Source organism: Sprattus sprattus (assembly GCF_963457725.1).
Source record: "Sprattus sprattus genome assembly, chromosome: 2".
Classification (NCBI taxonomy): domain Eukaryota; kingdom Metazoa; phylum Chordata; class Actinopteri; order Clupeiformes; family Clupeidae; genus Sprattus; species Sprattus sprattus.
This window is the reverse complement of record NC_137921.1, coordinates 45,154,895-45,443,252: the sequence shown is the minus strand read 5'-3', so window position 1 is coordinate 45,443,252 and position 288,358 is coordinate 45,154,895. Positions and strand designations below refer to the sequence as shown.

At 42.6% G+C, this 288,358-nt stretch overlaps 6 protein-coding genes across 7 annotated transcripts in view; 4 read left to right on the top strand and 2 right to left on the bottom strand.

Annotated features, from left to right (window-relative positions):
* Positions 1-20,809: 20,809 nt before the first annotated feature.
* LOC308382713 (complement factor H-like) lies at positions 20,810-79,466 on the top strand (the record flags this gene model as incomplete). The annotated part of the gene is made up of 17 exons (XM_080860242.1): positions 20,810-20,873; positions 20,996-21,178; positions 21,360-21,465; positions 28,163-28,239; positions 28,815-28,997; positions 30,687-30,854; positions 30,973-31,164; positions 31,285-31,458; positions 32,896-33,081; positions 56,184-56,354; positions 56,466-56,648; positions 58,707-58,874; positions 60,020-60,211; positions 60,373-60,537; positions 63,962-64,138; positions 66,782-66,913; positions 79,438-79,466. 17 exons carry the CDS (start codon positions 20,810-20,812, stop codon positions 79,464-79,466), a joined length of 2,550 nt encoding a protein of 849 aa, XP_080716368.1.
* A 25,308-nt stretch (positions 79,467-104,774) lies between these two features.
* aspm (assembly factor for spindle microtubules) lies at positions 104,775-124,528 on the bottom strand (the record flags this gene model as incomplete). The annotated part of the gene is made up of 31 exons (XM_080860449.1): positions 104,775-104,877; positions 104,988-105,160; positions 105,640-105,816; positions 107,616-107,770; positions 107,876-108,068; positions 108,469-108,660; positions 108,860-109,009; positions 109,223-109,432; positions 110,143-110,302; positions 110,417-110,583; positions 110,672-110,821; positions 110,944-113,698; positions 113,900-115,230; positions 115,340-115,534; positions 115,626-115,754; positions 116,249-116,397; positions 116,674-116,878; positions 116,991-117,203; positions 117,357-117,442; positions 117,587-117,732; positions 117,990-118,165; positions 118,261-118,391; positions 118,572-118,713; positions 118,832-118,899; positions 119,034-119,270; positions 121,102-121,248; positions 121,332-121,427; positions 121,520-121,600; positions 122,226-123,624; positions 123,777-123,920; positions 124,226-124,528. The coding sequence occupies 31 exons, from the start codon at positions 124,526-124,528 to the stop codon at positions 104,775-104,777; spliced, it is 9,963 nt and encodes a 3,320-aa protein (XP_080716575.1).
* A 1,122-nt stretch (positions 124,529-125,650) lies between these two features.
* Positions 125,651-148,330, top strand: crb1 (crumbs cell polarity complex component 1; the record flags this gene model as incomplete). The annotated part of the gene is made up of 13 exons (XM_080833055.1): positions 125,651-125,735; positions 129,307-129,918; positions 133,246-133,441; positions 133,611-133,750; positions 134,224-134,406; positions 135,975-136,913; positions 137,913-138,481; positions 139,383-139,548; positions 140,293-141,265; positions 142,341-142,385; positions 142,848-142,970; positions 144,005-144,131; positions 148,112-148,330. 13 exons carry the CDS (start codon positions 125,651-125,653, stop codon positions 148,328-148,330), a joined length of 4,377 nt encoding a protein of 1,458 aa, XP_080689181.1.
* A 5,597-nt stretch (positions 148,331-153,927) lies between these two features.
* On the bottom strand, positions 153,928-252,324 carry dennd1b (DENN/MADD domain containing 1B; the record flags this gene model as incomplete). The annotated part of the gene is made up of 24 exons (XM_080860786.1): positions 153,928-154,977; positions 155,245-155,470; positions 155,791-155,864; positions 165,908-165,994; positions 166,582-166,671; positions 167,855-167,911; positions 168,451-168,486; positions 169,128-169,168; positions 169,558-169,648; positions 176,605-176,706; positions 179,062-179,187; positions 188,404-188,505; positions 189,679-189,724; positions 192,558-192,658; positions 200,409-200,519; positions 200,801-200,854; positions 203,592-203,651; positions 204,713-204,793; positions 207,087-207,156; positions 214,424-214,543; positions 215,610-215,659; positions 232,966-233,009; positions 251,566-251,630; positions 252,308-252,324. The coding sequence occupies 24 exons, from the start codon at positions 252,322-252,324 to the stop codon at positions 154,186-154,188; spliced, it is 2,643 nt and encodes an 880-aa protein (XP_080716912.1). The 3' UTR covers positions 153,928-154,185.
* A 13,878-nt stretch (positions 252,325-266,202) lies between these two features.
* lhx9 (LIM homeobox 9) lies at positions 266,203-274,863 on the top strand (the record flags this gene model as incomplete). 2 transcript variants are annotated; one of them, XM_080831925.1, is made up of 5 exons in its annotated part: positions 266,203-266,376; positions 267,395-267,597; positions 268,066-268,424; positions 271,346-271,545; positions 274,807-274,863. In XM_080831925.1, the coding sequence occupies 5 exons, from the start codon at positions 266,203-266,205 to the stop codon at positions 274,861-274,863; spliced, it is 993 nt and encodes a 330-aa protein (XP_080688051.1). The 2 variants fall into 2 exon arrangements, with proteins under 2 accessions (XP_080688051.1, XP_080688050.1); XM_080831924.1 differs by lacking the exon at positions 274,807-274,863 and adding an exon at positions 272,355-272,609.
* An 11,054-nt stretch (positions 274,864-285,917) lies between these two features.
* Positions 285,918-288,358, top strand: part of nek7 (NIMA-related kinase 7) — a 67,185-nt gene continuing 64,744 nt past the window's right edge. Inside the window, exon 1 of the mRNA XM_080833496.1 lies at positions 285,918-286,130. The gene's annotated coding sequence lies outside the window, so the exon portion shown is untranslated. The remainder of the gene's footprint in view (positions 286,131-288,358) is intronic.

The following is a 288,358-nucleotide window of genomic DNA, read 5'->3' as shown; positions in this document are numbered from 1 at the left end:
ACTTGAAATATGATGTGATTGTTTTTATACAATGATATTGTCAAGAATATGGTTTGTCTTTATGTTACAATGCAGCTGCAAATGCCTTGTTTGTGTCTTTCAATGGTGTGTGTGTGTGTGCGTGTGCGCGCGTGTGTGTGTGCGCGTGCGTATGCTTGCATGTTTATATTACAGGATTTCTCTGTATTGTCTTTGTCAGTTCAATGGTAAACCTTTTCCATTTTCAAGTTCTACTTCAAATGAGGAAATGTGTTTATTTTGTTAAAAACACATTTAGGTTTATAACAACTTATTTCTTGCGTATTGTTATGCCCAGGGTGTGCATAAACCCTGTAACGCTCAAATGAAAGCAATTAGTCTTGAGACCATGTCTGCCGTCTCAATGTGTGAGTGAACTTTCTCAAGCTTAGTGAAGCCTCATTTGTAATGTGCGCTTGATAGATTGGTGTGGGTGACGGCAAGCTGTTTGTTGAGTCAGCAGGAGAGGAACATTTATCTGAAAGGCACTGACTGCACAGCTACTACTTTTGAAGCTGCCAGCCACTACATTATGCCTGTAAGGATGCTTCCAGAAAATCTCAAGAAGCCTCACAGGAACACAACATGTATTTACACAGTGAGATTCTTGGGGATTTAACATCTTCTGGAGCAAGGTGAAAATAATGCTGTGGCATTTTCATACCCCTGGAAAAGGCTGGTGTGAAGAAAAAACATTGCAGATGTATGTGTGCTTCACATTGAACACAAAGGAAAATACTTTTGCCTGACCTCAACACATGATTCATTAGCTGGGTTTCCATCCAACTCATTTATGAAAATGTGGATAAAAAAAATGCGAGTTTGTTCATATTTCTATACACTGGTTGTAAGTTGCAGGCAGTGTATGTCGCACTGTGAAAACAGTTTCTTCCCCCTCGCCGTCGCACTATTGAACAACTCAAAGTAACATACATATTTATCCATGTAGCATATATACTGTATGTATCCCTGCACTTCTTGCACTCTCCACTTTCTTCTTAGCACTATTGTAACAATTCACAGCTCCTGTACATACTTTGTCAAACTTTCATAGACCATTGCACTGTTTGTTTTTGTATTGTATTGTGTTTGTTTTGTATTGTGATGTCATGTTGCCTGGTTCACCTCCTATCTCACTGACCGACATCAATTCATCTCCATAAATAACTGCAAATCCTCCACCTCCCCTGTTACACACGGTGTCCCCCAAGGTTCCGTGCTCGGCCCCCTCCTCTTCATCATTTACATCCTTCCCCTTGGCCAGATCATCCGCCGCCACGGACTTGATTTCCACAGCTATGCTGATGACACCCAGCTCTACCTCTCTTCAAAGGCCATCACCCCAGTCACTCACTCCACTCTCACCATCTGTCTAGCTGAAATAAAATCATGGATGCAAAAAAAATTCCTCAAACTCAACTGCAACAAATCAGAAATACTTATACTGGCCCTAAACACCTCACCCACTCAGCCCAGTCTTTCTCCCTCAACATTGACGGCTCCATAATCACCCCCTCCACACAGGTCCGTAACCTTGGTGTCATCCTTAATCCCACCCTCTCTTTCTTGCCCCACGCCAACCACATCACCAAAACCGCCTTCTTCCACCTCAAGAACATTGCACGCCTCCGACCCTCCCTGTCCTTTGCCACCACCCAAACTCTCATTCACGCCCTCATAACCTCCAGACTGGACTACTGCAATAGCATCTTTTACGGCTCCCCAACCTCTGTCATAAATAAAATTCAATATGTCCAGAACTCTGCTGCTCGTCTACTCACCTCCACCCGCCGTTATGAGCACATCACCCCGGTCCTCCAAAACCTTCACTGGCTCCCGGTCAAACAGGATCATCTACAAAATACTGCTCACCACCTTCAAAGCCCTTAACAACCTGGCCCCTCCCTACCTCTCAGACCTCCTCCCCCGACACGCCCCTACCCGTTGCCTCAGGTCCGCCAGCGCAACCACTCTCAAGACCATCAGGACTAAGCGCCGGACCTGGGGTGACAGGGTTTTCTCTGCTGCTGCTCCCTCCCTCTGGAATGACCTCCCCATCCACATCCGTCAGGCCCCCAACATAACACTTTTCAAACAGTCCCTCAAAACTCACCTTTTCAAACTCGCCTTCACCTTATAATTTCCCCTGCTCCCTTCCCTCCCCTACTCTCATGTCCAGTTTTTCTTTTTTCTAACTTGTAGTTGTCTGTTTGTTTTGGTTTGATCTGTAGTCTTTCATACTTTTCAGCTGTGTTGTGTTGTGTTGTGTTGTGTTGTGTTGTGTTGTGTTGTCTTGTTTGCTTGCCTTGTCTTGTCCTTTTTGGTTGCTTTGTAAAGCGTCTTTGAGTATTTAGAAAAGCGCTATAGAAAATTGAATTATTATTATTATTATGTATATTATGTGTAATATATGTGTAAGCACATTGAGAGTCAGTTCACCAGGTCAAATTCCTTGTTTGTTCTAACTTACTTGGCAAATAAAATCTGATTCTGATTCTGATTCTGTTATGCAGAAAAAGGGCAGAGTTGTGAACAGCTATGGACAGGGCGACTTTAACGGAAGGGAGATTTTAATATAATTTTCAAACATTTCCATTCAGGATTTCCCATTCGAATGGTTAAAATTTGCATCAAAAATGTGGATGGAAACCCAGCAATTGACTACTATGCATACATTTGACAATATCTAATAGGCCAGGGCCCGGCATCATTGACTATCTTGCCGTCTAGGCCATGAGATTGTATCTGTAAAAATCATATGGGATACAGCAGTTTATACTGACTACACAGGAAAACAAATGTATGAGTGCTCTAAAATGAAAATATTTGTCTCTTGAAAGAATGCAAATGTAGGTGCACAGTGACTCAATGTAAGCAGGAACTAGTACTGGCTCCCTTATGACCCCCTTCTGATGAAGGTTCAAAGACTGAAATAAGTTTGGTGTGTAGATAAAACTTATTTGCCCTTGTTTGTTGTTAGAGGAAAGTTGTAGTGTGGAAAATTGGTGTGTTTTAAATATTCAGCTGTGGTGCTGGAGCTCCTTGAGCTGCTCTCCCTCAAACACAATAAAGCCCAGCTGGGACTCCGGACCCAATTAAACACTGAGCTTGTTAGTTGGTATACACAAGTGGATGACTGTTATGTTTTTCAGCTGCACAGAGTGCTCTGAGTGTTTTTTGTGTGTTCTTAAAAATAATTTGTTTATTTAGCGTACTTTGTAAAACCAATTTATCACCCTTTTAGATGATTTCTAACTTTATTTTTATTGTAAATCTGTGTGTGCCTCTGTCTGTGACAAAGAGAGGGCATCATGCAAACATGTCATACATGTCTCTAAAGCAAGATCCAAATAGTTAAGTTCTGGGTGTGTCATCATGAAGTTTTTTGCACTTGTTATCAAGTTTGCTCTCTCCTTAAATGGTGTTCCTTATTGAGCTCATGACTCTTCTAGTTTCATTTGTGTGACTTCCATTTCCTAGCAGTAAATAATAATCTGATCAGTCAGATGTGAAGTTGAGATGTAAACAAAATGCACAATGTAGTAACAAGAACTGATGCCAACCCAAGTCTAGTCTGAGCTGTCACTGCATTACCAGTTCTTGAGAATGGTTAACACACAGGCTAATGCGTAATGGAAAGAGTAAACCTCCTATTTGATAGCTGTTGCTACAGTCTTTTTTTTGTAGTTAAATAGCTTAAGAAATAATTTGTCTTAGCCCTCAAAAACCACAATAGGAGGCAGAGCCTTTAGCTACCGAGGCCCCCTCCTCTGGAACAATCTCCTTGCCTACATCCGGATGCAGACACCGTACCTATAGTCAAATCAAAGCTAAAGACATTCCTCTTTAGTGCATCCTATAGCCAAAAGTAATTGCGTCGAAAAACCCATCACCTGCTGCGCCAGCCACCCATACATATCCGAACACAAATAATGTTCTAATAAAAAAAAAATCTGTGTGGGTGCAGGTTATAAGTTGCAGGCAGTGTATGTCGCACTGTGAAGGAGTGCTATAACAGATCCCGGGTGTGACATGCAGCTGTCCTCACTCACCAGAACTAAAATAAAAACTTACGACTGATATCTATATAAGTACACTACCAAACTAAATGACAAATGCCAGCATTACTAAACATATCTTCCCTCTTTTTTTCTTTCTCTCTCTCTCTCTCTCTCTCTCTCCTTCCATATCATATTGCTTATGCCTATAATTACACTGAAAAAATAGCCATATTGCCTACTGTTAAATCTACTACCCAAATGTATCTCCCTATCTGTTTCTGAAATTGATGTCTACTAACATAAATGTTCTCTCTCCCTTATAGCATGTTCCAATCGCTGATGGAAGTGGAAATATTGCTCCTCACCCCCACCACTCCTCACCTACGCACATGGACAGCTGAACTCTACCCACTCACTTTCTTCCTTTTCTTTCCCTTTTCTTTCCCTACTAATCAAGACTATCTCCGCCATGGGACGCTGCTGTAGTCTCTCCACCTGGTCTACCTGGAGAAACCCTCGGCCAATTGCATCCACCGCCACTGCATTGCCGTACACTTACTCTACCCCATACCCTATGCTAGCATTTATATACAATATACATTATTGCCACCACTGAAATGTTTCTCTGTCCCTACATCCCTTACCCCTGTAATAGTTACCCTATTAGTACAGTAATCTGGTCTTGCCTGTATCATGTATTTCCCACCTGATGTCTGTATACATACTATGTCCAGCGACCAAATGCTGGCTGTGTACAACCCCTGTTGCTTCCTTTCCCCTTCTGCCGCACAACCCTCCCCCTTCCCCCTTCCCCCCTTCCTATCTCTACCCGGCCGACCTCAAGCAGATGGGTCCCCCCTTATGTGCCGTGGTTCTGCTTAAGGTTTCTTCCTGCCAAGTCCCTAACATGGAGTTTTTTCTTGCCCCTGTTGCCATTGTGCATGCACTAAGGGGGTTTAGGCTCTGGGCTCTGTTAAGCGCCTAGAGGCAATTGTATTGTTATGGCGCTATACAAATACAATTTAATTGAATTGAATTGAATTGAATTGAATTGAATTGAATTGAATTGAATTGAATTGAATTAGCCCTCTTCCCCAAGGAATCCCCCTGGATAAGAGTATTTTTCAGTCCAATAGTCCATAGTCTACAAAGATTCATGACTAATAAACACCAAAACACTATTAAATGAATCTGGTCTCATCAATGCAATATTTTCAAATTAATCTTTATATTACATCTTTCAAAAATGCTATCATGGCTATGCAGGATGAATTATTGCAATGTACGTCTGGCCTTTTGTCACACTTCTACAAGCCTATGAGTTCAAAAAGAGGAGGACAAGCTCTAGAAAAATGGAACCACACTTCACCAATACTTAAATACCTCCATTGGCATACATAACTTGTGAGGTGCACTACCTGCCATTTTAATTTTCGGATATTTTTTTCTTTGACATTGACACATGTTCTCTGTGACAATGCAGCACGTTTTTTTACATATCTTAATTAAATCAGTTAGGTTAATGTATGTGCACTTGGTTCAGCTAATTGCAATTTAAGTTATGCGGGCGATTGGTAAGTCTATTTTTTTCAGTCCATTTAATTCCTTCCATTTTGCAGACCTTCAGTCACAGTCCCCCGTGTGTCCTTCATTAGTGATTAACAGCTGTAAGGTCTCTGGAGATGCGCAAATGTATGGCGCTTTTGTCGTTCTCTTGTTTTTGCCTTTTCCACAGTGGCGCTGGAACATGCTGGAGGCACTGGGAGTATTAGTATGCTCTGTAAAAGCAGATAATTAGCTGGACCCCCTTGAACTTCTGGAAGCCCTCCGTGAGATGAATGAATTGTAAGTCCCATAACCCAGAGAATGAGGCTGTGTGTCCATGAAGACTCTGCGTATGCCATTGAAAAGCATAGTTAATTAAATGTTTTCCAAAGAAATGCGCCCGCAGTGGGAACACAGCTTAAAACACAGTTGCATTTTGGCTCCGTTTGGAGAAACAACTTGGTAACCAACTTGAGTAGAATTATCTGCAATCAATGTTAAGCTAGGTTAGCAGCATGTCAATGTAAGATACAGAAATGATGAGTTGAAATTAAACTTAAATTAAGTTCATCACATAAAACATTGCAAAGCTAGTTAGCCTCAGTTAAGCCAACACCTTGGCCTCAGTATACTTCCTAAATAATGACTGGTATTTTATATCTCCCTACACACACCATATATGAAAGCTGTTGTGGAGTGTTCATTTTGGTGTCCCTGATGATCTACACAGGGAGATATTTCAGAATTACAGGTGTCCCTGGAGGAACATGTCTGTGAGATTGCCTTCAGCATTTGAAACATTTTCTAAAGGTTTTGTGCCTGACTTAATTTAGCCTTCCATATCTATCCATTTCCACATAATGGAGATGGGCAAAGGCAACATACATACTAGCAAAAACAACTTGAATAGTGATGGCATTTCATAGACAAGTTGTCATAAAGCCGTGATCTAGTCTATAAATCAAAACCGTTACACTGACAAAATATGTAGTTGATCATCATGACAGAAAACTTGTTTTCTGCTTAGAATTGACATAACCACAATCTCACGGACTGACCATGGCTGTAATGCCTTTATATAAAGGCCTGTTCATCACATTTGGTTTCATTTCTCCTGTGTAGTTTGACAAATGTGATGTACAGCTAAAAGTAGTGGCAATTAAAGTGGCCATTTATGTGTTTCCCCCTGCAGTGCTATTGCTGCACATGTTATGCTCATGGGTGGTTGAATGGACAGGGAGTTGTTCATTCAAAGAAATGAAAGACGGACAAACAGTAAGTCTTAGAATTTCAACTCTGAGATACACAAACATTTATAAACAAAGCTATCCTAAAGCTAATACTGAGGCTAAACTAAATTAACAAGATTATGCTTGAAGTTTTTTTAAGTTAAATTCAGAGTTGAGGGAAATAATTATTTTGGATTGCCTTGAACCCCAATAGAACCACTGGTTAGCTGTAAGGGGAAAAATCAGCTAATTAATGATGCAATGAAATGACTCAGCACTTGTCTAGCTCTTTGTCTGAAAGTGGGCACTGTAGTAAGGGCACCTGTATAGAAATCACTGTACAAGTGTAGGTAGTTCAAATAGTAGTAAGAAGAGTATGTGTAGTTGTTTAATGACATGACTGTGTGTCTCTCACTATTCAGGGGCTTGTATCCTCTCATTTGTTGTATTTCCATCCAACACTTCTCAGTGAAATTTGAGCAAATAGTGAATGGAAACACTTAAAACTTGCATAAAATGTTATAAATCAAATAAGAAGTCTTCACTGTAAGGGGTGAATTTACTCTTGATTCACATACCGTCTAATGTGACTAAGGTTGATGAAAATGGGTTTATTAGTATCCATATCATTTTGTTACATTTTAACATTAACTTTACCCTAGACAACCTCAAGTGTTCAACTCAAAGCTCAAAAACTCTCACTGAGATGAGGAGGATTTCCACATTGTTCAAAAAGGATAAGCACTTCCCTTATAATACTTTTTTTTTTATGGAAACAGATTAACACTTTTTCATGATGAATGCACAACATCTGTGAATGAGCTGGATGGAGACCAAGTAAATGCTGTGTCGTCATGTCCATTTAATGATGTGTAAGTCATTAGCCCCTTATACATGTGTCAATGTGATCCGATCACATCGCGTCTGTTCCGATAGAAACTCGCGATATGGTTACAATTGACCCTTCCGCGACCACTCCCCAAAACGGTAACTGATCAATCATAGCATAGCAACGGTTACTAAGCTCGGGACCTCAGTCAAGCGGGCCATTTTGATGAATGGAAGTCAATGAGAGAGACGTCTGCTCGAGAAGAGAAAATGAAACGTTGCGCTTATGGAGTGTGTAATTCTGACAGCCGATATCCAAAAAGGCTGGAGGGAGGGGTAACATTTTATCCCTTCCCGAAACCCAAGACCCAGAGAGAGAAATGCCTGCTGTGGATCAAACAATGTGGACGACCCCCCCCATCAGCTGAATGTCAGCAACGTAAACAGAAGCACCTACTTTGTTCCAAGAAGCTATGTCGCTAAAATCTGCCCACTGCATCGAAAACGTGAGAAAACCCTTGCTTAAAATACGATTCAGTTTTACCACCTTACATGTTTGCGTAGCGGTGACTGTGTAGATAATAGAACAAATAAACATAGCTGGAATGAACCTGTTAGCCTTAGCATTTGTCTGTCTACAAACACGGCATGTAATGTCGTGGTTGTAGCCTATATAAGCATATTGCAGACCCTTTTGCCTGCTTCGATCTGAGATCTTGCCGTTTTTCCAAAAAATGCTTGTGATTTCTTTGGGTAGAGCTGAAATTGACACGGTTGAAAACATGTTGCCACGCCATTCATACCAATGCTGAGAACCTGGGAAACGTGAATGCTTGACTGATATAGCAACCATTGCTAAGGGGGTGGAGTTTGCGGAAGGGTCCATTGCCTCATGTAGGACTGGTCTAGATGTGATCTGATCGTTTTTCCGCCGATTGTCTGAGCCTTTCGAGAGAGGTGGTTTACCCCGATCGTTCAGCTCAGAAAAGGGCGTGTCAAATCAGGCCGATGTGCCATGGGGGAGGCGGTGACAGGAGGCTAGAAAGTTAGAGGCTAGAAAGTTCTTGCCTGTTCTTGAAAGGAGACTGATCCAGTAGTCTAGGCCTACAATTTTTTATCATTGTAATAAAACGCAATTTGGTACACCATTTTAATATGGTAATATAGCCTACTGTTTTTTGCAAAATGAAAGAAAGCATATTAAGGAAACGCCGACTCGAGCCTATTAATTCCGAAATTTCACCACATTGTAGGCTATATACTGTAACAACCCCAACACTTGCCTGCTTCCCTTGCAAAGTTTTCCGACTATTTTTCTTACCTTCTTTCTTAGCTGTTGATGTTACTGAGCTAGAAGTTTAACTTGTTTTGAACATCTCGCGCTGCCAATGCCCAATGTCACTTCTTAGTCAAATCACTCCATCATCTCTTTGAAATTCCTTATTCCACGAGTGGTAGGCTACAATGACTGGCTGTTTTAAAATATAACTAATAGCCTAACGAAACAAAATAACCCAGGCAGTTTCATCTACGAGACGTTAAAGGCACCCAATGCAACTTTATATAAACATTCAATGAAAAATAAACATTCAATTTCTAGTCTTTTTTACACGTAGTAAGTTTCAATAACTCCATACCATTACATATCGACATTCAAGGAGCAAAGATGAGACGTCGTTGTGTGGTGAGAACTGATAGAAAATCGTAAACAACAACAATCGCCGGTGGGGAGAGAACATTTTTCCATTGACTGTTCTCACCACACAACGACGTCTCATCTTTGCTCCTTGAATGTCGATATGTAATCGTATGGAGTTATTGAAACTTACTACGTTTAAAAAAGACTAGAAATTGAATGTTTATTTTCAAGCCTCGAAAGTTGCACTGGGTGCCTTTAAGGCTTCTTCCAATACTGACAGCTGACTCATAGCTTGCAGGTTTGCGGCGTTGCAAGGAGACGCGACATTTGAGGGATCGTCACTTAATTTAAACCTTTTTTGCTTCCGTTAGTGTGTGTGTGTGTGTATGTGTGTGTGTGTGATAGAGACAGAGAGGACTCAGTAAAACATCGGAAAACACCGTGTCTCATAAGCCTTAAGCTATCAATCAACCCCACAATGAAATATGCCATTACAGTCGCGACAAACTTCTTGGCATTGTGGTGCGCCCAAAACGCAAGCTATAAACGTAGCCATCCTAATTTAACCAAAATATACCTCTGCTGATATGCCTAACCTTCGTTCTATTTAGAATTTGTCTTAGCACTATGCAGGAATAAAATAGCATCTACAGTGTCAGGATTCAGGCGAGAGCGCCTGGCTTCTATAACGCGCCCTGCTGCACTGAAGGAGCGCTCACTTGCAGCACTTGTTGCTGGAACGCATAGAATTCGTTTTGCAAGGTGCTGTAGTCGTGGGAACGACTGGCCTTGTTTCTCCCAAAAGGAAAGTAGATTTTCCTCTGCTGATCCCGCGTCTATATGGAAGTTTGTAGAGAGATTGTGGGGGACTAAAATGCTCCGCTGCCGAAGAAGATTACATGTTTTTAACTTCGGGGTTAATTCCCTTTCCTTTACGTCTGCTGCTGGCTAGTAAATACAGACAGCCGGAAAGGTTAATAAACGGAATGAAATAGCTACACATTTCACACGCTATGTTTTAATAAAACCCACGTTACTCACATACTGGTTAACACTGTTTGTTACAGCACATAAATGTTTGTCGCTACATCCAAACTGCGTCACCGTTGTCCCTCCCTGTTAGTGCTCCAGCCGCACCATTTTACTTGCAATGTGAATCATTTAATTTAAATATGCTTATTGGCATTTGTTGCACCTTAATCATTTTCTACAAACATGATATGCTATGTATGGTGTACTAGACTGAGACTCTATTCACTACTGCACAAAAACTAGACACGTTTGCAAAACTAGACGTTTGCAATGAAGTAGGTAAAACAACTTTCGCCAATATCTCCGTAAGGGAGATGTGTTATGTGCTCAAATTTCCTGGGATCAAAGAAGACGTTAGTATTCATGTGCAAACTAAAAATCACGTCTCAGGATTGCTGCGCATGCAAGTTATTTCGGGTGTATCAACTGTACCCATGTCTCAACTGTAACTAATACCACTGTCATATAATTATGAGTTCAGTAAAAGACGGAGCAAACACAGTTTTCTACCGTTGTTGAAACACATCCACGCGTAGACTCTTTTTCTTTCCATCTGAGAGTGGTTATTCAAAGAAAATACTAAGAACTACTGTATATGCTGATAGAAAGAAGGGAACTTTAAGCCACTACACTTCCTGTGCACGATGCGGATCCACATTGATGTTGTTAGTAAACAAACCAGGTGGGAGCACATCTCCGTGGTCTTTGCGCATGCCCGAGGCAATGTAAACGGATCACATTTTGCACATGTAGACACGTAACGACAAGAGCCGATTCCCTTAAAAATGTTCACACCTACACGCAAATACGATACGATAAACTGATCAAATCACATTGACACATGTATATGGGCCTATTATCTGCATTCACATGCTGCTTACACTGAATTACAGATTGTCAACATTTGTTAAAATTGTTACATTCTTAAAATAACAGTTGAAATGTGAACGATTCCCGAATTGTATTGATTTTAGACCATTATATAAAACTACTGATTAACTGCAGGTGTTGATCCCATGTAAGTCATTTGTTTTAGATTCATCCTCTCTGACACTCAATGTCATGGAACAGCATAAGAGCAGATGACCTCCCGAGCACATCTTTGTGCTTTAGAAAGGGTCCCCACATCAGCACTTATCTCTGTAGCACATGAGAAGCTTTACCGTAGCATTCATGGGATGGAACCCAATTCTCAGTTGCCAGAGGAAACTGATAAAAGAGGCGGATGCACTCACTTTCAAATGGCCTCCCACTTATCTGTGATGACGCTGCAGCTTCAAATACAACTTTGCTTATCAAAATTCATCTCACACTTCTGTAGGCTTCTGGTGGTTCGGAAAAGGGGCTAGCAGGTCAAGATTTGTTTCATGGGCTCTTTTATTTTGCCTGTTATTTCCAGTTGACATTTTTACATTTGATTATCCTTATAACACTTACACTGAAACACTGGTCGAATGTTCACAATAAAAATGCATAGCCAGCGGAAGCATAAAAAATTTGCCAAGTTCAAATGTAACAGCTCAGCACATGACCCTTCAGTAAGGAATATAACATTATACATTTAAACTGTCAAGATGCATTTCATTCTTCTGAAATTGAAGGCACACAGTATGCCATTATCAAATTGCAATTCTTAACATGCACTAAAGATTGCATTGTCAGTTATATATGAAATACAGTGAAAACACAGAAACTCCTCAATGACTAGGGTTAATGATACGTCAGTACAAAGTTATTTCCTGGACAACCTTTGGGTAGAACATTAACATGTTCATTTTTCACCCAAGCTGTGAAACATGTTGAGAACAAACCAGAGAGAATTCATTGACATCAATAGTGTGACACATCAGACAACACTCATTTAATGTCATTAAATGTAATTATTAAATATAGTGGTAAGCAGCGATGATGGGGCCAAGTAGCCCAGAGTTGCCATGGAAACTTAATGTGATTATTAGGGCTGAACGATTAATTGCATTTGCGGTTTAATCGCGGTATGATGAGACGCGATTTTCAAACCGCAACTTAAATAAAAACTGCGATTTCATTTTTATTTATTTTTTAAGATGGGAAATTGTACACACAGTGATTAAAGCAGCATAACGGATCACTTGCTAATCACTAAAGAGATGCTAGTGGCTCAAACTAGCGAAATCTCTTGAAATGTGCTTACTTGACCAACTAGTTAGTCAACAACTGTCCTAACACAGTCAAACATCAAGCAAGTGCAACACAAGACGGCAAATAAGCTACTTACTAGTTCGGCAGACAATAAAAACCAGGCGGCTTCAGGCACACCTACATAACGCAGTCCTTTGCCTACGGACCCTGGTATGGCAAAGGTACAGAGGCGATTCTCCATATTAAAAGTCATTGTAGCGCTCCATTTTTCAAAGCTGTTATTTTAAGGTAGAACTGCTTATCCTAACCCTAACCCTGAAGTACAATTACTGCATAAGGCCAATTTAAAAAGTGCATGCCTTGTGTTTATACTTGACTTCGTTTAAGTAACTTAAATGCAGAGTGGCAAAGCCACCGATTTGTCTCTGTAATGAGCAGTTAAATACAAATGTAAAATGTGGGGAAGAATATTTCACACTAAATGTATCTAATATTGTGCCATATTTAAATCATTCAGTATCCCCCTGGATTAGCTATAGCACCCCCAAGAAAATAATGGTTTAACTATTATTGTTAAATAACAGAGTGAAATGAAAAGATTGTTTTAGACCCAGAGCAATCATTATGTAATAACCTTTGACCCAATTTTCCTGTGGCGTGCGTAAACGTTGACATTCCTGGAAGGTTGAAGGAGAAAGTGAGCTAGTGTGCGGTAGTTTCGGGGTTAACATCAGCAATGCATCGGTTTTTGCTACCTAAATGTCCACGTTTGGAAGAATTATTGAGAAATGAGAGTTATGTACAAGAAAAAAAAATGCCAGGGGTATCTGATGTGGATTTTGAAGAAGAGAAACGTTATGGTAAAGGAGGTCAACTCTCCACCACTACTGAGGGTGCTAACCATGGTGCTTGCACGATTGGTGACAAAAGCATGAACGCCCAGGCTGGTCCGAGAAGACCAATACTCCAGTAATATCCAACTTGCATGTTTGGAGTCCAACAAAGGTTATATGTGATTATTGATGATTGTGAACTTGTGAACTGTGATATATACTTTTTGAATGCATTTCTGACTCTTTTTTAGTTCCTTATATCTTCTATTCTAATTTGCCCTCTTTAGTTTAAAATTAATTCAACTTTGTGTTTAGTTTCATTTTACTCCGTCTGACATGGTAGTGGTGACCTGGTGGTCACCTGGCGCCCAACTTTAACCCCCATTGAAGTAAGTCAAATATTTGGGATTGCGGAATCTATAACATGCTGCAGGAAGTAGCCTAATGAAAATAATAAACTAGAGTTGTAAATCGCTTTTCATGGACCCCAAAGACGCTTTTGAGAGCAAATATGTAAACAGATGACAGACGATATGATGGGGAGGTGTTGTAGTAGAACCCCATGTGACACATAGGCTATCACCCTCATTTTATAGCACCCTCAGTAAAACGCTGAGCTCCCCAATAGCATCTGCAGAAAAAAATATCAGTTTTTTTTAAGTGCACACACAGAATATATTTAGCAATTAGTTTATTTACCAATGAAATGATAGATATGAATTGTATGTACTCTGCATGTACTCTACAGCCATCAGTTTCAAAAGGTGCTAATCAACATGTTCATGCTGTAGATAGGTCAAACATAAAGCATTGTTTTGACATCTCAAGTGTCTCACCCTTAAAATCACCCAACTGAGTCATTTTAATTGCGCTCCCAAAAGACAAGAGAGAGGGAGAGACTTTATTCCTTGCATGTGGTTTTAACTCTTTCAGCGATGTAAAAGTGAAATGTATCTGATGCATGTTTCCTTAGGTCTATGCTGTCTATAACCCTCACAAGACAAAGCAGGATGGACATAACAAAACAACATAAACATATGTGAGTGTGTGTGTAAATATGGTTATTTACTGGTTTTGGCCAGCAGAGCGCACTGTTTTAGCACAGGGAGTTTTAAGCTCTTCACATAGTGCTTTGCTGACATCTAGTTGTCGTCACCATTGTGCAATTTTGCAATGGCATTTACCTGTTGTTCCTAGATATGTTGTAGGCCAGTCAATTAGTCAGTGTTTTTCTTACTGTTACACCTCTTTCATATGATCACTGATACGTTGATAACTGATAAATGAACTAACATCAAAATAAATCCATTACAGATTCATACAGTAAACTTTAAGTCTTTATTATTACCTCCAGCAAGGAGGTTATGCGATCGGGTCCGTTAATTTATTACCTCCAGCAAGGAGGTTATGCGATCGGGTCCGTTAATTTATTTGTCCGTCTGTCTGTGGACAAGATTTCTCAGAAACTACTGGGCGGATCTTTCTGAAATTTTCACAAGAGGTGGATCTTGGTCCTGGGACATCCCCATTAAATTAAATTTCAGGATGATCCTGGAGTTTTTAAGTTTGGGGATCAGTTATTCTGGTGGAACGGCATTTACTATGTGTGCTTTGTTAATTCTTAGGTAGTGATATACAGTGCCTTGCATAAGTATTCACCCCCTTGGATGTTTTACCCTTTTATTGCTTTTATAAATCAGTCATGGTCAATATAGGTTGGCTTTTTGGACAAGAAAATTCACAAAATAGCCCTCTTTAATGTCAAAGTGAAAACAGATTTCTACACAGTTATGTAAATTAAATAAAAATATCTAATGAAAATAAGTGATTGCATAAGTATTCACCCTCTTTAGTTAGACTGACCTAATTCAACAGAGGTCCAGCCAATTGGTGCTAGAAGTCTCACAATTACTGAAATGGGGATCAGTGTGCAGTGAATGTGTCTCAGGTGACTGTAGTATAACGACACCTGTGTCTGGAAGGTCCATTCACTGGTCAGTATTCAGTAATCAGTATTCCTGGCTACTGTTACACCATGAAGACCAAAGATCACTCTAAGAAACTCAGAGAAAAGGTTATTGAAAAGTATAGGTCAGGGGAAGGATAAAAAAAAAATGTCCAAGGCACTTAACATCCCCTGAAATTCTGTTCAATCCATCATCAAGAAATGGAAGGAATATGGCACATGTGAAAATCTGCCTCGATCAGGCCATCTTATGCAAGGCACTGTATAATAAATCACATTCACTCTGATTGAAACAAAAAAATTGTTTTCCATCTACCCTACCAAAAATGTAATATGAGCAATTCTACAGGGTGAATCATTCAGGGGTGGCCCAGGCAATAGCTAATGTTAATTTGTCTTAACTAGGTGTATCTGTTCCACAACATATGAGTTTGATGTACATGAGGTTGTGCAAAATGACATTTCCTCTTTTGGGAAACTTCCAACTTGAAAAAATTAGGGATAATCCGGATGTTAAGACATCCTGCATGAATTTGATGAATCCACCACCAGGTGTCAACAAACTCCAAGACAAAGTGGAAATGGTATGACATTGAACTAGCCTGGATACCAGCCTGAACTCCGCCCACAAACTTTTTGGTCTGGAAGATTCAGTCTGGAATCGAGCTAGTTGGGAGAGATTTAACGTTTCAAAAAGGTTGAGAAAGCAATCTAAACCAATCAAATTGTAAGGGCGGGCTTTATACGTTGATGGACAGATATAGATAGAATATACCGGAATATACATCGAACAAAGATGGCGCCGTCTCGGGAGCTTAGTGGGACATATTTTATATGATTTAAGCTATCTACACGACTTTTTTATGTCTACATTGACTCGGTTAGTTGTGTATACGCAAAATGAGTGTTGCCGAGGATTTTAGGTCCTAACTAAAGCACTCTAGACCATTATTGATCGGTTATGCTAACGCGTTGGCCAAAAAAATCATTGAAACTAATGGTAGCTTCTAGCCTTGAGTGCTAATTAAGTAACGTGAGCAGGCATATCTCAGCAGATATTGACAGCGCATTCATTTTGAAAGAGGAACAGAGAAACGCGATCAAGGCATTTGTCGATTGAAAAGATGTTTTTGCCGTCCTTCCTACGGGATCAGGTAAAAGTTTAATCTGTCAGATGGTAATACTACGTTGCTCTGATTGGTTCTAGGTATCCAATTCAGCGAAGAGGAATTTTCTTTCCTGGTTCGTTGAAACACGCCCCATAATCACAGCCCAAGAGTTCGGTCTCAGACTCATATTCTGACTAGAATTATGAGTATGACATCGTCAGGCTAACATTGAACTGTCTTCATATGAAAATATGGAGGGATATACAGGGGCTCTGCATGTAAGTTGCAACAGTATGGTAGGGTAGCTCTTTCATTGCAACTCTATGACAATTTTGAACAGTCAAGCTCATGTGTATGTTTATCAGCCTTCAGGTACAGATAGGAATCTAAAAGATTACACCTCAGGACGATTTAAAAAGTTTGACCATAACTTTCTACTTATGTGTCTGGAAGAGTTTTAAAGGAGTCCACTGGTGGTTGCTGTTTAGTAGTTTTGAAACCACTGTACCTCTACCTCACCCCCTCTGAAGGATGTGTGTACCCTGCGCAACCTATTGTCATTCTCCCACTTACTGTACATCTGCACCCTGCCTCATGGATAAGCTCCTAGGCAAAGACACAAACTTCACAGACCTAGTGGAGACAGAAAGTTGACATTGAAGAGGTCTGACATCAAAAAGAGACTGTTAGAATTCACATTGTCTTTGGTGGTATGTTTTGATCATGCTCGCTCATTTCAAGAATAATGGATCAACAGAATGACAGTTCTTATGTCCAGATGTAGCAACTACTCAATAAAGAGCCTCCAACTAAAACCGAACACTTACTAGAACTAAAAAAATATGAACATCTCACCTGTAGTTGCCTCTCTCCACTGGCTCCCTGTCAAAAGTAGAATTGATTTCAAAGTACTCCATCTAACATACAGAGCTCTAAAGTCCACAGCTTAGCTCCAAATTACCTCAAGCAATTAGTTTTCCCCTACTGCCCACCAAGACCACATTCCCAGAGTGCAGGTCTCCTTATAATTCCAAGAATATCAAAAAGCACAATAGGAGGCAGAGCGTTCTGCTATAGAGTCCCCCTCCTGTGGAATAATCTTCCTGCCTCCACCCGAGAAGCAGACACACTTTCCATATTTTAATCTAGACTAAGATGTCCTAAAGTCATGAACAATGCATCAAACCTTTTGCAACAGGCTTCAAACTTCTTGTCAACCGTATTGTTGTGTTTAGCGGCAGTGGGCTACAGACAGTGCATGTTGTATATTGTAGGAGGGCCTTACAGATCCCAGGTCCAGTATGTGGTGCGTGTTGCAGCTGTCGCCAACCAGTTTTGCACTGTTGTTGTATCCTGCCACCCTTGCTATTCTTGTATAACAAATAATTCCAATGCACCATGTCAGCTAACATAACTAAACATGATTCAACAAAACCAAACATATCCAAAATTCACAAACACCACAGCGGACATCCTCTCCCTCTTCGTCTCCTTCTAGATTATATTATGCTTAGGCATTAATACTAATGAAGTGGCAGTATAACCTACTTTTACTTGTTCATCTAAATGTATGTCTTTATCGGTTTATCAAATTGATGTTTACTAACTAAATGTTTCCCTCTCTTATAGCGTGACTTTTGCCCGCAAGTGCAGATGGCTGCGAAAACATTGGGCCTCATTCTCAAACGCAGTTCAGAAGAGTTTAAAAAGGAATTTCGCGTTGATTTGGTCGATTCCGTCTGCACACGTCACTACGGTTGCGTGCCCTTACAAGTAACTGTCAGGGTGTGAATGTATGCAAATTCAGGTGCACAAGAACGCACGTTCAATGTAAGGAACCTAATTCGGGGGAGCACAGGTGAGAACACTTGTAAGAACACATTTTCACATTTTTTGTGTAAGAACACATTTTCAGGCTTTCATGAATCTGGCGAAAATCTTTATCTTAATTGGTTTCCCGAAGTCCGTAAGGAACATTTCATAAAAAACTTCAGATAAGGTTTGAGAATGAGGCCCATTGTTCCTCCATTGTTCACCATAGCCATTAAGTACATACCAATTTGACAACCAAGCTCTGCCCACTCACACTCTACATACCCTTTGCTAGCCTATTTACCTGTAATTTAAAAAATTGCCACCATCAAAATAGTTTTCTGCTTCATTGCTCTACTTTCTCTTGTTATAGTAACCTTACAAACAAGCTGTATACCCACTAAGCTGCTCTACAATGCTCTCTCCCCATCTGGTTATCTTATCCACTAACAATTTTGAATGTATCATGTATACAATCCTATATTTACTATCTGTCACAATCTGGGTAGCAAAGGGAGAGAGCAGTCACCCAACCTGGCCTTTGAACCCCCTTCAGGACAGTCAGAACACATACTCGGCACTCTATCACACTACCCTCCCTTGCCGGAAGCACACCCATGCGCTTCACATACACACAGACATCTCGCTTCCCTAACTCCCAGTAGAAACTACGATAGATAAGAACATAAGTTATCTCCTTCCTTCTGATCTTACAAATGAATGATTTAAACAATAGAAAAACGCCATTATAAGGCTTTTACGTACTGCCACAGTTAAGGCAGTTGTGAGACCTTTCCTCTTAAAAGCCTTCTCACTGAAAATGAGGTCAAATATTTCCCTTAAATGCATACCAGTTTATTTGTTATTAAGTGCATAGTTAAAGTACCACCAAATTTGCTGAAACGTACTATGAGTTCCTGTTGTTTAGGCAATGCTTAATAGCAAGGCTTAATGTTATAGAAATGTAACGATATACTGTTACTTGTCAGTGGGTCTTTAAACATATGCAGACAACCTTATTTAAGTGCTACATTAAAACATGATGCAATTACTTTTTTGTAATGTTTATTTTTGTGTTGATTAGGGCAATTTCCTGCACTATTACAAAATAGTTTGGGTCATGTGGTTAACTGGAAGACACATGCATGCTATTGATTGCCAGTCAATGATCAACAGAGATCGTGCAGAAAGTTAAGTAAACAATGACCCTCCAGTGTAAGACTAACTTTTCCGTATCTTGAACTTTTAATATCATAATAATAGGTTTTTATGACCTATTTGTTTGGCTGTAATGATCTACATGCTAACATTACCTCATGGCAGTTGTCATGACTACTACCTTCATTCTTATTTTGACCACTACCAACCGTGTGACCAGGCTGTTGTGTCATCTAACATTGTGAGAACTATCATGACAATTACAGATAATGGTGCATGAAACTGTTATATCAAACATATTAACGGCCATGTCATTAGTTATGGCAGTATATGACATTATTAATTCAGCTATGCTAATCTTATGAAGAGTTCAGTTTTTTTCAGTTTCAGAGGATTTCCATTTTATTCTTTAGTGTTAGGAGCATCTAAAAAATGAAGGAGTTTGTTTTGACAAATATGAATTACTAATCTGGGGTTTATTTCCAGCTTGTGTTGTTGAACAACTACAATTGTTAAATGATAGAGATCATTTTGAACACTGTCTTTCTCTTTTGGGAAAAGCAGTCTCTAACCTTTGGGAAATGCAGTTCAGGACCGTGGCCAGGACTCACTCCATGAACTGATTACTACCCACCTTCTGCCTAAAACACAAATAAAGCCATTACTTGCACTAGTTGCCCCATTTCTTTTGTTCATCTTTGTTTTTTTATGACTTGCTGACTTGCCTTAAAGTGTTTTCCAAAAAGTTGCAAAGTCTATCAACAAGCCAGCAGCTTTTAGGGCAAGAGCCTCTCACACACTCCCCCTAAAAACATACAGCCAAAGGCCCCCCTAACTCTAAAGGTAGTTTTCATATTATAACTGAAGTAGCAGTAAATATTTAAAGTCTAAAACTAGAGAGCTAACTACCTGAAAGGCATGCAAACTAAAAACAGCACAGATGGCACTGATAAAAGCTTGCTAGCATGGTATATGGTGCCTGTTGGCAATATAATTGGCAATGTCGTACTGTAAAAGCTTTTATATTATATCTTTTTAAGGGGTGGTCCACAAAGCAATATAGTGCATAGTCTGGATGGCTTGTGGGGAACTCAGGTGTGTTTATCTGTCCTTAACTTGACCTGCAATCAAAATTTATTTGGCAATAATGCCATATCAAGTTGCTTATGAATGAATTCATTTTAACCCATTATACTACACTACATTTCTCTTAAAAAAACAAAACAAACAAACATCAAAATGTTATTTAAAGGGTGTCAGAAAGGTGTACGAATCAGAAGTTTAAATTCCCATTTCTGGGCTCTTAAAGCATATTCGGTTCACCTTGTAGCATTTAGGCAACTGCTTTTCCAGCTGTTTTGGTTATACATTCTGGTGACTTTTCTAGTCTTCTTCTACTCTGACACATCAGCTCGAGACAAGCAGTGAATTATTAACTCAGAATCAACAGCTAAATCTCGCTGTCACAATAGGAGAGGGAGAGGTCTGCAGGCTCGTTTGGCTGGACTGGAATCTAAAATGCAAGCTGTGCTTCTATCCTTTGTCCTGTTTTTGTGCTTTTTCACCTCAGGAAAAAGTCAACGTAAGTAAATTGCAAAAATGTTTTTTGTTACTTGAGCTTTATGTTTGCTTTTAATACACATCACAATTAAAATCAGCAAGCTCAGCTCAAATTTACAGGTGAAACCTTTGTACTTTGTGTAGGCTGTGAAAAAAGCGAACTTAATAGACCAGATAATGTGGACTTATCACGTCTTGACACCAGCTATGATGATGGCAAGGTAGTAAGGCTGCCTTGTGTGATTGGCTATACTGGATTACACCGGGCCACTTGCCGAGGTGGTCAATGGGTCTTAGGCTCGGGCATGAGAAAAGGACTGTGTCAGAGTGAGTATGTTGAATTTCTGAAACTAAAGGTTTTATGTTGATGAGGATATCATCCTGTGATTTGACATAAGAGCAAGTTGTGGTGAATGAATCACACTGGTTTGGTCAAAAGGAATTAAAGCCTTTTATATAACCAAATCTTTATTGTTCCCTCTTTATTTTAATACATTTTAATTTTCAGAAAAGCCATGTGGTCACCCAGGAGATACACCAAATGGAGATTTTCATTTGTCCACGGGGGACGACTTTGTATTTGGATCTATAGTTCAGTACACATGCAAAACTGGGTAAGGGTTATTTCTACACTAGTTTAGAGTTCATCATATACTTTTACCTCCTCTTTACTTACTTCTTTACACAGCAGTAACACCCTGGATCCTCTTATAATAATTTGTATATATATTATTATTATTATATATATATAATTATGTACCCATCAGTCAAAAGTTTGGAACTGCCAAATATTTACTTTTTGATTGTTAATTGTTGTTAATAACTATTCTTATTTGAATGGGATATCTACATAAGCATAAAACGGCAATTTGTTGTGAAAATAGGGCCCGTAGTGATCGGACTGAGCCATGAACAATTCCGGCCAATCAACATGTTGCTTCAGGAGCTTGTTTGGGAGGGTTGTAATTCCACTGGATGTTGAAAGAAAGAAATACATCTGGTTACATCTGTCGCATCAGCACTTGAGGACTTTATTATTGCTTAAAAATGGTCAGAAGTAATAGCTTTCTTCAGAAACTCGTCAGTCAATGCTTTCAGAAATAAAAGCTATTGCATGTAAGACATTTCCAAGAAACTAAAGGAACTGTATTTTACATGGGCGTGCACTACATCCATTCACCAACCATGGCTTTAACCATGATAGAAAGAGATGTGGCAGGCCCAAGTTTACAGGTTATTAGTGCATATATATTGTAGTTTTGTTTAGCCACACAATTCATGTTATAGTGACATTTGGGCCGATTTCAAATAAGACTGCCATTATTTGGATTGGATCTAAATGATGAAAGACTTGGAGGAGAGTCATATTCCCCAAAGTAGAATCGTTAACTACAAAGACCACAGAATACATACTAGCTACAGAATACATAGAGGCATGGAGCATAACATGTTATTAACATAATATTCGACAGATATGGCTTTTATGAGCTGTGCAGGCTAAACATGAAAGAAGGCACCTGGTCTCTGTGAGTTTTTATTTAGCAGTGGGTCACTGCTGTTAATTCTCTCAACACCACATCTTCTTTACTGCAGACAGGGGTCAGATGATGCTAAACTGATCTTAACTCTATCCTCATTGATCTTCGTCAACCTGATTGTACAAGCTGGGGTTTAAAAGAACACATTTGGTGTCATGGCATGCCTACCCCCACCTGTTTCTTCGTTTTGTTAGTATTCTAGCCACTCCGTTTGCAGTGATTCAAAAACCTGTTTGCTTAATTGCCAGGTTTTAATCAAGACGATACCGCGGCTTGCTTTGACTGTGCGACTCCAGAGCAGGGCCTCGTTTCCCGAACGCGCACTTAGCCTAAAAAGAACTTGAAATCGGTCGTAAGAGGGATCCTATGTTGCAGAGCGGTTTCCCGACGCGGCACTTAGCTTAAGTTTATCTTTCGTTGAGAAGAATTCTACGTATGGTCAGGACCAGTAGTAACTTCACATTCAGCGATGCAATCCAGTAGTAACTTCACACTTAGCGATGCAATCCACCAGGGGCGTCGTTCGGCCTATTATAGAAGAAATCCAAACGATGTTTCTGTGTATAGCACATCATGAGAATGTCATTGTTTCACCTGCCTATTCCCATCAAACTAGAAATAAAGAATATTGAGTATTTGAAAATAAAGATTACAAAATAATATGTTATTGAACTAAGGAGATGGCTTTTCTGACTGTGTAGTTAGGCTGCAATATTAGGAAATTGACATGTCATTGAGCGCGGGGGGCAGCTTGCTTCATCAGTGGTAGCGCCTGTGCCTGAGATGAGTAACTTTGAGTTGTTTCCCTGAAGGCACTGAAGCCGTTCAACTTGTACATAAGAAGCCTATGAGTTTTTTGTTTTTGTTTATTTTGTATTTCTACTCTCCTTGGTAACTGTACTAAGATTGCCTAATTGTACTGTGTCTAAAAAGAGAGAGATGACTTACTTATAACGCGCCCTTTTGTAGTTGTTTTTCAATAATGCCCAATTATGCCCTGAGTGATGTTTTTTATTTGATCTTTTCTAGCCTATATATATTTATTGAGGTATTGTTCTTATGTCGACACTTGTTATATTGGAACTTCATTCATGAGCCTATACATGGGTTTCTTGTATACAAACATTGAAGGCTGCACACGCAAATCCGCGGCAGAAAGCCATCTACCCTAATACAAATGAATACAGAAAACCCAGTTTAAATGTGTTGTTTATTACTTATTTAGCCTACCGTTCCCTATTCTGTTGCCATGAATGCTTGCACACACCCTCAACATATTCCCAACATAACCTTGTACATTGTTGAGCCTTTTTCTATATTTGATTTGATTTGATATTTTATTTTTCCTGGCAAACGGATGCTTCCTCCTGGGTATACTGAACATCTTACCAACTCTGTTAGAGTAGTTCACCACACAACAACTCCCTGTCATGTTGCCTTCCTCCACAGCTTTCTCATCCACTTCAACGTTATCTTGCTTCTTTCTGCCGAGAGATTGCGCACGCAACCAGTGATGACGTAGCCGAGAAACCCATGTATACACAAGTGAGAAAATCGACTCGTCTGACATCGATGAACAGGCGACCTCCACCCTAAGAGATACTTAAGAACTCGTGCACGTGGCGCTCGTGCACCTGACTTTAAGATGATGTTCGGGAAACGCTAAAAAATAGAAAGTGTTACTGAGTCTCCTATGTCGCCAAAATCCACGTAGAACGTTAAGATACGTCGTTATCGGGAAACGAGGCCCAGGATGATTAGCCTATCGGCATGACATTCATCTAAATGATGAGATTTGAGCTGCTCTTAAAATTGTCCTATCGCTAAGCCCCGCCCCCCATTGTTACTGTTGCTGACTCGGACACGTTATCAGAGCTGACTACAGTTTACAACGGCAGCTATCAGTGTCAAAACTATATCCCAAGAGGCTCTAGACAACTTTTGGAGACCTCCAATGTTTATTTTAAAGTTCTAGCCTCTCAAGCGCAAGCCACCCCTAGTGCCATAGCAACCGAACGTCATCGTATCTGAAAAGCTCCGTGGACCCCGTCCCCACTACTACTCGAACGCGGCGTTTTCAGATGTCTCCGGCCAGGGGAGCGTATTCGAAAACCTCCGTTTTCAGTCTCAGAATTCGCCGTATTAGTGTGGACGGTCAATGCAAACGCAGACATATTTATGCGTTTCTATTCTATTTCTATTTACCCGGCCTAGTGTAGAAGTTAGAAGTTGTATAAAAAACGATGAACACAACCAGCACTAAGTAATTCGAGCGCTGATCTGCAACGAAACTCTTCTAGTTCTACTTTGGATATCCTTATGACGGTGATTTTGTGACAACTTATATTCTTGAGACAAAAGGACCTGATTTCGTCAAGAAAGCCTTCAAAAGGGACTTAATTATGCAATGGAGGGATATGTATACAATTTAAAACTCGATATGGTGTACAACAAGCTTAAATTTGAGGTGAGAATTTACAGAGCTCAATGCAAGAGGGAGAAGCCTCAACTCACGGTCATCGCGATTGCAGTTAAATATATCCAATACCAGCATTGTTCATGCACCGCATGGGAAAGATACAATGAATTCACATTCAGTCAATTAATAGAATGGCCGATTTTTAACAAGCTGTCCCATAACTGACAAAGCTACGCTAGCGCAGCTAGTGAATCGTTAACGTTAGCTAGTTTTAACCAGAGATAACTTGCCTAAGCCTAGCATAACATCAGTGGTGAAAGTAAGCAGGTACTGTGAATAATGAGTATGCCTTTTATCATGTAGGATTAGTTGATTGCTTTAGCAAAGAAAAAAATTCCAACCTAACAACAGTATGGCAGAAAGCTAATGAACGTAGCGTTCACTGTATGGTCTGCCACACAGCTTAATTCACCGGAGATATTTGGACCGGTCTTGTTTTCGTTTAGGAAATGAGATACAATATACCCCATTGCCTAGCCTCTCATGATACCTCGTATCAGTGTTGTATCTAACCCATGCACATTGTTTGGCCATTTCTGTTGAACCTACATTACCACAAACCTCATAAAACAAACGAAAAATCACGGTCTCTAATGCTATCCTATGGAGCTATAAACTCACAATGTCCGAGTGCAGCTGTTACTAAACTGCCATTGGCCCGTCTGCGTTCGAAAGGCGGGGCTTAGCGATAGGTCAAATTGTGCAGGAGGATGAAAATATTAGAATTTCTTGTTTGAATAACAACTGCCTCAACTGTCAGCTTTATTAAATAGTACTTGAAGATACTCTGGATTGTGGGCCTTTTAAGCAGAGCTTAAAAAAAAGCGTCTATTCATGAAATTAGCATTTTAAGCACACAATTATTTTAAGCAGAAATCATTATTACTAACCTTGTCATTTTAGGTTTGGTCTGTGTTTGTGTACAAATATCAACAATTTACAGTTACTACTACTTTGTGGAGCAAACCGTGTATTTCGTTTGGTGATTTTCCGGTCGTCTTCGTGATTACCTGCTTGGCTTGCTCCCATCGCAGAGTAAGCTAGCAGGTTTTCTGTTTGCTGCTCGTGCTAAACTTGCTTTCTCTCGTTTGGCAGTGCGTTCCTCCTGGCTTACAAGAAATCTGAGGCAGTCATTGTTGTTATTGTTGCTTTGAAGGTGAGAGCCAGGGCCTGCTCTTCTGAGTGGCTAAGAGTAATTCATAATTATACAACAGCTTCGGGGAGCCATAGTGCAGCGCTAGCGTTGGTATCCTAGACCACATACAGGGCTAGTGCTAATTCTCGTCATTTCCCAAGCCAAGTCCCCATCTCTCCCCCCCACTTACTCGGAGTGTACACCACATGTTCATGTACACCTGCATTACTCAGAAAATGTGTCTGTGTGCGTTTTTGCTAACAGAAGTGATGCCTCATCAAAATGACATAATACAGTAGCTTACTCTACATTGACATTGGGGGGAAGAAATGTTAGGTCTGCCTGCAGCTGCAGAGCTTTTGACCAGCAAATGCCGCAGGTAGCTCTAGCACTGACATACCAGCCACCAAGAAGAAATACTCCTTTTCAATTCTGGAATATGACCTGTTGACTAACATGTTTCTTCCCTGCCCATTGTGGAAAATTAAATCTTTATTATGTGGCCCTATATGGAGGGCGGTCTGCCTTTACCATGGTTGTCCAAAATCTCACCAATGCAGTTCCAGCAACCTTTCCACGTGCTAGTAGGCTATAAAGACTATTGAGCTATAAAGACAGGGCTGGGCCCTGTTCTTTGTTTTACTACGAATTTCAGTGAAAACAAAGAACGGAAGACTTAAATGGCTAGAATATTTACACTTGCATTGTGTGGTGGTCTAACCTAAGAGTAAGGCCAGACTAAGCCGATTTTCATACTTTCCGGAACGTATTCGGGTTTAGTCAATCGCTGCCAGACAAAGCTGTGCTGCGCTGTTCTACGGCCACACACACCCATTGAAACTGGTGAATATGCTGTAGTACATATGCAAGGCCTGTTGGTGGCGCTGTGAAGGGTGCTACCGGAAATGGAGAAGAAGACTCGTAGAAGAAGACGACAAGTTACAAAGTTAAGTTGGTGACAGTTCAGTTTGTCGTCAAGTAGTTGACCATACTGTGCCTTATACATTTCCTATGCTTAAATCATCATTGTTCGACCTGTATGTGATGCATTATGTGCATACCTAATGAAAGTAAGGGTTTTCATGAAGTTGCTACTGTGATAGATCGTGTGTATTAAATACCACATTTTGGGCTACCTTCTAGTGCTATTAGTAGTGATTAGCACGCTAAGCGGAGATTTAGCTATGTTCTGTTCTTATGTTGATACGCTGTAATAAAGATGTGTTCAATCCTGCTAAGATTTCGACTGGATGAGATATGAATGAGATCCATGTTGCCTAGTGTAATGTCCACTATTATATGTATCTGGTAATATTAGTTGTGTAATTCAGTGCAGTGTAAATTAGTCCCCATAAAGAAGACTGCTTTGGTAACTCAGTGAATAAAACGTGCCCTTCTTAGATCGTTGTTTGCCAGCCATAAACAGAACAGAAGACTTACATTTTTTTGTTTTTATTGCGATTGGGAAGATGTACGTGACTACTTGACAGCTTCCAGCGTTCACGTGGGATAATTACGTCATCAGATTCGCGGATTCAAACCCGATTTGCGGCCAGACAGGCCCTGATAGCAGGGTAGATTGCAACCTTCCCACTCTGGAGAGGGGATTCTAACCTTGACGGAAAGTAACGCTCCAAATGGCAGATTTATCTGGCCGGGAGGCCAGTTTGTCAAGTTATTTTCCGCAAAAGTATGAAAATCGGCTTAGTCTGGCCTGCCCTTAAGACTGCCTTTAGTTCTGCTGTAGGCTAAAGTAGGCTGTGACGGACCGTAGTGGCCACTCACTTTTGTGTCTCCCCCCAAAACAAATTCTGCCATTGCACAAAGATTAATTTAATTTGCTATGGCCCATGTCAATTAAGTTACTTGAATACCACAATTGCCACTGAATATACCATCTACAGATACAATGTAGGATACTAAGTGAAACAGTGGAGAGGTGAATCAAATCAATTTTGTTCAGTGTATTCTGTGTATATTATATCCATTGACAGTGTTTCTGACCTCTACAGAAAGTCTGTAATCTCGTCCTCACCTCTTAATTAATTATCCTTATATCTTACTACATTCTGTGTTTGTCAGGTCCAATGCATATACAAAGGACTTACCTACAAAAATGCACATTCCAAACTTATACTTGTCCAATATTTGCTTCATAGCTATCGCATGATGAGCAGGAACAGTGAGCGGAGCTGTGTGGTCAGTGGTTGGGACAATGATATTCCTGTCTGTGAAGGTGTGGTACAGTAATTCTGAACAATAAATGTTCCCTAATCTATTCCCTAAGCAGTCAGAAGGTAGGGTCTGCTCTCTTACATTTGACTACAGATTCGATCTCCTTTATTTGGTATCTCTTCTCAGAAATACTTAATGTATCATAGCAGATTGCAAATCATAAAAGCAGAATGCTCAGCTCATAGGCGGGAAATAATCCACATACATAAATTACTTTTGGTCCCTCAAAAAGAGGGGGCTTCATATAAAATCTGTTATAATTCCTACACCGTTCACCTGATTTGGATGTAAATACCCTCAACTCAAAGCTGATAGTCTGCACATATTAAAGCACATATTGATTGTTTCATTTCAAATCCATTGTGGTGGTGTACAGAGCCAAAATGATGAAAATTGTGTCAATGTCCAAATATTTATGGACCTAACTGTTTATACCAAAGAAGCAGATTAAAGACTGACTTGGACACCAGAAAAGAGAGTGAGAAACTGAATGAGTAACACATATTGATAAAGAGCTGGTCTAAAGCATGCACATATCGTACAAATTACTATGTTTAATCTTGTTTGCCATTTCAGTGGTAAAATGTCCAGTGATACAAGTGGCTACTAATGTCAGGGCATCAGGCAATGTTGAAGACGGGAGCTATGGAGATGTCATCCATTTTGAGTGCCAGTCACAGGACATGCAGTTAGATGGAAAAGACGAAATATACTGTACTTCTGATGGAAAATGGAGTGATCTTATTCCAACATGTAAAGGTAAATGTTCTTTGGACATTGTCATTGAAACTACAATAAACCGTGACGGCATACAAAATTCGTTTTTTGAACCCAATATGGATCCTACTAGGTTGACCTTAGTTTGTCATAGAAAAATGTCAATCATATCAAGGTGCAAATTGCACTAGATAGATGTATTTCTTTAAATTGTTAGAGCGTATATGTTAATGCAAACATGTGTCAATCATGCTTTAAGTTATATGTATAGTTTTTATGGTATTATGATCTTTGAATTATCATTTCAGACAGGGACTAGAACAGGGACGTGCAGTGAGGTTCGGAGCTGGTGAGGCACAGAAACCGGAAGTGATTACGTCATTTTGAGCTCTAGTTTAAACTATATATATAATGTATATATACATGTATATATGTCTATGGTTTTAAAAATGTCATCTGATCAGAACTGAAAAAACGTTGTTTTATTGTCTAATACCATTATTTTCAAACGATTGTTTTTTTATTGTATTATGATGAGTTATTAATAAGATATTAATAGTTGCAAGCTAGTGTATGTAGCCCTCCCACCAATGATATGGCTCATTTCATTTTGTCTGGAGAAAATATAACTACGGTGGTGGGATGCTAATTTAAATGACCATTTAACCAACTCGGACAGCTTCGAAAAAACAATTCCATATTTATTTACACAACATATTAACATGTAAACAGTTAAACACCGCATACATAGCACACAATACCAAAATGTTCTACTGGCCAGCATAATTTAAAGTTGGTGCACTTTCGTTGGAGCTCATAACCGTCAGTTTGAGGTGAAACAAAATTAATCTTCTTGAGTGAATGCAGTCAGTGGCTAGTTTAGCTCAGGATTAGAACCTACCTAGTCTGCTCACAACTTCAAGGCAACTTTCCTGCATCAACAGCCTTTAGCTTCTTTAGGTTCGTGTTGCGCATGAATATGTAGTCCCGTTGGGAAACGTGAAATACTCCAATGCAAATGTGTAATACTACTGTGTTAACTTAAAATACTTAAACGTTCTTAGTTAATTCAACATGCCTCAGGTTAGCAATGCAATCTTCCATTTTCGCTGTCAAACTCAAGTAGAGAAGTGAAGAAGAAAATCCAACGTCAGATTATATACCCAACAAGTGCCCTCTCGCTCGCCACCCTTCTTGAATCCGTGGTAGTGCGTGCCTCCCTTGCAATATTTTTCAATGCGTTTTCAGCTCAACTCAAAAGGTTCTACGCTTGCGCACGCATGCGTAACACCCAGTTTGGAGTGATTTCGCAATCCTAGGGGAGGCACTGCCTACCCTGCCCATAGACTGCAATGCATCTGCCTCCCTTGACCGCACGTCCAATGTTCATTGGCTGATCACTGGGAACCGGAAATGCTCAAATTCAGCGATTTTGATAATAAAAATGCTCGAAATGATCGGAATCATGCAGAAATGACACTCGTAACACAGATAACTAGAGAAATATTAATATTTATAATACATAAATATATATGATTATTATACAAAAAAAAAATATATTTTTTTAATATATATTTTTTTTACTTTTCAAAATGACAGGTGAGGCTCTGCCTCCCCTGCCTCCTATGACTGCACGTCCCTGGACTAGAACAGATGAAGCTTAGCTGTTTGTATTCGAATGATGGCATTCTGTCTACACACTGTTTTACAAAATATTTCATGTATTCTCAGAGATACTATGTCCTACACCTGACATACCCCATGGACAAGTTTCAAACCCCCAATCAGTGTTCAGGAGGGACGATGTCCTAAAATACACCTGTGATGTAGGATACAAAGCCCGTGAAGGACGAACCAAATGCTCCAAATTAGGTTGGAATCCAAAACCAGAATGTGAAGGTGAAGAGGTCTTTGAAAGTCACACACGGACAGACGTGTTTGCAACAGAGTACTGTTTTTCTGTCTGCCAGTAGCATCTACTCACTATTCTGTTGTTACTTGTATGCTTGGTCTGCAGAGAACACATGTATGCTATCATTCCAACCTTCCCCTGGAACAACAAGATTACCTGCAGGCAAAAATATTTTCAAACCTAAAGAAATGGTTGAGATCCATTGTGAGGAAGGATATCGGACCTCTACATTGAAAGAGAGAGATTCCTTCCACTGTGGAGTAGATGGAGAGTGGTCCAATAGGCCTGATTGTGAAGGTATCAAATGTGTAAAGGCCATGGCCCTTACATGTTCAAACTTCACTGACATTCATATTTCATGTTTTAGCATAAAAATCTGCAAGTGACAACTAACTCAAATGTTCCATTTTGCTACAGAAATCTCTTGCTCTAGGCCTCACAACAGTTATGTGAATATTCTGCATTTGGCCAAGAAAGTCTCATATAAAAACAAGGACATTTTACAGTATAGTTGTAATTATTTGGGCTACAAGAGACCTGCAGAAGATGTTACGTGTCAACTTGAAGGCTGGAAGCCCAAAACTCTTTGCAGTAAGTAAATTCTGCTGTCTTTCTTTATTTGTGTTTTGTCCATAGAAAGTCAAATGGCATATTTATCTTTAATAATTACAGTGATGGCAGTGAAGGCTTGTAGAACCTGATAATGTAATAATTTACCGATAATGTAATAACTCCCGATAATGTAATACAAATTCCTTCATAAGTCCCTAAAACATGTAATAAAACCTGATAATGTAATAATACCCCGATAATGTAATAAATTGCAGGTTAGCCTCAATTTTGCAGAACCTGATAATGTAATAATTACCTGATATTGTAATAACTTTGGTTGGTGCTGTAGCATCAGGTCTCCAGTTTCAGAGGTCCAAACAGTCACATTGTTTGGGCACTGTAAATCATGCAATAATGGCAAGCAATCATGAGGGGGCCTATTAGCCTAGAAATCTAGACGCCCCTAGCGGTAGCAAATTTAATTTGCAGCCAGGGACCATCTGGTCAACTGTCGTCGTTTTGCGCGGCTGAATAAAATCCAAACTGTACCAGGCCAATCAAATCGTCTTTTGTCATTCGTCAGTCGCTCGGATTGGTTGTAGCGCCATTCCTATTGCGTGGCATTGCGTGCAGAGGCAACTTAACAGACAACCGTTAATCCCGCCCACACTGAAAATCGTGTTGTGCCAGACCCTTGTACAGCTTCTTGCTGTACAGGTTTGGCTTGCGAGGCTAAAGGCCTATACCATTGGGATCAAAATATGAGCAAAACAATAGTGGGTGGTTGTCTACACAGCATCACTACTTGGTCTGAATAACTGGTGTCCCAACATTTCAGCACTGACCAAAGTTTTTACAATATCAGGAATGTATTACATTATCAGGTTCTGCAAAATTGAGGCTAACCTGATAATGTAATAACTTCCAATTAATGTAACATTTTATTACATTATTGGTATGGCGATTGTTACATTATTGGGAAATGCACTTTATTACATTATTGGGATATTATTACATTATCAGGTTTTATTACATCTTTTAGGGACTTATGAGGGATTTTTTATTACATTATCAGGGTTATTACGTTATCAGGAAATTATTACATTATCAGGTTCTACAAGGCTTTCAATGGTAGTTTTTATGTGGAAGGTCAGATGTAACCATAAGACACATGGCCCAATGGAAACTTGTTTATACAACAAATACATAATTTGAACCTGATCCATTGGCCCAGGCTTACAGATACTGCACCTGTTATTTCAGAGATCACACGTGCTGCACCAGATATCCTCTGTGCTGAAATAATTTGTGACTCCCAGTCAGTGTACACAAATTGTGTCCTAATGTATTATTACTGTAAGATTCCTGATTATGAGCCTGATCACATGCCCTCTCAATATGGTGACTCTGAATGTGTGTGCATCCAGTTGATGCATCTACCTGTAATGTAATAGAAAAATTTGACTTTGCTTTCAGTCAGAAGAGAAGATTGTTACCTACCCGTCTTTAAAAATGGGTTTATAAAACCAAACAAGGAGTACGTGCCTAACAGTGATACCGTGGTGTTTTCATGCAAGAGAGGTTTCAAATTAAATACTGAGGGATGGTGGAAGAAAAGCACCTGTTCTGAAGGTTCATGGTCTTCCACACCTGAGTGTATTGGTGAGTGTATCTGTGTGTGTTTGTTTGGGTTGGGATAGGGTTTGTTGTCTTTTCTTCCGTCTCCAAAATAGTAAAAAAGTACAGAAGATAGATGAGGTAACTACCTGTGTTAAGTAGTACAAATTTCCGAATTATAGAAAACTTTTCTTTTTCTCAATTGTTTACCTAGCCTACCAGTCCATAAACAAACTGCCCCTTGCTAGTCTTCCACAGCTTACCAGACGCAAGGCAACTTTAAAACACTAATTTCGCAGACAGGGCCGTAACCAGGTTTTGAAGATCAGTGCGGTCCAGGGGGGCTTGGCAGGTTTGGGGAAAGGCTTAAGAATTTTCTTTAAACTACATATTAATCCACTGTTGCTGTTTGCATAGTAGGCTATTTTACTGTTTGCATAGTAGGCTATTTTACTTGAGTTAGTTAATTTGGGTGGGTGTTTGCGGCGTGTAAGATACAGTACATGCATCATGCAGTTTCTTCAGTCCTTGGCTTACCTTAGAAAAAGATCATCTCAGTTATGGATATAACCTCGGTTCCCTGAGTTAGGGACCAGATGTGATTGACGGGAAATGACCTGTTCATTGACCAATCGAAGTACTTTCTATTCACGCCGGAAGGCCGAATTGCGGCAAATCACCACCCTGAGCCCGCCCCCTCAGGAGTCTACATATTGTAGGTGAATATGCCGCGCTGCCTCTGAAGACTCTGAGCCTTCGAGCCTCCAGAACAACACACGCACTGTGCACGCAACCATATCACATCTGGTCCCTAACTCAGGGAACCGAGGTTATATCCATAACCGAGATGTTCCCTATCGCACTGGGACTGCGATGTGATTGACGGTGTCTAATCCCGCGTGCAACAGTGTCGGCCAAATATGTATACACACGCCAACTCAGTCGCCTCGCCCTCATAGAGGTTCATGTGGCTGCGGCAGTGTGCTTATAATGGGGAAGGATTCAATATAAGAGAAAATGGGACCACTGAACCCATGCTTATGAATACTTACACCCATCTGTGTCCTCCGCCTTCAATCCATATAGGGAGATGGCCACGCAGATAGTAACACCGCATGTTGCATATGATCACAGATCATTCGCCTGCAACACGCTCTGCAGGAAACCAGGCTCCGCAACATCCAACATGTAGTAATTAATAAAGGTGTGGCGAGAGCTCCAGCTCGCCGCTTTGCAAATGTCATCCACTGACATGCCCTTAAACAGGGCCCAGGATGACGAAACCCCACGAGTAGAATGTGCACGAAGCTTCTCCGGGGGTTCCAACGACAAACTTGTATATGACAAAATGATAGCCTCCACCAGCCACCGGGAGAGGCTCGACTTTGCCAGGGGTTTGCCTTTGGCGCTCGCACCAAAGCATACGAATAACTGATCCGATTGCCTGAATAAACCTGTGCACTCTACATAAATACGCAGAGCGCGCACCGGGCAGAGTTTGTGCAAGCGCTCCTCCTCCGCTGACGCGAAAGGAGGGGGCGAGAATACGGCCAACTCAATGACCTGGTTACGAAACGGTGTCGTCACTACCTTGGGTGTGTATGCTGCGTTAGGGCGCAATACTACCCTGTCCCCGGCAATCGAAAACTGAATGCACGACGGGCTGACCGACAGAGCTTGCATGTCACCAACGTGCTTCGCAGACAGCAGTGCCAGGAGCAGCGCAGTCTTCCAAGAAGCAAACTTCAAGTCCACCGTTTCTAGAGGCTCGAACGGAGGACCCGTGAGCGCTCGTAACACCACTAGCAAATCCCAAGAGGGCAATAGGTGCCTGACAGGCACTCTAAGTCGCCTTATACCAGCCATAAAGCGTGAAGCCAATGGATGACTACCCGGAGATTTGCCGTTAATGCCGATATGGCAGGCGGAAATGGCTGCTAAATACACTTTGATAGTAGAAGCAGCTTTCCCTTCATCAAACAATTGTTGCAAGAATTCTAAGATGATGCCCAAGGCGCAATCGATAGGGTCATGCTGACGCGCAGCGCACCATCGCTCGAACATGCGCCACTTGAGCGTGTACAGAGATCGGGTAGACGACGCCCGAGCGCTCTGTATAGTATTCACCACAGAATCTGACAGGCCTGACGCTAAGAGCCTGTTCCTCTCAGGAGCCAGGCCCTGAGCTGCCACAGCTCTGGCCTGGGGTGCCACACCGTCCCGTGGGCCTGTGAGAGGAGATCCCTGCGCAGAGTGAGCTCCCACGGAGGCTGCACTGACAGTCTGATTAGATCCGCCAACCATGACTGATTGAGCCAATGTGGCGCCACTAATATCAATTCCAAGCTCTCCTCCTCCACTCTGCGGATTACTTGACATAGCAGAGGAATCGGAGGGAATGCGTAAAGACGCATGTTGGGCCATTGCTGGCTCAGCGCGTCTACGCCTAACGGAGGGTTGTCGCCCCCCAGCGAAAACCACAGAGGGCAGCAGGTGTTCTCCCTGTTCGCAAACAGATCCACCTGTGCCCTGTAAAACCGAAGCCAAATCTGGTCGATCATCTGACGGTGAAGGCACCAGTCTGCTGCTTGAGGGTTGCCCCTCGACAGAAGGTCGGCTCCGTAATTGAGACGGCCTGGAATATGCACTGCCCTGAGAGAGCGAATGCGCTTCGCTGCCCACAGGAGCAGTCGGCTCGCCCAATGATAAAGCGCAGGGGAGCGTACCCCTCCTTGACGATTTATGTATGCCATGGTGGACACGTTGTCTGTTCTGATGAGAATGTGACGCCCGCCCACAATGTGAATGAAGTGACGAAGCGCTAGAAACACCGTTCGCAGTTCCAACACATTTATATGTGACGTGGCTTGCGTTGATGACCAGAGCCCGTTCACAGAATATCCTTCGCATATCGCACCCCAGCCTGTAGTAGAGGCGTCTGTGGTGACGATAACGCGGCTCACCACTGCACCGAGCGGAGCCGCTTCCGCATGGAAATGCGGGGATCGCCATACAGCCAAGGCCTGCCAGCATCTGCGATCCACCGTGATCAAGCGAAACTTGTCTCTGGCGGAGTCGAGTTTCAATGACAGATACCATGCCTGAAATGGACGCGCCTGAAGCATCCCGAGGGGGCGTGCCACTGCTGCGGCTGCCATCAAACCCAAGAGCTTCTGGCAGCGAAGGGAGGAGACCTTCCTCCCTAGTCTGAACATCTGCACGCAGTCTCTGATAGCCTCTATTCGTGCTGGCGACAGACACAATGTCATTGCCACAGAGTTTACTGTCATGCCCAGGAAAAGCACCGTCTGCTGAGGACGCAGTGAGCTTTTCTCTTTGTTTAGAACAAATCCGAGGCGGTACAGGTGAGCCACCACGAGATGGCACTCTCGCATCGCCTCCGCTTCTGAGCGAGAAGCGAGAAGCCAATCGTCCAGGTAGTTGAATAAGCGAATGCCTATTTTTCTCAATGGAGCGATGGCAGCCTCTACGCACTTCGTGAAAACTCTCGGAGCTAGGGAGAGACCGAATGGAAGTGCGTGGAACTGGTATGCTACCCCGCCGAATGCGAATCTCAGATACCTGCGGTGTCTGGGATGGATCAGAACATGGAAGTAAGCATCTTTGAGATCTAACGTGATCAGCCAATCGTTCGGCTTTATGAACTGAATCAGCCGGCGTGGAGTTAACATTTTGAACTTCAGCGGCATGAGAGACTTGTTCAGTATACGTAGTATAGGCCGATAATTCCCGTCCTTTTTGGGGACGAGGAAATATTTGCTGTAATGCCCCGAGTTTGCATTCTCTGGTGGCACTACGCTTATAGCCCTTTTCACGAGTAGCGCATCTATCTCCTGTTGAAGGAAATGTGCGCGATCTCGTGGCACCTGTGATTGAATTACACTCGTGAACCTGGGCGGAGGCCTTGCGAACTGAAGCGTGTAACCCTTTGAAATCGTTTTCAATAGGGATGCACCGATACCGATACCAGTATCGTGTATCGGGTCGATACTTCGTTAAAATACTTGTACTCGTACTCGTACTCGTTTTAAATTACCGATACCAAAAACCGATACCCAGTGTTGCGTCTTAACGCGTGTGTTTTCTTCTCTTCTACTGTCTATGCCTGCCAGGTGTGAGAGCGCCGAGTTGCATAGAGGCCGAGAGCGGTATTGCAGACAGATAAGTTGAGGTTGAACTTGCAGCAAGAGACCAAAGCAACCAATCTTTACTGATGTCTTTCAAAAGAAAAAAACGCGCACGCACACAGACAGAGAGAGAGAGAGAGAAGGGGAGGAAGAGAGTTGTTGATCCTTTTGTAACTGAACTGTGCTCATGTTCTTATTCAGGATAGTTCTGTTCACTTTTTGTTAAGCAGACTGTGTTGTTAACTATGCAGCAAATTAAATTGCCATCTGTCTATATTTACATTTTGTCTAATGTGATGATATTGACTCTTTTTTTTTTGTTTAAACCAGAAAGCTCTGGTTTTTTTTGGCTTGGGATAGCCTTCTGTTAATGTAGTACTATAGGCTTGACATAACCTGCAGAGGATAAAATAAAATCTTTCATAGAAGCCAAATCTTGGAAGTATCGGTATCGGTACTCGGTATCGGCAAGTACACAAATAAAAATACTCGTACTCGTATCGGTTTGTAAAAAAAGTGGTATCGGTGCATCCCTAGTTTTCAACACCCAGGGCGAGACTGCGCATGCACGTCAGCTCCAAACGCAGTTTGCCAGCCTGGGGCTTATATTGAATTTGTCGGCTACTAAGCCGCTCATCACCAATCTGTCTAAACCTTGATCTGACCCCACTCCTAGAGAGGAGGGTGAGATCTGGGGTTTCCCCCTCTTGGTATGAATAAAAAATTGGTTTTGCGAATGCAACGGGTGCATCGCGGGAGGGGAAAAGCAAGCTTGTCTTGTGTCTGCGCCTAACGGTGTCGAGAACATGGGAATGTTGTGCTTGTGGGAACAATTTCGTTGTGCTGGACATGGGGTTTACATGAGCGCATCTGGCGATCTTCCCAGGTGGTGGCGGGCACACCACCTCCCCCCCCCTTTCGTTTCAGGGGGCGATGAACATCAGGGAACCTGCGGTCTCCCTCGCCCTCTCGTACCACGTCGTGTGGGTTTGTGCGTGGCCCCGGAGCTTGTCTGTGCCGCTGGCTGCTGCTGCTGTTGCTGCTGCGGCTTAGCAGGCTGAGCCTGTCACGGAACGGGTTCTTGTTCCAGCCGCGGCGTGCGGCCACTTTAGCTGGAGGAGCTGGGGATCGGAACCCACTCCGCTTCACGCCCTGTGCCGGTGTTGTCTGCCCTGAAGAGGGCATCGGCTCCGAGCTGCTGGACCGAGGCATCCAGGACTGAAAAGCCTCGCGGCTCTTCTGCTCAGCCTCGAATTTCTCATTCATGGCCCCCACCGCTTCACCGAACACACCCCTGACGCTGACTGGAGTGTCAAGGAGTGGTGCTTTCTCCCTGTCAAAAAGCTTAGCCAGGGAGAGCCACAGGTATCTCTGTGTCGCCACAGATGCCCCCATGACTCGCCCTAGCCCTTGCGACGAGCACCTGGTGAGGCGGAGAGACAAATCCGTTGCTCTCCGTAACTCCTCCACCGTCTCGTCGTCCCCCAGACGAGCCGCAAGCTCCGTGAGGAGCTTGGCTTGATAGCGTTGGAGCAGCGCCGCCGTGTTCGTAGAACAGGCGGACTGCCCCGCAGCCAAGTAAGCCTTCTCAGCCAGAACCGCCAGATGTCGAGCGCTCTTGGTGGGTAGCATGGGTTTCTGGCCGAGCCTCATCGTGGGGGATGCAGGAGAGGTAGCCCTTCTCTTTCGCTCGGTCAACGCGGAGGTACTCCGCGAACCCCGGGACCGGAGCGCAGAACAATGCAGAACGCACGTTAGACGGAGGGGGGAGGGGGAGACCAAGCCGGCTCGCCGCCCTCACCGCTACTTCGTGTAGCTGGTGACCCAGGTTCCGGGAGAGTGCCGCGGGCTTTGTAGCCCTCGGCGCGTCACCCATCACCATGTCTGTCTCCTCGTCCGAGTCGACCTCCAACGAATCATCGAGCAGACTCTCTCCACCGGCGTCGACGTCCAACTCGTCGAGCTGAACGTCGAGCTCAGATAGCGGCTCGGCAGCCTCCGCAGTCACCGCGACTGGGGCCACTGAGCACTCTGGCGAAGAGCAGGGGGACCCAGCGGCTACCCGAGGGAAACCACCAGGACCCCTGCTGCTTCCAGGGCGAGAGGAGCCTCGCCCGTCCAGGGACACCACCCCGGACAGCGCAGGCTTCACTCCCGGATGCATGCTCTCTCTCTCCCATAGAGAGAGGCGCTTTGTGACTCATGCCGTCGTCATGGCGGCACAGAGCGCACATGCCGGAGGGATTTCCCCGGACAACGCAGCCTCAGCGTGCGCTCTGCCTAGGCACAGCGTACAGCTGCGATGCCGGTCACCCTTGTCCTTGGGATGGCCACAGTCCAAATAGACTCGGGACATCTTGAATCTGTAAAAGAGACACAATTAGCAAGAGCTAATCAACGTAGCACGTTTCAAGCAACAGTGAACTAGCAAGTCCAGGACGAGCGAGGACACCAGCCGGACTGCAATCTTGCTTAAGCGTAAAATATCCTTGCAGCACTCAGAGCTAGTAAGGAATAATTCAACTCACCAACTCGAAAGAGTAAAATAAGCACACAAAGATATAAAGGATACGCAAGCGTGATAGTTGGTCTTTGTTGATAGATCCGTAACCTCGAAGGCGAAGGGTCGAAAAGAGGCAGCGCGGCATATTCACCTACAATATATAGACTCCTGAGGGGGCGGGCTCAGGGTGGTGATTTGCCGCAATTCGGCCTTCCGGCGTGAATAGACAGTACTTCGATTGGTCAATGAACAGATCCGTTGCACCACCGTCGGACTGGACCCCTTTTAAAGAGGGTGGGGCGATTCAGTTTTCTGTGAATAAGTCAAAAACCGTAGGGGTTAGGAGGACCACATTATTTTTGTATGTTGGTCTTAAGAGGCCACGTCAACAATTCCACTACCACTTATTTCATGTATAGCGCCACCTAGTTACAAATGAAAAAGCAAAAATGGAGTGTTGTAAAACATTTTAATTGTAAGTTGACAAGGTCAGAACTGCACAAAATCGGAGGTGTGGGATCATTATGATACCTTTTGACTGCATACCTTCTGACTGTCCATCTTCGGTAGAGTTTTTGTCCATGGATAGAGCAAAATGGCTCTGTAGCGCCCCCTAGAACATTGCAAAAAACCCTGCGCATTGGGGTTATTTTGGCGTAGCTTGACGGAATTCGGTACACGTCTTCATTATGCTTGGACACACCAAAAAGTCTCCGACGCCATGGTGGCAGGTCCACAGGAAGTCGGCCATTTTGAGTGGAAGATGCGTTTTGACAGAGTTTGCACACCTCGCATCTGATCGAACTCCTCCGACAGCTTTAATGGTAACGCCTTGAGATGTGGTCAGGCTACTCTTTAGCCATGGGCGACTAAAACTTATATTGGATTTTCTCATTAGTCGGAAGGTGTGGCCGTGGCAGACCCTCAAACTTTGCCAACTTGTTAGTGCTTGCCACAAAACACAAAGTCTCTTATAACTGTTGCGTACATTGTTTGATCCAGAGACAATGTCTTAGGGTGGACGCTGGATCCGGCCCGAATGCGTACATATGCCTGACTGATATCCTATAGTGCCACCTGTTGGTGGTTGGAAACTTCACTTTGTTTCCACACCTCGCATGTGATTGAACTCCTCCTACAGATTTAATGGTAATGCCTTCAAACGTAGTCAGGTTACTCTTCAGCAATGGGGAATTAAAAGTTATGAGAGTCTTTTACAAAGTTTGAAGGGTGTGGGTGTGGCAGACCCTCAAATTATGCACTCTTCACAACTCCAGTCACTTATAACTTATGCATATATTGTCGAAAGAGCACAAAATTGAAAGTGGTGGATCATTATGAGACCCTCTGAATGCATGCCAAGTTTCTTGCAATTTTGTCCATGGGGGGCCTGTGACGGACCGAGCCTCGGTTGCCGTGATACTTAACTTTCCTGGATAACTGCTAAGCCTCTGAATATGGCAGAGGACAAACAGCAACAGCTTCCAGATATACGGTGTGACATGCTAGGCCTCTATCTGCAGAGGACAATATTCAGCAGTCTAAAAACTTAACAGAACCTGCTAAGCCTCTATATTGGGTAGAGGACAACAATCAGCAGTTCAATTCGGTCGACATAGGAACACATACCTGACAAGACTAGACCAACTGAACTGGACAGAACACTGAACATACATGGCGGCCAGCACCATTTCCACACCCCGGGGTAAGACACAAAACCAAACAATACAACAATGACAAAACAGACCCTGAGACACAAACATAATATTTTCATGATCCTCAATCAAATAAATGACTATGACATAAATAAACTAGAAAATGCATTTCCTGAAGGAAATACCAGTGCATGAAATGCAAAAGTTCAGAAAGGAAGAAGAAAAGAAAGAAGAGTGAAAGAAGGAAATAAGAAAGGAAAAAAGAGTGGAAAAGGGAAAGAAGAGTGGAAGAAGGAAAGAAGAGTGGAAGAAGGAAAGAAAAGTGAAGAAAGGAGAGAAGAGTGGAAGAAGGAAAGAAAAATGGAAGAAGAAAGGAAAGAAGAATGGAAGAAGGAAAGAAGAGTGAAATAAGGAAAGAAGAGTGGAAGAAGGAAGGAAGAGTGGAAGAAAGAAAAAAGAAAAGAAAGAAGGGTGAAATAAGGAAAGAAGAAAGGAAAGAAGAGTGAAAGAAGAAAAGAAAGAACGGTAAAAGAAGGAAAGAAGAAAGGAAAGAAGGAAAGAAGAGTGAAAGAAGGAAAGAAGAGTGGAAGAAGGAAAGAAGAAAGGAAAAAAGAGTGGAAAAGGGAAAGAAGAGTGGAAGAAGGAAAGAAGAGTAGAAGAAAGAAAAAAGAAAAGAAAGAAGGGTGAAAGAAGGAAAGAAGAAAGGAAAGAAGAGTGAAAGAAGAAAAGAAAGAACGGTAAAAGAAGGAAAGAAGAAAGGAAAGAAGAGTGGAAGAAGGAAAGAAAAAAGGAAAAAAGAGTGGAAGAAGGAAGGAAGAGTGGAAGAAGGAAAAAAAGAAAAGAAAGAAGGGTGAAAGAGGAAAGTAGAAAGGAAAGAAGAATGAAGAAAGGAAAGAGGAGTGGAAGAAGGAAAGAAGAAATGAAAGAAGAGTGGAAGAATGAAAGAAGAGTGAAAGAAGGAAAGAAGAGTGGAAGAAGGAAAGAAGAGTGAAAGAAGGAAAGAAGAGTAGAAGAAGGAAAGAAGAAAGGAAAAAAGAGTGGAAAAAGGAAAGAACAGTGGAAGAAGGAAAGAAGAGTAGAAGAAGGAAAAAAGAAAAGAAAGAAGGGTGAAATAAGGAAAGAAGAAAAGAAAGAACGGTGAAAGAAGGAAAGAAGAAAGGAAAGAAGAGTGGAAGAAGGAAAGAAAAAAGGAAAAAAGAGTGGAAGAAGGAAGGAAGAGTGGAAGAAGGAAAAAAGAAAAGAAAGAAGGGTGAAAGAGGAAAGTAGAAAGGAAAGAAGAATGAAGAAAGGAAAGAGGAGTGGAAGAAGGAAAGAAGAAATGAAAGAAGAGTGGAAGAAGGAAAAACAAGTGGAAGAAGGAAAGAAGAGTGGAAGAAAAAAGAAGAAAGGAAAGAAGAGTGAACAAGTGTGGCTCTGGATAAAGACAGTAAAGAGAGAGTGAAGAGGGAAAATACTAAAAGAAGGAGAGAAGATGGAGTGAAGCAGAGAGATGGAGTGTGTGAGAGAAAGTAGAGTGAGAGGAATAGAGAGAAAGATGTAGAGAAAAAAAGTAAAGTATGGAAGTTGTCCCTTACAGTAATATTCCTAGTTATACAGTTGAATGGAGAGGGACAGAGAGAAGAGGAGCCTTGGAACCTTGGTGCAGGTGTCAGTGAAGCACAGGTGCAAGCCAGTTTAATGACCCTATTAGGGCAACCGTGGCCTATGGTTAGGTTAAACCGTAGGGTCGCCGGTTCAATCCCCGACCAGTAGGAAAAATGTGGGCGGGGGAAGTGGTAGACCACTGCTCTCCCATGCCCACATCCATGGCTGAAGTGCCCTTGAGCAAGGCACCTAACCCCGTTCACTGCTCCCTGGGCGCCGCCAATGACAGCTCACTGCTCCGGGTTAGTGTGTAACCTCACTTCACTGTGTGTGTGTGTGTCACTTCCCTGGATGGGTTAAATGCAGAGGTGAATTTCAGAGTGTGTCTGTCTACACCACCTCTGTAGTCAGGTAGAACTTTGTGGAATGTGGGCATAAGTGTCACATAAGGTACTAATGCAATTTTTTTGCATAAATTGATAGTTTAGGGGTTGTAGACTCAGAATTTAACGGGTGCCGCTCTGGCACCCTTGAGCATTTTTTTTTTTGACATAATAGACCACGCCCCCTTTTTGACCATACAAAAAAATTACCAGATGTTTGTATACATTATTGTATAAACCCATCATGTGTGGTATCAAATGAAAGCCCTTCTCATACAGAAATCAGATTGATTTGACAAAAAGAATGGTAAAAAAAAAATAGTTTTGGTCCCTCCAGAGAACAAATGACCTTTTACAAAGTGGCCTTTAAGGTAAATAAAGTCAGGGCTTTCTACTGTCTACCGAACTAGTAAGTAGCTTATTCGCCGTCTTGCTTTGTCTTGTGTTGCACTTGCTTGATGTTTGACTGTGTTAGGACAGTTGTTGAGTAAGGACAGTTGTTGAGTAACTAGTTTGTCATAATGTCAAAGTCAGCACATTTCAAGAGATTTTGTTAGTTTTATGACTTAGTTGACTTCAAGTTTGACAATGTTAAGGAAGCCTGTGATACAAACTTGTTGCTCCTAGTCAAAAATCTAGTTTCAAAAGGTGCACTCACAAAGAAATCTCTTTGCTTGACACAGTCTATCCAAGCACTGATCACTGGTACTTTTAATCAAACAACACTTGGTCTTGCTGTTAAAATTCACCATCGCTTTGGCTCAAGAGAAATGATCGACATACTCCATTCACATGGGTATGTTGCCAGGTCTGATGAAGTGCAAAGATACAGGAAATCAGTGGCAAAGATGACCGCAGAACAAGATTTCACTTTCAGAGGTCTGCTGAATGATGGAGGATTGATCAGTGCATGGTGTGATAATTTTGATCTTCAGGTGTACACACCAAATGGCTGCAAAGAAACTCACTCAATGGCAGTTGAATTTACCCAACACATGAATATTTCAGGAAACCAAGGTCAACCATCTACTGGAATTGTCATTCCTCGTTTATCCAAACAAGAGATGAATAATCAAATTCGGTGAAATGACCTCAGTGATGAAAGTTCACTTTGACGGGCCTAACAAGCCCATACCTCCTAAATTGACTTGCAATGTTGGGCAACCTTTTCAATTAGTGTCCAAATTAGCAGCTGCAGTGAGCGCTGCCTTAGAGCAGGACATTGAGTGGATGGTAGCAGTTGTGGAAAGTACCGATGGTGTCAACCCTGAACCTGAATGGTCTGGTGCAATGGCTAGTGCTGCCAGACAAAAGGATGATGAACCAGGTGCTGCTACACGTTTCGTTTTCGGACCACTTATTGATTCACCTCCAGCTCACCCTGACACAGTTCAAACAACACTCCTCTACATTGAAGAGTTCATGAAACAACACAACATGCCATTCATCCATCTGTCTTCTGATCTTCAGTTGTACAAAATTATTATGCAGATAAAGTGGTCATATCCACATCGCTGGAACCATTTAGTAGTTAGACCAGGGGGGATGCACACACTGATGTCTTTTATTGGCTGCATTGGTACTTTAATCAATGGCAGTGGATTGGATGAACTACTTAGTGTGGCGTTCAAAGGCGTGAAGCATATGCTTAAAGGAAATGCTTGGCCGAAAGCCATCAGGGGATTACGTATGGTGGTCTCTGCATTGCTAGAACCCCTCATCTTGTCAGGCAAGTCAACAGTAGCTGCTATAGTTGAGGAACTAGAGATGGCTCGAGAGTCTCAGACAGGTAGTCTCTGGGTCGACTGCCTCATCACACCGGTGATCAGTGTTGTGCATGAACGCGTTCAAAAGAACACATCAGGCGTGCACGGCTGCAAGTCCTTCTGTGGAGAGCTGCTGACAAAAAAACACCTCCCGTGTGTACTGATGATGTATCCCTGTTTGGTTGGAAAATAGAGGGTGGAATTCCTGTGCCTGTTCATGGCAACACTGACATTGCACCCAAAACAGTTCTACAGCTTGTTGCTTGTGGATGCAAGTCAGTGCCAGCATGCTCCAGGGCCTCTTGCATCTGTCAGTCAGATGGACTACCATGCACCACCTACTGCCATTGCTAAGGTGGTGAACAGTGTGCAAATAAAAATTTGAAGATGGCTACACATTCAGTGGAGGATACTGATGACAGCGAGGGAGAAATGTCTGATTGAATGAATGTTTTTTCGAGGAGACATTTGATGATTTTGATGTGTACAAGGCCAGCCCGGCAAAATCTTCTGTATAGTTGCTTTCAGAATCTGTGAAAAAGTATTAGTTTGTTCCTTATAACTTTGTGTATTTTTATTAATTGTTGAGGGTTGAGACAATTTGTTAACATGCATTGTATTGATTTCTGTATGAGAAGAGCCTTCATTTGATACCACATCATTAGCTTTTGGATCCCCCTGATTTAGTTGATCATTTGTATATTTTTGCTTTCTGTTAGCGGTGTTTCTGTTGTTTTGATGTTGTAACGGCAGACTCGTTAAGGTACCATCACATAATAAGGGAGACGACACAAAGTAGTTTAAATATAACAAGAATCATTTATTTGTACCAAAATCAATACTTAACCAAAATAGGGGTATGAAAATGTAATGTTCAATGTCGTGCATGAATGTAGTGAATGAAGGCATCAGTTTGTTAGGTAAATTAATAAGAAAGTGAGCGCTAAAGAAATAGAAAGGGGGACAGATTGAGAAAAGAGTCAAAGTGCCCAGGTAAGAGAAGATATCAAAATAGTGCCTACAAGAACCAAAAAGTGCCTAATGAGAGAGAGAGAAAACCCCTTTTATAGCCCCACCCTAATACAGGTGCAGACAATAAAGCTATTAGGCTCAGGTCCTGCCTCTGCCCGTGCACTGGCAAGGCTGCAACCTGAAGGGGCACAGGTGGACGTCACACCTCCCTCACCAAGAGGTTTGCTATAGTAAACCTAAAACAAAACAAAGAGAAAGACCTCCTGTGCCACATCAACCTAATTCTGGGGCACAAAGAAAATTACAAACTAGGTCACTATAGTTCTCTCACACGTGTAGGATATAAACAATGGCAAACAGACTGTGATACACACCAAGCAGTGCACCACACAAATGAACTGGTAACTAATAACCAGAACCAAGTAGACACGAATCTACAACCAGATAATTGCTTATCAATATTTAGTTCAGCTAAACACCAAGAACGTTAAAGTTCAAACAATCTACAAGCACTCACTAGCTCAGTTTAAACCGCTTCTCAAAAAGGCAAAGTTACTTAGAACAAACGATCCAACGGAGACACCTCCAAACAAAGCACAATAACTTTAAATGACCTACAAACACGTTCCGTTACAAGTTAACGAACTTGCACTGCGAACGTAGACAGCAGTAAACTAATTTACAAACTAACAAAATAACAGAACACTCACCACATCCGCAAGCACGAACCAGAATACTCTCATGCATCCAGGTGGAATCGGCGCTAATTCCCACTGAAACGGTGTGTCTAATAAAGCAGTCCACTGGCGTCCTAAATATCTCCTCAAAAAGGTTAACTGTCCTAGCTAGCTCTTCTGAGACATGCCGGCCTTGAGGCGACTGGATAACGCTGAACTCGCTGCAGACAAGCTGTACGAAGCGTGCCCCTGACAGAAGTAGTTACACTTCGGACCAGGATTGTCTCAAAAATAACAAACTAAAACAACAAAGAAAATAATAACCAGTGCTCCGAAGGAAAGGCAAGGCCCAGCTGGATCACTCTTCCTTAGCCAGAGACTGAACGAAATTATTAGTAGCCAATGCAATCAACAGACGTTCTCACCTGAACTGACGAAAGTCTTTGATCCGGATATTTTAACAGGTTTCGCGGACGAGCAACCCAAACTAGAATGCGTTTCGTGAACGAACTGCGAGAGTGTGCTTGCTCTGTGACAGAGAGAACAAGTGCCAATGAATTAACATGTATTTACATCTACTCAATCAGTGTAGTGGGGCCTTCTTCCAATATATTTTAGCAAGCAACCAAGCTCAACCATTATATTTTGGCTCCACTGACGTTTAGACATATGAGGGTATCTTTGTTGTTCTGTTTTTGTTTGTTTGTTTGCTTGTTTATTGTGAAAGGGTCTAGTGTGTTACATTTGGTCATAGCCTAATAGTTCCAGAGTTTCGTTATACTGACTTACTGAGCTAAGTGAATTGTTGAAATTGTTATCTTGGTAAAAGGAAACATCTCTGCAACAATATTGGAATGAATGCGGTTACATAGCCAGCTTTACTTAAAGTTTATTGTAAGATAGGCCTATATGTTAGACTTAATGCAGTTCTCTCTCAACAGTGATGTCTGGCTTGTTATATGTTTTATCCATATAAGGAGGGGGCAGCTAAACTCGAAGACTCTCAGAAAATATCTAAAGTGTAGCTCACTAAACTAGAAATATATTGAAATGCCATGAGATGTAGGCCTACCACTAACCATTTCACATTTACAGACATAAACCTATAGACATGACACAAAACATCTTCCAAAGACTTTATTATCTCAGCTGCATTATTCAGTAGCACAAAGTAGTCTATTACATTCATATTTACTTCATGTAACCCTGCCATAGCGATACAACACCTTTTTGACAGCCTATATAGCCTAATTGCAAAATGAAATATATAAATAAATACTACACTGAAATAACGCAAACAAAGTGAATCTACAGTGAGCCAACGCTCGTCCACTGACAGTGTGGAAGAATGACAGCGACGTGAGCCAGGCTACATTCCAAGACTACGTTACTGGAAATGTCACTTTACATGAGCTTTGTTCATAAGCCATGCAGTCCATAAAATAGGAATACTCTGTGTACTAACAGTATAGTAAGACCGGTCATATGTTCAGAGAGCTTTCTAGCAACCAACAAGTTACAAGTAGGATAAACATATTAGCGAAATCTGCGTTGTCGACAGACCATCGTTTTGACTGGAGTTTCGATGTGCTTGTTAGCACCAAGTGGATTACCTCATCTACAATACATATGGGCTTGGACTCAAATCACTAGTAGGCCTACTTCACGATCTTCTATGGTTACCAGCAGATAAGGTAAATAATAATCGCCATATTTGCTTTAATGTTTTATAGAGTAAGAGGCTATGTGTAGGCTATTAGCGTAGCTAATCAGAAATGTTGTAGATGCCAGAGTTGGCAACTATGGCTCAGATTTAGGTTGTTATCCATCAACATTCATTTTACAACTTACATTAGTTTCGTTGTCATTCGACTCGAAAATCTCTGGCTCAATTTGGCAAAGCACTACTGCTTCCTCCAGGGTAAACATACGTGGACCTCTCGGTGCTGTCATTTTGCCAATCTGGCTGGCTGAGGTAATCGAGTGATTAGAGAAGGCTACAAAGTGGAATACTAAGCAGTTTGTAGCGGGAAAACTTGAGAGTGAAATGTAACAAATTATACTGTATAATTACCAATGTCACAAATAGCTTAGCGGTAATATGAATAGCTTAAATGGGATGGCTACATTAGCCAGCTAGTTAGGAGAATCTCCGCTCTCTTTCTCTTATACCATCCTGTTCTGCAGCGAAGGCATATCACGTAATAACGTTATCATTTCTCAAAATAGTTAAAAACAAATATATATAGCTTTTAAGATAAAAATATGTCCAATAAGGCTTAAAGAATTAAATCAGGTGTGTAGATGAAGTTCAGCAACAGCATTTCTAGTGTTTATATCCATGATTGTATGCTGGTCGTCGCTGGCCGTCAACTGCCGTTACAGGAGAATACAGAGCTTCGCCTTAGTGGGTGACGTCACAATGGCTCAACCTTCCACCATGTTAGTCAATGAGAGAAAAGGGTGATGAAAAAGAGGAATAAAAAAGGAGTGGCAAAGAGTACCGCCACGAAAAGTCATAGCAGGTTGCACCGGATCGAGCCGGACATTTCGGTGTTTGAATGGCGTCTCTATCTCAAACGGGCGAGGAGTAGTTAGCTGCAAGAAAATCGGGCAGAATAAAGAAAGAAAACTTAACGATAACAATACTGTGCTTCCCTTCGGGCAAGCACACTAATTATGTAACGGCAGACTCGTTAAGGTACCATCACATAACTAGAAAATGCATTTCCTGAAGGAAATACCAGTGCATGAAATGCAAAGGTTAAGAAAGGAAGAAGAAAAGAAATAAGAGTGAAAGAAGGAAAGACAAAAGGAAAGAAGAGTGAAGAAAGGAGAGAAGAGTGGAAGAAGGAAAGAAGAAAGGAAAGAAGAAAAGAAAGAAGAGTGAAGAAAGGAAAGAAGAGTGGAAGAAGGAAAGAAGAAAAGAAAGGAGTGAAATAATGAAAGAAGAAAGGAAAGAAGAGTAAGAAGGAAAGAAGAGTGAAGAAAGGAAAGAAAAGTGGAAGAAGGAAAGAAAAGTGGAAGAAGGAAAGAAGAGTGGAAGAACGAAAAAAGAAAGGCAAAAAGAGTGGAAGAAGGAAAGAAAAATGGAAGAAGAAAATCAGAAAGGAAAGAAGAGTGGAAGAAGGAAAGAAGAGTGAACAAGAGTGGCTCTGGATGAAGAGATAAAGAGAGAGTGAAAATATTGAAAAAAGGAGATAAAAATGGAGTGAAGAAGAGAGATTGAGTGTGAGAGAAAGTTGACTGAGAGAGAAAGATGGAGAGATGGAGAGAAAAAAAATAGAGAATGGATGGTGTCTTAATGTTCCTAGTTACAGTTAAATTGAGAGGGACAGAGAGAGAAGAGGTTCCTTTGATTTGGCACAGGTGTCCGTAAAGCACAGGTGCAAGCCAGTTTAAAGACCCTATTATGATGTCATAATGGCCCAATGTAAGTCAATGGGAGAAATTTATATTCGTTTTTCTTTAATATCTTAAAAAGTATAAAGTTTAGAAAAGTGAAAAATACATAGCATAAGTGTCGTTTACAAGACCTACACGACAAAGTTTGAATGAAGTTTCTACGTTAAGCGGTTCGGGCTGAATTAATCGCAGAAAAAGGTAACAAGAAGAAGAAGAAGAAGAAGAAGAAGCCTAGGAATAACAATACAGGGCATTTCATGCACTGTAACTAGAAAATGCATTTCCTGAAGGAAATACCAGTGCATGAAATGCAAAAGTTAAGAAAGGAAGAAGAAAAGAAATAAGAGTGAAAGAAGGAAAGAAGAAAGGAAAGAAGAGTGAAAGAAGGAAAGAAGAGTGGAAGATGGAAAGAAGAGTGGAAGAAGGAAAGAATAAAAGAAAGAAGAGTGAAGAAAGGGAAGAAGAGTGAAAGAAGGAAAGAATAGTTGAAGAAGGAAAGAAGAAAGGAGAGTGAAGAAAGGAAAGAAAAGTGAAAGAAGGAAAGAAGAGTGGAAGAATAAAGGAAAGAAGAGTGGAAGAAGGAAAGAAGAGTGAACAAGAGTGGCTCTGGATAAAGAGAAAAAGAGAGTGAAAATATTGAAAAAAGGAGATAAAAATGGAGTGAAGAAGAGAGATTGAGTGTGAGAGAAAGTAGACTGAGAGGGATAGAGAGAAAGATGGAGAGATGGAGAGAAAAAAAAGTAGAGAATGGAAGGTGTCTTAATGTTCCTAGTTACAGTTAAATTGAGAGGGACAGAGAAGAGGTTCCTTGGATTTGGCGCAGGTGTCAGTGAAGCACAGGTGCAAGCCAGTTTAAATACCCTATTATGATGTCATAATGGCCCAATATTAGTCAATGGGAAAATTTTGATTCGTTTTTATTTAATATCTTAAAAAGTATAAAGTTTAGAAAAGTGAAAAATACATAGCACAAGTGTCCTTTACAAGACCTACGCGACAAAGTTTGAATAAAGTTTCTACGTTAAGCGGTTCGGGCTGAATTAATCGCAGAAACAGGTAACAAGAATAAGAAGAAGAAGAAGAAGAAGAAGCCTAGGAATAACAATACAGGGCATTTCATGCACTGTAACTAGAAAATGCATTTCCTGAAGAAAATACCAGTGCATGAAATGCAAAGGTTAAGAAAGGAAGAAGAAAAGAAAGAAGAGTGAAAGAAGGAAAGAAGAAAGGAAAGAAGAGTGGAAGAAGGAAAGACAAAAGGAAAGAAGAGTGAAGAAAGGAGAGAAGAGTGGAAGAAGGAAAGAAGAAAGGAAAGAAGAGTGAAAGAAGAAAAGAAAGAAGAGTGAAGGAAGGAAAGAAGAGTGGAAGAAGGAAATAAGAAAAGAAAGAAGAGTGAAAGAAGGAAAGAATAAAGGAAAGAAGAGTGGAAGAAGGAAAGAAGAGTGAAGAAAGGAAAGAAAAGTGGAAGAAGGAAAGAAAAACGGAAGAAGAAATTAAGAAAGGAAAGAAGAGTGGAAGAAGGAAAGAAGAGTGAACAAGAGTGGCTCTGGATGAAGAGATAAAGAGAGAGAGTGAAAATATTGAAAAAAGGAGATAAAAATGGAGTGAAGAAGAGAGATTGAGTGTGAGAGAAAGTTGACTGAGAGAGAAAGATGGAGAGAAAAAAAAATAGAGAATGGATGGTGTCTTAGGCTAGCTTTACACGACAACGATCTGAACACAAACCGCAAAAGTGGCGTTGCGTTCCCACTTTTGATTTCGCGTTTAGACGAGAGTCTTTGGGTGGAAATCTGCATGCAGACGGTGACGCAAAAGTGTGAGAAATTGAACTTAACTGTGCAGACGTGCAGGTACTGCAGGATGTATATGTGTCCATTCTATAACGCGATTGGGTGCTTATTTATTTATTCATTCACTTACATTTGCAGTGTTCGTGTACATTTACATTTAGTCATTTAGCAGACGCCTTTGGCCAAAGCGACGTAGGCTACAAGGGATAGAACAGACAAGCTACGAGACCTAGTGTCATTAATGCGCCTTCTCTGTTCTGTTTTATCTGTGATTACTCGGCTCATTTGCTGAAATGACTCCTGATAGATATCAAAGCAGCTGAATCTCCGACTGATGGAAATAATCCGACATGTTTGTTGTTGTTTGGCTGTACTGCACATGGATATGATGTCAACGCGTATGCGAGGATAGCCAGCGTGAGCAGCTCAGAGCACACTTTTGCGTTTTCAACCCTTTAGACGGGAACGCAACGGTGGAGCGTTTTTAAGATTTCCACTCTGGAGGGTGGGTTCATTTCTTTGCGTTTTCAAGCCCCAAAAACGCTGTCGCCGTCTAAACGAAAGGCACATCTGATAAAATATTTTGTCGTTTTCACCCGGGAGCGTTGTCGTGTAAAGCCACCCTTAATGTTCCTAGTTACAGTTAAATTGAGAGGGACAGAGAGAGAAGAGGTTCCTTTGATTTGGCACAGGTGTCAGTAAAGCACAGGTGCAAGCCAGTTTAAAGACCCTATTATGATGTCATAATGGCCCAATGTAAGTCAATGGGAGAAATTTATATTCGTTTTTATTTAATATCTTAAAAAGTATAAAGTTTAGAAAAGTGAAAAATACATAGCATAAGTGTCGTTTACAAGACCTACGCGACAAAGTTTGAAAGAAGTTTCTACGTTAAGCGGTTCGGGCTGAATTAATCGCAGAAAAAGGTAACAAGAACTAGAAAATGCATTTCCTGAAGGAAATACCAGTGCATGAAATGCAAAAGTTAAGAAAGAACGAATAAAAGAAAAGTGAAAGAAGGAAGGAAGAAAGGAAAGAACAGTAAAAGAAGGAAAGAAGAGTTGAAGAAGGAAAGAAGAAAGGAAAGAAGAGTGAAGAAAGGAAGAAGAGTGGAAGAAGGGAAGAAGAAAGGAAAGAAGAGTGAAGAAAGGAAATTAGAGTGGAAGAAGGAAAGAAGAGTGGAAGAAGGAAAGAAGAAAAGAAAAAGGTAAGAAGAGTGGAAGAAGGGAAGAAGAAAGGAAAGAAGAGTGGAAGAAGGAAAGAAGAAAGTAAAGAAGAGTAGAAAGAAGGAAAGAAGAAAGGAAAGAAGAGAGGAAGAAACAAAGTAAGGAAAGAAGAGTGAACAAGAGTGGCTCTGGATAAAGACAGTAAAGAGAGAGTGAAAATATTGAAAGAAGGAGAAAAAAAGAGTGAAGCAGAGAGATGGAGTGTGAGAGAAAGTAGAGTGAGAGTGATAGAGAGAAAAAAAAGTAGAGTATGGAAGGTGTCTATTAATATTCCTAGTTATACAGTTGAATGGAGAGGTACAGAGAGAAGAGGACCCTTGGAGGCTTGCCGCAGGTGTCAGTGAAGCACAGGTGCAAGCCAGTTTAATTACCCTATTATGATGTCATAATGGCCCAATGTAAGTCAATGGGAAAATTTAGATTCGTTTTTCTTTAATAACTTAAAAAGTATAAAGTTTAGAAAAGTGAAAAATACATAGCATAAGTGTCCTTCACAAGACCTACGCGACAAAGTTTGAATGAAGTTTCTACGTTTAGCGGTTCGGGCTGAATTAATCGCAGAAAAAGGTAACAAGAATAAGAAGAAGAAGAAGCCTAGGAATAACAATACAGGGCATTTCATGCACTGTAATAAGAAGAAGAAGCCTAGGAATAACAATACAGGGCATTTCATGCACTGTAACTAGAAAATGCATTTCCTGAAGGAAATACCAGTTCATGAAATGCAAAAGTTAAGAAAGAATGAATAAAAGAAAAGAAAGTGAAAGAAGGAAGGAAGAAAGGAAAGAACAGTAAAAGAAGGAAAGAAGAGTGGAAGAAGGAAAGAAGAAAGGAAAGAAGAGTGAAGAAAGGAAAGAAGAGTGGAAGAAAGAAAGAAGAGTGGAAGAAGGGAAGAAGAAAGGAAAGAAGAGTGAAGAAAGGAAATAAGAGTGGAAGAAGGAAAGAAGAAAGGAAAGAAGAGTGAAGAAAGAGAAGAAGAGTGGAAGAAGGGAAGAAGAGCCGAAGAAGATAAGAAGAAAAGAAAGAAGAGTGAAAGAAGGAAAGAAGAAAAGAAAAAGGTAAGAAGAGTGGAAGAAGGGAAGAAGAAAGGAAAGAAGAGTGGAAGAAGGAAAGAAGAAAGTAAAGAAGAGTAGAAAGAAGGAAAGAAGAAAGGAAAGAAGAGAGGAAGAAACAAAGTAAGGAAAGAAGAGTGAACAAGAGTGGCTCTGGATAAAGACAGTAAAGAGAGAGTGAAAATATTGAAAGAAGGAGAAAAAAAGAGTGAAGCAGAGAGATGGAGTGTGAGAGAAAGTAGAGTGAGAGTGATAGAGAGAAAAAAAAGTAGAGTATGGAAGGTGTCTATTAATATTCCTAGTTATACAGTTGAATGGAGAGGTACAGAGAGAAGAGGACCCTTGGAGGCTTGCCGCAGGTGTCAGTGAAGCACAGGTGCAAGCCAGTTTAATTACCCTATTATGATGTCATAATGGCCCAATGTAAGTCAATGGGAAAATTTAGATTCGTTTTTCTTTAATAACTTAAAAAGTATAAAGTTTAGAAAAGTGAAAAATACATAGCATAAGTGTCCTTTACAAGACCTACGCGACAAAGTTTGAATAAAGTTTCTACGTTAAGCGGTTCGGGCTGAATTAATCGCAGAAAAAGGTAACAAGAAGAAGAAGAAGAAGAAGAAGAAGAAGCCTAGGAATAACAATACAGGGCATTTCATGCACTGTAATAAGAAGAAGAAGCCTAGGAATAACAATACAGGGCATTTCATGCACTGTAATAATGTGTCCAAGGTTTGTTAAAATCCACCTTATCCAAGTTGGATGGCCCAGACCATTTTTGGTGTCCCCCCTGCCAGTCTGGGTAATTAGCAGTTTCACAGAGGAAGTCTCCAATTGCAATCAGTGGGGTGCACTAGTGGTTAAACAGTGGGAATCCGTGTGTATTTAATGTGCGGTTGCACCACGACCGTCACAGGGCCATACAATATTTTTTTTTTTATGTGACTGTACACCAACTGGCCTGTAGGTGGGCTGACACAGTTTTCTACGAATATCCCGAGAACTGTAGGGCTTAGGAGGGCCACATGTTTTTTGTATGTTTGTCTAAAGGGGCCATGTCAACCCATCCCATAACCACTCATTTTATGTATAGCGCCATCAAACCCCCACTGAAAACCCCCCCTGATCGTGACAGTATGTCCATGTTACAGCATTTGTAATTCAAAATACAACAATACCTATCCAATATGGCTGCTGCTTAGCATCTTCACTGGTATAGCTATTTAATGGGTTCTTCCTTGGCCCATGCTACATCCCTCCAACAAGTTTCATGAAAATCGACCAAGGAGTTTCTGTGTAATCCTGCTGACAGACAAACAAACCAACAAACAGTAATGTCATACATAACCTCCTTGGCAGAAGTAGTAAGACCAACCTTTCAGCAATCCCTGTCTATTCCCTGCATATAGAGATTGGAGTTAAGGGAGCGCATCCCTACTAAGCCGAATCTTCCTGGTTTTAACCTCACAAACACTAAAGCTATGTTAAGAACGTTCACTCACCCACTCACTCACTAAAAGACTCTCTTCAGGTGACAATGTAGGGAAACAAAAGAACAGGCAGATTTTGGACACTACATTTCCATGACGGTAACTTAACAACATAGTGACACTAACTTAGCAATGGAACTGCTTTCCTTCCGTAAATTTAATAAAATGTAGATGTTAATTGTACTGTAACAAACCAGAATACTGCAGAGTAACACTTAAGCTGCAAAAGGCATTAGTCTAAAATAGGTGAAAGTGATTTTTTGTTGTTCGTTTTTTTTAGCCCGGCCTGCAGTTAAGATTGTTGCAGATTAGAGTATGAACCACTTTTATACCAATTCAATGACTCTATTATATATATGTATCCTACTTTTGATTGTAGTGTTTAAAAGAGGTGTGTTTTATGATGAGTTTCCCCATATGAAGTATTTTGCAAGAAAGAACATAATGAATTAGATAGAAATCTATTTTCTCTTTTGATCTTTTTTATTGTCATTTCCAGGTGAAGATCAATGTGCTTCCCCACCTGCTGCTGACAATGTAATTAATCCGCATGTGAAGGAAATCTTTTCACATGGACAGTTTCAGGACATTCAATGTGAACGTGGTTACACATCAGATTCTCGAAGAATTAAGTGTGACAACGGACAATGGGAGAAACCAGATTGCAAACGTAATTTAATTCTTTCAGTAAGATGGTAAATTAATTGAATTGTGACGTCACTTTTCTATTAGTTGGTCTGCCAGATGAAATTTTTTGATGAAAAATGGTTTCCCCAACCAGGAGAAAGCGGTGTGTGTGATGCTCCACCAGATGTTGAAAATGGAATCATTGTCCCTTCATCTGAAAAGATCTACAGGAATATGGATACAGTGACATATACATGTCGCCAGTCTTATAAAATTGATGGCAAAGATATAATTACCTGCAATTCAGGAATGTGGACAGATCCCCCGACATGCATTGGTAAGTATATAAGCTCAATGTCCAGGTCTCAAATACCCACTTTTATCTTAGTTAACCCACAGTTTTATAAATCTTTATAAACTTCATATAAAAAAGATATAAAACGTATTTCCTTGTGTCCATACTGAAAGCATTAGCACACCAATGCAAATGTGTAAAAAGGGAAGAGTAAAAAATGTAATACCAATATTGCCATTTATTAATACAGAGATAGAAAAGTGAAAAATATAAGCAAAATCTAAACAATAAAGCTGAGTACTAAACAATAACAACATCACCGTGAAAACAAAACAATCTTTTTTTAAACAAAGTTGAGAAGGGATGATATACAGCGGTCGCTCACCCACTTCCGCTTTCTGGGAGATTTAAACCTTCCTCTCCTGTCCACCACATCACCTGTTCCAGCATAGTACAGTTTCCCTCCTCCTCCCCCTTCTCCTCCTTTTCACTAGAAGCTCTAAGCTCACTTTGCCCCTTACCCATCCTGGGGTGTGTCAGCAGACATCGCTCACACGTGATATCCACTATAGGCATCCCAGGACACGGCCAGCTACCAAGTCAAACATGCTTATTATCAGTGCTCTAAGTGAATTATTTAGATTGGTAAATGAGTGAAATATGATTCAATTAAAATCACGATGGACGGACTGACACTTGCTGAGAGAAATATCCCATAGCCCCCCAAAAAATATCAGAAAGCCTCACCGAGATAGATTTCATATAAAAGTCCACAGCAACACATCAACATCAACCCACACCAAAGAGGAGAGTCATCCCAACTATTCAGTAACTAACAGTAGTGAATATTGCATACACCCCTTGCAGTCCCTTGCCCTCCCCAAACAGCCTGTAGTAAGGGGAAATGTAAGCCTGTACTGTTCGGTCTGTACCCACTGACCAGTTCTAAAATCCATGACAGAGGCAGTTATAAAACTACACCACACTCAAACAAATAGGTGAGGCGTCAAATCACCATCAGCAAGTGTGTCAGGCATCGCATTGCCATGATCAAATTCAGAGACTGTTCTGCCTGGCAGTTGGAGAGCCTTGAGCAGCCAACCTCGCAACCAGTCCGTGTACCACCCTCGGCTGTGTGCCTCATCCAAATCAGCACCTAGTGTTCATGTGGTGCAATTGGCAATTAGATAGGCAGCAAGTGATTGCAGCCCAGTGTCCAGTTCATAACAGAAGCTACACAATTCAAACATAACAAAATTGTCAGCAACACAACAACAAATATATAAAAATACTGAAAGATATCGTTGGGGTTTGGAACACCGACTGAAAGATCATTGGATCAACACCAACCAAATAATTGTTGGAGCTGAGTGGAAACGCAAACGGAGAGATCAGTGTGTTCCAACAGATTTCCCATAAAACACAGCTGGTATACTATAATATAACAGACCTCTATTTTAGCTCTGAAGTTAGTTGTGGTTGCGTTATTTAGCAAAGAACCTCGATGGAATGCCTGTCTGGAGGGTAGGGTGTCGGTTTATTCTATGCAACAGACCTCAAACACACACAACACACTACAATGGAGAGAGAGAAGGAGGCTGGCCAGGAGATATGGTCCATAGTGTAGTTTCTCTTCTGTAATGGCCTTGGCTTTAAAGGCTGCAATGTCTTCTCAATGCTCCTTGCTCTGTTCTCACACCACATATAGGGGTTGGTGTCTCATCCGCTTCTATGAGATGTCCTTTCTCCAACACAAGTTACATTTCAAATATAGGAAGGTGGAACACACAACGTTTTCTGAACCCAGTATGGAATCTACTTGGTTGATCTCAAGTCTAACTTGTTTGTCAGAAAAAGTAAAGATAGCATAAGGGCATAAGATAGATGTATTTCTTGAAATTGAGTTTATAGAATGTATATGTTAATGCAAACATGTGTTAGCCATGCCAAGTTATACATATAGTTTTTATTGAATTATGATATTTGAATTATCATTTTATCACTAGAACAGCTGAAGCTTAACTGTTTGTATTCGAATGATGGAAACTTTCACAAAACTGCCTTACCCACTGTTTCACAAAATATTTCATGTATTCTCAGAGATACAATGTTTTACACCTGACATACCCCATGGACGAGTTACAAACCCCCAATCAGTGTACAAGGAGGACAATAACCTCAGATACACCTGTAATGAAGGATACAAAGCCCGTGTTGGAAGAACCAAATGCTCCAAATTAGGTTGGACTCCAACACCAGAATGTGAAGGTGAAGAGGTCTTTGAATGCACACTGACAGACGTGTTTGCTACAGAGGACTGTTTTTCTGTCTGCCAGTAGCATCTACTCACTATTCTGTTGTTACTTGTATGCTTGGTCTGCAGAGAACACATGCAAGCTGCCATTCCAACCTTCCCCTGGAACAACAAGATACCCTGCAGGCAAAAATATTTTCAAAGCTAAAGAAATGGTTGACATCCATTGTGATGAAGGATATCAGACATCTACATTGAAAGAGAGAGATTCTTTCCACTGTGGAGTAGATGGAGAGTGGTCAAATAGACCTGATTGTGAAGGTAGCAAAGTTTAAAGGCCATGGCCCTAACATGTTCCAACTTCACTGACATTCACATTTCATGTTTAAACCTAACATAGCATAAAAATCTGCAAGTGATCACCAACTCAAATTTTCCATTTAGCTACAGAAATCTTTTGCTCTTGGCTTCCCAATGTGTATTATCCAACTTGTTCCTGGATATATTCACATCGACATTTTCATTAAAACTTCAAGAACCCATGACGCCAAACAAAATTAGTTTTCTGAACCCAATATGGATCCTATTTGATTGATCTATAGACTATTTTGTTTGTCATAGAAAAATGTCAATCATATCAAGGTGCAAATTGCGTTAGATAGATGTATTTCATGATATTGTTAGAGTCTATATGTTAATGCAAGCATGTGTTAGTCATGCTTTAAGTTATACGTATAGTTTTAATTGAATGATGATTTTTGAATTATCATTTAGGCAGGGACTACAACAACGGAAGCCTAACTTTTTGTATTCGAATGATGGAAACTTTCGCAAAAGGGTCATTCCCACTGTTTCACAAAAGATTTCATGTATTCTCAGAGATACAATGTGAAAAACCTGACATACCACATGGACAAGTACCAAACACCCAATCAGTGTTCAGGAAGAACGATGTCCTCAGATACACCTGTAATGTGGGATACAAAGCCCAGGAAGGACAAAAACCAAGATGCTCTAATTTAGGTTGGACTCCAAACCCAGAGTGTGAAGGTGAAGAGGTCTTTGAAAGGACAGACGTGTTTGCTACAGAGGACTGTTTTTCTGTCTGCCAGTAGCATCTACTCACTATTCTGTTGTTACTTGTATGCTTGGTCTGCAGAGAACACATGCATGCTATCATTCCAACCTTCCCCTGGAACAACAAGATTACCTGCAGGCAACAATATTTTCAAACCTAAAGAAATGGTTGAGATCCATTGTGAGGAAGGATATCGGACCTCTACATTGAAAGAGAGAGATTCCTTCCACTGTGGAGTAGATGGAGAGTGGTCCAATAGACCTGATTGTGAAGGTAACACATGTGTAAAGGCCATGGCCCTAACATGTTCCAACTTCACTGCCATTCATATTTATATTTTTAATTCTGTTCATATTTCATTAATTCTGTTTAAACCTAACACAGCATACAAATCTGCAAGTGTCCAACAACTCAAATGTTCCATTTTGCTACAGAAATCACCTGCTTATGGACTAACATTAGTGTTAAGAAGGATGAGTCCCAGAGAGCCTCATATAAATACAATGAAACCTTACCGTATAGTTGTAATGGGAACCTCAAGAGACCTGCTGAAAATTCTACGTGTCAACTTGAAGGCTGGCATCCCAAACCTCTTTGCAGTATGTACATTGTGCTGTCTTTCTTTGTGTTTTGTCCATAGAAAGTCAAATGGCATATTTACCTCTGATAAATACAGTGATGTCAGTGAGGGCTTTTAAATGGTAGCTTTAATGTGGAGGGTCAGCATTTTCCCTTTTTCCATTTTGTTTTGCATGCACTGCTATTTCCTTAAGGAAATGCAAAACTAATTTCTTCTTGAGTCTCGATTTTTTTTGTTTTGTTTTTTGGTATAAAAAATTACCATGTTTATAGCCCATAACAGGTTGTGTTATATTATGCTATTTCACACGGAACAGATGAACGCCAATATGAGCATGAATTTAATACCGATATATATTTTGATACCGATAGTTTTAAGCTTTATTACCTGACTTATGAATTGAAGTGGGCTGTTATTTGAAGCACAAGGTATAGCAAGCGATATTGTGACAGACAGCAGAACTCATTTTGTATTTGAAGAATATTTGTGGTTTACATATATTTTCAACTTCAGAACTCAATTGTGCGACTCAGAGACCGAGGGGTAAGTTACAAGCAATAACTTTTACTGGCAGAGTTCGGTTCACAGGTAAACAGTCCAGAGAACAGGCAAACAATTCTGACAGGGAGTAGGCGAAGACGGGGTTCGGAAACGGATAATCAGTCCAGAGGTCAACCAAACTAATTTCGATTGGGAGGAGGCAAAAGCAGGGGGCGTAAAAAAAAGCAGAGGTGAAAACACTTCATCAAGTAAATCTCTAGGAAAATTGCCGAAACGTTAGAACACGGAGGAAAATAAGACGAACTGGCAACAAGACACAGGAACCCACAAACTAAATACACTAGGTGATGAGGTACAGGTGCAAACAATCATGGTGGGGCAGACAATCACGAAATACGGGGCACAGACAAGGGCACGGCGTGAGGTGTCTGAAACAAGAGGAGAGATGAGTATACAAATAAAACAAAGAACTGAAGAAAATATGATGAAATAAAGAAAACATAACTTAGGAGGCAGGACAGGACAGGACCAGATGTGTGGGCCACAGCGTATAACATACAAATGGAGGGATTGAGCAGAATTTAGGCACTCATAAAATCCTACACTAGCCCAACATCTTTGTAAATCAATATGAAGTTGTCATTGACATTGACTCTTATGACCCAATCATAGCAATAGGAATTGTTATGCTCTGATGAGTAGCACCTGTCACTTGCACCTGTTCAAATGTGAGGAATTACAAAGCATGCTATGGAAATGCATTGTGAGTAATACTTGTGTAAAATCTTGTGATATTACCTGGTCAGTCTACGTGCTTCTTTGGCTTCTGCCATTGTCTTTGCCGTTCCATATCCTTCAGCTTGTCAACAAATACACGTGTACACTGTCCATTAGGGTGTCTTGAAGCGCAATTTGTATTTACAACAGTAGTGTAAAAGCGAGATACAATCTGCAACTTTAGGGGTAGCTCAGTAGCATAAAATACCAATTCTCGCGTAATGTGGCTTTACTCACTTCTCATATTATTATATATTCAGATACACAATTGTTTGTTTTCTTAATCATCATTTACTGCAACATAAAAATAACATATTAGTCAGAAACAAAATAAGTAATCAATGACTGTATAATCATTAAGATTCGTCCATTATCATGTATGAGACCTGAAAGTGGCATAACGGATTAATTGCTAATCACTAATGAGATGCTAGCGGCTTAAACTAGCGAAACCTCTTGAAATATGCTTACTTTGACACTATAGACCCTTTTATGACCTACGTCATAAACGTTAAGCGCACACATTCTGGAGGCAAAAAAGCGGCAACTTTAACCATAGTTAGTGACAGTGCAAGAGGATTTTGGAGAGATAAAGCTAAGGATTTCTTCGTCTCGGTTTCTTCGCTAAAAAAATGCCATCTTGTTGTGTTGTGGGATGCCAAAACAGGTCAACTAAAAAGAAAAAGGTCTCAATTTCTACCGCATTCCTTCGGGGAAAAGACTGTTTAATGCAAACAGGCGTAGATTGTGGCTTCAAGCTATAAAACGAGTGGACTGGACTGAAGACATCATTAAAAATGCACGCATATGTGGGTCACATTTGATATCCGGCAAGTGAATTTTGTTTATGTTAGCTGACTTGGAATTGTGTTAGTTAAATCTGAGATAACTTAGTTGGCCAAAACAGCTCCCTAGAAAGCTAATGTTATCCATATCTAACTTATATTAGCCTTGCAATTTTAGGTTAACTTAACGTTAACGATATCTAACCATTAACGTTAGCTAACCGTTAATGTTAGCTAGTTCATAGTACATTCATCTATTCATTTCATACAATGATACAATGCATACAATGATCGCAATGTAGAAAAGTTTACTGAAATACTGAAGATCACCTACTGATTGTGCTTATGAAACTTAGATTGGGTCTCACTAACACTGACATACGTAGCATTTAGGTTTAAAGTATCGAACAGCACAATATCATGCATTTTGAGAACCTGGTTACCTTCTATGGCTAAAGTGTTGAAACCACTTATAAAGTGGCCAAGACAGACTGCTGTTTTAAAGAACATGCCCAAAAGTGGCTTCTCACCCCTCATTCGCTAACATTACAGTTGTGTCTCCTGGTTGCAATTGTTAGGTAGTTCCTACACGTAAACCTTGACGATGAAACGTTTATGATAAGGTCGACTTACTCTGCCATGCATGTGCAATTTAACGTGAAGCGGTAGCGTTGGTGGGTTTGTTGATAAAAACACATGGTTTATACATTATTGTCTTTGTTCCTTGTCATTGGCTTGGTAGCACCTTAGATTTTAGGACGCAGAAATCATCATTGAGGTCGCAGTACTTAATATCCTGGAGTGGACATGCCCGCAGACAACGTTATAGGCATCGAGTGACTTGAATGATCGTAATGTATCTTTTGTGTAAACACTGGGTTTTTCTATTAAGTATGTATAAATATCTGTCCATTTTGATGGGTCAACTATCCAATCCGTGATCGAATATGGATCGGGAAGTTGGATTCCATAACTTAATGTCAATTTATTAACGTAACTTCCGAGTTCATTAGGATAAAGCGAACGCAGGTATGAACTTAAGCCATTTCTTTTGCCCCCAGAATGCGTGCGCAACCTAGAACGCTGAGCATTGTTTACCAACGGCGAAAGGGTCTATAACAAACTAGTTAGTCAACAACTGTCCTAACACAGTCAAACATCAAGCAAGTGCAACACTAGACAGCAAGACAGCAAATAAGCTACTAGTTAGGCAGACAGTAGAAATCGGGCGGCTTCAGGCAAAACTACAGAATTAAGTTATATGCCTACGGACCCTGGTATGGCAATGAAGTACAATTACTGCATAATGCTACTTTAATAACTTATAATTCAATTTAATGTGTGATAATTGTGTGTCATGGTTCTCTGTATTCTGTGCAGTGAGTGACATGTGTGATAAGCCTGAGGGGAAAAATATGGAATTACGTCCTGATATTGAAGAGTACAAAAATGGATCCAGTGTGAGGTACATATGCAATCAGCCATTCACTGGGACCACAACAGGACAGGAAATAACATGTGTGAATGGCAGGTGGAGTGATAAAGTATACTGCACATGTAAGTATTCATTAGTTCAGATATTGTGATCTTTGTAAGTGCATTATAGTTGTAAAATATGTTGGTTTGTGGTTGTGAATGGTTAGACACTGGTGAAGAGAATGAAAAAAAAAAATCTGAAAACTGCATTTTATAACATTTATGACTTTAATTGCATTTTATGCAAAAAATAAGTATTTGAACCCCCAAGCAAACTGGCTCACAATGACCAGTTATATGCCTAAGAAGCACACAGATTAGTCCTCATTAGGTCTAACAAGGCACACCTGATCTCAACTGTTGACGTTTATAAAAGAAACCTGTCCAAAGAATCATACTTCACACCTTCAACCTCACCACCATGGGCAAGACCAAAGAGTTGTCCAAGGACGTCAGAGATAAGACTGTAGACATGCACAAGGCTGGAATGGGCTACAAAACCATTGGCAAGCAGCTTGGTGAGAAGCAGACAACTATTGGTGCGATTATTCGTAAATGGAAGCAACACCGAACAAATGTTAATCGCTCTAGGTCGGGCTCCATGCAAGATATCCCCTCGTGCGGTATCAGTGATCATTCGAAAGGTGCAGAATAACCCCAGAACTCACAGGGGGAGCTTGTGAATGATCTCAAGGCAGCTGGGACCACAGTCACCAAGAAAACCATTGGCAACACACCACGCCGTCATTTTTTGAAGTACTGCAGCACTCACAAGGTCCCCCTGCTCAAGGAAGCGCATGTTCAGGGCCATCTGAAGTTTGCCATTGCACACTTGAATGATTCTAAGGAGGATTGGGAGACAGAATGTGGTCAAATGATACCAAAATCAAGCTCTTTGGCATCAACTCGACTTGCCGTGTTTGACGGGGGGGAATGCTGAATATGACCCCAAGAGTACATCATACCCACCATCAAGCATGGAGGTGGAAACATTATGCTTTGGGGCTGTTTCTCTGCCAAGGGTACAGGACGACTCCACCGCATCAAGGGGACTATGGATGGGGCCATGTAACGTGGAATATTGGAGAGGATCTGCAAAGAGGAGTGGACCGAAGTGGTTTCTGGGGGTTTTCTTTTTATGACTCTAGGACAAAAACTCGCAGAGCTTTAAAGGCATATAGACAACTAGAACAAAAAACAATATATACTATATACATGTATATCCCTATAGAGATAGAATGACAGAGATAGATAGGTAGAGGGGCGGTTTGTCCACAAGGGGGATTTGGGCTACGCACTGTCAAAGTCAGGCCACTGAGATAGGAAAGTGCACCCACTGCGAGCTCGGGAATTGAGTGTGTGTGTGTGGGGGGGGGGTCTGCCTGTTTTGATATACATGCATGCCTAAAAGGTGCCTAATATTTCTATACTGAAATAATATCGGCATTATAATTATTTTAACTATGACGATTTTTCAGTTGCCTATTTCTGGTGCCCCCTCAGGACTTGGTGCCTCACGCACAGTGCGTAGTGCGCGTTATGGGAGCGGCGGCACTGTGTATTTCTATATACCGCTGTCACTTTCCATGTTTTATAGTGTGAATGTTCGTTTCTTGCACTAACACTGAGGTATGTTCTATGTGATGACTTATTTTGCTTTTGTGAGCCAATACCTTCTAGATCAGTCAATACATATTGTTCTTTATGTTTTTACTGGACATATCATGTGTCCTGTTAAGCTATGCTATCATACAACATTTGAGACTTGTGAATAATGAAAAAGTTGGATCATTTATTGTGGAGCCACATATTTTTTGCTTATGAAGGCTCCCGGAGGCAACTTTCTTCCATAGCTTTCCACCTGTAACTAGCTACTCTATGTCGCTAGAGGGGAAATCTTTCCGTTGTGTGCTGCCATCTAGTGGACAAAAAGGTATTGCTGTATGAGTTAATCAGCTAATAACAAATGTACACAATTGTCTTGCTTATTGTACCTACTGAATGGGTCATTATTATCAAAATAATTGCCCCCCTGGATAGGTAGGTAGAGTTATAGAATGTTGAAGTCATGAAGATTCCACCATTTCCATGGGAAATTTTTATTGTTCTACTTTAAGCAGTTTGAGCTGAATTATTCACAATCGGTTAGGTGAATAAGAACAAGCAGAAAGAACAGTACAGTGCATTTCTCCGCATGCACTGAAATACCTAAGCCTAAATATAACAGTACAATTCGAACTAAGGCTCATTGGGTATGTGTGCCACTTGGTGCATATAGCTGTCATCGCTGGCTCAATGACTCCATTTTTGGCTACAAATGCTGCCCAGTAAATGTAATTACTTGAATATAATTAGACTACAATCTATATAATGAGTGGAGACCCATAATTAGATCCAATTTAACTTAAAATGACATCAGGAATCAGTGTTACACTTTGACATATTTTCTTTCCTCAAATAAGACCAAAACACAATTTCTTTTTGTTTGTTAACTGCACATGTGCTAAAATTTTCAACAAATCCAGTTTTTATGGTTACTCTGAAGTTATGTGTTTTGAACCTTCTGCTTATCCCCACTTCCCACAAATCTGAGAAAAGGTATCATGTTATATCAAGATATCAAATTACAACTGAACATTTAGATTTAGTGTTCTTTGTAAGTTTTTTTTTGTTCTGAGAATATAAGATAACTTTATGCCTTCTTTCATTTACTTTTCTCTATAGTAGCTGCAGGTTTTTGTGGTCGACCACCTGTGGAAGAATTCTCAGATGTATTTGGTACCTCAGAGCAATACTACAGACATGGAGATAGGGTGTTTTTCCAGTGCCTGGCTGGCTACAATATGGAGGGGGGAGGTGAAAAATTATGTTGGCATGGAAAATGGAATTATTCATACAGCTGTAGTAAGTACATTGATCCTGACTATGCATGTGCCTGGATTGCAGTTGTACAATGTAGAAATGTTGAAAATATAGCCATGTAAGTTGTTGTTTTGTTTGTAGACTGTTCACATTAATAGGTTGTTAAGCTACCCATTTCCCTTTTAACATAATCAAATTCCTGTCAGAAGAAAGGTGAGTGTGAGAGGAGCAGCACACGTAAAGTTTGCTTATGAAAGGTAGAAATGTTTTTTCATTTCAAAGGTACACAGGTGTTACACAAAGTTTTCGTGGTGTAAAGTGTTACATAGTGTTTTTGCTTCATTTTGTTTCTTTCATGTATTTCGTTTGTGTATGACTTCACATGCCTAAAGGGGATCCTTATGGAATGTAATCCTAGCTTGTTGTTCCTTCTTTGTCTGAGGAGCTCCGCCTTCCTTAGTGTAGCGAATTTACCCTTTACCTCTGCCTGCAGTACACTAATACCTTCTCTCTGTTCATCATCTACCCTTTACCTCTGCCTGCAGTACACTAATACCTTCTCTCTGTTCATCATCTACCCTTTACCTCTGCCTGCAGTACACTAATACATTATCTCAGTTCATCATCTACCCTTTACCTCTGCCTGCAGTACGCTAATACATTCTTTGTGTTCATCAGCTTCCCTTTACCTCTGCCTGCAGTACACTAATACCTTCTCTCTGTTCATCATCTACCCTTTACCTCTGCCTGCAGTACACTAATACATTATCTCAGTTCATCATCTACCCTTTACCTCTGCCTGCAGTACGCTAATACATTCTTTGTGTTCATCAGCTTCCCTTTGCCTCTGTCTGTAGTACACTAATACCTTATCTCTGTTCATCATCTACCCTTTACCTCTGTCTGCAGTACACTGATACCTTCTCTCTGTTCATCATCTACCCTTTACCTCTGTCTGCAGTACACTAATACCTTCTCTCTGTTCATCATCTACCCTTTACCTCTGTCTGCAGTACACTAATACCTTCTCTCTGTTCATCATCTACCCTTTACCTCTGTCTGCAGTACACTAATACCTTCTCTCTGTTCATCACAGCGTTTCCGTTGTCCGTTAATTACCGGACTTTGTCCGGAAAAAAATTGAAATGTCCGAAAATATTAGAGCCCACCGTTCAAATTGTCTGATTGGAATTTCTTAAAAATCCCGTCTCGCAAACACAATCTGAATTTGGCAACAATCCTAATATTAAGGCCTATAAAGCAAACATGCACTGCCCTTATTATGTGTTAAAGGAACAGGCTAATCTGCCGTTATTAAACAACACGCATATGCTGCATTTTAAATAAAGCGCAAACCGTCGGTAACAAACAAGGAGCGAACATGGCCAAGCAGACTAGCCTTAAAAGCTTTTTTTCAGAGGCCAAACGCAACTGATGAGGGTAAACCGTCTGACGAGGATGAATCTGTAATACCTGCAGTGTTGCGTCTGAAAGCGTTTCATTTCATTTTACTGTCTACCCCCGTGCGTGAGCGCGCCGAAGTTGGATCCGAGAGCGGTATTGCAGACAGATAGAGATTTTGGAAAAATTATAGCTCGCAGCATATTGAAAAAACGAACAGAACAAGTTAATTTTTTGGAGATGTGAACTTTTAAATTATAAATTATGAACTGAACTAGTTCATGTAGAAAGTGAACTTTCCAAACACTGACTACCTGAAGCCCTAGATGTTCGAACAGCTTGAAGGCCGAAATGTTGGGCGTTTAGCGTTACGGAGTTACAAGTTCTCTTAGCTAAGGTGCGAGGTAATTGATAGTCAGTGGCGGTTCTACATAGAATTACCCACCGGGCGAGACCCCCTCCGAGCGCCCCCCCCCCCCCCCCCCCTCCACACACACAGGAAAAAAAAAAATCGTATTTTTTTTTTTTATTATAAGTATATAAGTGAAAGACACACTTTAATTTCTCAATTGACCTATCGCTAAGCCCGGTCTCCCTTATATTAATTACTGTTGCTAACTCGAACAAACTAGAGGAGCTGACTAGAGTTCACAAAATGACATCCCAAAAGGCTCTATGCAACATTTTGATACAGAAGTACCTGATTGCGAAAGGGACTTCATTATGCAATGGAGGGATATGTACAAAATGTAAAACTAGACATGATGGATGACGAGCTTAAATTGGAGGCGAGAATTTACAGATCACATCCCATATCAGCATTGTTCAGGCACCGCAGTGAAAGATTATATTAATTTTCCTTCAGTTCATTTAAAACTCATCTGGAGAGAGGCACTGAGATACCTGACAGGGCAATGTCCTAGCGTAGCTGCTAGGTAAGTTATCTGACAGCGTCAAACATTGACAATTCTGTTAAACAATCAAAATGCTAAGTTTAATAATGGTTTAACAATCGATGTGCTCATTTTAGTAGCTAATGGATTCAAATGACAACGTGAACGTTTGCCGAAAACACACGCAGTCAGATAATTAACACCATAACGATGACTGTCAAGCTAGCTATAGCTAGCGAATAGCTTAGCTAGTTTTAACCAGAGATAACTTGCCTAAGCCTAGCATAACATCAGTGGTGAAAGTATGACGGTACTCACACAATGACAAAAATGTGAATAATGAGTATGCCTATGACCATGTAGGCTTAGTTTATTACTTTAGCAGAGGAAAATTCCAACCTAACAAGTTCCATTTGGGACACCCAGAGTTAAACTGTCCCCCGCGCCCCCTCACACTAGATCTGTGCAAGTGCAAGCAAGGCTTAGGCACCTTCTTAGGGAGCAGTGGCGCCTGCAGCCGCAGGGGGCGCTAATTCGCCAATTCCCCACACAGTGATATGATAGATAGACAATAGAAAACCGCTTTGCGGCCCAGATGATTTTTATTTCATTTTTTTAAGTGCTCGTGCCGCCCTCCAGGTGTCATGAAAAAGTGCCGCCCCGGGCGGCTGCCCGGTTCGCCCGTGCCTAAAACCGCCACTGTTGATAGTCACAGTAAAATGTTCTGTTAGCACTGCGAAAAGGCGACGCAAAGGATTCACAAGAGGGTCGAATAATTTTAGAATGAACATAGTCAGAGCAATGACCATGTTGCGGCGCTCAATTTAACGCCACAGCAGGTTGCTATTAATGGATACTTATTGACGCGCATCAGACATTAATGTATTTTTTTCCCATTGTAAACTTAGGCAAATAAACATGTTGCATTCTAAACGTCCTGATTATGTTATAATTTAAGCTACGCATGCCGTCAGTTTTCTTCAATAGGCTAGTTTAGAAGCAGAAATAGATATTTGGCCGGCTTATCATTAAAATGTCCGGTAAATGAAATCTCTGCCGGTCATTTTGACCGGCAACATTTTTCTCTAGCGGAACCTCTGGTTCATCATCTACCCTTTACCTCTGTCTGCAGTACATTAATACCTTCTCTCTGTTCATCATCTGCCCTTTACCTCTGTCTGCAGTACACTAATACCTTCTCTCTGTTCATCATCTGCCCTTTACCTCTGTCTGCAGTACACTAATACCTTCTCTCTGTTCATCATCTACCCTTTACCTCTGTCTGCAGTACACTAATACCTTCTCTCTGTTCATCATCTACCCTTTACCTCTGTCTGCAGTCAGTGGTGGAAGGAGTACTGAAGTTAAGTACTTAAGTAAAAGTACAAGTACCCAGGAAAATAAAAGTAAAAGTAAAAGTACTATATCAACAATCCTACTTAAGTAAAAAGTAAAAAGTACTCACTTTTAAATTTACTTTAAAAGTAAAAGTAAAGTAGGCTACTCACGAAATGGGTTGTCTCTCAATGTCTAGGCTGTGCCATTTTGATAAAGAAATAGCGACTGGTAATAAATGCCTCTACAGATGTCACTACTAGTAATAATTATAAGCAACAACATTTGTTAATTGGAAAGGTTGGTGTAATTTTTACACGTAGTAAGTTTCAATAACTCCATACCATTACATACCGACATTCAAGCAGCAAAGATGAGACGTCGTTATGTGGTGAGAACTGATAGAAAATCGATAACAACAACAATCGCCGCCATTTTCTTTATTTTTTGTAACCTACAATAAATAAAGCAGGCTTCCAGTCAATGGAAAAATGGCTTCTCCCCACCGGCGATTGTTGTTGTTTACGATTTTCTACCAGTTCTCACTACACAACGACGTCTCATCTTTGCTCCTTGAATGTCGATATGTAATGGTATGGAGTTATTGAAACTTACTACGTGTAAAAAAGACTAGAAATTGAATGTTTATTTTTCATTGAATGTTTACATAAAGTTGCACTGGGCGCCTTTAATATTTTATTTAATTGTAAACGTGTAAAAAATGGAAATATGAAACATGAAAAACAAATGGAGTTGTTAAACTGGTCAATGCAGAGTTTTATGCTCTTTTGATTGCAGAAAAGGAAAAAAAACATATTGAATAACCCAAGACTAGTATCACTCCCCTCCACTCCTTTCCAGGAAACACGCTAGGCCAAAGTTCTTAATTTACTGATGGATTTATTTCTCTCTTTAATTCATTGTAATCCAACGTCGAACTGGTTAAAAGCAGTAAAAACACAAATCAACAGACAATCAAACCAAACATTCAAACCCAAAGAAATCAAAGAAATAAAGCATCATAAATAGACAAACATACCTCGTTGGCTGCATAACGATTGAGAGGGGAAATGAGGCAAGGTAAACGTAAATCACACTCATCAGCTTGGACTCAGCGGTATATGGCTGCGAACCGGCGTCTCAGGTCTCCTAGTCAGGTACACTTTTGCTACCATAATAAAGGTGTGTGTGTGACCCCTGACCCCCATGACCTCACTTCCTATGTAACTAAACCCAATCATGAGACAGACAAAAGGTAAAACAAACTTATCAAAACGAAAATAATCACCACAAACAAAACTTGAACAAAAATAAACAAAACAAAATCTAAACAGTTACAACTAGGCATTAAGTTTGCATGCCAGGCAATAACCAGTCAATAAAAAAGGCAGATATTTACGTTAGATTGACATTGCTAAACTACCAGCTTTATCTTACCACTACGTTAAATAAATAATCAAGGTACAATCGTGTTATTTTGATGCTATTGCTGTATGTCAACATGTATTTTGCTAGATAACAGTGTAAAATCATGTCAGTAACCGCATACGATATACAAAAGTCATAGACATTAACTTAGCATAGCAAGAACTCCGCATAACTCAACCTGTTTCTCCAAATTTGAAGGCAAATTTTTGAAGGCTAGCAACTCCTTTTTTGAGCTAGACAGGAAACGCACTGAAACCTCCACGAGTTATTCTTGGGGCCTCTGAACTTGAACATGTCCTCAGATGAGGCTGACTCTGAATCCATGCTGAAAAGTTGTTTGTTAGTCAGACTGTTTATCGAATGTATAAGCGAAACAGGCAAGGCTACCGTAGTGCTGCTGCCAAATACTCTGCTGTCATTGGAGCTGATAGAGCCACCTGATTGGTTGAAACGTCCTAAAGCAACGCAATCCATATTTTTGAGTAGGCAACATTTTGGCGAAACTGTGTTCATAAAATGTAACGAATAACGACACACATTGTAGAAATGTAGCGAAGTAAAAGTATAGATAAAAGCTGCAAAATGTAACGAAGTAAAAGTAAAAAGTATGCACTATTATTTTTACTTAAGTAAAGTACAGATGCGTAAAAATGTAACAAAGTACAGTAACAAAGTAAAAATACTTTGTTACATTCCACCACTGTCTGCAGTACACTAATACATTCTCTCTGTTCATAATCTGCCTGTGTCCATTGCTTCTTCAAGTGCCTCCTTTCTTGAATCAGCCTTTCTATTTCAACCTTGTCGTCGTTGACTTTGCTTGACCTGACTTCACCATCCTAGCTTTCTGACAAACTCCATATCTTTCCATGCCATACTTTTAGATGACCTCACCCATGCGATTCAATTTATTCCCCACTGTACCCAATCCTTCTGAAATTCCTTTTAAATCAACATTGATGCAATTCCATTCCTTGACTTCAGAGGCCCGTGGCCATCTCCCCTTTGGTTTCTTCCTTCTCAGTCTGATTGGTTTGTCCTTGCTGTTTAACAGCTACATGATGCCCACCATTCTGTGCAAGTGTGCCGGGCCCACCTTCTGCTTTAGCTGGGGTACTGATATCCTGTGGTCTCTGGTGCTCAACTCGCTGCTGGACTTCAACCGACTTATATCAATTAACCTGACTCACCCACTGAAGAGCTCACATTGTTTGTTGTACAAACAATCCTGGAGACTACAGTCGAAATTAAGCCCATTGCTACATACCAATACAATCATACAAAATTACTTTCCCCTCACAGATTCACAAATAAATATATTTTAGAAATGATAATAGCTTCAAAGTTACAGGTGCAGTTCAACATGCTTATTGGTCAACTATTCAGAAAAAAATACATTCTATAACAGGGAAGTTAGTGGAACAAATTGGTAAAGTGTTCATCAAATGGCAATCATGAATTGCACAATGTATATTTTCTAAATCTATGGGGACTCTCCATATTGAGTTTGCAACATGATGAGTTTAGGTTACTTGTATTGTGAAAAATGAAACCGTTTTTGAAACTGTTTCAAAGAGCATTGATGTCTACTGTGTTTTTTTACAGTACTAAGACGTGGATCGTGAGTCCTGAAGAGGTGGAACATCGCATTTGCAGAATCTGAAGATGTTCAAAGTTATGTCAAACTGTCTGCAGAGCGGGAAAAAAGAAAAATAATAATTTTAACATGGTACAGAACTGTGTTGATGGTAACATGCATTTTCATTGAATGTCTCTGCAGAGACACATGTTTAAGGAATATACAAATTCAAAAATGATGGTGCGTAACTCCTATAGACAGGGATAGAATAACAAACACATTCTGTATTAATTCTAGATTATATTAATGTAACAGATTCTACCCTATTCTTTGTCATAAAAGAGTTTTTAATCAACTTTGTGTGACTGATCCTTAAAAATGAATTTACTTTAAATGGAAAGAATGTTCTGATTTACTTTTGACTTGCATGTTGTAACTGCATGAATGTCTTGACTGCATAAATGGTGGCAATAAAAAATTGATCACAAAAAAAAAAATGAATTTACCTCTCCTCTGACTCCTAGGCATAACGGTACAAGAAAGTGACTTTCTGTTTGGGGTTCATCTTCACAGTTAAACAACATTTTACTCTTAATTGGCCTACTATGTATATGCTAATTACCTCCGCCAAGGAGGTTATGTTTTCGCCCCTGTATGTTTGTTTGTTTGTTAGCAGGATTACGCAGAAACGCATGGACCGATTTCCCTCAAACTTTGTGGGGAGATTGGTTAATATAATGGCACTAATTGATTTGATTTTCAGATGTCAAGGTCAAAGGTCAAGGTCACAAGGCGGAGGTTTGCATTCTCTAAATGCTCCCATTCTTGTTCAGGACACGTAATTGTCATGTAAGTGTGGCAAGAAGCATCAACCTTATTCTTGTTGGGTCCTGAGGGGGTGGATAGATGCCAGCTTCATTTGGTATAATTTAATTTTGCTTCATGTGTGCAGCAGTCCTTCTGAGTCAGCAAAAAACTGTAGGTGAAAAATCACTTGATAATCTACAAACTTACATTTAAATAACACAAAAAAGCATTCAGTCTCACATGCCCAGCGTCCATTACGCCCAGTGATCTATGTTCTCGTGGTCTATGTTCCCCAGTTGATGAAAAAATTAAAATTGTACTCTTTTTTTTCCCCCAAACTTATCCAAGGTGGGGAGGAGGTCTTGGATAAAACTCTGTTAAATACTGTGTAGAGGCCAGGTGGTCTATACAGTGTCACAAGAGGGACTGACTGCGTGGTTTTCCAGTTTGGGTGTGTAAGATGAAGTACGAGAACTTTTAAAATTATTTGAAAAGTTGGCATGGAAAATTGTTGCTATCTAATATTAAACATCCAAACATAAATACTGAGAACAAATGAAACCAAACACGACAAAGAATCATCTTATAATGCAGTACCACACTTAGTACCATTCATTCCCTTTTCCTGCCCTTAGTTTAACCCTTGTGTGGAAATGCACTGGGAGAGAGCCAGAGACATGAGATAAAAGTCCATGAGCCAGGGGGGTTGATCGGTATCATCTGGGGGACAAATGCTATCATTGTTTTTTTGGCAAGGTATACACCCCTAGTACTAGAAAAATCGTAGTGCCGGGTTGGTAGCGAAATCACTTTTTTTCAGCTCATGAAGTTACTAACCTCCTAAGATAAATTCCGTTTTTGAGATCTGGTGTATATCTGATTTAGGCTCATGATAGGGATATTGTCAGTATTCTATAATGCTTGGTATCATTGGAAAGGGGACCTTTTAGGCTTTCATTTAAGCCCAGGACTGGCAAACACAGAGGTCACATGACGTCTTTAAACCAGAAATAACACACATTTTATCACAATTTCCGCCTAAACTGTATGCTTTCTTTTATCCCTGGGGCATGAAGGAACATCAGGGACACAAAACTCAACAACTTCAATATTCAAGGCACTCTGATGATTCAGAAAATGTATAATATACCCATACTATTATTTGTGAGAGCCTTAAATTACACTTGTGCAGCCAGCACAAGTCTTCAAAGTAGAATGGAGCCAATAGAATGGACAAATAGGATGGAGCTCTATTCGTTTTAAAAGTCAAGAAAGAAACAGGTTGTAGAGTGAATATATTTAATCGAAGACTGGTTTGTATGTTGATATCCATTTTTTTTAATTATCTAATCATCATCATTTTCCATGTCGTCCTTGTCTTCATCTGAACTTTATACACAGGTCGCCTGGTTTTCACACTCTGTCAGTTTACACATGTCTGTGCACCTGAGGGGGGGGGGGGGGGGGGGGGGGGATCATAAAGGAGTTATGCTTAGGGCACCAAAATGGCTAGCAGCGGTACTGGATAAGAACATCAGCAGGGGTGGGAGAAAAGTCAACCTTGTGGAGCAAGAATTAACCGTTTAGAGACCGAGGCCTGTTTAACTCTTTTAGGAAGTCTCACATGCCTTTTGTATATTCTCCCTAAACTAAAAACATTCATGCACAAGTGGCATATACTGTATGTAGAAGATGAAAGGATTTAAAAGCTTTAAAGGCATATTGACAGCAAGAACAAAAAACTATTTTCCCACCAGTGGAATGTAATAAAGAACATAGAGAAATGGAATAAATTAAACAAAATCCAATGAATAAAAGTAAAGTGCATTTGATAATTTATCGAAAAGAAACTACATTAGAAGTATATAGAATTATCCAACATTTAAGAAAAAAGATAAAGAGCATAAAAAGCTAAATAAAATAATTTAAGAGGTAAATAAAGAGTGCATTTGATCAGTTAGCACAAAACATCTGACAGTTTGGTCTTTAATGTAGATTTGAAACTGGCTAGGAAATTGGTTCCAGAGTGAAGCAGCATAGCAGCTAAAAGCAGCTTCAGGATGTTAATTTCAGACAGTAGGTTTTTAAAATAGATTTTCCTCCAGGGCTTTGAGAGGTCTCGAAGGTGTGTTCTGCTGAAACATATCTGACAGGGAATTTGGTCCTGTCCCATTTAGTGACTTTTTAACAGGTATTGGAGTAATATTGTATTGAGTGAGCTGTTTTTATAAAATTACTGTTATGGTCAACAACAACCTGGGTGTGAGATAAAAGTTATACTTGTTCCAACACTCGCTACCGGGTTTTAAATTAAAGCTCCACTATGTAACAGTTTTTACATTAAAAGTCCACTATGCAATGTTTTGTTTTCATTTGTCTTATGTTATCTAGTGTTATCTAGTGCATTGTAATTGATGTAAATATTGAAAATACCGAAATAAAATGCAGGTCAACAATCATTTGGCGGTGTTAAATAAACTACCATCTTCCATACGTCTCCGTGTCGTCTGAGGAACGTGACAACTAGCATGTTCTCTATGGGCTGGTTGTCAGATACAGCAGGAGTGGAGAATTTCCCGTCCTTATCAATAAGTGCTTCCGTCCTTTGCCATAATGAGAAGTTAGTCAAACTAAATGAGTCATGGGCTGAGCCTGGGAATTTTGACACAAAATACACATGTAAGGATCACACACAACTTGCATGGTGATGCTGTGCAGCCTTTTTCGGCTTCTGCACCTGTTTTTGTTAACAGGAGGAGCTCTGATTTGTCTGGGAATTTCCCCTCCCTTCACTGCATTTCATTTGCTCAGTTGGTCTGGCGAACTACTCAATGGAGGTCCACTTCAGTCACATAATTGGACACACCTTTAACCAATCAGACCAACGATACTATACAACGATACAACGATTGGTAATAAAGCAAATCTTTTTTCTGTATGAATTGTTCCAGGGCAAGTTTCTGTTCTATTTTCAAAGAAAACTTGCCTTTGAAATCATCCAAGACAGGCGCGAGAGCAGTATCGAAGTTTTGCTGTGCTTCTCTCTTTGCCGTCGCTTTTGTAACGTAGTCGTGGATAGTTTAAATCCGCCAATGGCGCGCCAGGTAGCCAATAGCCAGTTTGTGATTGGCTCCAAGGATCCTTACAATGCTGAACTAAGTTTGTATAGCCGCTTCGCCAGACCGATGTCTGAAGGCAAAATCAAATTGGCCGGAAGAAGAGGTGCGCTGCTACAGACAAATGAAAAAACGTAGAAGAAGACAGGAGGACACGAGTAAACAGCCAGTAGACAAGCTAAAATTAGCAATGTTTAGCCTAACCGCATAGCATACATTTAATCTGCACAGTAATACATTATGGTGGTAAATAAAATCAGTGGTCAGAGCAGACTATAGGTTATGCGAAAATGTATTCTATTTTCTATTGATAATAAAGAGTTTGGAACAGTGCAACATGACATGTCTGTGAGTTGTTTAAATGCCTTTGCTTTATTGAGAGGCTGAGCTTGAGCATGGGAGACCACAATGCAAGTGGTGTGGATCCTGGATGGTTTACAATTGCTTCCAATTTCATGGTTTTATTACTAACAACAAATGTAAGCTATTGTTGAGGGCTTTGTCATTCACGTACTGTACCTCTGAAGTAACGTTAATGCTAGCTAGTGGGCTACACAAACAGCTATCGTTGTCTGACAGGACTAGAGCTAACTTAGCATTCATCTTTATCGTGTCAGGTGTTCTGGCTGGTCTACAAAATTACGTGGCCATTATGGCCGGTTCACACAAATTTGCAGGATCGGGCCCGATTTTGAAAAGTCTGCGACGAGGCGAGGTCTTGTAGTGTGACATACTTGCGACCTGCGATGTATTCGTCTGCGACGTTCGAAAACCCCACAACGAAAAGTCTGGCATGTCAGAATTTTTGGGGGAATCGCAATGACGTATCCATTGTTGACATAGCGTAAACCTAGCATAAACTTCACTTTGGCCCGTCTACAACGAATGTCCAGCCTGTTAAACTGTTATTATTGTAAATGTAGGTTACAAAATGTTGGTTTTAAAGTAGTCTATTTCCAGTCTTACCCAGAAATTGACGTTTGATAGCCTACCTCAAACGTTTGCATAGCCTATCAAAAGTAGCTAGCTGCTACCTAGGCAACTGGATACAAAGATTCATGATCTTGTAGTGTGGCCAGTCTTCCGACCAAGACGAAGCCCAAAGTCGTGGCTCTGTGATCGCATAGTGTGACATGTTAAATCGTGAGGGAATGTTCAACAATCGTGTAGTGTGAACCGGCCATAAGTAAGACCAGGAAAAACTATCCACATGTAGGTAGAGCAGCACACTATCCCAATAGAAACAACTTAGCACAGTAGAAAAAGGTAAGTCATACATTTAAATTATTGTTGCTGTTATGAGGGGAAGTAATGGGGTGAAAAGGGCTTCAGCCTGAGGTCGCGATGCGATCACGTGGGACAATGACATCATCAGGTTGCGTGAATCCGTGCACACGTACACCAGCCCCCGTACCGATTCAAATCTACACACTTTCTACTCCCGATTTGGATCGTTGCGGATACCGTGTGCGGATAGAGAGTGCTCGTCTAAATGATAGGGCTATCTGTATTAATTTGACAAACTAGGCTTCATGTAAACGGCCCCTAAATTATGGGGCTATCTGTATTCTGAACTTTACGGACGCAGACAAACTAGAATTTGTATAAACAGCCTCTAAACGTGCAGTCAGAAGGTGTCATAATGATCCCACACCTCCGATTTTGTGCAGTTCTGACCTTGTCAACTTACAATTACATTTTTTTTAAAACACTCCATTTTTGCAGAAACAGAAAAAAAGAAGAAAAAAACTCTGACTAAACCTATATGACCTCCGCAGCGCTGTCGCGGCGGTCATAATTATACACAGGAAATTATGTTAATTGTGCTCTCTTTCCGCATTCTTAAGCTTCTTTCTTTTAAAAGGCTTCCTCAACCGCATCTTCAAAAGGAATTGGGTAACATTTCAACAACTTATTAGTTGAGATTGTAAAATTCCGCTGTTTCGCTTTTTTCTGTAGATCCCAAAGCGACCGCCCACGGCCAGTAAGATTTTAAAGACAGATTCTATAATATGGCTCCTCAGAATGTTCCAAAAAAGTTCCTTTTATTTGAATGGGCCACCCCAATGTTTGAAGGTTTCTGATAGGCTATTTCTTTATATTGACCGCTGCGAAAAATTAGTTTTACTGAATTTGAATTCTAAAACTGATTGTCCAAATCCTTGATTGTGATGGGCTAAAAGCCGTTGTAAAACCCAGCATAACCTTACAATTTGATCTGATTACATTCCATATCACTGCGCAGTGAATGGCAAGGCATTCATATAGCGCATTAGTGTTCCATCTGGCTGTTGCGTTGCTTCAAGGGTTGCGTGGCAACGATTTATTTAGGAACTATAATTTTTAGTGGCGGAAGAATGACGGTTTATCATTAAACTATTAGTAGTAAGTAAGTAAGCTAGCTTTATTTATAGAGCACATTTATATACAGCATAAACTGACCAAAGTGCTTTACAATGACATAAAAGTCAAATAATACAGTATAACAATAATACAATAACAGCCCACATAGGCAAGAACAGGGGGTTAACAGTTCAGGGGGAAAGGAAGGCCAGGGAGTAAAGGTGGGTTTTTAGCCTAGACTTGAAGGCAGAAATAGAGGGGGCGGATCTAATGTCCTGAGGGAGCTGGTTCCACAGACGTGGAGCGGCGACAACAAAGGCCCTGTCTCCTTTCTGATTGAGCCGTGAGCGTGGCACATGCAGAAACCCTTTGGTACAGGATCTGAGGGACCTTTGGACTGAATGTGGCTGTACAAGGTCAGTGATGTAGGCTGGGGCCAGCCCATTGAGTGCCTTAAAAACAAATAATAAAACTTTAAACTGTATCCTAAAATGAATGGGGAGCCAGTGCAAGGAGGCCAGAATGGGGGTGATGTGCTCACACCTCTTGGTGCCAGTTAAAAGACGTGAAGCTGCATTTTGGACCAGCTGTAGACGTCTGAGTGAGGAGTGGGGGAGGCCGAGGTAGAGGGAATTGCAATAATCCAGCCGTGATGTTATAAAGGCATGAATTACTATCTCCAGGTCTTTATGAGATAGGATGGTTTTGAGGCGGGAAATCTTTACGGGAAGTCTTTATGAGATAGGATGGTTTTGAGGCGGGAAATCACTCTAAGTTGGTAAAAACTAGTTTTGACCACATTACTAATCTGTTTGTCAAGACAGAGTTCAGAGTCAAGGATGACACCTAGGTTTCTGGCGAAGGGTGTGACAAATGGGGTGAAGTAACCTAAATTATTTAGAGTAGTGCATCTTGCCTTGGGGGGGCCAAAAATGATGACTTCTGTCTTGTCACCATTTAACTGGAGGAAGTTGTTGGCCATCCAGTTTCTAATGTCTTCAAGACAGACCAGGAGAGATTGGATGGAGTCCCTAGATTTTAATGGCAGGTAAAGCTGTGAATCATCTGCATAGAGGTGAAAATAGATGTTATGCTTTCTTATAATGCAGTGATTCTTGAGACAAGGGACAAAACAGGTTTTGATTTTCCAAAAAAATATTTGGATAACTTCCAAAATATATGATTACATTTATGTCAAATGAAGTTTTGTCTATCCAAACATGTTTTGGTTCAACCTCCCAGTTGTAGATTTTTTATGTAAATTGAATGTTTGCTGGGTCAGCACTTGATTTTTGTCAACACCATCATAAACATAAATATACTTATGGAAATTATTTTAAATGATCTTATCAGAAATATTTTCACTCATTAGTTTTCCCAGTTCCCCTTATAATGTACACAGGTCTTTAAATCATTAAAAACTAAAGTTTAGAGCCAAAGAAGTCAATGTTTAATGAGTAGAATTGAAATCATATCACGAATTACATTTGTCTTTAACCTTCAGATTTAACAGAGACATTTTTAAGCATTAAAAATACACATCTACTTTGGAAATGTGTTAATCTTTGAACAAATATCCTTCAAGGAATGAAACAGATACCATTTAATAAAAAAAACTATAAAAAATATATCTGAAGGAGTTGACACTCTATCTCTAAACTAGATTTAATTCGACACATGAAACTGAAATAGCAATAAAAATGCATAGGAAGTGATATTTTTGTTATAAACAGCATTAAAATGATTAAATTGGACACTAAGATGGCCTTAGTCAACACCATCAGACACAAATTTTGATGGTGTTTGATGGTGTTTTGATGGTGTTGACGTCTGATGGTGTTGACAAAAAAAGTACATTTCTCCTTATATCACACAAGATTCTCACAGGAGCCATCTTGTTTATCATCTGTTGATCATGGTCCAGCCAATCTAAATAAATAAACACTAGATTGCAGAACATTTTACTCTAATGTTGACTCTTTAGCCATTTTGGAGTTGATGCGCTATGGTTGTGACATGTGCATATTAGTAAATAGATATGAAAAACAAAGTATTATTAAAAACTTACCAGAGCTCAAATTTTCTCATGTCACCAGGAAGACCAAGGAGGAAGGAAAGGGGTCCTTTGAGTTAAAGCTGCCCTAAATTATTCCTGATTTTTTTTCCCAATTTAAAAAAGTCTGATGGTGTTGACGAAAACTCTGGACACATGTTCAACTGACCAGAAAGTACATTCAAAATGTTTCAAAATATTTTTTTTTAATGTTTGTGAAATAAATACTATGTTATTTACATATGATATAGGTAAAGTTCAATTTTATATCACTTTTCAGACTTTTTAAAGCATTGGAGCGTGATGTGACCTGCTTTCGGACATGGGTTTTTGTAGGTACTGGTCACATATCATATCATTAAGAATAAAAACTAAATGTTAGACAACAACAAAACACACTTTGTTGTGCTACCCTTGCCCTGTTGATGAGTTTGGTGAGGCTTTTAAAATATATTACGTACATTTTAAGATAAAAAAATTGTGATTTATGTCACGGACATGTTTTGTCCCAGGTCTCAAAAATCACTGAATGTCACCCAGTGGGAGCGTATACAGGCTGAACAGTATGGGACCCACTATTGTTTCTTAAATTGAATTGTCTTTATTTATGAAACCATATCAAATATTTGTAGTAACAGTTTTAGAAAAGCAATAAGCCCCAGCAATAAGCCCGCGTCGTGCCTACTGTCCAATTTCACAGTAGGTGCAAGACTCTGTGGCTTGTAGGCCTCTCCAGGTCTCCGTCTAACCATCAGACGACCATGTGTTGGGCAAAGCTGAGAATTGGACTCATCAGAGAAGACGAACTAGGAGACCCTCCAGTCCGCTTTGGTTCAATCCTTATGGTCTTTTACAAACCTCAGCCAGGCAAAGTACAACGTTGTCCCCGAAGAAAAACTTGCTTCCTTTTGCTCTGACAATGTTCCCCAACTCTGAGAAGTGTTTTTTCCAGCAGGGCAATGCTCCATGCCACACAGCCAGGCCAGTAAAGGTGTGGATGGAGTATCACCAGATCAGGACCCTGTCATGGCCAGCCCAATTTCGAGACCTGAATCCCATAAAAAAAACTCTGAAATGTGATCAAGAGGAAGATGGATGGTCACAAGCCATGAAAAGAAGCCGAGCTGCTTGAATTCTTGCACCAGGAGTAGCATAAAGTCACCCAACGGCAATGTGAAAGACTGGTGGAGAGCATGCCAAGACACATGAAAGTTGTGATTTTAAATTAAGGTTATTCCACCAAATATTGATTTCTGAACTCTTCCTAAGTTAAAGCATTAGTATTGTGTAGTTTAAAAATGAATATGAGCTTGTTTTCTTTGCATTATTCGAGATCTGAAGACACTGCATCTTTTTTGCTATTTTGACCAATTGTTATTTTTCTGCAAATAAATGATCTAAATGACAATATTTTTATTTGAAATTTGGTAGGAATGTTGCCAGTAGGTTATAGAATAAAACTAAAATGTACATTTTACTTTAACACATACCAATAAATAGTAAAACCAGAGAAACTGATAATTTTGAAGTGGTCTCTTAATTTTTTCCGCGGCTGTATATATACAATATATATATACTTGAATTTAGTTTTTAGGGTTGAATACACAGAACATTTGCCAGCATCTGGCAAACCTATAAATGAGAATCATATTGCGCATGAGAAACACATAATCCATCATTAATCGTAATGTGAGCGCTCGTGCACGCACATGTATGTGTGTGTGTGTGTGTGTGAATCAATCAGTGTACCTCGGTGGCATATTTTATTTACAAGGGGTGGCCTGGACAAGGAGACTCCCATTGAGGGACCCAGTCAGTCTGACCGTCATTCTCTCAGTGTCTTTTCTGCATTTATGCATCATAAGATGGTGGTAGATGAAGAAAATGACAGAAAATGATGACCGCAGTGATAATGCTACTTTTGTCTTAGTCCACATTATGATCAACTTGCTAGTGAACTGCATTTTAAATATCCATAAAAACACTGGGGGGAATACATCAGTAGGAGACCTTGGAACACACGCATGGCAGCTCTGGGACTGGGCGTCAAACCTGGTACCAACTGAGGCAGTCCCCTTTCTGGGGACAGGTGTCTGGCACATTTAATTAGACAGTTGCCTGATCTTACATGACAAATAACCTCAGGCTTTACAAGAAACAAGGACTACAACCAAGGAGACAGACTTCCTCGAAAGATCATTGATACAACCTAGCCACATTGTGAGTATATTCTTTTTAATTTTCCATTATAACAGTAATGCTACTATTTACTGAAATGCATTTGGTGTATTTCATTTAAGCAACATTTGGCAACCACCATAAAAATAAGAGAGAAGAAGCTCAAGATGATGGTTAATCATTTAACAATGGCAGTTGCCCAATTACATTTCTAGGATGTGCGCCCCAGCTTTGGGTTTTATGATTAACTGAAAAGAAACGTGGTTCTAATTGATTTGAGGCCAATGATCGACAGAGTCAATAGGAGTACAGAAGTACAACCACCCGTTAAGCATACATGTTGCTCTTTATACCTCCCTGTCGGTTATTACACATTATCTCCCTCTGGAACGAAATACTGTTTTCTGATTGGCTAATGGGGTGTACATTAAGTTCGTATAACCAGACACCTTGGACGTAGTCCCAGTAGAAACGTTAAATCGCCGTTCCATATCAATGCTCTTGAATGGTTACCATTGACAACCAACGTAACGTTTATTTTTTGACAGCTAGGATAATTTGAACCAAGATGGCGGCGTGTTGGGACAAGTTAGTGGGCAATGTTTTATGTCAATTAAGCTATCTACACGACTTTTTATATGTCTAAATTGACTCGGTTAGTTGTTTATGTTCTACACGAATGTTGCAGAGTATTGTAATTCTTAACTGAAAGTCTCGAATATTATTTGTAGGCGGCTGTTAGCGCTTAGAACAAAAAACCATTGAAACAGATGGTAGCTCACACGGCTAACTGGCCGGCTCGATTGTGAGCCTTCGACCAAAATTACTAAACTTGACCTCCCTGTTGCTCTGCCTCTGTCCAACTTCACCATCAACGGAATCGTGGAGTTCAACTGTAAATAGTAAAACCTTATGAACAATACCTGTGTCCGTGTGTCCGTGTGTCCGTTTACTTTACAGAGGTGAGCTCATGAGTGTCACTTTGCAGCAACGCCCGGGGAAACTAAAGGTCCAGTTCCACGCACTACTTTCTCACTACTTTCTCACTACTTTCTCTAACGGGAGCACTAGGCTTCAAATCAAGAATTCGTCAGGTTATTATGCATATTAAATTTCCTAAAGATAAAGGAAATTCTAAATAATGATAATAATAAAAATAAAAAACTTTTTGGATGTTGTAAACGGGAGATAAGCGGGATAACGGCCTCCGAGCTGTCCAGTTCTACGAGGTTAATGGACTTCTGCGGATCCGCTCCGCGTCGTGGTGTTCTTTGCCCCGCAGCGTCCATTAACTTCGTAGAACTGGACAGCTCGTCGGCCGTTATCCCTTACTACACATATTTTAAACTCATCTTCTTCTTATTTCATACAATTTTTTTTTTTATACATACTATAAAATTGTTAAAGTAATTCAAAAGGCATGTAAGAAAGGAGTTCATCACCATTTCATCATGTAATGATTAATGTTTTACCATTTCCTTGATTTTAAAACTTTTTAAACTGAACACGTTTACTCTAACCTTAATGAACCGGTGTGTTATGTTCCCAAATGTTTCATAAGTGGTTATACTGTATAGAAATGAAGATGATGAAGTCACACAGTGGCAAACATTTGACTGTTCTGGAGGGTGTTGCAAGTTGTCCTGCACCACACTGACCTGATAAACACTGGAGGAGGGATCGCTGAGTCATAGAGGAGGCTGGCCATCAGCAAATATTAACCTGTCTACAAACAAGTCTGGGGCATTCATTACTTGTTGCGTTACATATGTCACAATGAAAACAACTTTATTGCTGTTCTGCAGTCTTCTGTGTGTTGCCACCTCACAGAAAGACCAAGATGGAGGTAAGGAGATTTAATCAACTCTGTCTGTCAGTCAGTCACTACAAAATGTCCGTAAGACAGTGCTGTAAAGCAGACGCCTTAAACTGATTGCGCCATCCTGCTTGTGGTTTTAACAGTGTGCACTGAGCCATTCCCAGTGGTGAGCAATGCAGAGGTGTCCGAGGAGTATAGGAAGCCCAACTACACCGATGGCAGCCTGCTGCCCTTCTCCTGTGGATTTGGCTACATGTCGGCAGGACGAATCGTGTACTCTTGCTCCAAGACCAAATGGGAAAGAGTCCGCAGGGGGAAGTGCCTTCGTGAGTAAACATGGTTGCTTCTCCATCGACCTTCCAGAACGTGTCTGCCTATAAGTGTCTATTGGCTATTGAACGTGCAATATCTGCTGTACTTTCTTTTTTACATGATTGTTTACAGCTAAACCATGTGAACTCCCAGAAGACATGCAATATGGAAGTTACAACTTAGTTGAAGGAACTGAACTGGTGTTTGGAACAGTGATCAAGTACACCTGCGACAATGGGTGAGTCTTGTTTCTCCAAATCTTGTTTGCATGTCCAAGGAAAGTGCTGATGTTGCATCCATTTTGACCAATCTGCCAAATATATCCACATCTTACTCACTGTATGTGTAGGGTAGCGTGTAGGGTTTAACTATCTGTGCTTTCATTAACTTAACCTAAACCTTTGCCCATATTTTCTATTAAAAATATGACAATGAACGGAACACTTATGTAAACTATGTCTTGAGTTTGTTTACTGATGGATATCTCACTCTTTAAAGGAATGAGCTGAAAGGAAATGGATATACTTAGGAATATGTTTTAATGGAGCAAAAATCTCAATGTCTTCCACAAATAAGAGAGTCACTGCTTGTTCTTTTCCCATCATCTGATTTCAACATCCAATTACAATGATCAAATACCAACATGTACAATTATTATTATTTATACATTTTACACTTAAAAACCGTTCAGAACAGAGCAGTAAATGCTCATGTTTACACTTGTTGATCTTGATTTAGCTACCAAATGATGAGTCAATTTGACAGAAGAGTGTGTATGCCTGATGGATGGAGCAACAGTTTGCCAGTTTGTGAAGGTAAGTGAAGATCCAATATTTATGTCTGGCATAAATGTTAAGGTAAGGAATGGAGGTAATATATATATGTATATAGACCTGTAGAGTGGCAGATAAGCACTTCCATCAATTACAATGGCAATTTTCTGGAGACAGCAATGAAAGGTATACTTTTAACCATGATCTAGGTTGTTTGCCTTGTTGTACAAAATTCTGTTAGACCTCATGCGGTTCTGGTTCTGTAACACCATGTTTTGTCCATGCTGTCATGAAGTGCGTAAGTAAACTTAAGGTAGTGATTTAGTTTAATCAGACAGTTGTGCCTAATTTGAATAGATACATGTATAGACAAGCAAGCCTGGACACTGTACAAGCCTGGACACTGCACAAGCCTGATCAGTGTACAAGCCTGATCAGTGTACAAGCCTGAACAGTGTACAAGCCTGAATAGTGCATATAGGTTCTTTCCTGACTTATAGCTGTAATTAGATTCTTCCAGGAGGACTCAAGCGGTTTGCTTGTTTGCTGTAATCTCTCAGTTATCACCTGTGAGCTGGGGGAAACTGACTCCAGTGTCACCATGAGAAGAGGAGATCCAGCTAATGGAGAACCTGTTAAATATGGAGAGACAGTCCACTTCACATGTACCCAAGACGGGATGAGCATAAGGGGGGAGAGGGAGGTGACTTGCACATCCAGTGGAGAATGGAGTGCGCCGTTTCCCAAATGTGAAGGTAATTACCAGTAAATGCTCATGTTTACACTTGTTGATCTTGATTTAGCTACCAAATGATGAGTCAATTTGACAGGAGAGTGTGTATGCCTGATGGATGGAGCAACAGTTTGCCAGGCTGTGAAGGTAAGTGAAGATCCAATATTTATGTCTGGCATAAATGTTAAGGTAAGGAATGGAGGTAATATACAGTATATAGTGTATATGTATAAAGACCTGTAGAGTGGCAGATAAGCACTTCCATCAATTACAATGGCAATTTTCTGGAGACAGCAATGAAAGGTATACTTTTAACCATGATCTAGGTTGTTTGCCTTGTTGTACAAAATTCTGTTAGACCTCATGAGGTTCTGGTTCTGTAACACCATGTTTTGTCCATGCTGTCATGAAGTGCGTAAGTAAACTTAAGGTAGTGATTTAGTTTAATCAGACAGTTGTGCCTAATTTGAATAGATACATGTATAGACAAGCAAGCCTGGACACTGTACAAGCCTGGACACTGTACAAGCCTGGACACTGCACAAGCCTGATCAGTGTACAAGCCTGATCAGTGTACAAGCCTGAACAGTGTACAAGCCTGAATAGTGTACAAGCCTGAATAGTGCATATAGGTTCTTTCCTGACTTATAGCTGTAATTAGATTCTTCCAGGAGGACTCAAGCGGTTTGCTTGTTTGCTGTAATCTCTCAGTTATCACCTGTGAGCTGGGGGAAACTGACTCCAGTGTCACCATGAGAAGAGGAGATCCAGCTAATGGAGAACCTGTTAAATCTGGAGGGACAGTCCACTTCACATGTGCCCAAGACGGGATGAGCATAAGGGGGGAGAGGGACGTGACTTGCACATCCAGTGGAGAATGGAGTGCACCGTTTCCCAAATGTGAAGGTAATGACCACTGTCTCATTGAAAATAACTATCACAAAGAAAATAAAATAACTGAGGAAAAGCACTTGGAACTAATGTACCCTGTACATCACTTTTTACAGCAATTACTTGTGAACGTGAAGAAATCCATGAAAGTGTCAAAGTAAAAGGCCTACCCACTGGAAACAGTCCTGTGGCATATCGAACGCAACTACATTTCACTTGTATTTATTCACTCATGGTCCTTGAGGGAGTGCAAGTGGTATCCTGTTTGGAAAATGAAAGGTGGAGCAGCACTTTCCCAACATGCGGTAGGGATCATTTGTAAACAGTCACTGTTTGCCAGTGTCAAGTTGGTTTAGAATCAGCATTCTTCACAAATTGTTTCATCTCTGAATGTACAACCACTACCATGTTTGCCTATGCCTATGCCTTCCCACCCCGACTTCCTTTGTTTTTCTCTACAGTAAAACCTGATAAGCCATGTGGTCCACCACCATCAGTCCCATTCGCAGATATAGATGGCACATCACGCCAAGAGTACAAGCATGGGGACTGGGTGAAGTTCAAATGCCAATCCTACTTCATTTTGCAGGCTACCCTTAATCATGATTCGACGCAGTGTATAAATGGACGATGGTCCAACACAATGACATGTCTCAGTAAGTACGCCGATCAGTAGGTACACTGCTGTGTTACACATGTGCCATTCAAAATGATCAATCTGCTTTGAACAGATTGCCAACACATGAAAGGTACAGAAGAAGTACTGTGTGTGTGTTTTTTTTTTTTAATCGGTGTGAACCAACTTAAGAAAGTAGAAATGTTTCGATCCCAAAGGCACACAGTCATGTGTTTTTTGTCTAGAAAAAGTTAAATGGAATGAAGGGGAATCCTGAGAAACTAAAGGTTATACTGAATAACCCCTGTTCTCTGATTCATTGAGTGGAGAGATCCACCTATGGGAGGGACATCCGTACCCGACCTCTGCAGAAGCAACCAATTGCACCAAGTCTGGCTTTGACAGACAGCAGCGCGAATCCGATGACACGGGTAGCTCCTCCCCGCTACCGTGGTATAAATTCTGAGGTAGCGCTGCACTTCTTCAGTAGACAATTCGCTTCTCGTGAAGCAAGCGGGGCATACTCGGTGGATCTCTCCACTCAATGAATCAGAGAACAGGGGTTATTCAGTATAACCTTTAGTTCTCTTTCATCATCTCGTGTTCGAGATCCACCTATGGGAGAGATCTGGACAGCTCCCCGATTGCCCTTTGCCTACCAAGACACTGTCAGCCTCAGATGGTCTCCACGGCGCAGTGGTGCCTAGACACATCCAAAGTGATAGCACAATCACAATACTGTCCCAGCAGATAATGGGATGTTGTTTATGACAATAATATTGTTTATGTCAGTGGGGGAAATGCAGTAGCGTAACGAACGTGGGGGTGCGACTCAAGCCGATCCCACGCTCAGAACAGAATGAGAAACCGGCGTTCTTGTAACATCCAGCCGGTAAAATCTCACAAAGGTATCCGGACTAGTCCAGCTAGCTGCGGAACATACCTGTTGCACGGAAATCACCTGAAACACAGCCCATGAAGCAGCCATCCCTCGCGTAGAGTGAGCTCTCAAGCCCGCTGGAGGTTGCAGCCCCTTTGAATCGTACGCGCTCGTTATGGCTTCGACAAGCCAGTGAGACAGGCGCTGCTTAGAAATGGGCATCCCTTTCCGCGGGGGGGCCCAGGAGACAAAGAGCTGGTCGCTCTGCCTAAAACTCCTGGTTCTGTCCATGTACGTTCTTAAGGCACGAACGGGGCATAAGTTGTTCAACCTTCGCTCTTCCGCTGATGCAAAAGGGGGCGGGTGAAAGGCTATGAGCTCTATCACCTCACAAGAGAACGTAGGGAAGCATTTCGGTACAAATGCCGGGTTAGGCTTAAGAAAAACCTTATCCCCATTGGGCGAGAACTGAGTGCATGAGGTGTGCACCGAAAATGCATGCAAGTCACTAACACGTTTGGCCGAGGCCAGTGCTAGCAATAGGGCCGTCTTGAGTGACAGCAATTTCAAGCTTATATCCCCAATAGGTTCAAATGGCTGTCGTGACAGCGCATCCAGAACCAAAGGGAGATCCCATGACGGGACGAGCTTTTTCGAGATTGGCAACGAGCGTCGCACACCCTTCATGTACCTGCGTACTAACGGGTGCCGACCTGCCGTGTCATCATTGAAACCAAAGTGACACGCAGATATAGCCGCCAAATACACCTTAATGGTGGAGAAAGATCTCCCTTCCTCTTTAAGGTCTTGTAGAAAGCTGAGAATATCAGAGACAGAGCACTGATATGACACCAAATGACGCACGTCACACCACTTTTCAAAGACTCGCCACTTATAGTCGTACAGAGACCTAGTGGAGAAAGCCCTTGCGCTCTGAATGGTGGCTACTACGTTGGGCGTTAATCCCAACGCAGACAGGTTTAGCCTTTCACGGGCCAGGCCCAGAGCGCCACCCGGTCTGGGTGGTTGTGGTGAATTTCCCCTTTCGCCTGCGATAGCAGGTCCGAACGTATCGGGAGCGCCATCGGGTGCGCGTACAGCAGGGTTACTATCTCCGCCATCCATGGGGCTTTGTGCCATCTGGGTGCTACCAGAATTAACATTAGACCCTGTTCCCTCACTCGGGCGAGAGTGGGAAGAATCAGACACAGAGGGGGGAAGGCATAGAGGAGCACTTTGGGCCACTGGTGAGCTAGTGCGTCTACGCCGAGGGGCGCGTCCTTGTCCTGAAGCGAGAAGTACATAGGACAATGGGCGTTTTCGCGCGAGGCGAAGAGATCTACGGCTGCTCTGCCGTATCTCACCCAAATCATTTCCACTATCTGAGGGTGGAGGCGCCACTCTCCGAACAGTTGGTTCCCCCTCGATAGCAGATCTGCCCCGGTGTTCATTATCCTTGGGACGTGTGTTGCGCGTAACGACAGAAAGTGCGGACTGCTCCACAGCAGCAGGTCGCGTGCCAGACAGTGTAGAGCAGAGGAGCGCATTTCTCCTTGTCGATTGATATAGGCCACCGCAGTGGTATTGTCGCAGCGGATCAATACATGGTGGCCCTGTAGGCGGGGCAGAAAATGTTTGAGAGCTAACCAAACAGTCAGGAGCTCCAGGTAATTTATGTGATACGAGTTTAACCAATCCGGCCAAACACCGTTCACCGTCCTGCCCTCCTGGGTTGCACCCCAGCCCGTCAGGGAGGCGTCTGTCGTCATGACTTTCCTCACGTTCACTGCACCCAGGGGAGTGCCGTGGGAATAAAACTCCGCGGATTTCCAGTGGCGCAGTGATGCAGTGCATTTGTGCGATACCTTCACATCGCGACGGAGATCGCGCATTGGGTCGAGGCGGAGAGATGCAATCCATTTCATGAATTCTCTCATTCTCAATAGCCCCAACGGCAGGACCTGTATAGCGGAAGCCATCAGGCCCTGTAGTCTCAGGCATGTGCGGAACTTCACCTTTGTTCCCTCTCTGAACAGTGTGAGACAGTTCATTAGAGAACGAATGCGTTCTTGTGACAAGCGAGCTTGCATAGACACCGAATTCAGCTCCAGCCCTATGAATGTGACCATCTGGGAGGGAGTGAAGTTGCTCTTGGCATAGTTCACCATGAAGCCTAAGGAGTCTATGTGTGTCCGCACCTGTTGTGTGTCCCGTAACACCTGGTCTCTGGAGCTGGCTAGTATGAGCCAGTCGTCCAAATACGTCAATATTCTTATCCCCGCAAGACGTAGGGGGGCTAGCCCCGCTTCCACACACAGACAGAATGTTCTGGGGCTGAGGGCAAGCCCGAAAGGAAGAACCGTGCATTCGTAGCATTTGCCTTGGTAAGCAAAGCGTAGAAACTTTCTGTGGGGGGGATAGACGCGAATGTGGTGAAAAGCGTCTGTCAAATCGATCGATGTAAACCAATCGTTTTGTTGTATTGAGCGTGATAGAGTGTTGAACATTAACATCTTGAAATGATATCGTCTCAAATGTTTGTTTAACACCCTCAGGTCCAGAATAGGACGGAGTGAACCGTCTTTCTTCGGAATCAAAAAGTAACGGGAAAAGAAACCCTGATTTGCTTCGCTTAGGGGAACCTCCCGAATTGCTCCTTTTAATAAAAGGGAGTTGATTTCCTCCTCTAGGAAGTGGCCTGAGCCCTCTTCCGTCTGAGAGAAAATTATACCGTTGAAAAGTGGGGGTCTTTTGCAAAACTGTAGGCGGTAGCCTTTCTCTATAGTTCTGACAACCCACTCGGGGGCGGCCGTGGCTTTCCACGCGGTGACGTGTAGTGAAAGCCTGCCCGCCGACTCCGTCGGCACCTGAGCGTGAGGAGTGAGCGCTCTCATGTGCGCTGCAATGTCGCCATCTGGTGGCTGAGTCACTGACAGCGTTGGCTTTGGCCTCATAGTGCCTGTTTTCTGATACATTTCGTTCAAACACACGGCCGTAGCCTTTATTGGGAATGTGAACGTGGTGTAGTGCAAACGGTGTGGTAACCCTTTCAAAGCACTGGACATTCCCCCATCCCCCTTTTTTAACGCGCTCTGGCGTGGGGATAACGGGCTCTCTCCTCTCAGCACGGAGAACGGTGCTGGAATTTTTGTGAACACTGGGGAGGTGGAACACTCCCCACCCGCTTCGAGTCTTCTCCTCTTCAGCGGGGGAACACTTAGGTGCGAGTCCAATGGGCTGGCAGCCCAAGAACCTGGACGGAGCCCCGAGAGTAGGCGGTCAGGTAAACCGCTTCCTCTTGGGATCGTTAGGGGTGGGTGGCTTCTTAGCCGCGGCTGCAGCAAAAGACGCCTTGCCCCACGGCTTAGCCTGCTGCTGCTGCTGGGGCTGTTGTGGTCCCGGGCGGGGACCGCCACCGCGAGGTCTGTAGCCCCTATTGGGACCTTGTTGCGGGCGGTTAAATGGCGCCTGCTGGGGTCGGGGAGACGGCGGTGGGCGAGGGGCTATTTTCCTCGGCAAGCAAAGTTTAAACGCCTCGTCCTCCTTCCTCTTGTCGTCGCAGCGTTGCTGCATGAGCGCAACTGCTGGACCAAAAAGAGCCTGGCCTGACTCCACGGCAGCCCCTGCAATGCGCCTCTTCTCGTTGTCGGGTAGACCAGAGAGGTTGAGCCATAACGCCCGTTCACCCACGACGGACAGGGCCATGGAGCGCCCACAGGCTTGGACTGCCTGGCGGGCATTTCGCAGGACCAGATCATTCACTGTGACAATCTCCTTCCACAGGGCTGGTGTGGCGCTGCCGTCCTGGAGCATCCTGCTCATGTCCTCCATTAGTTCAGCTTGGTAAGCTGACAAGAGGGAGGAAACATTCAGCGCTCTTACGGCGAGCGAGTTAGCTCGGTAAGAGCTCTGAAAAATGGACGCTGAAAACCGATCCATTTTGTTAGGGAGGGTAGGCTTAGGCGGGGCGAGCAGCCCTCCCTGAGAAGGGGTGAGATGCCTGGCAATCGACGGCTCGATTGTAGGTGGCTCACCCATGCCAAGGGCGGACATGTCCTTCACGTCCAATCCCGTGAGACCGTGCTTCAGGTCAAGCGGGTCTCCCCAGTGGTGCTTCATATGTTTTGCACACGCGGGAAGAACCGGCAAGAGCTGTCTCTTAGGACCTGGAGGTAAGCACAAGAGTTTGCCGTCGTAGACGTCTCTCTCCTGGTCAGCCGGGTTAATGAGAGCCGGCCACTCGACATTTAGACGGGAGGCAGCCCGTTCACACACCTCCATTAGCACCTGATGAGGCAGGGTGGAAGACTGTGGGTACTGGGCTGGAGCGAGGGGTTCATCCTCCTCCGAGGCCTCTGATTCGTCCATCAGACTAACCTCCTCAGCCGCGCCGGGCAGTTCGAGCTGGGGCGGTGGGGGAAGGTCCAAACTGAATTCGGACGCGTTCTGCTCGGACTGGTCAGCCCAACTGAGCAGATCCGGGGCCTTCATTACTTCGTCGTCTCCCTCTTGGTCAGACCAATGCTGGTCTTCGACGCTCTGAGTAGTTGCAATTTTAAGCCTCCGGCGTAGGAGCTTTCTAGGCAGAGCCATGCAGTCACTACAACTCTCAGGGAGAGAAAGCGCCTCTTGTGCGTGCTTATAGCCCATACAAACTACACAGAAGGGATGGGCATCCCTGGCCGCAATGAGGGCACCACATGCGGCCGGGCAGGCACGCGATGTGGGCTCCTGGGCGAGAGCTGGTGTAGCGGGCTTCGAGAGAGACATGAGGTTGGGCAACCTGATGGCAAGCTCGACGAAGAAAGTATGAGCTTTCAAGCAGTAAACTGGAGAGCTTCTGGAAAACTTTTTTTTTTTTTTTTTTTTTACAGTAAACTGACCGAAAACGTCGTCAATCACGCCCGGCGGAGGCGAATCCGGTGGGCTACTGGATATGTCCTCCTGCGGGCAGTTCAGTGAAAGCGAGCAAATTACGGTCAATCTGCGCAGAGTAGTTAAGGGTCTCTATCCGCGAGAAGCGAATGTCATCTGAAGAAGTGCAGCGCTACCTCAGAATTTATACCACGGTAGCGGGGAGGAGCTACCCGTGTCATCGGATTCGCGCTGCTGTCTGTCAAAGCCAGACTTGGTGCAATTGGTTGCTTCTGCAGAGGTCGGGTACGGATGTCCCTCCCATAGGTGGATCTCGAACACGAGATGATGAAAGAGAACACTGTTGTCTATAAAAGCATTTCATTGTTTTAAGTCTACAACAATAATAAGATTAGAATTAGAAAGAATATTCTTCTTCTTCATCCACTAAACAGACCGAACAGTTAACAGAAATAAGTAGCACAATTTATAAGCCAGCCTTTTCATTACATTTTATATTTGTTTTCAGAGTGTTGATATCTTTGGTTTTTGTTTCTCTTAGAAGCCTGCACAGTGACACAAGAGGATATGAATAAGAGGAACATTGCGTTTAAACACCCAAGACCTGATCTTCGCTATGTTACACATGGTGACCAAATAACATTTGTTTGCAAAGAGGGCTTGAGTAAAAGGACTAATGTTGCCTTTGCACAGCCCTGTAATGACGGCCTCATGCATTTCCCTGAATGTTACTAAAACATCTATTGAATGAATGTCAGGATTTATAAAATGATACTCATGCCTAATATCCAGGGGAAAAATAAAAGATAATTTTAATTATACACAGGAAAGGATGTTAATTGTGCTCTCTTTCGCTACAAGTTCCGCATTCTTAAGTTTCTCCCTTTTAAAAGGCTTCCTCAACCGCATCTTCAAAAGGAATTGGGTAACATTTCAACAACTTATTAGTTGAGATTCTAGAATTCCACTGTTTCGCTTTTTTCTGTAGATCCCAAAGCGACTGCCAACGGCCAGTAAGATTTTAAAGACAGATTCTATTATACGGCTCCTCAGAATGATCCAAAAAGTTCCATTGATTTGAATGGGCCACCCCAATGTTTGAAGGTTATCACTTGCCTTATGGCAAGGTGCTCCATCGTGCTGGAAAAGGCATTGTTCATCACCAAACTGTTCCTGGATGGTTGGGAGAAGTTGCTCTCGGAGGATACATAGGCTAGAGAAGTGCTCAGCGAATTCTACCATGTAAACAAACGTTGTTTCTTTTATCGAAGTTGAGCATATCAAACTAACCACGAGAGAACTATTGCCTTTTTCATGTAGGCTAGCGCATTCTTAAACCTTAAACAATAGCCTACTACACCATGCCTACCAACATGAAGTTGATTGTCACTTGTTGTATATCATAGACATAGAGGCTGTCGGTAGACGATGGGTGGCAAACCAGACGCTCTGTGTTGCCACCCATCGTCTCCCGACAGCCGTCATAAGCCTATTGACTGGAATGGTTTCACCATTAGGTACATGCATTGGCCATTAGCTGGCACTGGTGTGCTTTGTACTGTTGAGGTTTCTGTCCTATTCATAGAGAATCTTGCAAAGAAATTAGATAAGTGATTTCCTATTAAACAGATAAATGTGTTCCCTCTTGCATTTGCTTATCCAGGGCATATTCGTATTTTTCAGGTGAACTGGTGTCAATGCTGGTTCTCGTACTTTAAGCTAGCTTTCTTGACATTATTTGTTTCACATATTGGTGTTATTTGATTTATGTAGGCCCATTACATAAAGTTAAGAATCGTTCCCTCTGACGTGTAACTATGCTAGCTGACTCGCATGTATTTGTTTAATGTTCTTAGACTCAGAAAGACACTACTTAGATGACGTTAAGTGTTGAAACGTGCAATTAAAATGTCATTAACCCTCTATACCCCAACGGAATTCTAGAACACTGCAGCAAAATCCCACGAAAAACAGAGAATTCCTTCATTTTTTGTTATTCTGTAAACAAACAGTTACAGTTAGAAAACAAAAGAAAAATTACAATTACAAGTTTGTTTTGTTTGAAAGGGCATACATTCTTTGTTAATATGATATATGTATTAGTGACTTCTACAAATATTAAAATACAAATCATTACACACACCCTAAAGTTCAAATTCATACGTTTTGAACCGTACAGCAGATGTAGTTATTATATTTAATATATTCTTAATGTTTTTTATTAGTATTTGTTATATATTTTGTAAATAAATGAATAAATATTAAAATATTAACACTACTTAACCATTCAGATTACCAACATTTTTGCTAATTTGGTGGAAAACACCTAACTCTATGCCTCTTCAAAAGCATCCTGGTGCAATACATTTGTGGAGGAGGTGAAGGTGTTTGTGAGGATAAACATCCACCTGGGTATCCATCATATACCCTCTTTTCTTGACTACTGTTCATCTGATCCAGCCTTACAAGTGTCCTATGTGGCAGACACCAATGCCATGAAATAAGTATGAGGAGTTATTCAGATACCTACCCTGTTCAAACCCAGGGATAGCAGACTCTGGTAACAAGCTTCCGAAAGTGAGACCATTACAGTTTTTTCCAATCATTTTCACACTTGGTTCAATACCATGTACTCTTTCTCAAAACACTTAACACATCCAGCAGTAGACCAACTAAATGGGATACTTTTCCATTGCTTAGATCCAAAATGCAGTCAATGTTCACCACCAGCAAAATGCTGTGCAACTACAGCATTTTTTTTTTCAAGATATTTAGATACTCTGTTCAAAACAGTTAACTTTAGTTTTTTAACCAGACACAATTTAGATCACTGAAGATGGAAAGATGCTGTATTTTCAGACAAATTAAATTATACACTTGACATAAGACAGATTTAGTTTTTAGCCTACATAAATGTATATAGTTTACATCTTGATTGGGATTTAGTTTACATCTTTGTTTTGTTTGTTTTGCAGCCTTGCTACCAACTACCGCTGTACAGCATTTGCGTTGAAATGTACATGTAAAATATAGATGTACTGTAGGTGTCAATGAAGACATTTTCCCACTATTACTGCTGCTTATGAAAGTCATGGGCCATCAATGAGACAAAGTGACCCAAAAAGGGAACTAAAACAAACATGTCTATCCAAAGTGATTTACACTATCATCTTTCATTGGCCAGGAATTGAACCCAGGTCAGATAGCCTACTTGTTAGCCAACAACACTAACCACTGTACCACTTATCACACCTGGCATTCTTGCCACACAAAACTTGTATGTACAAACCAACGGAAAAGTTTGTTTTTACATTTTTTTCCAATCATTTTCACTCGTCTCAAAAACCATGTACACATTCCCAGAACACTTAACCCATCAAGCATACCAGTACACTATGTGAGGGTAGTTATAGATCTAATGTCAGACTACTATAGACTACAGACTGTAATGTCAGACTACCTATACAAACACCACCACTTGTAAGCTGACAACTTTCCAACTTCAATTCCGTCAGTGAGAAACCTACTATGTCCTACTGAAGCTTCCTTATGCTCATCAGGCCTCTCGCTGTTCCTCTCCCCCCATGTCTTCACTTCTCTTTGCTGCCACAGCACCCTCACTCACTTCTCTACCCTCAGATGAGGTGGAACAACTGACATCCTGACACATAAAAGAAAAAACTATCCTATTATTGTAAGCCATCACAGTGGAAGTCATTATTGTTTCATCCATTTTTATGTCAATTGTTTTATGCCACAACATCAGCTCAATATCCCAGTGTGTACTACATACAGACAAGCTATATCACATCTACTATAGATTTTTGTAGTAGTGATGTCCTATACCTTGGTCCTGATTTCATTGTGATTAGCTTTTCCACAGCATAAAAGCTGTACAAGCTTAAAATTTAACATCATAACATATTACTAGTTGGCTGTCGAATAATCTGCTGAATACCATTTCAATATGAGGTTTTCAATATTCAATGATGACCTTGCTATTGATTGTAGCTACTGTTGTTACCATAAGCTTACAGCTCAAAACAAATGAGGGATTTGAAATACTAGTAGAGATGAAGTTTTTTTTACTATACATGTTATTTATCTTAAACTGATCAGTTTAGTAAATGATGAGGCTGAGTCAATAGCTGGCAATCAACCAACTCCAGACGAACTCCTCAGACTAACGTTACCTCAGTCAATGTAGATAGCTAGCAAGTAAGCTGGCAAACTGGTCATGGAAATTGAGATGACGATACAAATTGTCAGACATTTCTTCTGAAAACCAGAAAACACAGCCGATTACCCACGTCGTTTATTTGTGCAAATAATAGCTCTCACCCACAGACGCGGGTGCTTCCTTCGTAGGTTGCTAATGTCACGAATTGACCGCCATTTCCACAAGTGAGGTAACGTGAAAATTAGCTTTACTGAACGTCCCTCAAAGACCAATTATTAAATGTTACATATCTCTGCTAATAAAAGTGTCATGGCTTTACAATCTATTCAAACATCACTGATCTAGCTATGACTTTTGTCTATGTATACGATGAGGCTGGTGCTATTTGTAAACCAACACTTCTCAGTTACTGCCATACGAAGACGTTACTGGCGAGTTAGCTAGTCAGAAATAAACAGGAGGATATTTCTATTTGAATACGTTTTTTTATTTCTGACTTCTCAAACAGGATCGTTACTGTCATACAAACGTGATTAGTCGTCGTCATTGGTGCACAAAAATACGGTATCATCCAGTGAGAACAGATGTAGACGTCTCTGATTTCTAGCCTTTACTCCAACAGACACTGTAATCTTAGGCGATCTGTAGCGGAGGTATGTTTGTCTTCATTTTACGGTAGTGCGGCCACGATTAGGGACCATGCTGCTATTGGTCAATCTGCGATTTCGACTTCCGGCTCCAAAAAATATGCGCATTTTCAGCGCTTGCATGTCAAGAAACGCAATTACTAGGTTTCACTCGATTCACTCGATAAAATGGTACACAATTAGCATTTTCAGCGCTTGCATGTCAAGAAACACAATTGGTATGTTTCACTCGATAAAATGGTACACAATTAGCACTAGCAGTTAGGTTTCAGTCGATAAAATAATAAATACACTTTTTTTCATGAGACAAACTGCCACACAACTAGTAGGGAAGTTTCAGTCTTGCTTCAGCAGGGAGACGAACCTACAATCATCTCGTTTCTAGACTGCTTCTAATTACTAAACTGCTTCTCTACCTCCTAGACCACTGTCGGTTGATAGTGAAGGGATTATTTATTTGGTATTTGTGCGGCCCATAAAATGAATTATTATTTATTATTATTGGTTAAGGCACTGGTAATATTGGCATGGCCCATACATACACGTACCAGTTTAGGCAATGTACAGCTAAAATTGGCATGGCCCTTACATGTACGGACCAGTTTAGGCACTGTACAGCTAATGTTGGCATGGCCCTTACATGAACGGACCAGTTTAGGCACTGTACAGCTAATATTGGCATGGCCCTTACATACACGGACCAGTTTAGGCACTGTACAGCTAATATTGGCATGGCCCTTACATGAACGGACCAGTTTAGGCACTGTACAGCTAATATTGGCATGGCCCTTACATATAGGGAGCAGTTAAGGCACTGTACAGCTAATATTGGCATGGCCCTTACATGTACCGACCAGTTTAGGCACTGCACAGCTAATATTGGCATGGCCCTTACATGAACGGACCAGTTTAAGCACTGTACAGGTAATATTGGCATGTCCCTTACATGTACGGACCAGTTTAGGCACTGTACAGCTAATATTGGCATGGTCCTTACATATAGTGAGCAGTTAAGGCACTGTACAGCTAATATTGGCATGGTCCTTACATGTACGGAGCAGTTAAGGCACTGTACAGGTAATATTGGCATGGTCCTTACATGTGCGGACCAGTTTAGGCACTGTACAGGTTATATTGGCATGGCCCTTACAACTACGGACCAGTTAAGGCACTGTACAGGTAATATTGGCATGGTCCTTACATCTACAGAGCAGTTAAAGCACTGTACAGCTAATATTAGCTGTACAGTGCCTAAACTGGTCCATGTATGTAAGGGCCATGCCAATATTAGCTGTACAGTGCCTAAACTGGTCCGTGTATGTAAGGGCCATGCCAACATTAGCTGTACAGTGCCTAAACTGGCCCGTGTATGTAAGGGCCATGCCAATATTAGCTGTACAGTGCCTTAACTGCTCCCTCTATGTAAGGGCCATGCCAATATTAGCTGTACAGTGCCTAAACTGGTCCGTGTATGTAAGAGCCATGCCAATATTAGCTGTACAGTGCCTAAACTGGTCCGTTCATGTAAGGGCCATGCCAATATTAGCTGTACAGTGCCTTAACTAATAATAATAAATAATAATTAATTTTATGGGCATCACAAACTCCTAATAAATGATTCTGTCACTATCAACTGACAGTGGTCCAGGAGGTAGAGAAACAGTTTAGTAATAAGAAGCAGTCTAGTAATGAGAAGATTGTAGGTTCGTCTCCCTGCTGAAGCATCTGCTTCGACGCCTAAAACTCCACTACTACTTGTGTGTCAATTAGCGTCTCTGCTAAATCAATATGTCAACGAATGATTCTTACTTATTATTTTATCGATTGAAATATCTACCTGCTAACTAGGGCCATGCCAATATCACCTGAACAGTGCCTTAACTGCTCCGTACATGTAAGGGCCATGCCAATATTACCTGTACAGTGCCTTAACTGCTCCGTACATGTAAGGACCATGCCAATATTAGCTGTACAGTGCCTTAACTGCTCACTATATGTAAGGACCATGCCAATATTAGCTGTACAGTGCCTAAACTGGTCCGTACATGTAAGGGCCATGCCAATATTACCTGTACAGTGCTTAAACTGGTCCGTTCATGTAAGGGCCATGCCAATATTAGCTGTACAGTGCCTAAACTGGTCCGTGTATGTAAGAGCCATGCCAATATTAGCTGTACAGTGCCTAAACTGGTCCGTTCATGTAAGGGCCATGCCAATATTAGCTGTACAGTGCCTTAACTAATAATAATAAATAATAATTAATTTTATGGGCATCACAAACTCCTAATAAATTATTCTGTCACTATCAACTGACAGTGGTCCAGGAGGTAGAGAAACAGTTTAGTAATAAGAAGCAGTCTAGTAATGAGAAGATTGTAGGTTCGTCTCCCTGCTGAAGCATCTGCTTCGACGCCTAAAACTCCACTACTACTTGTGTGTCAATTAGCGTCCCTGCTGATGCGTATTCTAAATCAATATGTAAATGTCAACGAATGATTCTTACTTATTATTTTATCGATTGAAATATCTACCTGCTAACTAGGGCCATGCCAATATCACCTGAACAGTGCCTTAACTGCTCCGTACATGTAAGGGCCATGCCAATATTACCTGTACAGTGCCTTAACTGCTCCGTACATGTAAGGACCATGCCAATATTAGCTGTACAGTGCCTTAACTGCTCACTATATGTAAGGACCATGCCAATATTAGCTGTACAGTGCCTAAACTGGTCCGTACATGTAAGGGCCATGCCAATATTACCTGTACAGTGCTTAAACTGGTCCGTTCATGTAAGGGCCATGCCAATATTAGCTGTACAGTGCCTAAACTGGTCGGTACATGTAAGGGCCATGCCAATATTAGCTGTACAGTGCCTAAACTGGTCCGTTCATGTAAGGGCCATGCCAATATTAGCTGTACAGTGCCTAAACTGGTCCGTGTATGTAAGGGCCATGCCAATATTAGCTGTACAGTGCCTAAACTGGTCCGTACATGTAAGGGCCATGCCAATATTAGCTGTACATTGCCTAAACTGGTACGTGTATGTATGGGCCATGCCAATATTACCAGTGCCTTAACTAATAATAATAAATAATAATTCATTTTATGGGCCGCACAAATACCAAATAAATAATCCCGTCACTATCAACCGACAGTGTTCTAGGAGGTAGAGAAGCAGTTTAGTAATTAGAAGCAGTCTAGAAACGAGAAGATTGTAGGTTCGTCTCCCTGCTGAAGCAAGACTGAAACTTCCCTACTAGTTGTGTGGCAGTTTGTCTCCTAAATGAAAAAAAGTTTATTTATTATTTTATCGACTGAAACCTAACTGCTAATTGTGTACCATTTTATCGAGTGAAACATACCAATTGTGTTTCTTGACATGTAAGCGCTGAAAATGCTAATTGTGTACCATTTTATCGAGTGAATCGAGTGAAACCTAGTAATTGTGTTTCTTGACATGCAAGCGCTGAAAATGCGCATATTTTTTGGAGCCGGAAGTCAAAATCGCAGATTGACCAATAGCAGCATGGTCCCTAATCGTGGCCGCACTACCGTAAAATGAAGACAAACATACCTCAGTAGCGAGGTTAAATTAGCAAATACTTAAAAAAAGCCAATGACAGCATATCCCGTTTCCGGTTTCAAAATAAAAGTAAGAAGTTAATCTATCCATTAGCGATGTATTTTTTCATATATTAATGTTGTAGTATTCACACCGTGTCTTTAAAAGTTACGGCCGTCGACGGCCGCTATGGGATTCTACAAGAAGGCCGTCCACGGCCGCTATGGGATCTAGAGGGTTAATGAACATTGATTAAATAAATAATGTCTACACCTGGCGAAACATTTATCAATGTATAACATGTGCAAAATGTTTTACAAAGATGAATGAAATGTTTGACTAATTGTTTGTTGAGTTTCTGTACATGCATTGTTTAGTATAGGTTTATTTTTATAGTATAGGTTGTGCGAGTCATCTAAATCAATGTATTCTCAGAATTTGTATGTATGTTCATTAAGTCACTTATAAGCTTTACATATCATTACCATAAGGTTATATCAAAACCAGACCCAATTAGATCAATTTGCATATTCATCGCTCCATGAACACTAAACAAGGCAAAGGTGTAGTTACATCTGAGCTGTGTCACAGAACCCTATAAATATGTAATTTTTAAGGAACAGATATTACTTTTTAGGGGTTTAATAAATGCCAAGAGATGAACTTCAAGGGAAATCTTGGCTAAAGGAATTTTGTTCAATCAGCTCCAAATTCCTTTAACTGACATTCTGCCTAAAACTGCCTAAAGTATCAAAACAGCTACGTAGAATACCCAAAATAAAAATGTCATACATTTTACCTGATATACAAATACAATTTATTAACTCTAGGTCAAAAAGCATTCATTCACTCCATTATTGAAAGGGCAAAGGATAATATTTACAGAGCAATGCAACTTTGCAAAAGACTGTGAAACCAGGTCCTTTGTACATTTTGCAAGTGATGAAACTAGTGGCGTTCCTACATTAACGAGTATTTGGCTCATCAAGTCCACACCGCAGGTCACGTTCACACACACTGCATTTAGCAAAAGCCAAAGTTGTAAAACTGGAAGGTACAAGCAACTCTGCATATTCTAAAAGATAACAAATAATCAATATTCTATAAATTATCACCATATAAAAAAAAAAAAAACACAACTATACATCATGGGTGTGAAATGGGCACATACAAGAGTGGTTGTCTATACACAGAAACATACAGAAGATGACAACATGGCCATTTCATAACAATCTGCACTGATTGATGAATGGCCACATGAGTAACAGACTTAAAGCAGAAAGCGTTGTTTGATGGACAGCAGAAGTCGCTTTGGAAAAACCTATTTTGAGCAGACATCCTTATTTAACAAGAGAAATATATACAAAGACATTTCCAGAGAGATAAAAACATTTTAAATAGAAAACACATATATACACACTTGAATCTAGTTTAGGGCTGCACACACAGAACATTTGCCAGCATCTGGATGGCACACAGGGGATCGATGATGTCTGCCAGCTTGTCTCTTCTGAGAACCCACTCCGGAGCAAACCTTTAAATGAGAATCGGATTGCTCATGAGAAACACATAATCCATCATTAATTGTAATGCGAGTGCTCGTGACGCACGTGTGTGTGTGTGTGGGGCAGTCAATCGGTGTACCTCGGTGGCATCTTTGATTTGCGAGGGGTGGCCTGGACAAGGAGACTCCCATTGAGGGACCCAGTCATTTTCTGTCTGACCGTCATTCTCTCTGTGTCTTTTTTGCATTTACGCATTGTGAGATGGTAGATGCTGCGAAGGCGATCCAGAGCCTTGGGGATCTTTCTCACCTCCTAAGAAAATGATGATCGCAGTGATTATGCTACTTTTGTCTTTTAATCCCCATTACGAAAGGAAAGGAGATAAGTCCCACAATTCCTTTCGGCAGCAACAACAAATGTTCAACATGACCCAAATCAATAGCATCCGACAATGCATAATTACATAGCCTATTGTAAGTGCAGTCTTACAACCTTTACATATGTTTGGATCTCATGACGTTTTCCATCGAGGAAATACTTTTTGACTATTCAACCAGTCAGAATTTGTAAAACCTTCACATAATACACCAGAAATTAGACAAACTCTACTCTGGAGATAAACCAACTCCCACAATACAAAATCTCATCAGCACAGTTCAAAAAGTTGATTCTTATAAGGTATAAGGGGTTTGTATGTGCAAGTAAGTTGCACTGGTATGACAAGTTTCCATGTACAGAGACAACAGACTTAAGAAATATAATATCTGTGACTCTTTCCTGGCTCCTCTTACCGCTGCTCTGTGGGGGTGTTGCACCAGTAGGATCAGCAGGAAACAGGCCTTAGTGAAGATGCTCCCTCCCTTGTCAGCCATTTTGTCCCCAGCCTTTTCCCGGTAGATCTGCAGGAGGTCTAGGAGCATGTCCACTGCATGTTCGACTGCAAACACTGCCTCTATTGTCCGGTTGTACTGTAGGGTAATGCATTTAAATATCAGGAAAGGATTTCACTCTACTTCCCTCTAAAGAATATCTGAAACCTTATTCACATTACAAGTGCAGCAGCTATGACACATATTCAATGTATACAGTAAAACAAATGTATAATTTTTATTAGTGCTGTCAAACAATTCAAATATTTAATCGCAATTAATTGCATTTATTTCGTAGTTAACTCAAAATGATTAAAAATGTTATCTATTTAAAACATTTCCATCATTTTTTTTTATTTTATTTGAATGCTCTTGTTAACATAGAAAGTGGATAAGCTTGCTTTATGCAAATGTTTTATTTTATTGAAAAACAACATTGCCAAACAGGGCGGTACAAAATCTAATTACAAAGTGCACATTTCAGGTAAACAAGGACTCATCCTATAGTGCAGTTAAACCATGGTTTAATATTTATTTTTTTCAAGTTTGCTGGGAACATAGCAGTCAGGCCTCTTATTTCAGAAACAATGAACCGTCACACTTAGGTTACCAATAAAAGGTAAGCCTACTACTTTGCTTTCAGCCAGCTGCCTGTTGACATTCTCAGACAACAGTGAAGCTCTCTTCTTTTGCACACAACTTTTAAAGTAAAATTTCCATTCAAAGCTTTTTATCATCCATTTTGCCGTATCCCACCCACCATTCACTCAAACCATAACGTTTGCCTACTACACAATTTGCGAACGTTAAATAAAAAAAAAAATTGCAATAATAAAAAACGTGTTAATTTCGCGATAAAACAATTAACAGCGTTAAAATGGGTTCGCGTTATCGCCGTTATTCACGCGTTAAACTGACAGCACTCATTTTTATTGTTGTCATTATCATCATCAAGTTCGCAATTGACCCTTCCGCGACCACTCCCCCAAAACGGTAACTGATCAATCATAGCATAGCAACGGTTACTGAGCTCGGGACCTCAGTCAAGCGAGCCTTTTTGATGAATGGAAGTCTATGAGAGAGACGTCTGCTCGAGAAGAGAAAATGAAACGTTGCGCTTATGGAGTGTGTAATACTGACAGCCGCTATCCAAAAAGGCTGGAGGGAGGGGTAACATTTTATCCCTTCCCGAAACCCACGACCCAGAGAGAGAAATGCCTGCTGTGGTTCAAACAATGTGGACGACCCCCCCCCCATCAGCTGAATGTCAGCAACATAAACAGAAGCACCTACGTTTGTTCCAAGAAGCTATGTTGCTAAAATCTGCCCACTGCATTGAAAACGTGAGAAAACCCTTGCTTAAAATACGATTCAGTTTTACTACCTTACATGTTTGCGTAGCGGCGACTGTGTAGATAATAGAACACATAAATATAGCTATGTATGTTATGTTATAGTTATGTATGTCTATGTATGGTAGTATATTGTATATAACTGCTTCGGCAATGTAAGTGTCATGCCAATAAAGCACCTTTTGAATTTAGCTGGAATGAACCTGTTAGCCTTAGCATTTGACTGTCTACAAACACGGCATGTAATGTCGTGGTTGTAGCCTCCATAAGCATATTGCAGACCCTTTTGCCTGCTTCGATCTGAGATCTTGCCGTTTTTCCAAAAATTGCTTGTGATTTCTTTGGGTAGAGCTGAAATTGACACGGTTGAAAACATGTTGCCACGCCATTCATACCAATGCTGAGAACCTGGGAAACGTGAATGCTTGACTGATATAGCACCCGTTGCTAAGGGGGGCGGAGTTTGTGGAAGGGTCAATTGTGTAGGAGGATGGAGGGCAGACACAGCAAGCACTGCGTTCAGGGGAAGGATTCAAACTGGCCTACCTTGGAGAGGTTGAGGAGCACCTGGATTGACAAGCTGATGATCTCCATGGAGGGGAGGCTTCTGTTGCAGCTCCTGATTAGGATGACTATTTTCTCCGTTGCTCCACTCTTCACCAGGTGTTCACAGCACTCGGGCGAAAGCCTGGTCGCCGTCTCTGCAGAAGAATGGATGAAGAGCAAACGTTTAACCTCCCATTTAAGAACTACAGCACGTGTAGCTTAAAACAGCTCGTCAGCCTGAAAGTATAATAGAAACACACCCAAATACTTCATGGCTAGAATGATGTATCCAAAGTTGTAGCATCCTAGCAGATAGCCAATGGCAGTGATGGTCTTATTGCGCAGGCAGTCCTCCTCTTTGACAGACTGGCTGATTTCCCGGAAGCGACGTCGCATGGCTACAATTTTGCGGGTGTCGTTCAGCTTTCGGGAGCAATGACCTCTCCATAAAGCCTGCAGGGAGTGCAGACAGACAGTCAGTCAGGATTTGAGAGGCTTTGGATGGGCATGCAACAACTAATGCTGAGCTGCATGTATGAGAACGACTGAGGGAGTCATTTTTTTTGCGCAGTTTGCAATCAGTAACAAATTAAATGTCTCTACACTAACTCCAAGAAAGCCATTTTACAGCTATGGATCTGCCCTCAGTTGTCACCCCAAAGGTACTGGAGAACACTGTAAATATATCTACACACACACTTTATGAAAATAAATTAAATACATATTTTTAGATAATAATACAAAAAAACAAGGTGACCATAAAACATCAATATCCAGTCTAGTTATTGCTGCAGCCATTTAAATCCTACCCCCCTGCTGAAGGACTGGGCAAGGTGTGCTGCCGCTGGTGTACCTGAGCCCTGATGATGCCGCTCTGTATCTTCAACTGGCGGCGGTGGAACTGCAAACCCCGGACAGCCCGCTGGATGATGGCAGCTGCCCGGTGGCGCCTGGCCAGCCACGCCCTGGACGCTCTCTGGGCCACAACCACCCACCGACGCTCCTCTAGGTAATGCTTCCGCTGCAGCTTAGCTCTCAACCAACGCTGGAAAACGCATGAGAGGGATAGTGAGCATAAGATAGACGCCTAATAATTTGAATCATGTAAATTAGTGTGCTTACAGTTGCCAGAGAGACACTTCGGCTTGGTGAACAGTGTTTGGCACAAATAGTGGACCAATCACTGAACTCAGTCTCTCTAACTGCTGCCATTTCCATAGCTCAAATCACTCCAGTGTACACACCTGGATGTAGATGACTGAATGGATCTGTTTTTTGGCCATTTTGAGAGCCTGGTGGGCACGGAATGCCCGCTGAATCTTAGCAGCGCAGAGATGGTGATAAACTGCAGCGGAAAAGCGCAACCTCCTTTGGGCATTCTCTGCTTCCTTCATCTGGAGAATGCATAAATTACACCATGAAAAAAACTAAATGAATCTGACAAATCACCAGAAATGTGTGTGCCGTCATCAGTTAAATTAGACCCCATTTCTGTGTCCAATAATCCGTAATATAATGTTTGGGATTAAATCAGGTGGATCAGGTTAGTACATTTCTAAACACAAAAGGCATATTATAAAACAAAAATAAACAGATTATAACTATACCGATCTCCTGGTGAGCCAGCCACGGCAGTATGCTTGCAGAGTAGTGGCGGCCGTGTTCCTACGCCTCTTCTTCGCCTTCTCCCGTCGCTCTTGGCGCACTGCTCGGAAGTGCCTCTGGATCTTCAGGGCCGCCTCGCGGAGACGCCTGTAGTACTGCTTCTGGGCTTGGCCTCTGAAGTGGGCTTGGATCAATGTGGTTGCTCTCCTCTCCTGTAGAGCATTGCATTGTTACCAGCTTTATCACACTTACAGGGTCGAGGTGTTAATATTCTTCATCAATAAAGCCGGTCAGGAAATAGTCTAAACAACACATCTGCTTATCCCACTGGTGATGAGCATGTTCTTAATGTTCCATCTAATATGCATTTTTCTGATGCTTGCAACCATGAGACTAAAAGATGGGGCTGTTTTTCCTCTTCACAACAGCTAACCTACAGGTTAATTCATCAAATTTTCAAGTTGGCGGAACACTGACAGATGTGATTGTGTTCTTACTGGTAGTACAACACTGATAAATTGTCTACCAACATCAGCCAGCAATATCTAATCCCGTGCTCTTCCCCTTTTGTCATTACTGTTTGTATATGCTTGGTGTCCACTTCTCTGTCCCTCTTGAACAAAAGAAATCCTACAATCCCCTAAGTTCAATTTCCATACAAAGCTACAGTACTTAAGAAAAGGCTTGGGTTGCAATGTTTTTAACGGCCTTATTCATGTCTCACATTTCTCCATCTGTAAAATAGCAACTTCACAGATAAAGGCCCCCTTACGCGTGGGAAATTTCAGAGTTCTTAATTTATTTTCTGTTTAATTTAGGCTTTAAGTTTTCCTATTTGTATGTACTTTGTATGCAATTTATTCTAATTTATAAATTATTATTTTTCTTAATAGTAAATGATTAATAAAAACAAACTGAGTACCTTGTGAATACGCAGTCTGTCTCTGTGGCCTCTCCATAAGGCTTGGATGGCAACTGCTGAAGCCTTCATGTTCAAATAGTTTTGGTGTTGCTGCCTTGCAGCCAGCGTGTCTCTCCATCTCTGCTGAATGAAGCGAGTGTTCTGCTGCAATGTCAGGTATCTGAAACAATCCATCAAAAGAGAGAACATTTTTATTCCTCTTGAGGATTGTGGAGATGTTCCTCATGGCAGCCACAGTATGCTACGAGTCTGAAGAAACTGGATTATGCCTGACCTTATGCGCTGTTGTCTGGCCTGAAGACATCTGTGTATTGTTGCAACAGCAGCTCGTCGGGCAACACAATGTTGTCTGGCAAGGCCTCCTCTAAACCATGCCTGGATCTTCACCGCTGCCTGCTCCCGTTGGGCATGTTTTCTGAGCTGGTGTTGTCGGAACGCTCTCTGCAAATATATAAACAATCAGTGAATCAAATCAAATGAAGCAACCTTAAAAATAAATAAAGCCCCACATTATTTTTAATGAGGATACCTGAATTAAAGAAGCAGATGTCTTCATTGTCAGAAAGCGAACCCTGTCTCTCTGGAATTGGACATAAGCTCTGTAATGCTTCTGGATAACTGCAGCTGCAGCCTTCCGACGTTCCAACTCGCGTCTCACAACTGTCCCCCGGTAAGCAGCCTAGTGGGGTGGAAGGGGGTCACACAAATACACTTAGTAAAGCTAATGGGAACAACATTACAATTATTCCAGACTGTGTGCACCCATAAACCTGTCATCATACATCACTATTGTGCTCTTACCTGGATTGTGATGGCACTCTTCTTCAGTCTCTGGAACCTCCTCTGTTCAAGAGCCCCACGCAGGTGTGCCTGAACAATGGTCAGACTTCTGACAGTATGCAGGTAGCGCTGCCTCTGCTCGTGCTGCGCTTTCTGAGCTCTGTAGCGCCTCTGCAGGACGAGGGCTGCACTGCAGCGCCTGAGGTAGCTCCTCCTGGCCAAGTACATTCGGATGCCTGCTTGCAGCTTCACCGCGCAGCCTCGCATCCGCAGAAACTTCCTGCGCTGTGTGGCCATGTGCACCACCGCTTGGATCTTGACGGCAGCGTGTTCCTGCTTTGCAATCCTCCTAACCTGCATGCCGCGGAAGGCCAACTGTAGAGTCAACGCCGCTTGCCGGACCATCTTGAAGTTAGCTCGCTCCCTCTGGACCCCTTGGCATGATCGGTACCATATCTGGATCACTGTGGCCGCGGCACGCACTTCTGTGTACCGACGTTGTGCAATGTGAGCCCTGAAGGCGGCCTGGATGGTCAAGGAGGCTGCCTTCATCTCCTTGTAATGGCGTCTCTTCACACTCATCTTAAGGAAAGATTGGATGGTCCTGGCAGCCTTCATCTGCTTTGCCTGCTTCCTCCCCTTCTTACCTCTAAATGCTGCTTGGAGGCAGATGGCTGCAGTTCTCAGTTGTTGGTAATTCTGCACATGCTTATTTCTGAGCTGCAGAGCCCTGTAGCTTTGTTGAAGCACGATGGCAGCCCAGCGCTGTTTCCTGAAAGACAACCTCTGTCTGTGCCTCCTGAAGTGAGCCTGGATGACTGTGGCTGCTCGGTGCTCTTCTGCAGCCCGTCGCCTGGTGCGAGAACGTCTGAAAGCTGCCTGGATAGCCACTGCAGAGTCCCTCAGCTTAATGTAATCACGTCGAACACCTTGGCCCACAAGGTAGGCCCTGTAACGCCTCTGGATGATGATGGCGGATAACCTCATGGCCTGAAACTTGACCTGCTCCCTGTGTCTCCTGAAACCTGCCTGGAAGACTGTGGCTGCCTGGTGCTGTCGAAGAACCTCCATCCTAGTCCTGTGCCCTCTGAAAGAAGCCTGAAGGGTGAGTGCTGCATGCCGCATGCTAAGGTAGCGCTTCCTTTCCTCCCTGCCTGCCTTCATGGCACGATACCACTGCTGGATAATGTGGGTGGAAAGGTGTAGGGCCAAGTAACGTCTGCGCTGATGGCAGGCACGCAAATGGCTCTGCAGAACAATTGCAGCCTGGTGCATTTGGCGCAAGCGATGCCTGGCTTTCATACCACGGAATGCGGCCTGAAGCATCATGACTGCCTGCTTCTTCCTTTGGTAGTCTTCCAAATCTTTTTTCATTTCTAGTTTGGCCCTGTAACGGTGTTGTATAACCTGCACTGCCCTCAACAGCCGCAAGTAGTATGATCTGCAGATGCGTTTTCTGACATAGGCCTGTATGACCACCACTGCCTTATTTTTCTGCTGCAAGCACTGTCGAACCTTCATGCCTCTGTAACATGCCTGAATAGTGACACAGGCTTTTCTCTTGTCCAGGTACTCTTGTCGACACTGCATCGTCATCTGCTGGGCTCGATATTGCCTTTGACAAAACACTGCAGCTGCCTTGAGTGCTAGGAAGTTTTTCCTCTCCTTGAAAGTTAAGTACTTTGTTTGAATAAGGGTAGCCATTTTGTGCTTAGTCCTAATCTCCTGTCTGGCTTGGTATCCACGGAAGGCCGACTGGATTTTCAAAGCTGCCTTTTTCTTGGCATTGTACTGCTCGGTACAAGAGTCCCGCATTCTGTTAGCCTTGAATTTCTCTTGTAAAACCCTGGTGGCCCACAACAACTTCTCATAGCGTGTTCGGCAACAACGCATCCTCAACTGGGCCTGGATGATGCAAGCTGCTGAATGCATTGTTTGAACCTCACGCCTAACCCGACTGCCCCTGAAAATTGCCTGGACTGTGGTGGCAGTCTGACGAAGCTTTAGATAGTCCTCTCTGGCTCGCTTTCCTTTCAGATGGTGCCTATATTTCCTTTGTATGACTACTGAAGCAAGGCTCATTGCTTGGAATCGCACTCTTGTTCTGTACATCCTGTAGTATGCCTGGATCACTGTTGCAGCAGCGTGCATTTTCCTCACTCGCCTACGAGCCTGCATGCCCCTGAAAGCCGACTGCACTGTCAGGACTGCAGCCCTGACAACCAAAAAGTCTCCCAGTGCTTGTCGTCCAGCAACAACTGCCCGGTAACGCTGCTGGATAATGGTAGCTGCACATTTTGCTGCAAGGTAAGACACCCGCACCTTATGCGCTCTGAAACACGCCTGAATGACTGTGGCTGCCTGGTGTTTCCTCTGCAAATGCCGTCTAACCAGGAGTCCGCGGAAGGTGGCTTGGAGCGTCACCGCAGCTCTCTGGACCTGCTGATAACGCACTCGTTCAGCTCGACCAAGTAATCGCGCACGATAGTGTTTCTGGATTACACCAGTCGCAACTCTCAATGCCAGATATTGCTGACGGCACGCAAAAGCTCGTACATAAGTTTGGATCACTGTGGCAGCCTTTTGTTGCTTTTGAATCTCTTTTCTCACGATTATACCTTTGTACATTGACTGGATGGTGATGGCTGCATCTCGCAGCAAGTGAAACTGCCTCTGCTCTTGTATTGCCATTAGCGTGGCTCTGAACCGCCTCTGAGTTTTTATTGTGATCACTCGTAGTTCAAGGTACTCCTTGCGTTGTTTGTACGTTTTGTATCTCCTTTGAATGACTACAGCAGCAGTTTGCATTTTTGCTAGATGTTTCCTCACCATTGCACCATGGTAATGGGCTTGAATGTATATGGCTGCTGATCTTAGGCTGCAGTACTCAAGTACAGCAGTGTTCCTAGCCAAGTGAGCTCTGAATCTCTGCTGAATTATGTGTGCTGCCTGACGGTATCTTTGATATCTGACATACTGTATGTGTTCCCGGAAGTGGGCCTGAATGACTGTTGCAGCAGTGTGCATTTTCCTCACTCGCCTACGAGCCTGCATGCCCCTGAAAGCCGACTGCACTGTCAGGACTGCAGCTCTGACAACCAAAAAGTCTCTCAGTGCTTGTCGTCCAGCAACAACTGCCCGGTACCGCTGCTGGATAATGGTAGCTGCACATTTTGCTGCGAGGTAAGACACTCGCACCTTATGCGCTCTGAAACACGCCTGAATGACTGTGGCTGCCTGGTGTTTCCTCTGCAAACTCCGTCTAACCATGAGTCCGCGGAAGGTGGCTTGGAGAGTCACCGCAGCTCTTTGAACCTGCTGGTAACGCACTCGTTCAGCTCGACCAAGTAATCGCGCACGATAGTGTTGCTGGATTACACTGGCCGCCACTCTCAATGCCAGATATCGCTGACGGCAGGCAAAGGCTCGCACGTAAGCTTGGATCACTGTGGCAGCATGGTTCCTTCTCCTCAACGCTTGTCTGACCTGCATGCCGCGATATGCAGCCTGCAACACAACTGCAGCTCGTCTCAGCCCGATATATTCAGTCCTAGCCTGCATGGCAGAGTGGAATGCTCTGTACTGGCGCTGGATGACTAGAGCAGCTGTTCGTTGGGCCCTAAACTGGGATTGAGCCGCATGGCAACGGTACTGCGCTTGAATCAGTGTTGCACATCTGTGGAGCTTCTCCATCTTCTTCCTGTGTGCTCTCCCTCGCCAGATGGCCTGAAGTGTAACAGCAGCATGCCTGAGCTCCAAGTGGTTACTTCTTACCTGCTCACCCAGGACTTTGGCTCTGTACCTGTGCTGCATAATCACAACTGCTCTCTTCAAGGCCTGGAAAGCCCTCCGGGCTACAGTCATCCGGAAAGCAGTTTGGATAGTCAATGCTGCCCGGTGTCTTCTCTCCAGCTCTTTGCGAGTCTGTAAACCTCTAATTGCCGCCTGTAAGGTCACAGTTGCCTGCCTCATCTTCAGGTAATGCAGCCTTTCTAGGTCCCGCTGACGGCAGGCCCGGAACCATCTTTGGACCAAGAGTGCTGCTCCCCTCATCTGGGCAACCTGTCTCCGGACTAGGTAGCCCCTATAGGCACTCTGAATAGTAATGGCAGAGGACTGCTGTAGTTTCAAGGCCAGGAATCGACGCCTCTGGGAGCAACCTCTGAACCATGCTTGAATGCTCACTGCTGCACATTTGAGCTTGTGGTATTGTTTTCTACATGCATGTATGCGGTACCAGGCTTGGATCACAGTGGCAGCTTGATCCCTCCTAAGGAATTCTCGGGCCCACCATCCTCTATAGATTTTCTATAAACAACAAATTAAAATGTATTTATTATTTTAAAACACACATTTTTTTAAACTTACTAAAATCAATAATAATAACTACAATAACAACAACAATAATAATAATCACTTGTATAATGGTTGCTGCATGGTTATGGCAGGCAAGAAGATGAGCCATCTTCATGCGTTTTAATGACTGCCGTGCAGCATAACCCCTCCAAGCAGTCTGGATGGCTATGGCTGCCACAGAACCCTTCTCTCCTCGCCGCCTTAACAGGAACTTCCTCACCACAGCCTGGATCTTTGAGGCAGCCACGTTCCTCAGCTAAGCAAAGAAAAACATTATGGAAGTAAAAATATGCTTCCATGCAAAATAACATTGATTATATGCATGTCGCTTTTGGTGGTGGAATTACCTGGTAAAGCTCAAGGTCTTTCTTTAGTCTGTACTTCCTCCACGCTCCTTGAATGACCCTAGCAGCTCTGGTCTCATTTCTTAGGTCCAAGAGACGAGTGCAAAGGAACGACAGGAAGCATATGACGACCTGAAATAATTATAATGATCTAAAATCTCATTTGATGTAATACATGAACCAAAAAACATAAACACGGGTAAAGTAGGTTTCTATGAATGTTTTGCCCTCTCCAAGTGCCCTTCTGGATGTTACCAAGTAACCTAGCTCACTTCTCACCCCTACTTTTGTGCTGCTGGTGGATTGATGCCCTTTTTTTTCGTAGGTAATCTAACCTAATGTTACGGTGGACAAAGTGGAAAGTTTTCAGGAAGGGGAAAAGAAGCAACGTTTGGCTATGCAGTCGCTTTACATGCCATTAAAGTATCTACTTATGACACATCCTAGAGGTAATTAAACGAGAGTTTAGGGTAGGCGACCCTGTCGTGCACACATTATGTGTGAATAAATATGTATGAAGATATCAGTGGTGAGCAGTCAAGCCCTTCTAAGACTTCTGGGAAGACATAACAATGTCAATTTAAGTCGTATAAGACACTATAATTACAGCCTCAGCACTGCCTCACCTTCTCACTTGGAATGGTGTTGGACATGTCAGAGGGGTTGATCATGGCTGGGACCCCTCCCAGGTAAGACACAACAGAGTTCACCATCAGGAAGTTACTCTTCTCGTTCTCTAGCAGCTCTTTGAAGTCAACAGAAGAGGATCCTGGGCCTATTAATAGAGCAAAAGTAATGAGCGTGTGAAAACATTGCGTTCTCAACTCCCCCCTGCCCCGCCCTTCCCTGTACTCTTGAGTGAACTGAGATATCATGGTAAAATCAACTTAAAGTGAAAACCAATGATCAAGTTCATGTAATCATATCTGTGGGTGTTCACACATCACTTCAAATGTGTACTGCTTCATGGGGGGGAAAAAATCTTAGTAGTTTTGGAGCCCGGTCTATTGAGCCATCTCACAAATCAATAACAAAATAGCTTCACTCTTACCATTCTGTGTCACAGGGCCCTCATTGATCGATGTGTCGGAGTCGCTGCAGGAGCTGTCGAGCTCCACTCTGCCGCGGTGGCCACACTCTACCGTCTGAGTGGTCTCCTGCTGGACTTTCTCCAAGGGCAGCTGGTTGGGGTGGTAGTGGTGGACCAGATGGCAGAGAATTCGACCATCCGAGAAGGACACTGTGAAGTTCTCAGCCTTGAAAATACAGGAAAGAGTAAAGGAGGGAAAGCAAATGAGACCGTGACAATAAGAAACCCAGACTGTATATAGGTCACACACCAACGCCATGGTCAAGCAGATAGCTTACCTTTAAATTGTAGAACTCACAGACAGCATTCACCCAGGCCATGAGCAGTGTGATCTTCATGCTGCTGTGTTTGATCTCAGGCTGGGATTTCATCACCTTGAGGGGGATGCTTTTATCTGTCCGAAGGGAATTCAGCTTCTGCTTCATTTGCCACGTTCTCCTGAGGAAAATGATCTCCTCTTTCAGCTGCTCTTCGTCCAGCAATACCTCCACCTAAACAGGAGAATGTAGAATGTACAAAGTAGACTTGATGCTTTGGTCTCCTGCAAATTTAATTAATTTATTCTTGTAAAGAAATAATTTCTTCTTGAATGCAGCAGAAAATCAATAAAACAAATATTGGAGTGGAGGCACATTAAGTCACACCTGGAAAGCAAAGATGATTTTCCACAGAAGATTGAGAGTTTTCTCTCTGTGTCCATCCACAATGTCTCTTGAATCGATGGCTGCACCTGTATGAGAGTATAGTCTTTGTTGTACTACAGTAACACCACACCAACCCCCAGACACACAATTACTAACAAATATAACAACATTTTATTGCACCGTTCCCTCGTTTTCATTGCCAAAATGCAACCAAATTAATGGTCACTCACCGTGTTCTTCTTTCAAGTCTACCCCTCTCACTTTCAGCACCTGAAAGGCCAGCTCTACATTGTGGACTTTCTGGAGCCGGCTGATAGCCGGCATCCGAAGCTTCTTGGACAAACTCCAGTCCTGAGTAAAGAGTTCCATGACACGCCTGATGCAGAGAGATAAAAACATGGACTTATGGAACCAGCATGCCAACATTTCTGTTCTGAAAACCAGTACATATAATTAAATCAAGTAAACAACCTTGCATTGCCATTTGACAATACCAAATGTATGCAACCTTTTGGATGTCAGTGAGCATGGGATGGTCTTACAGTAAACAAATGGTCTCAGCCAAATGTTTAAAGCTCCTAGAGCAAGCACACATCAACATTTGGTAGTTAGTTCTGGAGCAGGAGGACTTACACCAAACGAATTCCACATCGAAGGTCTGTAGCCAAGTTGCTCACAGCAAAGTTAAACTCATCAAGAGGGGTTTGGACATGGGACACAGCTAACCCCAAGTGCCCGAGGTGTCGAGACAGAATCCCTTCACCGCTGAGGAAATCTCGAGAGAAGGCCAGCAAAAGATCCTTACTGGTCTACAAAAGACACAAAAAAATACAATACCATTATACTTTAATAATGCTGAAGACAGAATTATGCAGAGGTAACAAAACACAAAAACAAAGTCTACCTTGAATTCAGCATCCATGCAAAACAGACAGGGGTCGTGTTCGATTAGCCTCGACTCTTTGGCTTTGTCCAGGAAGCAGACCAGCAAGAGGAGCTTCTTTAGAGTGAAGCGAGACAAGGCCTCCTCGTGGCCTGTTGAAACAATCACATTACATACTGCTTAATTAGCAAAATCATTCAGGTTTAGTGTTTAGTGAAAGGAAACATGGTGTGTGCCGCTGAATTTAAGATGCCACATGACAAAAGAAAAGTCCTTGAAGTCAAGTTCATGACCTGGGTTATTACAGGAACCAGAGTGCTGGTAGTTCTTACCGTCTCTGTACAAGTTAGGGACTTTAGCGTGTCTGTATTCTGCAGCAATGTCAGGATTCCACAGCAAGCGTCCAAGAATGAACATAGCCAACCCCATGACATCATTGTTCCCCTCCAATGAAATAAGCTCGCCATAAATTGTCTAGGGGAAAATAGGTGACATGATGCATAGCATGATGAGTAAATGTTCATTTTCAGATTACATTGATGGTCATATTTAGACCACAGCACATCTAAAGACTACCCAAGATCCACAGTACCTCCATTCCAATGCGCAGCCAGAGAGGATTATATGACAAAAGCCAGTTAAGAACTTTTTGTCGCTCTCCTGCAAGAGGAAAATAAAAATTAAAAAAAAAATTGTACAATAAGCAGAATCTATGACCACAGCGAAAACATTTGGAGGGGTTCAGAGTGCTTTGTACAATGAATTACACCTAAAGTTACAATGAATTCACACACCAAGGTCCTTCCACAGGTGTCGGTCTTTGCGGATGAGCAGTCTTTTGGCCTCCACCTCTATTTCCAGCCTTTGGATGGCCTTCACCATGGTGTCCGAGGTGAACAGCTGGCATGCAGAGCGGCGCAGGCGGTTCAAACGTCGGCGGGCCGTGTAGGTTCGCAGCGACATCTCCTCTTTGGTTGGTGCTCTTGCGACAGCAAACTTGTGGTCTCCCGTTGTCAGTGACAGAGCGTTCACTACACATACAAAATCAACAGGAATATTTACCATCACAAGCACAACAAACAGATCTGTTTAGGGCAGGAGAATGATGTAGTTTGGTACTCAAGTGTTCACATCAATGATTGGTCAGACACATGACCAGGGCCCTGTTCGGCGTACGACTGAAGCTAAGATAATTAATTTAGCTCGCAACTGGAGATTAACTAGCTCGCTAAATGAGAACAGGCCAAACCGGTCTGGCGACGGGCGCTAATTTATTTTAACCTCAAGTTAATTTCTCGTCAGCTAAATTGCGCGTGCACGTCTTGCTTCAAAAGGCAAGAAAGGTCGATCCCCAAAACCATGATTTTTTTGAAAGGTATAATGGTCTAAACTCAAAGAGAAAGACTATTTTTTTTCTCCGATAACGCAGGATATGATCATGAACGCGTTATGAAGAATTCAAGACCATAATCATGTCAAAATTCAACACTCCCGTGGCTACCACAGCAATAAAAGAAACTGTCTATAAGAGGTATAATACGTGACATCTTCTCCCTAAACGATATGGTACTATGGTGCAGCGGGTTAAGCGTCTGGCTTGCATGCTATGGATCACTGGTTCGACTCCCCTCACCCTCGTAAGAATTGTAGTTTTAAATCGCTTTGAATAAAACCGTCTGCTAAATGACTAAATGTGAATGTATTAATAAGAGATTCAATACATTTAAGCAATGAAAAGAAATTGTGTCTATTTCTCTCTTCTTATCATGCACCCACCTCCACCACCATTCACTACCGCACAAACACTAGACACGTTTCCAAAACTAAACGTTTGCAATGATGTAAGTTAAAGTAGGTAAAACAACTTTAGCCAATATCTATTTGGGTTATGTGCTCAAATTTCCTGGGATCAAAGAAAACGTTAGTATTCATGTGCAAACTAAAAATCACGTCTCAGGCAGCCTGAGACGTGATTTTTAGTTTGCACATGAATACTAACGTTTACATGAAAGTTATTTCGGGTGTATCAACTGTATGTCTCAACTGTACTATCTACCACTGTCATATAATTATGAGTGCTTTGTTCTCCGCATCGCCGACATTACAAAAATGAAGGCTACCACTGGCAAGAAAGTGATGACATTCAATGTTTGACGGTGGTGTAGCCTATGCAATAAATGACTCGAGAAGGTCTTCTAAATTAATTATTCCTTGTCGGGTGGATCGGTAGCGCTCATACAAGAACTCATCATTATGGAAAAATGGATCTTCTTGGCGATCGCAAAGAACTCTTCCTACGCTAATCAAACTGACTCCTTGTCAATGGGATCCCTCCTTTTGGCGTGGGTATGGCAAGTTTAGCCAGCTAAACTTTGCTTAGCCTGCCCTGGAGCAGGCTAAGGCTAAGCGATTAATTATCATGGAAATTGAGCAAAAGTTGTGTCGCCGAATCCGCTAAAGTGGTGTTGTCTTTTTTTAGCCTGGAGTTTAGCTCGCTAAACCGCTTAGCGAGTGACGCCGAATAGTACCCAGGTAGATGTATTAACTCAGGAATGCTGTGATTCATTCTCTAATGTTGCCATCACACTACAACTCCCATGCAGATCATTTCAGACTAATGAGGCAACATAGGAGTTAAACCATTAAGTTCCACTTTTGAAAAAAACATTACTTGATGCCAGTTTTTGCTCTTAGCTCACCAAACTCTGATATTGAGCAAAGAATGAGCTCCACTGAAACGTTTAACAATAATTCGACACAGCTTATGTTTGAATAGAAGTGACTGAAACATGAATGCCTGGAGTGACAGCGCTATGACATCAAACGAAATACATTTCAACAAACTTCTGGTGGCAAACTTACCTTTGGTCACCTCTGCGGTGACCCTGAAGTCATCTGGCGTGAGGACATAGTTTATCCACCAAGTGAAACCTTGTTCCTGCTTCTCAAGCCACCTTTCATCATAGAACATGTTTTTGGCAGCAAATGGCATAGGGTGCCGCGGTATGACTGATGAAAAAACAAAAGTGAGTCAATAAAGTAAAGAAAACACAGGCAAATGCATATTTGTAAAGAGAAGTGGATGCAGTCACCTGTTTGAGCGGGCTTTATGAAGGTCAGCTGTGACTGTGCTACAGCGATGACTTTTGACTTTTTCATGGAACTGGACAAAGACTTAACCGATGGAGCTGTGTTTGAAACACATTTGAATATAAATACAATACAAAACAAAACATAGATGTAGATTTACAATGCAACCCTAACAGAGGCACATCTTCACCTCGCTGGTTGGTCTTCGGGGGCGGTGGCTTGGACTGAGGCCTTGGGGTCCTTCTGATCGTGCACGACCTTGAGCTTGGCACTATTTAAAATAATAATTAAAAAAAATAATTTAAAAAAAATTAACAAACACAAAATTAACAAACATGAATCACAATACCCACAGTAACTGAAGTAACCTGCACCCTGGGCACCTGCTTGAAATTTAGGCCTACGCTAGGCCCTAAACTATGCACAGAAACTAAGCACAACACTAGGAATACAAACTAAACACATAAACTAGGCACACAACAAAGCAAGTGGGGAAATTCACCTTCTCACACTCAATAATAATTAAATTGATCCGTCTTGTTTTTGCTTTTTACTAGTGGGTAAGTCACTCACGGCACTTTAAATTATGTAAACTGTCAGTTTTCCTGACTTCAAGTCATTGAAATATGGGTACACTTAGGGTTTTCTGACCATGCTTACCTGGCAAACCTAGAAAAACATTTTGACAGCTCTACAGTTCTATAATGCTTGTTGCTTTTTTCAGAATTGAAAAATGTATCCAATACTGTTGCCTCCCCAACTAGGACAATGTCTGCTACAAAACCATTCTCTCTGGGACTAAAATATTGCATAATATGAATTATTAATAATAATAAACATAATAATATACAGACACTCGGTACACTATGTACTCTCTGCATGAGTATTCTACTCACCAGCTGCTTTAGGCTGCTTCTGCTGCACTGTGGATAGGGCCACAGGACCTTTCTTCAGAACTCTGCGGTCAGTCACTGTCTGGCCGCTCTGTGGTTTGCTTCTCTTTACCTCAAACTTTGCATCCGTGGCGTTCTCCCTCAGGAACTCGTCGCTCTTTCTCTTTTTCCCCAGATGTGGTAGCAAAGGCTTGTAGACAACAAACTGTTCTTGCACATCTGGAGATGAAACATCACACTGGACAGTCTTGTGTGACCAACCTGCTGATTGGCTGGTTGAACTGCTGGAGGGTGGCATTAGCGTTGGTGTGGTGACCAGAGGTGAACAGTGGGAGGAAATGGTTGAGGCATGATCTGAAGGTGAACCAAAGGCTCCAAATGAGGACACTGAGTGCGTGGGGCTGTCAAGTGTGCCCTGCCTGGTGTCTAAATCAATCACAGGGAGACCACCTGTGTTTCTCATAGGCTGGTGGACAGACTCCACCTGATCAATGCTTGGCAGCTCCTGCTCCAGGAGTTGGCGGCGTGATGTTTTGATTCTGCGCTCATGGTGACTGCTCACTGGTCGGGGTGCCGCTCTGCTTTTGGTAATCGTAACCGAGCAGACCGGAAGCCTCGCAGGAACAAAACCTTCACAGCTGACCTCGTCTCCCTGTCCACGTTCCGAGGTTAGTTTGGGCTTCACAAAGAAGGTGAGCCGGGGTTCGGCAGTGTTCAGCAGAGAGGTTACGTCCTCACTTGCCTCAGGCTCTCCCAAGTTATTGCTCAGGCCTCCCTTTTCAGACTCAAGGGAATCAGAGAAGTCAAAGCTTGAACAAGCGTGTGGAGGGCTAACAGGCTGACTGAGATCAGAGTCAATGATGTCCAAAGCTTCTTTCAGTGACAACAAAGGTGATCCAGATAATGGTACCTGGTCTGAGACAGCAACTACTGAGTGCGTTTTAATCACAGGTAGAGGGCTTTGAAAAGTCGGGTCTTGACACCTTAATGCGGTTGCAATAGGAGAGAGTGTCTTGTTTAAAACTCTGCGCTGGGATAAACCTGTGGGAGTCTGAGGGGTGTCTGTTGTGGGAGGCACAGCTAAAAGTTTGTTAGCAGGAATCAACCCCACTTTGGGGGAGATGCTTTGATAGGAGATGTTCTCAATGTTGTCCTGAAGGGACATCTTGGAGAACTGGGGTGTGCAGGGCTTTTCCTGAGGCAGATTTTCATTGGCAGCTTTTGGTCTAAGAGAAAGCCTCTCGATGTTACACGGAGACAAGGGGTTCCTCTGCTTCTCCCTTCTGTACTGAGGTTGTCTAGGCACATGAAAGGTTTTGTTTGCTGCTTTATGTGGTTTCTTGGTCCGATATGAGACCGAAGAATCTGTCTTCTTGTTTTTGATGGAGTCCCACAGACTTTTCTGAAAGGCAGAAAAGAAACCATTTGTACCTTTTCAGCAAATGTAGCACATTGAAATATCTTCTGTGAGCCACCGCCTACCATAGTTGACGTTAGCCAAATAAATACTCACAATACTGACTAAGATGAAGAAACCCTAGTAAGACAACGTACCTTTTTTTTTGTGGGTGCCTCCACTCTGCCCAGCAAAACGGCTTGATGCTTAACAATTCCATTTGCTATAAATGTAATAAGTTCTCTGACGCCCCCCTCCTCCGCGGGAGTCCAAGTTATGGTCAAGATGGTACTACCACCGGGCTAAAGAATGGTTAACAGACTCAGTTTAGCATTGACATGTTCTAAACTAATGAAGATAAATTGTTTTACAAAACACACGTGTTAGTGATATCGACCATATGTCTAACGCCAGAATAACGTTAACGTTAGGTCTTGCTCGCTGGCATCAGATAACCTCACATTGCTGGCACCCGGTAAAACCCATGGATACACTTTGATTAAATTATTAAAATGTGTCCAGTAATAACTGCTAGCCAACATTAGCGACAATAGACAACCCACAGACAAGCTAGCTAACAGGGCTTAGCTTCGTTAAGGTTACTCACCTCAATTGTGAACTTGGTTTGGTCAACTGAGAATCCTTTTGAAGAGGCAATTCTGTCGACGTGCACGTCGATGGGAGCCTCATCGGTTGGATTGTCAATTCGTAAAAGGGATGATTTGGACGAGCCCAATTTAACAGTGCCAAATGACACAAAAGGAGCTGTCGAAAACCTTACTAAGCTCAAGACAGGAATCGAGTCTTTGTTTTCCTTATTTGTGTCCCTGCCACTGAATTGAGAATCTTCAGGCAGGCAGTTTGTAGGACTAAACGCCATTAATTCACCTTTTGGAAGAACCGATGACATCTTTCAAAACTAAACGGTGGATTCTAAATAAACCGCACTCTAGCGACAAATAAAGCTAAATGCATTGCGATCTAAATCCCTCAGTTGCACATACAACGTTGTTCAGAAACGTATTACAAGCTGACGATCAACCCGTTGGAAACACACGGCAAGTGTCTAGTTCCTGAATCCTCTACTCAATTTGAATTTGGCCACGATATTGCTAACCAATTAGATCGTAGAATATAATTTGAATATCCAATCGCTTATCTATAAACAAAAATGAGCCAATACGAGTTCAATGAGCTTTTAAAAACCCATACGTCACAGCCAATGGGGCTTTTGCTGGGCGGGGTTGGGTTTAATCAAACGGTTGCTTGCATAGACATGTCTATGGTTGCTTGCATCCTGCTACAACAGAGAGGCGGAGCAGTCTTTCGAAAGGAGTGTGTCATAGAAATAGAATAGCCTAATTAAATAATTAATTAATTAGGTCTAATGTAATTGTAAAACTGTCTCTGAAACTATTACTATTGCTGTCGTTGTTGTTAAAATAGCCTGGACTGATCATTTAGATGATGATGATAATATTATAAACATTCCCTAAAAAGAAACCTTGGCCAGACTATAGCCTAGCCTATGTTGGTCTTAAACTTTATTATGGACCGACATTTTTTTAAAGGCAAATAAAGAATAATTTATTAGTGTCCATGAAGTCCGTTTTTGTCACTCGTGAACAGGTTCCGATTTATGTGTAGGTGGGCTGGACTGGTTTTTGTATAAAATAAAATAGAGTCTATTTCTGGTCTCATGGCCACTTTAAGACCTCTATTGGCTATGCTTTTACAACTAACAAATGGAAAAGCGGTATGTCGATTTGAGTAACAAGACTGTCCTAATCAATATTCAGCAGGCAGATGCTCATTAATCCTGACGGCCCCTCTCTGCATAGAGGATCAACTCAAGTGGCGCGCAGATGCATCCCATTGGTGCACCACAGGACCAGGACGCGGCATGCACACACTCACACACACGCACCGTCCCCGTCTGACACCAGCAGAGGAGCATCTGTGTTTCATTGCATGCCTTTTATGAAAGGAAAATAACCTGCACCGACACGTTCGTTCATGATGGTTTCTAAACATGGATATTGCTGCATTGCTGTTAATCAAGATTAATTCCCCTTCTTGGGTTCTACTGGGTTTAGTAGTGATCGCATGGATAAAAAGTAAGTTCTTTTTTCTCTTGTCGGTGACGTCGTTATAATAAACAGCAGGTTTAACAGGCCTCACACAGGCTATTATTCCAATTTTATATGGTGAGATGCGTTGCATTGTGAGTCCTTATGGAGACTCCAACTATAAACTCTGGATGTAGGCTATGTGTGCAAATGGGCTATACAGCCTTCATCTGTCACTCTTCCGGTCTTATTTTCTTGTTTTCTCCTACTGTTATTCTATTCCATATAGGCCACACAATACAATGTAGAATGTTGCTTATATGTGCTCTGAATAAATGGGCAAATGCAACACAAAATCAGGCATTCGGTCTTCTGAAGAGGTGTGGTAATTGCAGTGCTTTTGATTGCTGTTAGGCCACATATGAAGAGTGGGGTTCTGTACTTTAACAACTGTCTGTCTTCAACCCCTTGATTGCATTTTTTATTCAAGAACCCACTGACCATCATCACTTGTGCCAGACATGTAGGCTTACAATCAACGCAAGAAGCATGGCACTTATGATAAACAGAGAGTTTCTGTAAAAAAGAGTGTTAAAGATCATTAGCATTTTTTAAGATTTTTAGATGTGACCATGTTGGCTCTGGGTTCATTGTAGTTAAAGCTATCTGTACAGATCAGACTGTCATTACATCATTCTCCAGACACCCGCCCCACTGTTAGTTTTTTGTTATCGGCACAGAAACACATGCTGTAAAGTGGGCATCCATTGCCAAGACTGTCACCATGGAATTCCTCATCGACACATAAAAAGGTCTTTGTACAACGATCACAAATGAACAATCACGTTAATTTGCATCACAAAGAAATCTGGCTTTCTTGGAAAAGAACAGACTAAATTGCAGTAGCAATTCCCATTTTCCCTCAAATATCTGAAGCCATGATTGTATCAGGAATTGTGTTTGTGTGTAGTTCTTGTTTTTTTTAGCTAGCCTTTAAGCCAACACATACACAAAAGCATGCCTTAGATGTCTCTCTTACCTCTGCTGGCTCTACAGAGCTAAGTCTTCTTAAGCAGTGGCCCTTGATATAGCATGAACTTTTTATGTTGTCATAATGAACTAATGAAACGTAAAACCTATGAGCGCCTTGGATCCCCCTTCCCTGGTTAGTAGCTCTTGTTGAATAGTTTGAAATTAAATATGTATGTACTGAGAAACATCATCATAGCACAGATAAGACTATCATAACACAGTGTCAAGCAGAACTATTTCAGTTAACCTATGGTCTCATTTGTAGGCAGTAGTTCAAGATGAAACACCGATGACAAAAGGTTTGGCATTTTGTCATTGGTTGTTTTTTTTCCCCAAAGACGGATTTTGGGTCCATTTTCATGCACATTCCTTGCATGACACGGCTCATTACTGCTGATGTGCGTCCCCTCCCCCCCATTTATAAAACTGAAGTGTTCATAACATGAGGTTGATCAGAGTACTGTGTTTACAGACATGGCCTCTATCCACTACACCATACTGATGACATTAAAAGATCATCTTCTTAATTCTGTCATCCTGTAAGCAGCCTCAAATGTACTTCTATCCCTCTCTGAAGATTTGTAAAGGTAAACTAGTCTTGCAGTCGCACCGCTGATGCAGTCAGCTGGGAACCAGTTCATAATTCTTCTACTATCTTGGAAGGTAGTACTACATCCATTCCAAAATGCAGTGTTTGCTAATGAACACATAACTAATGACCCATGTCATAGAATGCATTAGATTTATCCCAGTGATCTTTTCTGGGTTATTCACACATATGGAGTGTCTCTGTTTCAGACATGCAACAGATGGTCTGCAGTGTGTGTTAAAATTGTGACGGTGGCCTGTGCTTATTGGTGTATCTGCCCCCACCCTATGACTTTATGTCGGAGGCTTTGTTTACAGTAAAGGCTCTTAATTTGATCAGAAAGATCAGTATCATGCTGAGGGAATCTCCTTGGAGGACTAAAGATGGCTTGTGGCGCCTTTCATAAGACAATTCTAGGAAGGTGAAGTGTGTTGCACTGGCCCTGCAAGTCTCTGCATAGGTAGCTCAGGTCTGCATAAGTTGCCAGTAATGACTATCGGATTTTGTGTAATCTGGTCAGAGAGCCTAACTTGACCTTGTGACTGTCACGTGTGTTCACCTATCACTTACAGTGCATGTGTGGAAACTGTTGCATAATATTAGTCAGTCAATATTAGTATACTGAATCATGATCAGTAGCTTATTATCGTGACACAATGGTAACTACATTTTCCCTCTGTGTCATGTTGTCGTAATTGTCATTCCAATCATAATTTTTTTTACAATAATATTTGTGACAGCATATTTGAATTAGTTATTTTCATGAGTTGCAAAAAATGTGACAAATTCAACTAAATGAGCTGTAGGTTTTAGTAAGGGTTCCCCCTGGTTATGATGACTAGTCTGTAGTCTCCATTTCATATAGGTAGGTGAAATACACATATGAAACAGGCATTCAACCTCCATACTGGAGAAAGACAACAGGAAAAGATGATGAAAATAATGAATATACTTTTTGAAGCATTAGCAGCTGCTCTAAAGAAAGAGCAGTGGAGTAGAGAGGACACAGCCTGGAATACAGAGATCATAGCACAAATGACTGACTTCTGTCCAAACACTGTCACCATGGCGATCGAGAGAGCACAGCATTGAAGGCATAGAATTGGTTACCATGGTGCCTTGATTTGATGCTTTGTGAAACCCTAAAGTTTGCAAATGTCCTTCAGCAAAGCACATAAAAGAAAAAATGGCTTTTAAACAAAAATTCAATGTTATTGTGTCGAACTGTAAATGTCAACCAGAATGGAATTTTAACACAAAAACCATACAAAGAATAACTGCCCCTGGTTTGGAATAAAGCATTCATATAGGCTTTCTAAATTACTTATTTTAAAGCTTTTTACCTTTAAATGTATTATTGAGAAACAGCTAATGATAAACAGCAATAATTTGATTACATCCTTTTATTATGTTTCTCTATGTTTTTCCGAAAATGTCAAGATTTGTTGTCTGATGCATTTTTATTTTAAGAAACCTTAAGAAACCCAAATGCACTAAATTAGTCCCACCTCCCCTTTTTTATCAATTGATTAAACAAAATGTAAAAAATATCATAAATTGACATACATAGAAACAACAGTGGTTTTAAGGTAATAAAGTGGTCCCATGGTGTTTAACTGTTTTCAAAACAGAAAGGGGAGTATACAAATGGAATATGTCCAGACATCCCTGATAGATGATGAGCAGTTTCTCCCACGACAGACACAAGTCAAAGTGTGGTTTGTGAAAGAGAGGAAGGATTTGGAGTAATTTCTGTGTCACCTAACTGTAGTTATATATTACTAATGAAGCATTCTGGGATTGTGGCAAGTTGAAAAGCATGGATGATTTGTACTCTTTTTTGATTTTTATAATACTTCTGTTATGTAATTTTTTGCTTCCTTTTTTCTTCATTTGATGTTTCTTTCTTTAGATATCTTTATACTTGTAATATTTCTTTATTGATATTCTGAAGTTATCTGATCTCAGTTGGAATGACGTGAGAGTGTTGTGTCATAGGTGTGTCTCCACTGCAAGCCAGTCTTGTGTGCCTGTCAAAGCCATGCCAAAATGGGGGCTCGTGCCAGGAGGCTGCCTCAGAATACCTATGTCAGTGCCCATTTACTGTGCCCACTCCCCCAAGCCTGAGATGCCAGGAAGAACACAAGCCATGCCTACCTTGGACCTGCCAGGGTAACACCACTTGCCAGACCAAGTCTGTGGTCTCCCAGGGGCTGTCTTGTCGCTGTGAGGCGGGCACTGTTGGGCACTCATGCCAGTCCAGGGTCCAGCTCTGTGCCCAGGTATACTGTGGTGAGGAGGAGAAGGGGACCCAGTGTCGTCTATTGTCTAGCCCCAGTGCACAGCAGGGTTACAGCTGTGTGTGTCAGCCGGGCTTCACAGGGCCTCAGTGTGAGACCCACATGGACCAGTGCACCCCGAACCCCTGCCGCAACCGGGCTATCTGTCGGAGCCGTGGGGACGGGCCCACTTGCTTCTGCGTGCCAGGCTTCCAGGGTGCGCTGTGTGAGATTGAGGTGAACGAATGCATCTCCCAGCCCTGCCAGAATGGAGCCACCTGCATGAACAAGATTGGCAGGTACCTGTGTCTGTGCAGGCCTGGCTTCGCAGGTGAGTAAAGATGCCGTACTCAACAGAACAGCTGTTTGCTAGACTGACCTGGATAGACTTAGTGAAAGTCAAGTTTTCAATCTCAAACAATACAGTACAATGCAGGTCACTTAGTAGACAAGTCAGAAGTAAAATATAAAATAATTTACATTGAACAAATGTACAGACTTGAAATATCCTTCTGCATTAGTAGTACTCAGTGGAAACATCCTCTGAAGGAAAAAGCAATTAAATGGAACCTATATTTTGTGAATTTCTTTCCTGCAAATATTTGCACCTGTCAAACTACGGATAGCATCTCAGCAAGTGAAAGGGTTCCATCTAGTGGTTTGTTAGTGTACTGTCCTTCAAATATATAGACACACACTCACACACACACACATACATACATACAGCCGCGGAATAAAATTAAGAGACCACTTCAAAATGATCAGTTTCTCTGGTTCTACTATTTATTGGTATGAGTTAAAGTAAAATGAACACTTTAGTTTTATTCTATAAACTACTGACAACATTTCTACCAAATTTCAAATGCAAATATTGTCATTTAGAGCATTTATTTGCAGAAAAATGACAATTGGTCAAAATAGCAAATATGCATTGTTTTGAGATCTCGAATAATGCAAAGAAAACAAGTTAATATTCATTTTTAAACAACACAATACTAATGGCTTAACTTAGGAAGTGTTCAGAAATGAATATTTGGTGGAATAATCTTAATTTACAATCACAGCTTTCATGTGTCTTGGCATGCTCTCCACCAGTCTCTCACATTGCTGTTGGGTGACTTTATACTACTCCTGGTGCAAAAATTCAAGCAGCTCGGCTTAGACACATGAAACCTGTGATAGTGAATGAAGGTTATTCCACCAAATATTGATTTCTGAACTCTTTCTAAGTTAAAACATTAGTATTGTGTTGTTTAAAAATTAATACGAGCTTGTTTTCTTTGCATTATTCGAGATTTGAAAACACAGCATCTTTTTTGTTATTTTGACCAATTGTCATTTTTCTGCAAATAAATTCACTAAATGACAATATTTTAATTGGAAATTTGGTAGAAATGTTGTCAGAAGTTTATAGAATGAAACAAAAATGTTATTTTTACTCAAACACATACCAATAAATAGTAAAACCAGAAAAAATGATCATTTTGAAGTGGTCTCTTAATTTTTTCGGCGGCTGTATATACAGTCGTATGAAAAAGTTTGGGCACCCCTGATAATTTCCATTATTTTCATCTATAAATTGTTGGGCGTTTGGATCAGCAACTTCTTTGTCATATACAGTATAAAATACTTCATGGACACAGTAATATTTCATCAGTGAAATACGGTTTATTGGATAAACAGAAAATATGCCATGTGCATCATAACAAAATGAGACAGGTGCATAAATGTGGGCACCCTAACAGAAAAATCACATCAATATTTACTAGAGCCTCTTTTTGCAAAAATAAATGCCTCTAGACGCTTCCTATAGCCTCTGATGAGTGTCTGGATTTTGGATGAAGGTATTTTGGACCATTCCTTCTCACAAAACATCTCCAGGACAGTTAGGTTTGATGGCTGCATAGTGTGGACAGCTCGCTTCAATTCATCCCATAGATTTTCCAATAATATTCAAGTCTGGGGACTGGGATGGCTATTCCAGAACATTATACTTGTTCCTCTGCATAAATGCTTTGGTAGATTTTGCAATGTTTCGGGTCGTTGTCTTGCTGGAACACCCAACTCCGGCATAACTTCAACTTTGTGACAGACACTTGAACATTATTTTCAAGTATTAGCTGATATTGAGGTGAATCCATGCGACCCTCAACTTAAACAAGATTCCCAGTACCTGCATTAGCCAAATAACCCCACAGCATGATGGACCCCCTCCCAAATTTTACTGTGGGCAGCAAGTGTTTTTCTTGGAATGCTGTGTTCTGTTGCCGCCATGCATAGCGCCTCTTGTTGTGACCAAATAGCTCAATATCTGTTACAAAATGAATCTGGCTTGTTCAAATGTGATTTTGCAACCTCAAGGGAGCGTGTTTGTGGTGTGTGTGTGCAGAGAAGGCTTCTTCTGCATCGCTCTCCCATACAGCTGTTCTTTGTGCAAGGTGCGCTGAATTGTTTTGAGGCCCCATGTTGCCACTCTTCAGAGGAGAATCAAAGAGAAGCACAACTTGCAATTGGCTACCTTTTATTTGTAATGATTGGATGCACCTTTCTATGGAATTGAAGGTTTAACAAGTTAATCAGACTAATTATGTGTTGCAATTAATCAATATTGAGAAGTTACCGGTATTCAAAAATGATTAGTTGTGCCCAAATATTTGCACCATATTATTTTGCACACTTGATTTAATTTCACTCAACTAAATACTGCTACACTTAATATCTTTCTCTGGAGCAGCCAATAAAAAAATATCTTTTTGGGTGAAGACAGAGTAAATTATTATGCAGCCTCAGAGGGGTGCCTAAACCTTTTCATAAGACTGTATATATATATATATATACATATATACATACATGTACATACACATGTATGACCTGAACACTAGATGTAGTGCCCCTTAGAGTGTTAACTAAATGAACTAGTATTAACTAAAGGAAGAATAACCTTCAATTAGATATGGTCCATTCATTTCATGGGTGGGACATTTCCCTGATATGCACACATAGGCTCTCCACGTGTGATGATAGAGCTGACTACTACAGCATTGTTTTCATTACCTACACAAACCATCTGGAGATCTTTAAACAGGCTTGACATATGGACATGGTGTCATATCAATTTTTTTGGGTAAAAAGCAAACATGAATCACTCGTGAATTTTATTCTTGGTGTGATGTGTTTGTCCGATGCCCGAGTTCAGATAAGTCCCAATTGCAGAAATCATAATCACTTAATTTGTCTGTGGAAAATGGTAGGGGCCTGTTTATCCCCTCAGATGAAGCTTAAAACTCACTTCAGGACAATGAAAGATGTGCAGCCATGTAAGCAAGGTTAACAATCTAAATAGTCATTCACCGCTCCATTAAGCAGACATAATAACAAGGCATGACAGAGAAGAGGAGAGGAAGGAGAAACCAGGGAAATAAAATAATAACAGGAGCCGAACAGCTGCTTTTCTGTCAGCCCTGACACAGTACAACACAGAAGCTCTGTTTGTCTGCAGGATGTTTGTTTCCTCTTTTCTCTCCGTCCAGCGTTAACTGATCCAGATGGTGTGGATGGAAATGCTTTTCCGGTAAACATCAGAGAACAGGAATCAAGCTCCACTGAACCCTCTCTCTCCCTCCCTTCCTCTCTCCCTCCCTCTCTCTGATGTGTTCAGGTGCCAGCTGTGAGCTCCAAATTGATGAGTGTCAGTCAGAGCCCTGCCTCAACGGGGGGCGTTGCCATGACTATGTTGACGGCTTCTCCTGCACGTGCACGGCTGGTTTCCAGGGTGACCGGTGTGAAGTGGATGTTGACGAATGTAGAGACCAACCATGCCAACATGGGGCGCGGTGCATTGATGACATAAATAGGTATGTCACGTCTACCGCTCTGATCTGCGATTTAAAGCACGCAGAATGTGCAGCCCTAACAGTGATTTTTAATAAATCACCATCTGTTGTCAATAAAGGATTTGTGTTTGTTGCTGAGACGGTTATAACCTGACTGCGTTGGAGAGAGATGTTAATGGTGCTGTTTCAGTTTCAGCTGCGACTGCTCTCAGACTGGATTCATGGGGCCCCTCTGTGAAGTTCCAGTGCCACCATGCTTGTCTGGTCCATGTCTCAATGGTGCAGTATGTGAAGAGAATGGCAGGGACTACACCTGCAAATGCTGGCCAGGTATCACAAAGCAATGCTCTGTATTCTAGAATATTCCTATGTATTCATTTAGATAGTTGTTGGTTTATTTGTTTATTGGAATTATATGGTTAGGCACTTCATAGTTTGGTGTCATGTGCCCCCCCCTGAGAAATTGGGTTGGTTAGAGTCGCTGTGGAGATTAAAAGCCTTCCTGTTGTTGCAAATTGTTTGGTTTTCTTGGGAGTTTAAGCCTTTATCCATATAACATTCAACTTTAGTAAAAATATTATCAAAGCTGAACTCGAAACTGTTGGTTCTGAACCCTCATCCATACTATTGCATATATTATACATTCAACAAAAGCCCTCTCATTTGCTCTTAATCAAAGCCCTGCACTTCCTCCTCTTGCAGTTTAGCCCTTTGTTAACCCAAACCTCCGCAGCCTTTGATGAGGATGTAGCTCAAAGAGATGAGAGAGAGTCTCATCTTCCTTTTTCCGCTCTTTGGACCAGGTTTTGAAGGGCCGCGCTGTGAAGTGAATGTGAGTGTGTGTGCCAGTAACCCATGCCTGAACGGTGGCCACTGCCTTGAGGTGTTCTGGGAGGCCCTCTACAGCACAGAGCCAGACTTCCCTGAGACTGACAACCCTCCCCACACTGCAGGATACGTATGCAGATGCCCACCTGGACTTCAAGGTATCTACTCTAATTGTATATTGGACACTGAAAGTACACTGGATGTATAATGTTGAAATGTTGTTCATCTTAGACCATTCAGAGACCCAGCATTTGCTCTGGATTACAGATAGGCCCAAATAAACCAATAAGGGTTATGTCTAGAGTGTCCTGCAGCATTGCCAGAGTTTGACCTGGAGCCGTAACTGGGGCGAGACTTCTGGGTTTTTTGCTTACAAAAGCCAAATAGCATCCATCCGGCCTGTTGGTCAACTCGGGTAGACATTGCTTCAGAGTGGCATTCTAAAATTGTCCCTCGCCATTGTAAGATGGTCAAATTGCATTAGGCTAATCCCCTGGATCTGGCTTCTGGAGAGCGCCTTGTGTTGAGTCAGTCAGTGGAAGTGCAACGAGGGAGCCTGACTGCTGAACTCTAACATTCGAGGATGGCCCACTTTCAAAATCATGCAATGCTTCAGTGTATGATGACCATGAGAGAGGCTGTGGAAAGGCTGTAGACCATGGCGAGACTCACAGTCTGGGCCTGGGGTGTTCTTTTGCTAAGCGCAGGTAATCCCTCTCTTTCTCTATACTCCAACATATTGTCATGCCTTGTTTCTGTGATTCGGTGAAATGCCACAGCCTCTACCTTTGGAGGCTGTTGGACCGCAGTTTGGTCTGGTTGTTCTCTTGCAGTGTTTATAAGGTGGCAGCTCTACTTGGGTCCTTTAGCACCGCTAGTGCGCTGTTTACCCAGCTGCTAGCGCTGAACATATGTGCACTCCTTTGAAAGCCCACACAGCTTAATGTGCTAATAAGTGTCTAAATCTCTGCCACCATTCCCTTGAAGCGTGGCTTGATAATAGTTTCATAAGTGAATAGATTATCAGAGGAAGTGATCTTTTGTGACAGCATGGCCAGGTCTTCCCTGACTAATCTGCCCGGGAAGATGAGCTCTGCCAATTGGCACCAAATCTGCAAACAGTATGTAATTATGCAACTGGCTCTGCATGTAAATGATATTTGTGGGAATTCATCAGTGATTTGATCAGGTCTTAAACATATTGTGCAGCAGATGTGGGATTTGGATATACTGATACAGATTTATTTTACTGTCATGGATTGTAACCATTATTTTTAGATGAATGTTTCATGAGCCTACACAATATGAGATCAAATATTGTGATTATATACAAATGTTGTGTTTACATGACTCATGGTGCTTATTATCAGGCGTTTAATTTGTTTGGTTTGTAGATTGTTTTCTCCTTTCTCCTGTTTTACTCCTTAAAAAGAGTTTGGGTGTGTGCTCCTATATATGTATATACTCCTATATATGTTCAATAAAAATGGTTCTTCCCTAAAGCTTGTTTGTAGAAACAAATGAATGTTCTACATTGAAACAGGCTTTATCTTTTAGAGCATGATGGTCCTTATTGATCATGTCATTACTGCGAGAGGTATTCAATCAAAGTAGGGCAAAAACACAGGCATAAACATCAAATTCACACTACTTTTCTTTTTTAACCTTCACTGTTAAAAAATTCAGTTGCTGTCAGTGATACCCTCCTATTATCTCCCTGTGCTAGGTGGCCTTTGCCAGGAGGATGTGAATGAGTGCAACGCCTCACCTTGTAAGAACGGCGGTGTCTGTGAGAACACCCTGGGCGGCTACACCTGCGTGTGCCCGCATCAGGCCCCGGATGGGCTCCACTACGGAGGGAAGAACTGCACGGTGGCACTGTTGGGCTGTGAGGGCCACGAGTGCCAGAACAATGCCACCTGCCTGCCCTTCCTGAGAGAGGGCCGTCATGGCTATGACTGCCTTTGCCTGGATGGCTTCACGGGATCGCGCTGCCAGACCTACACCACCTTCTCCTTTGAGCGCCGCGGCCACCTTCTCCTCCAGACCCCGCTGCTGGACGCCGAGGCAGCCTCCAACATCACGCTGAGCTTCCGTACCGTGCTGCCTGACGCGGTGCTCTTCCAGCGGGGCAGTGGTGGGCCCCTGCTCAGCCTGGAGGTCCGGGGTGGCCGCCTGCGCCTCAGCCTTCACGGGGCCTCCCAGCAGGGGCAGCAAAATGTGCAGCTCGGAGCCCTGGAGCTGCCACAGAACGTGACAGACGGCGAGTGGCACAGCGTGCAGGCGCTGCTAGGCGAGGGACTCCTGGTACTGACCCTGCTGGACACAGGCTGTGAGAGTGGGGGCCCCATGTGCGAGGGCATGACCCAGGTGGACAGTGGGCCCCTGGCGTCCGCCCTACAGCACACGCTCATTGGGGCTGCGTTCGAGGGCTGGCTGGCTGGCCAGAGCTTCATCGGCTGCCTGAGGGACCTGTTTGTGGACTCGCAGCTAATGGTGCCCGAAGAATGGCTGAGCAGTTCGGCGGTCAACATCACGCCGGGCTGCAGCCACCACAACCGCTGCCAGGATGGGCCTTGTGAGAACCGGGGGCAGTGCATGAACCTGTGGCAGGCCTACCAGTGCCGCTGCCAGAGGCCGTACGAGGGCCAAAACTGCTCTGAAGGTAAGGGTGAGGGTAAGAGTCAAATATATATATATATATAGGGGATAAGTATTGACGATAAAACATGTTAGGCAATATGAATAAATAACACCAGTAAAAACTTATTTCATGTGTAGAAAAATCCATAGTTCCCTTTTGTTTCATGACTATCAGGTATCCAGAGGTAACCACAGTTACCTGAAGCCTAGCACTGAGGTAACAGTTGACAAACAATCTAGAACTGTGTGATAAACCTGGACTTTCTACAGGTATTCCAACGTAATTATTTCGTCTCCTGGTCGGAGTCCTAGATTACCAACCCTGTGGTTATACCCTTAATCCCTTAAATGCACCAGACTGCCAATCATCACGTGCCCTAGTGCTGTATTGTATTTCATTCCTAACACCTCTGATTCAGAAGTTAGTCTGGGATTAACACCCTTATGTTAACCTCTGTCACAAATGTTCAGCTCAGCGAGTGACTAAGTGCTGTTTATGTAACTCTGGCTGTGTATTTGATGACAGTAATTAAGTGGAGTTGCATGTCATCTACCTTCCATTCAGCAGCTGACAGTTTGATTTCCCTCAGAGGGGACTTAAGCAATGCTTCCCGTGAGTGCTATTAATAGCCTGCTGACATTAAAGCAGATTAGTAATTATCGCATGCTGAAAAACAGACAGGCGCACACATTATGCGGTCACACACACACACCGCAGTATGAACCAGATGAACTGGCTATGGATATTAACAGTGCACTCCTGGGCCATTGTTAAGTTATTGCCATATTATTATTTTGGTGGTGGCAAAGAGAAAATAGTTCCTGTACATTTGAACTGTTGTATATACCTTTGACTTGAAGTGTTCTGGTAAAAAGCAGACCAATGGAGTTCATAAGAGAGGTGAACAAGTAATTATTCAGCAGGTGGAATCTGCTCATGTCATCAGATCCCACCTAATTTTTTTTTTTTTTTTTAAGTGACCTAATAAGGATGTTTGTCTCATGATTGCTCCCTCTGTAGAGTACCTCACTGCCCGATTTGGGCACGAGGATGCACAGAGCTATGCCGTCTTCTCTCTGGAGCACGACCCCACGGAGCCGGACTCGCTGTCCGTGTCGCTGTTCGTGCGGACGCGGCGTCCCTCGGGCCTCCTTCTGGTCCTTTCCAACGGGACGGGCCAGTACCTCCGCGTGTGGCTAGAGCAGGGCCTGGTCCATGCGCAGACACACCAGCTGGAGGAGGTGCAGGGGACGAGCACGCTGGACGACGGCACAGTCCACCTGCTGAGCGTCAGCGTTGAGGGAGGGCATCTGCGCCTCGCCCAGTCGGGGCGGGCCGAGGGGGCGGTCGCCATGGAGACGCGCCCCGTGAGGGTACAGGCGGGGGATGTGGTGCACGTGGGCGGGCTGGAGGAGGCACGGGGCACGGACACGTTCGGGGGCTACTTTAAGGGGTGTGTGCAGGATCTGAGACTGGGGGGGCTGCCTCTGCAGTTCTTCGCGCTGGAGTTGGATGATCCAGTCAGCTCGCTGACCCCCCAGAAGATGAGTCATGTCATCCAGGGATGTGCTGGAGACGACACCTGTGCTGTGAGTCATTACACTCACACACACACACACACACACACACACACACACACACGCACAGGGACATTATCACACACCCGTATTTAGAGAGTCACACACACACACACACACATCTCAACATCAGTTTTCTATTCAAACACTCTCTGCCCACAATAACCATTTCATATTTCTTAACCTCAGCTGGTGCTAGCAGTATCAAGGTCACAGCTCAATGCAGGTTCAACCTAGGCCCCCCTCAGAACTGCAGCTCACTGTACAAAAATGTCTGGAAACATGTCTAAAACTTTTTTAACATGTCAGATACGATGGAAAGCACAGCCTAACTCACCTCACTGTCACCCTACTGTCACCTGAAGCTCACCCCTGTTCACGCCTGCTTAATGGGACCCGACCCAGGTTGTCACGGTAATGGGTGATAAAAAAACTGCTAAAGCGGCTTAGCCCAGTTCTCGTTCCTGCGTTTGGAGAATCACCCATGTCTCTCGTACAGTACACCTCCAGTTGGTGAAATGGAACTTAACAGCAGAATTTGTTCATAAATGAACAGCCTTGTCACCATTACTTCATTTAAATAGTATTTTAAAATAGATTGTATTTCTATCAGCTATTGGTCATTTAGCATTTTTGTTCTCTCTGTGAATTTAACCTGTTAGCTTGGAAATGTCTCATTCACATTCATATTTTTCCCATTCACATCATATATTTCACTGAACACTGCTGAGCCTCTTGGTGAACACCTCTAAATTATATTTTAATTGTGTAAGAAATAAAATCACAAATTGTCACTGTGGATCTCTGCTCAAATCTTTGGATTTTTGTCTTGCCTTTCTTCTCTCTTTCTGTCACTCTCTCATCACTCATCACTCTCTCATCACTCTCTATCTCTCTCTGTCTTTCGCTGTAGAAAACCCCCTGTCTGAATGGGGGGATGTGCTACTCTGTATGGGATGACTTCTCGTGCACATGTCCGCCCAACACGGCAGGGCAGCGGTGTGAGGAGGTGAAGTGGTGTGAGCTGTCGCCCTGCCCTCCAGACGCTGTCTGCCACACCCTCACTCACGGCTATGAGTGTAAGTCTCAGCTTCCCGCTCACACTCAGCATCTGCTCTCAAATTGAGTTAATCAAGTTCATATGCTCACTTTGATGAGTATTACACGCTGTATTTGGTTTACATATTGCACAATTGGGCTTGCGTAAGGGAGGTGGTTTCAAGTTTGAACTGTTACAGGAGTGTTGAAAGACAGCTGCTGCTGAACAGGCATTACCGCTGTACTGTTCTGCTGTTCTACTCTACAGAATTGTGTAGTTCAAAGCCCTCGATATGTTCACTTATACAAAATATACACAAACTGATCAGTCTTCTATCATATAGTATAATTAGTAATATGGCATTTAGTTTCTGATTTAATTAGAAAAATTGGAAAGTTGGAAATTAAGCTACTTTTGGGCTAGAGCAGTCTGCTTGAGATAAACTGGTCAGCTTTCATAAGCCTGTAAGATGACTTATTCTGCACTTAATCATTCAGTATGTTTACTAGGGTAAATCTAGTATGGAGGCAGGGATTTGCAAGAGATCAGATTATCCGTCTTTGGATTAAGTATGATTCACTCTGGCCTCTTACAGCCAATTGGGTCCTACTAAATGAGACTCTTTTAGATCTCTTAGGCCCTGATAAAAGTTACGAAAAGATATACAAATTTGTATCACCCTGGATTTTTAGTCATAGTTATACAAATATTTTCATTAGGTCTGTTGTACAATGTGTATATATATATACAATATAAAATGTATACACATTCTCTTTTTCTCTAGGTATGGCCAACATGACTTTCCAGGGTAACTCAGCCATATTGTACAGAGGCAGTGGGAGGATTGAGAGCAGTCTGACCAGCATCGCCTTCAGCTTGCGGACACGTCAGCGAGACGCCGCCATCCTGCATGCTGAGCGAGGCCCGGAGTTTGTCACTGTGTGGCTGCAAGACGGGTTTCTGGTGCTGCAGCTGCTGAGCAGCAACACCTCCTCTTCATCCTCATCTTTACCTTCATTATCAGCGTCGTCCCCGTCCTCCGTGGCATCTGGAACCCTTTCCCTGCGCAGCTCCATCCCGGTGAATGACGGCACCTGGCACAGTGTGGAGTTCTTTATGGTGGCGCCGTGGGCCGACGCCTCGCCCTGGACGTTGCTTTTGGACAACCGCGAGGAGCTGTCCTCCACAGCTGATGCCAAAGTGGGCAACCTGGACTTCCTGCGCGACGGCGTGGACGTGCAGCTGGGTGGTCTGGGTCCCGAGGCTGGGGGCTTGAGCCTGGCGGGTTGCCTGAGCACGGTGGAGGTGGGCAGTGTGGCGCTGCCCTTCTACGGGGCCGATGAAGTGACACTGCCACGCTTGCAGAATGAGCGCTTCGACCTGGTGGGTCTGACGGGTGCGGTGCCCATGTCTGGCTGCTGGGGTGAGCCCGTGTGCCAGCCCGAGCCGTGCCTGAACGGCGGGAGCTGCCACGACCTATTTAACGCATATGGTTGCGACTGCCCCCCCGGCTGGGCTGGCCGCCGCTGCGAGCTCAACAAGGACACCTGCGCCTCTGCGCCCTGCATCCACGGCAACTGCACCGTCAAAGGGCTGGAGTACAAATGCGCGTGCCAGGTGGGCTACACAGGCACCAACTGCGAGACAGAGATGGATGTGTGCGAGGGGAGTGCCTGTGCAAACGGCGCCACCTGCCTGCATGGCATCAACAAGTACGCCTGCCTGTGTCCCGAGAACTACACAGGGCCCTATTGCGAGTAAGTACAGCTTACACACACACACACAAACACACACACACACACACACACACACACACTCACACACACACACACACACACACACACACAGCTACACGCCTGCACATACTCAACCATACATCACACACACACACACGCCCACTCGCACCTACTCAACCATACAATCTCAATCTCACTCTCTTACTCACACACACACTCACACACACACACACACACACACACACACACACACACACACACACACACACACACACACACACACACACACACACACACACACACACACACACACATTCGCATTCACATTGCATGACCATTAAGGGTTAGACTGAAAGCTGCAGAACCAAACGGCAGGTGTGTGCTTATTAGTATTCTGTTGGTGGTGGCGTTATGAGATTGGTTCCCGTGCCTCCTGAAGCCAGAGATCTGAGATGTAAAGAAGCTTTGCAAAAGATCTGCACACCCACACTCTTTAAAACAACCCACCTCAGAAACAGTACTTCCATGAAACTACATGAGAAGGGCTGCTTGGGCCGACACAGACACACACGCAAACACACGAACACACACACAGACACACACACACAGACACACTTCGAATGCACAAGCTCAGCACTCTGAAGTATTTAATGTGAGGAAAGATATGTTCAAAGCATTAAAAGCCCTCTGCACCAAACCAAATATCTCTGGGGAGGAATTTGTTCCACTAAAAAAAACGATAAATACATACATAATATAAGTGAGATAGTATTATTTGTATTATTTGTATTAATGTGCATGTTCCAAATGCGCCAAATCTGATACATTGCATTTGGGAACTATCTGTTATTGTTTGGGCCATAATGGGTTGAGAAATAACTTAAGATACTCAAGATGACACTCTTTGGCATGAACTCATGTATGCGTCTTGATTATTCTTTTCTTATGTATATGCATGCTGATGTCTCACTAATGCCCACTCTTTTGTTTGCCAATATGTGTATTCATATTCATTAATTTAGACCAACATAACTTTTATCCTAACCAATTGTAAAAATAACAAAAATGTTTATCTAATTTCTCTTATTCTCTACAGAGACAAGATTGAGGAGGTTCCATGGTACATAGTCGTCAGGAAAATGTAAGGGATATCCCCTTTCTTTCTTCCTTTCTTCATTTTTCTGACATTGTGGCTCGAACTACAGAAACACCAGCCACTACACTCTCATAACGTAATAAACGTATAAATAAATGTCCTCTCCAACACTCAGCCCCCCCCCCCCCCCCACACACACACACTCCATCCTTGTTATTGTGACTTTGCCGGTCCTCCTCCTTGTTCAGCACCAGTCAAAGGTGTATTCACATGCTAATATCATTATCCTGATCGCTACTTAATCCTCTTTTGTGTACCGCAGGGTCTAGGCGGTAGGGGCTTGTAGTAGTGGTCTCTGTGTGTGTGTATGGGATGGGGGCGGGGGTGAACAGAATTTCTTCTCTTGGTGCCCCCTCAAGGGAAGCTTGGGCTGCTTTATCATCTGGCCTGGCTTCTGTTTGTAACCCCCCCCCTCCGTTCCTCCCTCTGTGTCTCCCCTGCTACCAGACGACCCAAGCTCCCGGTGTCCATCTGTGGGGATGAGCTGCGGAACTACACGTGCTTCAATGGGGGCAACTGCTCCGAGCAGGACCTGAGCTGTGACTGCAGTACAGGATTCACCGGACACAGGTCAGCAGGGGGTTGCTTGTGTGTGTGTGTGTTTGTGTGTGTTTATGTGTATGTGGGGTGGATAGTTTGTGTGTCCATATCTATAACATATCGTGTTTTTGTATAAATATCTGGTTTTGTTGGGGTGTGTATGTGTTCTTGTGTATGTTTGTGTGAGTGTGTGTGTTTGTGTGTGTGTGCAGACTTCTCTGTTCTCTGTGTGCCTCTCAGCACATGTTTTATTCAGCACAGAGGGGAACAGAAATAATAAGCATGTTAGCGCTAGACCCTCTGCCCTGTGCCTGCTATGTGTGTGTGTGTGTGTGTGTGTGCAGGCACTGTTCACCCGTGTCACTCCTGGGGGGTATGCGTGGTGTCGACATGTGGCAGGGGCCAGCCTCCAGCCCGTGTCCCTGTCATCATGCCACATCCACGGCTCATTGGGAAAACACCACTGACACGGGCAGATTATTCATGTCCCCTGAGACAGTCTATGGGCAGCACTCCCGCAACACCCCAGACAGGGAGATGTTGACCAGCTAAAGAAAGCCTGGCTGAACAACAACGATTTAAATACCAACTGAAATCATAAAAACACGATCTTTGTGGAGTGCTGATGATGATTTGGTGGTTTAAGGTACTGTTATCAGGAGGGTTATACAGGGTAATATCAATGCACGTTACCATTAGAGAAGCCAGCATCCAAACAGGAGGGCTGAAACGAGAGGGGAATGTTTATTGGTGAGGAGAATGGTCAACGTTCGTTCTGCAATCTTTAGAAAACAAAGATCAGATGGTGGCGTGCCCGCGCATTTTCACACTCAATATCCACTGCACTCTGGCTCTACAGATTCTGTAGCTGAAGACATGAGAGCCTTAAGAAGGATTCATTTTGGACTGTCCGCAATTAAAGCATGCACAACAGCATGTGCATCTGTGTGCAAATGTGTGCGTGTCAATGTTTATGTGAATGCTGACTGTGTGTGTTGTTGTGTGTGTGTGTGTGTTTGTGTGTGCATGTGTGCGTGTTTGCATGTCTGTGTGTGCACCCACAGGTGCGAGCAGGAGCTGGACGAGTGCAAGTCCAATCCGTGCCTGAATGGCGGATACTGCCGGAACATGATGAACAAGTTCCAGTGCGTGTGCGAGATGAGCTTCGCTGGCGAGCGCTGCCAGATCGATGTAAGCGACATTTACTTTTACGTGGCGCTGCTCCTCTGGCAGAACCTCTTCCAGCTGCTGTCCTACCTCATCCTGCGGCTGGATGACGAGCCAGAGGTGGACTGGGGAAGAGACGACTGAGGGAGGGAGCCGTTGTGTGTGTGTGTGTGTGTGTGTGTGTGTGTGTGTGTGTGTGTGTGTGTGTGTGTGTGTGTGTGTGTGTGTGCGCGCATGTGGTTTTACAGGGTTGAACTAGGGCTATTTATGATCCTACCTCATTCTCCCACTTCATTTTCCTACTACAACTTGCAGCAGGACAATGTGTGTGTGTGTGTGTGTGTGTGTGTGTGTGTGTGACAGGAGGCGCCCGAGGCAATCAAATTGGATTTTTTTATTGGATGAGCTGTCCTGATTCACCTACTTTGAAAGGTTGCTGCACTTGCCAGATAGACCTGATCTTACACAAAACTGCCACCTGCCACTGATGAACCCTATTTCAATTCAGTAGCAATATGTCAGCCTTGGTTCTGAAACCGTCTTCGTGGCGAGTAAAGGTTTTATCAACCACATACTAATACATTTCACTATTGTGAAGAAAGGAATGAAATTAATCACAGACCCATTAAGATAATTGCGTGAATGATTGAATGAAGGAATGAATGTGGTGATAACATGTGAACGGATTGTGTGGCATTCAGAGAGGAAACACCCCATTGCCACCATCTTCTGAACCAAGGCTTTGCACTGTAATGCATCCAAATCCTGTCTTAACATTAGAACCCTTCCTCTGCTGCTGAGTGTGAGTGTGAGAGACCAGAGCCTGGGTGGAGATGGCAGCATGTCAGCCTTAGCCTCAGAATGTTCCATTGTTGGATAAGTGGAAATCAGAGCAGAGGTTGTTTTATCGTTGTGCCTTAAGTATGTGTTTTGAGGGGATCGTACTTTACTGTTGCTCAAACAGTGCGCTTGATGTGATTCTCACTGTTCGGCGTCACACAGACATATGGGCACTTAGTAGCTGTAAAACAAACAGGACTCTCAAAACATTAAGTCTCAAATCAAATTTGAACGTGGCAGGACAGAATATTGCAAGTTAGCAGGGGAATTGTCAAAGCAAAGAAATAAGAAATACTAAGTATAGTACGTCTTATACATTTCTAAGGACATTTTTGTGTGTTTTGCATTCATATATATATCACCTTGAAATTGTGTGTCAATTAAATTTATCTAGATTTAGGCCAGTTGCACCTAGGTACGGTATTCTATATACATTATTTAAGGCCATTAATATAAATGTCGATCATTCATTTCTTTTAGTGTGTATTGCTACTGCTTCATGTGGTATTGCCATTCAATGAAACCTATGTTTGTCTCGTTTCACACATACAGCTTATTTTTTGCATTTCAGGAACACCTAGTGTCACAAATGTTCCTGTTTTTTGTGTTTAGTGTAGTTCAATGTCTCTTTTTTCACTCATCTGTCTCTTTTGTTGTTTGGATATAAGAGTGTCTACCGATCTGGACAAACTCTTCTCTCATGTCTTACACATCCTGTCTATGAATGTCTGTCTCTGTCTTCAAATAAACATTTCCCCCTCTCCCTTTTCATCTTTCATCTGTTGTTTGTCATTCGCTCTCTCTCTCTCTCTCTCTCTCACTCTCTCTCTCTCTCTCTCTCTCTCTCTCTCTCTCTCTTTTCTCACACACACACACACACACACACACACACACCCCCCCCCCCCCCCCCCCCACACACACACACACACACACACACAGAAAGAAAAAGAGAGAGTATTCATCTTTCCATCTACCTTCCATCACTCACACAGCCCTTGTCTGACGTTCCGCTTGGTTGTCAACCCCATCAGAAAGGTAGGTGTTGGGCCCTGCTGTGCCTTTCATACGCGCCAACCCCCATCCTCATCTCCCCATCACCCCATCACCCCCTCTTTCAGCTGCATCAGATCATCACCCCAGAGAGGCTGCTCTGCTCCTGTCAATACACCACAGCACAGGGGCCCCCAGAGACAAAGCCCCCAGGTCCTCAAAGCCAGCGAGGGGAACCAGTGCTAATGTGACATGCTTTGTGAAGGCCACTGTCAAGACTCCCACTCTACATATCCACACTCTCTGACCAGTGTGGAGAAAGGGAAAGTGACACCTCAAACAACTTACCCACATTTTTTGACATCCATAAAGGCACTGACAGGAGGTCAGTTAATTTTGCCCTGACAGAGTAATTTATTGTCACATGAGCTTAGAGTTATTAGATTTTAGGGCTTGGTTCGAACTTGTTATCGTGTTATCTAGCCACTGAAACATCAAACTCATAAATCATTCTTCCTTTTTATTAGATGAAGTCAACTATATTGGGTAGCAATCAGGTGTCACTATTGGAGGTTAAAACGCTTGAATCTGTTCTCTGCCTCCTGGATCATCTCCACTGTGAGGCGATTTTCCTTCTCGTTGGTGACTGCTGATCTGCTTCATAGTCATACCATCCATTTCAATCTGTTCGTTGTCTGTGTTCTTCTCTATGAAGTCCAACACCTAGACCCCGTTACCTTGACACCATCTCATTAACTTGACAGCGCTAGGTTCCTGGTCATGAGGCGACACCGTTGACCAGGATGCCACCTGCTGTATTACATTTAGAAGATGCTCCAGTCATTCTCTTAGGCAGACAAGTATTGAGTTTTGCAACAGCCGCAGACATGCGGTATAGGTGACCTTTCTTCCCCATCTGACAGTTTGATTGAGAGGTGCCCTCTGTGTGATCATGCTGTCTTTCCCCGTGGCAGTGTGAGCTCTAAAAAGCTCTGTCCTCACAGGCTTATCCCAGCTAACAGGATCACACACAAACACACGTGTGAGCGTGCACACTCACACGCGGACGCACACACACACAACCACACACACACCACTGTGCGCTATCAGTCTTTGACCAGTCCCACTCTGGGTCTGCCTGCAGTGTGAACAGTACAACAGTACAAGTACAACCTCCAAAACACTTGTTTGCTGGGGTAGAACAGACTCTGTGTTTGATTTCTAGGTAACAGAAGTAGCTTTTAGGTCCAGGAAACTAGGTTCACCATAAAAGTGCACAACATTTTAACACAAAATAGCCTAACCCAAAAGCTGCTTGCAAAAGTTGAAATGTTTAGTTGATTAGGGAAAGTAGTAAATACTCTCTTCCTCCCACACACTGAAGAAATTGGGTCATTGTGGCCACAAGCGTTACCTGGGAAACAGCTTAGCTCCAGGTCAAAGCAGCATAGTCAATCAGCTGCAGAGCTCAATTGATGGAACCTGTCGACATAATTTCCTGTTGAGCTCTGCCCGGCCCTGCCATGTCCTGTGCTGGCCAGCAAGGGTTGCGTGCTGTGAGGGGCATGCCCACACTCTAATCTGTGTCTCTCCTACGGCTGGACATGCTAGAGGACAGAGGTAAGAGCGGATAGAGGTCGCTGGTCTGTTTGGACTGAAGGTCTGAGAATGGCAGAGATTTGATGTAATTAGGATGCAGAATGCCTTCTATTGGAAAGTAACTTAATTTTGTTCATTTTCTAACTGGTTATGAAAACAAAGGGATTTCATAGACATGCCTTAAGAGTAAAAAAAAAAGCAAGACACTTCTCTCTTGGGTTGTCCGATAAGTGTGTGTATGTTTCCTTCCCCAGCAGAACACAAGAACATGACTTCCATGTGAATGAGACATTAGAAGCGTGACCAGTACTAAAATGGCTGTTACATCACTGATTGCTATATGGAGAGCTGGTTAAATTGTGTGGTTTGGCCTTCAGATATACTCATTATGAGTCCCCATGTTATTTGCATAGCCTTTTTGAAGGGTTCAGTTGATGGCTAGTCAGAATAGGTGGTGTGTGTTGCATCACAAAAAGCATAATTAGTTTAATCCAGATTGTAGATAATTCTAGATCCACTTACCTTTTCCCTTGTGTTGTCTGTTGTGTGTTTGTGTGTGTTGTGTATTCCATCAGTTGAGTGATGAAGGCCAGACTTCTGACCTGCTGCTGTCAGCGAGCCTGGTTACCGTGGCGCTGCTGGTTGCTCTCTCGGCCTCAGTCACGGCATTGGTGGTGGCACTGAGCCGGCGGGCAACGCGGGGCACTTACAGCCCCAGCCGGCAGGAGAAGGAGGGTCCCCGCGTGGAGCTGTGGAGCATCGTCCAGCCACCACCAACAGAGAGGCTAATCTGACCAGGACACACAACATGGGACTGCGGTTAACATCCACTTCTGCAGGCCCAGGGTCAGCTATGGTGGAACAGGGATTTAGTTGAAGTGAATGGGTAGGAAGTTGATTTGAGTGGAAATTTCATTTCAAACGATCAGTCTAAAAGACACTCAATACCTTCAAAGTCCCTGAATGCCATTTTGGTGTCTTCTGAGTCATTATGAAACACAACCCCAGTTCTAAGTGCACTGAAGTAATTGATTGAAATGATTAGATTGAAGCGAAGTGTTCCAAATCCTTCTGAAATCAGGTGAGGGTGGTATATCCACACTCAGACAAGCATAAATGTGTTTGACAGACCTCTCAGTGAAGCTTATCTATGGCTGTCTCTAAACTATTTAGGGATTCTCACACAGGTAAACTTTTGGCTGATAAGTTCTAAGATGCTAAACCCAGTTCAGACCACGAGGTTTAAGAACTGAACCAGCATCCAAGGCAGCTGTAGTGACAGATGAACAGTAGATGATCACTGACAGTAAGGTGGATTTGGAGATTTTTTTGTAGTGTTTTAGTAAACAGAGCAAATAGTTGTTGTTGGTGCATCTTTGTCTGTATATAATTCTGAACTGTTGTGAAACTCCCTTTTGGGTAATGTATTGTGAAATCCTTAAGTATCTTTAAACCTGCTTTATCAATCAAGAAATAACAATATCAGGAGACTCAAAGGGACCAACCATTTTCATCGGAGTGCAATTGTTTTACTAAATTTGTATCTGATATTTGCTCTCTTGTCGCTCTAGCCAACTTGCATAATGCCCCCGTCCCAAATAAAGTCAAAAGCAACTTTACAGGCTTACAATTCTTAAAGTTGTAATCTCACTTTGGTAATTAAGTTATTCATGCCTATATAAATTCAGCTGTTGTGGTTCAGTTACATGGTGTTGTAGGTGGCCTAGCCACATTTCCCCCAGCCTGTATGTATTTCTGTATGTAAGTTTGCATGGTTTTAGCTTAAAATCAGCTAACCTTCTTCTCCTTTGCCAGTCCTGTTGTTGTTCATCCATGAACCAAAAAAATGTAAAATGGTAATGATTCATTGCAGGTCTCCTTGTTCTTAAGACTGGATTACGGACGGACACACAAGAGAGCACGAGGCATGAATAAACATGTATATAATTTATTCTGTTCACAGTGCATACAGTGGTACCAGTAATTGTATAGCACAGGAGATTGACTTAGAGTCTTCTCTGTATCGAGAACATGCAAGTGTGCAGTCGAGTTAGAACACTCAAATTTGTAAATGCATTCAGACGTTGCGCAAAAATGCCACAGTACCCAAATACCACTCTTGACATGTTTCCTGCGGATGCGGACTCTGCTGTTGCAGCTTTTCTGAGGTGCGACTACTGTGACACTGTTGTCTGTATATTGTCACTGAACACCATGTGAAATAAAGTCAAGGGATGGTGATATGATGATGATGATGTCTCCGGGTTGTTGACACTGAGTTCAAAACACTGCACGTTTTTATCCTTCCCAGTCACACAAAGGTTTTGCCCAACATGGTAGTTATGAGGGGATTATCATTTCAAGGATGGCATTCTCAAAAAGCATCATGGATAAATATATTACTTCACATCGAAAACTGATGTTTAAATGGCTGATGTAACATGGCCGGACATAAAATACATAACAAAAAAATGAGTATAAAATCAAAGATGTATTGAGCTTCTCACAAGCCACTAGATACCCCTGTAACTAAAATTACATTGTGCTCACATGCCATTGAGCTCTGCTGGATTTCCACACCTACCCAAAATGCTGTACAATACATCTTTAACTGTTCTTTTCAGTTACAGTTTACTTTCGCAATCATTGTCCCTATTCAACAAAATAAAATACACTTCACATGGTTCGTGGTACATACAGCAAGCACAGCAACAAAGTCAATGTCAGTAACATTTTAAGCTTGCCCCCCGCACACACACAAGTGTATCTGAACAACCAGAGAGCAACTTCATGTACATGTGCAAAGCTTCCATTTTGTTCAGATTCTTTTCAGTGGACCCTCTAAGCAACTACAGTAGATAGACAGTAACAAGAATGTCATGACATACAGCAATCAAGGGTGTAGAGCATGTGTTTTAAGACATCGAATCATTTGAAATATACTGAAAATGGTATTTTGCAAGGCATTTATGGATTTTCCTGACAACTGTCAAACTGACAAAATGGAACACACTCTACTGTTTTGTAAATTAAAATTAAATCAACTAATGAAAAGCCCCAAAACAAAACCAATTCAGTCAAATACAGGAAAAACTGTCATCAACTGTGACAGTCAAAGTTTAGAATTTATCGGCATAAGCAAAAACAACTGCACTCAAAAGAAGAAAAAAAAATGTAAATGAAAGATGTTGAGATCATCTTTGTTCCTTTAATGGGTAAAAAGGGCCAGTTGGGCCAACAACTTTTCAACCATGTAATTCACACCATGTCAATAAAGTGTCTGTACACTTGCAAACAAAACTAAGTCACACTAGGTAAAAAAAGAAAGAAAAAAAAAACAACTAAAACAATACTGACCTAATTTCTACATAAGTCTACACTGCCTCAACTTTATGGCTACACCTCTGGAATAGGTTTGGAATTGGAGCAGACTTAAGACCACTCTTCTGCCTAGGGCCGGGCCAGGCCAGAAAATACAGGACAAAAGACGTAAACAAGTCAATATCAGACAAACAGCATCAAATGAGTACAAGCCTGGCAGTGGTGCATGCAATGGAACATTGGACGACAAACACGCGTGCTGTACCATTAGTGCCTGATGCATTCACTCAAAGGACCCACAGGCCTCACTCACATGGATCAGTAGTCAGTTCCAGTACCATTTTGCATTTAACACTTAAGCTGTTGGTACGGACCAACACAGTTCCTGTAGTAGACAGATTCTGTATTTTGAGCATGATGTCACATACATACCATCCTTTTTTCATCCCCCCCCACACACACACACACATACACTTAATATTCACATAAGGCACTCTTACAATCTTGGGTTGACTCCTAGCAAAGCTATAAAGCAGGAGCTTGGCAGCCCTGTTCCTGGAGAGCTGCCATGCGTGCAGGTTTTTAAAGGTATTTTAACCTTGCCATTAGGTGGACACTAAAGGCGTGACAGTGTTCTTTAGCCAACTCTGTCTTTTGATTAGTCGATTAACAACAGGGGCGTGATGAGGCAGCTCTCCAGCCACCAGGCTGACTGGGCTCCTCACTAGCATGGGGCTATCTGTGTGTGTGTGTGTCTGTGTGTGTGTCAGTGTGTGTGTGTGTGTGTGTGTGTGTGTGTGTGTGTGTGTGTGGCTGTGTGTGTGTGTGTGTGTGTGTGTGCAGTGGCAAGCGCAATGGTTCAATGGTGACCACATATCTGCAAACAGCTTATGGGCAGTGGTAAATTCATGTATGATGGCAGAAAGTGTGATGCTAGCGGGTCTTTAAACTGGAAAAGTGTCAGACAGTGACCATACCTCCTCACTAACCAATTTCAATCAAGCATCATTACAGGTATTCCTAGATGTTTTTTCCTTTCTTAATGTAGAAACAGAGAGCTTCAGTGATGCATTTTTCACAGGTAATGCTGATTTGCATAAACATATATCAGTTTACAAAGCAATAACGGTCATATGTGGGCCCTAAATGCCACGTAACCTTACAATAGTTCTACATTAAACTCTTTATCATATTGTCATTTTTAAGGGGCCAATAACAAATAAAGAAATAGATAGGGACCTTTGAAAATGACTGACCCTTGCATAGCATAATAGAACGTTTTGGTTGTGCTGAAATCCTAGACTACCACCCCGACTCTACTCCACCTACTGCCAACAGTACTAGGGCAATGGGCATAGCGGGGCAACACTTACTTCTCCTGAAGCTAATGGAATGACCACAATGCGTCTTTCAAATGTGAAAATAAAGAAATAAAAAGAACCACAGCTTTACGAGCGGGTCGATACTACAGGGCAGTGCCCAGGAGGGGGTGAGAAACATCATTAAAGTGTCCCGAGGAATGACACACCACATAAATTGCTTAAAGAGAGAAGGAAGAAGGAAAGAAAGAAAAAAAAAAAAACGCCAGCCTACACATTCCTTCTGGAGGGATAAGACCAGCACTGACCCTAGGCCAAACCGCACTGGAGCTCTCCTCTGCCAGGGCTGGTGTCGAGCTGAACCAATCAGCTCCCTCTGGGTTGGGCACTGGGAATGTGCCTACAGGTAGCTGAACGTGAAGATCCCTGAAAAAGCTTGCGCCTACATAATAACATAAAGAGTATTGCTTCTTTACAATGCATCAGGGACAATGACCAAGCAACAGCAGACGAAACTAGACATGATGTTTCCATCAGTCTTTCAAGACGTCTCTGGGGAGAGACATGGGGTTCAGTACAGTCTCTGCAGCGGCTCCTCTCTCTCAGCGCACCCTTTCAGTTAGCAGTCATGCACTCATCTCTTGTGACTTGGATGACTGATCAACACTTTTTGGATTCATTCTACTTCAGGTGCAATGTGAGGGAAGGGAAAGGAAAGAGAGGATTTTCTTTTCTTTTTTAAAAAGTGCTTGGATAGGTAACCGACCCTATTATCTTAGGCTACTGGCCCCAACTAACTGTTACTATGAGGGCATGGCGGAAGAGACGGATTAAATACTGTTTGATCTTTACAAACTCAAACTTTGTTCATAACTGATTTTTGTTTCTGAGATTGTGCAGCTTCAGGGCCTGCTCACACTTTCTTTCTGATGGATGACCTGAGAATCACCTGTCATGCCTTCCAGTACATAAATATATAACTCTACAATAAAGCTCTACTCTGCTCTACCTACATTTCTACAGTACCATATTCTGACTGCTGCGTGTAACATTATGGCGTTGCCAAAAGCTAATTAAGACGTCCTCTTTAAGGCACTGCAGCATGCTTGTGTGGCCTTACAGTGGAGGATTCTCTTCAGTCATTCTGAACTCATCTCGAGCGCTTTGAATCAGGAAGTGACACAGTGACGTCATTCTTACAATGTAACAGTGATGTATAAAGTACCCTTCTGTACAAGTGCAAGTCATTGCAACTGGGTTCTTAAACGGGATGCTCACTATATAAGGGCAATTGTATTGGGATAAAGGAGAGAAAATAAGGGCTCCCTTTTTTTCATTAGTACAGTCAGAAAATACTGTCTACCTCCGCAATTCAGTTCTGATTTCCTCAACATTGTTTGCATGAATGTGGATATAGTGAAAGGACAATATGAGTGCATGTTTCAGATATAGACATTCTAAAGTTCTAAAGAAATGTACAGCAGGACATAATATGAAACTGGCAGTTGGACAGATAAGACCTTAAAATATCTTGTGTGTGTGTGTGTGTGTGTGTGTGTGTACACATGGAAGTATGTGAGTGGAACGCTTTGTGTGTGTGCTTAACGGGTCACTTGCTGGTTTGAGTGTGAGAATATTTTCTGTATACCTGCATAAGATATTGATGTGTGTGTGTGTGTGTGTGTGTGTGTGTGTGTGTGTGTGTGTTTGAGAACATTCAGCTCGTAGCTGAGCATTTGCATTGTGTGTGAACCTGAAAAAGCTATCGCTGGTGTATATGTCTAACAGATGTGTGTCTGTGTAAATGTGTGTGTGTGTGTGTGTGTGTGTGTCTGTGTCTCTGTGAACATTCAGCTCGTAGCTGAGCATTTGCATTGTGTGTGTACCTGTAAGAGCTGTCGCTGGTGTATATTTCTAACAGATGTGTGTCTTCATGTGTGCATGCGTGTGCGAGCGTCCGTGTAAGTGTACCTGTACGTGTGTGTAGGTGTGCACCCTAGCCAGTCTGCTCAGCTCTCGTCAGTGTTGTTTTGCACCTGTGTAAGCTCTAGGCTGGTGTGCAGGGAAGAGCTGAGGAGGCACAGGGACTCAATCTCCTCCAGGAGGCCTTTCTCCTGCACCTCCTCCTCCAGCCCCACCTCAAGCTCATCCCTCTTGCCCTCTTCATCTCCCGCCCCACTGACGTCCCTCTGCCAGGGGATGAGGGCGGCACTCTGCCTGGTCCCCTCCTGGTACTTCTTCAGCTTCACTTTGGAGAGGACTCTCCGGCGGATCACTCCAGGCGTGGCCTGCTGGGATTCCGGGCCGGTGGGCAGGGGCTGCGGATCCAGGCTGAGAGATTCAGGACTGGACAGGTGGCGTCTCGTAGGGGATGGTGACTGCGGAGGGTCCCTCTCTAACAGGTGGAGATCTTCTGGGGAGTTTGGGGGCGTTTGTGGTGTGGGTGTGGTACAAGGTTTGGGCGCTGGAGGGGCACTGCTGGTGTGGACAGATAGAGTGTGTGAGGTGTGTATGGCGGGGTCGTCGGTGTGAGCCCGTGCCCGCTGTGCGGGAGCGTGGGGTTTGTAGCTGGGCTGGCGGCGTGGCGAGGGGGGCAGGTGTTTGCCGTGCACCGCGCTGTCATCCTGGCCCAGGTGCCAGCCCCCGGCCGACTCTATCGAACAACAAAATGAGCCCCCGTTGCCGCCGCTGCTGCCACCTCCTTCCCCTCCTCCTCCTCCAGCCACCCCGCCACAGCTGCTGGTGCTGCTGCAGCTGTCACCACAGGTCTGCTGGCTCTCACTGGATGGGCTGGGTCTCCTCTGCAAAACACACATAGAAAGCACAACAACTCAAATACACACACACACACACACAATTGACTTCTAATAGCCTGGAAAATACTATCCCCTCCCTATATCACCCTCACATTCAACAGAGAGAAAAAATAAGAATGGGCCAAAGACAGACTGACCAGACGTGGACAACTAAGTTAGTGGACATTAATAGGTAGGCAACTACATGGATCACACCACCCGAGCCAACCAATCCTACTCCCTCCCCTGGCGTCAGTCAATCGTGTTGCTCACCTTGGGCTTGTAGTCCAGCTCGTCAATGGAGCGCAGGAAGTCCAGGCTCTTGGCTGCGGAGAGCCGGCCTGGCTGGGTGCCGGTGCTGGTACTGCTCAGTGAGTCCAGGATCTCCTCCAGGAGCGTCATGTGGCCCGAGGAGGGGGCTACCTCCGGCTCCAGCTCGTACGAGTCGTCGCTGTCCTCTGTGTAGGAGGGCACCTCCCCACTGTCTTCTGAAGAGATCCTGAAAAACACACACACCATTATTTGGCTGTCCTCACAAGCCATTATTTTTGTAATCAACTTTCTACCCACTACTTTAATCAGTGTATATTAATGCTGTTGCACAACACAAAGATAAAACTGAGGGAGTGAACTAGTTTCCCCCATCTGTGGATAAAAAGGCCTACGTTGTTTCATGCATCAGCCACTAGAGGGCAGACAAGCACAGCCTGAGGTCTCCCCCACTCCCAAAACCGCTCACTCAGACATGCTGATAATCATCTACATAACACTCTGCACATTTCTATTGAACAGCAGTGCGTGTGGCAGAACAACTCTTACTTGCTGGCGCTGTCCTGCTCGTCCTCATCCAGGGTGTAATCTGGACAGCCGATGGCAAGCTTGCTGTCGTAATTCTGCATGGGGGGGGGGGGGCAGGGGGGAACACACACACACACACACACACACACACACACACACACACACACACACAGTGAATTTAGGGTTCGATCGACAGTGAAGGCACAGCCAAAGATGTGAAATAAAAGCCAATGGTGTGAGGGAACAGCCAATGACGTGACAAGGCCAATGACATGAGAACTGAGCCAATCAGGTGGGGGGACAGCCAGTGAGGTGAGTAAGCCGATGACATGAGCGCACAGCCAATGGCTTGATCGGACAGCGACACAGCACATTCTTCTAAACTTACTTAATGTGAATGTCAATAGTTTGTCAATGGCTTTGGGGCTTAGCCAGTGATGCGTGGACATGAGTCACCATGGAAATGCAGAGTGGTTAAATGTGTGTGTGTGTGTGTGTGTGTGTGTGTGTGTGTGTGTGTGTGTGTGTGTGTGTGTGTTTGTTTGGAGGGGTAATCTTGGAGAGCAGACAGTAAGGGCTGCTGCTGTGGTTGTTGCCATGGCTGTGCTGGAGGTGATTACAGAAGTGGGACTTCTGGGAGGTGTGGGCTAATATCTGTTGGCACGGCCACTCAGACAAGCTAATCCTCTGCTTTTAAAACACACCTGTGCCACATTTTTACACCGGCAAATTAGAGAGGGAAGGCATTCTGAAGCATGCTCTCCTGCTGCTATACTGACAGACAGACAGTCAGACACACACACACAAACAGAGAGTTAAGTCATTACCAAGGCGCTGAGACACACACACACACACACACACACACACACACACACACACACACACACACACACACACACACACTCTGGTCTGGTCCAGTAAATGCCACTTTATGTGTAATCATCAAAGAGGCACAAGTAAATGAGTGGCTGATTACTGGTGGAGAGGACAGAGGGGACACATTTTAAGAGAGAGAGAGAGAGAGAGAGAGAGAGAGAGAGAGAGAGAGAGAGAGAGAGAGAGATGTTGTGACAGGAAGCGTAAAATATCAGATCAGCTGCTACATGAGTGTATGCAATGAAGCACCTTGACAAACAGCAATCATTTCCCTCTGGCTCTACAACGCATCCTCTGGCTCTACACACACACACACACACACTCACACTCTCACACACACACACACACACACTGTGAAAGGGTTAACCAGCACCTCTCCATAAAAATAGCTGAGAGATGTGTGTGTATGTGGGCCACTTAGGGCTCTTGGCTCAGGAGTAAACAGGAACATATGTTGGGCCCCTGATTGGCTCGGCTCTCTCTGGTAGTTGGGAGCTGGAATGAAAGCGATTACAGGAGGGCTTTAAGGCCTCAGCCCCACCCCTGCCTTCTTTACCAAAATTGTGTGTGTGCGAGACAGAACAAGCGACAGAGAGAGAAAGAGAGAGAGAGAAAGAGAGAACAAAACGGGAAAAAGAGAAAGGACTTTTAGTTAATGGATTCCTGTGTCAGGGCAGTAAATCGCCTGAGCGAGTGGCCGCTGGCCCTGGGTGCACCTGTGAGACGCCGGCCCGTCATTTGCAGGCTGAGGCATGGGCGAAGTGGGGTGGGTGGGGGGCGCTCAACCTCCCTCCCTCTCCCCCTCCTCTTCCTTGGTCACGCAGTTTGCAGTTATTTAGGCCTGTTAGTGGGGAGAAAGTGGAGCAAAGGCTCTCTCTGGCTCCCTGTCTGTCTAGGTGTTTATTAAAACAGGGTGAGTGGGGTCTCCCCCCCTCCTGCCCCATCCCCCCATTTTCTTCATTACAGAGCTGCCTTACCGAGTCCTGCCAACACAACAAAGAGCCTCAACCCCTCTGGAATCATCAGCATCCACAACACACACACACACACACACACACACACACACACACACACACACACACACACACACACACACACACACACACACACACACACACACACACACACACACACACACACACACACACACACACACACACACACACACACACAGATGCTCACTGACACAGGCACAAGCTCACATAAACACACACAAATCTTTCTGCGATCAGCCACCACAACAAAGACTGGGGTATCATATACTGTAGATCAGCATCGGTCACAATCGGAAACACAACCTTTGTCAGGATTTACACCACACACAACCAGTCAGGAAACACAACACACATAGCAACAGTCCTCAACAAGAAAGAGAGAGACACACACACACATTTAAGAAACATCTAACCTCTGCCACAGCAGGACGTGAAAAGGTGAAAAGAGAACTGAGGCCATGTCTCCCAAAAGATGAGGCACATCACAGTTTCCCATGGACAGTGATCATGAGGAGAGAAGGAACTAGCAGCAGCAGGAATAGTTCAGTAATATGTTCATGCTAGCCAGCATGAAAGTCACTGAGAGAGGGAAAAAAAGACTGATAGAGAAAAAAATGTCTGAGTCATTGTACGGAACCAACGGTCTGCCTATGTATGGAGAACGTGCGCGAGAGAGAGACAGACAAAAGTGACAAGAATGAGTGATGGAGACATGGAGTCAGGGAAAAGGGAAATGCCCATTTAGTCAGGTCAAAGCTTCAGTAAATCAGACTACAGGGCAGCACGGGCCTCAAGTCAGAGTTAGTGCACACGTGAGTGTGTGTGTGTGTGTGTGTGTGTGTGTGTGTGTGCGCGCGCACACCAGGCACACAAGAGCGTGTGTCCTCTGACTGAGTAGAACACTGCAGAAAGGTAAGCAGGAAAGGCCATTCATAATTACATTTCAGGAGTTCTGACACACCCAAACCTACAAAACCTGCATAAAAAACCTCAGATATGACATTATTCAGGCACAGTATAGGGGGGATTCACTGTGCTGCATGGTAGAAAAGCACAGTCATTACTCTGAGGACCTTTATTTATTAGGAGAGATGGTTCCCGTTTCCAGTTTCAACACACCCAGCCCTCTCCCATGTGCGCCTGCGAAGCTGCTGCCCGCGTCTCGGTGCTGGGCGTTTCAGATGGCGTTTCTAAGTAGCCACTGATCTCATCTCTTGGCAGTCTATATGAGATAAGCTGGGAAAAATGCAAACTAACGTCCCCATCCCAAATCCCCCCCCCCCCCAATCCTCCTGCCCAAAATGAAGAAGAAAGGCGCTGGAGCCTCGGCCAAGTCTGCATCTCGATTTCAAGAGTTTCTTCAAAAGCAAATAAAGTCAATGAAAGGAAAGCCCCAAGACGTTGTCTCGCACCGCCAAAGATCCTCTGCTTTCGTCGGCCCAACTGGCTTCGTCTGAAAGCACTCTGGACAAACACATTAAAAAGGAGTCATTTCTGCACATCTTGTTTAAAAAAAATATTAAATTAATGAAGTAAAATACAAAAAGTCTGCAATGCTGACAATTCGCCAGTAGATGGCACTTTAGTTACAGTTACTTGGGAGGGCGTTTTCTGTGCCAAGGGGACTCCTGATAAACCCGCAAAACAATCTGACAAACAACAATCATATTGGATAGAAGTGAGAGCACACACAAATGCAAACACACACACACACACATTCACACACAGACTGACAGCTGCACATCCTCTCCTCATCATGGCCTAGCAGACATGAGTGGAGAGACATGGACGAGGAGCCAGCTCACCCCGCCGCCCCCGCCGCCCCCGCCGCCCCCCCATCCAGCCCCTTTACCATTACCCCCCAAAAGCATTGCACTGTGTGTCAATGTTTTCTGACACCCAACAAAACTATTCCCAACACTGGCAGCCCTCCAGATTTGCATGGTGTCACAGCAGCGTGGCCGAGCTCCATTTATGTCCACACACACACACACACACACACACACACAATCCTACCTCTGAGTGTGAGTGTGTGCATATGTAGAAAAGAGCCTGGCTGAGAACCATTAAGCATAAATGAATACCGTATGCACACCAGTCATGGCACCCCAGAAATGTGTGTTTGTGACTTGCAATGGGTGTGAGTGCAGACTGGCCATGCAATTGACAGAAAAACAGACAGACAGAGAGAGAGAGACAAACACACACACACACACACGCAGACACGCACCACACGCACACACACACACACACACACACGCAGACGCACATTTACACCTTGGCCTGTCATGCATCCATTTGGTAAGCATGCTGATAATGGGGGGTGATGGGAAAGGCCACTCCTCCAGAATAATATGAATTTTAAGTGACATTTCCCATGGTCCTCCACAGGACAAATCACTATCATTCTTCTGGCATTACAAACTTATATACACGTTACAGAGCATAGGGGAATCACTATCATTATTCTGGCATTACAAACGGATATACACGGTACAGAGCGTAGGGGAATCACTATCATTATTCTGGCATTACAAACGGATATACACGTTACAGAGCGTAGGGGATTCACTATCATTATTCTGGCATTACAAACTTATACACACGTTACAGAGCGTAGGGGAATCACCATCATTATTCTGGCATTACAAACTTATATAAACGTTACAGAGCGTAGGGGAATCACCATCATTATTCTGGCATTACAAACTTATATAAACGTTACAGAGCGTAGGGGAATCACTACCATTATTCTGGCATTACAAACTTATATACACGTTACAGAGCGTAGGGGAATCCCTATCATTATTCTGGCTTTACAAACTTATATACACGCTACAGAGCGTAGGGGAATCACTATCATTATTCTGGCATTACAAACTTATATACACGTTACAGAGCATAGGGGAATCACTATCATTATTCTGGCATTACAAACTTATATACACGTTACAGAGCGTAGGGGAATCACTATCATTATTCTGGCATTACAAACTGGAATCACTATCATTATTCTGGCATTACAAACTTATATACACGTTACAGAGCGTAGGGGAAACTCTATCATTATTCTGGCATTACAAACTTATATACACGTTACAGAGCGTAGGGGAATCACCATCATTATTCTGGCATTACAAACGGATATACACGTTACAGAGCGTAGGGGAATCACTATCATTATTCTGGCATTACAAACTTATATACACGTTACAGAGCGTAGGGGAATCACTATCATTATTCTGGCATTACAAACTTATATACACGTTACAGAGCATAGGGGAATCACTATCATTATTCTGGCATTACAAACTTATATACACGTTACAGAGCGTAGGGGAATCACTATCATTATTCTGGCATTACAAACTGGAATCACTATCATTATTCTGGCATTACAAACTTATATACACGTTACAGAGCGTAGGGGAATCACTATCATTATTCTGGCATTACAAACTTATATACACGTTACAGAGCGTAGGGGAATCACTATCATTATTCTGGCATTACAAACTTATATACACGTTACAGAGAGTAGGGAAATCACTATCATTATTCTGGCATTACAACTTATATTCACGTTACAGAGAGTAGGGGAATCAAATAGATGCCTGGCTTTGAATTAGAACTCTTCTCTCTCTCACAATAATCTTCAACCCCGGTCTTTCCATAATTTAGCTCATGCTCAGGGTGGAGTAGACTAGTCACTGAAAATACACTCTCAGTGGCCCTCTAAGTGGGGTGTTGTGTGCTTTGTGTTGTTCTGTGCACAGGGTTGGGGATTAACTAAGTTCTTTATGTATGAGTTATGTAATTAAATCAGAAAATAAATGTAATTGTAATCTGTTACAATTACTGAGAAAAAAAGGTAATTCAATTAGAATTACTAATCAAAATGTAGGTGATTACATAGACGTTACATACCAATATATTCTTTTCGGTAAGACGCTTTAAGGCATAATATACATTTTGAATATAATATTCATTCTGTTGCTTTGCATCATTTCAACTACTGGCTCCATTCATTTGGCAGTATGTCATGTAATTCAAAGCGCTGTTTTTGATTGGTTTGTTTTAAAGTCTTGAATCTGGGTGAATTTGCACTGCCTCTTATCTGCAAATCAAAAAGTAATCAAAAGAAATTAAATGTATTAAGTTACCCTGTTACAAATGTAATAAGTAACGTTAGTAATAATCTCTAGCCTATTGCATTTTAAAAGTAACCTTCCCAACACTGTGTGTGTGTGTGTCTGTGTGCGTGTCCTCCCTGTGAACCAAATGCAAAAGGAACCAGCAGAATGTTTTTGATTGTAGCATGTGTATATGTGTGTGTGTGTGTGTGTGTGTGTGTGTGTGTGTGTGTGTGTGTGTGTGTGTGTGTGTGTGTGTGAGAGAGAGCTTCTTTTGTTAGTATTCAGGGCTGGTAAAGCCAGTGCTGGCTGAGGGCTATCCATCTGGTCTTCTCATCTGATGTGTGTGTGTGTGTGTGTGTGTGTGTGTGTGTGTGTGTGTGTGTGTGTGTTCATGTGCAAAAGTGTGCTTAAGTGTGTGTGTGCTGTTACTTGGTAAGTGTATGTGTGAGCCCTTGTGCATATGTGGGCAGTGGTGTGTGTGTGTGTGTGTGTGTGTGTGTGTGTGTGTGTGTGCGCACGCCCCTGGCCTCTCTTCCCCTGAGGCACTGTGCCTCTAAACGTAACCCACTGGGCCTCGGCTTCATAAAGGAGATAAGTCCAGAAGCAGAGTGGACGTGTTGAATAACCCTCCACCTCGCTCTGAAATAAGAACTGTATACCAGTCCATATTGGTACAAAAGCCCACATCTCTGTAATAATAATTACACACTCTGAGGCATAACCACATTTGTCTGCTGGCAATGGGACATGAGGGGCCAGTTCATTGCAGTCATGTTTTTCATTATGATATCTGTAAGTTACATCGGCACATCACTGCGATCTGGCTCTCGAACAAGGCATTCTGGCACACTGCTTTATAATAAAATAAAAATAAAAAAAAAACAGATACGCTGCCGCCATATTTGTTGGACACAGTCGGTGACAACTGAATGCCACACTGATTTTTGCTATTGATTGTGAAGAGTATCGATGGCCAACTCTTTCTGGCCAATGGACAGTGTCCAGTCTACTCTCTCACACACACACACACACACACACACACACACACACACACACACACACACACACACACACACACACATAAATCATGCACTTTGGGACCTTTGTCTCTGAAGCAGGGATCCCAAGGGCCCCGTTACCGTGACGATGAGCAGGGATGTGTGGCGGCTGCTGGCCACGCTAGTTTGTGTGTGTGTGTGTGTGTGTGTGTGTGTGTCCAGGACTCCCTTTTAAAGATTACCAAAAAAATAAAAAATTTGGAGCCTTGTCTCCACCCCTTTTCTTCCCGGTGTTTATTCAAGCCTCAACAACAACACAGGAGAATAAAACTAAGCTAATGAAAGACCGAGAAGGAGAGAACCCTAGATTTTGAAAAATAAAAAAATAATCAAACAAATACGCCCCACGGTCCGGAGCTGTGGCCTTGTGGAACACACTGATGTTGTGAGACCCGTCTGATAAGGGCAACACTCACCAGAGCTTTGGCCTACAGCCTATAAATAAACAAAGCTCATAGGGTCCCCTGCTATCTTGTGGATGTATATGGTTATACAGTCATGGGTGGAGCTTGTGTGGGAGACTGCAACAACTTGGATGCATCACTTGATACAGCAGGAGTTCTGGCTAAATGACAAAAACCCACACACACTTGTTTACACACATAAACACAGACACTTGTTTTCGCACACACACTCGTTTACACCAACTTTTTTATGCACACACACTTGTTTACACACACACACTTATTTACGCACACACACTTGTTTACATACACACACTATTACACACACACTCTTTTACACACACACACTCTTTTACACACACACTCTTTTACACACACACTTGTTTACATACACACACTTTTACACACACACTCTTTTACACATACACACACACACACACACACACACACACACACACACACACACACACACACACTCGCACAATTGCACACACACAGAAGCATTTTTCTAGTTGGCATGAGGAGGCATCACTCAAATCAAAGGGAGTGGAATTAAAACACAACTTTCCCTTCTGAGAATGAAAGCTATCCTCTTTTCCTGTCATGGTGTGTGTGTGTGTGTGTATGTGTGTGTGTGTGTGTGTGTGAGACAGACAGAGAAGGCAAAGTGCATTTCTGTTTATATAATGTGTGGCACAGTTTCTGAAGGCAAGGCAGCCTTTTTTCCCCAAAAACGACTAAAATAATACCTCAAACAGAAACGTTGCATTTTAAAGTACGCCACCCGAAAACTGTCCTGAGAAAAGTGCTGACTCTCATCCAGGCCTGCTTGCCCAGGGCCGCGGCCACAGACAGACACCCCTTCCAGGAACCTCTGCAGCAGAGGCACGACGGCAGCCTCCCTCACATCCCAGGGTGGCTCAGTGACAGAGTGGCCAAACACACTGCTGACGGGAGATTTGCTTCACCGGAGACACATGACTGAGATATAAAAATATGCACGTGCCACCTGCGGCCGAGACTCTGAAGGTAATACGGATGAGACATCTTCAGATTGAAATCTCCAGTGGTCAAAGCCAGATGCGCTTCATTTATGATCCAAGACTATGTATGGCTATCCGTGATCTGGTACTCAAATCTACGCTGTTTTGTGTGTGGTGTGTGTGTGGTGGGGGGGGGGGGGCAGATGGCCATTGCTAAGCAAATATTATTAGAAAGCAGCCTGAATCCTGAAGCCTGAAGCCTGAAGCCGGACTCCTGTCAATAAACCATCATGAGACAGTAAATACTAAATATATCAAGAAAACCGGGCACGTTTACTCCGTTGAATAACATTATCTATTGTCTCATTCAATGTCATAATTCAAAAAGACATAATACGAAAACTACTGTTGAAGCTTCCAGAAGCTTTATCAAAGAAAAAAACTCTCCACTTTTACACCCCATAAACAGACCCAGACACATGTACAACACATATGCAGATAGACTCAGGCACGCGCCCGCACAAACACAAGCACACACACGCACACACACACACACACACACACACACACACACACACACACACACACACAGATATCATGCCTGAGATGTAGAAGAGTGTTAGGCTGAGGGAGTGGTGGGACCCACTGGAGCAGGAGGGGCTGGCTGAGATGAAGGCCAGATCGATGCAGAGCTCCAAATCCCAGAGCTCCTGACCACTGGGACGTCAGCAGAGAGGACTGAGGATCTGACTCATTTGTGTGTGTGTGTGAGAGTGATTGTGTGTGAGTGTGTGTGTGTGTGTGTGTGTGTGTGTGTGTGTGTGTGTGTGTGTGTGTGTGTGTGTGTGTGTGTGTGTGTGTGTGTGTGTGTGTGTGTATTAATGCAGGATGTTTGGGGAGCTGCCAGTGTCTAGAGCGCTTGGTCCTATGCAGGGGATTTGGGGAGGGGAAACAAAACGCGAGACAAAAAGGCATGGAGAGAGAAAGAGGGAGAGAGAAAGAGGGAGAAAAAAAAAAGAGTGCAAGTAGAAAAAAGCAGACCCACGAGTGCGACGAGGGATGGAAGATGGAGATGGAGAACAAAAGAAAAGAAATGGCCCGCCTCATTCTGCTGGTTCACACAGGCGACTTGCTCACAGACTCATACTAATGATGACGCAGAAGCACGCTTGTACACTGGCAGAAAATGATAACAGAAATGAAGTGTGTGTGAGGCCAGACACTGCACATGCCATGCCATGCCATGCACATCCATTCAACTAGGGCTCAGAGAGGCCTTTGAGATCTCCCAAAGAATACTCTTCAAAACTTTCTGAACATACTTTCATTAGCCTACACGTCTGAGGAGATCCCCCTTATTTAATTAGCTGTTGTGGCGTGTGCGAGGAAATGAGACATGATAGATCTCTGCTGAGAACCTTCGCCTCTAATTTAGAGGCTACAGCTGCGCATTCAGACAGCTCATCTGAAGAGGGTGGACTTCATTCCCATGAGCTCTGCTCATATAGATCCACCAGCCACAACAGACACAGTATGGAGCATACGTTTATGTATGTGAGAGTGTGTGAGTGTGAGTGTGTGTGTGTGTGTGTGTGAGTGTGTGTGAGATCCAGATTCTACAGCTTACTTAAAAAAAAATGAAAAAGAGCCATGGCCATACTAAACACTAAAGCCAAGACTACTCACAAAGACGTCCTCTGTGCTCCTAACTCCTGTCACTCTTAGCAGAAGAGCGTCCATGCAGTTCAGAGGGTTAACTTGGTGAGGAAAGGCCTTGCTTTCATGAAGAGGGAGAGAAAGAGAAATACAGGGAGAGAGGGTGGATCGGACAGGAGGGAGGATGGGTGATGAGGAGGGGAGAGGAGGGAGAGGGAGAGGGAGAGAGAGAGGGAGAGGGAAAGACACAAAGGGAAGTCAGGGGAAATGATATAATAGACATTAAGAAGGGAGGAAACAGGAGAGAAGAGTACATAGCATGCAACAAGAGGCAATGAGAGACAAGGAGGAGAAAACAGGAGAGAAATGAGGGTATAAGAGAAAAAGAGACAGAGCATATCTGCACCCTACAAACACACACACACCGACAGACAGACACACACACAAACACACACACACACACACCTTTTTCAACACTAGAGCTGTCAGTCAATGCTGGGCCTACGTGGTGAAGGGCAGCCTCAGACCTACTGGTGTGCAAATGTCAGTGCTTGAAGAGCTGAACCAGCCTCGACCTCTCACCCCGACACTGGCAACACTGGCCATGAATAAATATGGTGAATGAGTGAGTGGACCCGAGGAAGAGGGAAGAGAGAGGAGGGAAGGAGAGGCGAGGTGAAGTCAGAAGTATATAGAGGCCTCACCTTTCTTCTCTTCTGTAGCCTCCGTGGCGAGAGACTCTTTGTGCTGGTAGGGGAGCCGCCACCGCATGACCTGTCATCATCATCACCCGGCTATGGGGAAGAGAGAGTGGAGTGTGAGAGAGTAATCAGAGTGCAAGAATATGTGTGTGTGTGTGTGTGTGTGTGTGTGTGTGTGTGTGTGCATGCGTGTGCGCGCATGTGTGTGTATGTGCATGCGTGTGTGTGTGTGTGGTTGTGTGTTTGTTTGCGTGTGTGCGTGTATGCGTGTGAAAGACCCGAGATAGCAAGAGTGTGACAGAAGGCAAATAAGAGGAAAAGAAAGGCATTGCCTAAGAAAAACCACCCTTAAATATACTGCACTTGCACTGTGCTCATACTAATAACAAATGCCACTTGTGGACTGTCATCTGATTAGCGCCATTCGCCTGGTAGATTTTGTACCTGTTGTTGGTCCTCTGATGTTCAGATGTTCATTCTCACACAGATGTGTAGCACAGACGCCCACACACACACTCGAACACGGCACACTACCACCTATTGTTCTGTTTTTGAAGGTGACAAGAGCTTCACCTGCTCTTCCCATCTCTTTTTCTTTTGTCTTTTTTCACCCTCTCTCTCTCTCTTTCTCTACATCTCTGTCTCTCCCTCCCTCCCTCACTCACTTCCCCTCTCTGGTTGGGCCCTGAGCTGAGGTCTACTGGCATGAGGGAGCGGCCCGCGATTGCGTTATCAAAGTGGTGGTGCTTCATGAAATCGTACATCTCGTTACGTGCGGCTTTGAAGACGACGGGCACAGTGCCGCTGATGAGACATACCGACAATGAGGCAGGTCGGCGGCCAGCGAGAGAGAGAGAGAGAGAGAGAGAGAGAGAGAGAGAGAGAGAGAGAGAGATAGAGAGAGAGAGAGAGTCCTGAAGGTGGGGGTGAGGGTGGTGAGTGTGTGCGTTTGTCTGTGTTGGGGGGGTGGGGACATGACAGGCTATAGCCCGGGGCTGCGGCGTTAAAAATGTACGCACCCAAAACACTAAAGCAGGGCTTCACAAGTCATTAAAAACCCCACCAGCATCTCCGCTCGCCTGAGCCGGCCGCATGCTACATATAAATCAGTCTGTGTGTTTCTGTGTGTGTGTGAACCAAATTCCATGCGTGTCTATAATATCTTTTAGCATGTCTGTTTGTCTGCATATTTGAGTACAGTGTTTGTGTGTGCGTCTGTGTGTGTGTGTGTGTGTGTGTGTGTGTGTGTGTGTGTGTGCACGGGCGCACATCTCACCCTTTGTTTCAGTCGGCTCCGCATCCCCCTAAAGCCTTGCTTGACGTGACTCTTGGTCTTTGAAGAGAGAAAGAGATAAAGGACAGGGAAAAAAGAGAGACAATCAAAACAAACAGAAGGCAGCCGCTCTCATTTGAATGGTCATTTTTGATTCCACACAACAAAGAGCACTTCAATGGCACAGTGCACTGTGGGGAGGGGGGAAATATGCCCGCCGCATTCGGGGAATAGGACTACTGTAGACAACAGAACCATACGGGCACTACAAAGACTGGGGAATCGGACTAGTGGCTGGCATACGATTATCTGAACAGTAGGCCCACGGAAAGCGAAGCACCTACTAACTTGAGGTCAAACTTTACATGAACCACATAAATGTAATGTGGAATAGCTTGGTGAATATTGTATTAGTGAATATACAGGGAAAGTGACATATAAAGCAATCCAATGAATTTCATGTATACATACAATATACACAAATGACATAAGCTGGAGGCATGATACACACAACACATCTCACACACACACACACACACACACACACACACACACACACACACACACCCACACACAGTTGAGCAGTGTTAATGTCTTACCTTGAACACTGCTGTATTGAAAAAAGCACCTCCTTTCTGCATGGACCAGAAACAATGAACAAATACAGATCAACAACTAAACAATACAGTCCTCTATACAATCTATACAGTTTTTTTATTTTACTAAATATAAACAAAATTAAACAATCTGGACACATGAATGTGCTTCAGTCAGGAGATATGAACTTTTAACAGAATGCCTGAAGATGCACTCCAGAGGTCTCATTCCTTCCCTTGCTGTCTGCAGAGTGAAAGGATCGTTTTCCCTTTTTCTTTTTTTTTTGTTCTTCTCTGCCTCTGTCTCACACTCGCACGCTCTTTGTTAAATCTATCGTGCGGCAGTTATGTTTCCTGCCAGACCGACGAGTCTTCTGAGATGAGCGTCTGTCACGTCAAATCTCTGCCATCTCGACATCTCTGCATCTAAGCTGTCCAAGCCTCACAACCACGGCTTCTGAGAAACCCCCCGGCCCAAACTCATGTGATGTCATATTTCCCCCCATGCTGTGCACTGAAAAAAGTATCCAACTGATCTACTCAATTTTATTAATTTCCTACCACTGACTACTGGCCAATATCTTGTACACAATGGCAAAACTAAAAAGGTGATATTGCTGAAGTGGAGATACAGATGCAAATATGTGAAGTCAACCTTACAGGCAGAACGAATAACCTACCTTCACTGTATGCATCCATTGCTGGTAAGACCTGGTGTTACCTGGGAATGTAGGACATTAGTGAGACAGGCAAGGCTGCGTTAACATAGACAGAGCGCTCACATGCATACTTGCTTTTGCACCATTAACTTCAGTCTGTGCCAACGCCACTAGCCAGTGGAAAACAGTCCTATGTCTCATAGGACTGTTTTCCACTGGCTAGTGGCGTTGGCCCAGACTGTAGTTAATGGTGCAAAAGCAAGTATGCATGTGAGCGCTCTGTGCTCTTGATCAATCTAACAAACTGAGTTTCTATTTATATGAAATTAGGGGGAATCTGTGGGAATGTCTGTGTGTGTGTGTGTGTGTGTGTGTGTGTGTGTGTGTGTGTGTGTGTGTGTGTGTGTGTGTGTGTGTGTGTGTGTACGTGTGAATGTGCAGGGCCACTCACTTCCACAGAAACCTCCCTCTGTGATCTCCTCCTCAAACATATCGGTGAAGCCTCGGCCTGCATTTAATTTGGCCAATCTGCCATCGATGAACTGCAAGCATAAATTACATCACAGCTTATTCAGACAGGGAGGGGCAGTGTGGGGTGTAGAGATTATGGGGTGGTGGTGGTGGCGGTGTTCAGATAGCCAACTCTCCATTCCAGACGTGTTGGCGGGAAGTGAACAAGCGGAAAGGAAAGCTGGGATAATTCGGATCAGGTGTGGCGGCGGTGCAGCTGAGTGAACCGGAGCGGACTAGAGTGCTGCGTGGCGCAGCACGCGTGGCGTCTTCGCTGAAATTTAATTTCCTCCCTCCTTGCTGAGAACCGAACCTTTAAAGGCCTAATCCTTTTCCTTGTAATTTTCCTGTAATAAATATGCCAATTATGACTTGTAGGGCGTTGGGTGATAAACCTGGCCACGCTGCACGCATTCCTCACAAATCCCCTCGCTACGGACTGCTAACAACAAAGCCATGTTTCAGAAGTGACCCAGTGTGGGAAATCTAATAGTAACGATCTAACAGCAATGACAAGTGCCTCCATAAAAATACTTTAATACATCTCTCATTATCAGAGGCCTATCAACACAAAACATCTGTAATGAAAGACACGTCAGACTGACTGACACCTGTATTAAAAACTCTGTGTTAAGTGCATATCTGTGTGTGTATGTGTCTCCATGTTTGTGACAACAACTTAGTATGTACCAGTGTGGACAGTGGGCACATGAATGTGTGTGAAATGTGTAGTTGAATGGTTATTGTATTTGTGCACGATCATGTCTAGCCATGTTGTTGTAGGTGTATCCTTGTGGATCTCTGGGGTATGAGAGGCTTTGCCACTGGCCACTGGGGACGGGTCGCTCGGGTGGAGGGACGCATCATTACAGCTCTCCTAATGAAGGAGGTGCGCGGAAGGTCGAGCCGCGGCCGGACCAGCCCCAATTAGACAGCCTCATCAGGGCGCCTTAGCCCCATCTCCAAAGTACCCCCATCATCCCCGCTCAGCCGCTATCAGATTACGAACACACACACAAAGATCTTTGGACCAGCACTCCTAAGCACACACACACATTTGCTCATTAAAGGGATATGATGGCACTAGTAACCAAGGACATAAAATGCACGCACACACGGGCACACACACCACAAACAACTGATTGTCCTCATAAAGGTTCCTGTGCTTTTCTAGTAATGTTTAGCTGTGCTTATTGCATTTTTTTTATGAATTTTAATAAAGATTTTTTTTGTTATCTATGAGACCTCTAGCATCCCAAACAACACATGATTACGTCTCAAGTTTGGTCATTGTTTTTTTATGATGAATGTATATATATAAGAAAACGATGCATGACGTTAGTAAAAAGAGGCTGAATAAAAATAATAATAATAATAATAACAACACATGCAAGAAAATGTGCTGCAGGAGCAGTCAGCTGTTGCATATCATAACCTATGCAAAAGTGAATGATAACACTTCGCCCCATGGAAAAAAAGGTTTGACCCTCCTACCACCTGTTAAGCAAAAAACATCTATGAAAGTGCAGGGCACCAATGACCCACACACTCTTCTGTTAAAATATTTATCATCAATGTTCAAAATGAGTAAGTCTAAGAAGAACTCAACCATTTTGCTCCTCTGAATATCGTCTGGTTTCTTTGCCTTAGCAAGAGAAAGCAATTAGGACTCTTTTTATTAGTGGTTCCTCATTGATAGAATGACCTAGTTAGACCAAGCCAAAGCTATTCGATCAAGTGACAGCCATGGAACATTCAAAGAGTATCACAAAGCGTTTAAAGACTCACCTCTTTAGAACTCATCGGTCATTCTACTGTATTTAGTTACACGCCCTACCATATCTATATTATTAATAATATTTATTACATTATTTCTGATAATTTTACCATGATCTGATATACAATACTGTTTTAGGCATGTTGTTGTATGTGCATAATGCTTTGGTTGTTTTTTTTTTTTGTAGGTAACTTTGGATAAAAGTGTGCTTAATAACATAATCATTTGTAACCAACCCTTTGTGTTTAAACTGTACAGCTGGTAGTAGTCAAATAATACAACCATTTTAGGCTTGAGGGCTGTCTGTTGGTGTCACAAACTATGTGTGTATTCTGTAGATAGGTGAGAATGACCACAACATTATTACAGGGAAACAGGGTGCCAGTTGAATTAAGTTGACATTTGATATGTCTAACATTTCTGTAACGAACAGCATATCAAATTCAAAGCTGATCTGAGCTTAAAACCATCCCCCTTTGCTCTCTTGAAGTTCATAATTTTGCCTCTACACAAGAAAATGCCAAGTGTGAAAATGTGAAGTGTGATTGCTCGGCAGCAGCAATGGATCACTAACTGTAACCTCACGGATCAGACAACTGAATGGAAGCAATGCACAGGAAATAGTGAAATTGTGTTGAACAAACTATACAAAAACATATATCGATGAATAAAGCACTTTCTATCACTTTTCTACAACCAATTGAATGGTGGCTTATTATCCACTATCAATTTTTATATTTCATGTAAATACCTTCTTCTATGTTTCATGGAATCGTGTATATGGGCCATTCTACCGAATTGATGCAAAGTCATGTCGGATATATTTTGAATTTTTTTATGGTTTATTCCCAAAACTTTGTCCGTATGTATATAGTACCATATCTAAAGTACACATATCTAGTAAAAGAACAGTCAAGTTTTATATTGTATTTTCAGAATGTGTCGGAATGTTTTTCCTCTTCCAAAAATTGTCACTACCGAAACATCACATTTACTATAGTAAAAAAGTATTATTATTGACCTGTTCAGATTGTGTTTCCTTCCCTTCTCTGAAGTGTATTTTTACAAATATTTCTTGAAGGTTTTCACAATGAAATCCATAGAAATTAATTTTTTACCAAATTTTCAAGTTCAATTTATCTGTTTCGGTAGTGACTGCACTGTTTCGGTAGTGACTGCCCTGTTGGATGGATATTCATTTCTCTCCCAAAATCATCCAAAAGGTGCTCTGGGCCGCCCTTTAGTCCACACAACACATTTATTTAAAAATTATGGGATTGAACTACTTACCATTTCATTTTGTCACTACCCAAAGCATCTGGTCACTACCATATGTTTCGGTAGTGACTGTTTCGGTAGTGACAATTCTAGATAATTTTAAGCATAAATAAAGAATTCTAGCAAGCACACGGCTTTCAAACACATCTTTGAAGAGGTGAACACTCATACAAACATAAGATTTTCCATGAAACCCCAAAAGGTTTACTTAATTGAAGAAAACATGCGTTTCGGTAGTGACAATTCTTAAGGTTACACGTCGATTTTCAGACTTTGGAACACATTTATATAAAAACTATGGGATTTAGCTACTTACCATTCAACCATGAGGGACAGAGATGCAGTGTCACTGCATGGTCAAAAATGCAGAGTCGTGGCTAAAACACAGGCTCAGCCAATGGACTAAAACTCTTGTGTTTCGGTAGTGACATGAAAACTAGGGACATGATTTTTTGAGTATAGTAAATTGATTTAAAAATTAAACCCACAATAAATCTAAATATTCCAAGTTCTGTTTGAACCCAATCATAAAGACCTTTGAAATTAAATCATTGAAAAAAATCTAAAAAAATTGAAAAGTGTTATTTAAAGGCATTGAAATTTAGATGTCAGGGTTGGGGACAGCTACTTCCCAATAGAAAGTACCCTATAAATGATGATTTTGTATATATTTAGCTTATCACTATCTCATGTAATGCATTGGGTTTATATAGACCATAACATTTTCTAATTAAATACCTATGCCTAAATACCTAATTGTTTTGTAAATAGTTTTTATTGTTGAGGGACTGCATATTACACGAATTCGGTAGAATGGCCCATATATCATGTACATATGTGTATGTGTACATATTTGTGCTAATATGTTTTATCCCCTGATATGTGTATGAATCTGCTTGCTCCTTCTTTTCTCCCTCCACTTTCTCCTCAGCCAGCCCCAAGCAGATGGGTCCCCCCTTTGAGCTGAGGCTCTGCTCAGGTTTCTTCCCTTTAAAAGGGAGTTTTTCCTCTGCAGTTTTCTGCTTCATGATGCATAGGAGAGAAAGCATAGTTTTCTTAAATAAACTGACAGTTTTGTGAAAAACCTCTTCTCAGAAATGTTAGAAGGAGCGACGGGCACGACATTTCGACCAATCTTGCAGGGCTGGAGAATGAATTGATCTAAGAAGCTTGTAGCACTAATCACATATGAATAATATATATAAAAAAATACAATTATTAATAATAATAATAATTATAATAATAATAACAATTATTATAATAATAATAATAATAATATGTGCATCACCCTTTCCAGTAGACTGTTCTACATACAGTGATGTACAGTTAGGACAATTTCAGTGTTAAACGTTTTTTTGGTTAATGATTTGCTGCTTTCACAGTGGTGTATGCGCATTTTTCAGTTTAAGTGTAGGTGTGAGAGTCTAAGTGAAAGTGTGTGTACAAATAGGTCTCCCTAAGAGTATTTGGAAAAGAGAGAGAATGATGGAAAGCAGGTGGCTGTTAACAAAGCATTTTCTTGGCATTTTCTTAGGGAGTTCTCACCCAACACACACACATACACACACACACACATATACGCAACAGACAAAGTTCATGGTCAGTGCAGTGCAAGGCCTCGGCCTTCATCATTTCACTTGGCAGGGTGAGATAAACACATATCCCACAGCTACTGAAGGTTTGTGTGTGTGTGTGTGTGTGTTTGTGTGTGTGTGTGGGATGAGACTCTTGGAAGCACTGGTCCTCTGTCTTTGAAAAATGAATCTAGGGTCTGTATGCATGCCAAGCTGTACTTCAGCATTTATCTGCTGTTTGTTCCAAAGGTGATTTAAAAATGTTTTACACCACTGGAAAACTGGAACTTGATCTGTCTCCTTACAGACAGGCGAGGGACAGATTACATTTGAGCAGTGGCGGTCCGTGCATTTCACGACTAGGCCTTCAGCGATGTCCTACACGATGTTAAACTGAGTGAATCCACCTCCTAATACCATCATTATGACGCCATGGCTCTCGAACCAGTATATTTTATACAGAAAGGCAGTATAAGTGAGCATTGCATCACCTTAACATAGTCGAGTACAACAGACTTTATTAATATTTCCGGAGCATTTCAAATCAATACACCCGTATTAACAATACATTAAGAGTAGTAAACTCTAAGTTATATGATCGCTTGGATATTACTGTCACAACTTAAAAATAAAAGGCGATTTTCAGGGATTAGTCTACAAAGTTTTATTAAGTCCACCAAAAGTAGCCTATGTGACTCAATGTGAGGTTTAACAAGTTTAACAAGTAACATCGCATTGTCCCACCTGCAAAGCAGTTTCATTGAACTTCCCATCCTCACGATATCCAGTTTTTCTTGAAAGTTCCGTCTTGAAAATGGCGTTGTAATTGTTTCAAAAACTGGAATTATCAAGTTTGTGTAAACTAATTTATTTGAGTTGGTTAATGTAATTATATTTAGTCTTACCAATTGAAACAACTAGAAGAATAAGCATTGAAACCGATGTACGTCGTTTTAGCCAGCTAAACTGAGCACTGATAGTCTGGCCAACTACTCATCAGCGATCCACTTCACTCACGTAATTGGACACGCCTTTAACCAATCAGACCAACGATACTATACAACGATACAACCATCGGTAATAAAGCAAACACATATTTTTTCTGTATGAATTGTTCCAGGGCAAGTTTCTGTTCTGTTTTCAAAGAAAACTTGCCTTATCGAAGTTTTGCGGTGCTTCGGCGGCCACCATGTCCAATGTTTAAAAACTCTTCGTGCAGTAGATTTTGTAACGTAGCCGTGGTAAGTTTAAATCCGCCAATGGCGCGCCAGGTAGCCAAAAGCCAGCTTGTGATTGGCTCCAAGGATTCTGGAAATCTTGAAATGAACGGGTATCCAAAGTTGGCCAGACCCACTGCAGAGGCAAAATCAATTTGGCCGAAAGAAGTGGGGCGGGACTTCCCAGACTAGAGCACTGAAGCACTGCACCGGTCTGCCTCAGTATCCAATCAAAGGACGTTTACGTGTCACGTTCAACGCGAGGAAAGAAATCTTCCGGGCCTTCTAGAAGGCCCAGTGTCGCCAACTCGAAATCTGATTGGTTGTCACAACTGTCTGTTTCAGTTCATTCAACTTAAATGAACTGAAACAGCAAGTTGTGATAGCCAATCAGATGTACACGGGCCTTCAATGTGAATTCTGAAGGCCTCAGGGAAGATTTCTGTTCTCGGGGAAGATTTCAAGGAGCGTGGCAACACATGATAGCGGAAATATGATTGGATGAAAGCTCTAACATAAATGAACAACGCTGGAAGCATGAAATGAAGATAATGGACTATGGGGAATCATTTAATACATATTTATGAAAAGAAAATATTAAAATTAAATTTATTTTATTACATTTATTTTCTGATGATGTTTAGGTCAGCAGAGAAGGCCTTGAAGGCCCTGACGGACCGCCACTGCATTTGAGGGATTTAAAAAAGAATGAAGATTAGCTTGGAGTGTACCACTGTTTATCTTTCAGTTCCTCTCTATCCCTTTCTCCGCCTCCACCCTCTCTGTCAGTCAAGTGATTCATTTCATCTTCCTGACATGGATCTTCAATTAAGAAATTCGATTTTATAGCATTGCCATTAATTAAATATTTGCATGTGCTGTCCCTGTTGTTATTATTGTCATATCATTGCACTCTGGAAAGTGTTAATATTCCGAAGGTAATCACTGAAGCATCCGTGGAAAGGGTACGACAAGGGTAGAAACTAGTATGGCACACTGGAGACCGCCATGTCACTACAAGAGGAACAAGTATCTGAAATTAGATAGCAGTATACTGTGTTAAATGTGTGTGTTAAATGTGTGTGTGTGTGTGTGTGTGTGTGTGTGTGTGTGTGTGTGTGTGTTCTGTGGTCTGAGAGTACCTGTTTGAAGAGCTGAGCGTTGACAGCAGTCTCCAGGAAGGCTCGCATGGTGCTGGAACGGTGGGCCACGAAACCCTCCTCACAGAATGTGATTGGTTCACCCTGCGCATCAATAGTAAGAATGAAAGAATGAAAGGGGGGGATTATTGATTGATTGATTGTTGTTTACATCTAGAATATACAAGATACAGTATACTTTTGCAAACATTTACAAAATCAATTCATCTTTGCGTTCAGTGTCAATACATCAATCTGACAATGGATATCTGTAATTTAGTATTCCAGAGTCAGTGACTGGTTGGCAACAGCTGTTTGTCACCATCCATTGCTAACCATTACATCATCATTCCAATTAGCCTAGATGCAAATGAGGTGACTCAATGGCATGAAAAAGCAGTGACATGCGGTATACTATATCCAATATGAATTAACGTTCTTCACATGAGTACGCTCCTTTTGTCTCTATCAAACATGCCAGAACAATGATCTTTTGTCACAATCCAGGCATACCAGGTCATCACCAACCATAGTCATACCACTCTCTGCACCAAACAATACCACAATAATTAGCCATGTGGAAGATATAAAGCCAGTGAAGCAGCTGTCAGCGAGGCAGAGTGGCCAGTCCTGTCTTCATATAGTACCTTTGGCACATTCCAATTACATTTAGAAGCCATCCTCCACACAAAGTGGCATTACACTGCACTCACTTGAGAGGAGTCTGAATGTACCTGAACATGTGCACTCTACGAGTCTCCTTCTGTCCCTGCCAGGGAGAGCGACATGATCTAAGGAAATCACAATGCTAATGCTAATAGCCTGTGGCCTGGGGCAAAGTCACAATGTTGTGGCTTTCATTCCGGTGCAGACTGGCAAATGACCGAGACTGTCTGAGAATAAGTGGGGGGGAAAAAAACATGTACAGCTTGGTAAGGGCTGTGGACATCACAGCTCTGCATGTTTTGTGTGTGTGTGTGTGTGTGTGTGTGTGTGTGTGCTTTCGCGCTGCACATACAAGGGAGGGAGCATATGGAATACAGAATGTGAAGCTTCTAGCTTAGCTGTGTTCTCTTTGTTGAAACGGCGAAATCAGCGATAGATACACACGTACAACCAGGCAACTGATTATTTCATAACATCCACATGAAGATGCAGATACATTTTTCCATAGCATCCCATTGCATCCAAACAGGTTTTTTTTTCAACTTGCCTGTTTGTGTGTGTGTGTGTGTGTGTGTGTGTGTGTGTGTGTGTGTGTGAATGAAAAATCAGTTAGTGTCACAATGTTTTTAGTTAGCATGTTCTGTTCTTCAGGCCTCCTATGAAAAATGTCTGCTTGAGCCGGACAGTGTTGAGATGGAAAACTGTGTAGCTGGCTTTGATGCTACTCTCCTCTGGGGCTCTAAAAAATGTTTTAGTGGGACAGCAAACACTGTATTGTGAGTCTGAGCCTGATAAGGTCAGAACATGACCACTTCGAAAAGAAGTACTCTCTGCACAAGAAACAAGAGAATGTTTGTGTATAGACATTCTCATTCCACCCCCCCATCCCCCCCCCCACACACACAAAAGAAAGAATAAAACAAAACATCAATTATGCATCTTTCCTCTGTTGGCCTACCCAAGCCAATTACCCTCAACTCCTGGAACAAACACAGCCATATTTGACAAACGTAGGGGCAACACACTTTGTTTTTCACAGCGCAACCCAGCTGAAGTGCAGGAAGACAGGGTGCGTGAGTAAAGGCAGGTTGTGAGAGCAAATGCACTTGGGGAGTTTGAGAAGCAGAGAAGAAAGGCGGTTTGGCACGCCTGAAAGGCCCTTCTTCAAAGAGCCTGTCCGGCATCTGACATTTCAGAGGCTTCAGACAGGCCCACCTCTGCTCTCTCTCTTTTTCCAAACGGGAGACTCTCTGCCCTCCTCTTCGGCTGGACGGGGATCATTAGGCCCCCTTCACCGCTTTCAACAGCTGCTTACTGCTCTTTAGCTGAAAGGTCCATCCGACCCAACAGTCCAACAGGTAATTCTACTGAGAACATCTTTCATCTTTTTTTTTTTTTTAATCTTTCATATGACAGCTGCTTTGTTGCAATGTAAACTGATGTGGCCCTGAACAATAGATATGTGAAGAGGGAAGTGATGATGTGAAGAATAGAGGGATGGTATGGGTGGTGTGGATGTGAAGGGGGTGTACATGTTCACCTGTCACTCACCTGCTCAAGTACAGGACAGGAGAGGTGAACAACTCAATTCAGCTTTATTTACCTTGCACCTCTAAGAGAGAGCTTCGTCCCAAGGTACCCAACCCAAACCCAAGGGCAAATCTCCTTGAGACGTTTCTCACAGAACACCAGACACAGCTTAATATGCCATTACACCTTCAACAAACTGTTAGATGTCTTGGGCGGGGGGAAAATGGAGTGACAGGCTGCAATGCAAATGTGTGCGGGGCTTACGGGTCTGTATCTCAGGGCGTCACGGTAGGAGCCAAACAGAGCCGCCTGAGTGCGCAGGAAGGCCTGAGCCACCCCGCTTCCCGTCGCCGTGGACTGCTTCTTCAGCTTACTCTTCAGGCTGGAGACCTGGGACAGCGAGAGAAGGAGGGAGGGAGGGAGGAAGGCAGGGGACGGAGGGAGAAAGAGAAGAAAAAAAGAGAAGAACGTTAACACCTCTGAAATTGGTGGAGGGAGTGGTGGACCCATTCAGGGTGTGAAGTGTTACATTTACAGGTCATCAGAAAAAAGGAAGGAGGAAAAAAAAAAGAGAGGGAGAGAATAAAGAGGCGCCGTCCTGCCCCTCCCTTACTGGATCTGTTGTGCTGCTGAGAGCACCTGCTGCTCAGTTAATTGTGGCCATGGCAGGGGAGAGAGAAGTGAGATGGGGGCTGGAGGGATTGAAAGGAAAGGGGAACAAGCACACTCTCTCTCTCCATCTCCTCTTCTCTTTCAGGTCCTGCCTTACTACACTCTGGCCTTGAGGATTTCTCAGAGCATTGGCTCCTTTTTTTCTTCAACAGATTGGATCACCTATTTTGGCTTTGTTTTAAGCAGTTTCGGCACCTTCAGATCAACGAGGGGGAGAAATCACTCTCACCACCACATGGGACACATGCACTGCACAACACTACTCCAACCTCAACACACATTATGTCCATCAGAGAGAGTTAGGGGAAAAGACTTTTGACAGAGGGCATCAGGATTTATCTTTTTTTTTTATTTAGTTTAAAACATTGTCAATGGCTGAATATGAGGGGTAAGCGAGCAGTAAACTATTAGCACTTATGTTAATGGGTAATGTCAAGAGTAACTGAACTGTAAGCACTTAGACTAAGAACAGACCGAAAGACTTGTTTTCCAGGCTTTGATAAGCAACTGGTTACAACTGCCCATTGACACATAATTTGAAATGTTACACAAAATTGTACCATAACTGAGAGGGACCTTTGGGTCAGCTTGAAGTCAATCCTGAGCTCACTGGGTGACAGAATATGGACACATCTCTCTCTTTCTCTCACTCATGTGTCTCCTTTGGGCATTTTCACAGTTTTGCACCACGTCCCAAAGGTGCCTTCACAAATGTTCATAGGAATCAAACAAACCATAAAAAAGTTTAGCTGAGCTAAATGAACAAGTGGCATCTGCATATCCATGTGGCGACAGGCACTTTTATGTTTATGTAAAGTCGGCGGCATATTAATATTTCATGCTGATGTGTGTTAACTGATTTTCCACAACAATTCATTTAACTGTCTTTTTCCCCTCGTTTTAAATCAAAGGGAAATGAACTGTCAGTCTAGGAAAGGGGAGGGGAGGGGGAGAGGAGCAGGAGAAAGAGAGAGGGGGAATGAACGGGGGAAAAAAAAGAACAGAGAGGGGACCAGGCCCAGAAGACAAATAAAGATGGATGTAAAACAGAGGTTTCACTGTTTACTGAGCTCATCAACATCTAAAAGGTGTGGTTGGGAGAAAAAAAAAATTGTCTAATGAGACTCAAAGGATTGGTCGCTGTTTCCAAATGCCATGGAAAACTAACGCAGCTGCAACTGAAAGCAAAACACACAAATCAGTTTCAATTTAAAATCCATATTTAAAATTATGAAGTAAAAAAAAAAAAAAAACAGGGCACAAAAGAATAGCAAATCCATCTCACGCAAACAAGCACACACACACACACACACACACACACACACACATACACAGACAAAAAGGATCATGCAGAAAACACAGATACAAAGCAAGCTGCTATCAGCTTGCAAGGGGGCAAAGCTATGGCAATAAACCTTCAAATGAATAACTGGGTTTTTGATAGTGGCACATGCACCTCATCAGGCAAGTGGAGGCGGTAATTGATCTGTCAGGCTAATTAACTATTATACTTTGAGTAATGCTAACGAGGAGAGAGCTGCAGTAGCATCAGAGGATTGACGCTTGGCTCTACAGGTGACAAACCTATTTGGCAGTGACATTTTTTAGTGTAAAGTCACCGGGCCTATGATCTGATCAAAGACGCTCTCCCCCCCATTGGGTCCAATTATAACTTTAGCATTGTAGCGGTGAGGCAGAGGATATTATGGTGGGGGGAGGTGGATGGGAGGGAATGTGGTGGTGGTAGTGGGAGGTGTGGGGTGGCGGTCGAGTTATGGTATTCCTAATCTATGCAGAGAGAGAAAAGGGGGCCTTTCCAGTAAAGGTCTTTTCCCAATAGCTGTGATCTTTTCAATTTACATCAAGGGAGGATGGCCGCGGATTAAAGTGCGTCGCGTGACTTTGTCAGCCCGTGGAAGGCCGCTACACGGAGCCTCATTAGAATCACCCCCCCCCCTTCTCAACCCCTCCCAACACCCCCCAGCCCCACCCCTGATGGGGTTTGAAGTGCGTCAAAGTAAAGAGCAGGGGTGAGGGGTCGCGCACAGAAACAGATCTCCATTTAACTGGGCAGCTGGGGAGGATAATTAGCAGGTGCGCAACGGTCTCGCTGGAGGAAAGGAGTGAAGCCGAGATGTGCCAGTAGCTGTCTGCCTCGTCCCAGCACCCAATGATCACTGCGTAGGTGTGTGTGTGTGTGTGTGTGTGTGTGTCTTGAAAGGGAGGGTTTATAGATGATACAAAGTATAAGATAATACAAAGCATGATGCATGGACAACAAGCATTTTTGTGTGTTTGTCTGTATATATGCAACAAGAATGCAAGAAAATCGGTTCTAATGTACCACCTGTTGATAAACCAACAGAATCTAGTCATCAACTACGCACAGGAACACAGATGCCATGAATGTAACCAAATGATGAATGAGAGCCTCTCAGTGAAGGACTCCATTGAGATGAGTGAAGTCCAAAAGGTCTTCAACCTCACAGCAGAAAGAGACACCAGCCTATACAATCTAGTTCTAGCAGAGCTGTCCATGCAATTGATAATTACAGGGAGATACTCTTTCAAGATCACCTTTAGCACTCACCTTCCCACTTCAGCAGTCACATTGGACAAAAGGACCCGGCTGTCTGCATCATCATATCATCATCACAACTTTTGTTTGTTTGAGTTTAGAGGTGAGGGACGTGAGCTTTGGGATCGCTGGGATTCAATTAACAATCGCAAATACAATAAACAGCCATCGTTAAAACACGATGAAACAATTCTCCCTTGGTTTTAAAAATAGTCCAAAAGTAACCTTTAAGAATGTCAAATGGCACAAAACAAGTTGTTCTGTGACAGAGAGAGAGGGAGAAAGACAACACGAATAATTAAATGTAATGAATAAATATTAAAACTCATCCCTACCACCAAACAAATGAGGGGAAAAAGAGAAAATAAGCATTAGATCTCAAAGAGTTCTGCCTAAATATGACCCTCACCGAGAAAGTCGGAGAGGAGCTTTAAGAAGAAGAAAAAAATGTTTTGTTTAAGGATTCTGTCCAGGGATGGAAAGCCGTGGGGATGCAATTAAAGCACTACAAAGAAAAAAAAGAAATAGTTATGAAAATCTTCTGCTCTCTTTTGATGTGTTGCACTCCAAATTGTGTGCATATATTGTATGCGCATACAAAGAAACATACACACACACACAAGAAAACACTCACGCAGACACACAAGCGCTAAACTTAAATTATAAATAAGTGAAAGGATTAAAATCGAAAATGTATTACTGCAATTAAAGTCATTATGATATTTAAGTTTTCTTAAGACATATTGACATAATGCATGCTAATGTAATATACTTTATTTTCATAAACTCCCCTGGCTCTTGATTTTAAACATTGAATGGGGCGTTGAATAGGTCAAACTCAAGTGAATGATGCAGAAAAACTGCCATTCTATTAACCACATTTAAGCATCTAAATATTACAGTTATGGTAGAAAGGAGCACTTATGAAGCTTCTGTCAGCATAGGAACTCTAGGATTTCAAACTGTAAAAATCTGCACTCACAAATCAATGACAAATATTTCAAAAGGTATTCCAACACAAGATAATGCTAAAAAATACTGTACTTAGTTATTAGTTATAAGATACAGCAAACATATGAGATGTGCAAATTTAAACAAAAAGAAAATAATAGACACTTTAAAATCTCATTCTATATTAATCTACTCTCACCAAACCTCAAAACAAAACTGTCACTTTCCTATCTTTTCCAGTGACTATACAACTTCACTGAAACAAAAAATAAAACAATCTGACCACAAAGCACTTAGTAAATATATATCTTTATTATACGGCTCTTCAGAATGTTCCAAAAAGTACCGTTGATTTGAATGGGCCATCCCTACGTCATACCCATACATAAATTCCTGCTAACAGACCTCTGCGAAAGATAATCACCGCTGTCATTGGCAACGGGTTTTGTACTTCTAATTCACATCTTTCATATCATTCCGCCAGAAGTCCAGTCATTTTAACGCAACAGTAGACAGTAATTTGAAGTCAGCAAGTAATGGGTAGCTATGCAACACCTGAAACTTCAAAGTTCTATTTGCTTGAAGAACTATTTATTTCTAAACGGGACTCATGAAACGGCAACTAAATCATTAAAAAGAGGTATGTTGGAGGAATGTCTTCTATCGTTTTTGGCAAGTTACCGTATAATAAGCGGGATAATGTATTGTCCGTCGGTCATAACGACAACGACATGTCAAAACGATAGAAGACATTCCTCCAACATGTGTAATGTAAATGTGTATGTAGATATATATATATTTGACATTTTAAGGGGCTTGTGAAGAGTAGTAATTATTGATTATTGACATTTGACTATCTCAGGACAAGATTATTTGCAATAGCTAAAAGTTAGTGTGTGTGTCTGTGTGTGTGTGTGTATATGTGTGTGTGTTTGTGTGTATGCCTGGATGTGTGTGTGTGTGTATGCCTGTATGTGTGTGTGTGTGTGTGTGTGTGTGTGTGTGTGTGTGTGTGTGTGTGTGTGTGTGTGTGTGTGTGTGTGTGTGTGCGTGTGTGAGAGATCGGAGCGAGTGCTCCTTTCATATCCATACACACACACCAAAATGAACATGCATGTTCAGGATGGGCATGAGTGTAATCAATAACTTCTTTCTGCTCTTGGAAAGGAACGTCTGTTTGTCATGTTCAGATGGTGTTGCCTCACTGTCTCTTTTTTTCTGTGTGTGTGTGTGTGTGTGTGTGTGTGAGTGTCAGAAGTCATGCTGAACTTCCAATTAGAAGCACAACACTTTTTTTTCTCCATTCTTTGCACTGCCGTGATCTCAGAGCACAGAACCAAATTGTAGAGTTTCTCTCATTTGATTTGTTCCCTTGCTTTTGGTGGCCTAATACACAAGAAGTGGGTGTGCATACTTTAAACCCAGCCTGCTGATTGAGAAGACTGAAAAAGGAAACAAAAACAAAAAAAAACACACACGAGATCAAACGTGGGATGGGTGCAAGCATATACGCTGTGTCTGCGAGGCAACAGACGAAGGGCGGGGGGGGGGGGGGGGGGGAGTGTACAGCGAGAGGGAGAGAAAGAAAAAAGGTGGATAGCAGCTAAAGACAAGAAAAGAAGTGAGATCGGAACTGCAGATACAAACAACACACCTTTATATCTTTCTTTTTGCTTTTTAACTAGTGATAATAATGACAAAAGGAATATTTCATGAAGAGGAAGAGAAACACACATACACACGCATACACACAACATAACAGCCTTGCGCTTGTAAGGCAGAGTATAAACAGGATGAAACAGAAATCTAATTCAGACTTAAATTGTTTGCTACCGTCTGTAATGGATTCCCAAGCTCCTATTTTTAGCGGGTTTTAATGACAACACAAGGAAAAAAGTATGTTTCTTTTTACCCGGCTAACACCAATTAAGATTGAAAATCAGGGAAGATGTGGGAGAGTTCCACGAGATCTCAGAGCCGGGGAGCAAGAATAAAGGAGAAATAATGATAACAACTACCTTCATCAAGGGTGAAAACAAACAAACGCTTCGCACATTTGGCTTTCTTTCTCAGAAACCTTGAAAACAGCAAATGTAATTACTGTATCTGTCCTTCCTGACACTTTATGATTAATTATAAATAAGAGGGGGGGGGGGGGGGGGGGGGGGGTAAGAAAAGAAAGATTAAATAATGGAGAAAAACTTTACCCCTAAATTTAAAAATAAAAGCTTGATAATGCATCAGTCAAATAACAGCACTCGTATCCATTCACATGCCTACTGCCGATAATGCATCAGTCAATTAACAGCGATTGCATCCATACACATGCCTACTGCCGGCATTTCCGCGGCTTCGGCTGCTCCCTCTCTAGACTGTGAGGAGATTCTCAGTATTTGTAGTTCCTCTCCTGGAAGGGAATATAAGCATGTCCGAGTGTAGACTGACAGTGCTAAAGGCAGAGGCTGCCCCATGCAGGACATTCCCTGACAGGCTATGAGTTACAGGCTGTTTCAAAACTGAGCTACGTCAGGACGAAGGGAGAGATTCATTTGATCCGTTGGACGAGTAGAGAACCTCTGGAGCGCTGCAGGGAATGCAGTTGCAGCACAGGGCGTGTTAGTTCCACCGCTCATGATAGAGATGCTCTTTGTCGTTTTAATTAGGGGCTTTACAGGGCTACTTATGGTCAAACATGGTGCTCAGGCTTTTAGAACTGTGTAGTGCTGGAAAAAGAAACAAAAACACGAGAGTGGCTCAGTTCAGCGCCTGCATCATTTATTGTGTATTTTTAGCCACAAATGTAAGTGGAAAAACTTGTTGTTTTTTCTCAAATGACAAATCAAAAATGATTAAATCTGGAGATTTATGCAAGTGACATTGTCGCCACCAATACCTCCTGAATGTAACTATATAAATCCTGACCTCGGAAAACACAACTTATCCACCTACCGAACCTAATTATTTGCCACAAACACATCGCTATGTCTTGTATTTGAGGGCAAACTAATTATCATCCCGATTTGTGAATCCCGGAAAGTTGACTTTTCTAGCGCGCGCGCGTGTGTGTGTGTGTGTGTCTATGCATGTGTATTGGGCGGAACCGCTACCGGCGTGGTAGCATTTGTAATAGCCAATAAATCTGAAATATTATGTGTGAAATTGGGAGAAATGGCCATTAAGTGCTGGACAGGGGAGGAACCCGACGAAGGTCCTGTACACCCTCGCCCCGGAAAAAAAAGTTTGGGTAATGCAGCACAAGTGTGACCCCTAACCCCTCTGAAAGCCAGGCCAGTGGTCAGACCATCCCTGTAATGGAGTCCACATGCTCGGTGTACGGCTGCCCTAACACGTAATTGGATGAATCTCAGAAGGCTTGGCTTCAATCAATAGGAGACCCTCTTCTGAAATAACACAAAGGACTAGAGAAAAAAGGGAACAGAAATGCTCAAGGCTCTGTTTTATTATATTTATCTTTATGGACGTCAGGGGGAATTGTATTTGTGTGTGTTTGTGTGTGTGTGTGTGTGTGTGTGTGTGTGTGTGTGTGTGTGTGTACAGTCTCACACTATCAGTTGTCAAATAAGGAACCCCTTCTGACAAAAAGTTGCAATTTTATGATTTTTGTCTTATAAATACTAAATGTATTAAATACTCTAATAAATACTTTTTTTACTTACTTAAAACAAAAAGAAAAACGTATATTAAACCAGTACTGGACTTAGATATTACAGTATTGAAAAGCCTAAGCTGTAGATGGTCTAATATCACAGTATTTTACAATCCAGTGATTCTTGCACATTTAATTTTTAATAATAAAATCTTAACCTTAACACTATGAGACAAAGACAGTAATTTAGTCATTTATTCCCTTGATCACGAACTCTGACTAATCCCATTCCATCCACAAGAGAGGATGCGGACCAGAGTGTGTGCAAAAGCCATACACATAAGAGAGGGAAAAAAGAGCGGTGAAGAGGAAGCAATAAATACATCAGCGCGCAGGTGACATATTTGCTTCACAATGGCTAATTCAACGTGATACGCAGACTATGTTCTGTCATTAGTCGGCGAGAGACGGTGAGCGGGGATCAAAGCAAACACAGTGCGACGCCACTTCATTTATCACTTTCCACACAAAGACGCCTGTTCCCTTTGCCTGCTTCTGTCACGTTGAAACAAACGATTTTTAAGGGAACGCTCACTTAGATTTTCATTAAGGAATTTGGTGGTAGTGGTGGCGGTGTGTGAGTGTGTGTGAGTGAGTGAGTGAGTGTGTGTGTGTGTGGTGTGGTGTGGGTGGTGTATAATGGGTGCATGGACAGAAGTGTCACAGAATGGTCTGTGGGCTCCTCTATGTGGTCAAATAGCAGCAGCGAATTGAGCCACAAATAGCAGATCTTCATCTAAAGACAGACGGAGATCTAAATTCCTATAAACACACAAGCGAAAATATTTACACACACATTCCAAACATGCAGACACACAAATACACATAGGCACACACAAGCAACCACACTCCTGTCTCTCCCAACTCGGAAAAGATGGAATAACGTATAATAAACAGTGACAGAGAAAAAGGAGACCAGGAAAACCACACCAATCTGTACACCACGAGAATGAAGAGAAAGAAGGAGGGAAGGAAGGAAGGAGGGTTGCTGATCGACAGGCCGGTGACCCTGTGCAGCGGCGGCAGAGACAGCGGCAGCTCCGTTTCCTGTTGCGCCGGCTGCCGTGTCGCCCTCGCCATAATTAAAGAGAGGAGGCGCTGGCAGGTGGCGCAGGACATCGCCACTGATAATTGGCCCCCTTCTTTCCCCTCACTTTCTTCCATCTCTCTCTTTCCATCTCTCTCGCTCTTCCTCTCTCTCTCTCGCTCACACACACTCGGTTTAAAAAAATCGTTAAAACAAAAAGGAGGAGTGGGAGCGAGAAAGAGGCCAGAAGAGGGAGAAAAAAAGGAGAGATGAAGGCAAAAACGTTCTCCGATGCGGTGAAGGCTGCCTGGCAAGGATACGTGGCTTCAGAGAAATAAATAAATAAAACAAACAAACGTCACCGTGGGAGACGGGGTGGTCTCGGCCCACGCGACAATCACAGAAGCCACCGGCGGCACTGCCTAACGATGGTGAGAAGCCGAGCACAGTTCATTTTCGTCTCTTGCACTTTCTTTCTTCCTCTACGTGGCCAGTGTGAATGTGTTTATTAAATTGGCAGGGTCACAAGCTAGGGTGAAATGCTGTGAGATGGTGATTGTGTGTATCAGTGTATGTGAACTAAGATGTGTATGATGGAGATTTAATGAGAATTGGTTTGTGTGTAAAAGTATTACTTGCAGCGGTGTATGGGTATCTATGGACGTAGAGTGTTTGTGTGTGTGTGTGTGTGTGTGTGTGTAGGACACTCACCACATCGCTAGGTAGATTTCGCAGATCATCCGACGGGCTCTCCAGTGTGTTTGTGTCCACGTTCAGGATCACCACGTCTTCCAGCGACCTGCTCTTCACTCTCTGTGACAGAGAAACAAATACTTACACACCTCAATCATACACATTTTCATTTCTTTGCAATCTACTTTACCCCATAAAAACACACACACACACAAAACCCTCTCTCAGTACACGTCTCTCACCGCTATCTCCACACTCTTTTTTTTGCTCTTGTAAACTTTTTGACACATGCAGAAAAAGTATTCCATTCAAAATCTGATTTCATTTGCAAAGGATTTGCAACTAATGATGCGAAAAATTATAATGTGTTAAAATGTTGAAATTGAAAATAGCAAACCTTTCATACAAAAAAATGTGAGAACACTAATATGTGTTTTGGAGGTCTGTCTTACACTGGAACATAAAGTACTGAGTTCTGGCATGAAATACTGTTCTGGCAACGTCAAACTCCATAAACAATATCGCCAGTGCAGTGCAGGTGGGGACGGGAAATAGCCACATATTTGCTTGTTCGTTTGTGCCTTCGTTTCTGGCCTGTCACTTCTGACAGTCTTTTCTGCAGAGGCTTGCACATTGATTTAGTCTAATTACCCGCTGTATCGTGAATGTGTCTGTGTGTGTGTGTGTGTGTGTGTGTGTGTGGCTGTGTCTGTGTGTGTGTGTGTGTGTGTGTGTGTGTGTGTGTGTGTGTGTGTGTGTGTGTGTGTGTGTGTGTGTGTGTGTGGAGAGGGGTGGGGGGGGGGGGCTGTCACTAATGCGGAGTGTGATAAATTCCGCCGGCGCCTCCTACTGTCACCTACATCAAACGCAGGTGCGCATCACCACTGCCGCTCCAACAGCACCACACACACACTTTTTGTTTTCCAAAGCAGATTTTTTTTTAAAACAGAGGCAAAAAAATATAATCTGACAGTTTCCTGTTTTGAGTTTTTAGTCTTAGTTGTTTGGTTTGGTGCTCAAGAGACAGAAGCAAAATATTCATTATAATTTAATATTATGCAAATAAAATGGCGAAAAAAATTCTTGGGGGCATGTCTGTTTTAGTCTGGGTGACCAAAAAAAACTAAATTCCCCATCCTCTCATCCATGTACTAATGCAATCCCTGTGAAACATCAGCCAACATAGCATTTCAACAAACACGTCTTTCAGTTGTGAGTGTGTGTTGAAGCAAGGGCGAGTGACAGAGAGACTGTGAAAAGCAGCGTGGCCTGAGGCCCCACAGCATTACTTACCTCTAGGAGACTGAGATGAACGCCAATCAAATATGGCATGGGTGCACTGTAAAAAGAGGGGGGGGGGGGGGGGGGGGCGACAAACCACAGTCATTAGAAAAACATACCAACTACACAACTAACCAGTCAGTCCAACTAATCAACAATCATTCTATTCCATCACTTTCTAGCCTGTTTTTCCTTACAATACCATTATTGAAAAATGGCAATAAGCAACAAGTATGGGTAAAGTCCTCAATATATGCTGTGTATGTTGACCTACAAAAAAAGTTATGGTGATTAATCTGAGTTCTGTATATAGGGTATGCAAGAAACGACAATAAAGAAAAACACATATCAACAAAATTCATGTTATCATCATCTTCTGCCAAGAGTCTAGAGATTTCAGTAAAGGAGTTCTGAGTGGAGATGCTTTGTTTTCCTGGCAGACGGGGGCCATGAGCGGAGGGGGCTGTTCTGGGAACAGACGTAAGCGTTAGCGGGGCTGCTCTGCGCTTGTGGTGGCGGTTTCTGGGTAATTAGATTGGAGCGTTTGGTATTCGCCTCTTCTAAGGCGGCCGGCTACTCAAATCAGGTTAGCGCTGGGTAATGGTGCTGAGCTCTATGCACTTTACACACACACACACACACACACACACACGAGGAAGCATCTGGTCAAGACTGCTGTTCGCAGGCCAATAGCCACCCCTCTCAGTGGTGCCTTTCATTTCCCTTCACACACAGCCACATACTCCCTCTTCCCAACACACACACACACACACACACACACACACACACACACACACACACACACACACACACACACACACACACACACACACACACACACACACAAACATACTGTTTTGCACCTGCACAATACAGTACACACTATAATGGGCCATGCCTCGCACCGTCTAACCTCGTTGTTGTCAACAAGTAATTGTGTTCGTGTTGAACAGGGGAGGGGGTGGCTAAAATGAATGAATGAATTATCTCAAAAGGCACAACACCCACTTGGATGAGCGCAATCAGGTTAGTCCCAGGCAGAATTCATCATCATCATATTAAGCTGTCAGTGAAGGTGTATTTAGAGAAATTAATATATAATAGTGAGTGTGGTTTTGCTGGAAAAAAACTGACACACACATGAATTAGCCTCTGTTCCTCACAACCATCAAAATATTCACTTGATATTCGGCCATGAAACCGCATCCAAGGAATGATTTGTGGAATTGGAACACGATCTCTGGTGCAGTGTGTGCCGATGGTGACATGAGCGCAAACATATTGTGCAATCCTATCCAGTCTAATAAATATGACAACAAATCAGAGGAGGTCAGCAGGTGTTCCAAGCTTCTACTCTGCTCAGCTCTTTTATTACTTGGTATGTTTTTTATGCAGCCCGGATGGAAACCCCCAAAGAGAGCTCCCACCAATTTACTGACAGGGCTCACTTTTCCTCAGCCCGGAGTGGTGGAAACAGAGCTGGCTAATCGGCCCAACTGTCGAACACAGCCCAGAGCCTTACGTTAAAGCCTGTGGTCACAGCCTTCATTAGAGCCAGGATGTGCTAACCCGCTAACACCTCCTCACAGGACACTAGTGGTGCTCCTTGCGAAAGGAAAAAAGCACTACTCTCTCGTATTTATCTTTAATTTAGCGTAACTTTCATTCGAAGTATGTCAGATGTCCGTGTTTGGATGTTTCTGTAATATCTAATATATATATATATATTGTCTCAGCTCTACACTGCAGCCTCTGGGACCATCGTGACAACTAGCTGAGACAATCCAATATTTAGAGGAGTGATTGGGAATCTTCATTGCTGTTGCTGTGTGGAAAGAGAGAACAAGTTCTCCAGAGGTGGAGACATGTATGGAATAGGAGACAGGAGTCTGTGCAAGATATTACTGGCAATAGTGAAAAAACTGGAGATGCGGCACAAGCCAAAAAGGTGTACAACAATTAACATTGATGAACATATAACACAAGTTACCCAACAAGAAACAGCAAATAAATTATACAAGCTTTAACAATTTAATTAACAGAATATTTCTTCAATGTTACTTGATATAGGTTTCCTTGTTTCAAAAGCAAGATTTCAAGTTTCAAGTCTAATGAAACGCACTGTGGGATACAGAGCCATGAAGTCTTGGAACCTATTACCAACAGAAATTATGAATGTGACACGTAAATGTATGTTCAAAAAGCAAATAATGAAACACTTGGATACAGCATACTTGTGACACTAGATGGAGATGCACTGTACATAAATGGGTAGTGCTTTCTTACAGGGTTCGCAGTTCTCGCTTGCAATGTAAAATTGTATGATCGTTATTTTTTTGTATTTAAAATTGTATGATCATTATATTTTGTATTTTAAATGTTGATATAGGTATCGTAATGTATGGTTTAAATGTTAGATATTGGTATTGCAATGTATGTTTTAAATGTTAGATATTGGTATTGTAATGTATGTTTTAAATGTTTTGATATTTGTATGTAAGTCTTAAATGTGGACCCCACGAAAAGTAACTCTGTCTAAGGGTAGAGCTAATGGGAATCCTTCTAAATAAACAAATAAACAAACAGTAAAACACATATACACTATATCCTATTGAATCCACATATACACACACATACACACATTTGCAAACACATAAATTGCCAAGCCAAGGCCTGAGTGAGGGAAAGGCCAGGAAACAGGAGGGCAAGGAAACTAAGATGTCGAGGACGACAAACAAAGCAACAGAAGCAAGAGAGACAGTAGGAAACTCAGACAGGGAAGAAAGGAATAACGAGAGAGAAAGTAAGAGGACAAAAATTGATTGAAAGAGTCACACAGAAGGCAGAGGGGAGGAGTAAAAATGAAAGGAGCCGAGAGCGGTGAGCCTTACCAGCAGTAGTCCAGCAGATGAGGTGGAAGCACGGGGATGTATATGTGTTGCCAGTACATTGGGAACAGCATGGAGGCAGCACCGTGAACACATGCAGTTAACTGAGGAGTGAGAGAACACAAGAGCACCATGATGAAAACTCAACCCGGGAGAACTAAAACTCACCCTCTCCTAAAGCAGTAAAATATTACCTGCTCAAACTGAGCATGTAAGAGTGTGCACACACACACGTGCACACACACACACACACACACACACACACGCACACACACGCACACACACCTTACATCATAAACTAGGTTTACAAAGGGGGCTTTGACTTACATCCTACTCACACATCCAAACACAAAGATATGCATTTCTCTATATTTTGTTAACAGATGTTTTTGGGAGGGGGGCTTTGTACAGCACAGGTACGACCTAGCTAAAGCTTTTCTTGTTACCTCACAGGCCCAAGTGTAAAGAACTTGCAGGAAAGTCTCCCCTGACTACATGCACTCAACACATTCTTTCATTTGATCTGAGCAGACACAATCTTCAATTTCCTCAACAAAAGAATATAATACATACATTGACACATATGTTGGGTATCAACAAGGTGTGTTTCATGTCGACAAAATCCAGTTTTACAGCTCATCTGGCCACATACACAGAACGCACAAGCAAGCATGCCCCCCAACCCCCTCCCCCCCTCCCCCCCTTCCCACACACACACACACACACACACACACTCTCTACCTGGCAATTGTAATGACCTGCTTTACCCCAGGGCCTGGTTTTTCCTGGCCCCTCTTCCCGGATTAAAATAACATGATTAAATATGGAAAGAGAACAGAGGTCTGTGGCATCCCACAGGGCTTCATTAGGGCAAATTGCCAGAGAATGAAACATGAGTTAGCCAAGAGAGACGGCAGCGCCCCGACGGCAGCCCCCGAGGCCGCTGGGACCGCCGCAATGCTCTGCCACCATTGGAGCTCCTCCCCCTCTTCGCAACGTGCTAACCGCAAGGCGCAGCACTACCAAGGGAACACCCAACGGACACACACACACCCTTGCATGCCCAACACCAATCCCCCTTGCTCACTGACACACGCAATGTCACAATTGACCGGAGAAAGCGGCCAAGCTTAACGGCCAGGCTTTGGGGGGGGGATAGTGAAAAGGCGGAGGACCCTGTTCCTCCAAGTGAGAAAGTCTGTGGTGTGCTTTTGTAAAATAAATACAGTCAAACTAAAATTATCTACAAACTATGCCCTCCAGTCAAAAATAATACAGATAAAAAATGTAAGCAAAATAAATGTTAATATTTCAACTGGTGTCTGGCACATAATTATTTATATTCATGTATGGGTTCTAACAAGAGTTTGGGAAAAAATATTTACAAGGTGACATATCCAATAATATTCATGATGGGGAAAAAGTAAACACTATTAAATCCTATGAACATTAGACAAAACATACCCATCCCTTGTTGCTGATGTGAATCGAAATAAAAGCCCTCTGCCCCCTTTTCTTCCCAGCCTAAACTGCTCATTAAACGGCAGTACAGGCAGGTCAGCGGTCACAGGTTAGGAGACTGCAGTGGTGTCAACAGGCTACTGTCTCCCTCTTGCTCCTGAGGGACCTGACCCTGCTTCCACCAACATGCGGTCCAATCTACATCCCCCTCACCCCTCCCCCCTCCACCTGCCCCTCACTGCACTGAGGTACTGGCCAACAGCAGAAAAACATGCCCAGCTAAGGCCAATTATTTCAAACTCAGTTTCGAGGAGAGGCTGATTTGACAGTGATTCATAATCCAGTTTAAAGGCTTTCTGTATCTCCAACTGAGGAGGGGCTGTACAGAAACTCAGATAAAACCTTTGAAGAACATCAATTTTAGAGAGAAAAAAGGTACACAATTTTGGTTGTTGTTTCAATCTCTTTTCCTGGTGTCCAGTTGACTGATAAGGCTCAGGAAGAGTCAGTTCAAAGGTATCTGGGAGGTCCATTCAAATCCGGTGGAGAGAGGGTTCCTTTACTTATGACGAGTTGCAAATACTTTTTTCCCCCCAGTCACACCAGAGGAGAGATGGGGGCAGGGTGGGGGGTAGGGGTGGGGGGCAGGCTGCAGGCTTCACTCCCCATCTCCGAAGCTCCATGGGATGTTTGACGGCAAAAGAATAGCCTAATAAAATATTAGCCTGCATGATAAATTATTAATGACGCAAGCCAAATGGCTTACACGGTATAAAAAGGGATGGTGGTGGGTGTGTGTGTGTGTGGGTGGGTGGGTAGGTGGGGGTTGAATAAAGAAAGAGACAAAGCAAAGTGTCTGGTTCTGTCTGCGGTCTGCTTAATATTCTATTCAATGGAGTATCACAAACACAGTCCCACAGAACAAATGCAGGATTATGGCTTGTTTAGATGCCTGCTTTTTTCATTCCTCTTCTTTCTTTCTTTACTTCTACCTTTTTTTCCCCCCATAACCCTACTGAGACCCTGAGAGAACACTGGTAATGAGCTCTGCCTGAGACCATACTGTGTGTGTGTGTGTGTGTGTGTGCGTGTGCGTGTGTACTGGAACAGGTCACACATCAGATTATACAGATATGGACAGCCTCAAAGGGCAGCAGACTGCAACCTAGCACAAGGCTTATTCTGAAGCCACACACACACACACACACACACACACACACACACACACACACACACACACACACACACACACACACACACACACACACACACACACACACACACACACACACACACACACACACACACACACACACACACACACACACACACACACACACACACACACACACACACACACACACAGTCAACCCGCAAATTCACAGTCCTCTTGAAGACTTCAGAATGAAAGGGGGCAATTTCAGCATTCTGGACATTTCATTTGCACCCAGAACTAGAAAGTGTTGTAACACAGCGGTTTGAAGTCACTATTTTAACATCACTAGGAATGTGATGAGTGTGCCTCCAGTATTCTATGGGATAACTGTAGCCCTTTTTATGAGGCTCTGCTTTGAATGACACTCTTGAGAGTAAGATTCACTTGATGACAAATGTGACCAGATATGATAGGACTTCCAACAGTCTTCAAGGAAAAAGAAATTATTCAGTTGGAGGCTTCAGTGACTGGCCGATCGTCTATATGAAAACGTACATGTATTCAAGGACTAGAAGTAAATTGCCTGTCTGGGGATCCTGTCCTAAATATTTTAACAAAAGTAAATATTTGAACATGAGTGCACTGTGTGTGCCACTGACGAGAGCAACAGTTATTTGACAAGAAATGAAACAAATTTGTTTTGTGTGAGAGGTGTGATGTACATTGTTGTGTACCAGAAAGTAATTCAGAGGAAAATGCCTTTTTCATCACTGTAGTCTTCTTATATTGAGGTCATGAGCCTATAGCCACCCTCTCCGGATGATCTGTGCTGCTTAACGCGCTGCACCTAACCACAAAGAGGAGAAGCATTTCTTTACAGCGTGACACAGTTTCAGAACTAACAGAAAGGGAGAAAAAAAAAATCACAAACTCATCTTCAATCACTGATCCCTCTATATTATTTCATGACTGATTGTGATGCATGTACTATGAAAAGGGCATACTGTACGCTGCCTCTAATCTTTCTTTCTCTCTCTCTCTTTCTTCCTTCCTTCACTGATCATCCAGTTGTGTCTGCTGCACGAGCCGTGCAAACTCCTCTAGAGTCTAGGTCACGCACTGTTAAGTAAGTCACGACTGGAGCACAATCTGCAGATATGCTGAGTTCACAGAGGATGCCTGTCTGGATAGTACAATTGAATATGTGAGGTGCTGAAGTTTTCTGTTGTTCAGTCCAAGCTGATACTGCAGCCCTAAAGTCTCAACAGTTATCTGTATATTTTGACTCACACTTCAGTTCTGGAGGCACTCTACCTCAACTGGCCTGACAACTCTAATGTTCACATTGAGACAGACTAGACAGTCTTGAGGGGAATGGCACATACATTGCCATCATGAATGAGTGATGATATGAATGTTTCAATACGGGTGTCAATGCCTATAGCCGGGATTTAATGCTGTTGACAATACCATACATTTTGAGCGTTAGTGTAAACAAGCAAAATATAAAATGTTGAAAATAACGATCCATACAAAGCTTCATGCAAAGGCCTAAAGTTTGGAGTGATGGAGCAAGAGATCAAAAGTAAGATCAAAAGCTGTGTAAAGATTAAAAATACAATACATTTAAAAAGCCTTTCCACATTCCACACACATACAGTAGTCTTACACTCCAAAGGTACACTGTTCCTAATCACATGCTAAAGCAAAACTACACCTAGAAGCAAAGACAAGTGATACACAAAAAACAAACAAATAAAACCCCACCACAAAAGGAAAAAAAATGAAACAAAACAAAGGAAACTTTTTTTTTTCTCCCAGAGAGAATGGTGCAGACAGGGTCCGCTGTGTATGGCATGTGTGACTGTGGCAGACTGTGTAAACGAGAGCAGCGATTCCTCCTGACACCGGTGACAACGGCGCAGTCCCACGCTGACTCCCCGACACCCCCAGACACCCCATGAGTCTCCCATCCCTTCCCTCTCTTCTTGTGCGCTTGCTTTCTTTCTTTCGTGCTTGTTTTTCTCTCTCTACAGGCCCTCTGCTTGTTTTCCCTCCAATTACCACGACACACGCTCCCACAGTCTGTTGACAAACGCACAGAGCCACTGCGAGCCAAGACGACCACACAGGTGTGCCACTAACAAGTAGCCGTCGCGGAGAACGACTAAAGGGGTGGAAAAGACACTGGGGGTGGGGTGGGGGTTGTGGGGTGAGAAGGGGCATGAAAAAAGAAAAGGTTATACAGGGAGGACAGAGGCCACCATGCATCAACAAATATAACCCTCTCTGTTTCTTCTCACACACAGCCACACACACACACACACACACACACACACACACACACACACACACACACACACACACACACACACAAAAGAGAATGAAAGAAAATTATGGCACTGGAGGAGAAGAGTTTATAAAACCAATGATGAAAGATGAGGAGAAGACTAGGAGAAGTGAGAAACTCAAAAAAATTAAAAAGCAAAGCAGCCAAGGAGAGCCTGACGACAGACAATCAGGGCAGAAAGACCAAGAGAAAAAGACAGATAGAAAAGGTGGGCAAAAAGACGTGAAAATAAAAAGAAGCGAGTGAAAAGAAAGCTTGAGGGGAGAAAGAGGTGAAGCGGTGGGTGCTGAGGTGGTGGAGGGACCAAGGGGGTGAGCATGAAGACTGAGGTCAGCAGCACCAGTAAGAGGAGACGGAGGAGAGGCTGGGTGCCAGTGTGGCTCAGTGCGGGCAAGTGGGAGAAAGAGAGAAAGCGAGAGTGCTAGAAAAAGAAATAGAGAGAGGTGGTGGTGGTGGTGGTGGTGGTGGTGGTGGATACGGGCTCTTGTTAGTGTGCTCCCTGACAGCGCGATGAGGAAGAAGGTTGAAGGCTGCTGTCAGGAGCCAGAGGGGGGTGATGTATGTGTGTGTATGTGTGTGTGTGTGTGTGTGTGTGTGTGTGTGTGTGTGTGTGTGTGTGTGTGTGTGTGTGTGTGTGTCCGCGCCTGTGTGTGGTTCGACCGGCGGCAGAGGTCTGGCGGCCTGCAGCTCTCCACTGCTCTCCCAGCTGACTAGTTAACGGGGAGCCCTGATGCAGCACAATTATACGGGCATGTGACAGGCCGCCACGCTCCGATGGACCCCCGCCTCGGACAGACAAGACCCGCGCCAGGCCCACCATTGGCACAGAGAACAGGGGGAAAAAAAGAATAGAAGGGAGGAGAAAAAAAAAGAAAGACAAGAGGTAGCTCCTAACCTGCGGTCACCAAACAGCAATAAGGCAGCTGATGTGTCCTGTGTTAGATCATGATTTATTCCTTTGCTTTGGTGAGACGAGGAGAGGCGCGCCAACATGTTCGGTGAAGACTGACATGGCAGGTTCACTTGGGGAGGGGGGGAGGACAGACCCTCACCTCACCCTCCTCCCACCTTAAAAAAAACATATTGAGGGACTGACTGCAGCATGCATAATAAATGTATTCCTTCTTTTTCTTTCTCTCCTTTCTATATCTCTCTATTCATCTGAGCTAGTCAGTGAACAAGACAGTGGTAGGCCCAGCTGGACCACACCCAAGCCTGCTCTAAATCCTCTTCCTGAGCATCTGGGAGAAAACAATGCCACAAGTTACACACACACAGACACAGACACAGACACAGACACAGACACAGACACAGACACAGACACAGACAAAGACACAGACACAGACACACACACAGACACACACACCAACATTTACAAATTTGGGTGCTGTGGCCCATGTGAACACGGGAACTGGTAAAGAGTAGGATGTGGAGGATGGATAGTGTTTTGGAGCTGCCACTGAGATGAAAGGCCCGAACCAGAGGTGGAACTCAGACCGACCCACTTCAGACGAGCCCTTGCGTCGTATTAGCTTCACCAAACCCACACTAATTTGTCTCTTTGCATCAGACGGATGGTAAATCAAACCCCAACACCACCCAAAAAAGAAATCCTGCCTTCCTTTACAGAGTCAAGAAATGAAAACAGAACAAAGCCTTTCCCTCGGCCAGGGAGTGTAATGATTTACTCTCTTCGCCGCTGGTGTCACTGCACACACGATATGAGCTGGCCAGCGTTTTTTTCTTTCTTCCTTTTTTTCTTTCTTTATACCCCTAGCTTGCTTTTCTAGAGGAGTTAAATACTCAGAGGACTGTGCAATTCTGAGCTGACTCCTACAGGCCCCGTCACACACACCACCACCACCTCCACCTCCTTACCTATCTCATCCCTTCCCCGAACCTTCTGGTGCACAGACACAGCACATGCCTGGAAGCAGCAGCCAAGGAGATAGTGGTGTGGTGGATGACATCACTCGCTTCGCTCTATCTCTCACTCCCTCTCTCCTTCCCTCCCTCCCTCTCTCCGAAGCATCCTGGGTATTCTGAGAGCACGCACACGATAAGCCACCCGCCTCCCCCTCACCTCTCCCGGCGCAAAGGAGCCGGACAGAAACTATGTGAGAGAGTTACGGCGCTAATAACTGATAATTTACGGCCGCCTCAGCGTCCTCGTCCAGAGTGGCAGCTCATAGTCGACCTGTGGTTTCGGTGGTTTGGTTTCATCCACACACAAACACACACACACACACACACACACACACACACACACAAACACAAACACACACACACAAACAGCATTCGAGCCAGTCTACGTGATGGCTACGCTGATGCCCAGGCTGCGCAGATCCTTCGCTTCCTGAAATGCCATGATCTCACTGGAGCGTGGCTTCCGGCGGGACAGCTAGGCGTGTTCGTGCTTCGGGAGAGACCTGCAGTGGGTGATTTGTGTCTCTGCCTCCCAGACTCAAAGCGCAGAATCTGTTCTAGGGATCAAACCTGTGCGTGCTTCATTTGAGAGTCCAGACTCAGCTCATATATCTTATGTCATCTCAGGGAGGGAGAGGGAGAGAGGGGGAGCAACCACAGCAGATATTGCAGGACCTATGAAACCAAGAGTGTGTGACTGTATGACGGCATGTACACGCATAGTTCCAGAGTTGTTCTGGGAGAAAGTGTGTGTGTGCTTGTGACAGAAATAGGTAAACGTAAACACACACACACACACACACACACACACACACACACACACACACACACACACACACACACACACACACACAGGACATGGGTTTGTCTATAGATGAGCATGTATACACAAACATCTCTTTCTGTGCATGCATCAGCATCATGTGAGGCTGCTGGGAGAGGTCGCTAGCTGTATACTCACAGTGCTAAGCTTGCTTGAGGTAATGATGATGCGCCGCTCGTGCAGCATGCTGGCGTACAGCTGGAGCATGTTGTTCACATCCACAGCCACAAAGTATTCAGTCAGGTTCCTCTGAGAGCACAGAGCAAGTGCCATCAATATGATTCGATAATTTTATACACACATTATTTTATATTCATAACATATACACACACACTGTTCTACACTATCTGTCACGGTAATATGGTGTACAGTATGTACTTATATTAACCAAATGCATACATTTCAAATCAGTAATAAAATCAATCTGCCTTTTAATTTATTATAATACTACAAACTAATATTTTAGGAGTTTAATCAGTTTTCAAACCTTTACAAAACAAAATGTGAGAGGAAAACAAAAGCGTTCTTACACTCTCAGGTATGGTGGGAAGTCCATTAATATCAGGAGCAATGAAGTATGAGTGCTAGAGATGACAATAAAACACACACACACACACACACACACAGACACACACACACACACACACACACACAGAAAGAAAGAGGTTAGCAAATATTTCACACACCATTCAAGGACCAAAGGACGGACCGAGAGAAAAGAAAGGAGAAGGGGGAAGGAATACAAAAGAAAAGACCATCCCTTTGTTCAATGATTTACCACTCATCTTGTTCATTGTTTGATTTGAATGGTACACAGTTGGGATTGTGGCAGGTGTGAGCGGGAGAGTGTGTGTGTGTGTGTGTGTGTGTGTGTGTGTGTGTGTGTGTGAGCGAGCGGTGTCATGCATATTGCAAGAGCAGTCGATACGGGCGTGGGAGCCCCCAGAGAGGGCCTCAGACTTGAGTCTGAGACGTGGGCATGTAGAACAAGGTCTTTATTAAAGCTTCAGAGGCGGAGAGGCTCCGCCGCTCACTTCCACTTCTGAGACCGAGTGCGCCGCGGTTCAAGGACAGGGCGAGCGGGGACACGATTTTAATATGGGGGAAATCAAAAAGACGAGAGACGAGAGGGGCAGTTAAGACGAACCGACTGAAAACCCTGGAGCGAGGACACCTTGGCGGGCGAAGACCACATCCCTGGCTTGGGGTGCATGAGGTCAGGCTGCGGCCTTCAGACTGCAGATTGATCGGCATGTCCTTACATTTCCATCCGTGGTAAAGCGGGCTTTACCAAGTCTTTACCGCTTCCGTCTTCTACTCCACACTTTATAGGCATTTCCCACTCAAACTCCATCACCGTAAAAGACACTGTGATGACTGTGATGTGGCCCTGTGATATGCTTGTAGAGCGGACTCAGTTTAATGAACACAGAAATGTACGGCACTTGAGTGTCTTAACTCCGATTGTGGCTTCATTGATGGGAACAAGGAGAAGAACTAAGGGCTACGAACCAAAGCTGGTTGTGAGAGTCTGTCTCTATTTACTTTCCCCACAAACTTGTGGCACACACACACACTCAAATTCACACGCATACACAGATCACTCCGCAGGGTCTGTAGTTTTCTGACTTGCAGCAAGCCAGTGTTTGTGTGTGTGTGTGTGTGGTGGGTGGGTGGGTGGCTGGGTGATTGGGAGTTGTGTTGATGGCCGGCTACAGCAGCAGCATTCCAGCTGGCTCCATATATGGCTGTGTTTGTAGAGATTGCATATTTTCATACAGCTCGTTATCAATGTCTTCTGCTCCACTTTGCACATCACCAAAAAAAATGAAAATAAATAAATGGAAAATAAATAAAGCCACCATGGGCCTGCTGTTCTGCTCTCGTCTGACAAGGACATGGGGTGAGGAGCAAGGGGTGGGGATGGGGGTGAGGTTGGGAGTCTCAGAGTCCTACTCCCTCATATTAAGTTCTTCCGCTGCACAAGCCCACTGCCCACACACACAGCAGGACTTCACGAACCACATGTAAAGCTACATACAGAACACATAGTCACCTATTAACACACACATACACAAGACACAACATTAACACATAGAAAGACACAAATATACACTTCATAAGACACTGGCTTCATAACAAAAGCACAATCACACACAGAAACAGAGCCTAGTGCCTAGTTTTACAAAACCACCACCACCACCACCACCACCCACCACCATAGATTCAAAGCATGAGACGGACTAAATTATTTATTTTGTCCATGTGCCATGTCCTCCTCACCCACTTCCCATTCTGGAAAGCCCATCAGAGAGGGGTAAGTAAGCCCACCACCTAAGAGAAGAGCGCAGGTCAGACACAGGAGAAGGCAATCCTGAGGAAAGCCCTCCATTGATGACTTCCGTCTTATGTCAGTCCTCAGCATAAAGCAGCCCTGGAACCACGTCACTCTTCCTTTTTATTTTTGTAATCTGTCTATGCCCCAGGCAGAAGGGACAGACTTTTTTTGTCTTTTGGTTTAAAAAAAAAAAAACAATTAAACCTTTTCACTTTTTCTGTAATTTCCAAGCTAAGACCATACATTCAGCAGTCCTGCCTTGATACCAGGATTGCGCTGCTTAGTTTGCTTTTCCCAGTGACCAGAATTGTATATTTTTAGCCAGTAAATGAATACACTGTCTGGCAACTGCCACTGGGTTTCTGGATTAAGCTGTAAGAAAATAATGGGACTGTCACCACTGACATGTCACTCCTTGAGGACTATGACGAAATGTCAGGGAGAAAAAAAAAAACCCTGCTGCTGTGTCAGACGATGCCACCACTGAGGACAACAGCGTCTGAAATGGCGGGATGGAGACTTTCTTACAGAAAATGATAAACAAAATTGGGAGGAATACGAAAACAATGAAACAATTCCAATGGCTTGTGTTGGGGGTTGCAAAAGCCCACTTCTTGTTATCTCTTTTAAAGCGATGTTTATCTAAACATGTGATATGTGGGTTAATAGGAAGAGCATCAAGGAGATTTTTTGAGCACAATTGCCTTTCCCTCTAAAGCCACACCAAAGACATGTTTTCTGATATTCCAAAAGAGAATACAGCAGTGGAGCGTGCCATTAATCATTTACAAAGTTTGATTGTTTTCCAGGAAAAAAAAGAGAGAGAGTAGACACAGAAATCACAAACCCAGGATAGTTTTTTTTTTTTTGTATGGAGTGTTTAAAAAAGATGGCAAAGGCTTTTTTGGCGAACCTGGAAAAATTATTCTCCCTCATGCAATTTGTGCAAGGTTTCTTTCTTTCCCACTTTTTCCTTAACTCACCGGTTCTTGGCTTCGGGAAGCATTCACTACTTGCCCCGTGGCAATATGCAGCCACGCAGTCTTACACATTGGGACAGACAGAGACAGACACAGACACAGTTGAAAGGAATGGAAAGTTGAAAGACAGACACAGAATGTTGAAAGTAATGGTTGCTTTTCATGTTGCCATAATAAAACAAAAATGTAATCAACAAAATATCGCATTCCCTTTTCAGTCAAATGCTGAATCTAAATCCGCATTATTGCTTTTTCTGATTATGATGAGTTGCCAGAAATGATGAGTACTAGACAAAAACAGCTGTCTTTAAAAGACGCAGATGAAAATGATGCCTGTTAAACCATTTAAACTGTAAATACTCATGAATTCCTGCAAAGTAGTGGGTCCTTAAGAAATAATTAAACCACTTGGGGGGTTTGGATTGAATAGGAGTTGCATTTTTTTCCCCTGAAAGATTAAAATATATAACTATAAAAAAATTGCCTTCCAGAATAACGACACCAGAACTGTTCCATGTTACACTACAACTGTCGATGAATTTAAAGCAAAGCATGTTTGAATAATAAAAAAAGTGTGTAAACTGTCCCAAGTGTGTAAACTGTCCCATGGGTGTGTTGTATGAATCTCATGGACATTTCTAATATACATCTGACCTTATGCAGTAAGGTGAGGATGGCCAAATTCCTACCTTGACCATTACTAATAAACACAATTTACTGAGCAAAATGTATTCAAAATCCATCTTAAGACAAAGAGTGGGGCCACTGTGACACACCATGCAATTGGCTTCTTTCACAGTTGTAACAGAAATGTAGAGGTCTTTTTAAGGATAATACCATCCAGTAAGAATCCAAAAGATAATCTCAAACCCTAAAAACATGCCAGCATTGCTCACCAGACTGACTTGATTTTTAAACACACTTAATCCTGTAGCCGATAACAGGAGGGGAGAGTATGATGAGTTGTGAAAGTGGCCATTAGGGTTAACAGTCTCCAGGGGAGTGTTATCGCTGAGAGACGCTGTTAAAGCCACTTCTGTTTCTAAACAAAACGTCAAGTCCACCGGCCCACCACCACCACAGACCCGCTGCCTACACCACGAGCCAGTACTATGAATACCTACCACACTCAGATTGACGGGAGTGTTGGGCTTTGGCACGGGCAAGCTGTGCAGTGATTCTAACATGTCATTCAAGTCATCCTCCTGCATGGACAAAAGAGTAGAAACAAAACAGTAGTGTCAACAAAACATGAATGAAAAAAAAGACATTCAAGACAAATATTTTTCAATTCACTACTTATTTCAGAGGGTGTCTACTAAATCTGAATAAACCCAAAGGGAAGAGAGAAAAAACAACCTGAAAAGAAACATTCAAAAAACATTCAAAAAAACATGAGACTTAAAACACATTTAATGAGCAATCCAGAGGTTAAGAGACTAGGCTGAGGCCGCTGCAGAAGCTTATTATACTGGGGATGATTTACGACATACATCGGCTGTTGGTAATTAACAAAAAGGTTTCCCCGCTCAAAAAACAAAGGGAAAAAAAAACAACCAAAAAAAAGATTGGAGGCTTTAAGTGGCTGTCAGAGATCCGCTCTGCCACAGAACCAAGGCCCCAGGATTATGCGCTGGCGTTTTACGGGCCTTTCTGACAGGACGATGATTTACTTTCCCCGGGCAGCACCTTCGACATGCCCAGCGTCTTTGAGTGTTGAGCAGTGCTGTCGCAAGGCCACGGGTCAATAACACATCAAACAATTTTGTGTTTGTCTGTCCCCAACCCACCTCCCTTTTTATGTTTGCTTCTCTTTCTATCTCGTATTTTCTTTCCGAATGTTGTTTGTTTTTATCTTTTAAGGAGGTTTCTCGCTTCTGTGCATTAGTTCCAAAGAGAGGTTTGCTGCCTCTCTTCACGGCCAAGCTGGATGCTCACACGCATGGCCAGGGACACAACCCCCGGGAAACACACCCCCTCACCCCCCACCACCCCTTTGTCGCCCTTTCCCCCCCTCCCGCTCTCACCACTCCTGCCCTCTCACGTCAGTCAGCATCTCCTTCACCATCGATGGCAGAGAGAGAGAGGGTGGGGGGGGGGCATAAACAAAAACACATCATGTATCCTCATCGGACCCTAACCTACACTTAGGCACTTTCCTCCTTTGAGCAACATGCCATATTTGTGAGGTACATAAACATGGGGCGTACGCAAAAACAGCGCTTCTGTCATGGGAGGACAAAACAATCTCTCCCCCTTTGCTGTGTTTGGACAATTCAAACTTGCGCATTCACAACTTCACTAAAGGCTTGTCTCTAGATGTTATGTTCTTAAGCTTGCAAATAAAAACAATGCCAAGAACCCTCAGCTGAGCTACTGCTGATGACTATTGTAGATACTGCTAGGCTATAAATAGATGCAGTGACACCCCAGACAAGAGAATGACAATAAGAAGTTGTGTGCTAAGTGGTTCAGCCGTTTGCATGACACAACAACGTTTCCTTTGCCCTCTGACTCCGGTGTGTACTTAACTTGTGATTTGTTTGCATGAGGGAGGCTTGCCCTCCACACCGTGCACCTCCCCTCCTCTGAGCAGCTTTGTTAAGGCATAGCTGCATGTCAGGCATGCTGATAGCAGACTCCCAGCCTTCCCCACAGCCCTCGAAACGCTGCCTCATCATCCCGAGCAACATCTCATACGTTGGAAGAGAAGTCACATACTTTTCACTCCCTTCTCTCCTTCAAACTTTTTTTTTTCTTTCTTTTTCTGCCGATACTGCATAGCTTCGAGGAGGTGATGAGGAAGGGCTGTGGGGTGGGAGGTGGGGGAGAGAAGGTGCTGTGTATTCCCCAGCCATTTGTTTTCCACTAAATCTTCAGGAATGAACTTCAGTGTTGGCGATTCAGGCCTCCCGAAGTGACGGCTGCTCGACATTCACCCACTAATAGGGCTCTGGGTTCAATCAAATTACATTACAACCAAATAGGATTTGCAAGCTCAATGTTCATCAATGAAATTTCTGAATTTCTGACTCAACAGAAATTAACAAAATAATTTGCTCTCTAGCTTAAAAAATGCAAATCGTCAACCTTCCATCTGCCTTTACATTTCTTTTTTCATTCTGAACTATTATTCTGTCAACTGCCTTCTGTGAGAGCGTGAAAGTCGTTTTCTGGGGAGGGTGTGGGTGTTTGGTGGCAGCATCGTTGGTTTGGCCAAGGGAGAAGTCGGTTCTGTGAAGTGGAGACATCAGAGAGCTAACTCTGGAGAGCAAACTCTAGCATGCGGTGGTGTGAATGTGGCAAATGACCCAGACCTTGTGCAAAGCCGTAAAAGTATTAGGCTTTTTGGAGGGGGGAGGGGTGCAGAGGGTACAAATAAGGCACAAAGCCCTCAGATGGTCATGATTTCATTTTTTTAAGCCAGATTACATGTTGTGTCATTATATTATGTAATTATATCATGTCAAACTTAAAAAAATAAATATCTTGACTTGCCTGGTGTTTTGTTAAGTAGTCGGCCAGTGTATTCAGCAGCTTGTAGTAAATCTCAAACCAAGGGAGATAACTGTAGGGCAGAGAAGAAAATTGGCTGATATGCAACAATCAGTAACTCTTTACTAACCAATTACTCAGCTAAATCAAAAACTGCCCAGGCAGGGATGAGAGATGCATGCGTTGTGTATAGGGCAAGAAGTGACTGAACAACAGCTATTAGAAATGATTCACATAACAATTCACATAACACAAGAACCTACCAAACTTTGTGCTTTGCACTGAGCAACACACATATGACCAGAAGGTAATTGTTTAAGGATTCATTGACAATACACCACATTCATAAACAAGTAGCCTACATATATGTGTATTGTGTTTGTGTGTATATATATATGGTTGTGTGTGGGTGGGTGTAAGTGTGCGAGAAAAATAGAGAGAGAAAGAGAGCAAGCGAGCGCGTGAAAGAGAGAGAGAAAGAGAGAGAGAGAGAGATTTCACTTAACTGTCAAAAATATTATCACTCTTAAATGTTCTTGTAAATGTCTGCAAATAATCCTAAAATCACTGATTTTCCCAACTAGTGCAGTTTTGTCAAATAGTACAGTTTCAAAAATTTTAATTTTCCATACCAGGAGCAGTTATAGTGCAGCCCTTACTAATTGTGGTATTGTTTCCCCAAAGGCACACAACATTTCAAACAGTCATGGTGTGCTTTTGACGGGTAAGTGGTGGGGGAGATGCAAAATCAAGTAAACTGATTTGGTTTCTTCACCTAAAAACCCCAACCACTGCAGATTCATCAAACTATCGGAGGGAGGCGAAAAATTTTACAACCATACTGTGCCCAGGTGCACGAGCCAAGACTGGCTGCAGCAAACACAGCTTTTCTTGTCTTTTACCTTTCTTAGGAAAACAAAGAATCCTTCTTCCTTGCCAGCCCCATATCACTGCAACAAATGCTTTAAGTGTAATTTATTCTATGTACCTCTGTTTTAGCTAATCACATACCATGCTCACCAGAAGCACTGCGGATGTGGAACATTGTTTCTCTCTCTCTCCCTCCCTCCCTCTCGCTCTACATCTCTGACAGATTCTTGGCTAACTTCATATGATTTTTAAGAGGTGGAACGAGGCCAAGATTTTGTTGTTTTGGCTTGGTTAAAAGAAGGATCAGTTTCAGTTGTTATGCAATGTGGTGTGATACTAAAGGCAAAGGTTTGTTAAATTTTGGCTTTGTGCAAATATGCATTTTATTTGTGGCTAATATCTTACACTTCATTAGTCTGATAACATCACAGATTTGGACCACACTGGGCGTAAATCAGTCATGTAAACAGACACTCACACACACACACACACACACACACACATGTCTGTTTACATGACTGATTTACGCACAGTGTGGTCCAAATCTGTGATGTATATGGAATGACAAACACACACACACACACACACACACACACACACACACACACACACACACACACACACACACACACACACACACACACACACACACACACACACACACACACACACACACACACACACACACACACACACACACTGTGTTTGTATTTATAGGAGTCATATATATGTGTATGTGTACACACACACACACACACACACACACACACACTCTGTGTTCGTATTTATAGGAGTCATATATATGTGTATGTGTATGTACATACACACACACACACACACACACACACACACAGAAATGCATACATATACAAACAAGAAAAGGTCATGTAACGAATAACTGTCACTTTTTTTTTTTATTCATTATGTCAAAATGTACAATGCATTATGCAAACTCTAGAGCACAAAAGTATGCTGGGAGTTTTTTTTCCGTTCTTTCTTTCATCCTATACTCACCACACCCCCCCCCCCCCCCCCCCCCCTTCTTTTTTTTTTCTTTTAAATACATGGGTCAGTGAGCACTCTGCAGACTGGAATTAACAGACAACAAGAAAACAATAAAGTGAACGTAATGCAAATTTTCATATTGCTAAATCCTGCACGTGACATGCCAGAGCCAGGGCTGTGCGGCCATGCGAGACAATCTCCTGAGTCGGAGTGACCATTAACCTGAAACAATCAACCCTTAACATGTTAATATTTTGACATCCGCATGTAAAACTTCTCACAATTTGGGTCATCCTTGGCGCAAGTGATGACGACGTGTCTGCACTCAAGTCCTGGTTAAGACCCTAAAGATTAATGCTGGATAAAGTAAAATTCAAAAAATAAAAGCTTTTAAAAGGTCTTTGTGGGTCTTTCTAGGAGAGCCAAACTGTCGTAGGGTTGCCACCCAGAATGACCCAGCATTTCAGAAAACCCGTACATCCAACCTCCACTGAGGTGCTGTTAGGCTTTTACACAATAAAAGGCCAAAAGCATTATCTTTTCAAGTCTCTTTGTTTAAGACGTTCGGCTCCTTCTATTTAATCCTTCATTTTTCACGTGTGAAGGTTGTTTAAGCCCCAGTCTACCCTGTCGGAGAGTCAGACCAGGCCTCGGCACCCCACGCTCCCATTACGACCCTAAACGAGACGACTTTCGGAGCCAAATAAATGATTTGGCCGTTGAGCAGCGAACCTTGACTGGGAGACATACAAGTGAGGCAGGCATACCTCTTCAAACGAAAACAGAAAAAAAATCTAAATAAATAAATAAAACAAGAAAATCTGGCATGGTGCTTCATTTAAATGCAATAAAACATCAAAATCTTTTTCCCAAAAAAAAATGGAGAAAAAGAAAGAAAGATGTATCCCCTCCTTCACAGTTTGGGGCTCAAATCTGTTTGTGTTCCACAAATCCTCAGATAGGGAGACATCCATCATGCCAGAGCTCCCTGAAGTTGTGCAATCTCTCTGTGCTTCAGCTCTAAGCGAGGATGTATACACGAAAAATAAACGAGGTAATCTGAGGCATGCTCACAAGCTCCACCACACATTTATCCTCCTGCCGTACCTACCACACTCAAAAGAGGCCTTCAGGCAGATAAGCACACTTTAAGGAGGGTGATTTAGTGCCAACGCACAGACAAAATCATTATTAAAATCCAGAAGACAAAGGTTCATCTATAATAAGATGTCTGTGATGAAGTAATATACAATCCAAATGCGTTGATGGTGATGAATTTTTATTTGGTGGAGTGAGGGTGTTTTAATCAGCAACATGAGTTCATTATTTATTTTGCTATTTTTAATTCCATCGGTAATGCTCACAGTAGTATGTATATTACTGATTTGTGGGTTATAGTTTCACTCTGTGGGAAAAAAAACTAAATGGATGGACTACCGACTACAACAAAAACAAATTAGCATGCATGCAACCACGTTCTGGAAGAAACAACTAATGTTTACTTGACTAATGCATCTCTGGCAGCAAAAACGTCTACGAAGCTTGTATACAGATTCCTGGGCTCCTTGGGTCCTGAATAACCAGGTTTTTAATCATGGTCTCTCAGTCTCTTATCCATTCAGACTTTGTGTAAAGAATGTTGCGGAGCCTGTATTCAAAGGTAGCCAATAATATAAACTAGTACTCACCCAACTACATCATTTCATACGAGAACGGTCAAACAGCCAGCACTTGGTTTAACAGAAAATCATGCCACTCTGCCACCAGTCGGTCAAACAGCGTTTACTAGCATCTAAGCCAGACAAAAAAAAAAGCAAACGTATATTCCCTAGTCCCCACATGGGTCTTAAATGAGGGCCTACGCCAGGTCTCTTTGCTTTAGGCCTTCATAAATAACTTGCACCGTGTAGCTGGCCGTGAGGTGTGATTAGGCCTCGCCTTTGCCCCTAGTAAAGGTTAAGCAAAGGGAAGGAAGTGTGGCCCGTCTGCCTGCTAAGTGACCACTAACTGCCATGCAGCCGTCTGGTTTAACGGCAATGCCGAGTCTCAGGGATCACATAAAAATGAGATTGAAGGGGTTTGACTGGTGGGGAGGGATAGGGGGTATGTTTTTTTCCCCCAGCTATTCTTTTGTGATGCACAAGACTGAGGGAGAAAGAGGAAGTAGAGTATGGGAAAGAAAGAGAGAGAGAGAGAGAGAGAGATAGTTGAACTTGGTGAAATGAAGTAGTTTTGCCTGAAGGGAGCTGGGGCCTATGGGGCAGGAGCTAAAGCCACAGTACTACAAAGGGCAACCGAGCGCTGGCCCACAAAATATCTATGGGGAGCAAGACAGAAAGAACGAGAAGAGAGAGAAAGAGAGCAGAGAGAGCGAAATAACTGGGCAGTATAGCCCTGGCCCACATAAAGCTGTCCTACTCATTAGGCAACTTCCTCATGTAAGCAGAGGTGACAATTTTATAGTCCCAGCACTTCAACAATCATGCCTACTCAAACTGTTTTAATTACCCTTTCTTTCATTCTCTTAACACGAGGATGGAGATGGGGGGGTGGATGTGAGACATCTACTCTTCACATCAACTTTCACTGATTTATAATCCTTACGAGGATTTAAAACATTCTGCAGAGTTTAATAATCACCTTTGCCATTTAATAAAATTAACTTTTAGGAAGATGATTTCCATACGTTTGCATGTATGCTCTAGTGGGCTGGAATCAAATCTGGGGTTTACACTTTAAGGTGACATGCACTCAGCTGGAAATGAAAAACAGACGTGGGGGAAAAAAGAACTTGAGATCCCACTGTTTAATCAATGCTAAATAATTCTCCATCATATCTCGCCAGACAATGTAAGGTATTTACTTACACAGGGAACACCATCATACAGGAGCACATCCATATGGAATATACCATCAGCATGTACTGTGTCTTAAATGATCACCTGACACCTCCACACATGCACAGTATTATGAACAACAAACATAATCAATTTCCTCCATTTGAACACATTTACACTCACATAAGCAGCCAGATGCAAACAAACAAAAACCTAGATGGCCATTTAAAAAAAGACAGAAAACAACTTTCCCTACTTTTTTTTTTAATTTTTCTGATTGCGGGCAAAGCAAGCCATGCAAACTACTCAGAATGCATAATGAATTTTATACATCATGTGTCAAACGCATTAGCATGTCAGGCTCACTGAGAGGGGACAGGGGAGACTTTGGCTAATTGGCAGCAGGCCCTCATGCATAATGATGGGGAGCGGAGCAGTGCGCGGCCGCGCTGCAGCAGAACTGCACGTCACTCGCTAGCTAGCGCTTTCGCTGGCATGCTTCTGTGCCAGTAGCCCAATAACGAGAAGGGAACTAACAAAGGCCAAGCAGCGTGGGGCTGGAGGGAGGGAGGGATGAGAGAGGGGAGGGAGGGCGAGAGATAGAGAGGAAAAAAAGGGAGGGAGCAATGGGGTAGGGTGGGGTGGGGTAGGGTAGGGTAGAGCGGGGGAGCTTGACAACAGCTCATCAAGTCCATGATAAACCCACGAATGTCCGTCAATATCAAGTAGCCATTTCGTGATGGCTTCTGCTTCATTGCTAGAGCCCTGCTCAGCTTTCAGAGGCTTCCTTTAAATTCAGTGTTTTTTGTTCTTCTAATCATGTTCAATGTTATCCAATATTATAAATTACATACATTTAACATCCATAGATATGGGAAATATGAAGTAAAAAGATTTATGACATAAAAATATTATTACTATTACAGATAAAACAAAAGGGATGCAAAAATGATTTTGAGCTGTTTTTATAATGGTGCAGTGATATATTGTATCATGCCATTTGAAACTTCATAGCTTTCCTTAAGCTGATTTTTTTTCATTGTCATGCTGGTGGGGACAAAGTACAGAGAACGGGCTCACTGAAACAGATCTATCCTACAACCGAGCTAATGTCATCACACAGACTTAAGAATTTGAGTTGACAATTAAGCTGTTCACAAAGCAAGATGCCAGTCAGAACCAACAAGTTATTAAGCTGACTAAGTATTGTACATACCTGTGAAATTTATAAAACATGAATTCTTGTTTTGCTGTGACTAGCCTAATCTTAACATATTATTAGTATAGGCTCGATATTGGCAGTGATAACATGATGCACAGTAAATGTCCAAAACTACTACGTTTTGTTTTTCCCTTGTTTAGGTGGCAGTAAAAATTTCAGCCGAGAATATGCATTCCTGACTCATTCAGTGGGATCATGGGATCTACTGACCAAAGGTTGGTATGTGCCTACATGGCTGATGTGTTTTGCTGAGGAAATTTGGATTGCTTTATTTTAAGACAAAGTTCCTGTTTGGACTCATGTTGATGCGCCTACTCCAACTTCTAAAGGCATGCAAAATCCTTACAAACACTCACAACAGCACAGTTGACCCAGAAAAGAGGTTTTCTTGCGTGCTTAATTATGTTCTTTCATACACACTGTACTGTGAAAGTTTTTTTTTATATCTTCACGAGGTGGTCCAACCGGGACAACAAAACTGCATAGAACATTGCAGCTGGTTGGATTGACGGGTGTAATATCTGTCCTTAACATCACTATGTACTTGTACAATGAAAATGAATTATACCAATACTAGTTGCCAATACAAACATGCTTGAAAAAGTGGCAAATTGTTCCATACGGTCTCTTTAATTTCAATAATCATATAGACTGGATGTCTACTGCTCTGTATGTAAAATGCTTTTCACTGTTTATAGGAAACAACTTATCACGACCAAATAGGCTACTGCCCCAACACTGTGCCTGATGACTGGGTTAACTATTTAATCAATACATGACATATAAAAATGAGCTTAAAATAAACACAGCTAATTGAATGGGATAACGCTCAACTAACTGTTCAGCTATTCCGGAGAAACTGATTGTGCAGCAAGTGCAGGTTTCTTATCTACAGTGATTCCTTACTGTTCACAACCATATACCGTTCATTCTATTACCAGGTTGTCTATGAAGCGCTATGTTCAACTTAATATTTTGTAAGGTATTGTGCCTGAACCTGTGGTCTCCTCTTTTGGAAATGAAACACGTTGCAGATTCGCCAACATTACAGGATGTAGTTGAGTAATAACATCTGAAGCTATCCCATTGACAGTGTGACATCACTTTTCCAGATAATTACATTTTCTATGCCTTCCAGCCTCGAGAGCCAAGCCCTTGAAGATTTTGCCAGTGTCTTTAGGCACTGCCACGTCTTCGGTCTGCCATGTCCATTCTAAATAGATAATCTTGAGTGTAACAACTAAAGTGCTGTTTAAATGTGCATTTGATAGTGATATGAGCTTGGTGGTGCAGAAAATAAGTAGTGTAGATACGGGGACGTTTAGTGAAGGAGTGCGTTAAAGCAACTTGGAGAGTGAACGCTGCTGTGTCAGGAGCCCAAAATCAAGATTTAAAGTCAAACATACCTAAGCAAACAGATGCAGACGCGACATCCGGACGTCAGCCGACAGAAGCCGAACCTCTGCTTGCTCTCGATGTCCGTGAGCACAAATGTAAAGTTCTGGCCGACCTGATTCTGGGACACTCTGCAAGGATAACAGGCACACACAAAGACAGAAAATAATATATTTAGGTAGCTGGGCTTTAAAGTGAGTTGCAGGATTCACACCAAGTCACAGCTCAACAAAGATGTCACCAAATTGTCCACAACCTAAGCACTACATTTATAGGCGCATCGCAGAGTGTTAAATCTAAATCTGATTAAGATCTGATTTGGGCCACAGAGCCACAGACCCTTGACTACCAAACTGGGGACCACAACTCTGTTCCATCACTAGATGGCAGCAGAAAAGCTTTCTGCCAGCCATGGCTTCACCCATCCCCCCCAACAAAACATGGAAATAAAAGTGTACACGTTTTATTATTATTATCATCATCATCATTCCCTGAAAATTCCGGAGGTGGTAGGAGATACAAAAAAATAAATAAATAAAATAAATAAATAAGGAAGTAAGCATCAGCTTGCTGCGCTACAGGGGAACTGCCACAGGACTGAGGCTTTCTGTCACATCCAAAGAGCCAAGGGCCTTTCCCGTCCGCAGCAAACTACCCATTCAGTCTTGCTCTCCCCCTCCCGCTCCAGCACTGGCTTCTTCCCAAAGGTTAGACACATGGCCCTTTTCAGCTGGCTCTCCTTTTTTTGTCTAGCTTTTTTCCCCCCAGTCAGTATGAGCATGGAAAGAGAACCAGTTTCTCTTGGTGGCGCTTCTCTTGGCTTGGGGTTGGTGTTGTGCTAAGTGAGATTTATAACAGCTTCCAGTTTTTATGGCCATTGAGCTTGTTGCATCGCTTCCCTGTTTAGCATATTCATTTCTCACACACACACACGCACGCACACACGCACACACACAGATGCATGCAAGCTGGATGTTTGTGCGAGAACAGGGAGGGAAGAGAGACTGAGAGACTCAGCAATACAAAATGCAGAAACTGCAGGGTAGCTACTAAACAGTCTTTCTGACTGCTATGGGATAATTTTGCCATGCACGCTCACCATTTAAACTCTGAGGAAGTGACCTAATGTTGCAGATCCTGGAACTGCTCATGTAATATGAGCCGAGCAGAAGATGGAGGGGGACAAGAGGGACTTACCTCTCCACATCAAAAGGGAAGCAGAACTTAGGCACAGTCTGAAGGACCTCCTATGACACCCATAAACAGAGAAGAGAAAACAAACGCGAAACATTACTGATCCAGTCAGGACACGGATTAACTTGGCAACACACACATACATACAGCATACACCACATATGCATAACAGCATTTACAATAAAAAAGCCATTTATTAACTTCAGAGTGTTTGTGACTGTGTTTGCGTATAAGTACCCATGCAATTATTCAGTAATGGTTGATTTTCTAGAAACAGGATGAGTAAAAAAAAAAAATCAGTTAAATAGAAATAACACTGAATGGGGGGTGTGTGTGTGTGTGTGTGTGTGTGTGTGTGTGTGTGTGTGTGTGTGTGTGTGTGTGTTCAGTGGAAGAGGAGAGGAGAGATATGATGATGGGAGGAGGTAGGTGGGGCAGCAGCAGATTAAATTATTAGGCCTGATTAAGTCCATCGATTGCCAGACCATCATGTTGGTGGTAACGTGTGGGTTTTGAAAAAATGGCAGATTGCGGTGACAGCGGCCTAAGTAGCACAGGGGGCTCCGACTCCATAAGTGGACGACTGGAGAAGGGAGGCTTGGGGGTAGTGGGGGATGGGGGGGGGGGGGGGGGGGGGTGGATGAGAAGCCAAGCCTAGAGGGGTTTTGGGTCCCCAGTGGGACAGTAGGATAGGGAGGGAGGTGTGTGTGTGTGTGTGTGTGTGTGTGTGTGTGTGTGTGTGTGTGTGTGTGTGTGTGTGTGTGTGTGTGTGTGTGTGTGTGTGTGTGTGTGTTGTGGGGGTGGGTGAGGGGGGCTCCTGTGGCAGCATATGGAGGTGTGGGCCCCGCAGAGAGCCTGCAAGGGCCTGTGGAGACTGTGGAGCAAGCCCAGCGCCATATGGGGGGCCTCTCCTGGCCGCCGCCGCCACTCAGCTGAGCTGTGCTGTGCTGAGCTGGGCGGCGGGGCAGGGTGGCAGGCAGGCTAGGCGAGCGGCCGCGGGGAACTGTGACTGATCCCAGCTCAAGGAATAAAGCCGCCACCAACAGACAGAGAGGGCGTGTCAGGGAGGGGAGGAGGGGAGGATGGGGGGGCACAACAACAATACGCGGGTGGCTGTGTGTGCATATTGCATATTTTGTTTTTTAAGGTATTAGTCATTGGTTGAGTGTCTGTGTGCATGATGTAGCCTCTGTTGACATGTTATTAATGTATTCTTTTGTGTAATACTGATATTGAGACAATCTTTCACCACTGCACACTCAGCAAGGCTGTGGATATGAGCATGTATGTGTGTGAAGACGAAGTAGTAATGTATTCCTGTGCTTCTTAATAGCAAATGTGGATACACATGGCTGTATTTGTGTGTTCAGCGGGTGTGTGTCATGGAGTGCGTCGAGCAGGCCGGGATAGTGTTGGCAGTCTTCTGGAATGGCTCATCTCATTTCTACACATATGTCTTAATGCGAGTGTGTGTGTGTGTGTTAATGTCGAAATGCCTGCTCTGCTGTAAAGCTGTCATCGTCATCATCTGAGCCCTGACGCGGCCGTATGCGAGCGCTGCTATTATTAACCGATGCGGTGCACGCAGCCAATATGTTCCCCTGACACTGCCACTGCCACGGCTGCTGCTGAACGTCATGCCGCGCATATGGAGCATGGGCTTTGCTTACACACACACACACACACACACAAAACCAGCTCTTGCTGCCAACTCTTACACAGCCACGCCTACAGCAGCACTCACACATCCACACATGCACACACCCCTACACAAACGCACACACACCCAAGATCCCGCTCACAGATAATCAACGAGGTATCATTCGTGGTCACTGTTACAGGCTTCCTCTACTGAGATGCCGGACTGAAGATAAAGGGGGAGAGGGGGAGGGAGGAAGGGGAAGGTGATGATGATAAGAAAAAAATATATAAATACATAATTTACATAAATAAGTTAATAAAAATGTATTTATTTGAATTAAGTTCAAGCTATGATATGGTACCCTGGCTGAAAAAAACTAATCTCATATTTAAAATAACGCCATCATAGCCTCCCAGAGCATTATCATTGATCCACATTCATTACAGATCGGCTATTTTCAAAACACTCCACATACAATTCTTTGACCAAGGTCTAGGTTTACAAAACCAATTTCTAAATCTTTGGAGAAATTAAGCAAAATGTATACTATTACCGGTATGTTCATTTTCACAAAGTGTGACGAAATGTCCACAGGACATCCATTTCCCCAATTTAACACCGCTCTGTTTTTAAGTGAATCTGTAAAGCTTGCATGACATTTACCATTAGGTTTGAGTCAGCTGGGGAAGCAATCAACAGGAAGTGCAACTTGCTAAGCTGTTCACACAGCAATAAGCACTTCGCCTTGTACCGATACCCCGTAAAAAGAGGTCCCATGTGAGAGCCTGAACTAACAATGCAACCATGAGAGTTTCAGAAGTGAGAGAGGATCTCGATCACATCATCTAGTACTGGCTCACACACACGCACAGAAAGACAGTACCGAGAGTTCACATGATGTCTGTGAGCAGATCTAACTTAATATGGCTCAAAACATTTAAGCATTCCAGACAAAATTAGTAAACGGCCTAAATGCACAATGGGCACATCATGTCTATAATACTGTGGGTCTTTCAGTAGAATTATCCCAGTATGGTTTGGAGGATAACCAGTGTTGGGGAGTATCGAACATTTTGCAGTAGTTTACTGGTAGCTCGACTACATTCATATTTGATTGGTGATAAATTCAATCACTTTTTTGTCATTTTTTGTGTAGTTAACTACTGAAATTACAATGTTGGGCCGTAAAAGGAAAGGAATGATTTTATTTAACTGTGATTGCACCCCTTTGACCAGTGTTCAGTGCTCACACAGCAACATCATCATAATTATTTTGGTTAAACCTCCTAAATCTCAGTCTGAGGAGGACTCGCAATGGCCGCACTTATATGACCTAATTCATGACACGGACTGGCTCAGCCGACAAAACCTACATTTTTACTTGTGAACTATGCAAGGCAAGAAAACACTCTCTACTGCAATGACATTAATCACAAATAAAAGAATATAAAGGTAGGTGCATTAACACTGACTTTGCAAGCCAATTTAGCCAAGCCCCCACCTGTCTGAATGATGGACATTGTATACAAAACCAAAGCTGACATTCCTCACACTTTTCTGTGAATAGTGTGGTATTTTACTGTCTGGGTTTCTGCATGACCTGTAAATAAGTTGGCACTTGCTGCAATAAACTCAGCTGAGTGGCATTTGCTGCTGGCATGTGCCTTTTTTGTGTTATATTTTGTTGTAATGTCGTATCACATGGACATTGTCAATATGAAATTTCTTTATAAAGTAGCTGAAACTACTTTTGCTATGTAGCTTTAGTTCACAAAAATAGATTTCTCCAGACAGAGAGATTCTTCCAGTATGTAGCAATTGGTAGTTTGCAAACCCAACACTGGGTACAAATTAGGTAGTGATATGACAGCCACATATTTCAGATCTGGATGTTTAACGGCACTTGAGTGCTATGACTGTAGACAGTAGGCTGGAGAGTGCTTAAGGTGATAAAGACGAAGTGCTCTGCTTTTGAGAGTTGAACCATTTAGGCAACTTCCTGTGTAATTTTGACCAACAGTCATTCACCACACGAAATCCAGTAAAATCTCTTCAGGCCCACACAGAACACTGTGGGATGGCACGGCCAGATAGGTGCTAAGTACCTTTGAAAGGGTAAAGAAAAAAGGTGTCTCTTCCAATACCGAGTCCTAAATCAGCAAATGCCCCCCTCAAAGGGAGGGCTGCTTAGCAGCATCAAATTAATTAGACGTGCCTCATAGCAGTGCGTTTTATGTCCGTTGCATGAAGCGAGAGAATGAGCCAGAATTAAGTGAAACTAGAAAAAAAAGCAAAGCAAAAGAGACATAATCATATATATTTACATACATGTATAATTTAACCCTGTAAAGACTGACCCAGCCAATGTTAGCCAAAAATGTTTACTGGACATAACAAACAAACCTAACTTGTCTTAGAGAAAGACAGAGGATGGGAGGGGAAAAGAAAATAATGAAGCCAATGGGCTTCCCAGAAGCCTTTCACTGAGACCCAACAAAAATGTTTCCCATGATTCCCCTCATGGCGTTAAGTGGTGAATCCCACCTAGGCACCTAGTGTGCGAGTGTGTGTGTGTGTGTGTGTGTGTGTGTGTGTGTGTGTGTGTGTGTGTGTGTGTGTGTGTGTGTGTGTGTGTGTGTGTGTGTACCAAGCACACACACACACACACACACACACACACACACACACACACACACACACACATATACACCATCACCTCCTTCCGCTCTTTTTTCCTCTCATTCATGCAAGTGATCAGGGGACATACACCAAAGCAGAAGCCAGGGGAGGAGGTGGGAGAGGAGGTGGGATGAGAGTGAGAGAGGTGGAGGTGGGGGTGGGGGGAGGCGGTGTGTGTGGGGATGAGTGGTGAGCGGTGGCAAGGGACTGCATCACTATTACGGCTGTTGGTGGGTCGTATTTTTATTTTCCATTTTCTATTTTCTACCCCCCCCCCCCCCCCCCCCCCCCTTCCTCTCTCTGCACCTCTCCCCCATCGATACGAAGCATTTTCCCAAGACAAAAGAATATAAAACAGCTAATGCATTTACAAGCCACTGGAGGTGTCAGGCTGGGCTGGGCTGAGCTGTGGTGCTCTGCGGCATTATTTATTTACTGTTGAGACAGGGGTATCAGTCAGTGAGACAGCAGTCTCCTTCCTGCTGGAATCCCACAGCGGAGGCCTGCAATCACAGCACTCTCTCTCTCCTGCTCTCTCCCTCCTTCTTTCTCTGTCTCTCCCTCGCTCAGCCTCCAATTACCTCTCCCTTTCTTGTTCTCCAGTGCCTTCACTTTCTGTCTCACTCCTTCCTTCCATTTTCTTCACTGCCTCTTCTCCTCTCTGTGTCTATTCACAATGACAAAATATTCCATCCACAGGCCTCTCTCTCTCTCCGGCCCCTGCCTCCTTTCCTCCTTTATCTCCATCCCTCGGTTGCTCTCTACCTCGTTTTTATATTTATTTATTTCCCACACTGCATCGAGACTCCCTCCGGAGAGGATGCCTCCCCTGCCTGTGAATGTGTGTGGTAAAATGTATGGTTGTGTGTCTGTAAGTGAAAGAAAGGAAGACTATAAGGGTGAGTTCTGGTGTGTGTGGACGAGTGTTTCTGGGTGTGTGCATGTGAGCAGGTGTTTGGGGTCCGGTATCACCCTGAATCTATTTAGCAGGTTTGACACTCACATACACACACACTCTCTCTAACACACACACACACAGACACTCTCTCTCTCTCTAACACACTCACACACACACAAAGAGGATCACCTGACTTAAAAGTGTAATGCCACGAGAAGAAACACATGAACGCATAAATATGAATCTATTGTTTCATTAGCCAGGAGTCTGTTAGCAGCGCCACAGAGGTTCAATGTTCAGATATGCAATAATGTAGCACATATCGGAGGGGTGGATAGTGTGTGAGGAGGAAGAGAGCTCTTCCTCTTCTAGACCGTAAACACACTCATACACTCCAAGCTGTTTTTTTTTCCTTCCTGGATTTTTTTTTTTTTTAACCAGGGCGATATGCAGTAAGCGGAGATCATTTCCTTCTGTCAAAACTCCCTGTCAGGGAAATGAGGAGGAGGAGGATGGGAGAACACGAGAAGAGATAGGGAGGGAGGGAGGGAGAAACCGTGAAAGAGACGGAGAGAGAGAAGGAGAGAAACACATAGAAAATAAAGAGCAAGTGTGAGATGGAAAGGAAGTGCAGGAACCCAACGGAAACGGGAGCAAGAGCAGGTGGGAATGAGTGAACAGGAAATAAAGAGAACGAGAGGGCAGGAAGGAATCAAGTCAGGAATAGCAGAAGAGGGGAAATGGTGAAAAGACAGCCAAATATAAAGACAGAGGTGAGTAAGAAATATGGAGACAGGGACAGAGGGAAAGGGAGAAAGACAGAGAAAGAGAGCAGGAAAGAAAGAGAGGGGAGAGGGGGGTGAGCCTCCTTTGGGCTCTCTTCACACCTCTCTCTCCCTCATCTACCAGCCTGCGTTCCTCCCCAGGGGGCAGGCAGTCTTTAAACCTCCATGCTCTTTAAAAATTCACCCAGCCAGCAGGTCCACGCGCCACTGTGGAGCTGTCTGCTGAAGATCCCGGCCAGGGTCTGTGTGTGTGTGTGTGTGTGTGTGTGTGTGTGTGTGTGTGTGTGTGTGTGTGTGTGTGTGTGTGTGTGCAAGCAAGCATGATTGGCATAGCCACCAGGCTGGTGGCACAGTGGCTCCCTGTGACAGGTTTAGCGGGCTGCCTCCACATAGATCAATGCTAGATCCCCATGGCTCCTCTCTCCCTCTCGCACCGTCTCACACACACACACACACACACACAAACACACACACACACACACACTCTCTCTCACACACACACACACTTTCTCTACTCTCTCTCTCTCACACACTTTCTCTACTCTCTCTCACTCACACACACACACACACACACACACACACACACACACACACACACACACACACACACACACACACACACACACACACACACACACACACACACACACACACACTCCTCCCAATTAGGGCTCTCTCTCAGCTCACAGCACAAAACCCTGGCCATACTGCATGCATTTATGAAAGGCCTCTGGCTACCATGACAAAGACAAGCTCAGCGTTTAAAAAAAAAAAGAAGAGCCTCTCCACTTGGCCTCCCATAAAAACCTGCAAGTTACCATTTGCAGTCACATGAAGCTTCATTTTTATTTTGTTTCACGGTCTCGTCTGCGAGGGAAACTGAGCCTTCAAGACTGCTCCTGAATAACTAAGAGCAGCCATAACCCAACATCATCATGCCATAGTTAGATTATATTAAACTGATTAAGCTGAAAATGGGCTGGAAAATGGAAAAAAAAAACTATAGAGTTATACTATGCAATTATTGTGAAGTGATGACATGGCTTTGGTATTGTATTATAATTTGACAATTCGTTAGATAAGAGCTAGCATTGATGAAGCCACTTCCTTACTCAGACAAACCAACGCTTACACAACTGTAAGCTAGCAGAAGCAGCTTATGATCAGTTCATATTTAGTGACAGTATGTTCACACAGTAATATTCAATCTGACAGAACCCCTTAAGAGTTGGAATGTCCAGGTTGATAAAAGTGGCAGTCACCTCTTTATCTAGCTTTGAATACATATCTTGTTTTTAATTAAGCAAATAGCTGCACGGGTCTCATACCTACCAACCACTTCGCTGTCAAAATCTAGCTCGTAAGACATCGCATCACCCCTATGCTCTAGTCTACATATTTCACACCTCCACCATCAGGCATGCATAATTCCTCTGCTCCATACATTATAAATATCTCTGTGATGCGGAGGGAGGGCAGGCAATCCTGTGGCTGCCTTTGTTTCATCACACAATAAAACACACACACACACACACACACACACACACTCACGGGAGGGGAGCATGGCGTGGCATGGCGGAGCCAGGAACACGGCGGGCGCAGAGCTTCAGAGATGCCTTTCATTAGGTTTTAATAATATGCCGCTTGGCTTGGCACTTTGACCCAGGCCATGCGCCTTTAATAAGGAAGCCCGCTTCGGAGGTGGACAGAGAAGCCATGTGGGGTGGGTCGTGCAAAGGTGGTGTGGGGGTGTGGGATGGGAGAAGGCAGAGGTGCACCTTCAAATTGGCAAAGGGATGTGTAGCTGTTTTTACTTTCAAATACATAAACCCGGCGGATGGTGGAGAATTTCTTGCAACTGCTACAGTAACCGCTTTCTCTCTTTTTTTTCTCTCTCTTCTTTTCCCGCTGCACTCACTCTACTTTCTCTCCTTTCATCTCCTTCTCTCCCTCGCTCTTGCTCTCTCTCTCCATCTCTCTCACTCTCACCTCTTTTTCCTTCACCCTCTCTGTGTAGCAGTTTCTCACCCTGACCCTTTAGGTGGGGGGGAGCTAATATTCCATCTGCCAGCACGGAGGTTATTTTTGTTCTCAACATGGCCAGGTTACAGGGGACTGCTTAAGGAAATGTAGCAGGTGATGTATTGATCCTGTTGCCCTCCTAAAGCTCTGACAAGCCAGTGACAGGGCCAAGGGGAGCAGACACGGGAACAGTGCATCACAAGAAGGGGGGGGGGGAGGGAGTGATGGAAATGGGGAAGAGGCTATTTTCAAACTAGCCACTGAAATCCTCTCTGACATCAAGCCCTGAACTGTTGTGCTATACTCATACTAAGTAACAGATATTCAAAGACCATCTTTACACATGTATACATACATACAGTGGGGAAAATAAGTATTTGAACCCCTGCCGATTACGCAAGTTTGGCCACTTGCAAAGAAATGTGTGATCTATAATTGTAATGGTAGTTGTATTCTAACAGTGAGAAACAGAATATCAACAAAAAAATTCAGAAAACTGCATTTTATAACATTTATGACTTTATTTACAATTGATGCAGTAAATAAGTATTTGAACCCCTAGCAAAACATGACTTTGTACTTGGTGGAATAACCCTTGTTGGCAAGCACAGATGTCAGACATTTCTTGTAGTTGGTCACCAGGTTTACACATATCTCAGGAGGGATTTTGGTCCACTCCTCTTTGAAGATCCTCTCCAAATCCTTAAGGTTGAATTTTCAATTGGAGGGAATGAGGGAATGAGGTTCAAGCCCAATATTCCACGTTACATGGCCCTATCCATAGTCCCCTCGATGCGGTGGAGTTGTCCTGTACCCTTGGCAGAGAAACAGCCCAAAGCATAATGTTTCCACCACCATGCTTGACGGTGGGGATGGTGTTCTTGGGGTCATATTCAGCATTCTTCCCTCTCCAAACGAGGCAAGTCAAGTTGATGCCAAAGAGCTTGATTTTGGTCTCATCTGAACACATCCTGTCTCCCAATCCTCCTTAGAATCATTCAAGTGTTCATTGGCAAACTTCAGATGGCCCTGTACATGTGCTTCCTTGAGCAGGGGGACTTCTGCGAATGCTGTACTACGGCGAATTACGGCGTAGTGTGTTGCCAATGGTTTTCTTGGTTACTGTGGTCCCAGCTGCCTTGACATCATTCACAAGCTCCCCCTGTGTAGTTCTGGGGTTATTCTGCACCCAGGGTTTTTCCTGCATAGAGAAAATTTCGGCGCGCGCCTAAGCCGTTTTCCCGTGCGCCTATGAAAAATCCCGAGCGCCTAAATAAAAAAAAAAGAGTCTGCGATTTAAAAAAAAAAAACTGTCATCCAATTCAGTTTAACGGTGTTTTGAGCCCTCATGTTGAATTCAAGACAGCAGCAGCAGATCCCGCCTCCCACCCCCTCAGCCAATCATTGAACAGAGGCTTCTCCAAGTTGCCAGTTTAGAGAAGATGTTAGTTAAAAATGTTGTCCGACCTATTAGCACCATAGACATCCTATTAGCACCCACGACCTATAAACACCTACGCGCTGGTACACGTTACTTAATATAGATTTTGGTGTCAATCAGGATAACGGATTTTAAACAATATAGGCTACGCTCCAGCCCAAAAGGGGTATTTAAATTGTATGTGTGCAAAACATTACAGTTGTAGAACGTTATTAAGTGTACTAGACAGCCATTTATTTCTGTGTGTACAAACTGTCATGGAACGAACTGAGCGAATTCGATTTCGCAACGAGAACTTGTGAGGGTCATACAGTTTTCAACCGACACCGATACCTCTATCCCTCTTTAAATTGAGGTTTACCCGCTTATCACAGGGACGACAGCTGACGACCGAGTGAGGAGATGTTCACGAGAGATTACGGATTTTGATAGAGATCATACTTGGTCATATCGGTGATGTTTGGCTAATCTCTTGACACGTACCACAGGTAGGCCTAAATCACGATTGGATCTTGATACACAATACCTCGTGTATCAGCTCATTTTGCGTGTTGGTCTACTACACAACGGGATAAAACCGAAAACATGTTTCAGTTGAAATCCAAACAAGTTACTTGTCGTAATCTAGACACCCACCGCTACTGAAATATTTAAAATTGATTGATTAAAGATTTTTCTATCCATCAAGGTTTATAACTGTTTGTCACCTTTTTAATAGCTTGGGTGTTAATAGTGTTTACTATAACATTAATAAGTGGTGTTAACATAACGTCACTTATTGTATGGCATAAATATTATTCTAAAACACCTTCACTAGTTGTTTTAAGCAGATTTGTAAGCATATCATCACGTATGCGATGCATGTCAGCGAATATGTTCTGAATAGTAGCCTATGTTTCAAGTAGGCTACAGCCAAGCCCTCGTTCTGTTTTCATCAATAGTATTCGAGTTGATAAGTCTGATCTATACGCAACTGTGAGGTGCGCGAATGGACAGAGCGGCCAGCTGCCAATCACTTAATTACTCAACCTGCGTATGCAACCTGACTTCATCAGTTGGCGGTTTCAATATTTATGGCGCTCCATTTCTGACCAATGGTTAGTCCTAGATTCTATTGATATAGATTTCAGTAGTTTGCATATATATATGAGGTAAACCTTGATAATCTTTGAACCATACATGATAGCACCATGGGGCTTGGACTATTGTCAATGTATTAGCCTATTGTCTATTTTGATTTAAAGTGGAAGCAAAATGATAACCTCAAGCATATCCTCCATTATTTATGAAATGTAAGAAAAGGGGAAAAAAAAGACTTTGATGTCTGCTAATACGGTGATAGATAAGACAGACTGTGCGCGCACAGCGCGCAATTTTTTTGGGGGTGCACCGAAGAGCCATTTTGACCCAGGAAAAACCCTGGCACCTTTCGTATGATCCCCGATACCACACTAGGGGATATCTTGCATGGAGCCCCACACCTAGAGCCATTGACAGTTGTTTGGTGTTGCTTCCATTTATGAATAATCGCACCAATAGTTGTCTGCTTCTCACCAAGCTGCTTGCCAATGGTTTTGTAGCCCATTCCAGCCTTGTGCAGGTCTACAATCTTATCTCTGACGTACTTGGACAACTCTTTGGTCTTGCCCATGGTGGTGAGGTTGAAGGTGTGAAGTATGATTCTTTGGACAGGTTTCTTTTATACACGTCACCAGTTGAGATCAGGTATACCTTGTTAGACCTAATGAGGACTAATTTTTTTGTTGATATTCTGTTTCTCACTGTTAAAATACACCTACCATTACAATTCTAGATCACACATTTCTTTGCAAGTGGCCAAACTTGCGAAATCGGCAGGGGTTCAAATACTTATTTTCCCCACTGTACAGATAGATAAATACATACATAGACACACACATACATATACACACCCCATCCCAATCTCACACACACATACACACACACACACACACACACACACACCCCTCCTGGGTTAGGATGTTTTCGATAAGGAATTTTACTAAATAAACCAATCCATGTCATCATTGCCTTTCCCTTCCTTCTGTGAGGAGCTCAAGTTCACGTGAGCCCTCATACGCAAAAAGGGGACATGCCTCATACAAATGATGGTGAGCTGAATAAATTAATGTGTGTCGGGGGGGCGGACAGGCGTGGGTGTTGTGGTGTGGTGTGGTAACGGAGGAGGGGGGCAGGGGGGAGATTGTTTTGTTCTTGAGAAGACAAAACTGATACTTCTTCTGGGCCAAATGGAGATTTAGTATGTGCCCCCCCCCTAAGCCCTTGCCACAGAGCCAGAAACATCCTTAATTAAGTGCCAAGTGGCCTGAGGGGGATTCTACCCGTTTAAGCTGTCATCTCTCTCAGGAGACACTTGCTTCGATGCAGTGTGTATATGTGTGTGTGTGTGTGTGTGTGTGTGAGTGTGTCTGTGTCTGAGTGAGTCCATCCTGGTGGGGGGAGGGGGGTGCATAGGAGAAGGAGAGGGGGTTCCCAATATCGAACTCTCTGTGTTGAGGGGAAGTGGGTTTGTTCACTGCACTTTGGTCCATAGCCACAACATACTGCCCCTGATGATTGAACAAGCGCATTAGAAAGATTGTGTTCAAACAACTCGGACTAATGCACCTGTGTGAAGACGGGAGACTAAAGAAGATATTTACACACGATAGGCCTTCAGAAAACTGCTGTAAGTGTCATCTTAATATCTTAATTCATTTCCTCAGCATGGAGAGAAACATCTTCATCAAGGTATTTGTAGACAACTGAAGCAAAGAAAATATCATGAACTTGGTTAATGCAACAAGTTCTCTCTAATTGCTATTTCAGAATGGATCTTAAGTTCACCTGTTTCTCTGGTATTTTTAGCAATATATACCAATTCAGTAGTGGTGTGAACGTAAATCCCAATACTTGTGTAGGAAATATTTTGGGGAATCTGCACCCATGGCATAGACACCACCACTGTTATGATCCTTCACTTGAGCAACATAAACCGTGGAGCTGTGAGGCGGTCTGCTGCAGCCTCCGCCTGCTTCTGCAGTCCACCTGCTAAAGAGGACCTGAGAGTTCATCACACACACTCTCAGTTTTACACTACAGCCACTTCACGACCAAACCCAACACAGAATAGCAAACTAACATCCTACTATTTCTCTTCTATTCCTTCAATCTAAAGTTAAGACAACATACGATAGGGATACAGTTTTAGTAGAGCTTTTGGATGCTGATCCCTTAACCTTGCCAATTTGTACACCAGTAGCCACAGAAGAATCATGTGTTATTAATAATATTATATATAATTTTTTTTTTTTAAAAAGGGGGATAAATGGGGACGAACAAAAATAAGAAATATAAAACAAGAAATACATTACAACAGTATACAGACTGTGCTTAGCCCATCTCTCGAACACAAGAACCTGGCCCTATAGGGTCAGCATAATCAGAGGCTATGAGCAACAAAAGCAGCCCGGTTAGGGGGCCAAGCTCGCCCCCGCACAAAGGCCAACCCACCAAGGCAAGTCTGGCCCATTACCCACACTCCCCGGCAAGCCCTGGAGGCCTGGCAAGCGGAGCAAACCGGGGGGAGGGTGGAAGACTCAGCACATTATAGGGTCGTGTGTGGGATTGCTGTCAGTGTGCAGTGAAGGAGAAAGGCAAAATGACCCCTTTTGACTTACACATACACACACACACACACACACACACACACACAATCCACTCTAGACTGTCATCTTCTAGTTATCAACGTAGGAGCAAAGCAATGATGTTTAAGCTTTCCTTGAGAAGTTGGTCGTCATAACAGACACCCCCTCCCATAAGCTCCACTTCACCCCATGTCTCACACACACACACACACACACACACACACACACACACACACAGACACAGACAGTCTGGATAAGGTGATGTTTCCACCCCCAGCTTCCACCGCCGAGAGAGGTCGTCAGGGCGACCAATCATGAAGTGTTGGGCCTCTGCCTCCTGATGGAACACGGTGTCAACCCAGACAAATATTTGCTTGGCGGAGGTCTCCGGGGAGCTCGGAAGGCTCTGCTTCAGTGGCACCATACCCACCCTCCCCAACCTCCTTCCCTCCATCTTCCTCCACCTCCTGTCCTCAGCCAGGGGGCTGCAGCGCCTTCAGAGGACGCATGGCCTGCCGGCAGCCATTTATCAGGCCCTTCCCAGCAGCTGATATCGGCCCCCTGCCCCTCCTTCGCCGCCACCACCACCACCACCTCAGCCACTAGACACATAAGCGCACACACACACACACACACACACACACACACACACACACACACACACACACACACCTCCTGCTGCCTCACACAGAATGTATCAAGACAGCGCCACAGTCAAAATATAACACAGGGTTTTGTGAGTGAGTTAGTATGAGTGAGTTAGTATGTGTGTGTGTGTGTGTGTGTGTGTGTCGCGAAACCAGAAAACGAGTGTCCATTCGGTGATGGGCAAAGAAGAACTAAAATGCTTATGCAGCAGTTCCAGAGAAGAACTTCTTTTCCCAACTGCGTTTTGGTATTGTTGGGCCATTATTGCTCATCTCCTCACAGCATATTAAGTTATCAGAAGCAAAAGTTCCATAGAATGGCATCCATCACCATGTTTTGTTCTATTTCAGGGGCTTATTTGCCCCTCTAAGCCCTCACTAATTCACAATTCTGGTTGAGTGGCGGGCAAGAAAATGGTGAAGTTGAACATTTCCTGCTACACTAGATGACTGCTAGTGATAACAACCTGATATTTCCTGTAAGAAGGGGGATGTGAGGAGGCGGCCTTCCCCTTTTCATAGCACAGTAGCACTGAGACAGCCAGCAACCAGGGGCTAACAAAGTCACCATCCACAGGGTCGATGGAAGCATGTGCGTGCACTTGTAAATGCATGTTGTGCATGTGGTGTGTGTCTGTGGTGCCTAAATACCATGCATTATGGTGCACTGACTAAATAACAGTGTGTGTGAGTTTGGCAAGGTGCCTGTGCATTTATGTTTGCAACCTGAGTGAACGAACAGCAGAGAGAGAGAAAGAGAAAGAAAAAGAGAGAGAGAGAATGAGAGAGAGAGAGAGAGGAAGACAAGAGAAGGAAGAACAGAGCCTAAAAGAGCAGAGTGGTAAGGAGGACAAAAGGGATGCTAATCGCAGGTGCTGGGTGGTTGCAGGGGTTTGACACGGAACAGGTGTCAGCGTGAGCGGGAGACAAAACGGCAGAATGCTGCTCTGCTCTGCTCTGCTCTGACGCTCGGCACGCTGATATATATTTTTACACCCATGTGGGTGAGCGTGTTATTCTCATCTGCTCACAGCTATTTGGGACCAAGAGATGTACGCAGCGCACACACATAGACACAAACACACAGACACAAATACATGTACACGCACAAACACCCGCCCACTGAGCTTTTCAGACAATTAATGGAGTAACACACACCTCAGCAGAGCATCTTAGAGTTGAGGGAGAGGGCGCACATCATTTGGATATGAACTGACCAGCCTCACCATCTCAGATTTATTAATGCTATGAATGGACTGTTTTCAAGCCTACTCCAGATGACCATTTTGGCATGGCCAACATTTGCAACCCTCAACTGTAGCCAGTAATGAAAATATATAAATATATATAATATATTATGTGTGTGTGTGTGTGTGTGTGTGTGTCTGGCATAGGGGGAGAGATCCCAAAAGGAAAATGATTTGACTGGCAGAAAATCCTTTTTCAAAGAAAAAAAAAAATCTCTTTCCCAGTTTTTGTTTTTGTTTTGTTCAGTCGTCTTTGCGCTCAGAATTGGGAGGAGATCTAAGAGAGAGACGGATGCATTTCCATCTGTCTGCTTCATTTGCAAAAAAAGAAAAGAAGAGATAGCAGGGGAAAGAGACAGAGAGAAAAAGAGAGGGAATCAGAGAACGAATCAGAGAGCGAGAGAGAGAGAGAGAGAGAGAGGGAGAGAGAAGAGGCCTCCTTGCAATTCAAATGTATGCTTTTTTTCTGTGTCCCTCTCCACATGGCAGCTGTAGATGACCAGGACATCAAGAGTCTCCCTGCACCCTTCCCAGCAGCCCCCTGTGCCAGCCTCCAGTCTGTTCACCTCATAGTCCTCTCTTCCTCTCTTCCTCCAGAGCGCCAGAGGAGAGGGGGGGGGGGGGGGGGGGATCAATTCATATTTCCATAATCCACACTCCTGTCTGGAGTCTCCTTCTCTCTCTCCATCTATTTTTCTCATTCACTCACTCTCTGCCAGTTCTCTTCCTCCCTCACCCTCCCTCCTTCGCTTTCTTTACCTCTCCTTCACTGTTTTCATATTCTCTCTCTCTTTGCCTCTGTTACTCCCTCCCTCCTTCTCAGTCTCCTTCTCTCCCTAGGGGCAGACTAACCCCTCCACCCCGATCCACGGCCTACAACTGTCATTACGCTTTGCAACAATAACAGGATAAACAAAAGGAGGCCTGTAGAGATTGGGTCTGCTGCTGCCATATGCTGGCTAACTTGGGGGAGAAAAGGGAGAGAGAGAGAGAGAGAGAGAGAGAGAGAGAGAGAGAGAGAGAGAGAGAGAGGCAAAGAGAGAAAGACAGGAGAAAAGAGAGAAAAAAGAGGTAGAAGCTAATCCGTGTAATGAGACGCGTGAATGCAGGCCTTTATGTTTGCGAGGAAAAGGCCAATCCATCTGTACACATTGCTCAAGATAGCGGGCTTATCCACAAACGATCTTGTCCTCTAAAAAAGGGATGGGGAGTGTGGAGTGGGGAGTAGGCATTGGGGAGTAAAAAAGGAGGGAGCTGGATGGAGGAAGGGAGGAGGGATACCTCAGTTCAGTCCTATCCTACAGCTAGAGGGGACAATCTCTCTCTCTCACAAGTCTCTCACTCCCTCATCATCCTTGTACTGAGTCTGGTGACTGACAAAGACAATGAGAAATATTGTCTAACCACATCACACTGCTGCTGCTGCTGCACCCCAACCCCCCAATCTATTTAAAACAAGCTGGCAACAACACAGTGTGGTCATTACAGGCGGTTTAAAAGGCCAAGAGTTCAGCTTTTAAAGCTCATCTACATTTTAGCTCTGTGAATGCCGTTTACGTGCCACTGAATTAAGACTACAACAAAGATGAAGCTTGAGCCATGCAACTATTTCATCCTTCATCATCATATGTGGTCTTCTCTCTACAAGTACATTGACAACATACAGTATATCTGTGTGTGTATGTGTGTGTGTGTGTGTGTGTGTGTGTGTGTGTGTGTGTGTAACAAAGTGTAACAAAAGAAAGATTGGTCTGGAGCAATTGTGGTGTGTGAGTGAGAAATCGAAATGAAGAGAGAGAGAGAGAGAGAGAGAGAGAGATGACAGCATTGCAGCCCTTGCTGCAGTTGCAGAGGCAGCAGCACATTCCTGTCTTCGCCAGATGATAATTAGTGATACACCAAATACACAAGAGCTGCTAACCACTCTTCATTTCCAGCTACAGCTTACACAGCTGGAGAAAGAGAGACAGAGATGCTGACTGAGAGAGAGAGAGACAGACAGACAGACAGACAGAAACGGTGACAGAGAGAGAGAGAGATAATTCAAGCAGATTTATCCAGAGAAAAGGGGAGTTAGAATGCCTCCTTCTTGTATGCTATGTGAGAAGTAGAGTGAAGTGTGTAGTGGAGTGGGGAAAGCAATGAGAGGGAGGAGGGTGTGGCGAAGTGGGGGAACAGACAGAGGGTGGGGCACAGACGGAGAGAAATAGACAGTGAGAGAAAGAGAGAGACAGGACCAGCCAAAGCAACAGAGAGCAAGTGAGAGCAACAGATACAGAGATAGAGAGAGGACGGGGGTGAGAGAGAGAGAGAGTTCACTCTGTGTTTCCAACCTGGTCTCCGAAGTCCTGGGGGAACTTCCACAGCACGGCTGGATCTGGAAGTAATTGACAGACAGCATTAATCAGCGGCAGCCCGGCACAGCCCCGCCCGGCACCCCAGCCACATACATATTAATGAGGGGGGAGGCGGCTTCCCCCCTCTGTGACAGCGCCGTCACATACAGGAGACGTTCACTCACACTCACACACACACACACACACACATGCGCCAAGCTCTGCATATGCAAATGGTTTTGCATACATGTACAATACACAGTGATATTTTCCTCCCGTCACCAGCCGGATGCAGAGCTTTAATTGATGGAGGGTGATTGAAGGGATGCGTAACGTTTGGCTGGCATCGGCTCGGCAGCTCGTCGTTATGCAAAGGAGGGGCGCGCTCTTATGATAATGAAAAATTGGGATTTTTTTTTTGTATATATTCGTGCCTTAAATTCTAGAATTCTGATACAGTCATGAATGTTGTCTGGGCGGCTATATGTGGAACGTATGCCTTTGTGCAATGGTGCTTTTGAACTATGCTGCGAGATACAAACTGTAGAATACTGTACACTTTCACTTTGTCAGACGTTATTACACATAAAAAATATAGCATTGGATGCAATTGTGCAAAAATCGAATTAATTTAGCTGAGCCTGTTTTCAGAACTGCATCACTGCTGAAAGTGAGACCAAATTGGGAAGGTGACTCCTATGTGGGATGTGCCCAGTTTAGACAAAAATGTGCAGACAGACTGGATGAGGAGTGCTGAAATGGCTGTACACAACACACTGTTTGGTTGCTTTGGAAACTATTTTTTATTTACCATCACATTCTTTACCTCATCCAAACTCCCTCACACACAGACAATTAACTTCAGAGCTGACCACAACCCTAGGTGAAGGTTAGTCAAAGGAAACGGCAATTATAACACTTCTTATTTTAGAAGAAGCTAGACCCCTTTTACACCCGCCCACATACAAACGCTAGCATTCACAGACAGATAGACTGACTGACAGACAGATACACACACGCAGACAGAGTTTTAAGGTCAAACTGATTCCAAAGCAGTTATGGGACAAAATAACAAACAGCCAATAATTCCTATACCAAACAGTTCCCTCTATCCCCATAGCTAACCATAATCACCTGAGTCTCAATCCCTACACAGCGATAGTGCTGTATCACTCAAGAAGAAGGTATTTAATGGCTAGGGTGAGAAAACCAGTAGTCCCTAGCCTGCAGTGTATACCCACATGCCTATAATGCTGGGAGTATGAGAAACCTATGTTAGAGTGCTGGTATACAATGTGTAGACGTACTGTATGGGAATAAATAGCCTACCATTCATAACAACATACTTTGTAAACCAGTATGCTCACTAAATAATAAAGTGTATACAGCATAGGTTTTCAAACTCCTTCTATTGTTTGGCCCTCTAATTAGATCCAGTTGCTTTTGTTTAGGGAGCGTATGTTCCCAATATATTCATCTTTTATTTCCAACAAAAACAAGACCTGTGACCTGAGTCTTTCTTTTCCTACACTTGCAACCTTTGTACACAGCGCCCTGCAGTTCAGTGCTCCATCTGTGGGAAAGCGTTTGTGTTCGCTCGTTTTCTCTTCGCTCGTTCGCTTCTTCGCTTCTTCTCAAGCATCGTCGTCCATTCTCCCTCTCTGTCTCTGCAGCGCACTGAGAGGCTAAACATGATCTAAATTCATCAGCGCCACAGCGGTGACCTCAAACAGCTTAGCGCTGGCCCAGTGTCGGAAAACACCAAACATGCTGAGACTGTCTGAATGCATAAAATCTCTCGTCCCCCCTCTCGCCCAGCTTCCCTCTCTCTTTACCTCCCTTGCTTTCTCTCGCTTTCTCTCGCTCTCTCTCTCTACCTCTAATTGCTTGTCCAGGCAAAGGGAAAGGCACGAGAGAAGGCCTATCCACATACACACATGCATCTCCCCATGAGTGTTGCGGTTAGAAGCATACAAACGTGCAGCGGGGGAACGAAAAAATTGACAAAATCAAAAGGGGCATTACATAATCCCATTCGCAGGATTTTCACGGCCTCTGTCTTAAAGTACTCCATCTTCGTTTCCACAAAGACTCCATTTTTTCCTCTCCACTGGGATTATATGCCCTAGTCCTCCCCATCTGATCTGCCAGTTATGTCAATTTTATGCTGATTTTATGGGTGAGAGGATGAGAACTGCTGCCGGGGGGGGAGAGAAGGGAGAGAAAGAGAGTGGCGGGGGTGACAACAGAGAGAGAGAGAGAGAGAGAGAGAGAGGGAGGGAGAGAGAGAGATGTGAGCTGTGGTAGCCTGACTTAAGTACAAATAGGAGCACCTCATGTACACCATGTGTTAGGTTGGTCTAGACTGGTCCTGAAGAAACAGTAACACACACACACACACACACACACACACACACACACACACACACACACACACACACACACACACACACACACACACACACACACACACACACACACACACACACACACACACACACACACATTAACCATCTCTGATTCACAGCTTAACATACCATGTGGTCAGTATAAATGCCCATTATAAAAGCCAAGCCCAGTCAACTCCAAAGACATGAATGAAATTGTTTCCTGGATGGTCACACAAATTTGAAAACAAACAAAGCCAGCCTTACACTAGGCATGGTAGTGGTCTGTGGCACTAGCCATATACTGTGGACATTTGCAAGTAACCCAACCATATGCATGGATACAGAGTCCAAATTGGCTCATACAATTCCTGTTGGATACCTCACTATGCACGCATAGTAGGCCAGAAAATAAGAGAAAGAGAAACCAACTGGCTAAGACCAGATTTGAGAAGTATTCTCATCTGAATGAATTCTGACTTCAGAGAGGAAGGGGGGGGGGGGGGGGGGGGGGCGGGTAACTGAGCACAAAATATGTATCTTTCCTGTCGGCATCAGCCATCTGTCGATGGCTATTTGTCTTGCAGGAAAAATAATTCACAATCAAATTCTCCCTGAATACTACATAAAAAAAGAAACTAGTATTAAGATAGAGCAGAGAAAAGCCTATTAGGTTAAAAGCCCCTATGTTTCATTTCAATTATCAGACTTTCATATTTGTTTTCAATTCTCTTAAATGACACTGTTAACATTATGGCTCTGTGTTGTATACAAATAAAACAATCAATAATAATTTGGTTTCAGTCTTTTTCCAGTCCTTCATTATCATTCCTGTGGGAGTGTGGGGAGAGCAGGTTGTGCTCAGGAGGCCCAGGTTGAGCTTGGGGCCTTTGGTGTGTCTGCATCACAAAAGCTCTGAGGCTGTCAGGGACCGAGCTGTTGTGCCTGAGTCTGAGTCTGCGTACGCTAACACACACACACACACACACACACACACACACACATGGATGCTGAAACACAACACAAAATCTCACACACAAGCGTGGGCACTCCCGACTCCCGTGTGTGTGTTTGTGTGTGTGTGTGTGTATATGTGTGTGTGTGTGTGTGAGCGCGGCAGACACAAAAGGGATTAATGGGTTAAGGCTGAAAGTTGAAGGTTATGAGGGTGAACCCCACCCCTGCTGCTGCGCCGAGGGAGAGAAATGTCACCGTGACAGACCTGCGGCTGCCTAATCCCCCCATCGCCCCTGTTTCTCTACCACTCTCTTTCTCTCTCCATCCCTCTCTTTTTCTCTGTGTCCTTTCTCACTCTCACACATTGCTCATGCTCACTCTCACTCTCCCCATCTCTCTCTCCGTCATGCCTTTTCTTCCTTCATATTTCTGTCTGTCTTTCTCTATTGCACTTTCTCTCCATCACACACACCACACACACACACACACACACACACACACACACACACACACACACACACACACACACGTCGTATCCCACCATGTCTTCCTCGAAGTCCACATTGTAAGCCCCACTCCTGTTCCCAGCACAGATCTTTCTCTCTCTCTCTCTCACACACACACACACACACACACACACACACACACACACGCACACACGCACACACACAGATATTAAATTCAGTAGCTCTCACAAATCAGCTTTTTCTTTGAAAATGGAGACAGATGTCATTCCTGCCATTTAGTAGTGACACACACAGCTATTGCATACACCATTTCCTGCAAAGACACATGGCCTAACATGACATATGGGCCAAGCTGAAAAAACCCTGAAAACACTTCAAGAACCAGGAGCACAAAAGGAAAATCCCATGGAAGCAATTCTCCCGGTGCTCCATGTTGTGACATGTTACTGCAAACTTCATTCCAAGCCGCATTCTAAAACTTCCAAAAATATGTATCCTATGCACCACCTGTCACTCACCACAAAACACTTCTGTTGCCCCAGGGCTTTGAGTGGTCGTCAGTCCTAACACAGACAACAAAAACATCATCAGGCATGTGTCGTTGTAGGCTGGAGATTACTGCATAGCCTCCCATCTCTCAGGGTCCCCTGGGAGGGATATCTAGAGCGAGGCCTGGGGCATCCTGTGGCAGTGGCCTGACAGACTGGGTAATATGCAGCCAGCAAACATGGCTAATGGGTGAGAATTGAATTGAAATCACCTCTTGATGCACTCAGGCAGTGTGGACAGAGGGGAGGGAGTATTACGATCACTCTACTCTCTTGTCCTCTGTGTCCTTTGCTCTGTCGTTCTCCGTCTCTCACCCCTTCTCTCTCCCTATCTATATCTCTACTCCCTCTCTTTTCCCCTTTCTCTCTCCATCGCTCTCCTTCTGAGACGTGGACGTGACAGCCGACCTCAGGAGAGCCCATTGATCCCACCCCATGGGCGTCAAGCGTGGCTGACCCTTCGACAGAGAACCGCCGCGCTTCAGCAACACACCCAAGAGCGCACACATACAGAGTGTGTCTCTCTCTCTCTCTCTCTCTCTCTCTCTCACACACACACAATCTCTCCCACTCAGAGTGCCAGCGGCGCAGGTCAGTCAGCGATCGATACTTTGGCATCCCCGGGAATGCCTGTCTTTAAAAGTCGATAGCCGGTGCTTTGATATGGGGGGCAGCAGGGGAGGGAATGGGGGACAGGGGTTAATAGGTGAGGGGGTGGAGGGAGTAGGCCTGCTCTCACAGCTGATGCCATGCCTCACCTCGTCAGAGAAGCAGGGAGAGGAGCAGAGAAGAGAGGAGAACACAATGGGAAGAGAAGTGTGGTAGTACAAGTGTAATATGATGGCTCGAACTGACCAGAAACACAGACAGTCTCAACCAATAGGAGATGCTTCTCGCTGTGCCGTCATCTCTGACAACATGACTGATACATAAGGAGAACTACCGAGTGAACTCGATGCCAAAAGGTCGTACTGAATAATGGACAGGACCACTAAAAATCGCCAGTGGACCTAAAGAATGAGTTCAGGTTGAGAGAGGCTTGATTGGGCCTTTGCAAAGCACTCAGGGCTTCATCACCTCCATCTCTCCACATCTTTTCTTTACACCCCCCCGCTCTCTCTCTCGCTCTTTCTCCACTCTTCCAATGGACAGAGGTTAAACTGTAGCCCTCCAGCCTCCTCTAGCATGTTTTTCTCCACTCCTCTTCTGTCTTTCTACTCTCAAACTCTCTTTTTCTGCCTCTTTCTTTCCATGATCTACAAAAGCCTTATTTCACAGGGTGGAGAGGTCTGGATTATCTCCTTCTTGAGCCTGGGGAACAAAGGCATTGTCTTTGTGGCCAGCCGGTCGGCAGGAACCTAAAGGCCCAGCCGCTAAGAGGAAGCTGCCACTGCTTTAGAGCCACAACGGCGGCCATTGTGAGCGGCATGCTGTAAGAGCCTTGCTTTTTCTTTTTTTTTCTTCATCTTTTTTCTCTTCGTTGTTTTGTGCTGGTCTAGACTTTGAGAGCCAGCTAGTCAAGAGCAGAAGAAGAAAGGAAAAGTGTGAGTGAAAGAAATAAAGGACGAAAAAAAATAACAGGAGAAAATCCCATCAGGCAGTGGAGTGAAAGTTAACTAAGGTAACCTGCTGTGAACCTGATGAAGATGTCAAGCGAACATATGGCAAAAAGATGTCTATTGTCAGGGCAAGGAGTGGAGCGGGTGTATTGCGTTTTTTGTTGTTTTTTTTCTTTACCCTTCTCCTTGTTCTTTCCTCTTCTTTTTTCCCACTGATGGAGGAAGGGGGGTAGGAAGGAGGGAAAGGGGGGATTTTGGAGCCAGAAGCATAAAAAAGAGGAATAACAGTGGTCATCACTTTACTTCTGGATCAGTAGATTTCCTTGACCTGCTGGGGGCTCCAACCCCCCCCCATGTTCACAATTACAGGGGGTAAGCAGATTAGCAGGCATCTCCCAGGCGTGCGCAGAAAGAGAACACACTCAGGGTCGTTTAAAAAAAGTCCTTCTCACCAATTGCATGCTGCAATGGCATTACATTTCATGCTAATTTGCTAAGCAAGGGCCCTAGAAAGGAGAAACGAGTTTGCAATGATATGGTACTTAACAGGTACCATGCTGACCACACAAACATACACAAAAGGTATGAGTATGTCTCTGTGTTTGTGGGAGGAAGCTGGAGTATGGTCCTGTTTCCATCTTATGGTCCTGTTAAGGGTGCGTCTGGAGCCGGAGGTCCCATTCCGAAGTATGGGACTTCAAAACAAGTAATAATTAAATTATACTTTGATCTATCTGAATAAGGCACGGAGCTGAGCACAAATAGGCCTCAAATTATTTGATGAGAAGATGTTTGATGAGAAGTTTTATTTCTACAACAGTGCGAGTATGTTTTACTTAACTAGACTGCCAGCAACAAATAACCATACATTCCTGCTCCCACCACCTCCCTTGTGCATTCCAGAATAATACAATTGTCTGACATATTTGGCTCTGCAAGTCTGAACGATTAACCAAACTGAGGCATCATTCAAAGAGACTTTCTACCCTTTGTGCTGCTTCTTACTGCTTTAATTTGCCCAAACCTAAAATAGACTACACTACTGGTATTTTTTCTTTAGTCCTGAATCTGAATTAGTTTGTGATTTGTGTGTATGTTATTACAGAACTTGTCATCGATAGTCACTATAGATAGGCCTTGCTTCTATAACCAGATAAAACTTACCACTTTAACACTGCTTGTTAAGTCAAACATATAGAATATATAACTGAAACAATGGATTTAACTAGAAGGATGAAATCTTCCCACCAATGACAAACCCTGTCCGACCAGCTAGAGTTTCTATCTCAGTCTATGTCAGAACCTTTGAGGGGGATCTGGGTTCCAGCCCCACACAGCATGACACAAACCAGTCAAACTACAACCTTGCCAACCACAGGCACTGCATTCCAATTCCTGAACTGCATCCTTCTCCAGTACCCACTGTACATCAAACTCTCCTGCTGCTAAAGGTGTCACGAGGCTGGGGGAGTCAGAAAGACAGAGGGGGGAATGGGAGATGGGGAGAGGGCGAGAAGAGCGGCACGCCTTCTTGGAGCGAGTCGGGGTGCGACCCAATTTCACAGCTTCGTGAGTGAGCGGTGCGGCATATGGGTGCCAGCGACGTGACAGTCTCAGCATAGCGCTTGGCATGTTAGCATTCGGGCGGTCTGTCACGCTGCGCGCTGCTCGTCAAGCTGCCTGCATTGGGAGAGAGCAATTTGCCTCACGTGTAACCTAATAACCAGGGCCGGCTGTTCCCCAACGACGCGGGGAGACAGAGGAGGGAAAGGTGGAGTAAAAGGGAACAGGGGAGAGGGAGAGAGACAGCGAACAAAATCTTTGAGCGTGAAAATAGCATAACTTCACCCTGTGATACCATATGACCTTAAGATAATGAAAAAAAACACCACATTTAGTCCCCCCCCCCCCAGAACAGACATCTTCACTTCATATAAGGAAAAGTCTCTTCATCTGTAAAAGGGAGAGATTGTTGGTGTGTGTAAGTGTTTGGGGGGTGGAGGTGCTTTTTCCTGTTTGGGTGGTGGTGGAGAGAAAAGCTGGATAGAGGCTGCAGCAGGTAATGACAAGTTTCAAACCATATGCTCAAGCCATCTGCTTCACACATACATGCACATGCGTGTGCGCACACACACACAGGCACACACATACAAACACACACACACACACACACACACACACAAACACAGCCAGACGACAGAAGAAACACACACTGGGTGCTGCTGACGCGAATAAAGAGATAACGATTCATAACTGTCCGGTGTTAATCTGGCTTAGAGGCGGTGGCCGTGGCTAAACTAAACCACCATGCACACCGCAGGGAATTGGCTCAACCATGAGAACCTGAGAGCCATGCATCAAACAACCACAGACGGTTGTAGCCGCACCGTCTCACACTCTGCTAAATATAGGCTTCTGGTCCTTTATGTTTACCAGACATGGAACCACCTCACTCATGAAGTATGGGAGGCGCTCGGACATGAAACAAGTGTTTTGTAAATAACGCTACCTGTCTACATGTATACTGAACACGCTGACAGAAGCAAAAATGAAGGTCGAGGGAGACTGTTGGCTTTCCAAGTGCAGTCGTTACTTGAGTACCAGGAGTATGCCTGTGATCGTTCTATTAAAAAATCTTTGCATTTGGGGGCCAAGTATTACACTGTAAGATTATTAACAATAATCAGTTTAAAATAACCAACACAGTTGAAGGCAGCTTTGGGTAGGCCAAATTCCCCCCCCAAAAAAAAGAAATATATAAAAATAAGTTAAATAACACATGAGCATCAACAGACGTATTCTGAAAAGGACCTATTCAATGCTCTTATGTTTCCTCAAATTACTGCTGCCACAACACTGCACAGAAACACGACACATGCAACGAAGCACTTAGGAATGAGTCACATGACAACCCATGACAAATAGTTAAGCCCTTGTCAAACAAAAACAAAATGTAAAAATGAAGGGAAGAAAAGCAATCACCGCATCCACTGTGACTGACCTACATTTGGATGTGACATATGGGCCACATCCAGAAAAGGGCACTCAGCAGTTGAGACCACAAATATAATGATTAGCAATAAAAATCGGAGGGATATCATTCACAGACCTCTCAAGAGCACTTCATATTTATGAAAGTAGGGAAAGACCCAGCGGCTCCACTTTTCTGGCGCCCGGCTGACGGACATGTGAAAATTCACTTCCACCAAGGCGTCCATTCAATGGGACATGCAGATGGGCCTACGTGTGCGCGCACGCACACGCGCACACACACACACACACACACACACACACACACACACACACACACACTTCCCAATTCGTCTGATTTCTAGAGCAGGGAAAACCTGGAGTCTTGCACTTAGTACCCCATGAGTGGAAAAGAGCGATGGTAGGGATAGGAATGGCGAAGCGTGTCAGATATGGGAGACACTGAGCATCCATAGCCCACAGGCTGGCGTGACCCTGTCCATAATTACGCTCCTCTGACACAGGGCCTTGGGGAAGTCTCTCCTCAGAATGTTTTTTAGAGGAGACACAACAGTGGCCTATAAGTACAGGGAAATATAACATACAATGCTAGTGTGTATAAATATACTTTCAGTGTATATACAGTGGTGGCCAAAATGATTAGAACACCTTACAGATCTGAGAATATTTACCTTTTTTTTGTCTCTAAAACATTATTTAATTTCATAATGTAAATGAAACATGCAGATGGTTGTTCTGAGCACAACAAATATCAGATTAAGTGATTCCTACTGTTTTTATCCACTTTTAACTCTAACCCACCTTTGGCAGCAATTCCAGCAGCACATCTCTCTGGCATAGAGTCAATATATTTCTTGAGAACTTCAACACTAATGTTATCCGATGCCTTTTGCAACTCAAGCCAAAGGCTTTCCTTTGAATGTACAATAGATCTGTCCAGTTTTTTTTCCAACTAGCCCCAAATTTGCTTGATGGGTTTGAGGTTCGGACTTTGAGGGGGCCGGTCCATAATTTTCAATATTCCAGAAGATTCCTTCTGTCACAGGTCGTACTGGCAATAGTTACAAGAATGTTTAGGGTCATTGTCCTCTTGGAAAATAAATCCAGGCCCATTAAAACCACTCCCAGAAGGTACTCCATGCCTCACCAGAATGTTATGGTATACTTTCTTATCCATGATGCCATCAATTTCGCCAAAGTCATCTGTTCCTAAGGATTAAATGGCACCCCACACCATAATACTACCCCTTCCTTGTTTAACTGTTGGCCAGAGACACTCATTTTTATATCTCTCCCCCTCACTTTGTTAAACATACACTCTTCGCTTGTTGCCAAACTATTCAAACCTGGACTCATCAGTCCACAACACTTTATACCAATCTTTCTTTGTCCATTTCTTGTGTTCTTTTGCAAATTCAGGCGTTTCACTCTATTCTTCTCTTTCAGTAATGTTTATGTGCTGCTATTCTGCCTAAAAGTTATTTTTCTCACAGCTTCCGACGCACAGTTCTTGGGAACACTATTGAACCATTAGTCACTGTGGTGTTGATCTCGTCACCAATTCTCGTGAAGTCTTTCTTAACTCCTTAAGACTGAGAATTCTGAAATGCTTCACTTCACACAGTTCATTTTTTTAACCTCTCCCCTTTCGGTTCTGGTGGCATCGCGGTCTAAAGTGTATTTTTACAGTGCTTGGACTGCATGTCAAGTCCTTGGCTATGCAGCGGTAACTACAGACAGCATCAAAAAGTGCCTTTATTCGAACCCGTTGCTCACTCATTAGCTCATTCTTCACCTTAGCTATGTTCAAAGAGCAACATTTGCTTCAAGACTGCCTCTAGAGGCTTTGAATCTATACCAATTGGTGGTGTGGCCTCAGTGACAAAACCCTTATGTTACCAATCACTTAATGCGGAAGATAGGCCTTGTACATTCAAAAGAATCACCGAGCTGTGTCCTGAGACTCTTGCATCACCATCAATTTAACCACAACCACACCTGACAATGATTAAACAAGTAATTTGGCTTCTTTTGTGAAAGAACATGATTGTGTGACATTGACAGTGAAATAGGCCTAGTTTGTTTTTGTACGGAAATTGACCTAAATCTACTTATGATAGCTCTATTCTATGGTTTATAGAGCATAATGATGACTTTGTAGGTATTTCATTAGTTTTAAGGGTATTTAAATGGCCAATTCAACGAAAACAACTGAAACCTCTTAAATATGCCTAGTGTTCTAATAATTTTGGCCACCACTGTACATTTGTTTTTTAAAATGTCATTTTAAGTTTTGGTCTTACGGTCTAACATTGAAAGGATATACATTCTGAAAAACACCAAAACAACTTAGACAAGCCAAGTTGCCATAGCAGCAGTTAAACGTAAGATACTGCAACACAGTGGAAAAACATGATGTTCTGATAAGCATCTGATAAAGCTTAGTCCGATGTCATGTAAACAGCAGCTAAAACAATTTTACACTTGAAATGGTGTGTAAGGCCTAGCTAATGTAAATTACCCAAAGACCATTTCTCAGAGATAATACAGCTTAATTGCACAGTCCCACAATAACAGAGGTTAACTAATGGGCTAGGCTTTGGTTTTTAGCTCACAGCATGAAATATTAATTATTACACAACTACATAAACGTGCGAGAGGGGTTTGAACTGTGGGATGTCCTTCAATGGCTCCAACCTTACACATCTTTACTATACAGGCCACAGCACACAATCACTCCAAAGTTTAGGACAGGGTCTGACTGCTGACTTTCATATAACTGAGGGGGAAAATGTTTCTTAGGAAAATCATTCTTGAACAGTTTCCTTTAAAAACTGCAAATGAAGCACTGTCTAGTGCAGTGCATAAAGGGGAAAGGAGTGCATAGGAGAGGAAGGCAGCCGTGAATCTCCGACTTTTAATTTATGGGGACTTAAATTATTGATTGCTCTCCCTCACTTCAGCAATGCAAAGAAACCTAAAAATAGCCGGCCCAAGCCTGTGCCTGGAAGACTTTCCATGTTCTCCTGACTAAAACTCTGGAGCATCACAATGACATAACCCCCCCCCCACACCCACACACACACACACACACACACACACACACACGCACACACACACACCCCCATCCCCACCCACCCCCCCCCCCACACACACCCACACACACACACACACACACCCCCATCCCCACCCCCCCCCCCCACACACACACCCACCCACACACACACACACACACACACACACACACACACAGACAGACACACACACCCACGCATTCACCTACCACCACCACCTTTTGAGCTAGCACAGGTCGATAACCACATGGGCATGGTTTCCTTGTGCCGCATCAGCATGAGCCAAGCTGAGCCAACCACCTACAGTGACAGTCACCACACTGCAATCAGCAAATCTGCTGCTACAACCGAAAGGGGAGAAAGCAAAAGAGAGAGAGAGGGGAAATTTGCACAAATCCTTGAGCAGAAAGGATATCACATTAATACAAGGGTTTCCCCACCACCATATGTATAAATCTGGACTGTAAACACACACACACACACACACACACACACACACACACACACACACACACGACTGTGAGCCTTGCTGCCATTCAAGGCTGGCAGTAGAGTAGAGCTGACAGGTGTCAGAGCTGAAGAAGCCAACACCACTGTCTAGGGTGTGACAACCCCATTTTAGAAATGGCCCTAGAAGCATTCCGCTGTGTGAAGACAGCAGTGATTCCTTAACTTAATTTACCAATATTGACATCAACAGTCACGTTTACACTGTTTCCTTATTTGAAAGCTGATCCTTCAACCCATGTACAGTGTACAAGTCCTGCCTCTCCTGGATTTCCCACAAAAGTTATCTTTAAGTTTAGTAAATTTCATAAATTGGTATATACCGCAACAGGGATAAAAGTATAATTTGTATCATTAGACGTTTTCCTATGCCCTACTCGGCTTCCACAACAGTAGTGACAATAGTGTAGATTATGGCAAGACTGCCAATTCAGAAAAACTGAAAATTGGACTGTTGTCAGCATAGCCCAAATATGATTTGGGAAAACTACTTTTTTTTAACTTCTTGACATGAAATACTGAAACTATCCTATCATAATTAAATTTGTCAAGAAAATGTACAACGAAATCTCATAGAATAAACAAAGACGGCATCTACTTCCCCTCATAAACCTGCAGGATAAGATAAGATTTCACATTCCCCCATAGATGCACGTCCTGTGTCGTGAGGTTTACCTGGAAGATGTAGACCTACTAATCCTGCCAATTTAAGGTGTCTTGACCAATATGATGATTTAGGGAGTTGACGTTGAGTGTGTTCATGTGCACATGAATGTACGATGATTTGACTCACATTCAGGTTCATGAAGAGAACAGGCGTACACAAAGTTGCACGGAAAAATTGACACATACGGCCCGTGGTCTTTATTTGTTAAGGATGAAATGATGAATGAAATATGATCTTTCTAAAAATCATCACGACAAAAATAGTTCTACAATAAGTCTATTTTCAGTGAATAAGACCTGGATTGACCGGTCTCTGCAGCAAAATAGAATGTTACTTCTTCTCATTAGGACACAGTATGTGTCACCCATCTGTTATAGACCCTTGTGCTGCCTTCTGCTTTTGTCTTCCTTATCTCTTGATATTAAAATGGGTATTTTCTTAATGGAATTACCCTCACTACAAAATACTGGGATTACTGAAAGGACAGATAATAACTAATTCTCCATAGCTTCTATAGGATCCACACCGACAAGTCTGTTAGGGAGTTACAAGCCCCTCATTTTGCAAAACACAAAGCGAGCAAAAAGACACACATCGTATTTTTGTACTTTAATATCATAGCCTGTCCAATTAACTAAATAAAACTTGAGAATAAAATCATGTCAGTACATTAGTAATTACAATAGGCTTCACTTTTGTTTATTGGTTACTTATAACAATAAGCCCCCCAGGCCTAGCTTCAATATAGAGCTGGCATATCACTACTGACCAATCAACACCATTTCTAAGTCGCCGTCGTATCTGGTGGTCTGACAGCAGACTCCCTTCATAGTGTTAGCCAGCGCTGACCCTGAGACACAGCTGTGAGCCAATCAGACCTCTTACACTCATGCAACAACAGTTGAAGGGCAGAGTACAAAAAAAGATGCAAAATTAACTGCATTTATGTAAATGAAAGCACTTAACAAAACAGAAGTTTTTATTTTTATTTTATTTTTTGTATTATGTGTGAGTATGTGTGTGTGGGAGGGAGGTTACCACTAGTGAATGGTTGCCTAAACTTGTTTGGCACTGCAATCTGACAATGGGATATAACACCATATCATGAGGGGATGGAAGGGTTAGTTGGGGGAGAGAAAAGAAAAATAACCGCAGGACGACATGGAGGATAAGGGCCTTGTTACATTCTAAGAAAACCTCCTAATTAGAATCTTTTGAAGAAAAAAAAAGGAAAAACTCTGAACCCTCTTTCGTAAATAGACAAAGCATCATTAACTGACCATCACCCAGCAATCACGCATTCATCTCGGTGTTTTTTTGGCACGTTCTCACCTCACACGCTTGATCAAAGTGAAAAAACAAAAGGCACTGACAAACACCATTTTTTCACCCTAATTGCTGTTGCAAGTGTAGCTGTAAAAGTGATATTCTGATCTATTAGCGCTATCACTTTATTACTGCAAGCAATCTGGCGGAGACGAGCGGGGAAGACAGGTAGCATCTGTCCCCACCTACTGCCTTGGCACCGGCGGCCTCATCTGGTGGCACAGGCTTGGAAAGGCATCAATATGGCTCAATGGAGCCAAGCGCACGCAGCCATGCCAGTCATGCCTGCCATGGATTGATGAAATCTCTCGGCTTGTGAGCCCCGCCATCTGATGATGACTATTTTTCAATCCATTTGGGTAAAGAGGTCCTCTCTGCTTTAGCACTGCACTGTGCTCTACTCTCCTCCGGGTGAGGCGACAGGAATAGATGCAGTAGATGACAGGCTGTGTGGAAATAATTCATAGTTTGAAGATAGTCCTGCTTTTTGGCACAAACATGTGGGCGTCAAGGAAAAGGTGTTCTGAGGTGCTGGGTGGAGCTCAGGGTGTTGGTCCAAAAACACATCAACACTCACCTACTACCAAAACATACAGAAGATTCATCTACAACATCTACAGCCAAGTCAGGTGCAAGGCCCGGGGCACAATGCCATTTGTGAATAGTTCATGGTCCATCCAAGATGTTTATGGTAGAGTATGGGACTCTAGCTTTATTACCAATACCACGTTGCACAAAACATCAAATGTCATATTCACTCCTACACTCACACTCCCTGTCCTACCAGTAGAGAGCAACTGGGGCCTATACAGTAGGCCATAATTCCTGCAAGGTTGCCCCCAAAGAATAAAGAATGAAATGTAGGGTTAAGTTACTTTTACAACCTTTTTGATTGCGTACTGCAGGGATTATAAAACAAGCCAACAGGCAAACTGACTACAAACCTACAAAATCCACTTCCATCTTTTGTAGCAACCTTCTTTCAGAAAATGTTTTGGTTTCAGGGCTAATGAAAGCTCTGCAAAAAACATCAGACTAACAAAGGAAGTGGTGAAGGTTCTATGGTGTGACATCCATCAGCACAAAATTACAGGCATGAGGGGAAAAAAATGTTTCATGCTGTTGCCAACTATTTGCCAATACTTTGAAAATTGCAGCACACCACCAAAAATGCTATGTGTGTGTGTGTAACAAAAAAACTAAGAGGCTGGCTCATGCCAACAAGAAGCTGTGGCACACTAGGTTGTTTGGTTTAACATACTAGTGGGGGAGGAAAAAAAAACACATGGAACAATGGAACCTTGACAAAGTGAATATTCTAGAGTGTTACAATGGCCTCCACAGACAGTCAAGAGTCATGAGGCACCGAGCCTGGCAATGATACAGACATCATCACATACATCATATTTCACTCCCAGATTTCATACAATCACATTATCGAGGGCGAATCAGTGAAACCACATTCAAACAGTGTTTACTGTTTGTAATACGCAGAAGGGTGACCGCTATGCATGTTATTGAGACTAAGTGTGGTGTGCTCTGACATGTTTGTGGCATTCTGATGGGCTAGGTCTGTACATCGTAATTATAGGTTAGTGGTTTATGGGTAATGGGTAAGTGTTTTATACCAAATTATGAGATATTTTGTGTTACAAGGTGCTGTGACATGGAAGGTACACTCCCTGGATGTGCAGGAGAGCTGAGTGGAGCCAGCGCAGGCTAAAATAATATCCTCCCTCCATCCATCCCCCTTTTCACAAGCATAAATCACACAAATTGATATTCAATTCTGATCAGGCTTAACTGGCCTGTGTCAAAGCGGTATCCGAGGAAAACGAGGATCACCACCCGGGGGTAAGCAAGATTTCCACAGGGGCCCGACTGAATGAACAAGACGACGGACCGGGGAAGGAAATGTGTGTCACACAAGTCGTGAAGTGGAAAAGTGGTCTTTCCCATATGCTCAACATGAAACCAATTCTTTGCTGGTGAGGCCATGGCCTTCCATTCGCAAACACTAACATGACAATTATCTCACATCAAAAATTACTTCCTGGCATGGCAAATGACGCATGTGCTGTAAGCAGCCAGGTCGGCCCTTCCACCTCCTCTCCAAACAACGCCCCCCGAATATATGCTCAAATGTAGTTGGGCTCCTGAGAGCAGGAGTCAGGAAATGAGACTAACCCTTGGCAAAACTTGAGGGAAGTGGGTTATGACAATATGAGATCTGAACCCACGCATGTAGGCTTTTTTTTCCTCGCAGTTCACATTGATAATGCAAGACAGAAACTATTTCTCGCTTTCTTATGAACTGTCATATTGCACAGCTGCATCAACAGCTCACCTACAAAACACCTCTTTAACATCACAGCACAAGACAAGCATTGAAACTGAATTTTCATAAGTGTGGTTACTTTTCCATGATGTTGCCCTTCATGTGATATTAGACTATGCAAACATTTCTGCTTCCCATGCAACAAGACATTGCCAAAATCAGAGAAGTCCTATTACTTCAAGATGCAGAAAAACTATGTACATGTAGAACTTCATGACTAGACTACTGCAGGGCTCTCCTGTCCAGGTGTAACAACCGCTCACTTAAGAACCTCTAACTAATACAAAACGCTGCTGCTCGCGCACGCGCACACACACACACACAGGTACTCACTAAAGAACCTCCAGCTAATACAAAACGCTGCTGCTCGCATGCTTACTAGAACTAAAAAATATGAACATTTCTAACCTGTACTAGTCTCTCTACTCTGAATGCAGGTCAAAAGAAGAACTGATTTCAAAGTACTCCTTCTTAAATACAGAGCTCTAAATGGCTGACCAAGCTCCAAATGACCTCAAGGAATTCATTGTCCCCTATTGCCCACTAAGACTCCTTTGTTCCAAGGGTGCAGGTCTTCTAGTAATTCCAAGAGTATCAAAAAGCACAGAAGCAGACAACCTTTCCATCTTTAAGTCTAAAAACATTCCTCTTTAATGCATCCTATAGTTGGGAATAATGCAACAAGATCCGACACCCATCGCAATATACCTCTTCACCTTCACCATGTTGTTGATACTGATGAAGCGGCCATATTACTTGTCATTCTTTTTGGGTGCCTAAGGTGACAGTTACAGCTGCCCATTCCACATGTACATCTTATATACACATTGTGTGCTAGTCTATTTGCCCGTCATACAAATGTATGTCACTATTGACATAGTTTTCAGCTTTATTGCTCTGCTTATCCTTATAATAGTAACCATATGAGCTCACTGTTAAACCACTAAGCTGTTCTACAACCAATACTTTGAATGCTGGCTCTCTCCATTTCTATCCACTATAAACCCTGTATGTATTTTTCTGCCTCACTACTCAGCCAGCCCAAAGCAGATGGGTCCCCCACTATGAGCAGGGTTCTTCTCAAGGTTTCTTCCAGTTAAAAGGGAGGTTTCCCCTTGACAATGTCGCCTTAGTGCTTGCTCTAGGGGGTTCAAACTCTGGGCTCTTTAAAGTGCCTTCAGACAATTTCAACTGTTCAACTTGCCCTAAATAAAATTGAACAAAATTGAGTTGAAAGACAAATAGTATTTCAATAACACTGCAGCATCAATTTCCTGTACAAGGAGCCAAGCTTATATGAAACCTCTTTCTGAAATCTTGAATGGATTTATTGCACCAGCATGGGGAAAATTGATGGTTTATTGAGCCTCTTCCATCAAATATGTAACCAGTCTTGATGGCTGCTCCTGTTTTAAAAATAACAAGTTTCCCAAATGATATATTTTAAAAACATTGTTAAGATGGCAGCAGGATATGAAAACTAATTTAGGTGAACAACTACTCTCCCCTGTCAAAAGTTGAGCAGCAACACTGCCACTCATATGGAACATGTATTGTTATGGTTTCGTCACTTTTTCTGAAATTCTGTGTAATTGCTCACAGCCTGAGCTTATGAAACTGCAGTTAAGATTGCCCAAAACAGTTACAATCACAAAGCAGGCGAACTTGCTTCTCAACAAAGTTAGACATCTTGACCAGGCATCCTCTTGCAACTTCACACAACCACCTAAAACCTTTCTAACATTACATCAAAAGTCTCTTGTGGTTTCAACTAACCTTCATTTTCGGACGTAGGACATGCCACCTGCAACGCTAGATCGAATGTTCTGTCTGGTTTTTCGCTGTGGAATAAATTAAAGCAAAACTTGTGTCAGTGACAGCACGTAAACAAATGTGAGTCTTCGGCGCACATTTGACTACATGTGGATGCAACAGTTAATTACAGTGTACCAGACAATATCCTTTACATTTTGTATCCATCAACAAAGCTAGGCGCACTGAAATATAGTTAAAATGTCACACTGCTACAGCGATATTTAAGTTACTCTGGTCATCTGTTGCAAAATCGATATGTCGCTAATATCACTGATGATGGTGGTTTCTAAACCAGCTGTCCTATTTAGGATTAGCTAGCCCGTTATGAACCTCGTTAACATAAACCTCGTTAACAGGGACCACTAGTTTATAATTATGTATGATAAATATGACGCTGAGAACATTAGACGTAACATGACTTATATTGTACAATTATGCGACATTTGGAATATATGCTAACTGGGGTAAAAGACCAAGGTTTCAGTAGGAGCTATTGGCTAAATTGCTAATTTAGCTGGTCAGCTCGCGCGAGACAGTCCAAAATGAATCGACCAAGCAACAGTAGCATTAGTGGCAGCTAGCAGGCTAACAAGCTTAGTTACACTTGTATTGAAACTAATCTAGTTTGTTTAGATATGGCATTCCGCAAACCAAGCCACCATGGCAATGCTGTTACTTGAGATGTATACAACTATTGACTTACTTTATTCTGCTGTCCATGGTTACACCATCGCGACAGCTCTCGCCGGCTTGATTACTGTCTTAATAGCGACAGTAGCAAACCTCGCGTACCGATGCAACTAGGTGTAGGTATGTAAGTAGTATCTTAACATGAACATGTTCTCGCTCCAAGCATGTGCCACTGTTCTTGCAGCTTGTGGCGGACCGTTTCAGTTCCACGATTATCCACAGCAGCGAAAAACGACCAGGAAGTGTAGCCAAAGATTTCGTGACGTCATGTCGTTTGATCAACACCTGGGCCTATTCTCAGTGACCGCAGTTCAGTCTAGGTATGGCTAGTGTGTTGTGTTTGTTAGTAACCGTAATTTTGCCGCACCCTATTATTTGTTTTGTCAATGTTACCTTTTACCCATATTAACAGGAGACTTACCCTATTTACCAATTATTTGTCACGATAATCTTATCAATATTTAAGCATAGCCAATGGAATGTCATTTCTGTCCGATACCTAGCTATACAGGATATGGCATAGCAATTGCAGGCCTATTTATTTTAATCATCCTTATTCAAAAAATGTTAAACTGTTATGTTTTTCTTTTGTTGCCAGATTTGGTGGTATAACATAACAACGTGCATGCTACAGGCTACATTAAATAGTGTCATGTGTTATTACTGCAGTGGTTTCAATACTTTTGTTTTCTTCACCAATAAGTACTCAAAAGCAACTGGGTGGTTGGTTGCTGAAATGCGCTACCAACGTGTTACACGTCTCACAAGATATTTGTAGCCAGCCACAATAGGAGACCCAGTGGTTGATTACAGTGATGATGTAGGCCTACTTAGCCTCTGAAACTTCGAGTTTAGATAGTGAGCTATTACAATGTTTAGACCTAAAACCCATCTCATCTAGATGCAAACATATAGCTTATGATGGTTTTGGTTCCGTGGGAGGTGTAGAAAGGAACTCAAGCTTTCAGAACACCCACCACATTTGTGTCGGTCATTTGAGGAACTGGTAGAAGTTACTAGTGTGACTCATCCCAGGACTGACTTTGTCATGTTGATTCGGGTTTCCAGTTCATGGTTCAATACAATTTAAAGATTTTGTAACATGGCTTTCATAACTATGCATTTTATTATTAACTTAGAAATACACTAGTGTCCAAATTACCCTATCGTTTAATGTAGCCCTGGTTAAGGAAAATTCATCATATAAAACTGAACATTTGAGAAAGTTAAATTTGAAATGATTATCCTTTAAAAGTAGGAGTTAGAACCAAGCTGAACTCATGACAGCCTGTAGCCTACTTCACCACCGCATTGGGGGGCGCACCAGAGGCGGAAAAGGACTCGCTTCCACAGACTATCAGACCAAATGCGAGAACAACGAGACGGCTTCATGGCACACTGTGTCCCTCACGGTAGCATGGTCGAGAGTACTTAAGTTGACCAAGTATAACCAAATCAGTATCTTTGATGTATGCAGAGTTTACGTTTTTTGTGAAGTTTAACATTTCAGATAAGGCAAACTTAGCTATGCAGGCTACGAGGCAGGCTAAACTGCCGGTCGCTAACATCTTACACAGTTCTTCACTGCACGTTCTTGCATATGATTTCACAGGTAATTTTTTTGGGAGATTCTGTAGTTTATATCGAACGCGAACACTGATGTCAGTCGAAATAGGCAAAAGCGACAAGTCTCCCGAGTTTTTGTGCACGACCTCGCACAGTAACTCAATTAAAAGCAGTGCTGATTCTCATGCCTATATTGGAGCATGTAAGCCTCCCTCCGATGGAAAAAGCCCAACAAAAAATGCAGAAACACAGCTGACTGACACCGATCTAGAAATCCACAAGCTACACAAGGAGGCGTGTGAGGTAAGCTTTAGACATAAGCAAAGAGTTCGTTTGACTTCTAGGTGAGGGGAGCCAGGAAGCCTCGTGGTGTTACACTGTAATGGAATCGTGTAGCCACTTCGGTAGTTTCTGATGGTGACCGTGGTCTGGCAGGCAGTTAATGAAAGATTATTGAAGCTGTTTATGTCCCTTATTCCTAAAACAGCTTGACACCTGTTCTGCTATCGGACTTAAATAGCCTACTTTCACACTAAAGTATTCTTCGTGTTGAAGAGTACAGGAGACCTGTGTGAAATGCTCAACCGCTTCAGCCTGTCCACAAAATAATTCACAATTCTGTGACACGTTGACGGAGTAAAGAGAATTCCCCCACCACTTCAGACCCTAAGAAATGGCACTATGCCGAAACTGTACAGACAGTGCCAGCGCCACTATGGTGAGCCGAGATGCCATGCGAAATGACATGCAATGTCACCAAAGAGCCTCAGGCCTTTCTGCTATTGTAGCCTGTCACAGCTGAAACTCGCGGTCCCTCCTCTTGAAGCAGACTGAGATGACGGCTACAAACTTCAGAGTGGCTCGCCAACTGGCTCTGTACTTTTAAACAGACGAGTACACAGTACTGTAAACACTGCCCTTTGTACAGGTCCATTGTCTCAGATCATTACTATTCCCAAACCATCTCAGACGAAGACCGAATTTGAAAGGAGTTGAGTGGGTGTTGCTCAGGTGTTTCCTCTGAAATTATCGCAAACCTTGCCAAGTCTAGCTGCATCTGATTTCAGGCCTTCATTAACAGGCAAAACTCCTGTACACTGACAAGGACGTTTAAGTAACTAACTTTATCAGAAGTACTTGATTAATTCAATCTAATGGGATAACCTGAAATGCTACTGTTAGATTATATAGGAGTCTCGAAAGGCCTCTTTTTGCCATATACAGCCGCGGAAAAAATTAAGAGACCACTTCAAAATTATCAGTTTCTCTGGTTTTACTATTTATTGGTATGTGTTAAAGTAAAATGTACATTTTAGTTTTATTCTATAACCTACTGGCAACATTCCTACCAAATTTCAAATAAAAATATTGTCATTTAGATCATTTATTTGCAGAAAAATGACAATTGGTCAAAATAGCAAAAAAGATGCAGTGTCTTCAGATCTCGAATAATGCAAAGAAAACAAGCTCATATTCATTTTTAAACTACACAATACTAATGCTTGAACTTAGGAAGAGTTCAGAAATCAATATTTGGTGGAATAACCTTGATTTAAAATCACAACTTTCATGTGTCTTGGCATGCTCTCCACCAGTCTTTCACATTGCCGTTGGGTGACTTTATGCTACTCCTGGCGCAAGAATTCAAGCAGCTCGGCTTCTTTTCATGGCTTGTGACCATCCATCTTCCTCTTGATCACATTTCAGAGTTTTTTTTATGGGATTCAGGTCTCGAAATTGGGCTGGCCATGACAGGGTCCTGATCTGGTGATACTCCATCCACACCTTTACTGGCCTGGCTGTGTGGCATGGAGCATTGCCCTGCTGGAAAAAACACTTCTCAGAGTTGGGGAACATTGTCAGAGCAAAAGGAAGCAAGTTTTTCTTCCGGGACAACGTTGTACTTTGCCTGGCTGAGGTTTGTAAAAGACCATAAGGATTGAACCAAAGCCGACTGGAGGGTCTCCTAGTTCGTCTTCTCTGATGAGTCCAATTTCACAGTAGGTGCAAGACTCTGTGGCTTGTAGGCTTCTCCAGGTCTCCGTCTAACCATCAGACGACCATGTGTTGGGCAAAGCTGAAAATTGGACTCATCAGAGAAGACGAACTAGGAGACCCTCCAGTCGGCTTTGGTTCAATCCTTATGGTCTTTTACAAACCTCAGCCAGGCAAAGTACAACGTTGTCCCGGAAGAAAAACTTGCTTCCTTTTGCTCTGACAATGTTCCCCAACTCTGAGAAGTGTTTTTTCCAGCAGGGCAATGCTCCATGCCACACAGCCAGGCCAGTAAAGGTGTGGATGGAGTATCACCAGATCAGGACCCTGTCATGGCCAGCCCAATTTCGAGACCTGAATCCCATAAAAAAAACTCTGAAATGTGATCAAGAGGAAGATGGATGGTCACAAGCCATGAAAAGAAGCCGAGCTGCTTGAATTCTTGCGCCAGGAGTAGCATAAAGTCACCCAACGGCAATGTGAAAGACTGGTGGAGAGCATGCCAAGACACATGGAAGTTGTGATTTTAAATCAAGGTTATTCCACCAAATATTGATTTCTGAACTCTTCCTAAGTTCAAGCATTAGTATTGTGTAGTTTAAAAATGAATATGAGCTTGTTTTCTTTGCATTATTCGAGATCTGAAGACACTGCATCTGTTTTGCTATTTTGACCAATTGTCATTTTTCTGCAAATAAATGATCTAAATGACAATATTTTTATTTGAAATTTGGTAGGAATGTTGCCAGTAGGTTATAGAATAAAACTAAAATGTACATTTTACTTTAACACATACCAATAAATAGTAAAACCAGAGAAACTGATAATTTTGAAGTGGTCTCTTAATTTTTTCCGCGGCTGTATATAGCATAAACTAATTATTACAAACATTTTGTAACCATAATACTGCCCAATAGAGTGTTGCTGAAATATTTTTTGATTAATATTTTTAAATCCCTGCCTAAATCAGTTCAGCTCCATCAAAAAAAAACTGGGCACTGGAGGGATGTAATTTCATATTACTGTCACAACTGGTAATGTAAATGGTCACAGCACTGTGCTAGCCAATCATCCAACCAATTTATCCTCACAGGCCCTCATACAGAGAATGTGGTAAACACATGGAGTGAGCCAACAGCTGGACTGTGGGAGTTATTTTTATTTAAATATTTATGTATTATTTTCCATTTTTTTTCTCTTAACAAATCAAGCCATTCATTGATGTGAATCAGAGGCCTAAGAGTTCATGGTAGACTGCACAGTCTTGTGTAATTTTCTTGTTAACCCCCGGCATAGCACTAATCACTGAACCATTCCGATATTTTCTTTTTTCACGTTTCTATGTTTTGTTTGTACAAACTATGTATCTTCACAGGCTCAGAAGAGACTGTACATTGACCCATCAACGGGATACAAGGTGTTCACGGCTTTTGCTCATAACAAGAGAGGAAAGTGTTGCGGGACTGCCTGTAGACATGTGAGTTTTGTTAGTACTAAAATGTGATGGTACACACCAGCATGTCACGTTCTATACTGCCACATACAGCCTTGTTGCAATCTAAAACACTGAATTGCTCTGTTGTTATTATCATTTTTTGCAGTGTCCATATGGCCAAGTCAACGTAGAGGATGCAGCCAAGAAGAAGCATTTCAATTCATTATTTTATGTGTAAAGATGTTCCAAGGTAACTGCCAAGGGTAGTTTGTGCTTTCTCTCCCTCTCTTGGACTGTTTGAAGGACTGGTCTTCTTAACCCCATTTGTTTTGTATGATGAAATACCAGGAATCGCATGTGCAACCTCCAGCCCTTGAACCAGCACGAATCACAGTTATCCATTGTGATTTAACTCACAGAGCTGTTGGTCAGCTCCTCTCTTGAATAGACGTGTGAACTCAAACCTTTTGTTTTAATCTTGAATATTTTATCGTGGCTGGTAATTTGTCCTTTGATGTCCCTCGACCCCAGCCCGATATTGCCTTTATATTTTAAACATGTTGAGTGAAAACATCCAGCTGGTCTCAGTTCTCAGGGCAATGTGTGTTGATCAAATGTCGTTGATGAAAAAGGAAGATCATGCATTTTAAGTGATTACATAAACCTAATCAAACAGGCGATACTCACCTTGCATTTAATAGGAATGTGTCTCCATTCCTGTTGATTCAAAAGAAGGCAAGACACAAAAGAGCAGGGCATCAACCTTTATTAACCTATGCTGTTATTAAATTATTAAGACCAAAAGCCATGCATGTACCATATGACACTGGCCCCTAGAGGATAGAGAGGACATGCCCTAACCTGACCTTTGTTACTGTGTCTTCACCAAGAAAGCCCTATCTGCAGCACTCTTGGCTGGGATGGTGCATTGCCTGCAGGCATATTCACACCTGGAGCACACATACTGTGCATATCAAATAATTCTGCCACTTCTGACCTCCTCTGGACACTGGACATTTATATTCAAATTACCAGTATGTGTGGTATCTTTGAGTTGATCTGGGGGTGATAAACCTTTTGAATGAGAACTCTGCATAGATGGCCTTTCAATGCTTGGTTTGTAATGCAGGAATTTAGGTGACAGTCACAAACTGTGTATGGATGGCTCCCCAAGAACAGACTGGAGGAGAGAAAATTCTTCATAGCTGGAGCATTTTTTACACGCTAATGCATGCCTAAAAATAGTAAGGGGGCAAAGGGCTTACGCAAGATGCACTTTGACACCATCTGATGGAATGGTACTGTTAACAAACATGCCACACACATCAACAGGCTCTCTCTGCTCCCCCCTACTTGCGCTTCAGCCTCCTGGCAAAGTTGAGTCTCGAAATTTCCCTCCGGCTTATCTCTCGAGATGGAAACCGAATGAACTGAGAGCCTCATCTCAATTAGACCGCACCATACAAACACCAGTACAGTGTTCATATCCATAGCCAGGCACAGAGGAAGGATACAGATAGCAGAGAAGAGGGGAAACTAAACACAGATAAAACCAGGGAGTAGGATTGCATGCATTTTTCTGTATATCTGAAATATTTTTTTATATGTTGGTAGGATTACTCTCCCTCTCCCCAAACTATAAAACCCTTCCATGTGTGCTTGCCTGTGTCTCCTGGAGCAAGCAAACGGTGCCTGAGGGAATGTGTCTGCAGTAGCCTACCCGTCACAGCTGCCTGGTAACTCGGCCACAGTCTCCAATCTCCCGCGTCAGGTGGGTTCCCAGGCTCAGGGAGGCTGCGCTGATCAAAAGCAAAGCCCTGCAAGCGTCTATAAGGAGACTCATGATCTCAACAGCACCAGGGTCGGGCAGCTTTGGGAAGGCTGGGGGGAGGGAGAACGTTGTAGGGGTGGGTGGGCGTGTGGTTGGTTGGGTGGTGGGGGAGAGGTGGGACGTGTCGTCAGTCGGGATGAGAGGCAAATTTATTTTGGCGAATTCTGAGCCGGAGCAGTGGAGCGTGCTGGCAACAACATTTTCTAGCGGAGAGGCAAAGGTGTCACACTCATCAAGTACCTGGACCTGCCTGCCATGGGCCCCTGCGAGTTTTGCCTAGGGACTTGTCTGTCACGTCGCGGTAGATGCATTGCCATTCAGGGCTCCCGTTCCCCAGCTCCTGCAGCCCTGACCATGAAATAGGCCAACTTTCATGTCTGCTTCATTCCTCTGCGTCCACAGACTACAGAGATGGCACAGTCTTGGACGTATTTTTTTTGCCCTGTTTTTTTTCCTTTTTTCTGATTTTTTTGTCTTACTACCACCCCCCTTCACCACCACCTCTTCCATTTCTCAGCATTGGGTGACTGAAACACAAACACTGCATGGTACTTCGTCTCTGCCTAAGACAGATTTCTGTGAGTCTTGCTCGAGCAAAATAGGGAAGAAAATGTCTATGCTCTCACTAGTCTTGTCACGTGTCAGGACCCGATGTTAAATGTGGTAGCTGTGAGCAAGTATGTGTATTTGAGAACTGGTTTTGGGAGCACTGACGTAAAAGCTAAATTCCGGAAAAGGCCATCTTTTTAAGAATGCAATCCAAAGATTGTGGACTGAACATGATTTATTTAAATATTCAGTCAAAGGGTTAGAGAGATTCTTGGAGAGCCAATGAATTTCCATATTAATGTGTACGTTAGAATTGCTTTAGATGCATTAAACTGCTCCTCATGGTCTAGCTGTCCATTCAGCCTTTATGTAAAAAAACAACTGGTGTTCAAACAAAGTCCTGGCCCAGTAAATTGGAAACTAAAATAGTGGCTCGGACCGAACCATAAACAATCCCAGCTAATCAACATGGTGCTTCAGGAGCACGGAAGGAAGGAGTGTAATGTGATGTTCTGTTGAGCTGAAACATCAACAACCTTTCACAAAACCAAATCATGGCTTGCATTCTTAACCACAGCATTAGAAAGAGGACAAAGGACCTATGTAAAACCTTCACAATCTGTAATCTTCACAATATGTGTCAGACTCAACAGCTTAAACATGGTTTATTTTATCACTGACCAAGGGCCCAAAGGAAAGGTGTGATGCAGCATCCTTCACCATGTTCATAATAACAAGAGTACACAACTCATGGTGGCTAAAATAAGGTTAAATTACTTCTACACTACAGATAGACTGCAGCCAAAATGAAAGGGCCATGTGCTTCACTCACTGCACACTGACCTTCAGATGCAGCATATGCTACAATGAAGTGGAGCGCCATGCAAGAGCACAGAGCCAAAGCGCCACAGACTGGAGCCTGTTCCAGGCAGCGCTGTTCTCTCCAGCTGAAGCTGGTCTACGCTGCGAGCCCTGCGGCAGAGTCAGAGGACAGGCAGGGGTATGTGACGGAGCAGCCAGAGGGGGAACCGAGGTTGGGCCATGATACGTGGAACATTAGCTATGTGTGAGAGAATACGATGGTTCAGTTGGCTTAAACTTCAGCATCTATGGTGTTTGTGTCTGTGTGTGATTGAGAGAGAGAAAATTAAGATGATTTGTGTGCCCCTTTCTCTGTATGACTTTGTGTGACTGTATATGATATGTAAGCTGGTGTGAAGATATAGAGGAAGTGTACATGTGTATGTGTGCGTGTGTGTGTGTGTGTGTTCCAACTTGAGCAGCAGCTGATCAGCCCCAGCATCCCTGCAACAGAGACAATGTCACTCAGCCCCAAGGCTGCGGGTTATGAAGTGGTCAGATGGGCAACCAGGCTCCCCTGTGGTAGGAGCCAGGGCCCTGAAAAAGCCCACAACATATTTGAATGACAGTCAGGATGCCAGATTCCTTTGGACAGGCTTGCAAATAGCTGTGCAGAAACACTCCTGGTGATTCATCCAGTCCACCAGGCTCCATGGTGCCAGATGTGGCATCCTCAGAGTGGCCTCACTTACTCCAAAGTCCAGCCGCATACTTTTTTTATATTAGATTATTTGTTTGAAGGGTTGGCTGAAATTAGGAAAAAAAACATTATGTATTTCACTGTCTTATTTCACAGATACGGACACCAGAAATTCCCTGTATTGATAAGTTCATGGATTTCCTGTAAAAATCTGGAGGGAGGTTATTGGTCTGTGGCTATTTTAATTGGGCTGTGGGTTGTTTTAACGGTAATGGTACATGGTAAAGATAGCAACTAAGGACTTATGATTCTAGTCATAAAGCTCGTCAATACACAATCAAGGATGAAATAAAAAAACAAATACCTTGAAATCTTGCGCTTTTTTGTCGACTGTGTCATAGCAGTATGGGGAGAATGTCTGTAATTCTTTGCTTTGTGCTTGAACAGTCGCGTGTTATCATATGCTTAAGGAAAGGCACTGGCCGCTAGTTCACCAACTTCTCTCCTATCAGTGTTTCTTTCCAGTGTCAGGAGACGATGGCTGCGCTACGGAGTTCGCCCTCTGACGTGAACCCAGAGAGCCAGCATGGAACATTCAGCGGAAGATCTTGACAAATGCCCCAGGGAAAAAACAGCCATCAATGGTACGCGATTGCAACAGACGCCGAACCGCAGCTGATTTCCAGTAGGCCTAAATGCCGCACTTGGGCCAGAGTGCACCAGAACTAATCCTGCCCCTTCATTATTCGTGTTGTGTAGGTTACCGAGTGACTGGACCGTTTCGCAAATTCCTAATTGCCGAGTTCTTCGATACTGGAGAGAACTTAATCATAGCCTACCTCAAATTAACGGTTTCATGTCTAATGTAGATTAATCCACAATACAATAAGTTAATTTTATCTAAATCGACTGAAAGCTTAAGGTTATGCAGATTATTAAGAATGATCAATTCCCGTTTAGGATGGTTGTTGAGAAGACCCGGATCAAACCAGTGCCATTCGCAATTACACCAGTTTTCTAGTTTTCCATTAATGCAATTGTCACTGATTACCACAATCCATTGCCATAGCTCACATTTTATTATCTCTTGATATTGTACTTGATTTTTCTTATTTGAATTACCAAGTTAAAATAAAGATATGTCCTTGGCTACTTAAGTGGTAAGCAATGACAGGCCTTTCTTGAGTGTGGCAATTCTAAAGGCCTTGCGAGTATCCTTTGCCTTTGCACCTTCGCTTTTCTTCATTTGACCTTAATAGGCTCAACATGTCTGTCAAAACCATGAAAACAATATTAACTGTGAAGAGCAAGAGTGCGCATCAATGAACTCCCGTAGGTGTGCCGCGGGGTTATGAGCGCAGACATGAAAGTGTGACACTTCTCGTTTTGGATTCACCAGGTGACGCCCACCTATTGCGCACGGTCTAGCCAGCTTCATGATAATAGTTAGGCAAACTGTTTTAAAACACTTGCAGACAGATGCATATCAATCTACCTTGTGTATCTATCGTAGGGTATTTAATTGGTATTTATAAAGTTATTTATCTTTAATGTTATGGTAAGTGTGTGGCATGTATTTTATGCACACATGCACAATTAAAAACATAAAAGTTGGTAGGCCTATACTTCATTCATTAGAATTTTCCTTCAAGAGGTCAGTTGTACGGGTAAAGTTTCTTCGTAGGGAGTTTAAAACGTCAGAATTCATGATTCTTAAGGGTGATAGGGCCTAGGTTCGCCCCGCTGTTTGGCCATGACCTCCAAATATCGAATATTTCCTGCTGTGAATTTGCAAGCTCCCGATGATAGCCCACTATCAATATTGATCAGGGAAATGGTTCATAGCCAACAATGTGTGGTTATGAGATTGGCTGTACAGGCTTCAGCAGGCGAAAAGAAGGGGTTGGCTGAGTGTATTTTAGTCCGTAATTTCATGTTTCATTTTTTTGTGTGGCGTGATGGAACATGGATGTCTGGGTTACGTTAACCCTTGTTGTGCAGCACGGTATTGTTTTAATTGACACGCACGGGTACTAGGACAAACGAGGAACAGCCCCCGATATTCTCCTCTCTCCGTTACAACACACTTATCGCGCCGTACCGCTCGGGTTTAGTCCTGGTGAATGTCCAGCATCATCAGGTAAGACACATCGCATTGACATGCCCAAATAATGTAATTATACATAAGGCAAAATTTTACATTCAAACTGTATCTTTGGCTGTTTGAGTCAACTATGTTGAATTTCAGCTAGGAAAATCCTCTAGCCTAATTAGCAAGAACTGCATGAAAATACATTAGCATTTATGACAGATAGCAAGTGACGGATGGCGAGGGGGTAGACAAAAATGCAGTCCTGTTAAAGGTGTAGGCTGACACCGTATGCTGACTGAAAGCATCACGTTGTGAATTAATTTGTATTGTCAATCTATATGTTCGGGCGTATATTAAACACAAAAAATATTCGGAAATGGTTGAACCTATATGACTCATAGACTAGGCTACTATACAAACAGTTTATTCAGATGTGATTATTATGTATCTAATTTAAGATTAAATGAAATACAAACTAGAGGTGATGTTTTTAAACTTGAAAATATGTTTCTCATGATTCCAATTAATTCGACATACAGGAACAACACAAAAATATATATATACTTTTAAAAGATGGCAGCCTGCTCTGGCATTAATTTCGATCAGTTAATACTATAGTGTATAGTAGCCTATATATAGTGTCATATAAACCAAAAGCTCCCAACTATAACTGCACAAAATATTCGGGATAGATTATCTTGAAGAATCATATCGTTTAGGCCACAAATACGCATTTTCTGTAAAGATAAAGCCTTTTCTAATTTTGATCATTTATGACTGTAACGCTGCTGTAGTGTTTCCAATGTATAAGACTCCATTCCATAAAGTGCTCTTAGATCTTTTTCTTTTTTAATAATTATGCTGCATTCAGTAGCTTATTTGGTTGTGTTAAACAGAATTCAAAACGATAAATAACCCTAGAAACGAAATCTAGGCATATCTACTAAGAATAATGACACCATTTGTTTAAGAAAACAATACGTGAATTGATAATTCCTCTGTCTCAATACACGGTCTATGATTAATAGGCTACCACTGCAATCGATGTACATTCATTAAACGCAATACCATCAGGAAATATCTTTTTTATGTGTGAGCAAATAAGATGGTGTCATTTTCACTCACCCAGTGGACAACAGTATGAAACTGACAGAGCGAAAAATTAACACTGTTAAGTTTCCGCCAGTTTACCCCATGCAAACATTGGCAATACATTATCATGGGGATTTGATACTGTAATAAACCACGACACCATGGTCATTTTTACGTTACCGAATGTCAAATGCAAATGTGACACCTTTATTTGGAACTGTTGATGGCTGAAGCACCCGCACCTGCAACTAATTCCAATTGTATGCATTCTTCTGTTGATAACAATAAGAACCGGACTCCTTTGTCTACACCCCACACACAGGCTACACACACATAACAACAACTAAATTCGGACCAATAATCTGTGCTCAAATTGTTTCAAAAGAAATGGACACCATCAGGATACGTTTCACAGTGCAACAGTGAGCCTGACATGCACAGCAACGCCCGCATTCACCTTGAATAAACAACGGTTGTCTAGTTTGAAAAGGCAAGCTCTTTAACCCTGTTGTCAAGCTACGTGTTATTGGAAGCTGTGATAAGGATTTAATGGAAAGGCCGGAGAGACTTTACAAGCAGTAATCGTATTAATTACAGTGAAAGGAAACCCTGCTGATTTTACTTTAAAAGCATTAGAAATGATAGGCACAGTCCTTGTTGAAGCGGATAGTTATGACGCCCTTTGGCTAATCAAACGCAAGCACCACCTATTTCATAGTCCAGCCAATACATCCTGTCATTCAGAGAGTTAAACGGCAGAGATTATATTCCCATCCGACCAGAGTCAATCGGCACATAGTCACAGAGAGGTCGGAGATCCACTGATAATTTGGCTAGCTCTTCGACACTCACATGACACGGACTTGAACATGGGGGGAAAAAACGAAAATACATCCACATTAAAAATGCTTGCACAATTCAGACAACATTCCATCTATATTTAATAGCAAGTAATAAACTGTACACCGTATACGCATTACAGGTCATCAGTTTCAGCCATCTCCAAGTAAAGTTTTTTTTTATACTCTGTCAGTTTTTTCATCATCTTTTTGTAGGCTGCAGTCCCCATGTTGTCAATTGAAATTAAAATATTAAAATCAGAATATAATCTCAACATCGTAAAGATTTATAGCCTATTTTAAAACTCACATTTAATCGAGTAAAATAAAAGTAGGAAAACCAATTTGCTCTTAGGTAAATGTCATGTCTCTCAGTAAACTTCCTAACTTCTTTGCACGTATATTCTAAACTGAGATATGATCGGTGAAAAAAATAAGTAAATTGTCAATACCAAATGCTTTCTCCAGGCTGGTGCTGCCCATCACAGGGGGCTTTGTGAAGAGAGGGACAGGTCTCTTTGTTGGAGAACAGAAATCAGTGGCAATGAAGAGATGGGGAACTCCTCCTACCCAATGATCCCAACTGGGCAGGCTTGTGCTCTCGCTCTCTCTCTTTCACTGCACAAATAGGACACGGCTCTCCAAAATCAGCCAGTCCCAACCTGACCTTCAACGGCTAAAGCACCCTAACAAGGAAATTGAGGACTTTTTTAATTTCCACAAAACAAAAAAGGTTAACGCTGACAACAATATTAGGTTATTCTTTTGGGTACTACTTCGACTGCCTTATCGTCTGGACTATACTTGGCTTTCTTGCTGTGGGTGTGTGTGTGCCTGTGTTTTGTTCCTTTCTTGCAAGGAGGGGGAGTCGTTCTTAAGATTTCCTCTGCTCCTGGAAGCTTCATATGTTCAGTTGGCTTGCATCAATTTGAGGCATTGCAACTCATCTCTGTGAATCTCCAACAGCAGATCTCAGATGCGATAAGATTGCGGAAGGGAAGGCTGTATATGGAAGTTGTGGGGTGCAAGGCAAAAGAAAGCAGTTGCACATTGCGTCCAGCAGCCATGCTTTTCCACGGCATCTCCGGGGATCACATTCAAGGAATCATGGAGGAGATGGAGAGGAGATCCAAAACGGATTCTCGCCTCGCCAAAGGGGTGCAAATGAACGGAAGAGAAACGGTAAGATTTTAGATATTATTCATGGGTTCCTAATTTACGTATTTTCCTCCAGCTCCAACCACTTTCAGCCATAGTTCCGATGGCCTCAAGATGCTAAGAAGTCGATACAAAATTTCACTTAAGTTTAGTGGCAAGACTAGCCCCATCGACATGATGTTAAACTCGAGTGAGGGATATTAAACGATCCGACCTCATAATTGCATGAAGCCTTGGTTCCAACATGAGGTTAACACGAGGCTAGAACTGTTTGTTTAAATTACTAAAGTGCCCAACACCATAATTATGGGTGACAGATCATTTCATTGTAATTAGGCTACTGCCTTATGTATAGGCTACTGATTACGTGCTTTCATTATCCTGCCAATTATTGAAAACAGAGTAATTTGAAGCAACTGGTTCTTATTTTAATTTATTTGAAATTGATAATAATGATAAGCCTGTATTAATAAGAAAATTGTACAACAATTTCCTTAAAGTGATGAACCAGAAATCAACTAAATTACAGGCTGATGCTTCTGAATGTATATCATACATTGAATTAGGCCATATCTGAATGCATTACAATTTAAAAAAATAATATATATAGGCTCTGTTCTTTTTTGTCATCAATGAAAACTGTCAAACAACGCCTCTAAATCACTATTCAATGTATCTTATTCATTTTCAAGTCAATCCGTGAGTACACTATGCTGTTTGGCCATACCTCTGAAATCAACTTGGATTTCAAAGTAAGAAAACTATAAATCACATTCACATTTCATGGACAGCACAGTATCAAAAAAAGTAGCCTAATTCAATGAAACCCTTTTTCACACACTATTATTATAATTTTGCCCTGGCAGACCATTTAGGCTGTGACATTTAGACAATGTAATTGAGTAGACGTGGTTTTGATCTTAAAAACACTTGTACAGATCTTTGTAAATGTCATAAGGTCTGATTTGATTCGTATATATTTACATTTGTAATACTCATAACTGCACTGTGTATAAATAAAGTCTCTGTCTGATTATCTCAGACAATGCCCTCTATGAATCCTGAGAAGCCTGCCCTGTGCGCCGGCTGTGGAGGAAAAATCTCGGATAGATATTACCTGATGGCTGTGGACAAGCAATGGCACCTCAGGTGTCTTAAGTGCTGTGAATGTAAACTGGCCCTGGAGTCGGAACTCACATGCTTCGCCAAGGATGGCAGCATTTACTGCAAAGAGGATTACTACAGGTAAGAACAAGGTGTTTTGGAAATGGTTAACTTGGTTATAACTTTGATCGACTTCTGGATTGCATCCTTAGAAAACATAGTAATGCATACTATGTGAAATACATCCCTGTATTGGATATTGGACTGTAGATCAGTTTAAAGATCCAGTACATAGCAAGAACATTAACATACCTGCGGCATGTTTTAAGAAAACCAAAAAATTACTTACATTGATTGGAATCATAGACGCTTTAATTATTCACAACAAGCCGAATTCTCACAAAGGAACATGAACATTGATAGGCTATAGGACATTACATTTTACAGGCTAAGAATCAACAGGCCTACGTCCAACCGTCATTATGTGTTTGTTACCGTATAATTCAAATATTATTTCGAAACATCAATTGAAAGTTGTACTGCTCTAAAAGAACATTTACTATTTAAGCCGATCTAGGAGAAATTGTAAATATTTGTTTCCTGTTCCAGAAGGTTTTCCGTGCAGAGATGTGCCCGCTGCCACCTCGGGATCTCGGCCTCGGAGATGGTGATGCGCGCAAGGGACTCCGTGTACCATCTAAGCTGCTTCACATGTACCACCTGCAACAAGACCCTGACCACGGGCGACCATTTCGGCATGAAAGACAACTTGGTTTACTGTAGGGCTCATTTCGAGACCCTTGTCCAGGGAGACTACCATCCCCAGTTGAACTACGCCGAGTTAGCAGCCAAAGGCGCAGGGCTAGCTTTGCCTTACTTCAACGGCACCGGTGCGACGGTCCAAAAGGGAAGGCCCAGGAAAAGAAAAAGTCCGGCCATGGGGATAGACATAGCCAGTTACAACTCAGGTGAGAGGCCTTTTGTGTGTGAGATTAAACTGAGAGAAATCAAATTCGTTTAATGTCAAAACGCGCGTGATTTGTGTTCATGGTCGCGGTCACTCATGGTCGTGCACCAAATGTTTGTGTATGTGTGGGTGTGTGTGTGTGATATGTGGTTATATTTTATTATGACCATGCACAGTCTACCTCTAAGGGTAATTGTGCATTGCAACATTTAGAAAAACCCGGTATTAGGAGTCTTGTCATAGTCTCAGATGTGCCTTTTTAAAACCTTATTTCAACTACGCATTTATTTAAGGCCTGCTAATTCACTCGAATGGTTATAGACTGTCAATGTACATTATTATTAGCCTATTATGATTATTATTATTATTATTAATAATAATAATACCAATAATAATACTATTGATATTGTTGTCATTGTTGTCATTGTTTTTATTATTATTCACAAAATCAGGCTTACATTTGAAACTGTTATAATTCGTTTTTTTTATTATTGCCTAATGTCCAAGCGCTAATTAATATAACTGTATAATTGTGTTTAATACATATTGCCATGCCACTTATCGACATTAAAAGAATTAACCCATGACCTGTGACCTATCGTCCACGTGCAGGGGATCATAGTAATTTGGTCTTGCGCAGACGTTTTCTCAAGGAACGGTCTTTTAACTCCGCGTGTGTTGTTGGCATAGTCGTACTAGCCCTACATTGCTTTTCTGTTAAACAAGAAAAAAACTTAAATTCAAACACTGAATGTCGTAGCCTAATCCATGCCCGCAGAGCCTCTTTTGTTGTCGCTGTTGCAATTAGTGTCTGCTTGAGAAAGTTTGGCTTTGTGTGCCAGGTCTCTGCTGTTCTTCATGAATGGGGAGAAGTGAGGGTAAACTGCGTGTTAATTGTTCTGTGTTAATTGAAGGTGACGTCGGAATCCCTGGCTTGCAACCAATTTTAAAATGGCCGCTTGAAGGTCACTAAAGTTCCCAGCAATAGGAGACCATGGTGGGCACAGGAACATGATTTCAGATGCAGATGAAGTTTTTTTTTGGCATTACCCCGTCTATGTTGTTATTATGGTCATAGAGTCGCTCCATTAAATCGATCACAAGAGACCTATAAAGAACCGTAACTATCTCGCTCAGTCTCACTATAGGCCATAAAGTGTGCAGCACCAATTTGATCTCTTTTTGTGCCATTTTTTTTGTTAATTTATCCGTCGAATTTATCAATTTATATAGAAAACAGTATTTTAGGCGAGGAGGCACCATAAAACTTAGTGTACAAATAGCTGTTAGGGGTATCAATTATCTTATTCATGAGAAAATCTGGTTTTGTAACCCGTTGTTTCTAAACACAATCGCATTTTAGGGGGACGATTATTCAGTGAACAGCCACTAAAACATTGAGATATTCATTTTCGAAATAAAGCTTGCAGTAGAGTATTCTTCATTGGAACATTTTCACCGAATATATTGTCTATAATATTTGCGATAATGCAATAAAATGGTAGGCTAATTGGATTAAAAACTGATTGCCTACGATAACAGCTCCAGCTTGACTGGTGTTCCTTATTTGTCTCCTTGAGCACATTTACTAACAGAGACCCCTGCTGGATGATACTGGAATTAAAAAGAATGATCACCAGTGGCAAAAAGAATGACATTTCGAGTCTGCAATACAAATAGATTATTTTAGATAGAGTAGGTTACAGTCTTTGGAGGAATAACATCAACAATAATATTAGGTAAGATTCAAGAAACCTCAAAAGATATTCAAATAGCTTATCGCATGAAAACAGTGACAATATCGATACATTGTCTAGTTAAATTGCATCGATTACACACTGTAGGCCTTGTTGAGCAAGATCTTAACATTTAATAAGGAACATTAAAAAAAAATACATTTGGCCTAATGTAAAGTCTGTTTCCAATTTTCATGTGCCCCATTTTAATACTAAACTTGTCCCCCGCATACACCTATTATTAAAAAGAGCAATTTCAACAAACTAAACATGAACTAACAAGCAACTCGACAATGTAATTAAGTTGTTGTCCAATTAATAGGTCTAACCAGAATAAAGAAACCACTTTTCGACAGTATAATCATCTGGTTTTGATGAGATGACTGTTCTAAACAAACTATATTTTGTGTCACATATCGTTTTGGAAACCAGAATGGGAGGTTTTGTTGTTCTCATTAACACCTCACTGCCAACATTATCAACACCCAGACATAGGCTGTTTGAAAATGGGCTTGTCAGACCCACATGTAGTCCTACACTTATTTGCAGTTAAAGCTTCCTGCCTTTTCAGCATTTGGGAACCCGAACCTCAAAGGGCACAAAAGTTGAAAGAAAGAATCATGTTTAGACCTTAAGAATATAATTTACAGTTCTCCAAATTCTATTGGAGAATTGTAATTTAGTATCTAATCAATAGCTTAATTAGCATCACAATCCTATTAAGTAGCCTGACAGCTATTGTGTGTCTTTTTGTTGGCAGATCATTCTTTTTGAGATATATTTTATTTAGCCACCAAATCATTTATTTAATGTGCTCTTCCTTTTTAACCATACGGTAATAACTGACTTTTGGCCCTTTAAAGTAAAGCACCCCTGTGCGCATTTTCATTAACACCAACGATTATGGAGCACATAGGCTCAGACCTCAGATTTATCATTTAATTAACAACTTTGCTGGTTTTGGTTTGCTTTTTTTGCCCCCTCTATCCCCCCGATCTCTTCAAGACAAATGTCTTAGTTGGAGAGAATGCACCGACAGCTAGGACCTGCTTGATCAGCTGTGTGCACTGATCAACACTTCAGTAGGCGCAGAGACTCCGCATGCCATCTGTGCATCCCTCGCTCTGCTTCTGACGCCAGTCTCCTCTCCTGTCCCCCCTCCTCCCCCCCAAACATCCCTGCTCAGGTTGTAACGAAAACGAAGCGGATCACCTGGATCGAGAGCAGTCCTACCCACCCTCCCAGAAGACCAAACGCATGCGCACCTCCTTCAAGCACCACCAGCTTCGCACCATGAAATCCTACTTTGCCATTAACCACAATCCCGATGCCAAGGACTTAAAACAACTAGCCCAGAAGACCGGCCTGACCAAAAGAGTTCTACAGGTAAGCCCTCATTAGCTTACAATATTACACCCCCACCCCCCCCCCCCAGTCCCACCCCAAAACAAAAGCCCACACCTCACGTCTTTGTCTGTCAGTCTACCTCTCCCAAATCACCGCATCTAACATCTACCCTGATCAAATGATGATTTGACTCCATGCATCCCATCTTTTTTGAGTTTACACTTGAATTTAGCTTCATGAATGAGTTTGAATGCAGTGAGTTATTTGAAGCTGTTTCTGTGTCATTACATTGAATTGCCAAGTTGTCAGCTTGAGTGTACAGCAAGTCTTTGAGAGCAGACAGTGAGAGAAATGTGTAGACATGTTTCACCCACTGCTTATGATCACAAATCTCAGACAGGTTATGCAAAATGTTTAGTAGACATGCATATAGTTTATGAAGAAATGAGTAAGAACCTTATAAAAGTTTCCTAAGAATAAGTTGAAAATCCAATTACGTGAGGGGATATAGAATATAGTATTTCATATACCATCATGACTAAGCATGCAGAGGTCCATTGCAGAACACTATAGCCAACCCCTGGGTGGATGCAACATTCTTATTCCAGCTGGCCTTGCCTTCTTGATGCAAAAAACATCATACAACAACCACCAAAATTGGCAGCCTACTACTCACTTGCAGTATTTTCTTTAGTCATGCAGATGCACTTTTAATGTTAATGATCCAACAAAAAGGAAATCTAAAATGTAGGAAAAATAGTACCTATAAAATATATCTAAATACTAACAAAAAGGCCTGTAGAAAAGCAGACATATAAAAGAGTAAAGACGTTGGGATTGGTTTGCAGGTTTGGTTCCAAAACGCACGAGCCAAATTCAGAAGGAACATTTTGCGGCAGGAGAACGGGGGTGTTGATAAGGCCGACGGCTCGTCACTGCCTCCGCCCTCCGGCGACGGCTCAGCGCTCTCCCCCCCCAGCACGGCCACCACACTAACAGACCTGACCAATCCCTCAATCACTGTAGTCACCTCAGTCACCTCTAGTCTGGACAGCCAGGACTCGGGGAGCCCCTCGCAAACTACCTTGACAAATCTTTTCTAACACGGGATTACATTTTTTTCTATTTTTTTTCTATTTGTTTTGTATTTGTTTGTTTGCTTTTTGTCTTCCTCCTCCAATTAACATTATAATCATCATTACTAAAATAATAATAATTATTATTATTATGATTAAATCAGACACACCCTCAAGTCACCAGGGATATATCCCTGGGCAAAGGAAAGAGCTCAGAAATGAAATGATTTCAAAAAGCATATTGATGTGTAGCATTGGCATCTGCTTGGCAGCTGAGTTTGCAGTCAATGTATTTTTAGATATTTGTTTTTGTGTAAAGAAATTCTGATCTTTGGCAGATTTGTTATATCATTATTGGGACTGTTCAGTTTGTTTCGTTTATTTGAGTTCTAAATTGACTTCATGGTGGCTTATATATAATTTCACTTGAAATCCCATTTCTTGGGCGAAAAGAAATATGTATGTACAATATGCGCTATGTCTGCAGTGTTCTATTAAAGTATATTTTAATATTTCCTTTGTGGAAATGTTTGAAATATTATTTTGTAGAATGTGCGGTAAAATCACTACGACAATACATTCACGACAGATAAATATTTTGTTTATTAATTAGATTGTCATGAGTCTCTAGGCTCAAACAAAAATCTGTTTTGCCAAGCAAATGGATCCTGTAATTAAATCTCAGGACAGAGTGTAAAACAGCCAATACGGTTAATTTCAAATGCCATGTTAATTCTATATCGCCTTTTGCAACTTGTCTGAGTGTTAAAACTCAACATTTACCAATGATAGACACAGCGTTGGAGAGCATGTATTTGTGATTACATTTTTCAAATTAATAGAAAGCTGGAGGACGGGCACTTTTTGAATTGATTGTCTTTCATTTACCAGAGAGCACTTTTCTTACTACCATCAGTCAGTTGGTTTCACAGTGGTTCAGCTCGACAGTAGTCCTAACACATTTGCACATCAACATGTAGTGCCCAGTGAAAAGTGCATTATTTTCATGATGCTCAGGGTGACAACGAGACTCTCAATGAGGGAAGGAGGTTAGGAGTTGCATCATTTCATGGGGTGCAAGGCTGGTGGTGATTTAGAGCTGACTAAAAAAAAAATCTATCATGACCTCAGACAGCAGGAATATTGTGAAGGAGCCAGTCTAGAAAAAAAATGTCAACCATGTTTTTTTCCGTCTTTGTTTTTTTTGTTAAATATGAATATTCTTTCACTCAATTTCTTGTCTTTATGGACACTAACCACTGAACAGACCAAAAATAATCCTGTTTTTTTCCGGGTGGAAATCTGTTCTAATGTAGAACAAAAAGCGGTACTCTAGATCTACTCAATGAAGTAGATGCTTAACTCAGTTCTACTATGTGCCTTACGCTATAACTTGGAGGAGAGTTTGTGAAATTCAGGATATATATATGTCGTTTGTTATCTGATTCTTCACTCCCTTCTGACGCCTCACTAGTTTTGTACTGTTTTTTGCATCTTATCTCTGAAGATCTTTTTAATGGTGTATCCTGTTAAAAAAGGGGGCGCGATGTCACAGAAAGCAGTTGTGCACTCTTTCACGAATAGTTGGTAAATCCAAGAATCTTATATATTGATCTTCGTGTTAATAGTACAGTTAAGTGTTTTATCAAGATTGTCCATGTTTCTTTGTTTCTTGAAAAAAGATGGTGTATAGAAACTATTTCCCCTCACATATTTATGGACCAAATGGTTGTTATATATCTTATTAAATTTTGTGTGAATAAAAAATACTTTGCTTTAAAAGACTTATTTTTCATTACACCGATTACCATTTTTATGTTGCCTTTTAGATGATTTGACTATTTTGTTTTAACTCACACTTACAAATGAAACAGCATGTATGATTGATTCACATCAGATCTAAGAGAGCAAAGATATAAAATTATGTGCTCTTATTTCTCAAGGTTGATTTTTTTAGCTCCCCAAATCTTTCACTATGTTGAATATTTTAGGGTAATGCCCCATGGATTTGCACAAACCCCTGTGTTCAATTAAATAAACCAGGAGCCGAGCTCTGCTTGGTATTGCATGAACATAGTTATCTTTTTGAAAAAAAATGAAATCACAGGAATGCAGGAGAGCGCACGTTTATACATTAATAGGACTGAGGTGAAACTAAATGCATAGCTCTTAAAGTCAGGTTGCTCTGTAGTTTAATATATTGTTACTCTATGATTTCTTTCAGGGAGAACAAATCATGGGGCATTACAGCAATACTTCCCGACGTTTGAAAATTCCCTAAAGTATTAAAAGAAGGGGGAAACTTTGATGGGGAATCCTCACCATTGAAGACACAGACAATATTAGGATAAGATGATAGCGTCCACAAAAAAAAATGAAATAAAATCAAATAAAAAAATTAATCAACAACAAAGCAAATGAAACCGGACGGACAAACAGCTTTAATAAATGCTGCAGCTTTAAATGTTCTGAATGTTTTGACAGACTCTTGAAGGGAAACACACAATATATGAACCTTCCTTCTATAGAGAATTATTTGACATTGCTCTTTGTATTGAAATGATAATGGAGTAAAAATGGTAAACTAATCATATGATAACGATGCATTGCAAAACTGTAATAATATTATACTTGTATATAGTGGGGCATTCTTGCAGTAAGAGCTGACACACACGTCCTCATGAGTGCATGTTTTTACACACATACACACACACACACACACACTCACACACACACACACACACACACACACACACACACACTAGTATGATTACTTAAGCCTGCTTGCAAAAAATGTACTTGCAAATGTCATTTTCATGACTGTAAGCTAGCCCCTGTAACAAACCCAGCAACAGAATGTCCATCAGCTGGAATTTAGAGGTGGAGTTTGGCCATATGGCTGCATTGCATAAAAGAGAAAAAATATAATCAATAAAAGAAGATGAAAAAGAGATTAAGAGAATTTACACTTTGCATGCACCTAAACATCATCATTGTGATATTTAGTTTGATGGTGGATTTATTTGTTGTTGAACTGTAAAATAAACCGAAGGAAAATGTCCACTGTCAAGCCAGTACATTTGCATGAAAAAAAAATATTGTTAGGGCAGGACAGCTTCTTTACCTTTTCTCTTTCTTCTAAGCATTTGTGATCTTGTGTATTTTTCCATGAATGTTCTTAAATAGGACATACCATCCTGCCAACTATGTTTTTTAAATAGCTAAAAAAAGAAAATATGTTTTGCCTCATCTCAATCAGTTCCTCTGGAATTTTTCTTTTGTAAATAAAAAACATTTGTATGTGCGCTTCCATTGTTGTACTCTGGGATCCTTACGTTTTTTGTCATCTGCGCTCCTCTGGGTAGTCCCATCTCACTGGATGTTTTCAGTTCAGCAGTCGATACGAGGGGGCCCCAATGAATATTGTCCCTTATGAGAGCCAGTAAACTTTAGTGTGTTGAATTCCTCTCACGTGGGAAACGCCGAAATACATGGCTCTCAACCAAACCTCGGTTCACTGGGGTGCCACTTAGTATTTCCTGTCTGAGTGGTTGGAGGCCAACTACAGTACAGTGGCGCTTATATTTTGCATGCCTGTTTGACAGCTTGCTCAGTTTGCTCACCTGATAAATGACTGTAGTTCTGTGTGGTAATGCATCAACCTAAGGGCTTTGCTGTAGGTGTGTGTGTGTGGTGTGGTTATGGCGACACAGAACATTCAGAAAGTGGTCTAATTTTGGTCTTGAGAGAAGACATTTTTGGGGGAATTTTCATTGTTTGAAAAGGATGGTTTAAACAACACATACAGATCTCTCAATCATGTGTTTAATTAGCCATTTATATTTTTAAATCTTCAAACACATAGACTGTGCATCCTAGGCTGGTTTCTTTTGTTGTCGTTATTTTTGTCAGTTGACAGTTAGGATTAACACAATTTTGCTGTAAAACAAGACTTGGCTTCTGTTGTTACTGGATTGAACATATAGCCGACTGTGGCTGAATAATCACAGATTTAAAACAGACACAGGAGAGTCTCATGGTTACATAGCCTGGGGGACGTTCAGCACAATGTACAGCAAGCTTAAAGAATTTGAAATACACACACTGGACAAAATGTCAAAACACTGAATTAAAAGGGGTTTACATTGGTGTAGTACATATATATAATTTGGGTTGAATATGCACTGTGTATGGCATTTTCCTCCGAGAGATGAGAGAATTGATGGTCTTTGTTTTTACGGTAAGAAAATACGTTTCAAAACAGATGTGTCTCCACGGGCTTCTTGAGAGTGGGTGAAACCGGGAGGCATCCTCAACAGTGAAGGCCCTGGGAGAATTCTGCTCTGATAAGCCCAGTGCACAAAGAGATCAAAGAGCACGAGCGATAAGTCGACCAGGGGTTTTGGAGGCAGAGAGAGAGAGAGAGAGACAGAGACAGACACAGAGAGAGAGAGAGAGAGAGAGAGAGAGAGAAAGAGACAGAGAGAGAGAGAGAGAGAGAGAGAAAGGGAGAGGTTGGCGCAATGACCAGGAACGGAACCGGGGCAAGGACAGGCTCACCCTAAGCCCACTTCCACCCTTTCCACAAACAAACACCCAAAGTTCTGTCTGTCTCCTCAGGAGATGATGAACACTGAAGCACTTTACACTCGAGGAAATGTGTTGTTGGACTGTATTTTTGGTTGTTAGCTAATAATAGTTACATATACTACACTGCCAAGGATTTGTTTTTACTTTCACTGGAATAAAAATCAGGACATCTGAAACCTAATTGTTGCAATTATAATGAAGCATCATTTCAACATGACATATTTGCATCAGAATAAGCACTGCTACAAAAATATTTCAGTGTCAGTAATAAAGAAAAGGGACTGGGGGTATCTCAACATTTTTGAAAAGCTGATGTTTTTTGTCAAGTGTCTGACCAGACACAACGACAGCATACTATTTCAGTCACAAGGAAAAAAAAGGCTTGCTTTAAAAAAGAGAGATAAAACAAAACAAGCCAAGCAAAATAACACAGAAAGGTGACACCAGATGACTGGCAGGATCAGAGAGCGGTGAGCCACCACCCGTCTGCTGCCTTGCTCAGCCTGCTAGCACCTCTGATATGATGTCAGTTTAGTGTGTGTGTGTGTGTGTGTGTGTCTGTGTGCGTGTGTGTGTGTGTGTGTGTGTGTGTGTGAGAGTGTGGGTATGGGTGTGTGCGTGTGTGCGCATGTGTGTGTGTGTGTGTGTGTGGTGCTGGCAGTTCTGCACCAGTGCCCCTTCTTTTTTCAGCAAGAGCATGTACATCTCAGATTGAGAATACTGCCCATGTCGCACACAAACGTGAGTGCACACTACACTACCGCTACACCGATACATGTACACACTGGTCTACTGTACCCTTTCTCTCTCTCTCTCTATCTCTCTCACACACACACACTCCCACATACACACACACAAACCAGTCAAAGAAACATTGGCTTGTCATTTGATTCACACTCACATACAAACACACACACCCACAACCACGCCCACTCTCCTCTCAAGGTTGACAATCCCAACATGTGATACTCGACCCTGATGCCTGGCACACAACAGATATGTCCACCACAGGCAACAAGTCGGTGGGTTTTGACAAGAGGGGTCATGAGGACAGTGGCCCATCGTTCATGAATGCAGTCAGGTGTGGAGATCACCCAGGTATGAATCCAAAGGAACAGGAGGAGGGCCTGGTGAGTATTTTGTACGTGTTGGTAATACAGTGGTTCAGAGGGTTTTCTCCAAAGTGTCACATCCCAGAATCCCCCTCCCCCCATTACATTTACGGTGGTGCTGCAGTCAGCATCTCTGACTCTGCTATTTGTCCATAATATTAGGCCTGCTATAAAGTCAGTATGGAAATTACGGTTAAGGCATTTTTGAAACCAGGCGACAATGGCCTTGTCCTCTTAAGATAAACATTCACAAAGACAGTGAATGTGAACATACTGTTGTATTTGAAGCTGTTTGATGTGTGGTCTGCACTAAGTTTAATTACTTTGTCATATGAAAATACTTTTTTTTTGTTGATAAAAAAAACCTTTGAAAAACAAGAACAACAAAAAATCCCACGACTGCATAAATTCGTATGAACTTCACCACATGTCATCTTTTTTTTGATGTCTCTCAACCTCGCTCTCGCTCTCGCTTTCAGTTCTCCAGGAGGAATGTTTCTTGTGTGGTCCATCTGTTGGCTCTTCGAAAGCACGGCGTCATCAGTGCAGATGCCGCTCTGACTGAAGTTCATGTACAATATGTTGACATGGAATTGTATACAGGGGAGAACAATGTAAGGACTTCATCTGCACTCAGGAAAGCCCACAGAGGCTGACACAAGCAGTAGCGTGGGATGTGTATGTGTCAGCATGCACATTGGATGTTAAAAGGGTGCCTATACAAAGACTTTGTAAAGACATTAAACTCTTTCCTGAACTACTTCCTTCATCCAATTAAACACCTCAGTCCTGTCTTTCCCTCTCAGCCCACTAGGGCCCTCTCAAGTTACCATACAAGCCAACTTTTTCCTTTAAAAAAAGGCAGGCTGCACAAACACCTACAACAGCTATTAACACATAGGGTCATGTTATGTATTATGAACCAGGAAAATTGTTTTTATGAGACCCTCTTCTATTCTAACTGAACTTTGCTAATATGAGTAAGGTAAGCACCTCCTTAATCCATCACACTAATCAAGGTGGGTATGATACAGCTGGCTAACACCGGAGCATGAGTTATTTTCATTTTTGTGGCTCTTGTGGCTCAAACTCTGGTAATGACTGCAATATTTGCACTTTACTGACCATCATATCCACAGAGGTTTACAGTAGTAAACATCTGGAATTCCAATTCCATGTTTCTGTTATCTTGGTCTGAAGATCAGAGGAAATCCATATACAGTCACCTGACATGGTATAAGATCAGTTAAGTAAACTACTGCATTAGAAACAGAGGGGCGAATTGCATTAAGCACAAAACCTTGTAAGGGTTGGTTTGCTTTTTTAAGAGAAGAATCCACTCACTGTATCTCAAAGTTGTAGTCCCTATGTGATACCCAACAGCTTTTTCGAATTCCATAACGGAGAGGATTATATGTGTTTGTTTTCTATAACATTTTTCTATAACATTTAGGGCTTCATACAATGTCCGATTTTTTAATGAAAAGGGAATTTAATTCAATCAAATCAAGAGCTTTTTGGCATCATGGGACAGTAGACCGTTGGCTTTCAGCTTTAAATGGAATGAAAAAAATGTTTGTAAAATACAATTGTAATAGAAGCTTTATATCAAAGTACATTAAATAAGAAAACACCATTAATACAGAATTTATGGCTGGAAACATAAAAGTAAATAATGTAAGTCAAATAAATAAAACCAAAGGCATAGATGGTAACATAAAATTAAAACTCAGAAAAACTAAAATGTAAACACAACATATGCCATATGCACTTGCACACTAAGAAAAATGTGCAAGTGCCAGACCATTAAGTGCTCAAAAAACTATTTCAAGAATTCAAATCAATCCAAAAGGAAAAGGAAAGGAACTGGAAGTCATGCTAGAATAGGTTTGATATGTTTATTAATCTGTGTGTTCCAATACTCTGCTCTTAGCAACTAAAGTTATTGTTTCTGACAGATCGGTAACAGCAGACTTGCAGTAGCCAATGTTAAAAACCCCAAGGTGTCCAATGCCTTCTTGTGATCTAACAATGTAATAAAGGTCTGGCTGCAATACTTCTAACCTGAAAGAATGTGGAAGATTTAGTGATATTGTCAATGTTGAAACTGAGATCTGAGTTCAATTTGATGCCAAAATTCTTCACTCCAGGTATGGTCTGTGAAGCCAACTTTCCATTTGAAGAAGATACTTTTGTCGTTGTTTTTTTGTTAACTACAAACAATAAGTAGAGTTTCTGTTTTATTGTAGAGTAAAAGAACAATCTGCCTGAATCTAATTTGACCAGGGGAAATGCAGAGACAGCATCACAGGACTTTTCCAATTGACTCATCATCTGCTATGACAACGCTAAGATACGTATGTGTATTATGACACACAGGGACAGTATACTGTACATTAGTACAGAGGCCTTCAATCAGGATGACAGCTTTGTAAGTTTGAAAGAAAGGTTGTGGGGGCATGATCACATCTTCCTCACTGTTTCCTAAGGGGACGCTTTCAGAGAGGCTGACTTTGACCTGACCTCTTTGCTTAATGTGCCTATGTCACACTGTTACAAACTTGTTGGTTCAGACGAATTTTTCGGCACAAGGATTTTTGATGTAGTTATTCATAGTAAGTAGCGACACGTTTGCATCTTTGATTACATTGTTGGCATTGAGGCAAGAGAATGTCAAGTACATACACACACAGACATATGGAAAAAGGGATATGGCACTCATGCACATACATTCTCACTCTTGCTCTTTCTCTCTCATAGACAAACACATACACACATTAACATCTACAGCTTTTCACAACACTGTGAAATACCGGCATATTTTCTGGGAGCTGAATTAAACCTAATAACCTCACTGTGATGCTATTTACAACAAATAAGATTTATCAGAGGTCCACTGGTGAGGCAGCGTGCATTTCAAAGGGCAAAAAGACAAACGACAACCAACAAATATAAAGACGGAAAGTTATTACTGGAGTTCTGAGGCCAAGAGGCAGCTTCTGTTCACTGTCCTGAGGGATACAGTATGCTGAGGAAAACTGCTACAAATTCATGTGAGGACCACTGGAAGGCCCTCGTCAGAACATATTTCTTTGCTTTCTGGACCTTGTAATGCAGATAACAAAGCATTAAAAAGAATGTCACTTTTTATGCTCTTTCTGAAAATAAAATATTTTTGGATCATTAGTGTGCACAATTATATGAAACCGTCCTGCATAATATATGGACATATTTTCTTATATTTTTGTGTCTTTATTTCTGTATATATATATTGTGTACATATATTGATGTGTTTTAATGAAGAATGCCTATTTGGTACTCATCCAAGGGACAGAAGATAAACTGAGCTACACAAAAGCATTAACTAATCCAGAAATGTACAGTGCGAACTGGCCATTGCATGCCAATGACAAAGTTAGCATAAAACTGTGAAATGCTATCATGGGTGTGGTTATCATCAATGTTACCCACAATAACTCCGTCAGTAATATGTCTCAGCACTGGCATTGTATGGAATAACGAGAAAGTTGTATTCAAGACATTAAAAAGTTAAAGGGATCTGGACTTCATGACCATTTATGTTCTACATGGACTCTGCCAGACAGTCCACTCCACTTTAACACATACTTGTGTCAAAACTGTGGTCATGTTGTAGCCTTGTGATCTAAGCAGAGATTATGTCATCATACAGTCTGGTCTTGTTAAGCTTCACTTTTGAATACGCCTTACAATAAGAAGAAAGGTCAATCACTAGTCATGCTCTACGTCTATTAATTCCTTTTAAGTTTCCGGAAAAGGTTTCAAAGTAAAACCTGGAATAGTTGAATAACCTAATGGGAAGAAAAAAATTGTACATGCTTTAATAATAGTGCTTTAATAATAGGATACTCATTTGAATGTACTGTTTGAAAAACTGTGGTTAAAGTGCGTAACTTGTGAGGAAATACTCTATAATGATAAAAAAGAAAAATGAATACTGAACTAACATTAGGTGTGGTAAGGCTGTTCTCTGGCATTGACAATCTAAATGGTAATGCACCAATTGAAGGCATTTTTGCTTCCACAGACATAGTAAAACAGTTTTTTTTCTAACAGGAATACCAAGTGTTTTCACAAATCGAGACAGAATCATACAGTTTCCCTCATTAGCACAATTCCATCACTAAGCTACACACAGAAATGTTTTTCTACAATCCTCCAGGTCCTCCCAAATATATAAATAAATAAACAAATAAGGCTCAGTGTTTTTGGCATATGGAGTCACAGTGCTACAAACCCATATCCCATCCACCCTCCTTTCATGCATTTGCATTCTGATCCAACAAAGGCAAATAACGCACACTAAAGTTAGAGGTGAATAAAGAGAACAGAAGTCAATCTATGTTCCGGAAAAATCTCAAATCAAACGACAGAAACCGCAAAACCCCCCCCCAAAAAAACCCTTGCAGCAAAATAAACAATATCACACGTACACACAAAAGTTTGATATTGGTTTTAATGCCAGGCAATCGTGTGCTACTTTTAGAACAATAGATTCGACAGGGCTATTAAACAGATTTCAGCAAAACAGACTCACGTGTCGAACCAGAGGCTGCTCTTGTTGGAGCTCTCCCCGCAGTCTGATACTGTGCGTTTCATCCACATCCATCTAATTATTCCCTCAGAAACCTGAAATTTGAAGATACTAAAGACAGTCCCTATCTGTCATCGGTGCCGCATTGATCTCATTGAAAGGAAATGTGGGTGTAGAGGGAACCCAATATAACTCATACCATTAAATTCCACGCAGCATTATTCACCAACAGAATTGACAGGTTTCCCGGAGACATTTCTTTTAATCTTCAACCGTTGTTCAAGAAAAAGACACAGAGTGAGAGAAAAAATAAAAGAGGAAAAGAAACACAGCAAGCATTACCTTTCAATATTGTATTTGCGAGAAGGTTAACAGAGAGGCTGTGAAGTTGGAGGGAAATACGGTCAAATATTCACACTTGTTGATTATTAACTGTAACGATGAGGAGAACAAAACATACATTCCCTTTCAATGTTTTTCGTTCTCCTCCAGTGTCTTGTATTTGCTCATTGATTAAATGTAATTTGTGGCACTGCCTTTGAATTTCCATCTTACTCCATTCCTCATTAATTTTTGTCAGTTTAGGATCAGAGAAAGAGAGAGAGAGAGAGAGAGAGAGAGAGAGAGAGAGAGAGAGAGAGAGAGAGAGAGAGAGAAAGAGACAGAGAGGGACAAAGAGAAAAAGAGAGATAGAGGGAGTGAGAGAGAGAGAGAAAAAGAGAAAAAAGAGAGACAAAGAGAGGGAGAGAGAGATTGAGAGTGAGAGAGAGAGAGAGAGAGAGAGAGAGAGCAATGTGTGTGCATTGTGGAAGGCTTTATTTAGATACAGACAGAAAAAGTGGCAAATAACATATGTCATCTATGAGGGACGCTTTATGTTTTAGGCCCCTCATATCTGCTAAGAAAGGCAGGCCTAGTAGTGTCAATGAATTTCTGTACTGAACAGGACTTGTCAAAGTCTCATGCCACTGTTTATGAGGAGCTTGGCTTCCTTTTAGGCCCTGTCTATTATATCAGATGCTGCGACATTGCTCTGTTGCTGTTTGACCATATGCTAGTAAAGTATCATTTACACTTTTTGGATAAAATAATGTTATTACGCCCCTGTTGGAAGTATTACTGTGATGGGGACCTATGATCATCGTGTTTTATTGGCTGCATTCTATTTATGGGCTGTCCTTAGGCACAGAAGCGTACACCTACATTTTAACGAACAAGACAAGGATTTGTCCAGTGATTTCACTGTGCAGAGGGTAGTATATTAATTTTTAAAGCCAACTAAGCTGTGGAATTCATCCTGTTAGACATAATGCTTATTTCATTCTGCTGCAGAGAAGCTGGTCAAATACACATTTCATGGTTTTTCCAGGATCTTAAGTTGACAAGAGTAGCACTCTTGGAATGACAATTAATTTCATTCAACATTTGTAATACTATTATAAATACAATAGACAATAGACATTTGAGTTAATATCATATTTAAAATCCTAAAGTGGGTTTTGGTAAAGATGCGAAAGAATGTTGGTTGAAGGTTTAGTAGATGTAAACAGTTTATTCATACCATCATTTCATAAAATAATATTCTTTGCTGCCATTCTAGTGTTAGCTATTGCTGTATATTCCTGTATAATGTTAATTAATAGATCTTGATACATTCAGCTAATTGGAAATGTCATATAATATTAAACTAAACAGTTACATCACTTCCAGAGGCAGATATGTTTACCGATGCTCTGACCAGCGTATGCTCATATTTCAAAGTCTTAAATGTGAACATGCAAGAATGAATGATTTCAATATGATTTTAGTGACATACAAATGTACTTAAAGCTTTAAAACAGCCTTTATTATGCACAGCTGCTGTATGTGTATACACTGAGTAGTTGCGTTGTAATGCAAAACAGGCATTCAATTAAAGGTGCTGTTAGCATTTTTTGGAAACCCCTCTCAGATGTAGGCATCATAGGAGTCTACCCACTCTGCCAATATGGGATACACAAAATTACTGGCAGGCATGCAGGGATGGACACTTCCTGACAGGCTAACACAGTTGAACAACTGTGGACTTTTACATTTTTTCATATTAGCGACCAAAACGTATGCTTAATCATTCTGAAACTTCAGAAAAAGAGATCAACATATACTGTTTAATCCCCAGAGGCAGAAGTTTCTCCACCCTTTCAGTGTGCAGGAAAGTCGTCAGGACTTTCACAACATAAACTACTTTAAATTTGAACTATGGAGAATTATGACCCAGTTTCGTCAAAATTATTTGAGTTTACTTATCTGTAAGCCTATATCTATTTGCTATTACAAAATAAGTTGAATCTGTTTAGGCTATTGAAAGAAACAGAAGAAGTATTAATGAAATAATGTATTGTTAACATACAATAATGAGTAGATTCTTAATTTCTACAAATTATGACACAGTATGAACTTGCCATTTTCATAACAGAAGGTGTTTATGCAAGGTTCTTATCTTTAGGCCTAAAAGAAGATTACACTTCATGTTCCAATGCTTATTTTGAAGTGGCTTAGGCTTTGCTCTCCTATGAAAGAAACACGATTGAATTTATTCAGAATTTTTGCATTGCTACTTTCATATTTCAACTCTAAAACTAACGCAGGGCCTTCCCACCAACCAATCTGGTCTTATCTGTATTTTTTTCAGTTAACATGGTCTGTTCCTCATACCACGAATGCACATGGCTAAATCTACGGATTGTATTACTGCGGCCACCTACTGTAGTTTCAAACTACTAGTTTGCAATAGGATCCCATCTCTCGCACCAGATTGTTCAACACTGTGAAATACAACTACTGTCGTCATCGGAGATGGTTTCAAGACAATCAAGTTCGTCTACAGGGGACAGAAACCACCAGAATAACTGGACAACATAGTGAAACTGAACATTATTAACAGTTGCACTACTAGTGCAACTTTTTACATTTGAGACAGCTGCTAACGGATTTTGACAGTGAAAGTTAGCGAGTCAACACTCACCCCGCCCCTTTCCTCCGTCTGGGAATGCTGGGATGTTTACATTACTGGCACGGGTCAGGAATGGTGAGCAGTTAAGGGAAAGTGTCTGAGCACATAACCGCCTTACCTTACGACTTACTCGTTGACAACAGACGTCTTTATTCGGAACGTGTCCAGAGAGGCCCCGGAGCTCCACTACCGCTCGACCTTGGCTTGAAAATAAGCAAAAGATCCGCCATCATCATCGCAAACCCCAGACTGTGGAGGCATAGAGAGGCTGCCACTTCCTGGTAAGAATACACTGCAACTGGAAAGTTGCTACTCGGCTAGCTAGCCATCTAGCACTCTTTCAAGACAGAAATTGCATGTAAAATTCATGCATACATTTTCTCCGCATGGTGTATAAGAGTCGTGGATTAGAGGTAGCTTAATGATGTGCAAATACTAGATTATACTGTTCTGTTAAGGGAGACAACGTCAATAAGTTGTCTGCGCACTTCAGCAAGTTTCCTCAACTTTAGGAAGTTAATTTAGCGATAGCTAGTTAGCCGGCTAACGTTGGCAGCCTGCTGTTAAAGTTGGTAAGCCAGTGTAAGCTAATGAGTCAGTTCTCTCAAACGATGTTCAGGGAAAGGGTTTTGCATCTCCTACCCACTTATGAACGTATTCATTTACATCAATAAAATAATAACGACTATAATATTTAACTTAATTCACTGCCATAGCTTGCTTGCTAACATTATTTAGCTCGAGTTCTGTTAGGGAATCCCTTGTGTCGCCAATGACGTATGGTTTAAAAGTTCCGTGAAGCGAAGCGAAGCACAGATTGTAAAATTAAGTATTGTGAAGGTAGCTAGTACATTTAAGATGACACTAAGGTTGAGAATTGAATCGAAAGTAAACCGCTGTGCATTGGTCACTTGAATTAAGGTGTGAACTTCTAAGTTTAAGTTGTTGCTTTTGCTTTACTGGTATTTACCTGTATGTATTTCACCATGATACTGTACTTTGGCGTATGAATATGTTTGCATTTCAGTAAACGTTGTTAAGACTATACACGTGGGTCAAACTCTTTAACTTCAATTACTTCATGCAGTGGCAGTGAGTCATAGCTGGATTTGAACAGTTGCCACATACACTCTGTGAACGTGTCACATCTTGCAACTAATGTGAGCAGATTAATGCAACAGTAGGCTCAACTGAAATGTCATGTTTCTGAATAGGAGGTTTTGAATTATTAATTGGCTGCTATTAGTTGCTCCCCATTTAGCACCCGTGCAGCTCTATATTGTAGCAGTGGAAGCTGGTGGTTGAAACGAAGTATAAAGAATACAATTGTGAACCTGAGAAAGCTAAGGGCTTTGGTGGCATGGGGAAAATAAGGCCTTAAACAGTGACTTGTGGTGAATTTTGGTAAACTGTGAAATTATGAGACTTACCTTCAAGGTATCACACATCACGGCATTCAAGCATTGCTTGGTCATACTCCTACTGATAATTGCCAAATGGCTGTAGAAAATACATTTCTGACAGTGCCTGTTTAGGGAACATGAACAGTATTCCATTCTCCATTCTCAACAGAATAAATACAAATCAAAAATGTAATCAAATTAATTGAATGTATTACTGATTGAGGTTATTTAATAATTATTGCTGTTCACCAACGCTTAAAAAAAACTACTGCAATTGGATGAACTTCATTAGCAAGTGTAACACATTCAGATAAAAATTGATTTAAGCCAATCACTCGCCAACTAGGCCTAATGTCCGACAAGCAAGATTTTCTCGAGTCATAAAACGTTTCTAATAATGAGTATCTCCCTAAATGTTATTCAGCTGATACAACCCGTGCAGCCTATTCAAAGGCAATTAAATATTACAACAATACCAAGATGGTGTAAGCTTGCTTTAAAAGGCTTGGGAAAACCTTCACTTACCTTTGCTGACACTAGCTAGCCAACTCGTTTACAAGTCACTGCTTTAACAGGAGCTGTTTCTGTTCTCCTGTGCTGTTCAGTTAGAACAAGCATACAATTCAGTAGACTCCAAGCGTTCTCTCTTTCAATGTTGAATCCAAGTCAGATCTTTCAATGTTGAATCCCAGTATAAAATTAGCTAGCTAGTTAAAAAAAACCCTCCTAAACTAATATTGGCTAAGCATAGCTAAAAAGCCAGTTTAACAGGAGTTTTGTGAGAAACCTAACTTGTAGATGACCCTGTCTCCTGATACTGAGAGTGTCAGGTGTTGGTCTAAATTACCTTCAAGCTTAAACTGCACTTTTTCTCTCTAGCTTGTAGCAGAACATAGATGCAAGAATCCTGTCAACCACAGTAATGCTTACTGAATGCAAGGACATCTTTATCGTTGTGTTCTCTCTTGAACCCACTGAATGTAGGGAGAGTGATAAACACTGTTCAGATCTGCTGTCAGTCATCTTTACATGAACGTGCAAGGAGCAGCCAATTGATTCAAAATGGCAAATTTGTGCTTCAAAGTCCGCCGCAAAAGGTCTGACCA